General features: G+C 46.3%; 4 protein-coding genes and 1 long non-coding RNA gene across 8 annotated transcripts; 2 read left to right on the forward strand and 3 right to left on the reverse strand.

The window, feature by feature from the left end:
• Nucleotides 1-30,067: 30,067 nt before the first annotated feature.
• CASZ1 (castor zinc finger 1) lies at nt 30,068-83,789 on the forward strand. The gene is made up of 12 exons (XM_077837441.1): nt 30,068-30,587; nt 39,496-40,339; nt 47,351-47,419; nt 56,091-56,181; nt 61,795-61,959; nt 64,622-64,794; nt 65,630-66,498; nt 69,573-69,714; nt 71,084-71,147; nt 73,943-74,103; nt 81,660-81,782; nt 83,450-83,789. The coding sequence occupies exons 1-12, from the start codon at nt 30,083-30,085 to the stop codon at nt 83,787-83,789; spliced, it is 3,546 nt and encodes a 1,181-aa protein (XP_077693567.1). The 5' UTR covers nt 30,068-30,082.
• On the reverse strand, nt 68,677-113,894 carry LOC144276971 (uncharacterized). The gene is made up of 5 exons (XR_013348371.1): nt 112,597-113,894; nt 112,266-112,483; nt 104,140-104,304; nt 72,105-72,222; nt 68,677-69,694 (listed from the first exon to the last, which is right to left on the reverse strand). It is a non-coding gene; the product is annotated as an uncharacterized LOC144276971 (long non-coding RNA).
• Nucleotides 113,895-117,036: 3,142 nt separating this feature from the next.
• Nucleotides 117,037-221,778, reverse strand: PEX14 (peroxisomal biogenesis factor 14). The gene is made up of 9 exons (XM_077837423.1): nt 221,725-221,778; nt 205,599-205,646; nt 168,346-168,430; nt 141,270-141,392; nt 133,838-133,923; nt 128,270-128,372; nt 126,935-127,032; nt 121,258-121,349; nt 117,037-118,911 (listed from the first exon to the last, which is right to left on the reverse strand). Exons 1-9 carry the CDS (start codon nt 221,758-221,760, stop codon nt 118,449-118,451), a joined length of 1,134 nt encoding a protein of 377 aa, XP_077693549.1. The 5' UTR covers nt 221,761-221,778; the 3' UTR covers nt 117,037-118,448.
• A 1,820-nt stretch (nt 221,779-223,598) lies between these two features.
• DFFA (DNA fragmentation factor subunit alpha) lies at nt 223,599-236,588 on the forward strand. 4 transcript variants are annotated; one of them, XM_077837052.1, is made up of 7 exons: nt 223,599-223,774; nt 225,770-225,931; nt 226,690-226,829; nt 227,831-228,020; nt 228,229-228,383; nt 229,378-229,577; nt 236,275-236,588. In XM_077837052.1, exons 1-7 carry the CDS (start codon nt 223,648-223,650, stop codon nt 236,477-236,479), a joined length of 1,179 nt encoding a protein of 392 aa, XP_077693178.1. In that variant the 5' UTR covers nt 223,599-223,647; the 3' UTR covers nt 236,480-236,588. The 4 variants fall into 4 exon arrangements, with proteins under 4 accessions (XP_077693178.1, XP_077693180.1, XP_077693182.1 ...); XM_077837054.1 differs by having other exon boundaries at nt 236,278-236,588; XM_077837056.1 differs by having other exon boundaries at nt 229,378-229,455.
• Nucleotides 236,589-241,103: 4,515 nt separating this feature from the next.
• Nucleotides 241,104-250,858, reverse strand: CENPS (centromere protein S). The gene is made up of 5 exons (XM_077837057.1): nt 250,765-250,858; nt 248,802-248,925; nt 247,348-247,381; nt 243,198-243,264; nt 241,104-241,930 (listed from the first exon to the last, which is right to left on the reverse strand). The coding sequence occupies exons 1-5, from the start codon at nt 250,810-250,812 to the stop codon at nt 241,772-241,774; spliced, it is 432 nt and encodes a 143-aa protein (XP_077693183.1). The 5' UTR covers nt 250,813-250,858; the 3' UTR covers nt 241,104-241,771.
• Nucleotides 250,859-255,307: the final 4,449 nt, after the last annotated feature.

Below are 255,307 nucleotides of genomic sequence, written 5' to 3' on the forward strand. Positions count from 1 at the left end.
CCTGGTCTCTAATAGTTAGAAATTGACTTAAGCCAGTGGTTTTCACCACTGTGTCTGTGTCTGCCGACCCCTGGAGGTCTGCAGACTATGTCTACGAATTCGAAAGGGGTCTGCACCTCCATTTGAAATTTTTCAGGGGTCTGCCAATGAAAAGAGGTTGAAAACCACTGGCTTAAGCCAGCTGCATCTCAGAGCTTGAGTGTAATGAGTTTGGTGGGTCTCAGTCCATTTCCTATCAGAGAGGTGTCCATATCACAGAATCCATCCCCTCCATTGGCCCTTTGTTTGCAATCACAGTGGAGAGGCCAGTAGGGACTGAGTGAGCCCTGGGGACTCAGTGCCCCTTTGGAGCTCCAGAGAGGGTCCTTCCATATCAGGGTTGCACGGGCAGGGCTGTGGGGGGAAGTCAGCCCTGCTTGGCCACACTGTTCCCTTTCTGTGGATAGACAGAGGTTTCCAGTCTCCAGGGCTGTCAAGGCAACACCTTATAAAAAGAGGGGAGGGGACCCCCTCCCCCCTTTGCCTTTGAAAGGCAGTGTAGTTGAGGACAGACAGAGGGACAGGTGTCTGTCCGACAGCAAAGGAGGGAACCCTGTTGGCTTTGTCGAGGGAGCCTCTTTCTATATGGAAATGAAGAATTTAGGCTAATGGAGCTCAACCATCTCTAATTTTGCGATGGCAGGAGGATTTTGATTGAAAGTAATTAAGCAAGCTAGCTGTAAAATTAATTAAAGCAAAAGGGGGGGATTTTTTATTGGATTGGAGAGCGATATAGCGGCTGTCAAATGGGGGACGGATGGGGGTGACCTGAATTCTCTGCCCTCCCTCCTCCCACTCGGGACGTTTATGTCACTTTAATCTCCTTACAGCGGCTGGTGTGCATTTGTTTGAAATAATCAAGGAAATATGGTCAGAAATTGTCAGCTTTCAGATCTAATTTACCTGACAGCCCTGCGCGGACCAGCAAGCCTGTGTGTGTGTGTGTGCACACGCACAATTGTGTGGTCGTGTGGTCATGGAGGACACCTCTCCTCCTCTCTCTCTCCCCCTCGCTCCTCTTGGTTTCCTGCAAATTAACATCCAGGACCACCCTGCGCCTTCCTGGGAAATAATGAAAGTTTGACCATTTCTGACGGTCCCTTCACTCCCCCCTTCCCCGTTACTGCCTCCCCCAACCTGCTGCCTCATCCCTGCACTATAACCAGCTTTAAGGGTTTAGGGACTATAGGATTAGGGGAGGTGGCTGTAATTCTTTATTCCAGATGGCTGACAACCGCTAAACCCACTGTCACAACTACCACAGTTTTAAAAATACTTTAAATTAGTCCCTTTGTTTCGGCCCGAGTCCCCGCTGAGCGGCACTCATGATGTTATGCCAAGAGCTCTGCCTGCCTCGCAGTCATGGGGGTGCTGAGCCAAGGGGGACAGAGAGGATGGCAGGTGTGGGGAGATGCCAATCTGTGCCCACACCTGTCTGTAGTCCCTCGCTCGCCTTCATCTCTAGAATCAACATTTAAGGCCCAATCCTGCAAAGTGTGTCACTTCTGGAGTTTCAGAATTGAACCCAACTCCCATTTTGGAGTCTTCTAGCTGCATTTGTGGTATTCCTATAGCAGCATCGCTCCTTGTGGTGCTGAGGCAGTGCTTTCCAGGGGGTAGGACATCAGGGAAGGGGTCAGGAAACCTGTTTTGTTCCTGGTGCTGCTGCTAAATTGGCCAAGCCCCTTTACGACTCCGTGCCTGTTTTCTCACCTGTAAAATGGGGATAATGAGATTTGTCCTCCCTTGCAAAGTGCTTTGAGATCTCTGGATGAAAAGGACTAGGTTATAAAGTCATCATAGAGCGAGGAGGAAATCCAGCCCCTCTGGAGTCCCTGAATGTTTCCTCTCCGAGCAGACCCTAATAGCTGTCAAGTCTCATATCTTTTTGCTGGGCCAGCTGTTAGAGATAGTGTTTATTATTTGTGAAGTGCTGACAATGTTGGGGCTCTTGTTTGTTTTATTTGGGACTCCATTTGCAAACCTTCACTGAAGCGATCTTCTGTGCCAAGACTTAGGAGCTTTTACACTAATAGCCAGGGATCCTGTTGTATAGTTTATGTAATACCTTTCAATCCCAAGGGTTCTGGAGTGTTTCAGAGACCAGGGCACCCAGTGAGATGCATTGCACTGGGGAGAAAAGAAGGGAAAGTATTGGCCAAAGGAGCCAGGGCAGGGGATCTTTAATAGCCACACACAACAGTCAGGAGTTTAAGGTCTTAACTCCAAAAACCTACACACCATAAACAGCAGAGAGATCAATTAATCTACCTTGCGAGGAGGAAGACATGAGTCAACTCAGGTGGGATCTGAACATGTGGTTCCAGGGCATCTCGGTGTCTCATACCTGAGTGTCTCATACCATTGTGTCTCTGTCCATCTGCCTCAAAGACAAACAGTGTGGAGTTCTTGTGCTACTGAGTGTCCTTTGGAACACTGGGGTCGTGGCCATGGTCACTGATTTTCAAAGTTAAATCGCTTGGCTCCTGTATTTAAAAAAAGCAAAAGTTGTTTTAAAAATAAAATTAGTAATGAGATGGCAGCTGGCAACAGGGACCAAGTGCTGCCAGCCCCAGCTTTGGAGAGGAACATATTATCTTTCTGAATAGGTTTGTAAAGGTGCTTTGAAGACATCATCATAAGCAGCCAGAGGGTGAGTAGAACAAATGGGCTGGTCTGTAGCCAACTGAAGAAGGTTGTGTGGGGAGCTTGGCACCACGACTCCTGGGTTCAGTGCCCAGCTCTGCCATTGATTCATATTACAACTGGGCAGGTTGCTTCATTTCTCTGTGCCTACATTTCCCCATCAGTAAAATGGGTATATTAATGCTTCCTCAGTTGAACAGAGCTCCTGAGCCTTAATTAGCATTAGCTAAATGCTTTGGTGAAAGGGTGTATAAGGCCTCTCCCCCAGTGAAAGGTTGCAAAGTGATATTTTAGCCACATGAAAATTAAAATGGCTGATTTATAAATCTCTGAAGCACGCCTTCCCTGAGGGTCAGGTCTGTTGTTAAACGGTGGCTTCCCCTGCGCTCCTCCCATTGACTTCAACCAGAGTGGAGTTAGGCTAGGACTAAGCACTGTTGAAAATGGAAGGCTGTTGAGACTGCAGCAAGTGGAAGTTCTGATCTTAAGTGTTCCCTGCAGGTGCAATGGAATTTAGTATTTAGAATCTTATAAGCAGGTTCATGGCCCTTTAAATTGAGAGTGAGTTTGTTCTGGGATGCAGACCAGGCCACCCCAGTAGTGGTCTCCTAAGTCAGTGGTCCATAACTGGTGGTGAGTGAAGAGCTGGTTGGTCACATGGTGCCAGCTCCTCCTCCTCATTTCTCTTCTCTAAATGGCATGGTGTGAGAGGTAATGGGACATTCACTACTTCTCTGTTCTAACATTTCCACGGCAATTGCTAGAGTTGCCACAGGGGTGTCACCAGTGGTGGTGGTTGGGATGTGTGTGCATGAGGCAATCTCTCTGTCGAGTGGTGCTGCATTCTGTGAAAAAGTTTAAGGCCTGCTGTACTTAACAGTTTTCTGTTCTGACTTGTCTCCTGGGATGCTCAGACATGACAGATGGATAACACTTATTAGTGGGGTCCTAAGTTTTAAGGGGCAAACGCCGATATTCTGCACCTCTCTGCATCTGCCTCTGCTTGTTCGGAGTATGAAGCAAAGCTGTTTGGGTCTCTTCCTTCCAGTCAGTGCCGCTTGTTTGCAAATGTGTTTCCATCACAACCAAGAGCCGAAGGATGTTCTGTATTTGGACGAATGGCAATAAAAACCTCTGAACTGGGTTGGGGTTTTCTCTTTCTCAGTTTGGGTGTGGGGGCAGAGAAGCAGTGGGACTGATTCTCCTCGCATGCATGCTGGTGTAAATCAGGAGTAACTTCACTGAGTTCAGTGTAAAACCAGTATGATTGAGAAGAGTCAGACCCCATGCGTTCGGGATCTGAGTCAGGCACTCGCCTTGGAGTGGCCAGGACATTTGGGACAGATGGGAGGTGTACATTGGTTTTGATTCTCTGTCTGTTTAGGACAAGAGATGAGCCTGAATCATACACCCCTGGACTGTGGGGAAATTTTGATCCAGTTGCAACTCTTGCAGTACCTCAGGCCCAGGGAAGTCTCTGACGGTGCAGGCTGCTGAGGACTTGCTGGGGAGATGAGGATCTTGAGAGCATGCAAAAAGAAAAGGCTTTGGGGTTAGAGACAGCACAGGCACTGGTATTTGCCATTCCCAGAGAGCCAGTGCAGGTTGTGAAGCACCTAGCCTTTGACTACTACACAGCATCTTCAGTGTTTGCTGCCATCCTTGTTCAAATCCCCCAACCTCTGCCCTGCAGAGCAGCCCTGGCTGGGTTAGGGAGAGGAGGGAAAGAGACGACTGCCAAAGGCCCAGCTGAGCAGGGTGTTCCCAGCAGAAATCGCCTTGCCTGCCTTCCTGGCGATTCCGGGGCTTGCTATAGAAATAGCCTCCCGGGGCAGGTCTGAACAAGCCAGCAATTCTCTTAATTTCACACTGAGACAGAAAAGCCACCAGGAAAATATGAAATCTAGAGATAAAGGGCTGCCCGGGGGAGGTGGAGAATGGCTCTGCCGGCCAAGCAGAGTGCTTCAGTGATGTGTCTGAATGATAGCCCGCCCCTTGGCCATTATGGGGATGGAGGGAGTTAGCTCTCTTGCTCCCCATACATTGGACACTCCCACATGCTTCCCCTTTAGTCTGGTCTGATTTGGCAGCAGAGTTTGAGTGAGGTCTAGGAATAGCCCAATGGGCTATAAACAAATCCTAGGGTACCGACCCCAAGCACCGCAGTCCCTCCGGCACAGGCTGTGGTACTGTGGTGCTCTGGGGTGTTACTGCAGCATACTGGAGGACAGGCCACATTTGTGTGCGGCACCCACTGGGGCCCCTTAGTTTCTATGGTGTTTGGGGTGGGAGGGGGGAAGGAGTGTTAGTGATCTCCATTTCCATTCACATTGTGGTCCTGTATTGGTGGAGAGGTGCAGCTGGTGCTTTGTGACTTGGTCTGAGGTAGGTGACTTTCCCATGGGGCTGCGTTACCCACTGCAGGAGCAGAAGTTATGCTTGGGGTGGGGATCTATGTCTCTGCGAGTGGTAGGAGACTGGACAGGGCTGTGGCTAATAGTATCAGACCCAGCGCCCTCCCTAGCCAGGGCTACTCCCGTACGTTTCCCTGCAGTTATGGCCCCCTGAGCAGCAACCCAGCTGGAGTGGCTGTTTAACAGGAGTCTGTAGCACAACAGTTACTGGCCTTTCTTTTTGCCTCTTGGGCTTTTCCCCCCTTAGTACCTAGATGCCTTGGCTCCAGTGGAGGGGAAAACACTGTAGTAGAGAGGTGGCCCTTGGGGATACACAGAAAACATCCTAGAAACAAACGAGGCCACAAACTTCAGTGTTCCACCACCACCACCCCAGAGCTGTGGGGAGCAGCCTCCTGCTCTGGCACTTTGGGGCTCTCCTAATGTAGCAGTGTTTTGTGGCTGTGGGGATAAATAGGAAGGATGTTGGATTTCCCCACTACCCCCACAATTGGACACAGACTCCCAGAGCATGGTGACCTCTGCCCTGCAGAGCAGAGAACCCTGGGAAGGGGGAGCATGGCCTTTGGGGGCTGACAGTCTGGGAATGTAGCACAGACTCCCTCGCACTGGTCTTTGAGCAAGACGGGGAGTGCCCGGTGCTACACTCACAGCTCATCCCCTAGGAGTCACTTTGTTAATACACCCCTGGGGGAAAGGGAAAGGGGCAGCACTAGCCCCACCCCCCGTTCACCATATCCTCATCCCCCCTGCCCCAGCTCTGATATAAGTTTAACAACCTACATGGAAATGCAATAAAGTCATCGGGGGTTGCCGAGGTCTCGGTTTCATTAATTCCGAGCCCCCTGCAATGCCAGCCCCCCACTCTGGCGCTCGTTTCCAGGGCTGTCGCTGCTAGTGCGGGCTCGCCTTGCAGCTTATTAAACCAGCACCTTTGAAACCTAGGCTGAATTCAGATTCATAACGTCTGATTCCCCCACATCTCTCGCTCTCCCGGTGTCGGGAAAACAGCTTATTAAAAGTCTCATTGGTAAAGGCTGGGAATTCACGTTTTTAATGCTTTCCTCTGGGTTTCTTAAAGCTGGGCTGTTCCCTTCTCTGGCTGCGTTCAGCTGGGCACTTGGACCCAGCGAAGGGCCATTATCACTCCTCTACCTGGGCTCTTGGGAATGTTCCCCAGAGGCCCCTTGCCCACGACCACCTCGGCACGAATCCTGCTCCCATTGAAGTCACTGAATTCGATTGTTTTGGCCTGAAATGAACGAACCTTTCCCCAGGGAGTGACTTCAAGCCCCTTGCTCGAGAGGTCCTGGAAGAAGCCAGGCAGTGCAGTGGCTGAATGGGAGCCTCTGCCCATCACCGCTCAGGGTCTGCATCAACCACAAAGCCCTTTGCCTCTCAGTCCCCACAGAGGGGCTTGGAAGGGGGAGGGAAGAGCAATTTATTATTATTTATTATTTGTACTATTTTAGCACATAGGAGGCCCAGTCAGGGACAGGATCCCATGGTGCTAGGTGCTGTACAAACGCAGAACAAAAGACAGGCCCTGCCCTGAAGAGCGTGTTTCCCCAGTTGCAGACGGTAGGATTAGAGGCAACCAGCTTTTCCCTGTTGGGAGCTGAGACTTTGGCCTATTTTCCCTATTTCCAAAATGGTGGCAAAACAACAGGAAAATCCCTGCCTTGCTGCAATAGATCCTTCTCTAAGGCCTTTGGGGCGAGCAGGTTGAGAGAGGGAAAACCAACAAGTGGGTGACTCAGCAAACTGCCTTGCCTCAGCCTCGGGTCTCCACCAGAAGTTTCAGAATTGTGTGTCTGAGTCTGGGACATTCTGGCTTTGGAAAAAATATCTTGGACCACAGGACCAATACAGGATCTTTCCTAACGTGCATTTGAAGGCAGGGCAACTGACTAATTTGGACTAGTTAAGCTACTTGGTTAATGTCAATTGGTTAATTACTGTTGTTATATAGTTGTGGCTAAGCGACTTTGTAAAGGTGGCACCTTCTTATTCACTGGATCTGCTGCCTGTGGTATTCAGAATTGGATTTGCTGATTTTGCTGGCAAGAATGAGATCCTTCCTGCTTTTTGCTCCTGTTAGCCCTGCAGAGCGAACACAGCAATGGGAGGGCGAGCTGGCTTCTACTCTGGCTCATTTGTCATTTGCAGAATAGATTGCAGAATCCTCATCACTTGAGATGAGAAGTGAAGCAGAAAAAACCCAGCTTGACACTCAGATTCCAAGCCAAGTCTGTGGTGATGGCACATGGGATATGTCTTCACTGCAGAGATAATTCAGGTGATCAGCACCCGGGTTAGCCGAGCCTAGGTCTGAGCAGCGGCACTGCAAAGACCTACCCAACTTATTGGATCCTCACTGGCGTTGCACTTCGTCATGGGTGTCTCTAGGACTTTTGGGGGTACATCCCATGGTTCTTAGTGCGGCAGTGAGCTGAACTGCTTGCTCTGTGATTCTTTCCCAGTGAATGGTGAGAGAACTTGCCTGTCCTTCTGTACACACAGGGGGATTGTGGGGAAGTGTTGGAGGACTGTCAGCACACTGGGTTAGCTTGTGTCCACACTGCAAAGTAGGCGTGTTACTAGTCCGAGTGAAAGCCTCACTTGGGTTTAGCCTATAGCCCCCATCAAGCCAGCTAGCCTGGGTTGAAAGCACCAAACTCAGGTGAACCGGGGTGTGCGTGTGTGTATGTGGATGGGAGGGGGGCTAGGGCAATAACCGGGTAAAAGACCAGGCTAACTGCAGAGCAGACATCCTTAGAGAAGCAGTCTTTATTTGCAAATTGAACACATTTGTGCTGGAATCTAGGAGTAACTGGAAACTGAGGGACCATGTGATGCCATGTGCATGGAGTGTCATGTCAGGGTTAGAGCAAGCTGCACTCTGAGCCTGGTAAAACACCACTGAGGCAAACGTTTGAGCACAGTTACAAGAGACACCAAAAAGAACCCCAAATGAGGTCTTTCTTCAGTGCTGAACATGGGCAGGGAGGCCTGACAACCTACTCCTGAAGCCCACCTGCTCACCCACACTCTCTGGGAGCTCACCCTGCCGAGGGCCGGGCATTGGGTGTCAGGTGTGTATAGATTTTTAATATAATTCTAGGAAATATGATTTGGCTCCTATAAATGGAGCCCAGAGGACTGTTACCAGTTGTTGTTTGTGTCCACTGGCGGTGGGACAAGAAGTAATGGGCTTAATCTGCAGCCAGGGAGACTTAGGTTCGCTAGTAGGAAAAACTTTCTAACTCTAAGGATAGTTAAGCTCTGGAATAGGCTTCCATGGGAGGCTGTGAAATCCTCATCATTGGAGGTTTATAAGAACAGGTTGGGCAAACACTTGTCGGGGATGGTCTAGGTTTACTGAGTCCTGCCTCAGCCTCTCAAGGTCCCTTGCAGCCCTGCATTTCTAGGATTCTGTGATTTGTCTATAGCACCTAGGCTAAAAAACTTTGGATGCAGGGGAGGAGGCAAGGATTCAGCCCATCCATGTCAGATTAGGCTGTAGGATGTGATCCCGTGGTAATGGCTCTGATTGGATTACAATAGAGAACGATCCTAAAATTATTATTATACTGTTAGATCATCTGCTCAGCCCTCGCTCGCCATCCCCAGGCCAGGGCAGGATTGTTCCCTGCAGGATGTTGTGACCTGTCTAGCTGTAAAGCATCCAAGCAATGGGGCCTCTCTTAGAAGACTCCTCTGCAGTGTCATAGATCTCACTGTTGGATCGTTTTTGCTGAGATGTGCTACGGGGCAAGTATCTCTTGCCTTCTTAAAGCCCCGGGGATGATGGAGACAGATGGAGCCTCACAGTTGAGATCCAGTTCCAGAGTGCACAGACCCAAAGCACAGATTCAGGGGGTTGGTTTGGGCCCATCTCTATTTCCTTGGTGGGAAAAAGGGCTGTGGAGATGCTTCATCCTGCCACCATGTCGGCTTCCCACAGGCAGGAGAGCCTTGGGATCGGCAGGGCAGGGAGGGCGCAGGGCACTGTAATCATTAACCCTCTGTAGCAGCCAGCCACTTATTTTAAAGACCTTTCCCGGAGAGGTTCAAACTGGATAACAGGGGAACCTGGAAGCTGCTGGTGCAGGCCAGGTACAGAACAGTTTAGAGCGCTGGCTGCAGGAGGCACCAAGTCAGACTCTACATCTGTTAACTGATCACCCATCTCCCTTCCTCCCAGCACCCATGTGTGTCCTCCCTTCATCCATCTCCCCAGGACCCATCTCTCTGGGACCCATCTCTCCTCCTACCTGCACCCATCTCTCTGGGACCCATCTTTCTCATCCTTGCAGCCCTTCTCCTCCGTGTCTTATTCTCCTATGCGGCGGCTGTAAGGATGACACTGAACTCGGCCTTGTCTTGGCTTCCACCCTAGCTCCAGTCACACGGTCTGTCCCACTGGTTTTGCAGCCGTTTTTTGCTGCCAGCGCAGGGCACTGAAAAATGCTGGCACTGCCAAAAACCCTGTGCGCACTATGGCTCCCCAAACATCCCTTTATTTTTATTGTTCTGTTAATTACTGTTTAAACTTTAATAAGTCACTTCGTCAGGAGGGGGGACCTGCAGCGCAGTTTCTGTGCAAACACTGGGCCCGGCAGTGACTCTAGTGTAACATAACCCTTTATACAATGTGGGAATGTTTAGACTGTAACAGAAACTTGTTATTTTAATGACAGTTAAAGCAAAAAAAAAAAAAAAAAAAAGAGCGAGTGAAAGAGGAAAGCGAATTTGATGGGTTGATGGCTCATCTAAATCTCCCTGACTGGCCTCTGCTTTCCTGGCTATAACAGCAGCTGGGGAGGGTGCTTCTTGGCCCCTCCTGGGGCAGTACAGGTCTCTGTGCTGGACAGAACATGGTGTTCTTCATCGCTCTGGGCATGGGGCTAGCGGCGAAAGGATGCTGGAGAAAGCAGCATGGATGGTCATAAGGATGTAGGGCCAAATTCGGCTTGACCCTGTAGCCCTGACCCAGGCAGGATCCCCCCCACCCCTGTTGGTATTGGCTGGAGTTTTCACCACTGCTTCAGTGCTTAAGTTGCTTCTGAGAAACGTGAGCTGGCACAAAGCAGATACGTGGAGCATGGCCTGTGAGAAGATGGCTCTCCCAAAGCCAAGGGAAGCTTCCTACTCTGCCTGGTAACATGTGGCTTCCTCTCGCCACCCCATTCTCCAGTTCCATAGGCCTTGCTATGCACATGTCATCCTTCCGTATTTCTAGACTGTCTATAAACTCTCCCCTGCTCACCCTCCAGCAGGAGATGCCTCAGTAATGGGCACCGTAGAAATGCCAAGAGAAAGTTACCTCTGTTATATGTCCCTAGATGCAGGGAGGGTGGAGGGCTAGGAGCCACCGTATGTAGTGTATTGTTGTTGATGTCCACAGCCCTTTGGAGCAGTGGAAGGTACCCATGAAGTGGCTGGTGTCCCTGCACCGCAGAGCTGAAGTCACCTCCACGTTTGGCTTGGCTATTTTTAGCGCTCGCTATAGATAGACAGTATGGAGAGTGATATATACAATCTGAAGAGCCTTCAACTCCTGCTGACCTCTCTGCTGCTAAAGCAAATTTGCCCAAAACCGAGCAACCTCAAAGGGGGTGACGTGAGACCAGGAGAGGGGAGAGCTCCCGTCTCCTACCACCCACCTGCCACCCTGTAACTTAGTCAGGGCAGTCTGGGTCCCAGTGCTGGATAGCTGGCAGTGTGGCCTCAGAGGCAGCCTGCTCCCGCTCTGTGTGGGGAGCCGATGCTAGGGCCAACGGTGACTGAAATCTCAAAGAGGACCATGGGATCAGAGGTGGGAAGGGAGGAGGTGGGCGTGAGGGGGAGAACCAGGGGCTGTGAGGGAGAAGGGGCGTGAGGGTGAGAACTGGGGGCCGTGAGGGGGAAGGGGCATGAGGATGAGAGCTGGGCGCTGTGAGGGGGAAGTGGCATGAGGGTGAGAACTGGGGGCTATGAGGGGGAAGGGGCATGAGGGTGAGAACTGGGGTCTGTAAGGGGTGAGAGGTGGGGGCATGAAAGGGAAGGGGCGTGAGGGTGAGACCCAGGGGCTGTGATGGGTCAGCAAGGGGGAGTGCAAGGGAGGAGCTGTGGTGACGTGCAGGGCCCTCACATGCCAGGAATCCCTCTCTCTGGAGAGCCTTGTTTCCTTCTGGTCTGTTTCTGGGACAGGCAGGAGCCTGGACAAGTGGTACACTGTGAGGGGAGGGTTTGAGGGATGGGATGTGGGAGATGAAATCTCGGTCTGTGTTGGGCTAGCAGGGTTGCTGTGTGTCCCCCAAGTGAGGGAGTGTGCAGCAAGCCATCCAGAACAGCTCACACTTTCCTTGCCTGCTGCTTGGGTTGGGACTGGTATTGATTGGTTTTGCTGTTCTCTGCACATTGTGCTTTTCCAGCTGAGCACTGGCTAGACGTTTTTTTCATTTATTTTTGCACCTCTGTTTTAGTGCAAGTGAATGAGCGTGTGCGTGAGTGGGGGTGTGAACCAGTGTTTGCACAAGCAAATGTGTGAAGTTTATTCACAGGCAGGTGTGTGCGTAAACTAGTGCAGGTGTGGCATGCACACGTGTTTGTGTATTTGCATTTTGCAGGGTGTCTGTGTGCATGGAAAACACATTTGTCCATTGGCAGGGTGCATGGGACAGAAGTGATGCCGATCCTGGCCTAAATCTCAGCAGGGAAATCAAATAGGTTTGGGTTGGTTTCCCCCAAATTCCTTCAATGAGATTGTTGTGGCTCAAGAGATAAGCTTGGTCATTGCACACTAGCTACTGATTCTAGTAACTGAGTAGCTCAGGTAAATGTTCCCCGCATTTACAATGTACAGACATGGAGTTCAGATCAAACACAGCTACCTCCCCGTTTCCCTCCTCCTGAAAACCCTTATTAAAATTAATTTATTTGGTATACATGGAGGGGACTGGGAAAGGGATGGTACAATCCTCTTGTTAAAACATTGACCATTTGGGAAGACAGAGCAGGCAAAGGGACCTGTATAAAGATCCTGCCTGTGCTACTGGGAGCTCTCTGGCTATGATATACCATGCAGGGCTGAGTATTGGAGGGGGCACTCCAGCTAGCTCTAGAACCCCGGGGCTTTCTGTTGTGGGCTCCCTCCACCATGTGCTTCTGGTTCAAAATGCAAAAAGTTTCATCCCAAGGGTGAAGGGACCAGAAGACCAGTAGCTGGGTGGTGGGTGTGTTTCATGTCTAACCCCATGGTCATGACCGTGGGGCAACCTTTGGTCCCAGGATACCCCAGGGCACCACACTGCTCCGTGGCTCTTGGCCATCATGTTACCCCAAAACCCCAAGGACATAGCAGTTCATTGATCATCTCTACTCTGCACCTGCACAGGGACCTGTGTCCCCCTAAAGTCATCCAGCAGCTAAATACTATTTTCCCACACATGAAAGCTATAAATAGGAACCTTTGGGGAGGAAGAACAGGCTTCACTAAAATCCACCGGACAGACTGAATTTTACAGTGGGCAAAATAATAGGTGCTTCTGGGCTAGGGATACTTAAGACCAGCGAACTCCCAATAAAAAACACTATTAATGGGGCTCTCTGGATCAACCCTTGGGTGTGAGGGTTGCGAGATGGGCAGAGATGAGCATCTCAGCTTAGGACTGCCAGGCGTCTGTGTCTGTGAGAGCAGCCACAGCTTCTTCCCCCCCGTCATTCCCTTCTCCCCCATGGCCAGTAGGGTCACTTTGGTTGGAGAGCAAGCTGAACTCAAGGGTAGAGCCCCTTGGACAGAGCCAAGGAGCCGCTGTATAAAAAAACGCTGAGGTTTCCTTTTTCTGTACAGCGCGTTTCCCTAAATTGCCTTTGACTGTGTGCATCGCTAATGAAAGTTTATGCCCTTGTTAGAAGGACAGACAGGTCCGTTCCAGTTAGGGCTGGGTCTGTCCTTCTGCCAGCTGCCCTCCCCACACACACGCACACGCACACACATACTCTCCCCCACCCCACCCCCCAGTGAATAAGTGGAGGCTGTTATAAAAAAAAGGGTAGGGGGAGGAGGGGGAAAATTTCCATATTTGTGTAAGTTGCTTTAAAAGCATTTTATCATGTCATAAAAAAAAAGGAAAGTACTTTCAGAAATTGATCCTGCACACGAGCCATTGGACAGAAGGACGGCGGGATGTTAATGGCTATTTTGCTCCAGGGTGGCTTATTAAAAAATTTATACATAAATGCTTAAAATTGCATAAATTATTTAAAAAAACCCAACAAAGTAAGCAATTTGCAATCCCGATTCCCTTTTTCTTTTTTCTCCCTATCATCCTTTTCTGCCCTTCTTCCTTTTATTTTCTTTTATAAAAATTTTCTCCTTCCTTTTCTCTCCTTCACATCCCTTTCCTGTCTGAAAATTTGATGCGACCAAAATACTAAACAATAATTATAATGATTTTAAATGCCCCGCCGCCGAGCTGGGGATGGAGGGATTGAGGGGAAAAAAAGAAAAGAAAGAAAGAAGTTTGGATGTGATGAGTGTTTCTCGCAGGCGTGGAATGTCACCCACATATCCTGGAGATTGTACTGGGGAGGTTTATGATGGTTTCCCATTGATTTGTTTCCCCGACGCAGTTGCCGACCTCTATTGAGGGACAAACATAATCAGCACTGACGCAAATTAGATGGTTATTCGTTTTGAAAATTGACAGAAAAACAATAAAAAAGATGAAATGCTCCCAAATCAATAGATATAATGAAATTCAAATAATCCGAGAGATGAGGTCTCCATGGCAACTGATAATGTGGAAAAGAAAACAATTTAATAAAGGACAGACACACTTTGAAAACAGATTGGGCAAAGGGAAGGCGGGGGGGGCGAAGGAGGGAGGGGGGTTGTGGGTTGGTTGATGGGGGGGGCAGTGGGGAGGAGGTGGTGGTGGTGGTGGGGAGTGGGGGGAGCCTGCTGGTTCTCCGGTTGGTTAGTGGTGCTGTAGTGAAGGATCACTGTCCATCCCAAGGACGCTTGCCATAATTAAGAGAGGCTTTCGGTCCAGAAAGTGCAGATTCAGGTTTTAATACACAAAATTATTTCAGGAGCACTGAATCGGAAAGTCGTTTGTTATGACCTTCCTGAGAGGCCTGGAGCAGGGCATGCTGGAGGCGCGGCGGCTGAGCCAGCTGAGTTATGGCATATTTGTGTTTTTATAGTGCGGAGGGGAGGGGGGAAGGGGGGGAGAAGGTTAAACAGTATTTACAGCTCAGTTGTTTTCAGAAAGGAAAGAGAAATAGAGTTCATGAAAAGATGCGAGTGGAAGAGAGAGAGAGAGAGAGAGAGATTCCCCTGCCCGGTGTATACACTCTGCTGGGACGCTAACTCCAAAGAGACACTCTCCGATGTTCTCTTTGCCTTAAGGTGTGAGGTGCAGAGGGATTGGGGGAAAGAGGGGCTCTTTGGTGGGATGGGAACGTGTCTGTCCCTGCGGCTAAGTCTGTCTGCAGGGTCTGTATGGGATCCCGCTAGAATCTCACTCTGAGCTGCATAATAAATTGCTCTCTGCATGTGAGCTTGTGCTGAAAGTCTGTGTGTGTCTGTTCACAAGTGTGCTTCTGCATGTGTGTGTGTGAATACATAATAAATTGCGTGTGTATGAACAAATGCGTATATGCATGGTTACGTGTGTGAGTGAATGAATGCTGCTGTGTGTGTAGGCACAAGTGTGCTTTTGCCTGTGTGTGTATGAACGCATGGTGCTGGGTGTGTATGCACAAGTGTGTATGTGCATAGTTATGTGTGCCTCTGCACATGTGTGTGAATGCATGATGTGTCTGTATGCACAAGTGTGTGTATGCATGGCTACTTATGTGTATGTATGTGTGAGTACACCTCTGTGGGGGGAGTGTATGAATGCACAGCTTTATGCCTATGTACCATATATGTGTGTACGTGTATCTCTGAGCATGTTTTGGTGTGTATATAGGTACGTGTGCACATTTGCGTGCCTCTGCTTGTGTTTGTGCATGTTCACCTTCACGGCCTTTTGTGCCTGTGTTTGTGTGTGCTTGCATGTGTCAGTGTGCATGTCCATGTGTGCCTCTGCATGTGTTTGGGCACCTGCATGACCATGTGTGTACACGTGTGCGCCAGCGCTGACGTGTTTGCAATTAAAGTGAGCGGCTGTTGCACATAGATCTGCTCAGGGGGCAGGGTAGATAAGAAGATGAGCCCTAATGACCAGAAGAAACATCAGCAAAAGGCGCGACAGAGAATTAGGCTGGGTCTGAGCCCAAGGGGTGCTGGTGTAAGCCCTCTTTCCCCCCCCCCCCCCCCCAGCCCTGCTCACTGAGGCTTTCGCATTCACTGCTGACTTTGACAGTACTGCTGAGTTGGACAGTCCCATGGATGACCCATTTAGTTTACACCAACGGGCACTTTCCTCTTGCAAAGCTATTAACCTTTTCCACACAGGACAGACAAACATACTCATAACTCTGCTGCACTGAAGTTATGGGCACCAGAGCTGCCATACAATTCAGAGACCCCAGAGCTCCCAGTGCTGCCATGTGATTACAGGCCTTGAGGACTCCTGGGACCTCCAGGCGGTGGCAGGCCCCAAGGCTGCTACACCACAACCCCACGCTTCTCTCCCAAGGATCATGCACTGTGAGTTCAGCACCCTTGCTCCATCCCACCACTGATCTTAGCCGCCACTTGAATGTCCATGGACCAGATGCCCACGTGCCCAGGTCCCACACATGACACGCTGCAGCCTGGGATTTTGAGGAAGGATGTAAGCACAGGCTGAGCTGCAATGAATGATCTAATTTTCCCTCCATCATGCAGCTCCTATTGAGCCCCTTCTCTGGCTGTGTAGGGATAACACCCTGATTTAGGACCTCTCCCCCAGAGCCCTGAAGAGAAGACACAAGAACAAGCAATTTCTGATCCTGTGCCCAGAGATCTCTTAGTGACTTTAGTACTGGGCAAAGGGGTTGGCTTGACAGCCCAGGAACAAACTTTCCGCACGTTACCCTGCCAACTTGCTTCAAACTTGAGCTGAGGGGACCCCCTTTTAGGAGTGAGGGGAGTGTCCATTCCCATGGCCCACTCGACCCATGGCCTCTCTATTGAAAATGCCCACCCAGAGTCCAGTTAGTGCCACAGAGTGTAGAGGCTTTGGACCTGATCCAAAGCTAATTGAAGTCAGTGGGCAGCTTTCCACTGACTTTGGTGGTGGCTGGATCAGGCCTTGCGTGTGAGATAACTCATTTCACCTAGGCTGCTGACAATGGCCAGTAACAGCATGGAGCGATTCTCCACAGAGCTGAGTTCCAGAACACATTGCCAGTCCCCTGAGCCAGCTAGTCCCTGTCACAACACCTGCAGTCACACACACGCTTGCCCTGTGCCTCCCTTGCCAACGGCAGGCTGCCACACAGCTCTGTTTTATTGAAGTTCCCCTCTGCCGGAGCCCCCTCACTGCAGTCTCTGGCAGTCCTGGGGTGCAGCTTTTCACACAAAGAAGGCCCTGTAGGAATTGGGCTGGACTGGGTGTCTCCATTGGGGTTCCATGAGATGGAGGCCTGACGTGCTCCCTGGGCTTGCTCCAAAGATCTTGTGTCCTATGATGCTGGAAGTTCACATTCTCTCTACTATTTCCATGGCCCTTCTTGTTCCAAGGCAATTCCCAGTAGCTTGGCCAAGCCACCTCTGTTACAGGCCTTCCTCCTGTAGGTGTTTCCTGCCTGGGTGGATGCAGCCTGTTAGCCCTCCAGAGCCAGGAAGAGCTGCTGTGCTTTCCTGTGCCTGGGGAGCTGGCCACAGGGGAGGGAGAGCAGGGGAAGGAAATCCTCAGAGTTGAAATAGGAAAGGGAGAGGAAACCTGTCCTGAGTTTAATAGATCGAGGCGCTGTCTGCCAGAGCTCTTATCTCAGGGTCTCTGCACGTCCTTATTGCCTGGGATCCCCCACCATGGCTCCCTACTACAGCCTTTGTGTCACTTCCCCATAGTTTTTTCTGGGGGTATCCTGATCTCTTGCTATCTCTTGTGGACCGCACACCAACCCATCAGTCTTTCTCTATGTCCTCCATGCCAGATCCCTCAGTTTGTGTTAGGGTGTCCTGTCTCAGCCCTTTCTGGGCTTGTTGGGGTCCACCTGCACCGGTCCCTCAGCATTTCTCAGGCTCCCGTCCAACATCAATCCTCATCATTATCAGGGACTGTCTCCCATACTGGCCTCTTGCACCCACACTGATCCCTTGATCATACTTTGAGTCCTTTACTAGCCCCCAATCCCCTGATCTTTTGGTATCTTCCCTTCGGTGTCTTCTGGGGTTACAGATCTGCCCCAGCCCCTCCTTGTCTTTGCCAGGAAGCACTTCCTCCTCTGGTCCACACCTCAGCCCTGTTCTTGCTCTATCTCTTAGACGCAGCATCCTGAGGAGCTCCATCTCTGTGTGTGTGGAAAGGTGAAGTTAGATACTGTGTTTGCATTTAGTTACCCTGACAACATGCCTGCTTCCTAGAGAGCTTTCCAAGGGCCACAGCCAGGGCTCTCAGACCTGACTGTTCCTCCTTTGCTCTGCCTTCCTCTCTCTCTCTCTCTGTCTTTCCCCTTGTTTTCCTCAGGACCTGTGGGGAGACTGATGGCTGGATTGTGATGTAGATGTTAACAGTACTGCCTGATTTATAGAGTTACTTAGCCTAAGTGAGGCCACTTAGACTCATCTGGATAGCAAACCTTTTAACTGGACTAAAATAATAATAATAATTAATAATAAATAATAATAAAAAATAAGGGAAGGATGGGAACCCAGATCAGAAAAGGAGATCCTCCCAGCTTTCTGTTATTTTTTAAAAAGAAAGAAAAACTCCATAAGGCAGAAGGTGCCTCGGGACCAGCCTCTCTGCAGCCCTGGCTCAGGCAGCAGCGAAAACCTTGCTGACTGCTCACAACCAGCCCTTGCACTGGGGATTGGGTTTCCTCAAACATGTTCCATAAAAGCCCCTGCACTGAAGGGTTAGCTGGAAAGTGGCTACAGGACAGAAAGGGCTCTCAAGCCATTTCTAAAACTGGTCTGACTTTCCCTCCTCGTATCGTTATTTGTATTCCAGTAGCACCTAGAGGCCTCGGCGATAGTGCTAGGTGCTGTCTGTACACATAGTGAAGGACAGTCTCTGCCCCAAATAGCTCACAGTCTAAATAGACCCACTAGACTGACAGTGGGAGGAGAAACAGAGGCACAGCGTGGGGAAGTGGCTCCCCTCACCCAGTGTCCCACCGCAGGCAGGCGGCAGAACAAGGGATAGAACTTCCATTGCTACTTTCCCCTCTCTTCTTTCTCTCTCTGCTCCTTTTCTTCTCTCAGTGAGTACCACAGGTTAACTGCATGTTGTGAAAGGGTCCCTCTCGTGCCCTGGAAACCCACAGCTTGTGCAGTATATGCCAGCGTAATGTGTGGGACAGAGGGGGAGAGATGGGCAGAACCGTGTGGCAAACCAGTATTCGGAGGTGAGCAGGAGAATAGTAACTGCTAACACAATGCCATGAAGCAAGACACAAATACTTCAGCACCGGGTGTAGACAGGACCAAACCACATGCAGGATTGGGCCAGTAACCTGCTCAGAGCAAGGTTTGGGCACGTTTTATTTTCAGTTGGCACTGAACGTTGTAATTAAACCACTTTCATTACCCTTTGAGCCAGTTGTTTGGGGAAAGGCTTGTGAAGAGCTAATGCAACAGAGATGGACTTATGCAATGCAAGGTGAAGGGGTCGGTGCAGTGTGAGCGAGAAGCTCAGTGCTGTGTAAGGAGGCCAAGGCAGGGTGAGGACGTAGTGCAATGATGACTGTTAACAGGTGGGTCTGCTCTGCTGCACGTCAGCCAGGTCTCTGTTCTCCGAAGGACTTTGTGTTGCAGCTCTTTGCACCATTGCAGCAAGAGTGTCTGAGTCTGGGCTGTTTTGGGGCCAGCTCCCAGTGTGAGGTCTGTGTTGCCTCTCTCTCCCTGGCCAGTGATATATGGCATAAATTAGGCCTCTGAAGGGGGATACTGCATCCTTAAGAAGAAATATGTCCTCATTTTTCTTAAACACCGTTTGCACTGAGTGAAATGTTTAGAAGGGACGCTGAGGGATAACTTTATTTCTTACCAGGGAGTTCAGAGCCGTTCAGTTAAACCCATAAAACACTGGGAGTAGGGAAGCTGACAGCCTACCCGTGCATTAGAAAAGCCATTACTCATCCAGGGGAAATTCACCCCACACTGGGGCCTCACATTTACCAATGGAGTGGTTTGGGGGCAGATGCAGGGCCCTTTCTCTTGGCTGCCCTGGGGTTCTCCAGGCTGATCAGGTGAGGGTAGGAAATAACTCCATTTCACAACAGCAATCCTGCGCTTTGAACATGCTGCCCATCTGAGGCTCTCACAACACTGCAGCTGATTAGATAGAGCCACGTGGGTAATTATCATCATCCTCATCCTATAAGTGAGGAAACGGAGTCACAGAGGGCTGAAGTGACCTGCCCAAGGTCACACAGTGAGTGAGAGCCCAAGAGTCCTGACTCCCAGTCCCCTGCTCAAATTACTAGGCCACAGTCCTTTCCAAAGCAAGGAACAGGACTCAGGAGTCCTGGCTCCAAATTCCCTGTGTGAATCTCTAGGCCATGTTCCCTTCCAGACCCAGAGGTGGAACCTAGTATGCCTGGCTTTGAGTCCTCTGCTCTAATCACTAGATCTTTCTTCCTTAAGAAGATTCATACTCCACTGAACAATGAAGTACAGGGTCTTGAAAGTGGGGCAGAGGGTTGGGGGACCCCTGACTAGGTAGGTGTGTACAGTAGCAAGACCTGTTACAGGTGTGGGGAGGGATTGGTCCTGTCTGGGATTCTTTCTCCAGTAGCTGGTGAACAGGACACCAGGCACCCAGGTAATGCAAGATGACATGCCATCCCTGGGGCCTGCAAGTCCAAGGGCACAGGGCCACAGGTGCATGGCTGGGAGGCGCACGAGGCATCAGCGAGGGAGAGGGCGGCATTTTTATTTTATTTTTTTTTATTTTGAAGGCCTGATGCCAAAAGATTTAATATTTGTTTGAAATGAGAAACGGTTCTCAAATGAATTTGGAGAGCCTGGGAATTAATGTCACCCCCCCCACACACGCCCCTACTCACCAGCCTTCCCCCCCCATTTCAATTTCTGAAGCCTGCTGATTTGAATATTTATAAATATCAGTAAATTATTTATTGTAGCAATCTGCTGTGCCATTTCACCAATCGCCGTTAACACTTTAGGGCTCGCTCTTCAGGAGAGCACGGCTGGAGAGAATGGGTACCTGGGTGCCAGGGCAGGGAGGTGCATGCCTATAGCCAGAAGAGGAGGGCTTCTTCACTGTGTGTAGCCAGAGGGCTGCGTGGGGTGGCTTGCTAGCGGGGTTTGCCTCTGTGTGTCACATCGGGCAGGGGAAGGTTGGAGGTGTTTACAGAAGGGGATAGGAACCCTTCTGTGTGTTGCCAGGAAAGATGGAGAGGACGTTGCTGGGAGCATGGGGTTGGAGAAGGTGTGTTGCCTAGGGAGAATCAGAGAGGGTGTGTTGGTGGGAGGGGAGGGCTGGAGTGGGTGTGTTGGCAGGGAGGGCAGAAGGGAAGGTTGCCTGGCTGTGTATTTCCTGAAGCAGTCCTGAGAGCTGTGCCCTGTGGTGGGGTGGGCACCTTCACTGGCAGCTCAGAGCCCAGCACTAACCCTACCTGTTTTTAATTTCCACTATCTGTGGGGAGAGGGAGGGAATTTGTCTAAGACCCCCAGTAATTAAGTTTCTCTAGTGAAAATATGCCCAATTCATATCTGATGTGGCTGCTTTGGTGGGGACAAGAAGGTTTGGGGCGTTGATCTGTTTATGAGTTGTATTGGCAGAAGGTCCTTGGCAGAAGTCAGGAGGATCAGAGTGGTCAGAGCCACTGGGGTGGTACAAGAGTGCGAACCCCCAAAATGGCTTGCACAGAAAGCTCTCGCATGTTAGAGGGGACCCCACTCTGTCTCCCCTCGTCCCTGGGCAAGGAGGGAAACTCCTCTCTCTGGGCCGGATTCTCTGTCACTCCTTCCTCTGTTTTCTGTGCCCATGGATGCCGGCTTCTGTAGAAGAGTGCCCAGGGAGTGCCACCTGCACATTGCCCCATCACTGCCACCAGCACACACCAGGTTAACTTGGCAGTGCTGAAAGGTCTGTGGCTAAGCCAGGGGAGCAGTTTGTGTACCCAGCCCTCTAGACTGTGCCCACGACCTTTCTCCCAGCCCTCTGCAGCTGGGTTGAGTCAGGCTCGCAGCGGGGAGTGGGAGAAAGGGTCACCGCTGCAGGCTCTAGCGCAGGGCTGAGCAGTCAGTGCCTGGCAGTGGAAGACAAGCAGCACAGGGCTGAGCCGGGCTGGGTGCAGGGAGGTGCCTAAGGCAGAGCCTGGTGGCAGAGAGCTCCTCTGTCCTTAGCTCTTTTGGGGCTTTTTCCAGTTCATGTGGGGGAGCACCGAGGTTGGGGGGAAGCAGGGAGTGCAGCTGGCCATGCTGTGGGGAAGGCTTTCCATTCTCTCTCTCTCTCTCTCCCTCTCTGCCCTGTACAGGGCAGACCTGGAGCCCTTTCGGTCTGATTTCCGTACTGTGGGCTTTCCCCAGCCTCTCATACACTCATGCAGGCGGAATCCATGTTAGTAGGGCAGAGGAGACTGTTAAAAAGCCATTGTGAACTCCCCAAGGTCAGGCACAAGAGACAGCATCCACTAATCCAAGGTCATTTCCTGGGCTAAAAGCAATAAAATGTTTTATTGATAAACTGAAGAGGGGAAAATATACACACTAAATCCGCTCTCACACATCCTGGGCCATGCATGGGCCGCAGCTGCCTCCATCGTAGCCCTGCCCAGGATAATGCAGGAATTGTTGCCCTAATTGTCTGGCTGGCATTAGCAGGGCACTCCTGTGGGGGAAGCACACCATGCTGGCACTGACAGGGCACTGCGTGAGGAAGCTCACCACTCTGGAGACGCAGTTGGCACTGGCAGGGCACTGTTGTGGGGGAAGCTCGCCACACTGGAAACTCAGTTGGCACTGGCAGGGCACTGCTGTGGGGGAAGCATGCCGTGCTGGGGACCCAGCAGGAAATGGCTGTGAAGGTTTGGCTCTGTCTGAGGCATCCCTGCAGATCGCAAGTGTGAAAGGCCCCAGCGTGTAGCATCCTCGGCTCGCGCTTGGCTCGCCGCCCTCCCTGCTTAGGGCTCCTTGGTGGTGTGGATTATCTCCATTCACGCTCATGCCACAGCCGTGAAAAAAGAAAGGGACTGTGCAGTGTTCCCCCATCCCAAATAGCACCATTAATAATTGATCGAATGAGAGCTCGCAGCTCCTGGAAAGCTGGCACCGGGGCCTCCCTCCTGAACGGAGCTGCTCAGCTGGGCTCAAAACTCTTCAATAAGAATATGAAAGCTCCATCTGTTCAACGTACATGGCCCTCGGAAGTGACAATCCTCACAGTCCCTTCCCACTGCCAGACCCCAGTTCCAAAGCCAGAGCCCCCTTTCTGTCCCCTTCCCCCCAACCAGAACCCCCTCCCCACAGCCAGGAACCTCTCCTCATCCCCTCCCCAGAGCCAGAACCCTTCCCCACAGTCAGAACCCCCTCCTTCTCCCCTTCCCCCAGCCAGAACCCCCTCCCCACAGCCAGGAACCTCTCCTCATCCCTTCCCCAGAGCCAGAACCCTTCCACACAGTCAGAACCCCCTCCTTCTCCCCTTCCCCCAGCCAGAACCCCCTCCCCACAGCCAGGAACCTTCCTCATCCCCTTCCCCACAGTCAGGACCCCCTCCTCATCCTCTCCCCACAGCCAGAACCCCCTCCTCACCCCCTTCTCACAGCCAGGAATCGCTCCAAACCCCCTCCCCACAGTCAGGACCCACTCCTTCTCCCGTTCCCACAGCCAGAACCCCCTTCCCCACAGCCAGGAGTCGTTCCTCATCCTCTCTTCACAGACAACCCCCTCCCCACAGCCAGGAACCTCTCCTCATCCCCTCCCCAGAGCCAGAACGCCTTCCCCCAGCCAGAAACTCCTCCATCTCCCCTTCCCCCAGCCAGAACCCCCTCCCCACAGCCAGGAACCTTTCCTCATCCCCTTCCCCACAGTCAGGACCCCCTCCTCATTCTCTCCCCACAGCCAGAATCCCCTCCTCATCCCCTCCTCACAGCCAGGAATCGCTCTGAACCCCCTCCCCACAGTCAGGACCCACTCCTTCTCCCGTTCTCACAGCCAGAACCCCCTTCCCCACAGCCAGGAGTCGCTCCTCATCCTCTCCTCACAGACAACTCCCTCCCCACAGCCAGGACCCCCTCGTCATCCCCTCCCCAAAGCCAGAACCCTTTCCCCCCAGTCAGAACCCCCTCCTTCTCCCCTTCCCACAGACAGAACCCCCTCCCCACAGCCAGGAACCTCTCCTCATCCCCTCCCCACAGACAGAACCCTTTCCTCATCCCCTTCCCAAAATCAGGACCCTCTCCTCATCCTCTCCCCACAGCCAGAATCCCCTCTTCATCCCCTCCTCACAGCCAGGAATCGCTCTGAACCCCCTCCCCACAGTCGGGACCCACTCCTTCTCCCGTTCCCCCAGCCAGAACCCCCTTCCCCACAGCCAGGAGTCACTCCTCATCCTCTCCTCACAGACAACCCCCTCCTCACAGCCAGGAAACCTATAATCCCCTCCCCACAGCCAGGAACCCCTCCCCACAGTCAGGACCCCCTCCTCTTCCTCTCCCCACAGCCAGAACCCCCTTCCCACAGCCAAGAACCCTGTCATACCCTCCCCACAGCCAGGACATCCTCCTCATTCTCTCCCCCTAGCCAAAATCTCCTCCTCACACCTAGGATGCCCTTCTCTTCCTGTCCCCACAGCCAGGACCTCCTCCCTGCCCCCTGCCCCCTCCCCAACCACAACCTACTTACCCCACAGCCAGAACTGACCCCCTCCTCTTGATTCCCTTCCTCCTCAACCAGAGACTTTTCCCACACCAGTCCCTGCCCACAGAGCTGGAATTTCTCTCCCCAGCCCAATCCTTCCCTCTCAGTGGGGATCCCCCATTTCCCAACTCATTCCCGCACCAGACTCACCTTATTCCTTTTATGCATCCACACTCCCGCTCCCCATACAGACAGAGTGCCTCCTATCTACCCCAGTCCTTCTTTATAACACCTAGGCTCCCCTTTTTCCCTACCCCCCAGACCAGGATCATAAGGGCTGGATTCTCCTCTCACTGATGTGGGAGTAACTCCATGGCACACAATGGGTTCAAAGCAGGGTGAGAGGGGGCCCAGGAGTTCTACTCTGAAGGAAGGCAGGAGGCATGTAGAGAGAGGCATGAGTGTGTGTAGTTACAGCTGTACTGGGGCAGGTGGGAGGGAGGTAGAGACTCCATTGCAGCTCCTGTGGTAGAGGATGCTTTCCCTCGGAGCTCCCTTGCTGTCCCCTTGTTTTTGCTCCCTTAGAACTCCCTATACTGTTGTCCTTTCAGCCTGACATTGTCCATTCTTGGTGGATTATTTAGAACCCCTGCTGTCCTTTCGGAGTATGGGGTGAGGGAAGTGGTTTTCCCTTCCCTCCCCAGTCTTGCTCTGTATTCGTCTAGCTCCAGGAACTCCAGCTGGCTGTCATTCAAAGCTGGAACTCAGCAGGGACCTGATGCTCAGCCTGGTGGAGGGCATGGTTGGATGTGATCTGAAAGAGTGTGGGTTTTGGTTAATAAAGGGTCCAGTCTTGAGAGACAGGGTGGCCTTGGATGGGGACTTAGAAGATCTGGGTTCTGTTTGTGGCTGTGCTACAAGCCTCCTGTGTGATTTTAGGCCAGTCACTTAATCTCTCTGTGCCTCAGTTCCCATCCATAGAACTTTGATGCATCTGTTTCAATTGTAAGCTCCTCTGAGCAGGGATTGCATCTTGCTTCATTTGTACAGCACCTAGTGCAGTGGGGCCCTGATCTCACTTGGGGCCTATAGGTGCTTCCAGAATACAAACAATAGTAGTACATCCTGGAGCCCAGACTCCACTGGGAACAGGACTGAGCCAGCTTGGCAGGGCGAGGACCATTCAGGGACCCTGTGCTGGACTCACTTGCTACGTGATGTTCACCTCAGAGACGGCAGGTTTCCAGCAGGGCCACTGGACAGGCAAGTGCCATTCTGCAAAGGCAGCTTTTGTCACCGTGAGGTTATTCTTGGGGCTTCTTCCCTTTAGTCTTTCCTCCCTCCTCTCCCTCTTTGCTTTCCCTCTCTTGGCCCTCCCCTTCCTTCAAGTGAGGTGCGGCCTTCCATGCTCTCAGACAGCAGCTCACATCTTCTATCGGGGCACCCCTTTCTCCCTCCCCCCATGAGTGTGGGGCCCTCGCTGGCTAAGAGGGAACAGCTAGGCTGTTGGGTGCAATGGCAGCAGGCTGGGGATAATGGAGGGTCCTGTTAGGGTTCTGGGGGTCAGTGAACTTGAGAGGGAGGTTCCACCCGCCCTCCCGGGGTCCTATGCTCCATTTGCACCCCTTGTTCTTCAGACCGGCCCCCCTTTGTGCTGTAGGCAGTCTCAAGGCAGAGCAGGGGGTGGCTGCATCTCCTCCACCCCGGGGCTGCGCTATACACTCTCTGCGGTATTGTTTTCAGAGGAAGTGCTCAGTGTAAATAGAGCATGTGGGAGAGTTTGTCCTGGGCAGAGATGAAAAGTCCCTGTGACAGGTTCGGGTTATAAATGGCTTCCTCAGATTGATGTGAAATCAAAACATTTCTGTTTGGGAGAAGAAAATAAAGGGGGATGTTTACTTAGCCAGGAATCTTTAAACAGTGCAATGGAGACGCAGGGTGATGTGGGGTGTGGGGGCACAGTTTGGAGGGGAGGGGAGACTCTGCTTAGCTCCCAGAATCTACCCACCCCTTGTGCAGAGGAGACGGGTGAGGATCCCTTGCTCAGCAGCTCAGTTCCGCCCCCTCTGCTTGCATGAAGGAAGCACAGAGAGTCCGGCATCAGTGGGTTGAAGGTTACCTAAGGCGTCCGTCCCTTTTAGAAGCCAGTGACCCCTAGGGAGCGCGCTCTCCTCCTGAACCCTTGGCCCAGCCTGGGCAGAGGGGGAATCAGTTGTGCTTATACAGGGCCCTTCCTCTAAGGCTGTTGAGCAGCAATTGAAGCCCACCACGTTACAGATAGGGAAACAGAGGCACAAAGAGGCGAAGTAACTTGCATGGGCTCACACAGTGAGTCAGCTACAGAGCTGGGAATAGAACCCAGGAGTCCTGATTCCCAGCCTCCTGTGCTGACCATTAGACCACATATCCCACCCCATCCCGTCCGGCTGACAATGGAGCGCAGAAGTTCTGACTCCCAGTCCTTTGCTCTGACCACTGCCGCATGGAATGACACCATATGTGAGCATGGCATTTGAAAGAGTGCCCCTTCCTGGCCCCTGACAGCACATTTGAGCTCAAGGGTCTCTGACAGAACAGCTGGGGAGGGTTTTGTGGAGGTGCTGGGGGCAGTTACAGAGGTTCAGACGTGCCCCAGTGCTGGGCCATGAGATCCAGGACACAAACCCCACCTTCAGAATAACAGGGTTCCTGGAAACTGGGGGAAGGAGAAAAGCCTGGCAGAAAGTGTGAGTGGAGCAGGGCAAAATAGTTGGTGGAGCAGATGTGAGGGCAACATGATGGGGATTAAGGGGAGATATGATCTGCGAGAGGACCCCACAGATACAGGTGGAGAAGAGAGAGAGAGCCGTTGGATGGTGCAGAGCCACAGGGGATGATGAGGTGGGGCAGAGGCCGGCAGGGCAGAGGCACAAGGGGTGAGATGGAGAGAGGCACAGCCAGGAAGGGAAGACGAGTTGCAGGCTCCCTCGAGCTGTGACATATGCAGCAAGTGCAGCCTCGCGAACGTCTGTTCTCCTCTTCCTTTGAATAAATATTTATAGATTCATTTGTCATCTGATGCGCGCATTTGGTTGCTCACCTCCAGGCCAGAATAATGGGACCTGCCCTGACTGTAGGAATGAAGGGGAGCAGCAGAGTAGGGAGAATCTCCTTCACCCTAAACTCTGGAGTTAGGGGCTGCTGATATTCTGCTGTCCCGTTACCTCCAGCTGTGAACTTGTCTGGTCTCACTATCCGAGCGGGGTTGGGCCTCGTGAGAACTAAGGTGGGGGACTGCCAAGCATGGCTAGAGAGAGTGGTGCTGGTGAGTCATAGATGACCGAGTGCCCTGACCCGTGCCAGGGCACCGCATGCTGCTGGAGATGCTGTCCTAACCACCTGCAGTCAATGAAGCTCCCCTGGCCCTTTTCCTGAGCACACGGGCGTAACCTCGGTTTCCTGGCCTGATTCCAGTTGGAGTGATTAGCAGTTCCGGCTGCCTCCTTAGATTCTCTCTGCAGTTTCAGTAGTACACAGGATCCTTCTTCACTTCCTGTCCTAAACGGATGGTGGACACATGGGTGGCTGGGTAGAAGTGCACAGGTGTATGTGGTTTTGCATCCTGTCAGTTTTGGCCTATGTTCATTTGGGGATGACCCATGTTTGTGTGCGGAGAGTGAGAGTGTAAGGAGTAAGTGTGAGCAGGGTGTGCACGTGTAAGTTTATGGGTCCGGGGGGATGTATATGCCTCTCTATGTGTGTATGCATATGTGCATGTGTGTGCGTGAGAGATGAATGCATGTGTCTGCATTGGGGGATGATACGCATTTTGCTTGGGTGCGTGGCTGGGCTGGGTGCAGAAGGGGATGCACTGTTATAAGGGCACAGTGTGCATTTGTGCCTCCCTGTGTGTGTGAGGGTGGGGGAGGCTGACACATGTTTGTCACGGGGTGGGGGTGTATTTTTCTTACACTCCTTGACAGGAGAGTGTGTCTGAAGCTGTCAGGAGTTTACGCTAAGCAGCCGCTCTCTGGCTCTCGGACAGAGTCTAAAGTTTCAGTCTATTTGTATTGGGCTGTCATGTTATGGGATTAGGGGCTGTCACAATGGCTTCTGGGTGCATCGTAGGGGGTCTGATTAAGCGCTTCTGTGCAGCAGGACCTTCAGGGCTGGCCATCAGAGTTATTGGGGGAGCCTCAGCAAAAGGCACTTTTGCATGGAAAGCACCAGTCCTCTGAGATGCGGAGGAGATGGTTCTCCTCTGCCCTGCCCCTCTGATGGACATGAAGTCAAAGGGCATGTTTTCCAGGGAGGGCCTGGAAATACACCCACACCTGCATGAAACCCCACGCTTATGTGGGCACCTAGCCATTTTGCGGGTGCCTTTCCCAGAGTCCCACTTAGGAGAGAAGTGTGAGTTCAAGTGAGAGTGTTGCCTGTGCGTTCTGGCCTCAGGAGACCAAGGGAGAAGTCAGGTGAGTCTTTGTGTGACCCAAGGACAAGGGGCAAGGATGGAGAGTTTTTGCAGGGCTGGTTGTTACCAGAGAAGGGGGAGGAGCAGAGAGAATAAGCAGGATGAGAGAGTGAGTGTGGCTAGAGGGACAATAGGGGAAGATACAGGCCCACAGTAAAGAGGGCTCAGAGCGAGAGTGAGAATAGGGTATACAGAGAATAGGCACACGTAGAGAACAAGGGAGTGGCAAGAGCATCAGAGCACAATGAGGGTGAAGAGGGATCAAGGGGATGGCAAGAGCACCGCATGCGTGCAGAGTGGCCACGACAGATGTGGCAAGATAGCAGCTGGGGTGCAGAAAGTGAGGGCATGCGTGAGACTGGCAGAGTGAAGGCTGTACGCTCTTTTCCTGCCTTTGGACCTTTAACCCTTTCTTAGCCTGGACACTCTTAAAGGCCATCTGAAAAACAACAACTGTGTAGCCCTAATGTTCTCTTTGTGCAGTTTGCAGCTTTTAATTGGATTAAATCTTGTTAATAGTTAATAATTATACAAGTGACTTTGTGGTAGGGGCTGATCAGTTCAAGACATATTCCCTCACCTTGAAGTTAAGGTCCTTCCTTCCTTCCTTCCTGTCTCTCCGTTTCCATCCCTCCTTGACTAGTTGTCACATATGAATAAACTACGTTAAAATGACAAACCCCAACCAAGATTGTGCAAAGACGCATAAGGGTGGAATTTCCTATGTGTGTGTGTGAGGTGGAGAAGGGGTGTTACTGACTGATACTAAACCCCAGTACTGTTCCCTCCTTTTCCCTCCCATCTGATTCTCAGGATACAAGTAAATTGCACTGAGGCCAATGGAGGAGTTGCTTAAATTCCCTGGGGCTAGAATTTGGAGCCCTATCTTTCCTACAGACACCTCTGATGTAACTCCATTGGCAATTGTGACAGCTGCCATCTTGGCCAATGCACCGGGCATTGAACTGGGGACCTCCAGAGCTAAAAGTCTGAATAACTACAGCTTAAGAGAAAGAATTCAGGCTCCCTAGGCAGGGCTGCACCCAACTTGTATCCTCTGTGGCTCAGGCACACAGGGGGATCTGTTCCACTGAATGCATCCGATGAAGTGAGCTGTAGCTCACGAAAGCTTATGCTCAAATAAATTTGTTAGTCTCTTAGGTGCCACAAGTACTGAAACCTACAATTATACGAGAGGTGAATTTTGCCTGGGACATTCAGGGATCCATTCCGCCAGATTCAGTCCTGGTGTAAGTGGCTGCACACTGAAGTCAGTGGCATTACACTCACTTACATCAGGGCTGAATGCAGCCTGATGTGTTTTAAAGGAGGCCTCTCTCTGTGGTGTTGCTGAAAGACTGTGGGTGAACTCCACATTACACTCCCTGAGACACAGGTCCTCCACAAGGCATCAGGAGTTCATTGCAGTTCCTTCTTTCAGAGGGTAACACTGGCTGGCAGTGTTTTAAGGCAGCTGGGTGGGGTCAGATGTTTGTAAATGGGGTTTGAATTTCTGAATGGCAGAGCTTTCCTTTTAATGCTGTTTATTTCTCCCTCTGTCTCTTTCCAGCTGAAAGAAGTATATGCACTGACGCAACCTCAGGAAAATCCAAGATGGCTGCCAAGCGCAAAGGCGGCCTGAAGCTAAATGCGATCTGTGCCAAGCTCAGCCGCCAGGTGGTCTTTGATCATGGGGGATCGGAACAGGTGCGGTTGGACAAGGGTCCCCAGAGGGAAAGCGGCAATAAGGAACCGCCCCAGCCTGAGACCAAGGAGCTGGGGGCCAAATTTTCTGATGGACTTAACCGTGTTCAGAAGATAGAGGAGGACAAGCGGAGGGAGGTGATTGAGAAGTGGGTGAACGGGGAGTACAATGACGAGACCCTGCTGGGCCGAGCAGAGGGCAAGGAATGTAAGGCCGCCGAGAGCGTGGAGGTGCCCCCCGAAGGGGTTTACATGATACAGCCCAAGGGCTGCAGCGATGAAGAAGATAATGGGGACGAGGCAGATGGCAGCTTCCCGGACGACAGGGATTCGGATGGGCCTGCCTCCAAGGATGAAAGTTACCGACCCTCCAGCGGCCAGACGGGCTCCAAGCTGGCTGGAGGAGCTGCCTCAGGTAAGTCATTGCCCCATCTACCACCCTGCACAATGGAGTCCTGAGACCAACATTTTAGGCAGGGCAGTGTGAGTCACCTCAGTTGCCCTACATCCATTGGGTAAACTTGACTACCAGAGCAGAGGAGTGAGCGACACTTTCAGAGCCCCTAAGTTCTCCACTGCAGTGGGCGGGCTGCTCTGTGATTTACAGCTGGGAGCTGCCCTTGAAGTCCCACTGCCCTGGAACCCCTTCTGGGGATTCCTTCATCTGGGTAGATCCCAAATCCCACCCCCAGATTCCTTCAACGAGTGGATTACATATCCCACCCCCAGATTTCTTTATCTGGGTGGCTCCCACCCCACAGACCCCTTTATCTGGTTGGATCCATCTCCCGCTCCACAGATCCCTATATATAATTTAGATGAAGATAAAGGCATTTGTCACTATGTTTCATGTTCAGGTTTCCCGGTGGAGGGCAAGGCCCAAGCTGCTCTCCTAGCCGAACCTCCAGTATACTCTCAGTGTATTTATATACACACTTGCCTGCGCGCTCCCCAGGATATGGCAGGCAGGTTTGTGTAAGCACACAAGTGCTCGCACGCACCCACATGCTGCATCTTCCACAATGGTAATTAATTCTAAGAACAGAGTCTAATTGCGGGAGACAAGGGCTGAGAAGAAGCTGGTATTTCTTGGAACGATATATTGCCCATCCTACCCCAGCTGGGTACAGACTCAGAGCTTCCCTGGAACACACCTCGCAGGCGCTCTCTCGTGTACCAGGCAGTGAAACTGAAGGGATGCTGTGTGTCAAGGGATGAGAGCTCATTGTGGAAAGGTGCTGCCAGTGCTAAAAGCTGTCCACCAGTCCCCCTGAAATAGACACGGAGGCCACATGTGGCACTGTGTCCTTGTTGGTGAGGCAGCAAGAGGAGAGCACAGGCCTGGGCCAGAGAGGGGAAGGGCTTGCTTTGCCTCCTTGGTTGGATTTGGTGCCTAGCTAGCTGAGCCTAAGGAAGTGGGATGAGTGCACAGGGATGTCCAGGAAACTGGAGGTGAGGTTGTTGTAGGGTGAGACAGGAAGCAGAAGAGGAGCCTACAGTGAGGGAAAGTGAGTGAAACAGGAGGAGGAAGAGGGTGTGCAATGAGGAAGACTCAGCTGTGAGGAAGGCAATTTGCTGACTAAAGGATGAGCAGGAAAGAAGAACAGGACAGGAATATGGATGGTTAGACCATAGGCTTGGATGAACAGAAGGGCTGCTGTGTTTGTGTGTGTGTGTCTAGTTATGTGACTGCTGCCTTCACAATAATTGTGTCTGTTGCACATAAGTTTGTGTGCACGTACATGTTTGTTGCATGTGTTCACATTTATGTATATATGGTGTGTCTGTGTTTGTGTGTGAATGCTGCACATGTTTTTGTGTGTGTGCATATAGGTTGCATGTGTCCATGCAAGTGCTTGGCTGCTGTGCCTGTTTGTTTATGCCTGTGTGTGCAGATTGAAGGCAGCAACTCTGGGTGTAAGAGTCCAGGTGAATGAAGGAATGGTGTGGGCAGATTAGCTGGGCGATTAGAACCGAGTGTAAGGCTGTGTCTACACTGCCACTTTCAGCACTAAAACTTTAGTCGTTCAGGGGTGTGAAAAAACACACCCACGAGCCTCAAAAGTTTTAGCGCTGAAAAGCGCCAGTATAGACAGTGCTTTGTCACCAGGAGTGGGATAAAGCTATCACCACTCGTTTGGGGTGGGTTTGTTTTTTTTATCGCCGGGAGAGCTCTCAGAGAGGACTCCCTGCCCTCTCTTCCAGTGGAACAGCACTGCCGCTGGCCCAGTGACAAACAACCCTTCCGACTGGGACACCACAATCCTCCACAGCTTTGTTTAGTTCTGTAAAGAAACCAGATTTCTCCTAATTTCTTTCTTTCTTTCTTTCTTTCTTTCTTTCTTTCTTTCTGTGATTGACTAATTTATTACTGTCAACATCCCCTCTATTGATATTAAATCCAGCCATATAACAGACACACTGCACATCCAGGTTCTTTCCTCGCTTCCAAGGTTATCCTAGCCAGACAGGCTGAGGGGAGTCCGGGGTTTACCCCCGGAGTGGTGATGCCATCTTACTCCAGTCCTTTGTAAGGTGCTTTGTGAAGAGCTCTGTCCTGCTCTTTATACCCTGTTAGGGTGACCAGATGTGAAAAATTGGGACAGGGGGTGGGGAGTAATAGGCGCCTGTATAAGACAAAGCCTTGAATATCGGGACTGTCCCTATAAAATCAGGACATCTGGTCACCCTGTACTCTGTGGTAACACTCGCTGCAATCAGGGAACCATACTCATGACTCAGAGAATCGATGAATTCCCAAGCCCTCAGGCTCTCCTGTCTGCCCCTAACTCCCAAGCACACTAGTGCCTGAATTCTGATTGGTGTATTACCCCTTCCAGGGGTGTTTCCCCCCCATGGTTACATGCAGTTTTAGAATTTTAGTTTACTCCTGACACAGAGAAATTCAGGGTCAGATTTGGCTCAGGTTGAATTTATCAAGAGGCACTGGTGGCCTGTATGTGTGTGCTGGGGGGAAGCCCAAGATGAATTACTTCATTACTGGGGAGGCCAGTGTCTCCAGATCAACATTCAGGGCCATTTAAGTGCAAGTGTGGATGGAAGCTCAGGGCTGATTGAATTCCCCAGTGTAGAGTGGGCCCCTCCTGCTGAGATCTAGATCTGTCACCCACTTGGGTTGAATCTCTTGATAGAAAGATCACACCTCCCCCTTCTGAGCACTTTGCAAATCCATCAAACTTTCCTTCTTTTGTGTGTGCCGTGTGTTTTCCTCCTCCTGCTAATAATGCAGCCCAAGCTCATCTCCGTCTGTCCATTCCCCTTCTGGAGAGGCACATTCTCTAGTCTTTGCGAGTTCAGTGGCAGCGCACATAATTATGCATATAAGATATAAACAGAGCTGTTTAATTATCCTTCGCCACATCAGTGACAGAGTAATTAACAAACATTGCAAGATCAATGAGGAAAAGTGTGACCTTCAGTTTCCTTTGATAGGAAAGCCCTTGTCGTTCCCAGACACAAGGTGATTGCGCCTGGACTCGGTTCGTAGTTTGGTTTAATTCCCCTTCTTTGCCCCTCCCCCTCACCGTTTGCAGCTCGGATTTGCAAAAAAGCCAAATGGGGTAGGGGAAAGGGAGAAAATAGAAGTATGTGGCCAACCTTTGGGAACTAAAAAGAAGCCAGTGGTAAGAAGAGAGAGGGTTGCCGGCCATGTGCCTTTTTAGGTCCAGAGCATCAAAGGATCACACTCAAATGCATGCAGTTATTGTGAGCAAGCAGGCCACGAGTTTGCAAGCTAACAGCACATACAGTGCCCGAAGGGCAGGAGCAGCCATAGGCGTTGGACACACAAACAGAGGCACATGCAGGTTTCATGCACATGTTTTGAGAGTCCTGTTGGAAATGTGCCCCTGACATCTCCCTGTAAACCACTGGGTGAGGATTTCTTTCTTTGGGAAGGACTGAGTTCTCCTCGTTTTCTCTCTTCATTTAAGCCAATCCACTTGTAAATTCTGGGCTTGTCCACACTGGTATTCAGACCTGGTGTAACAGGGTGCAACTCCCATTGACTTAGATGGGGCTGCAGTTGCTGACACCAGGGAAGAATTTGGCCCTGTGGCTTGAAAAAGCAGCTGTGTGGCCTATGAGCAGGGGAATGGGAGGCAGGATTGTAGCTCCAGGGTTGTGGCTTGTCAGGGCATTCACCTAGTTTATATGGCCTCCAGATAACTACCTAGAGACCTTTCAGCAGAGCTCCTTCCTCCCTCCCTCATTCACATCTTCCACTAAACTCTCCTAGGATCTGATCCTGCAGTCTCTGCCAATTTGCACCTTGACACCTTCTCCAGGGGATTTCTTTCTGCTGCCCAGAATCAAAAACCTTATCAGAATGGATTGAGTGGAGTATGCAGAGAGCTTGCTGAGGACTGGCCTGAGCGTCAGCATTCAGGGCCAGCTTTTCAAGCCCCCAGACTCAGAAGTAAGATGGGACTCAGCCCAGGAGACACAAAGAAAGGTGGAATCCCCTGTGGAGGAACAGTCTTGTTCTCTGCCTGGTTCCCTCCTCAGACACAGGAGATTGACAAGAGCTGGTCTGAATGCGAGTCAACTTCCAGCCTCACCTTGTGTGTCTTCCCATCTCTCACAGACAGGGAGCATGTACCAAATCTGAAAAGCGGGTGTTTGTCCGGAGACGGGTGACAGAAACTGTCACCAACACACAAACATGCTCACTCCTTCGTTCTCACACATCCACAATCCTTACACCCGGACTGATGCATGCTTCCCTACACATACTTTTATACACACTCACTCAGATCTCCTACACGGTCGTACACACACCGGTCTTACAATCTGCCCCACAGTAGGACAGTAGGGATAGTCACCCAGAGCCTTTTCCTCACTGAGCTTTCAAAGTTTCTTTCATTTATCTATTTATTTGTTTGTTTGCTTTATTTATTAAGCCTGCTCCATCCATCAGAAGGTGAACGTCTCCTCTTCTTCCCCCATTCCCTCCCATAAAGAGGTTTCCTCCCCACTTATAATTTCCTGGAGAACCTCCCGCACTAAGAAGCATTTCAGGGACCTGCACCAGTGCCCAGTTTCTCGCTTCTTTACCCTGTATCCCCCAAATTGGCGTGATTTCCCCTCCTGGCCAGGACAATGGATGAAGCCCCATCTGGGACGCCCCATCCCCCGGTGTCCAGACCTTGCGCTCCATTTGGGCTGTTTTGCTTTTCCTTCCATATATAGTGTGCTGCTGCGGGCTATTTTTAGCCCCCCCCCCCTTTTTTTTTTTTGCTTGCTCCGGATCCTTCGTGATACAATAGCTGCTCCGAGACACACAGATCTCTGCTCTTTGGCAATGCCCACAAATGGAGAGCAGCGGCAGTGGGAGAGGCAGACCCAGGGACCGTGCTGCCAGGGGCACAGGGGGTTCAGCAACTATCAGGGAGGAGCACAGCCTCAGTGCAATATCCTCTCTGCAAGGGTTCATTCCCACCAGCTGCACCCGCCCCACTGTCAGGAATGGGGGACCAGGTGGCTCAGTGAATTGGAATCAGGATAATGCATCTGTTGGCCTCTAGGTCTGTAGTTCAACAAAATAGTTCCCAGCTCGTGGCTCTTTGGTGGTTTGTGTGAAATAAAGTGGGTGGGTCTCCCAGCAGGCCAGGTGTCCATGCTGCAGCCGCCACAGCGGGCTCTCACATACCTCCATCTCAGTAACCACAGCACAGAAGCCAGGGGCTTGCTGGGCTTTGGGGACTGTCTCTCGTGGGTGCACCTGCAGGTCTGGGTCAAGGCACGCCGGCTGGGCAGAGTGCAGAAGAAACCTGCCCTGCTTTGCCTGAGATCTGCCTTGTCGGGGATAAAGAGAGGCCACTAGGATGGTTGGTCTCCCAGAACCTTTAATGTGATCATCCAGTACTGATTTGATCAAAGGAGAAGCAAAGTGGAGGCCGTGGCTTGTTGGACTGGGGGTGAACAGCCAGTTCAGGTCAAATGAGACGGGGCTGCTGTAATCCTCCCTGGGACCTGAGCTCCGCCCCAGACTCTGTCAGGTTTGGAAAAGCCCTGAGAGCCCCCCTCCCAGTCATTTTGTATTTTGGGTGTTAATCTGTGCAGGGTCTGAGCCAGCCTGGGAGCTGCAAAGTTGACGTAGAATGTGGAATCCAAAAGTTGGGTCTCCCAGCTGCTGCTTGCTTTGCTCTGCTTGTGCTTCAGGCTGGGAATTGGGCAGCCCAGGGCAAGGAGGTGCAGCTGGGGCGGAAGGAAGGGGGGCTGTTTCTCACCTCTTTGATCTCTCTATCAGTTCTGCCCTGAGATGGGGCAAAGGTTTTGTGGATTTTACCTAAACCACAACTTAGTCTCCCACCTGTGGTGGCTTCTGTAGGATTTTTCTGTGTATGCATGTACGCATGCACACGCGGGTGATGGGCACAGCAAGGTTCTGATGAATGCAGGTCATCCCGACTCTTCAAGAGCAGGGGTAGGGACCACCTGGCCCTGCCTTCCAGGGCAGCCATTAAAGCCAGCAATCACTTGCGGGTTTAATTTCCTTTCAGATCCCTTCCATGCTGCCCTTTCCCCCTTGCAGTTAGACTTGGGGTGGATGGGGTTTCTCCAGGCCTGGGAGTCTGGGGGATCATGAGGGAGACCAGGGATCACTTTACAGGTCCAAAGAGAGATGAAAAGCAGAAGAGGGGAGACAGATTTAGCAGGAACAGGAAAACCTTAGACCCAGGGGGGATTTTATGGGATTAATCACTTCCATTGGGGCTATAGGGTTACACTGGGGCGGGGGTGGAGAAGAGGGAAAGGCAGCAAAAGGGTGAAAAGCGTTAAAGCAGCAGGAAATGCTTTAATGCCTCGTCATGTGTAAGTGAAAGGTGATGCCCTTGGGATCCCAGAGTGGTGAGGGGCCAAGGGAGGGTGGGAAAGGGGGAAGTTAAAAGACCCCACCCCTGAGAAAGGAGCCCTAGTTTCCTGAGGGTTTTTGTCCCTTTCTTCCCTTGTGATGTATCATTTTCTGAGCATAGGTATCAAACACGGGTGCCTAAGTAAGGGGGCCCGGTTCTGCATTCAGGCACTTGCCTAGACTGACACTGGGAAATTCACATGGCTATTTGAGGGCTGGCATGCCACTTAGGGACAGCACATAGAGGCCTGACCATCCTGCTGGAGGGAAATTGCACTCCTGGTGTGTGACTGTTTGGTCATCTGCTCTTATTCCTGGTGTCTGGGTATAGTACAGGTAGGAGCACGTGGTCTTTGGATCCAAGACACTGGTGCTTAGCCGTGGAAAGGAGCAGTGTGCACGACCAACTCTGAGTGCTACTGTCCTGAATTCTATATCCTAGCTTAGCAGGCACCTCCTCAGACCTTTGCTGCAAGCATTAGCCTCATGCCCTGTGTCAGTGGGACTTCGGCAATTCCATGGCCATGTGCCGGGTACACAGGCCAGCACTGCAGCAGGGTTTATGCCCCATGTGCCTGGCTGCATTGGGCATCACTGATGTTGGCCCTGCAGAAGTTTTAAGTGCCCATTGCAGGGTCCTGTCTTCTCCGGGTGTCTCTTCCCCTGCACACCCTTGCTGAAGCAAACAGCTGGGGAGTCAAGACTGGACCTAGGAGTCTGCTTGTTGGTCAGGACAGTGTGTTCAGGAGCATTTGTGCATGTGTGTGTGGCACAGCTGTCTGTCAGATCCTTGGATCCCAGGGATCCATTTTAACCCCTGGGATCTGTCGAGCTCTCGCTCTTCCTCTCCTTCCTCTCTCAGATCTCTTCCTTTCCGGACGTCTTACAAGGCAGCACTAATTCTCTCTGCGCATCAAAACCATTGTGGCTTCTCCGTGTCAGGAACCCCCTTCCTGCTACTGCTGTACCTGCCCTCGCTGGCCCTCCCCCTCCCTATGAAAGATGGTGCTCGCCCACAAGAGTTAGAGTGAGTGATTGGGAAAGATGACGAGGGAGGTTTGAAGGACTCCTGCACACAGTAAATCTTCACTCTGCAGGAGAAAGCGAGAGGGAGAGGAGAAGGAGGAGGAACGCTGTGTCAGACTGAAGCCTAAATGAGTCCGAGCTGGCACGTCAGAGCAATCTTTATTTCCTCCTTTACACTGATATTGGGTGACCTCCAGATCCGTGTTCTTCCCCTCCTGGTGACCAGCAAAACTGCCTGAGGGAGTGAGTGCGGGAGGAAGGGAGCTCCAGGGAGAACAGCCCTCCCCACTCTCCTTAGCACACCCCCAGGGAGAACAGCCCTCACCTCCAGCCCCCACCCAGGCAGAACAGCCCTCCCCACCGCAGTCAGCCCACATCCCAGGGAGAAACAACCCTCCTCCACCCAGTTTGCGTATCCTTGGGACAGCACAGCCTGCTTCCCTAGGGCAGTGTGGGGGTTATGGGTGCTCATAGCAGGGATACAGCTCTCTTTCCTGAACTTTAATGCCTTTGGGGGTCAGTAGGGGCTCCCCTCCTGCCCATCAGGCCTCAGAGGGAAATGCATAAGAGGAGCTTCACTGAAAAGAGACTTTAGAAAAACAATGGCAGGGTTGGAATGGCCATGGATCAGTGGTTCACAACCTGCGGCCCAATCAGCACACAGCTGCAGCCCACGTGACATCCTCAAGGCCATATGGGTAGTATATATAATGTGTGGCTGTCACCCACATAACACATAGAGAGCTGCATATGTGGCCCACAATGGTAAATAGATAGAGAATCGCTGCCATGGAGATTCACCCCCCCTCCCCACAGCCTGCTCCTCTCTCTCTTCCTTCCCAACCTTCCCTTACCCTTCTTGTCTTACCTTCACTCCCCCCCGCCCCTCTTCATTTTCTCTCTCACCCCCTCATCTCCACACCTCTGCCACTCTCTGCTCATGCCTCCTACCCCCTCCTTTTCCCCACTCCACCTTGCCCCAAACACACGCTGCCTTCCCCCCTCCCCTTACCCCCCTCCAAACATATGCTGCCCCCCCACCCACTGGGACGGAGTTGCACAACCCTGGCATATTGGCACTGGCCTCACTTTCAGTAAAATTACTTTTTCTTCATATTAGGCCAAGGCAAGAGTGCAGAGACATTTATGAAACTTTGTTTAATGTACTGAAAAGCCATCGGCTAGAACATTTAGGAAATTGATTTTCCTGGCATTGATGAACTCTTTTTATTTTACCCCAGTATTAATTACTTTTTTTTTAAAAAACAAATTAATTTAAGAGTCGTAAAACCTAACAAGTGAGCCAAACGTCAGTAGATCATATTCCCCTCTTCCCCCCCCTTCCCACTGCCGACACTGATACGGGAAAAGAGGAGAATCCACCCCTTGCGTGACTCTTTGTCCCTCCGTCTCTCTGTAGGGGAAGCTTCGTCCCTGCGCGATTACGCTGCCACCACCATGAATGAATTCCTGGGCATGTTTGGCTACAACGACCAGAACATGCGGGATGAGCTGACCCGCAAGATCAGCTTCGACAAGCTGAATGCTGCTACCTCAGAGGCCTCCTCTGCCACTGCCTCCCTCCCTGGCGAGGACGCCATGAGCAAGCGAGCCCGCTTCTCCAAGTACGAGGAGTATATCCGCAAGCTCAAGGCCGGCGAGCAGCTCTCTTGGCCCATCCACCCAGCCAAGTCGGAGGAGCTGAGCTCCAAGCTGGGCAAGGAGCCTTCATCAGTGCTGACACAACCCATCCGAGCACTGCCGGGGCCAGATGCCACCCTGCTAACAGAGACCAAAGCCACCATACTGCCCTTGCCCTCTCCGAGCAGCTCCCAGATGCAGGGCCTGATGTCACGGGCCTCCAAGTACGACTTCTTCATCCAGAAGCTGAAGACGGGTGAGAGCATCAGGCCCCAGAACGGCAACACCTACAAGAAGGCCTCCAAGTATGACCTGGAGAACGTCAAGTACTTGCATCTCTTTAAGCCCGGCGAGGGCAGCCCAGACATGGGTGGGGCCATTGCCTTCAAGACAGGCAAGGTGGGCCGGCCTTCCAAGTACGATGTGAGGAACATCCAGAAGCTCACTCCAGTCAAGGCTCCAACACCCAGCCTGGCACCCAACCCTCTCGCCAGTACCCCCAGCAGCGCTCCAGTGGCTGGGCCTGAGCAGCCTGTCTCCTTGCCGTTCAACACCCCTGAGTACCTGAAGTCGACCTTCTCCAAGACAGACTCCATCACGACTGGGACGGTCTCTACAGTCAAGTAAGTCTCCTCCTATTTTTCTCTTCTTTGCACTTGTCAGGGAAACAAACTCGATTGCAGGGGGCAGTTTAAAAGGAGGTTTGCTCTCCTGTGACACTGTCCTCCCCTTGATTTCTTCAGTAGGAGCTTTTTGATTCAAATTCTGGCTAATGGCTGAAGCCGGGCATGAGCACCTTCTTGGTTCTCACAGTCCCATTCCCATCCTGAGCCTAAGCTATTGGGCCTGCATTGGACCTGGGAATACAGTAGAGAAAAGTGCTGGGGTGATCAGTTCACCAGTTCCCATAGAGCAGTGGTTTTCAGACTGGGGTATGTGAGCTCTCGTCAGGGGGTATGCAAGAAAAATCCTGTAATGGCGGATAATATCCCTTATAGACCTTTTCTTTCTGTTTTCATCAGTATATTATGACCTGATCTCAGATGGGGGTGTGCAGTAGACTACACTATTCAGAAAGGGCTATGCAACCTAAAAGTTTGAAAACCACTGCCATTGGGCAAAGCCGGCATCAGCAGCTGAAGCCAGGAGCTGAGTTCTGGAGCCCAGGACCTTAAAGCAAAGATGTAGGAAGCCATGAAAGCTTAGCAGAGCATGTTAGTGAGAGTTACTAGGCTGTGGAACAGTCTCCCAAGGGAAATGGTGGAAATCCTGTTGTTCAGGACTTTTAAATCTAGGAACTCAGCCTGCAATGTCTGGGATATGGATTAGTTGTCTGATTGGCCCTCCTCATTGTTAACACCTCTGATTCTAAGCAAGGAAAAGTTCAATTATGGGGGTGTGAGGAACAATCCCCAGCATTGATGGGGTTCTAGCCTTCCTGAGCCCATCAGCTCTGATAGCCATGCACAGATCCCACCGTCCCCTCAGGACATGTCTGTGGAAACAAGATGCAGAGAGAAGAGCTGCTGTCAATACGCACAGGTCAGAATCCTGGCTGCTTTCTTTCTCTCTGTCTTCCAAATCTCCTAAACAACCAGCCCTGCCTGGATTAGGGCCCAATTCTTTTCCCATTGAAGTCAGCGATTTGATGATTAGATTAGATGTTCCTGTGCTGTATGACACATGAGGCAACCCAGTGTTTCCACCTCCATCTGTCTAATGCCACGTTTCTTGCTCTGTTGTAATCTGTTTCCAAGATAGCAACATATTTCTCAATGGTTTTATTATAGGTCATCTCTTCTCCTCTTCTCCATCTTCCACCAAGTGGTATCCTGTCAAAGGCTTGTCTAGGAACACCGTTTTTTGACACGTTTACATGTCCAAACCACTTCAGCCTTCTTTCTTGAATCATTGTTTGCTGGTCAGTCCTTTATAACACATCAGCACTGGTTACTTTATCCCACCAGCAAACCCCAAGTATTCTCTGCAAGCATCTCTGATGGGATGTGTTAAGATTCTTGTTTTGGGCTTCTAGCATTTGCCAAGTTTTGGAAGCATATAACAATATGGATATTACAGTGACATTGTATAACCTTATCTTGGTCCTTGTGTAAATCTCTCTATTTTTCCAAACATTTGCCATTCTCAGAAAAGCTCCACTTTCCTTCCCAGTTCTTGCTTTCACCTACTTATGGGGTTGGCCATCAGCAGTCATTGTGCTTCTGAGATATACGAACTCGTTAACCATGTTGTCTTCTTCACCGTCAATCACATATACACCAGTACTGCTGGCTCTTTCAACCATCTTCCAGCGATCTTGAGGTCAGTTGCGTAACTCCCATTGACTTCACTTACATGTATCTTTTCAATCTGACCCATTTCTTACATAGATGGACATGGTTCAGTAAAACTTCTTCTCAGCTTTGGCAGGGAGATTCACGTGCCATGTCTGACAAACCCACTGCCCCAGTTGGCACCAGTAGCCACCCCCTGCCTTGTTGGCACTCTGCACAGGGGCCAGGAATTGAATGAGCTATGAAGAAATCCAAAGGCTTTGTCTGTACTAGGATTGTTTTTACTTTTGCTACCACTGGTGCAGCTCCACAGGCGGTAGCACTGGGGAAGACACCAGTGTAGACAAGGTGCCCAAGCACCTTAAAAACCATGTTGTGTAGACCTGCTCTGAGTAGGGTTAGGTGCCATAGCACTTAAAACACCAGAGGCTGCTTGGAGGCTTGTCTGTGCTAGGTTCCAGGCGGTGCCACTGGAATGATAGAAACAACGGTGGGGAATCCTGGTATAGACACAGCCCGAGAGGTGACCCCTCGAGGTAAGGGCTGAAGTACATTGGCTGGGCATTGAGGGCGAAACTAGTACAGCTCCCACTAATCTTCTGTGCATAAACAAGCCTTGGGCTCTCCCATCAATCTGGCAATTTTCCCCAGCATTCAGTCAATGAAAAATGGCTCAACATCCACATTTGCTCCTCCTTCTCCAAGACCTCACATATAAGAACATAAGAATGGTCATACTGGGTCAGAACAAAGGTTCACTTAGTCCAGTAACCTGTCTTTCAACAATGGCCAGTGCCAGATGCTTCAGAGGGAATGAACAGAACAGGACAATTCACAAGTGATCCATCCCCTGTCATCTAGTCCAAGCTCCTGGCAGTCTGAAGTTTAGGGACTCCCAGAGCATGGGGGTGCATCCCTGATCATCTTGGCTAATAGCTATTCATGGACCCTATCCTCCATGAAATTCTCTAATTCTTTTTTGAACCCAGTTATACTTTTGGCTTTCACAATATCCCCTGGCAAGGAGTTCCACAGGTAGACTGAGCATTGTGTGAAGTACTTTCTTATGTTTGTTTTAAACCTGTTTCCTATTAATTTCATTGGGTGACGCCTAGTTCTTGTGTTAGGTGAAGGGGGAAATAACATTTCCTTTTTCACTTTCTCCACACCATTCATGATTGTATAAACCTTTATCATATCCCCCCTTAGTCTCTTTTCTAAGATGAACAGTCCCAGTCTTTTTACTCTCTCCTCATATGGACGCTGCTCTATGCCCCTCCTCATTTTTATTGCCCTTTTCTGTACTTTTTCCGATTCTTTTTTTTTTTTTGAGGTAGGCCAACAGTATTCAAGCTGTGGGCATACCATAGATTTATATCATGGTATTATAATATTTTTTCTCTTAATATCTATCCTTTTCCTAATGGTTCCTAACATTGTTAGCTTTTTTGTCTGCCGCTGCACATTGAGTGGATGTTTTCAGAGAACTGTCTACGATGAGGCCACAATCTCTTTCTTGAGTGGTAACAGCTAATTTAGACCCCATCATTTTGTATGTAGAGTTGGGGTTATGTTTTCCAATGTATATTACACAACACTGAATTTCATCTGCCATTTTGTTGCCCAGTCACCCGATTTTGTGAGATCCCTTTGTAATGCTTCACAGTCAGCTTTGGACCTAGCTATCTTGAGTAATTTTGTATCATCTGCAAACTTTGCCACTGCACTGTTCACCCCTTTTTCCAGATCATTTATGAGTATGTTGAACAGCACTGGTTCCATGTGCAGATCCTTGGGGGACCCCATTATTTACCTCTCTCCACTATGAAAATTAACCATTTATTCCTACTCTTTGTTTGTTATCTTTTGACCAATTACTGATCCATGAAAGGACCTTCCCTCTTATCCCATGACTGCTTACTTTGCTTAAGAGCCTTTGGTGTGGGACATTGTCAAAAGCTCTCTGAAAGTCCAAGTGCATTATATCCACCGGACCACCACCCTTGTCTAATAGATTGGTGAGACATGATTCCCCTTTACAAAAGCCATGTTGACTCTTCCCCAAAATATAGTGTTCATCTACGTGTCTGATAATCCTGTTCTTTACCACACACCAAGATCATGTGGAGAAGAGGAGCACATGATTGTGGCCACGTGTAGAGTTTAGACAGGCTGTTTCTGCAATGGAAACTCTACCGCCCTGGTACATGGGGTCAGACTAGATGATCTAATGGTCCCTTCTGACCTTGAATCTCAAAATCTCTGGGTGCAAATAAGGAGGAAGGGGCGTTGTTTGCTCCATTTCCTTGTTCCTTGGTCTGGATTCTCTTGCCTCTCACTTGGCGCCTTGTTGAGGCCTGAAATATTTTTTGCGTGAGATAGCTATTGTCACCCTTTATCACGGTTGCCTGGTTTTGCTCACACATATTCACCACAGAGACCTCTGTGGCAGCTGAGGGGAGAGGCCCCTGCTTTCTGGCCCTCCTGCCTTTCCACTGGTTTAAGCACCAATAGCTTTGGGTTGTGGAACTCAGTTGGGACTTTTCTGATTGACTTCCTGATGTCAGCTCCTGTGTCTGTACAGCCTGTTCAGTGCATCGGTCTGTTTTTTGTCAGCCAGGAGTCCCCTTGGGTCATTGGTAGCAGGGCCAGCACCTACGTGCCACGTGTTGTGGGATGATAGATCCTATTGAGTCCACCCAGCTGCCTCATCCCTGTAGAGAGGAAGGCTGATCTTGTGGTCAGTGTATAGGCCTGGAGCCAGGAGACTTGAGTTGTTTCCCTGAGTATGACAAAGTTGCGCTATGCAATCTCAAGCAAGTCACCCTCCCCTATGCCTCAGTTTCCCTGTGTGTAAGGCAGGGGTAATGATATCTATCTCCTGTGTGGCACAGATTAATACATTACTGTCTGCAAACAGCTTTCGGTTCCTATGGTTTAAGTGTATGGAAAAGGGCAAAGGTTTGTTATCAGTTGCAGCTAAATTCACCCGGCCCCCAATCTGGGGAGCCCTTTAACCACCCCAAAATGCCCTGTCTGTTTTGTGGCACATTGTTTCATTAGATGATAGCATTATCCACTCTGCTGGCTGTGCTGTGGAGCCCACGCCTGCCCCCGTGGTGCAAGTCTCCCAGCTGTGCCAAGAGCCTGTTGTAAATGCCTCGTTACTGAGCTCTCACTCGCTCTCTCTCTCTCCTGGGTTCATTGGTGTCTCTTGCTCCAGACGGCAGGTAGGGGTGGCTGTTGTTATGAACACTGGATTATAAATATGTATATATGCACAGCACCTTATCATGATCAATCCCCAGGTCTGCGGCTCCTTGACAGAGGAAGCCAATCAAGAGTCTCAAGGACACCCGGACACCCCTTTGATATCTCTGCTCCCACACCCATGTGTGTTGGGCATTCTGGAGCTGCACCCAGGGGCTGCTCACCAACCCTGCTTTGCTTTTGCTTCTCCTTAGGATCCCGGTTTTATTTCCTTTCTCTCACCCTCTCACTCTTTCATTTCTGCGGCGGATGGGGTTCACAATGGCTCAATGATCCTTTCTCTAACCACAGGACTTCCTGGGGCTGGGGGAGGTGGGAAATGCTGACAGGGGTGCAGCTGGCAGTGGGGTTTGCACTGAGGCTTCTTCCCAGCTGCTCTCTCTCACACACACACGTGCCTGCATTTAATCCTTTGTAGCTTGGGGTGGTGTTTCCATGGGGTTGTGATTCCTCCTCCTTCAGGGCTCTAATTGGTGCCCACTAGGTACGTTCCCTGGGGAACCCACTTCCACCAGAGTAGAGGTAGTTCTCTGTCCTCTGGTCTCGACACATATGGCAGCTGAAATGGACACTCACCAGTAGTAATATCAGGCTTCTCCCTCACCCATCAGCTGACCACACCTGTGGGTAACCGAGGCTTGGTGGGTGCCAGCATTCTGCCTTTCCCTGAGGCAGCCCTGCCACGTAGATGGGATGTTGACACACTCCAAATTTTGGCATGCTCTGGCTCAGTGTCCCTCGGATGCTAATACAGCCTCTATCCCCCACAACCGCAGCAGGGGACTGAGCTGCACTTCCCAGCTTGGGGACTCCCCCAAACTGTGCTGTCCCTGTGTTGGTTTGAAGGATGGCTGTGAAGCATCCAGAGCAGTCTCCCAAGGAGCTGAGAGGGGTGCAGGAGACAGAATATTAACTGAGCTAGTGAGGATGGTGCTAATTACGTGACCTGGGACCTGGGCTTCCATTCAGAATCCCCTCCAGGACCAAACGCCCTCGTGGGAATCACCCCCTCGCTGTCACACATACACACACAAGCCAAGGGGGTGAACTCTATAACCCCTAATGCTGTTAACATGGGCGAAACTCATGTACTGACTTCAAATGACCGCGGTGCAAGTTATAGGTGTCCTGGTTTAACCAAGATGCAGAGCTGCCATGCATCCATCAGGGGCCCAAGGAGGCAGGAGGAAGTCCAATTGCAGTCCACTCTCTCATCAGCCAGTTCTCTAAGACCAGCCGTCATGTTTTTAGCAGGCTGGGGCCCAGGCCTGTGGGTCTGTTCTGTGACTTTTTCTCTCTGTTGCTGGAGAACATCCACCAAGACGTACTTTCTGGCCACGTTTTAAGGAAGATGCCTGTTGGAGCGAATGTGATGCCTGGGTGCAGTTTGGGTTTGATTTTTAATTACAAAGCTACATCTGCGGCGCAACTGGTGTGATTGAGTTTGGGTGCCCCATGACAAAGAGGGCTGTCAGGGCTACTGGCAGGATGTGTGGAGAATGCAGTGAAAGCCAATGTGTGGAGTCCAGGTTATAAATGCACCCTCTCAAATGGTCACAGCATGGATCCGTTCTGTAGTGCAGACCGGTGCTCGCGGTGCCCTGATCAGTGCTAGAATCACGTGCTCTCCAGCGGTTCCGCAGTTGGAGTACGTCTTTGAGGTCTCCCTGCTTTACAAACTGGAGCCTTGTTGTAACAGAGCTGGGGCGGTCCGTGTTTTGACTCAGCCACTGGTTTTGTGTAGACAGAGCCAGTGGTGCCTATGTGATGTTTATAAGAGCATAATTTAAGGGTAGGTCTTCTTAGCCCCTTCAGGAAATGAAATCGAGCCCTGGGGAGAGGAGACCTGCAGGAAGGGAGGTAGGTGGATTACATTAGCAGGAGTCCAGTGCCCCAAGAAAGAGAGGGCACACGGGCATGGGGGGAGGTTACACAGGCATATATCTCTGCTGCTTACTGTTCCCAGAGCCCTCTTCCCTGGCACACTCAGTGCTGCCTGAGAGACAAGGAGCTTGGACTGTGCCCTGACACTGCCTGCTAACCAGCTCTGCCCTGTGTGTTTCTCATTAGGAACGGATTACCCACTGACAAACCAGCTGTCACCGAAGATGTAAATATTTACCAGAAATATATTGCCAGGTAGGCAAATCCCTTGGCTTTCTTGGGGAGGAGGCTGGGTGGGAGGGGGCATGGGATGGAGGGGGTGGGGTCTCGTCTGTCTGTCCGGGTGAAATGTATAAACCAGTCATGGACACTGAGTCTTCCATTTCCCTCCGACATCCACACTGACTCTGTTCCCCCCTCTGGACAGTAGTAGCTGGGGGAGGCATGCAGGGAGCTGAGAACAAACCAAGGCTCCACCCCATGAGAGCTCTCTTCTCCCCACACTCCTTAGCTAACCCCATAGAGAGTGGAGAAGTGTTTCGGGGCAGAGGTTGGGCCTTAACCCAGTGCCTTGTGTGGCAGCTTCTTCACAAGAGAAACCCAGCACTGGATGAGGGTGCAGGATGGAGCAGTGTGCCAGAGCTGTGCACAGGCTCTGGTCTGGAACAGGAAGGGGGGCTTCAGGACAGGAGTGAGGGGCATTGGCAGAGCTTTGCAGGGAAACCCAGGGCTGGAATAGCAGAGGGAGCTGGTGCAGATCAGAAGTGAATGACATTGGCAGAGCTGGAGGGAATGTTTGCACAGCACCTGCCTATGCTATCCTTGGCCCTAAACAGTGCCATCAGCCCCTGACCCAAGCCTGATGACTCCTCCCCCTCTGCTGCCAGGGAGCTAGATCTGAAAGCAGAGGGCCTTGAGTGGCATAAGAATTGACATCCTTCAGGGAAAGCAGGCAAACCAACCTCACCTCAAGAAATTAAAGCAAAAAGTTTGCTCCTGTCAGTGCCAGGGTATCGAGCCTGCAGGGAGGCTCCCTGGGGTGAGCCATGGGTGTGGTTAAGCAGGAATGGGGAGCTCTCCCTTCAGCTGAGGAAGAGGGAGAGCTGTGGGGGAGGACTGCTCCCCCAGCCCTGGGAGAAGAAGGTGAGGTGTGCTCCCCCGATCTCCATTACCTTAACCCCTGGTGTAGGAGGTGAGAGGGGCAGTAGGGAAGGCGAGAAGGAAGACAGAAAAAGACAAGTCCATTACCAAGTCACAGTCCCCCAGCAGCAATGCCTCTGGCTGCTCACTTGCTCTAGGGAGAACTGGGTACCTGGTCAGAGTTTTAGGCCCAGGTTTGCCTAGATAGAGGCAGAGGGGGGCTGATGAGAGCTGAAATTGGCTCCTTCCCTGGGTACCAAACCTCCATCCTCTGTCGCTGCCAGCAGCTGTGGAGCATTGAGGGGACAGTAAGAAGCTGGAGACAGAGCTCCTCTTGGCTACGCTCCGTGGAGAACAGTGTGGTTGCACTGGTTTAGCAGAGAGAATTCATCCCTTTATCCCCGGCTTCTCTCACAAGCAAAGGACCCCTTTAAACACCTCCCCTCCTCATCCCCTTTTTCCCCAGGCTCAGACAGTTCACCAGGGAGGCCTAGAAGACAGCTTTGGGACACCACTTCCTGCACAAAAAGCTTCGCAAGCTGCCCGTTGGCAGCCCGGCCACTTCCCTTTAATTTACACGTGGTTTTAAAAACTGTTTAAAACTTTAAAATAAGTGAGGGGGGAGGACAGTGTGTCTTTGCTGCACAATTAGCTTAATGAGTTTGCCAAAGCCATTGCCAAAAGCTGCCCAGGGATAATCCATTGTCTCACACAACAAAAGAAAACCACATACTTACCTAGTTTGGGCTGGGTTGGTCTTTTTCCTATCGTATATTTATAATTTTTTTTCTGTGGTCTTTTCTTTCCTTTTTCTTTTCTTTTCTTTTATTTATTAGTGCCTGAGCAGATGGTACTTCTGGCAGCTCTTACTTAAATATTTATTTCTGTGGGTATCCCCCTGCCTTTTAATTGAGGTGGGGTTTTTTCCTCCTCCTGTCACATCATCGTTACAGGGTAATGAGTCTGTAAACACTCACTAAGCACACTGATGACTTTATTTATTATTTTTATTATTATTTATTTATCTTGGTGTTTCTTGCTAGCTCCTGCCAGATCTGGGACTGGCTCCCGCTGAACAAGGGAGTGAAACAAAAAGGGGGGGGGAAGAACATGTGTGTGCATATGTATCTGTGTGCGCAAAGTGCATCTGTTTGCAGATAGGTGTGCGTGGAATTGTGACTGTGAGTGCATACCTGTGCATATGTGTGTTTGCACGTCAGTGTGCATGGAATTGTATGCGTGTGCATGTGGATATGAGTGTGTTTTAAATGTATGTGTGCTCTTGTAAATTAGCAGGGGTTGAGTGCGTATCACTTAGCAAGTGTGTACGTGTGTGTGTGTGCATGAGTGTGCGTGTAAGTTAGTGTGTGGTGTGTAAGCTTTCCTGTTTTGAAAAACTAAACAGATGCTGTGCGTTAAAAATTAATTGCTTTGAACTGTTGCAAGTGTCAGAAAAAGCAGAGGATGAATATAACCCTTTAGGAGCCTAACCTTTTAATATTGAAACATAGCGACAGTTCTGCCTGTCTGTCCACTTAGCCCTCATTCCACAAAACAGAGACCCCAAAACACACTGTACCTCAGAGTGCCATGCCTCGACCTTCCCAAAAAGAGCCCAGTTATTCAATGAGTTTCCCACCCCACACTCTCCACGTCCCTTCCCCCTATTTCAGACACCTCCATACACACACAAACACACTTCTGTAGCGTAATTAACTCCAGGGTGGAAGGAGGCCTGGAGTCTGAAGTGCCATCCCCAGTATTACTACAGCACTTGTCTGGCTCCTTCTCGTAAAGCTGAGCCCAAGAGTTCCTCCTGTCGCTGCCTCTAGTTACTCGTGCCAGATGTGGGATTCCTTTAGGGCCTTGCCCTTTCCTTAGCCTTACTCAGCATCCCTGGTTGTTGTTCAAATAACCTCGTGGGCAGCTCTGTTCACTTGTGAAGTGCGTGAATCTCAGTGAGGTCCCGTCTTCATCTCCTCTCTGCCCCACAGTGCAGATTGGCTTCTCCCGGCCTGCATCTCGCTCATTATCCTTTGGTCTCCCTTTCCCATCTCACCAACAGGGCTGGGAGGAAATCTTCCCCGTGAGCAGGGTATCCTATAACTGTGGTGTTTCCTACACCTTCCTCTGAAGCTACTGGCGCTAGCCACTGTCAGAGACAGGACTCTGGACTGGATGGACCTATGGGCCTGATCTGTTGCAGCAGTTCATGTGTAATGACAAGGTGGACAGGTCTGCAGTCACCTTTCCAGTCCTAGTCTGGCAAGTCCCATTTAGATAGGGTTGGCCTCATTTCTTCTCCTTCCTGTTCCATGCCTTTGTTTATGCAGCCCAGCATCATTGTTTGCCTTTTGGTTTGTTTCTCCACTGCTGCTAAGGTTTGTTCCAATTTCTCAATCACCTGTTCTGGCGTGATCCTGATTTTCTGCAGTATTTCTTCTCCATCCCCTGGGAAAGGCATGTCTGTTTCTGGCATCTGTCCCCATCTCCCTTTGTGAATGCTGAGGCAAGGAAGTCATTTAATTTTTTAGCAGTGTCTATCTCCTCTGTCAATTAAGTCCCCTTTCCATCTCCTGAAGGCCCTGCTGTCTCCACAATTGACCTCCTCTTCCTTATGGTACTTCAGAAATGCCTTATTTATTACTGCTCTTTGCCCCGGCTCCCTTTCATCCTCCAACTCAGCTTTGCTGCATGGTCTGGCAATCTGAAACTTTTGGTTCTTTTATCCCTCCTCCTATCCTGTCCCCTTATCATTCCCTCCTGCACCCCCTCCTCCATCCTACCTATCCCTTTGTTTTATCCTTCATTCCTATCTGCCCTTTCTTGCTTCTCTCTCATGCCTTTTCTCATGTGCAGTCCTAGTCTTTTTAGTGCTGGGTGACATGTGGAACCCTTGAGCAGATGGTAATTTATCTTTGAATGTTTCCTTTCTGAGTCCCCTTCCCTCTGCTGCTTTATCCATTTCAAGCTCTCCAGCTCTTCCAAGTTCCTCCACAATATGCTCAGTAAAATTCATTGTCTTGATTATCCCTTTTCCAGCTCTTCCCTTATTGCCGATTGCAGATCTTTCTTTCTTTCTTTCTTATGTGCTCAATTGTAGTCTGTGGAGCAGCTGCTGGTGGTCTGCAGAGAGCTGGCTGTGTCACTTGGTGCTGGCTGTTCCTACTTATTTCCCACTACTAACTTGCACTAAAAGACAGCCCAAAATACATGTGTACCCTCCTAATGCTACTTTTCTGTGGAAGCAATTGCTGTAGCTGCCACAGGGATGCTATGCGATTGCTAATGATAGGTAGTGATCCGTTCTGTTGTGACTGAGAGGAGACATGTCCACAGGACAGTCTTTCAGCTGTCTGTGTAATTTACCTGTAGAATTACAAGTATCTTCTGTACAGGTTTGTCTACAAGTATCTTATCTGATTTATCTCAGGTATTTTTTTCTACCTGTCTACCTGTTGTATCTATATCTACCCATCAGTCTGTCCAGCTGTCTAAGGTATAGAATCATAGAATATCAGGGTTGGAAGGGACCTCAGGAGGTCATCTAGTCCAACTCCCTCCTGCTCAAAGCAGGACCAATCTCCAATTTTTGCCCCAGATCCCAAAAGGACCCCTCGAGGATTGAACTCACAACCCTGGGTTTAGCAGGCCAGTGCTCAAACCACTGAGCTATCCCTCCCCCCATCTATGGTAGACATTCTCTGTACTGGTATCTATCTAATCCACTGACTCTTAACTTTTTCCATCATGTGACACTCCTCCTCCCCGTTCAATCTAGCCATACATAAAGAGAGGGTGCTTGTGACCCCCTGGATCTGATTGAGACCCACTACGGGGGTCCTGACCTCCAGATTGAGAGCCTGTGATTGATCAATATATCTATCTATCCATCAATCATATGACATTTCTTAAGCTCTCATCACTGTAATATCTAGGTTCCAGACACATAATTAGGAATATTAGGAATCATATTAATTTTTCCTCAAAGAAATGTGTTCTCTTACCCTACCTAGATGCAGGCATTTTATTTAATGGGACATCCATGTTTTAGTCTCTCTCCTCCTTTCTTGTTTCCCTTCTCTGTCCATGATGGCCAGCTGTTCTTCAGCCATCATTATTGAGAGAGGCTTACTCAAAACTAGCCTTCATGGCATAACTACCCTCCATCTTATCACTTCATCACCACACGCTGAGACACTCCTGGCTTCCACACCAGCCCCAAGCAAAGGGTAATCTCCTACTTGCTAGTCATTCACAGTCTGATTTTGGGCTGTTGCCTCATCCCGTTGCCCAGCCACATCCAACGCTTCATAGTTCATTTGTGGGAACAACTGGAGCCAGAACAAATGTCGCCCACCTGGAGTCCATTCAGCATTTCTGGTCTCACTCTCCCTGACACCTCCCTTTTCCCTCCTCTAAAAACCCTTGGATTTACCCCCCAATTGATTTTCTGTCTCTGCCATGTCTCAGCTAAGCCCTGGTGCCAGAGACTCCCAGGAGAGGAGAGCACTCCCTGTCCTTTGCTTACTTCCCAGTCTTGTTGCACTTGCAGCCTGGGGCATCTTAGCAATGTTCCCCATCCTGAGCGACTGTATTGCCCTGTGAAGTGAGGTGGGGAGAAGAAACCTCCCTAGAGGTTTCCTCCTCTCTCTTCTCTTTCCTTTAGACTTCTGCATTCCTTGTTTCATTCTGTAGATTACCTCCTCCCTGCTGACCTTGCCACATACTCAGGCTGCATCTTCCTTCTATTATTCTGGCTTCTGGAGGGGCTTCTTTCCCTCCTCAGACACCTGCCCCTTTCCTTCTGCAAGCTAGCTTTACCCACTGACAGCTCTGGCATGTGTACCCAATCCTCTGTGTCTCAAAGCCACAGCCGCCTGTGCTGTGCAGCAACCCTGGTGCCCCTGGGATTCCAACAGGACACCAGTTTAAAGTGGCAGCACAGCAGTTGTGAGAGCAGAGAGGTCCACAACTCTATGCATCCCTCAGCCATTTACTCCCTTCCCTTTTGGTGTAGCCAATCCATCCTACAGCAAGTGCCCGCTGGACCCAGTACCCCGTTAATACTCTGACTCGTCATCTGTTGTGACACCCAAACGGCATCTTAAGCTCATGACTATGCACCCAATTTTTTTCATATCGAGTCACTGCACCCATACCAGCAGCTCTCCCCGTCTCCATTTTCTTCTTCCCTCCCCATGGGTGGGTTTTTCACCCTTGCTTTCCCCAGGCTCTTTGAGAGTTCCCATCTTTACCATCCCCCATGTACAAGCTCATCCTCAGCTTTTCCCTCTGACAGTGTCACTATGCAGTTCTCTCTCCCCTCCTGGGAGCCAGCTGATGCACTTGCCACCCAAAATGGACTCTGGCATCAGACTTCTCTTCCCTCACATATCACATCATGTGGCAAGTTTCGCGCCTGGGGCCATTGCCCAGGGCACCCTGGGAGAGTCCACTGAACTGCAATAAAGATAAGTGCAAAGTGTCCTGTGCTTAGGAAGGAAAAATCAAATGCACATCTACAGAATGGGGAATGACTGGCGAGGTGGTAGTACTGCTGGAAAAGATCTGGGGGTTCTAGTAGATCACAAATTGATGAGTCAACAGTGTGATGCAGTTGCGAAAAAGGCTAATATTCTGAGGTGCCTTAACAGGAGTATCGTGTGTAAGACACGGGAGGTAATTGTTCCACTGTACTTGGCATCGCTGAGTCCAGTTCTGGGTGCCACACTTTGGGAAAGATGTGGATAAATTGGAGAGAGTCTGGGAGAGAGCCACAAAAATGATAAAAGGATTAGAAAACCTGACGTATGCAGAAAGGTTAAAGAAAACAAGGCATATCTAGTCTTGAGAAAAGAAGGCTGAGGGGGACCTGATAATAATCTTCAATAGGGCTGTTATAAAGAGGTGATCAATTGTTCTCTGTGTCCAGTGAAGAGTAGGACAAGAAGTAATGGGGTTAATCTGCAGCCAGGGAGATTTAGGTTAGATGTTAGGAAAAACTTTCTAACTCTAAGGGTAGGTAAGCTCTGGAATAGGCTTCCAAGGGAGGTTCCAAGGAATCCCCATCACTGGAGGTTTTTAAGAACAGGTTGGACAAACACCTGTCAGGGATGGTCTAGATTTGCTTGTCTCAGTGCAGGCGGCTGGACTCGATGACTTCTCAAGGTGCCTTCCAGTCCGACATTTCTAGGATTCTATGACTTCAGTAGGCCAGACTGGGATTGTGCCTTTAAAGCTTTGGCTAGGACCATCTCTCCTCTCATGCCCAAACAGAAACTCCAGAGTGACCAATTACCAAGGAGAGGAACAGCCTTGTTTGAGTCACAGAAGGTGGGAATGGAGGGTGTGTGGCTCAGGGCTGGTAGTCAGCTGAGCAGCCTCTCTCTGCAAAGTCACAGGTTCAAATCCTGCCCAGGTATTGACTGGGAGCTGTTGCTCTGTGACGACTGTTCTGTGACTCCTGTGATAGGAATTGGTGGGCCTTATTCCATGGCAAGTGTCACAAAACCTACACCTACCATCCCCCGCTTTGTGTTGGCAGTCTCAGCAGAGGCCAAGGACTGACTGGGCCATGGATACTTCTATCTTACCCCTGGGGAGGGCCTCCTCCAGGACAACAGACTGGAGCACAGTGCTTGGGGGAAGCTTGCAGTGCTGCTGCCCTGTTCTGTAGAGAGAGGACTTCAGTCCCCCAGACAGTGGGGCAGGGTCATTAAACACACTCAGAGCACCGGTTTCGTTTCTCCTTGGGCTCTCTGTGGGCACAGAGGAGGCAGGATTTGCCCCCTAGAGATGAGCCTGCAGAAGGAAAATCGCGTGTTTCTCTCTTCCCCCTTCCAAAAGTGTAAGTAACCCCCATTTATTATCTTGTTTTGTGCCGCCGTGAGACACTCTAATTTCAAGTATGCCGCTCTTCAACTCTCAGTGAGGCAGAAGAAAAAATCACCTTTTTTTTATGGTGTAGCGGAAAAGCAGCTGCTGGCACCCTGCTTAATTGAAATGCAAATATGGCACATTACAGCTTATTCCCCATCTCTCTCCTGCTGCAACAAGTGGCCTTTGCAATCCTTTAGTCTTTCTGCTCCAAAGGAGCCGAGAACCGCACACCCATCTGCAACCTTTCTGCAGCCCTCAGGCCTTCTCCTCTGTTTTCTTTTGCACCTTATTCTGGTGTGCTGGCTTTTGCCTGAGAATACTGTGGTAGTGCTTTCTTCATGGCTCCAACTGCGGCTCCCTCGATCTGATGTCCTAGATTCTGGTCCTCGACTCAGGAATGGGACAGTGGGGGAAGGATGTTTAGCTACGGGTGGAGGGGAAATATTGATCAGGTTCCAATGGACTTTGTGTCTGAGATCTTCTGTGATTTCTTGGAAAATGATGTGTCAAGACTTTGCATCCCTGCATTTTGGGAGTAGCAGCAAGACGCTCACCACACTCAGGAATGATCCAATCGGGCGGGATGAGAATAAGGTCAATTTCAAAGAGCTGAGCAATCATATTGGCTTGGGATGTAATGATATAAAACCTCGTTAGAAATGGGGCTTCTGACTGGAAGGGGACCCTCTTTCCTTCAGCTCAGTAGCACTGAAGAATTGCATTTCCCCTGGGGGCCGAAAGAATAGGAATCTTTGTCTCCTCGGTACACTCTGGTGATGGATAAGTGTAGACCGCGCTGCAGGAGGACAGGGGGAAGGCCATACTTGTTTCACTTGCACCTTGATTTGCAGTTACCATCCTCAAAGAGCATCAGTTTCATTCTTTTTCTTGCCTGTGTTGCCAGGTTCTCTGGGAGTCAGCACTGCGGACACATACACTGTGCATACCAGTACCGGGAACATTACCACTGCCTCGATCCGGAGTGCAACTATCAGGTAAACGGGGTGAACATGAACTGCCAGATCCCATTGCCTGTCCTTACTGTCAAGGGATACAGCCTACAGAACTCCATCATGAAACAGATCATCTGCTTTCTCCATGTCCTGGGAAGAGGGGGAGATACAATTTGGAACTATTGGAGTCAAATTCTGTTCCCAGTTACAATAGCCTAACCCTGCTGAACTCAGTGGTGTTATTCCAGGTACGCACCACTATAACTGAGAGCAGAATCTAGCTTAATTTAAATCAGTGGGTTTACTCCAGATTTACACCAGTGTAACCAAGAGCAGGATCTGGCTCAGCTAAAGTCAGAGGAGTTCAGATTTACACCAGCGTTGCCAAGAAGATAAATTTAGCTATGTTATAAATTTTGCCTGAAAATAGGGAATGCTGTCTGTCAGTCTGTCTCTGTCTCTGAGGTTGTCCATGCAACATGAGATCAGTAGCAGCAACAAAACACCCAATAAGACCAGCAGCAGCCTTGGATCTATGGTTGGGGAGCGGGTGGGGGAAGGGGCATGTGCAGTAATTGCTGGGAGAATTGCCAGGATAGCAACATCAAGCCAGCTTTGAGTCACGTGCTGTGTTTGTTTACCCTCTTTCCAGGTCTGTGAGCATGGCTCTGCCCTCTCTGTGGTCAGACTGTGTGTAGGGATGGGGGGAAATCCCAGAGTTTGCCTCTACTCTGCATCCAGCATGACTCCTGCCCCAGCCCAAGGAGGCACTTTGGTCTTGGGGGAATGAGTCTGACCACAGCAAGGGAAACCAGTTTGACTCCACTCTGTTCGACTTCAGGTTTCAGTTGATCAGACTGGGGTTTTTCCTTGGGTTGTTGCTAGTGACCCAGAGAGGGACGATCAAATGGATGCATCCGATGAAGTGAGCTGTAGCTCACAAAAGCTTATGCTCAAATAAATTCATTAGTCTCTAAGGTGCCACAAGTCCTCCTTTTCTTTTTGCGAATACAGACTAACACGGCTGCTACTCTGAAACCAATCAGATGGAGAGCTCTCAATCACAGCACAGAGGTCTCTGTGCACAGAGAGCAGGGGGGACACAAAGGATGGAAAGACAGAAAAACCTATTATTATGATTGGCCTCATGATTATTTCCCAAGGAGTCCAGGAGCTGCTTGCAAAGGAGCTTGGCTGGTCTCACGGAGGAATAAGGATTTAGGCTGCTTTTTAAAATGCAAATTATTTTATGGCTGAGATATAGTTTATAATAAGTAATGCTCTGTAATAAATGGGCACAAATGAACGGTGATTGGCAATGGGAATCCTGTACGTACACCATGGGAAATAGTACTTCTAGCCTCTGCAGGCTTCCTACTGAAATCCATATCCATATATCCCCTTGCCAATACCAATGGAATGATCAGGATTGATATTATAGGAGTACAGAGTGGAAGCAATAATCATTTGTCTCTTGTAAAGGGAGGCTGGAAAAGTTGCTAAATATTAGAATACTAGGTTTTTCAATCACTCCTCACAATAAATGGCTATTGATTTTTTTTAAAACAGATTTCCTTTCACACCTTCACCGTTGAATATCAATATATGTGGGAAATAAAAATGAAAAGCTTCATTTTAAAGGCACTTTGTTTGCACTGATAATGGGGCACCAGTTCCTTAGTTTAAGCAGGCAGAGGATGAAGGGGATGGTCTGGTGGTTCTGGCATGGAACACGGAGAGTTAGGGTCAATTCTCAGCTCTGCCACTGACTTTCTGTGTGATCATGGGCAAGTCACTTCTCTCTGTATCTCCAGTTTCCCCATAAAGCTGTTTTTTCTAACAAAGCCAGCCTGTGTCCCGGGGGGTTGTGAAGCTAAAATTCAGTGATGTTTGTAGAGCACTTGGAGAGCTCTAGATGGAAAAGGCACTGTAGGCGAACAAAGTACCTTTTCCCCTCTTCCTTTTGACATGGATTTAGTAGCCAATGTCTTGCAAACCCCTAACACGAATGATTTGAAAGCTGGGATTAGTCATTTATAGCAGGTATAGTTCACTGGTTTCCTTTCTAGCTGTAGCAGCTCTTCAGAGAGCAGCAGCTAAAATCATATCAGAAGAATCATGTCCAAGGCTTCACAAAGCACATCTTGGACACAGAATCATAGAATATCAGGGTTGGAAGGGACCTCAGGAGGTCATCTAGTCCAACCCCCTGCTCAAAGCAGGACCAATCCCAAACTAAATCATCCCAGCCAGGGCTTTGTCAAGCTTGACCTTAAAAATATCTAAGGAAGGAGATTCCACCACCTTCCTAGGTAACGCATTCCAGTGTTTCACCACCCTCCTAGTGAAAAAGGTTTTCCTAATATCCAACCTAAACCTCCCCCACTGCTGACCATTACGCCTCGTTCTGTCATCAGCTACCACTGAGAACAGTCTAGATCCATCCTCTTTGGAACCCCCTTTCAGGTAGTTGAAAGCAGCTATCAAATCCCCCCTCATTCTTCTCTTCCGCAGACTAAACAATCCCAGTTCCCTCAGCCTCTCCTCATAAGTCATGTGTTCCAGTCCCCTAATCATTTTTGTTGCCCTCCGCTGGACGTTTTCCAATTTTTCTACATCCTTCTTGTAGTGTGGGGGCCAAAAGTGGACACAGTATCCAGATGAGGCCTCACCAATGTCAAATAGAGGGGAACGATCACGTCGCTCGATCCGCTGGCAATGCCCCTACGTATACATCCCAAAATGCCATTGGCCTTCTTGGCAACAAGGGCACACTGTTGACTCATATCCAGCTTCTTGTCCACTGTAACCCCTAGGTCCTTTTCTGCAGAACTGCTGCCGAGCCATTCGGTCCCTAGTCTGTAGCGGTGCATGGGGTTCTTCCGTCCTAAGTGCAGGACTCTGCACTTGTCCTTGTTGAACCTCATCAGATTTCTTTTGGCCCAATCCTCTAATTTGTCTAGGGCCCTCTGTATCCTATCCCTCCCCTCCAGCGTATCTACCACTCCTCCCAGTTTAGTGTCATCTGCAAACTTGCTGAGGGTGCAAGCCACACCATCCTCCAGATCATTAATGAAGATATTGAACAAAACCGGTCCGAGGACCGACCCTTGGGGCACTCCACTTGATACCGGCTGCCAACTAGACATGGAGCCATTGATCACTACCCGTTGAGCCCGACAATCTAGCCAACTTTCTATCCACCTTATAGTCCATTCATCCAGCCCATACTTCTTTAACTTGCTGGCAAGAATACTGTGGGAGACCGTGTCAAAAGCTTTGCTAAAATCAAGAAACAACACGTCCACCGCTTTCCCCTCATCCACAGAGCCAGTTATCTCGTCATAGAAGGCAATTAGATTAGTCAGGCATGACTTGCCCTTGGTGAATCCATGCTGACTGTTCCTGATCACTTTCCTCTCCTCTAAGTGCTTCAGAATTGATTCCTTGAGGACCTGCTCCATGATTTTTCCAGGGACTGAGGTGAGGCTGACTGGCCTGTAGTTCCCAGGATCCTCCTCCTTCTCTTTTTTAAAGATGGGCACTACATTAGTCTTTTTCCAGTCATCTGGGACTTCCCCGGATCGCCATGAGTTTTCAAAGATAATGGCCAATGGCTCTGCAATCCATTAGCACTCTCGGATGCAGCGTATCCGGCCCCATGGACTTGTGCTCGTCCAGCTTTTCTAAATAGTCCCAAACCACTTCTTTCTCCATAGAGGGCTGGTCACCTCCTCCCCATGCTGTGCTGCCCAGTGCAGTAGTCTGGGAGCTGACCTTGTTCGTGAAGACAGAGGCAAAAAAAGCATTGAGTACGTTGGCTTTTTCCACATCCTCTGTCACTAGGTTGCCTCCATCATTCAGAAAGGGGCCCACACTTTCCTTGACTTTCTTCTTGTTGCTAACATACCTGAAGAAACCCTTCTTGTTACTCTTAACATCTCTTGCTAGCTACAATTTCAGGTGTGATTTGGCCTTCCTGATTTCACTCCTGCATCCCCGAGCAATATTTTTATACTTTTCCCTGGTCATTTGTCCAATCTTCCACTTCTTGTAAGCTTCTTTTTTGTGTTCAAGATCAGCAAAGATTTCACTGTTAAGCCCAAGCTGGTCGCCTGCCATATTTACTATTCTTTCTACACATCAGGATGGTTTGTCCCTGTAACCTCAATAAGGATTCTTTAAAATACAGCCAGCTCTCCTGGACTCCTTTCCCCCTCATGTTATTCTCCCAAGGGATCCTGCCCATCAGTTCCCTGAGGGAGTCAAAGTCTGCTTTTCTGAAATCCAGGGTCCGTATTCTGCTGCTCTCCTTTCTTCCCTGTGTCAGGATCCTGAACTCAACCATCTCATGGTCACTGCCTCCCAGGTTCCTATGCACTTTAACTTCCCCTACTAATTCTTCCCGGTTGAGCAGCAGGTCAAGAAGAGCTCTGCCCCTAGTTGGTTCCTCCAGCACTTGCACCAGGAAATTGTCCCCTACCCTTTCCAAAAACTTCTTGGATTGTCTGTGCACCGCTGTATTGCTCTCCCAGCAGATATCAGGGTGATTGAAGTCTCCCATGAGAATCAGGGCCTTCCATCTAGTAACTTCCGTGAGTTGCTGGAAGAAAGCTTCAGCCGCTTCATCCCCTGGTCCGGTGGTCTATAGCAGATTCCCACCACGACATCACTCTTGTTCTCACACTTCTAAACTTAATCCAGAGACACTCAGGTTTTTCTGCAGTTTCATACTTGAGCTCTGAGCAGTCATACTGCTCCCTTACATACAGTGCAACTCCCCCATCTTTTCTGCCCTGCCTGTCCTTCCTGAACAGTTTATATCCATCCATAACAGTACTCCAGTCATGTGAGTTATCCCACCAAGTCTCTGTTATTCCAATCACATCATAATTCCTTGACTGTGCCAGGACTTCCAGTTCTCCCTGCTTGTTCCCCAGGCTTCTTGCATTTGTGTATAGGCACTTGAGATAACTCGCTGATCGTCCCTCTTTCTCAGTATGAGGCAGGAGCCCTGCCCTCTTGCGCGCTCCTGCTTCCTCCCAGTATCCCACTTACCTGAGGGCTTTGGTCTCCTTCCCCCGGTGAACCTAGTTTAAAGCCCTCCTCACTAGGTTAGCAAGCCTGCTTGTGAAGATGCTCTTCCCTCTCTTCATTAGGTGGAGTCTGTCTCTGCCTAGCACTCCTCCTTCTTGGAACACCATCCCATGGTTAAAGAATCCAAAGCCTCCTCTCCGACACCACCTGCGTAGCCATTCGTTGACTTCCACGATTTGACGGTCTCTACCCAGGCCTTTTCCTTCCACGGGGAGGATGGACAAGAAGACCACTTGCGCCTCAAACTCCTTTATCCTTCTTCCCAGAGCCACCGTAGTCTGCAGTGATCCGCTCAAGGTCGTTCTTGGCATTATCATTGGTGCCCACATGGAGACTATTGCATCTTTCACTCCTGGCTTATAGTTACTGAAACAGTTTGTGTTTGCATATATTGTCCCTTTAACAAAAAACAGACTTCTCATTTAATCTAACCTGACCCTCATGTATGGCTGAACTGTAAATCTGCAGTGTACGGGGTTTATAAAGGAAGTTACCCAGGAATACTCACTTCAGCCACCCCTTTCATGTGTGTGTCTCACTTTCTCTCTGTCTCCCCAGAGATTCACTAGTAAACAGGATGTGATTCGGCATTACAACATGCACAAGAAACGTGATAACTCCCTCCAGCACGGCTTCATGCGCTTCAGCCCCTTGGATGACTGCAGTGTGTACTACCATGGCTGTCACCTGAATGGGAAAAGCACACACTACCATTGCATGCAGGTAACACAGCTGGACTGGGGAGAAGGCAGCAACGTGGCTGGGGAAAAGATGACAGGGCTGTAGGGAGAATGAAGAATCCAGAGCCATTCCCTTTCTGTTGCAAACCTAAAGGATCCTGACGTTCTGGTAGCCCAACACTTTCCTTTTTGGGGGGACAGGAGCCTCTCCTACAGCAAACTGTTTTATGGGAGAACTTCTAAATAGCTTAAATATAGCCTCTCTTGGTCCTTTCTGGTTCAATCACCTTTATGAAGAATCTATATCCCGTTTGCATGGACTTTCTCCTGCCAAGCACAATCCTGATCTGTAAGAAGGGCAACGCTCTAGTTTTGTGGCGGGGTTCAGGATTTCTCCTCTGTTCTGTACCTGACTTATCCACACAGATGATCCCTTTCTGTGGGACTGGTAGTGGGACAAGCGGTGAAGTCTCTCTAGAGTGCCTGTGCCCAAACAGACCATCTGACCAGCCACAGCTTCCCTTGATACAAGGCCTCTCTCGGCACAGCATCTGTCCTTTAGCACTGGATTTAGTTCCTTTGTAGCCAGCTGCTAGGACAATCAAATATTAATGGTACTCACTTTGAAGCAAACCTCAGCTCTGCCTTCCTCACCAGCATTGCTAGAGGAGAAGTTCTGAGAGATATTGGGCATTACGTTGGGAATGTGGTTACATTTCAAGAGCAAATGGTGTTTTGACCATGGTGTAACAGGAATTGGAATTACCACATAGACAAAACTTTCAGCTCTTTATCCCTTTCTAGCCCAGAGGCAGTTAGAACCCTGTTTACTTTATCCATCTCTTAGAGTGGGATCAGCTCTGAAGCAGGGTAGGAATGGGGATACACTGAATCAGCACCTAAAACATTGCTACACCAATGTGCAATGGAATTTTTAATCACACAGAAAATAATCAAACACCCTCACAAGTTTTTACTACTCTAAAATCTCATGTCCCACTTCCTGGATTATTTTACAATCATAAGACTCCAATTCAGCAAAGCAGTTAAGCATGTGCTTAAGGCCCAGTAAAGCCAGAGAGTCTTCAATGCATGCCCAAATGCTTTATTGAATAGGGATGGACATATTTAAGTCAAGTCAGCTTTTGAAGTCAATGGGACTTAAGCACAAGCTTAATGTTAGGCAGGCACTTAAGTGCTGTCCTGAATAGGGTAGGACTTAAGCATGTGCTTAGTGTTTTGCTGAAATTGGGGTTCCATTTGGGTCTCTGCTGTGGGCATTTTAATGCTATTTCTCCTGTATTTTCCTTGCTCAGTTTCCTGCTGAATTGACTAAGATGGAAATTATTTAATTTTTAAAGGGCAATCAAGATTTCTCAGTCTGCAGCCACTCCGAGGTTCAATAAAGACCCCTATCTAGGCCTCTATATAAGGGTAATTTAGCCCTGTGACCACTCCCTTCCAGAAAGTCAATGACCATGTAAGCAGTGTCTTACAGGAAAGGTGTCAGAACATAAACTTGCAATTAAAATGAATATTGTTTAAATGGCAGGATTTGTGCCATCCGCCTCATGGGTTTTTTTTCTTTATGTCCATAATTGGTGTGGATAAAATTCAGTTAGTTGTTTATATAAACTGACATTTTTTAGGCTTTAACACCAAGAGCCGCATTGCAAATTATTCCTAAGGAGGTTTTTGTTTAATTCTTTTTTTTAATGCTGCACAGGGTCTGTTTTTTTTCAAGGTGTCAGCGTGGAGAGAGAGAGGCTCTTTTATATTGGAAATAGCTGGAGATCCTTTTTTTTTTCCCCCCTGGGTATTTGTTATTGCCTGTTTGAATCAACCTGGGCTGAACCGAGAGGTGGTGTTTTCGTTCTCTTCACTTCTGAGATGGTGCAGGCGTTGGCACACACTGTGCAAAAGAAGAAAGGGAAAAAATAAAACCCGCTGTCAGCAGCTCAGCAGGGGTGATGGCGTTTTCAGATTCCACTGGTTTTTTACTCAATATGGCAAAGTTGCCCGCTTTGCCTGGGGGCAGGCAGGTTTTCAGCATTCCGTTCTCATCACACCATTCCCACTCGCTGCACAAAGTTAAAATCATTGAGCAAACGATGTTGGGGGGTGATGGGGAAAAGCCACCGGTTCCTGGTGACCAGCTGACTCAGATTTCCACTCTGGTCTGTGACTAGCTAGAGTAGAACAGGCCCTAGAGTTGTGTTCAGCTTGCTCTACACCACCCCATCTCCTGGAGAGAGAAAATGAACAGATGAGTAACCACCAGTCTCTCCAGTGCTCCACTAGTAGGTGAAGGGCTAGAGTAGAAGCCCTAAGTCTCTCCAAATCTTCCCAAGATGACAAAGGGTCATGACAGTATTTGTCAGTCTGTCCAGCGCTTTTGAGGAACAGGACCCTCCCTGCTCTGTCCCTGAGCAGTAGCCTTAATCTCTCCACATCTCCCCCAATTCTCTGCCTCCTTCTCCTGTTCTAATTGTTTCATCCCCATAGACTCGGGCTTTTCTTAGACTCTTTGCAGCATCAGTCCTTAGGTTGGCAACCAAAGCGATGACTCAATACTGAGGGGAAATGCACAAATACAATTAAAATGTCTCTGTGTTGCTTGTGTGTTTATTACTGCTGGTATTAATAATAAATCAGTAAGCTGCTGCTGGGATGGTCTGATGTCTCTTTCCCTTGGTCCTGGGCAGGTGGGCTGTAACAAGGTCTATACCAGCACCTCTGATGTGATGACCCACGAAAACTTCCACAAGAAGAACACACAGCTGATCAACGATGGGTTTCAGCGGTTCCGAGCCACAGAAGACTGTGGCACCGTGGACTGCCAGTTCTATGGGCAGAAAACCACTCACTTCCACTGCAGGTGAGATGGTGGGGGGGAGGGCAAAAATCCTACGTTATTGATGCACATCTGCTGGCCTCTTTCTGAAAAGTCATAAAGCTCAGGATTATACACAGTGGGGCAACCTACCAGGAAGGCCTTTCTGGATATGAACCTCCCAGGCATCTTCCTGAAAGGACATAAACTCCAGAGTGGGTATAATCTGGAGAGAGCTCTCGTGGTAGGAGACACCCTGATCTCTCCCTGATGAATCAAGGCAAGTATGCCCATTGGGAAATCTATGATAGAAATCTCTCAAGAAAGAGACTACACTAGCTTTGCTTGAAAGGTCATCATTGAGGGGTACTGTTATAGTATTAATGGCACTTGCACTTCAGAGTTCTCTCTAGAGACCAGCCATCCAGCTCTCCTAGCTTAAGGTCAAACTCTGCTTTCAGTTACGTGAGTGCCCTTCCAATGACTCCATTGGACACTCAAATCATTTGGGAGAAAATCAAGGCACAGCTAGGGCCTATGTTTCTGTCTAAGAATGACCCTCAGTCTGCCTTGGGCTCGTGTTCTGTTTGGGATGGCTGGTGGGTGAGGCTGGATCCCTGCCTCTGTTTTGTTGGCTAGTCTTCAGAGTGGGGGCATTATCCCAGCTCTCGTACTTGGTTGCAGCGTTGCTTCCCTTGGCTGGAAAGACCCTTCTTGGCATCCCAAGCCAAGTCTAAGAGGGGCCAAGAGGCCTCTTGCTACCAGGGCTCAGTACTTTATACTGATTCCAAACCTCATCCCAGCGAGGAAGCAAGTGATGTGGCAGCCCCTTGGTGCTCCCAACTCATACAGCCTTCCACCCTCTTCTGTGCCCTTGTAGGCGACCCGGGTGTACGTTCACTTTCAAGAACAAGTGCGACATCGAGAAGCACAAGAGCTACCACATCAAGGACGACGCCTATGCCAAGGATGGCTTCAAGAAGTTCTACAAGTATGAGGAGTGCAAGTACGAGGGCTGCGTCTACAGCAAGGCCACTAACCACTTCCACTGTATTCGGGCGGGCTGTGGCTTCACCTTTACCTCTACCAGCCAGATGACCTCCCACAAGCGCAAGCATGAGCGCCGGCACATCCGCAGCTCGGGGGTGTTGGGCCTCCCCACCTCTCTCCTGGGAGCCAAGGATAATGAGCAGGAGGAGTCCAGCAACGATGACCTCATTGACTTCTCCGCCATGAGCTCTAAGAACTCCAGCCTGAGTGCCTCCCCTACCAGTCAGCAGTCTTCCGTCTCCCTGATCATCCCGGCTGCGCCTTCTTCCGCTGCTGAGCTCGCCTCCTCTCAGGCCTGTAAGCCCACCAACAACATGCCACCGGCCACCAAGATCTCCGGCCTGCTCTCCCAGGCCCTCCCCAGCAATATACCTTTGGCCCTGGCGCTCGCCAACTCAGCACTTCCTGGAACGGCCAGCTCCTACTTCCCCATCATCCCCAGCCGGGTCTCCACACCACATCCCGCCAGCTCAGCCAATCTAATGACTGCTGGTTCCTCCAGCACAAATCCAGCATCCTCTACTGCTGCCAATTCCCCCTCACAAGCTGTCTCAGGGTCCAGTGAGCGAACAGCCACCTCTTCTCCAGGTCCAGCAGCATCCATTATGGAGAGGATCTCTGCCAGCAAAGGATTGATCTCACCTATGATGGCCAGGCTGGCAGCGGCAGCCCTCAAGCCATCCATGGCACTCGAAGCAGGTGAGTCCCCCAGCCTCCCTCCATTACACTGGAGCTAGGTAAAAGGTAGGAGAGTTGGAGATATCTGATTTGGAGATACTAGGTCTATTCAATGGGCCACCCGCTGGCAATAGGCAGGCTGAACAGGAGCATTGCTGGGAGAAGCAATTCACCATGTCCAGTTAAAGCATTGGTGCCAATGCACAGTGTTGGCTTGGGGGGTTTCTGTGGAACCTGGATGTCTTCACGTAGCTGAGAGAGCGGAAACTGCTGCCCACACAGAGCCCTGGAGGAGGAGTGTTCTCCTGTGTGGTGCCTCCCTCCCCATCTAACTGTAGGCTGGAAAGTAAGGGGCATTTTATTCAAAATGGAAATGGATAGAGAAATCACCAGAGTCCCAGGGTTACAGAGCATCCCCGGGTCATGCTTCCCATGGTCCATCTTGAGAAGCCAAGCATTGGGTCCTGACAGCAGCCTTGTCCTCCCCTCCTTCCCACAGGAGAGCGGGGTGAGTCAGACCCAGCCGATTCTCACAGCCCAACATGGAGCTCCCTCCCTACCCCCCCTTTGTTTCTTGTACATTGGGTGGACTCATCGGTGCAGTTTCTACTGCTTATTGCCCTCTTGCCCCTCAGACTCACTCCCCTCTCTTCCCCTGCCCCCAGCTGCTGGTGCTGGATCTCTGAGGTGGGTGGACATCGAGCCCTGTCTCTGCCATTTGATTGGTGTCCCGAGTACCAGCCATGTCCCCAGAGACCTTGCTGACATGCACCCGATCAGAATCTTTTTCAGTTAATCAGGAGCATCTGGTGAGGTTGAACTTCTGCTACTCAGGAAAACAGGGCAGGGATGAGGAGTATTAGGAGAGAAACTGGACCTGGCCTGGGGAAAAGGACAGCAGCAAGGACCTTTCATTGCTTCTTCTGTTGCTGTAGCAGGAGTAGTCAGTTATTTTTTGGCAAGGTCCAAATTTCTTGGTCAAGGTACAGTCAAGGTCCAAACGCCAGAGACAATAATAAAAAATAATGATAGTAAGTACATAACAAGATTTTGGGGTCCATTCAAAAGTGCCTGGAGGTCCAGATTTGGCCCGTGGTCTGGCTATTGACTACCCCTGCTGTACATGATTCATTAAGCATCAAGGGGGCTGTGACTGGGGGCGTTCTGCATAAGAAAGAAGGCTGCATTCCAGGGAAGGCAGGGATGGCCTGGAAAGGGGGGAAGGACTGTGAAGCCAGTGAAAGGCAGAGGGGAAATGGAGTCAGAGAGGGTTCTGTATCTTGCAGCTTTTCAGGCAAGCGTGAGAGCTGCAGGTTTTCACTGATAAGCTGAGCTGCACCGAATGACTCTCTCCCCCTCACCTTGCACCTCTACCGCAGTAATTACAGGACAAACAACAGTGATAGCACTGGATCTGTGCCAGGAGGTGTGCTCCGATGAGCTGTCCAGCCCACCCAGTGCTCTCTTCTCACTGTGGCTCGTTCTAACTCCCTCATCTCCCTTTTTCTTTTTCTCTCCTTGGCTTGGGGGAGGGGATGAGCTTCTCCCATTGAAGCATCTGGTTGATCCTCTTAGGAACCACTGTGTTGGTTCTCAGATGCGACATTTTACCTTACTGGGTCTGACAGGCAGGTTGCTTTCCTTCCCTCCCATCCTACCCACACATAGCCCCTTGACAGTCTGCAAGGAGCAGCCTGAATCCACGGCAGAATGGATCACCCCACTGGGACTAATGAAACCTTTCTTTGCTGCCCTCTAGAACCTAAGTAGACAGTTAATTTGTAGCCATCCCTTTCAGCCAGAATATCTCAGGCCCCTTCCGATGAACAGGGCCGGACTGCTCTTGGTGACACCGCTGTAAATCCAGAGTAACCCAACTGAAAACAATCAAGTGCCTTTGGATTTACACTGATGTGATCAAGAGTAGGAGCTGGCCTGCAGGCCCCAGCGACATCAGACTCTGCCCCCACAATTCCTCTCTCCCCGCAGGGCATTGAAAACCTTTCCATTGTCTGGTGCCTGAGGCAAGCTGGTTGGGTCTGGGTGTGTCACCTCTGCCTCCTCCCCCCCTTCTCAAACAAGAGTCCTCTCTGAATGAAGAAGAGATGAGAGTGACATGATCTGGTTAAAAGGAGGGAAAAACTTTGAAATATTTTTCCCCTTATTATTAAAATAATTCTTTCCTAAAACACAGAAAGGTCATTGAGAGAACTATTTTCCTTTATTTTTTAATAAAATGCCACTTGCTGTCTGTGAAACAGCTCACCGTCAGCTGTAGTGCCTGAGGGTAAATTAATATTTTAGTCACTTGGGGATTGTGGAAAAAAGCTCAGCGGCCATGTTCCTGTCAGCAACTTTTCCCCCCGTTTCTTTAGCCTCCTCTTCATTTTTTTCTTTCTTACTTCTTTCCCACCATTTTTTTCTTTTTTCCATCCTCCTTTTTTTTCATTCCCTTCATCTAAAAATTATATATTTCGTATTTTTCTCATTTAAAATATATATATATTTCCCCTTCTCGTCTGGACAACTTGATGGGAGAGAGGTCACGCAGTTTGAACCAATCTGATTGGCTGTCAGCTTCAATAGACCTGACACAGCAGATGTTCCTTCTGGGCATGCTCAGTGGAGGGCCGGAGCGGTCGCTAAGGCAACGGCGAGATTGGGGAATGGAAAGGGGGCTTGACTAGCAGTCGAAAGCTGCCACATTGCCTCAGCATTAACAGAGTCTTTAATAAACGCTTAAGAGGCAGCCCCGCAAATTAGTTATGACAGTTTGTGCAGAGAATCAGGTCTCCCCCACGCTCCTTCCACTCTTCTCCTTTAAAGGGCCCGTAGCCTGGACAACTTTGACATAATTTTGCAATAATTATCACTTGAAGAATTTCCATGCTGGGGTGGACGTCAGAACCCATCAAGTCAGCCCAGCGATAAACGCTGACCAGCAACCCGCGTGCTTCCCTTCCCCCCACTTGGTTTTTTTCTTCTCTCCCATTATTTGGTGGTGGTGGTTTAATTCATTTATTTGCCTCCATCGCCTCTTTCTGACACTAATTTGTGTATTTTTCATGTTTCTCTTTGGTCTCTGTCTCCTATAGGGAACGGGCAACTAATGACTCCCGGCCGGTTCAATCCAGTTCCAGTGAAGCAGGAGCCCGTGGAGAGTGTGGTGTCCTCATCCCCGGCGACCCAGGATTCCTTGCAGGAGCACAGCCTGGACCTGAGCGTGAAAGATCATGGGTGAGAAGGAGAGGCTGGGAGACTTGGCTCCATCCATTGAGGCACTCAAAGGCTATTCTCACATCCAGTAACACAAGGGAGAACGGTTTGATTTAACTTGTTTTACCTATGGCTGCTAACTTGTGCTGAGTAAGAAAAATCTGTAAATTGCAAAGTGAAGAGCTTTAGTGTGCCCTAGATGGCTCGTTCAGCCTCCCATGGCATTATAAGGTGTCTGTTCTCGAAGGCATTTTTTGCTCTCATAAACTCCCATTGACTTCACTGGGTCCTGTTTATGGATTGAGAGCCCCTATAACTTGGAACACACTCTCCTCTAAGTTAGAACACCAACAGGCCTCTGGCCAACCTTCTTCCCCCAGCAACCACCATTAACACCATATATTTGATTGAAGACTAATGATGGGTCTCCATTAAGGGCCTGATCCAATGCCAGCTGACACCCATGAGAGTATTTCAATTGACTTCAGTGGGCATTGGATCATGGCCGAAGCAAGGAAACTGTTGGAGAAATGTCAGCTGCATGAAACAGCTGCTTGTCTTGCTCATCCTTGCAGATGTTTAGCACATCCGTACAGCCCTGCAGTTTTTGATAGCCATGTTGGTGCATTCTGGGACTCAAGAAGCACCTATCCAACAGTGCCTAGTACTGTTGCTGAGAGCAAGAGCTTTTGGATCATTTTCCAAGAAGGACTGCATTGTCGAATGAATGATCTTTGGGGGACTGGCTGAACCAGGGCAGCCTGACACACCTGTGGTTTCCTCTCCATACTGAGGTTCATCCAGGCCTGAGCTAAAGACTTTGTCCCAGTTGTTGTAATCAGCAAAGTCCTGCTAATGCTTGTAAAATACCTGGGTTGCCCTTGTGTGTCGGTCTCAGACATTGCACCCTAGTATCCTACTTTTTTTGCAATGCCTCTTCATCTACTATAGAGAGGGCCTTTCTCAATTCATAACTGTCACCCTGTGGTTTTGTTATAGGAGCCCTGAGTGTTCTATGGCATGTGTGTTTTAACAGTCCTGCCTGGCCTGGGGCAGGACAAAGAGTAAAGCAGGGTGAGTGAGAAATGAGCTAGGTGGCAGGTGATGAGGAGGCAACTGGGCTGGACACTTGAGGTGTGAACTGGAATACTGAATGGCCAAGAGATCCATCTTAGCTCTGGAAGCTTGAGACCTTCTTCCCCTGTATCCTAGCTACCACATAGAGCTTGACCTGCCCGAGGGAGAATGGGCATCATCTCTTCCTCCAGATGCAGCAGGTGGGAAGTAGGGGAGGAGGGGGGGAAGAGGACACAATTTGAAGGGAATTAATCTCAGGGCTCACGGTCCCTGTGCACGTCTTAACTAAACCCTATTGGTTTGTGTGTTCCAGTAATGAATCAAATGGCCACACAGTCTCAGCAAATTCATCTCTTTTATCCTCGCTTATGAATAAGGTAAGAGCCATCCATCAAACGCCTTTCATTCCCCCCACCAAGAGAAATTAAAGCCGTGATGGCGGGGGGGGGGGGGGGGGGAGATGCGTTTGTTTTTTAATGTTTTGCCTCTAATAAGATGAGTTTGTACCATTTAAATTTTGAGACCATTTGTCATTGGGTGTAATTTCAGAGCCCCTGCTTATGAATTAATTTAATGAACTGGCTGAAGAAATATATCGCAGCCCTGACACCCTTTTTTTTTTTTATCCCTTCTAGACAGAGGAGGGCTCGAAAGAATTTTTTAAAAATTTGATTTCCAGAACCTGGCAACTTCTCTCTCTCTCTCTCTTTTTACAGTTATCTATTTTATTTACTGTAAAACATTTGTTTCATGGTCGGCGAGTTTGTTTTTGTAAAAGAGAGCAGAAGAAAAAGACGAAATTACAAGTTTTGAGTAAAAATCATCCATTTCCGCCTTTCTGGCATGAGTAATAGTGTCCAACTGAGCCCGTTCTACCACACTCTGGAATATTTACTTTAAATAATGCACAATTTCTTTTTCTTTCTTCCTTAAATTATACATCATCTCAAATATATTTTTCCCTTCCACATGATAAATTTTACTATAGCGAGATTAATTTTGCTTCTGTATACAACTGCGTTAGTGATCAGGGCAGCCTCTGAGCCACACTTTAATATCCAACTGTGTGATAGGCTTTAGAGGCATAACTACTGCCATCCCCTTGGCTCTGGGCATTATATCCAGCAAGGCTATATAACCCTCAAGAAAGGGCAAAGTGACTTTGTCTAGTGCTCTCCCTCCTCCTCCCTCTTTTCTTCCATTGGCCTTTTACTCTCCATTTTTTCGTTTTCACTGTATGTTGCTTTTCTCGTCCATTTGGTTTTCAGTGGTTCCTTTGTCACTTAGTTACACATGCACGCACACACACATGCACTCTCTCTCTCTCTTTATACCTTCCTCCCCATAGTCTGTGGTCCTGGATCTGCAGCTCTTACTTCTGAGAGTAGTCCCATTGCCTGGCATCTTGAGTCATCCTTAAGGCCCCAGCTGAGGAAAGCTTAACTTTAAGTCCTATGGAAGACAATGGGATTTAAGCACATGTTTAAAGTTAAGCACTTGCTTACATGCTTCCCCAAATCAGGCATCTTACTCCTGTGCAAAATAAGTGCAGCGTGGGCGTAAAACACTAGTGAATCAGATAGGTATCATTTAACGTATACACAGGGTTAAATGGGGTCATAAAGTTCAAGGCAAAGGAGAATCTGACCTATTGACTTCAGTGGGACTACTCACAAGAGTAAGGGTTACAGCACTGTGTCTGTCTCTCTCTCCCCCTCTTTGTCTGCTCTATAATGTCTCTCTCCTTATTGAGGAATTCTTTCTTTCTTTGTGTGAATTTCTCTTTTTAAAATGCCCTTCCAGGAAATTGAACTGAGAGCTCCAAAGTTTCCAAAGAAATAAGACAAACTGAATTTCCGACTCCCAGCCTCTAAGGATATGTCTACACTGCAACCGGGAGCGAGACTCATGCTAGTGGGGCTTGAGCTAGTGTGCTAAAAATAGCAGTGTGGCCCGTTGTGGCTCCAGTGCAGAGTCAGGCTGGCCACCTGGGCTCAGACCCAGTTGCAGCTTGAAATCCTGAGCCACTGCCAAAGCTGCCACATCCACAGTCGTGCAAGTCTGTCTACCTAGGTTGGGATGCTCACTCTCAGCAGCAGTGTAGACATAGGGTGAGAGTTGTAGTCTCCAATTAAGAGATGTATTGTAGCAGCAGTAGCTTCAGAATAGCCAGGGGTCCCATAATGTATGGCAGTTGTTATACAGTTTATTCAGGGTGGCTGTCAGGGTGGCTGTTAGTTAATTAATGTTTATAAAGGGTTTTGAGATCTGCAGATGGGGGAAGTGATTTCTAAATGCAAAGCTTGGGCCTGATACTGCACTTTATTTGTGCCTGGAGTTCCACTGACTTTACTGGAGCTATTCATATGAGTAGGTGAGCAGGACTGAATTGTGGTATTATATTATACATTATTAGGAGATAAAGTTTGTTGGCTAAGCATTATTAAGTAACTTCATTTTTTCAGCTTATATGTCTTTTATTGTACAGTCTATGCCTAATCCCACCAGCACTCTGTATCAGTGAATCAGTGAGAGTCTCTCTCGCTCTCAATACACACTCACACATCCCTGTCTGTACATAAAACACAGAGGCTGAAATCATGACTCCACTGAGGTAATTAGGAATTTTCCCCTAGATTTCAATGGAACTGGGATTTTATATATCCTTTAAATAAATATATCTTACAATCATTTTATAGGACAGAGTGCCGTCCTGTGGTTAGAGCAGGATGGTTGGGAACCAGAATTTGTGTTTCTGTTACTGACTCTGCCACTATGGGAATCAAGTCACTGAGGCTCCAATCCTGTACTGGAAACATGGAGTCAAGAGTTTTCCTTTAGGTGCAGGGGTCCATCCACCTGGTTTTCAGTGTAGGGCCCATTTCTGCCTCTATTTTCCCATCTGTAAAATGGGGATAACGCTTCCACACCTGATGTAGGGGCTGAGAGGATTTGATTAATGGTATGTACTTTGAGAGCCTCAAACAGAGGGTGCTGGAGAAGGGCGATGATGAGTTATTGATTTATCCTGGAGCAATGTGCAGCCTGTGCAAACCTCTTCCCTGATCTTTCCTTCTAATCCTGAAAATGTGGCTTTTCATGGTGTGCTTTTGAGCGGAGCCAGATTGGCCAGTGACCCGTGTCTGATGCTGTGTCTGTGTTCTTGCCACAGATGAACCAGTCCAATGCCAGCCTTGGCAGCCTGCCAAGCTTGAAGACAGAAGGAGATGGCAACCAGGCAGGGGCTGGTGAGCCAATGAAATACCTGGGCAAAGCAGTGAAGGCGCTTGTTCAGGAGAAAATCTCTGAGCCCTGGAAGATGTACTTGCGCAGGTAAGGGAAACATGGAACTGTGCAGAGGGGAGAGGGAAATTATTTCCTGCTCAAAGAGGCCAACTCCTATAGCAAGTTTTAAGACCACTTACAGTCCCACCTGGACTCAATGCAGTTAATGATATTTGAATTTGAGGTCCTGATCCAAGGAGATGCTGAGTACCCCCTGCAATGCACTGAGCCCTCTCAATTCCCTTTGACTGCAGTGGGGAGAATTAGGTACTTACTATCTTGCAGGAGGTGCTCAGCACCTTGTAGGATTGGGCCACAAGTGGCCCTTGGGTGGTATCTAACAGCACAGGCTCTCATGTGGCTTGAATGCTATGGCATGCACATTCATTCTGAAACCCTCCTCCATATACTAGGCAGTAAATCCGAAGGATATCCTGTAGCTGTGCGCTTCAGCAGTGAACCAGTGTTAGACCATGCACAGTTAATACATGAAGATCACAGTAGCCTTGAGAGTTCTTGCTGTGGAATTAGCGCCTCTTGTCTGATTCTGTGAGTGGACTAGTGATACAAAGCAGGGAGTCCAGGGGGCACTGTGCAGACAATTGGTTCTTGCTCTGAGGGACTGTTTTTCTTGTAGACGAGGAGGCTTTCAGGGAAAATGGAACAGGCATAGAACTCATCCACACAGACACACATGCACATATGTACCCAGAATGACACATGATTTGAGCACACATGAATATGCCCAAACAGACATGTATGGGTTTGTGCTCTGATAAAAACACACTTGACTACAAGTGCCTGTGAACATATTATAAAATTGCAAACACTGAAGATGGGAAAGATCTCTGAAGTCCAGCTGCTTCTACCAGTGCAAGATCAATCCCTGCAGTCTGTTTGCTAGTGTTTTATCCTGTCTAGTTTTAACTATGCCAAGCAATGTAGTTGCCTCCACGCCTCTTAGAGGATTATTTTACTACCTAATACATTTCACTTGCAGGATATATTTTTCTCTTGATATGCTGCCTGAATTTTTCCTTTCTTTATTTTGTTGCAGTTCTCCTAATTATACCCCTTGAACCACAATAGTTAATTCCTCTTCTTGCCTGGAATTTACCCCCTTCAAATATTCACAGACTAGTCACATATCATCATTTATCCAAGCTATAGTGATTTAGTTATTTGAATCTCACTTTGTAAATCAGTCCCTCCAGGCCCCTGCTCATTTCTTTGGTTTGGTGCGGTTTGGTGGGAGGTTTTTTCCTTCTCGCTGAACTCTCAGTTGTCCAGAAATGGATCCCCTACTCCAGTGCCATGACACCACAGTGACTGTATGCAGCCTAAAACTGCACTGCCTTTTTTGTATGTCACATTACACACTTGTATCTCATTTACTGTGTCCACTGTTTCTCTGGGTCTCTTATTGCAACATTGCCTTCCAGGTTCCTCTCCTATTGAATATCCCCCCACCATATGTATTAGCTACATTTTTCCAAATATGAATCTCAATTTGTGATATTTTCCCCCTAGTCTCTATAGGCCCCTTTGTATTATTTCTCTTCCCTTGCACTGGTGCTTCCAGCTCCTCCATTTAGTATCATCTGTGAATTTGTTAATGTACTGTTTACTCCTTCTCCTAGATTACTAATGAAGATGTTAAATAAAATCAGACCTAACTCGACTCATAACCTTGCAGCATTCATGAGATACCTCCTCCCAGCTCAATACATTGCCGTTTGTCATTACCCTTTGTTTATGGTCCTTCAGCCAGTTTTCAGTCCATGTGGCAGTATTCACATCCAAGCCAATTTGAATTAATTTTAAGCATATGTGAGACTTTGTATCAAAATGCTTTACTAAAGTCCAAATATATTGCAGCCCTTCATCCACTAATTGTATAATTCTATCAAAAAAAGCAATTAAATTTGTTTGGCAAGATTTATTCTTTGTAATCCCCATGCTGTTTATTGCTCATGGTTCCTTTATCCTCTAGATGTTTAATGATTTTCTTCCCTCTCTTAATATTTGTTTCATGACTTTACTGGGAAGAGACATTAAGACCAGAGGTACGATAATTGCCAGGATCACTCTTGTTTTTTCCTTAAAGAATATGTACCATATTTATTTTTGCTAGTCTTCTGGCACCTCCCCAGTTCTCTATGACTTAAAAATCAGTAGTCCAGTAAGTTTGAAAGTTAATTCCCAGCATGCTCTCAGATGAGAATCATCCAGACTGGCTGATTTGTGCATATTTACATTTTCTAAGCATTCCCGTATCTGCTTTTCTGTAAGATCTTCATTTCATCCTGTCTGCTTTGTCTTTATTTTTCATGTTAGAGGAAGATTTTAAAAGGCGGTTGAGTAGCTCATCCATTTTTGAGACATTACCCACCATCCTCATTTTTTAATGGCCTTATTTTCTCCCTAAGTATGGTACCTCTTCTCCCTGATAAAATAACCCCTTTAGTTTACATTAACTTGTGCTGTTATTGCTCCTCTTATCAGGGCCTCTCTCTCTCTTATCTTCTCCCTGCAAGCTTTAAGTGACCCCATGTATTCTGGATTGCCTGCCACTTTCCTTTCCCAGTACAAGCTTTCTTTTGTTTCTTTTAACCTCAGATATTTAAGGTCCCACCTGGGACCACACAGGCTGCTGCTTGTTTTGCATTCCTGCTCTTCAGAAGAACTGTAGTCTGTCACACCTTAATTATGCAGATTCCCCAGTCCTTCCACACCCAGGGAGGTTTAAATACTTCCTGCTGTTGCACCTTACTCACTAGGTTTTTTACGTCCCTGGAATTTTGGAATTTGCTTTCTTGAAATCTCATAACCTTATGCTGCCATTCGTCACTATGGTGAATCCAAGCAGCTCATAGTCACTGGTACTGGGCTGCCCTATTGTTCTTGCCTTCTTGATTAGTTCCACACTGGTGGCAAGAGGCAGTTCCTGCATGGCTTCTCTTCTGGTTGGAGCCTCCCACTTTCTGCATCAGAAAGTTGTTTCTTCCTCGAGTGATTGCTCATGTCCGTTCAACTTAGGTGTGTGCTCGCCACATGCACCGGTGCCGGAAGTTTTTCCTTCAGCAGTATCCATAGGGGACTGACTCTGGTGCCCCCTGAAGTGGCACGCGTATGCCACAGCATATAGGGAACCACTGGCCCCTTCAACCCTCAGTTCCTTCTTGCCGCCAGTGATGCTGCATGGGACTGGTGCTGCTTCAGCTAGAGCTGTTGCTTTTCGTTCGTTCGAACTCATTTGCCTTGCAAATATTACTGTATGTAGTTTCCCGCTAGTTTACTTCAACCTATTTGTTAAGTTAGAGACTTAGTTGGTCCCTAAAGGGACTTCGCCTCGGGATGGGGTATGCCTCAGTCCCTGCGATTGCTGTAAAAGGCCCATGCCCATTAGCGAGCCACATAATAGTTGTTTACAGTGCTTGGGCGAAAGTCACATTAGTGATATGTGCAAAATCTGCAAGTCCTTCAAGCACAGGACGAAGAAAGATTGTGACATTCATTTGAAGGCGCTCCTGATGGAGTCTGCGCACCAAGGTCACGGTGCTCTGGCATCGAGGTAAGGGCAGTGCCCCGCTGGTACAGTATTTGAGCCGGCACCAGTCCCCTTCTGTGGCTTCAGCCAAGAAGCCCAGGAAGATGGGACGAGGAAGGTCTCCAGCTTCCCGCAAGGGAAAGGACAAGTCTGGGGTGGACCAAGGCCCTGTCTCGGGCGCCTCCTCACCCCCTTCAGGATCACAGAATCATAGAATATCAGGGTTGGAAGGGACCTCGGGAGGTCATCTAGTCTAACCCCCTGCTCAAAGGTCGAGCGGTGTAGCCTAGCCGACTCCCTGCCAGCTACCCCGGATAGCAGCGGAGGTCTTCATCAGCTCCGGGTGCCGTCCATACCAGAGGCCCTCCAAGCGGCGCAAGGCATTATGTTCCTTCCAGTGCCACCCACTCTGGCCCCTGCAGGGTCCCAGTCCCAGGGTAAACCCACGTTGGGACTACCACAGTCTCCACCTTTCCGGCAGCGCTCCCCGTCACGGGGCATGTCCCGCCAACAGTCACCCTCTCACAGCCGACATGGTTCTGACTGCGATAGGCAGAAGCTTCATAGCCCTATCCGGTCTCCGGACCTAGGACAAGGGCAGAGAGGCTTAAGGCACAGCTTGCCAATGACCAGGTGCAGATCTCTAGAGGCATGCGCCCCCCAGCAGGAGTTTCGGAGCCGGTGCCCAGAATCTCCATGGCACCAGTAGTGCTCCAGGGACAGGTTGAGGGACCGACGGTACTGTTCTCTGGACCATCACCAATCCTCCAGGGTGGCATCACTGCATGATGCCAAGCCTGCTCTAGTTCCCGATCCCACTCGTTAAGCGTGAATCATAGATCGCCAGCCTGGGGCCATCACGGATCTGCTGACCGCCACTGGTCGCTGAGGCCCCAATCCAGATGCTCCTCGAGGTCAGCCAGATCCAACTCCAGGAGGGGCGACCAGTACCAATCAGCCCTGTCTTGATCACAAGGGAGTGACCACTCAGGCTCTAGCTCAGGTTCCCTAGCGGCGGGACAGGCTCCAGGACCTACAGTGCAGACTACATCGGCAGCACCGCAGCTGGGCCCATGGCCTCAGACTCGTCCAGGGACCACCTGGAGAAGGTCGTCACCATCCCTGCAATGGAACTTACATCGCTGAAATGGTGGACTAACCCCGGGAAAGTCCTGGAAGGAGTTCCCTTCATGGGCACTCCTTATTTAGTCAAGTTGGTTTTGGATGCCTCAAAACTTGGCTAGGGGCGCACCTCGGCATCCTCCAGACCCAAGGTATGTGGTCCCAGGGGAGTCGACGCTGCACATAAAAGTCAGAGAGCTCATGGGGGTGCACAGAGCATGCGTGGTGTTCCTACCTCACCTGCTGGGCAGACTGGTCAGAGTCCTCATAGACAACACAGCCTCAATGTTCTACATTAACAGGCAAGGTGGAGCGCGATCCTCGGCCCTTTGCCAAGAGGCACTACGTCTCTGGGACTTCTGCATTGACCACGGAATCCATCTAGAAATGAGTCACCTTCTGGGTGCCAGGAACACTCTAGCAGATCACCTAAGCAGGGACTTCTCCTCTCCCCACAAGTAGGTGCTTCACCCAGAGGTAGCCGGCATGATCTTCCAGAGGTGGGGAAGTCCCCAAGTGGATTTGTTCTCCACCAGGCAGAACAGGATGTGCCACAGGTTTTGCTCCAGACAGGGTCTGGGCAAGGGCTCCCTCTCTGACGCTTCCTCCTGCCATGGGCAGGAAGCCTGATGTACTAGTTCCCTCCAATTCCGCTCATCAGGAAGGTCCTAGCGAAAATCAAGAGGGACAAGGCGCAGGTTATCATGATCACCCCGGCGTAGCCTCGCCAGCACTGGTTTGGGACGCTATCAAGCTTGTCAATGATCCCTCCCTGACCCCTGCTGAAGCGACCAGACCTGCTGTCACAGGATCACAGCTGACTCTTGCACCCCAACCTCGCATCCCTCCACTTCACGGCGTGGATGTTGCATGGCTGAACCCGGATGAATGGGCCTGTTTGGACGGGGTCCAGAAGGTCCTCCTTGAGAGTAGAAAGCCCATGACATGATGGTAATGTTCCTTCGAGGCCTCAAGAGGCTTTTCCCTCAAGTCCGGTCCCCGGTCCCTCAGTGAGATCTCAGCTTGGTTCTGTCCAGGCTTATGGGTCCGCCCTTTGAGCCTCTGGCCTCGTGCTCTCTATCTCACCTATCATGGAAGGTAGCTTTCCTCATGGCAGTGATGTCAGTGAGGTGAGTCTCCAAGCTGCGAGCCCTGACCTCAGAACCACCATACACGATCTTCAGTAAGGACAAGGTCCAGCTCCGGCCCCACCTGGCCTTTCTTCCCAAGGTGGTGTCCACTTTTCACATGAGCCAGGACATCTTTCTTCCGATCTTCTGCCCTAAGCCCCATGAGACCAGTGAAGAGAGTCACCTTCACACTTTGGACATAAGAAGGGCTCTGGCTTTCTACCTAGATAGGACAAAACCCTTCCGTAAGTCGACTCAGTTTTTCGTCTCTACAGCTGAAAGGATGAAGGGCCTCCCAGTGTCCATGCAAAGGATTTCTAACTGGATCACCTCTTGCATTAGGACCTGCTACAAGTTAGCGGGAGTCCCTCCACCGCCAATCATCAGAGCCCACTCGACTCAGCGGCCTTCCTGGCACATGTTCCGATCCAGGACATCTGTAAAGCTGCAATGTGGTCCTCGGTGCACATGTTCATGGCCCACTATGCTATCACACAACAGGCCAAGGACGATGCTGGGTTCAGCTGAGCTGTGTTGCAATCTACATGTTTGTGAATTCCTTACCTGCCTCCAGGGGTACTGCTGGGAGTCACCTAAGTTGAACGGACATGAGCAATCACTCAAAGAAGAAAAAAGAGTTACCTTTTCCATAACTGGTGTTCTTCAAGATGTGTTGCTCATGTCCGTTCAACGAACCACCCTCCTTCCCCACTGTTGGAGTTTCCGGCAAGAAGGAACTGAGGGTGGAGGGGGCTGGTGGCATCCTATATGCTGCGGCATATGTGTGCCACTCCAGGGGGCACCAGAGCCGGTCCCCTACGGATACTGCTGAGGGAAAAACTTCCGGCACCTGTGCATGTGGCAAGCGCACACACGTAAGATGAATGGACATGAGCAACACATCTCGAAGAACATCAGCTGTGGAAAAGGATAACTGTCTTTTCCTGTATAATTTAGGGACTTTCTGATGATGCCTGTTGGGCTGTATGTGTTACACAGTGGACACCTGAGAAGTTACAATCCCCCTCGAAGGTGCTACGCTGTGGTTTCAGTAGAGATATGGAAAAGCCAGGACATTTGGCTCTAGATTCAACTCCTTTCCATGCCCTTCAATGCCTTCTGAGTCAGAGGGTGTGGCTTTGGACCCACCTCAAGTTTCAAGTCCCACTGGAGTTGGCCAAGGAGTTACTCATTCTCTCTGTCCTCCTGTCTTGTTAGTCTTTGGTTTGTACTCCTTGTGTTCTCAAGCCCTGATCTCTGGCTCCACCCCCACATTTCTTCCTTTTTTGGCACTCCCAGTGCCATTCTAGCTGTGAGAATCATCCCATTCGGTTTGAGTGGTGCTCCCTAGGGGAGAATCCCCTTCCATCTGCATCTTCTTTCTTGCTCCCCAGGCCCACTGCTTTTGTGCACAGATGCTTTAGAATGTTACTGCTTTTCATCTTTTGTTTCAGAAAAACTCCACAGCCTGCTCCTATTGAAGTGAATGCTAGTTTTGCCATTGACTTCAACATGAGAGAGTTAAGGCTCCCAATTTGTATGTTGAGGTACATGCCAAGTTCTTGTAATTGAGCAATAGTGCCAGAGATATGCATGTGTGCACACACACACAGAGTGACATCAGAGCTGTGGCCTGTCCAGCTCCTCGGATCCAGGAAGTTAAAAACAAAAGTTTAGATGCTATGATAATACAAATAATAGATAACACTAATGTGCCATTGTTTGTTTCCCCACAACTCCCTTCAAATGATACTGCCACCATGGGGCTCTTTGTAAGCCATATGCTTGTCTCTTTTGGCCAGGTTTGGTACGAAGGATTTCTGTGATGCCCACTGCGACTTCCTCCATAAAGTGCATTTCCACTGCGTGGTGGAGGAATGTGGTGCCCTCTTCAGCACCTTGGATGGGGCCATCAAACATGCCAAGTAAGTGGAGGATCAAGAATTCAGAGACACACTCCAGGGAAACCCAAAGGTCACACAGTGTAGGCAGGCTGGGTCGGGACTGCAATGGGGGTTCATTCTGTAACTGCCTTTATGAGTGGGAATGTGGGTTTGCATGGTGGCTGAGAGGGCAGCTGTTGGAGCATCCACAGTCCTGTTTTAAACATATCCGGCTGAATTGCCTGCAGAATAGCTGGGCGTACTCTTTAATTTTCAGTGACTCACAATAAGTGTGCACCGGCATTGTGCTCAGCCTTTGGCAAATGTGTCTCTCATCTGGTTTGCAGTGTCAGCAGGGCTGAGAACTGGCCAGTCCTGTTTTCCCCTAAGCTGCCCAGGAGACTGTGCACCAGGAACACAGCTTCCCAGCATCGTAGAAATGTGCAATAAGAATTACCAACATAGGAAAGACAGATGGGAGCACCCTTTAAAAACCCACCATTCACTGCCCCTGGCACCCTTCTTGGAATGGTGTTGGCAGTGCTGCAGTCACTGCAGAGTGGCAAACGTTGCATTTTTAATGGTGCCCACTGTATTTGTCTCGCCCTTGTGTCTGCAAATCCTGTTTAACAAGCACCTTCCCTGATTACCCAACATAGGAGAGAAGCTGCTTTCTAGGTCCCTATTTCCATGGCTCTGTTTGCTTTAAAGATCTTCGCTGCTTGTAGGCAGGAGGCTTGGAGCTGAGGATTCAGCCAGCTCAGCCCTAACATCCCTCTCAGCATGGGCAATATAGCCCAATATAGGCCCTTCTTGTCGCCCTCAGAGTACTTTGGAGAGCAGTGGATGGCCAAGACTGAAGCAGCCAAAAAGTACTTGCATGTGGGCCAGATCCTGAAGTCTATACCGCACCCAGAACTCCAACTGACTCCAGTCTGTGTCTTGCATAAAGAAGAACTTTGGGATTTGGCCCCATTGTTGCTACAAGGAGAGCAGCGAAGGAAGGATTCCATCTGCACTATCTGGAGGCAGAGAGATTAGAAAGTCTAATAGATATTTTCTACCCCAGTTTCCAAGGGCCACCTCCAGCAGTCCCTGCTCAAGCACAGTTCTTACTGAAGTCAATGGGAGATTTTCCCAAGTAAGGACTGAGCCAGGACTTCAGGGTGTGACCATATGACTGTGGAAGTCTGGATAGTTTTAAATGGAAGGAAACTCAGAGCAAACAGAGCTGGACTCTAGGCCATCAACTCTATCCAGAGCAGGATTGTTTCCTGTTGCATTTTCCACTGCTTTCTTCAGCCTATATACCAATGTCCCAAACAGTGGGGTTCCTATGCCTTCACAGACTGGTGGCTCTCACTGGCAGGAAGATTTTAGACCTCCATAGCTCACCTCAATTTTAGTCCATTGCTCCTAGCTACACCCCCATGTGCCTCCTTAAATAATTCCTCTCCCTGTCTGCGACCAGATCTTGGGGGGGGAACCTAAAGTCCGTGGGAGCTGGGGCTGCTCGGCAGCTGTCCTGCACTTCTCAAAATTTGGGTCATGGTTTACACCTGTCATGTACTCTGAGCTTGTTGTCATGTTCCCCTGACCCTTGGTCACCACTTAGCCAGCCTCTCCATAATCTGCCCTTTTTTTAGTCACGGAGTCGGCAGCGTGTGCTTGCTCTCTCTAATTAGAACGGTTGTCTCTTCTCATTGCAGTTTTCACTTCCGAACAGAGGGTGGAGCTGTGAAGGGAAACTCTGAGTCTCCTTTCCCAAGTGCTGCAGAGACCAAGACTTCCTTGGCCCCCTCGTCGCCATCCACTACTTCCGTCACTATGGCAAGCGCTCCCACCCTGGATGTGCCCACTCCGAGCCCAGCGACTGTGCCCTCTGCCCCCACATTGCTAGCTTGGAAGCAGCTGGCTTCCACCATACCCCAGATGCCTCAGATCCCAGCATTGGTGCCTAACCTGGCAACTTCACCCTTGGCAACGACTTCCCTAGAGAACGCCAAGCCTCAGGTCAAACCTGGATTCCTCCAGTTCCAGGAGAAGTGAGTTCCTTGGGCAACAAGGGGATGATTGTCTTGCCTGCCCCAAGAGCCTCCATGTGCCCTCTTCAGCCCCAAGAGAGTAGACAGAGGCTTCTCCCTCCCCACTTCACCTCTGTTCAATGCTTGATCAGCCACTCTGTGTCCACCTGAGGCTTTCTCTTTGCAGCTGGGTGAGAGACAGATCCAATGAGAGGCTATTTATTCCACGCCCCAGGGTGCTCTCAGCACTTCTGCCCTCCCCCAATCTTGCAGGAAAGCAGCTATCCCAAAGTCTAACAAATGACTTCTTGAGCATTTAGAAAACCAACCGGATGTTTGAACACATCTGGGAATCCTTTTAGATAAAGTCAGGGGCGGAGGGTAAACCTGCTGACATGTTGTCTCAATTTTGCTGTACCTCTGGGGTGTGAAAGCAAAGGTATTGGGCTTTGCATTGTCATTGGTATGGGCCAGAGACTGCAAATCCTTCAGAAAGAAATCATGGTTGCCTGGTTTGTTGCAAAACTAGACTTAGGCGATGTTTGCAAAATGTTTGGTGAAACTGGTCTGGGTTTGAGGCCAAGTTGGACCAGGTTTGGGATGAGTCTGGGCAAAATTAGGCCAATATGTGATGAAAACCAGGAGAAATTTAGTGAGTGATTTTTGACCTGAAACAAGGTGAAACTTGCCTTTTCCAGCTATGTTTCTCTTAAAGCAAGGACTGTCATCTGCAAAGCTAACGAGAAATGGGTTTGTACAGATGCCTGGGAAGGAAATTCTTCTCGGCTCTGCCCACAGTAACACCTGCTGCCTCTTCGTTAGAACGTCAAATCTGTATCTTGGACTATGCAGCGCATCTTCCTTTTCTCACTAAAAATGATAAACTGGAAAAAAAGAAAGTGCTCAGATGCTCTGATCAAACCAGGAATGGCGGAGAAGGGGAGCAGATGCATCACTTCCTGCCTTGGAAGAGCTTTGGCATCCCAGCTGGGCTGCTGTGCAAGGGTAGCAGGTCTCCTGAAGTGCTTTGCTCCCATTTGCAATGTTATTTGCTATTATTTACAAGGTAATTCAAGGGCTAAGCATTTGCCTAAGTGCAGCTGTAAAATAACACCACCACTTAGCACCTTGTTAGAGTTTTCTGCTTCAAAGCCTTTTGCAAACATTCATGAAGCTTCATAACACTCCTGGGACGCAGGAAAGTGTTATCTCCATTTTACAGATCGGGAAAAAGAGGCAGAGAGGTTAAGTGACTTGCCCAGGGCCAATGAAAGAGTATGGGTCACATCTGGGATTAGAACTCTGCAGCTCCTAGCTCTCCATCATGTGCTTAGGCTGTTAGGCCATGTCTCTCTGGGCCAGAAATTGACCCACTTATGTCTTCTTTCAAGCAAGCTTACTACAGGAAGCTCCTGGAACAGGGAAGGTAGCACTGGGGACTGTGACTTGAATGCACAAGATGAGTTTTTGGCCATCTTATATACTAAGCCCTAGAAATTCCCCATAGTCTATATTTACATGGCCTCACAGTTTGAACTATGGGGGTATGAATTGCTTCACAAACACACATGCTGCGTTGCAACTCCCCTGTGTGGACACTGCAGGTGCAACCTAAAAGGAACCTAGTTCGCAGTGACGTAGTCCTCTTTAAACAAGTGCCTTTTCGTTTGCGCCTGCAGCATTCACCTGGGGGAGTAACAACGCAGCTAGTGTGCACTGCAATTCACATCCCACAGTCCGAACCGTGACTTAGACAAGTCCTTAGAGTTCACAAACTGTAGCCGAAAAACAATGGAACGTGACTGCCCTGGGAGAGGCACCAAGGCAATTTAGGTCATCAAATAAATCACGATTGCACAAATTTTGCTTAGCCAAGGGCTCCACTGGCAATTTGCAATGTGCAGCCCGAGTGTTTCACCTAATCTGTGCAAAAAATGGAGCCAATGACAGCTCTCTTCATCCATTAACAGGAAGGTGCAGAATGTGGGGTCAACAGGTCCCATCATGATCTGAAGGGAACCACAGAGGCTCCAGGTCCCAGCATGCAGTGCTCCATCTTCACATACTCCTGTCAAGAGCGTGCACTGCCTGCTGGGGCTGATAGTGTCTGCAGGCTGCAGCTCCATGTTAACGAGGCTGGCCATGGGAGCTCTGTGGGCCGCATGTGGCCCATAGGCTGCACTTGGGCTACCCCTCAATTAAATGAGTGAATGTTGGGAAAGAAGCCAAGGTGTGAGGGAAGAAATGAGGATGATGTCTGGATTTTGGCTGTGTTCCAGTGACCCCTGTCTGGCGACAGACTGCAAGTATGCCAACAAGTTCCACTTCCATTGTCTCTTCGGGAACTGCAAGTACGTGTGCAAAACCTCTGGCAAAGCAGAGTCCCACTGCCTGGACCACATCAACCCCAACAACAACCTGGTGAATGTGCGAGACCAGTTTGCTTACTACTCCCTCCAGTGTCTCTGTCCAAACCAGGTAAGAGTAATCCAAGAAGAGTGCCCCTAGAGGTGGGCCAGGCAGGGGCTGTGGAGGAGAGGGAAAGGATGCAGGAGAAAAGGAAAAGGTAAAAGCCTGGCAAAGACAGGAAGACAACCTGGGGCCAATTCATCCCTAATGTTGTTCTACTGAACCACTGAATGAATCTGGCCTCTGATGCACAGAGCTATTTGAAGGGTATAAATTAGAGAGAGCAAGACTTGGGAAATCAGCTCCAGACCAAAATATAGGCAGTTTGTATTTGTTCAGAGCGGGGGTGTGGGAAAGTGTTGATTTTGGGCCTATTTCTAGTGTAAACGCTAAGTAAGGCTATGAGATAAAATGAAACAGGCAAATGGAGGTTGAATATCGGCAAAGGCTGCCTGTTAGATAGTGGAATAGTTTCCCAAGGGAAATGGTGGAAGTCCTATGATTTGAAAATAGATGGCCCGCTGAAGAGCAAATGCACTGTGCCCCTTGAAGAATGGACAGTGCGTGACATGGAACTGGAGGCCTTGCCCACCTGTGACATTAATGGCTCTGTGACCTTCAGAGAGAAAGCAAGTTGCAGCAGGCAACTGAGAGCACGGTTGCTAGATAAATCTAAAACAACCTGTCTCATTGGTTCCTTACAGCACTGTGAGTTCAGGATGCGAGGACATTACCACTGTCTTCGGCCTGGCTGCTACTTTGTGACCAACATCACCACCAAACTTCCCTGGCATGTGAAGAAACATGAGAAGGCAGAGCGAAGAGCAGCCAATGGTTTCAAGTACTTCACCAAACGGGAAGAGTGTGGCAGGCTAGGTAAACCCACCTTGTTCATCCAAATCATGGGATATACTGCCTGACAGCTCCGGCTGATAGCATACTCACTCTCTGGGTCACTTTCTCAATCTAAGGGTGTAGCCATTCTCCTGATACACTAGAGACTTCAGTCATTATAAACCTTCCTTTGACAATATTTTTCATATTCTCTCTGGGCAGAGGCACCTGTAGTTTAGCTTACGGGACCATTTGACCCTATCTTATCTTGAAAGAATGTAAGTGAAATTTTCCCTCAATGTTTATAGTTGTAGTACTTCTACATCCACTATCAAGGATGTATTTAGATCACGTTACCCTGTCTTGGCCAACTTGGGGTGGGGGAGCCCAAATAGGTATAAAAATGACCCACTTGGGCTTTGTAACTGTTCATTTATATAATCCAGAACATGAGTGAGCCTCAACGCACTTGACACAAAGATGGATTAAATAAGACACAGAATTATCATCCCCATTTTACAGGTGCACAGAGGTTGATTTCGCTACAATCATTTTGTAGGTTTTAATAGCAAAATCAGGAACAGAACCCAGTGATCTTGTTTCCCAGGCCCCTGCTCTAACCATTACAGAACACTGCCTTCTGGAGCCAGGAACAGAAGCCAGGCATTATGGCACCATCTAAATTGTAGACCGCACTGCTTCACTACAGCTGACACACAAACTGACAGAAGTCAAAGATACAAAGAGTTAAAAGGAGAAACATCAGCCCCACACATAGAGGAAAAGTTAGGGTTGTGCCCCACCGAGGTTCTCTTCGGTGCCTAAATATTGGAGTATATGAGTATATATCCATTTCTGCCCTGGCTGAACAGGCTCCAGCTTGTATCCCCAGTGTTCTGATCAGGGGCCAGGGTCCTGTGAGCTTAGCTGCTATGGCCATCTCCACACTGGCAGGAGAGGGCTGGAAGGCCTCTTCATTTCTGCTCAAAGAAGCCAGCCTGTAGGCCTTGCCCCTTTCTTCCAGATGGAATGACCAGGCTCTGGAGGAGCAGCTTCCCCCTTTGATGGTTCGAGGTCTTTTCTTGCACCATGTGCTCTGCTGAACTTGTTGCCTGTTTTGGGCTAGAGTAGGCTGGGGGGAAAATGTTTTCAGTCTGGAAGCAAACAGAGAATGGTGGAAAATGTTTCTGTTTTGATGACTGCTACTCCCTTGTGTGAGAAGGAATTTTCACACCTCCCAATTTTGCCTGATTCCAGGCAGTTTAAGATGAAACTCTTTGATGTGCATTGCCAGGGCTGCATATCAAAAGGATAAATATTCCACCCCCCTGGCCTCTGCAGTAGCTTCTTTCAGTGTGAGCCTTTCACTAGAGTGTCAGCTCATCCAAATATCTGATACAAGGCGCTGTGCTGGGCTCCTAGGTTTGCCCGCTAGTTAGATTAATCAGGTAGCACCAAAGCAGTTATGAAATGTCAGCGCCTAAAAGCATCCAGCAAAAAGCAGGGAAAACAATTAGAGTCCCCACAGACAGCACTCCAGAGCCTCCATCCCACTGCATGGGACTCACATGGCCATTGTTCATTTTTGGCTTAAGTAAACCAATCAGCCCTGGTCAGAGGTTTGGCCTCAGCAGCCCCAGCAGGATAGCTCAACCTCTTTGTCATTTCCTACAGTTCCCTGGACACAGCTTACTCTAGAAGCAGTCAATTATTTTATGTCAAGGTCCAGATTCAAGAAAAAATAATAATAAAAGAATAACAATAATGATAATAAATAAAAAGATTCTGGGATCCATTCAAAAGCATCTGGCGGTCCAGATTTGGCCCACGGTCCGCCTGTTGACTACCCCCAGTACGCTGTTGAGAAGCAGGAGAGGGGGAGTCAATGGCCAAAAAATACAAACCCATGACAACCAGAACAAAAATGCTCCCCTTCAGCTTTTAATTCATGAAAAATGTATGCTTGAGCGATACGTCGTCCATGGTAATCAAGACAATAAGTGTCAACACACCGAGGCCGGTCCTTACCTGGGGTCTCGGTTTACAAATGTCAGGAGATTGAGCAGTTGCTGTTATTTACTCAACTTTTGGTATTTCAGGTGATAGCCTGGGCTAGACAAAGCGGGGCGATGATATATGATACTCAGCCCGCCCCGCTGCCCTAGCAACGGGCAAGTCTTCACCTGCCCTTTGCTGATACTGTTTCAGTCCCGCCAGCACTGTTTGTTCTTCATCCCAAAGAACAGCACAAAAATGATGGGGAGGGCAGATGAGGTAGGCGTGTGGGGGAGGAGGGCCGGAATATCTAAACAAACACAAACTTGGCTTACACATAAAGCACCATCTCCGCCTTAAAGACAGGGCGAATGATTCAGGAGCTGTTTGGCAATGCCATGCCTACTACGTATGTGGGCACGTACATGTAGGTATGTCTTTCCACGTGACTATAAATGAGTGTCTGTGTATGTTTCCATATAGGCATGTCTGTCGATGTGGGCAGTTAGATGTGTTCCTGCATCTGTATGCAAGTGTGTCTTTTGTTCTGTAGGTCTGTGTTGTGTGTACAGCAAGTGCCTCTGTATGCCTGTGTTGAGGTTTGTGAGTGTGTTTACATCAGGTGCGCAGCTGTAGGTCTCTGTCAGTGTGTAGACATGCCTATGGTTTTACTGCAGCAAGCTATACTTCAGCTACAGGATGTGGTCTGGGGATTGTCTGGTAATCAGCCACACAGATTCGTAGTGATTTGCATGAGGCAGAATCCAGCATTTTCCCATAAAAAAAAACAATAATGGGGCTGTTTAACTGAGTCTCCTTGTCTGTCTAGAGGCAGGTCCAGCATGCCAGAATCCGTGTAAGCCGTTTCCATTACCCTCGGCCTGGTACCAGCCCCTACGTCACCAAACCAGGAGTAGCAACAAACACTTCCTGGCTTCTCCACATTTGGCCTGGGACCATGCACTGGTCAGAGCTGGAAGGTTGGGGATGGGACGGAGGAGCCTCCCAGCCCAGGGTGTTAAAGGGATTATCATTCTGCTTCCAGAGCACACAGATCAAAAGGAGCTGGCTGTTTCCAACATGGAACAATCCCTGATATTATTCTTACCTTCTACTTCAATTGTAAGCTCCTTGGGGCAGGGCCTGTCTTTTTGTTCTGTGTTTGTACACCACCTAGCACAATGGGGTCCCGGTCTAGGATTGGGATCTCTAGGTGCTGGCAAAATGCAAATAATCAACATTAATCATACGTTTCCCCCTTGTTCCCTCTGTCACAAGAGGGATGGGGGTGGTACTCTGTGGCTCAGGGCCACTTCCTGTGTCTAAATCAACCACATCCTTTCTCCCCATTACTCAGCTTGGGAAGGATTTCATTTTGGGTCTGGGGCTGTCATTGAAGAATCCACAGAGCACTCCAGACAATCAGGATTCAGTATGGCAGCAGTCTGGCGCTACCTCCAGTGTGTGCTGATACAACCCTTTCTCTTGCTATTTTAATGTACCAGATTTGTATCGGTTTTGTGTCTGCAGGTTGCAAGTATAACCAGGTGAACAGCCATTTCCACTGCATTCGAGAGGGCTGCCAGTTTTCCTTCCTACTCAAGCACCAAATGACGTCCCACGCCAGGAAGCACATGAGGAGGATGCTGGGGAAAAACTTTGACCGAGTTCCCACACAGGTGAATCCACTGGTTATTTAAGCAGCAGATACGTATGTAGTGATGCACCTTCGATTGCTCACTGCAGAGAGGCCCTGGGCTGAGCGCTGCTAGGTCCCCTCCCTGCAGCACTACAGCCAAGACTCACGCGCCTAATCTCTGAATGCCCCACACTCCACCTAGAGTGCAAAACGTCACACCCCCAACCTCTTAAGTGTAGTAGGATACACACCTCAGGGCACCGGTGCCAATGTACACACTCCCATCTCAATGCATAAGAATCCACACACCAGGATCCTGGTGCCAAGATTACCACTCCCAGCCTCAGTGCCGTAGGATCCACTTGCCAACATGTTCCAACTATCCCTGAAGAACAATGTCAGAGAAAACTGAACGTGTAAACAGATGGCTTTGGTCTTGACATCTTGCTTTTGGTGTGAAAAGTCCGTCTTAATTTCTTGCTGCAGGTTATTGGCCACACTTCAAGAAATGAAAATCTCCCCCATGTTGGCAGCATGGCACCCAGCCCAGCTTCATCAGGAACCCCAGCTTCCTTTCAGGGACCCCAAAGCATGATGGACATTGAAACAGATGAGTACATGGATTACACTGGCTGTAGCCCCGGGGGCATCTCCTCTGAATCCTCCAATATGGACCGCAGCTGCTCCAGCACTCCAGTGGGCAACGAAAGCACATCAGCAGGTAAGGGGCAGCAGGGGAAAAATAGATTTGCAGGTCTCTGCTGCCAAGAGCCCTAAACTCACAACCAGAGGCCAAGGAGAAACTGTGCCTTCTGACACATTGTGTCAGCCCCTGGCTCAACAGAGTATTGCCTTACGCTAGCCTAGCTCCCCTCCATCATTCACAGAGAGGGATCCATTTCCACATAGTTCTGGGCTGTCCCTTAACTCCTGACATTCCCTTCTTTTTCTGCCTCTGAAGAGGTTTTTGTCCTATCTTTCGGAGCTGGACCGGTTTGAATAATTGAATTGCTCAATATCTGTACCAGAGCCGTCGAGTCATTAGGACTGTAAAGTTAATTTCCCTTGCTGTTCTGCTTCCTGCCTTCCCCCAGTATCTTTTGTGTTACACTGTGCCACATCTAGAAGTCAGAGGTTTCCCTGCACTCCTGATGCTCAATAAACTGGACAACAGAGACCTCCTGGCTTCACTCTTTCAGGAAGTGATGTGTAAGTAAATGAGAACCTCTGCCATCACTTTCTCAGGAAGTGACCTATAAAAGCAGCTCCTCTCCCCTTACAAGTTGTGATGCAGAAAAGAAAACCTCTAACATCACTACCTCCTTATCAGAGCGATGCACAGAGGAGATCCCCTGGTGTCATGTCTGCTTTATGCATCCCTTCCTAAAAGAGAACTCTAACATCCCTTCCTGTTTTGAGGATTGAGATTTGACCCTGCCTAACCTCTGTAAATTATGGGATTCTCTCTTCAGCAGGCAGATACAGAACTCATCTCTAATACCCTGTAGCAGTAAGTAAGGCTCCCTTAATTGTCCTTACCTCTGGCTGCCTGTTAGTATTCCAGGAAAGCTTTCTGTGAACTCTCCCCAGGGCTGCTTGTCTCTGAGTCTCTTTATAACATTTATTGTCTTTTGGGACCTTAGTTTCAGACCTATTTTTTTTCTACCTTGCCTTCCAACACTGATTAAATGAAAAATCAGGTGACAACCTGAGCCCAGCATTTCCCTGCCCAGGGGGTTCAGCTCAGACCTCAGGGCTGTGGGGTGGATGTTCATCTCCATTACTTTTAAACAGCAGTAGGAAATAAGAGTAATGAATGATGCCCACTGACACTGGGTGGAGGCAAGACTAAGGAAGATGTCCTGACCTCTCACGTCACAGGGGCACTAACACAACCTCTGCACGCTACCCTGACATAAACATTCCACGAGAATGACAGCTGCACGTAGTGCTAAAGCTCCTCCAGAGGGTTTGGAGGGGCAGCAGCTCCCAGGATTCTCTATTAACTAACTGCACCATCAGAGCCATCAGTCACACCTCCCGGAAAACAACCCACTGACTAATAACCATGTTATGAGTGAATCCGAAAGCCTCTGGGATAACACCCTGCAACAGAGTCCTCTCAGCAGCAGGCCAGTGCACGCTGGCGCCACGTGGATGAACAGACAGACTAAGAAAGGAGGAATTTCTTTTTGGAAGCCAGGTGGCTCCACCCCCTGCAATTAAGGCCACTCCTTGTTTTCTGTGGTGACAACCATTCCCCCTGCTGCTGCTGCTGTCAGTCACGCATCTTCCATCTCCTCTCTGTTACAGTTCTGTTTTGTACGTGTGTGAATGTATTTTCCATTTTCATCATATTGCTTCCACTCTTGGGTTCTCATTTCGGTTCTTTTGTTTTTCCTTTTTGTTTTGTTTTTTCTGCTATTTTTTTCTCTCCACATTCTCCAGGCTGCCTGGTTCCTCCTCCTCCTCCTCCTGCTGCCGCTGCCGATGATGCTATCCACAGTGCACCACAACCTCCACCGCCACCTCTGCCTCCATCTTTCTCACAAGCCTTGCTCAGGTCTCCCCTTCCTTCCCTCCCCTACCTCTTCTCTCCATCTTGTCTCTCATACTCTCTGCTCAGTGCCACTCTTGGATCCAGCAGGGGCATTGTCATGCCTGCCACCAGCACACCTGGTTTCTCGCCCATCATTGCCACTCCAACTCCAGTAAAAAGTGACGTTCCCCTAGTTCAGGATGCAGCAGGTAATTCTTATATGCTTTATCTCTCAGTGACAGCTCCCCCTGCCCATAGTCTCTTCCCACCCCTGAGCTCTGTTAAGTCATAAATGGAAAAGACATCACTATCTCTCTCTCTGTCTTGTTTAACTCTGTCCAAGGGCTCCCTACTACACACACATCCCCTCCCTTCCACTGATGGGATAATAATGTCATGCTGTAAAGATGCCCAAGGAAGGTATCTGAAAGCACAGTAAATCACTGTGAAAAATTCACATGACCAGAAGCAATTCCTCATCAATCCCAACCCAAATCCAACAGCAACATTTGTAAATAAACCTGCCGTTTTTGAGCCTCCTCCTCCTGTTAGGTGGCCAAAATGCAACGTGTTGACCACATCGCATAACAGGGCTTGGAGACTGGTTTAGAGCTCTTTGGCCATCCAGTCTAGTAGCTCCCAACCCTTGCTGCACATCAGTACAGGTCATTCCAATGTGCACCATAGAACTTGGGACTGGCTTTCTCTATCGCATGTTTTGGGGTCTCATGGGCACAGGTGATGCCACTAACATGATGCATCTCAGTGATCTCTGTTGCACCCACAGTTATTTACATCCACCAATTACAGCTGCAGAAAGTAAGGCTGGTTTTCAAACACCTCAGGCCCTCAGTGTTTCCTACATGACAGAGCTCAGGGACATCACAGACAGGGGCGTTTTATACCAGTTGAGAATGGCTTTTCAGGGCGTGCTCAGTTTTGCCCTCTTTTCCCAGCCTGGCTCCTTCTCGGTTACTTGGAAACATATTTATGCTGGCAAAGTTATGTTTTTAAAAAGACCCACAGCTCAGAAACCTGAGCTATCCTCTCCCTCTGCTAGCTAGGCACAGTGTAAGCATGCAGAGGTGTGAAACTCCCCAACAGTGGTCATTGCCCTGCCCAGAGCTTCATGGGGATTTTGACTGCTTAAGTGGGATTTAAATTATGCCTTCACTTGTGGTGGCCCTCTGTAGAGGGAGTGTGGTCCAACAGACAGACAGTCAGTCACAAAACTGAACTCTTCTGACAGGCAAATCAGCTCACCTCATTCTGTCTCAGTTTCCTCATCTGTAAAATGAGGATAATAATACTTTTTAAAGTATTCTGATGCCGATAGGTGAAAAGTACTGTATAAAATCATCTTCTGCTGACAGCATAGGCTGACTATAAACTACTTACAGTTGAGACCTGCTTCGGCCTAAATTTGTTGAGGCATGTTTGTCTCTAATTAGTTATTAGGGAATGAGCACTGTCTAGTGGTTAGAGCAGGAGACATAGAATCACGACTGCTGGGTGGTTTTCCATCTTCACCCACCCTACGCAAGGAAGTTGAACTAGGTTAATTAAATATGTGATTTTAAACAGCTTTAGTTAAACTGATACAAAAGGTAAACACTTAGTTTAAGATGAGCTGAAATAAACCTGGCTTAACCAAACTGATTCAAAATTGTCATAAGCTAAACCAAAACAGGCCACTCTCACATCAAAGTATGTGTCCATACTGGAGGGGGGCATGGGGATCTTGCACTGGTTTAACTAAACATGCATTTCAGTGAGGACAAGGCATCAGTGTCCTTGGGCAAGTAATTTAACCTCTCTGTGCCTCACCTAGCTCATCAGTATTATGGGAATAATGATACTTACCTACCTCTTAAAGACAGTGGGAGACTCAATTAGTTACTATGTATACAGTGCTAGGGATTATTCAGTAATGTACACACCTCTTTAAAACCATTAGTGGTTTAATACTTCTTTGTAATATAGATACATGGGGCCGCATTATCTGCTGACTTACACTGGCTTTACCCCAATGCAATTCCATGACTTCTATGTTGCTGTTATTAGTTATCGTTTGTTTTACAGCGGCAGCTAGAGACCTCAAAGGAGATCAAGGTCCCATTATGCTAGGTGCTGTATACACCCAGCAAGAAACGGTCCCTGCCCAAAGAGTTTGCACTCGAAATAGAGAAAGAGGGTGAGAGAAAGGAAAACTAGCAGAAGATTTGGGAACTGAGGCAGAGAGATTACATGGTTTGCCCACGGTCACACAGTGAATCTGACAGCACCAGGAATTGAACCCAGGTCTCCCAAATTGCCATCCAGTGCCTTAACCCCAAACTACGGAATTACTCCTGGTTAATCACAATGTAAATAAGATCTAGAATCAGGCCCAGTAACTAGACTCTTGCAATCTTTTTCTTCCTCTCCAAAATAGGAGTGTAGCAAGGAACTGGCCTGGAGATCAGTGTCCTGTACCAGGACATGAGTGCAGCCTGCAGAGCACCCCTGCACCTTGCCACCTATAAGCGCAGATTTGTGTCTGAAAATAAAGTGTGATTTGGGGGACCTGGACCATAATGGGATAGGGATTCTGTAACCTTGAATTCACTGGTTTGAATCTGGTTGAGCTTAATAGTGATGAAGAGTTATTATCTCTCTGGCGGCTGTTTAGAGGTGCAGATTAAATCAGTGTAAGGGGGCTTAGCCCAGTTCCTAGTGAACATCACGAAGACAGCCTTCACTGTGAATTGCCTCCTTTGTTGCCAGTGTCACCAGAGACACCATGCATACTGAATGGGCAAGTGAGACTTCTGTCCTCTGCCTCTCTCTCCTAGGCATGGGCTCACTCTAGAGGGATGTTGGCATTGTACTCTGGGGGGAGTTTGGCCTACTGCCATCCATGCCGTCCCTGCTTGGTGGAGAGTTTGAACTCTTCTATCTCCAAGGTTTTCAGTCTGGTGCTGTTCCTCAGTATTCAGTGTTTCTCACCATTTTGGAGACTCCATTTGATAAGCACCATCCTAGCTTCAAGGGGCATCATCTAAGGCCCTCCCATGGCTGACATGGGAAAACCAACATCTACCACCTTGAGTACATGCTTACAGTCAGCAGAAGAACTTAAAAGCATTCAAACAAATGGTCGAGTGTGTCTTCAGACTCCTAGAGCAGGATGCAAACTGCTTTGGTGCTGGGACCCAGACACTCATGACACAGACCATGCCTCTTTTCAACAGGATGGCAGCCCCAGCATGCAGCTAAGGAAGGCCCGTTTTAATGGGAAACTGTAATTTCCAGTGAAATTCACCATTTTGCACCTGGTGAGAGAGTCTTCTTGCCTCCCCGAGTCCTGCTCTGAGCACACTGGATCTGGAGCTAGGGGTTTTTCGTCTTCCTCTGCAGCTTGGGGTACCGGTCACTGCCAGGTGCAAATGGTGGATTCTCTGTAACTTTAAGTCTTTAAACCATGATTTGAGGATGTCAGTAACTCAGTCAAAGGCTAGGGGTCTATTACAGAAGTGGGTGGGTGAAGTTCTGTGGCCTGCGATGTGCAGGAGGTCAGATTAGATGATCATGACTGTAAAGTCTCTGAGTCTATGATTTGACCTGAGTAATAACCAGTGGGCAGAAGAGGAAGGAAATGTGGATGTAAGGTGGTCAAATTCTTGGTATCAGGTTCAGTCCTCTGGGACTCCGGCACCTATCTCCAAGGATGGGAAACTGATATTGGTCCCTTCGTGGCAAGCGGGTTGATTGTTGAGGCTCAAGAAAAGGCTTTAAAAGTGGGATTTTTCTCTTGGAGCCCAATGGATAGTCATTTGAGAATTACCCCTACTGAACATCTGTCTGTGTGTGCTCATCAGTGTAATATTTAGGCTGATTCTGGCCAAAGTGCATCCTGCTTCTAAAAATCCCCCCTTGCAGTTTTAATTAGATGCGGTGAGTCTTCTCCACTTCCTGTCCTAAATAGCTGTGCCCGATTAAACAGCAGTGAGGGAAAAGGATGCTGTGTATAGTTTATAAAGCACTTGGGGATTGTTTGGGGTGAAAGGAGCAATCAAAGATCAATGAAAGTGCCACATTCCGTGGACTGGGATGAGCTTACTCCTGGGGAAGGAGGACTAGAAATAAAGTGACAGGAGAGGCTGGGAGATTTTTGACCCTGACAAGAAGCAACAGCTGATGCTTGGACATTATCACGACTACAAGAGTGGCAACTATAAGGATTTCCTGGTGCCAAGCAACACAAATAGCATGGGGGTAGAGTGTGTCAGGAAATCAGGTTGACTACTGCCACAGTATTGAATGAGCACTAATCGGCACACCTTCCTCAGCCCCTGTCCAGGATACAAGGCTGGTCAGGTGACTTACTGGGCTGGGGGCTGCTTCCCCTGCAGCATCGTGCATTGTCCACGGGTCGTAGGTAGAATACGGGGTATGATCCAACCTGGCAATTACCATGTTGGTTACAGGAGGTGATAGGAGTTCCTGCTGCCCCTCTATGAGTAACACCACTTTCCTCTTCCTATTCCCAGGGAACACCATCACCATGCCAACTGCCTCGGGGGCCAAAAAGCGCTTCTGGATCATTGAGGATATGTCTCCATTTGGCAAGCGCCGCAAGACAGCCTCCTCGCGCAAGATGCTGGATGAGGGGATGATGCTGGAGGGTTTCCGGCGCTACGATCTCTACGAGGACTGCAAGGACACCAACTGCCAGTTCTCTCTCAAGGTCACCCACTACCACTGCACCCGGGAGAACTGCGGCTACAAGTTCTGCGGCCGAACCCACATGTACAAGCACGCCCAGCATCACGACCGCGTCGACAACCTGGTGCTGGACGACTTCAAGCGCTTCAAGTCCTCGCTGAGCTGCAACTTCCCCGACTGCCAGTTCTCCGGCAACAGCACGCACTTCCACTGCCTGCGCTGTGGCTTTCGCTGCACCGACAGCACCAAGGTGACCGCCCACCGCAAGCACCACGGCAAGCAGGACGTCATCAGTGCTGCCGGCTTCTGCCAGTTCAGCTCCAGTGTGGACTGCGAGGTGCCGGACTGCAAGTACAAGCTCAAGTGCTCCCACTTCCACTGCACCTACCCCGGCTGCAAACATACTGTGGTGGGCATGTCACAGATGGACTCACACAAGCGCAAGCATGAGAAACAGGAGCGGGGGGAGCTGCCAGCCATCTCTCCCGGCCCTGAGGGCCTCCATCACTCCACCCTGGAGTATGACATCCAGAACTCTTCCGTAAACCTGGACAGCTCCCTCAACCTCAGCACTGATGCCAACAGCTCCCTCTTCTTCCTGCAGAATGCAGCTGGCGTGGGCCTCAGTGACTCCTTGGACCTCAGCAAGAAGCTACCGGAGGCTGCTGCTGGCCCATCACCCAGCAGAGCAGGGACAAGCCCTCACGAGAGCAGGGTGATGGTATCCAACTCCGGCGATGTGGAGGATGAAGACGACTCATCCCAAGATGAGGACGAGGAGGAGGAGGAGGAGATAAATGAGGAAGAGGATGATGATGAAGAGGATGACGATGATGATGACGACGAGGAGGAGGAGGAGGAGGAGGAGGAAGACCTGAACACAGACTCTGAAGAGTCACTCCCCGACCCTGAGGGCCTGGCCACTAAAGAGGATGGGGAAACAGGGGAGGCCTCTACTTCCATAGACCATGGCGATGCTTCCAGGCCTCTGGGTGAGCCAAACCCAGACCTCACATCAGCCCCCACCCCTGCCCTGACCCCAGCCCACACCCTTGCACCGTCAGCTTCTCCTTAACCTTAGAGACAGCAGCAGGTTTGGTTTTGCTCTTAAATGAAATTATTAAGAGGACCCCTTGTGAGGCGAGAACAAAGCACCGGGACGGAAAGCGACAAAACGAACTCCACACCGCACGCATGAGGCCCCACGGGACCGACAGGACAGACATGGTCGCATGGGGCCAGCGCACCATCACTTCATTCTGCGGATGACAGAAGACAGGGCAGGACGCAGAGACACGAAACCCTTCTAGATGGACACTAGCTCTGAGGGTGACATCTGCTCTCCTTTCCTCCCCCCACTGTGGGGCGTGTGCCCAGTCTCGGGACCCCTTCTTTTGGGGTGGGCTTTTCCCCCCTCTTTTATTTCTGGATTTTATTTTTCCATGGTTTTAGTTGTATGATACTAATAATAATCTCCACTCCTCGGAAGGGGGGTGTGGGGATGGCAGGTGATGAATTTTAGAATTATATGGGTTTTTTTAAGTGCGTGTAAGGAACTGGTGGCACAAAGGCAACTAGCTAAGCCTTTACCAGTGGGGGCGGGGAGGTCTTTTTCTTTTTTCCAGCATTAAATAAATGGGAGAGACTGATGCACCAGACAGCAAGGGTGGGAGGGGGTATTTATTGTCTTACAAACGAGGAAGCATTAATGAATCAGTGGGGCTGGGAATGGAACACTTCTCTGTTCTTCCAGATCCTCTTTATTATTATTAATAATAATAATTTTTAAATGCTATTTATATTGTTAAGCTTCCCTTTGTCTAGAACTGTCGGAACAGCTGTAGGTCACCTCCCCCAGCTCCTGCTGATCTCCTGGTAGTGATCTAGCTGCAGCCATGGTAGGGAAGGTCACCATATGGCGGTTAAAGGGTCTGTCACTCACACTGGAGGACTGGGGTTTAACCCCCACTCCCATCCCCAGGTGCTACCCTTTTTTCTCCAGATTTATGCTCTTTCTTTTTGGTGCTTCAGAGACAGCACCCCTGTCTCAGGCAGGCTGTGAATGGAGGCAAGAGTAGAAGGTGAGATTAGCATCCTTTGCCTTGGTGCAGCTGGAGGGGAAGCACTCCTGCTGCTGGAAGAGCAATGCCTTGCTAAATGCTACTTGCCCTCTGACGCAGGGCAACTGAATTTTTTAAATGATGAGCAAGCAGAGTATCCTCAGTGTTTTCCTCCTCAAGGTGAGGGTGGGCAAGTAGATTCTGTGCAAAGGCTAATGAATTTCCCGAAGGGGAGAGAGAGCATAGCCACCACCCACACAGAAAGGGTGGGGAGGATTAATGCAGACACTGGGCCAACTTGGCTCTCTCCTCAGATGCTGGATAGAGAGCTATTGCTTGCTCAGTCCTGTACCCAAATACCCTTGTCTGCTGTCAGCCACTCCTGTGGCACGGCGAGCAGTGGAACCTGAGGGCACAGCTACCTGCACTGCAGCAGGGTGTCAAGCCTACTCCACATGGGCGAATGGCACCAAGGCCTGCAGCACAGTTTATGCAGTGCCTGCAGGCAGCACCATGGTAGTTGGACAGACCTACAGCACTCAAATGGTTACAAGCTCTCCCGCTGTTCTCTTCCCCCACCCTGCCAGTAAAGAGTTTACACACACACACTACAGGAGACTATCCAGCATTCTCACAGATGACAGTTGCTGTTTGACCCCCAAGTCCTGAGACAGAGAGCTTGTCTACACATGTGCACTGGCCCCAGAAGGACTAAAGGTGTGAATGAAGCTTGATGTAGTGATTTCGGTGCCAGTGTGTAGACCAACTGGGCATTTTGCTCCCTTGTGTCTAATACTTTGCCCTTGTTTATTTTGTTCTGTTTTAATTATTTTTTCTAATAACAAACCCCCTAAGCCCAAGGAATCCCTGTCATTCATTTCTACCCTACACAGAAAGAGGCCTCAAGCAGTTTGGGTTGTTTTCTTATTATTTTCCTAAGGAGCCAGCGCGGATCTGGGTCTGAATGATAGACAAGCTCCTCAGCTGTTTAAATGCAGGGAGATGTTTGGATAATGCTTAAAAAGGAAAGGGGGGGGGAGAGAAAAAGGAAAAAAATAACAAAAAAAGGATTGTACAGTATTTTTCCTTTAAAGGTTATTATATATAGAACAAAGAGAAACAATGCCTGCCAGAGGGAGACGGGCCTGCCTTCTGGATAGCCCCTTAGAGCCTAGATTTGGTTACTTGTGTGCAATTTTTTTTTCTCTTTCAGGGTTTGGGTTTTTTTGTTTGTTTGTTTGTTTTTAGCATTTATTGGTAGGGGGCAGCAAAGGGGGGAGGGGCCTTAACCTCATGGTTTGAGGCTGTCTTCATACTCCTAGCACTGACTGGAGCTGCACGATTCCGAATTTTAACTTGAATTTTGTAGACAAACAAATGGCTGTTGTGAAAAGAAGTTTGTAGTTTAATTTAATATGGTGGGGGCGGCGGTTTGCTAGCGGTTATTTGTGTGGCTTTTATTTTTCATATGGTTTTATTTTTGTTTGTTACTCTTCCCCGCCCCCCACCCCGCTTCTTGTTTTCTAGTACAGTCCTCCCCTATTATTCCCCACACACACCAATATAAGGAAGCTAGCTTCCTCAGTGAGTACAGAGAGGGACGTGGGGCATGTTGTCCCAGAGGCAGGATGGGTTAGATTGGCTGTACTTAGAGCATTTAGCCGCAGGTTTTATACTGTGTTGCCCTTGTCCAAGCACTTACCTACTAGCGTGATGGGTGCTATAGAAAACCCTCTAGTCCTAACATGGCTCCAAATCTGCAAATACACACAGCAGTGCTTAATTTGCACCATTGACGTCAATGGTGTTTTGCCATTTACTTCAACGGGACTGCAAGCTTAGAACTCCATACAGTCATAAGGGTGTTCAGGATTGGGGGGGCCCTGGAAGGGGTAAGATAATGGAGATGGATAGCTCCCTGCAGCTAGTGGTTGCTATGCAGGACAGCTAGGAGCCTGCATCTTCAGTTTTGCCTCCCCGTGTTCAGATCTCACCAGCCTCCACTGACTGAATCCTATAAGGTGGCAGCTGAAAGCAGCTGTGTAGGGCAGAGGTCTGAGAAGAGAACCACCACTCCCTCCCCCACTCTCAACCCCACAGTGCCTCAAGCAGGAGCTGCGTTTATGACTCATCCCTGCCCCCCCCCCCCCATCCATCTCTGACCCATACATCAAACCCTCTTCCGACCTTAGACAGTTCTTATTTTCAGGAGCTGGCACTGGGAAAGGACAGGCTGGTACCAGACTCAGCCCGCCCAACAAGGGCCTGATCTGGCAACACGCTGAACTCCCCCCATAGCACTCACTGAGAGTGCCCACCACCTCAAGATGGGGCCTCAGGTTGACCCGCACTGCTCAATCTGCCTATCCCTGATTGCAGTTCCTTTATTTTCTTTCTTTCCAACTGAAAACTCAAGATGGGTTAAAACCAACAAGTCTTTTTTGCCACATAAAGACCCTGATTCAGGAAAGCCTTTAAGCATAGCAAATAAATTGCGTGGTTATTTTAATGAGACATAAACATGGGCTTCTAGTTAAGCATTTCCTTAAGGGAGTTGCTGAACAGGGATGGATTTAAGTGCGTTCCTGAACTGAGGTCATGTACAGTACACAGGACTCCAGTTCAGCAAGTGGTGTATGACTTTAAGCACTGGAGTCAGTGGGGCTGCTCACATGATGAAATTTAGGCATGTGTTTAAAATAGCTTGCTGACCTGAGGACCAGGGAGTTCAACTGACTGACTTAGGAGCGGGAGAGACAAGACCGAATTAGTCTGTTCAAAACTAAATAAAAACAAACACACAAACAAAGCCCTTGAGACAAACCCTCCCAATTCTGCCACCATTCGCTGCTGAAGAGAGAAAAACAAGCAACTAGGCCATTCTAGACACACACTCAACTGGATTAATGTCTGTGTAGAAGAAATTTTATTAAAAAACAAAAACAAAAAAAAGTTTAAAAAAACTTTTTTTCAATGTAGCAAAAAAAACAAAAAAAAATCCCCAAGATTTAAAAAAAAAAAAAGGGAGGGAGAATTTTAGCCTTTTGTAATATCCATATTGCACACTAGGACTATAAGCCATTGCTAGCTCATTTTGAATTTTAAATGTGTAATTTTGTTTTGTTTTGTTGTTGTTTTATTTTTATTTCTGGGAGGGGGGGAGGGGAATTAATGCTTGAACCACCAATGCTCTTTTTAATGTTTTATAAATATGTATGTGTATATATATAAATATAAAAACAATATGTATGCACATATATATGTGTGTGTGTATATATCTATATGTATATACATATATATAGATATATAGATAGATATATATAGGTTTTGAGACAAAAAAAAATGCAGAAAGTGAAAAGAAAATAAACCACCCTAAACAGGACGGTGTGCTCTGATTTACTTGAATCTGGTCTCTTCGGCACCTGCATTATTAAGAACTGAATATTTTTCCACTTGAATTTAGTGCTATTAGAAATTTAATATATGTGTTTTATTTATTTGATTTTTTTTTTTTTTTTTTTTGCATGACTGATGCAAGGTTTGACATTTTCACTCAATAAAAACTGGAAAAAAAACCAACCAAACAAACAAATGACGAAGTTGCCTTATTCATTGGGTTTATTGGTCTCTGGCTTGTTTATTTTTAAGGATCTCAAAGGTTTCTGACTGGTTGTGGTTTCTTAAGGCCCCCATCCCAGGGCTGCCACCAGTGCCAGGGCAAAGCCTCTCTATTAACCAGCCACGATTATATGATTGGCACCTGAGTGATGTTTTCATCTGGACTCAAAAGAGTTGAGGGGATGAGCCCTACTGACGATGCCCCCCAGCTCCTGCAAACATTTAAGCACATGAGTAATTTTACTCAGAGTATTCACTGGGGCTACTCACATGTGTAAAGTATCCATGTGTGTTCAGTGTTGTTTGCAGGATTGAGGTATGTCTACGCACCATAAACTGTGTACAGACTAGCCTACCCAAGCGAGAACAGGGACCTCCTGGAGTCATGAGATTGAGATGGTGTTGGGGAAAGGCAAGCGCCTTTGCTGGAAGGCTACACAAGCTAGCTTCTATAAACTGCAGTGTTAAAGCCCTGTGCCATGGTCGGGCTAGTAAAGAACCCCGTTCCAGGCAGGGCGACCAACAAACAGGCAGAAGAGAGCCCAAGTCCATTCTGGCATAAATTGCTATTTACCTGGTTTTTAGCAGGGATCTGCCCACATCATGCTGCATATCTGTAGGCTGGCGTGACTGCCACCTGCGATTAGATGCACAGGCTGTTGGCTTTGGGCAGCGCTGGAATGCCCTGCCCAAGTGTGACGCGGCACCGAGCAGCAGATCCTGCAGTGCTGAGTGCTGGCTGGAGAAACAGATACTAGATTAGCTAGAGCCCCAGTGGGTGTGCAATACAGCTTGCTCATGTGCCACTGCTGGTCCCCAAACAAGAATTATTCCAGGCCTGCCCACTTGGAGAGAGGGATGTGCCATCCTTTCACCTCAGCTCACATCCACACTGTCTAATAAAGCTGTCCCCTGTTCAGCCTGTGTCTATAGATCCGCTGTACCTAGGCAAAGGAGCTTCCGCTGAATTGACATGCTGTCTACATGTCTCAACCATGCACAGTGAAACCTGCCTTAAATGGCCACCCTCAGGCCCAACACAAATCCACCTGCCTGTCAAGCAGGGCTGGGACTGATTGTCCTCAAAGCACAGACGGCCCCCAGACACTGAAGGCAGGCGCTTGACTCTCACAGCATTCATCACCTTGCAGCCTTGTTCCTCAGCCCTGGCAGCGCCAGGTGAGATGCTCCCACAGACAGGCCTGGCCCAGAACCTTGCGGCTGGGCTAACCATTTCCGAGTCCCTCCCACCACGGTCCGAGCAGCTCATGTCACTCAAAGAAAGCCGCCCCGCTCCCCTGCCTTGCCCCTCCCCTCAGCTGCCCCTGGCAAGGTGTCTATTTGTGCCATGTTACCCTCTCTGCCACCCATCAACGGGAGCCCAGAAGCAGCAGCGCAGAGCCTGCCAAACGTTGCTGCCTTGGCAGCTGTCGCCTCCTTGTTAGCAGAGGGGATTAAGACTCCTCTCTCTTTCAAAGCCCCCTGGTTGCTCCGCTTCTGCTCCCAGCCATCCTGTTTTCAGATGTCATTATCCGAACACGCTCCTAAGCCGCCCTCGGAGCGCAGAGGTTTGTTCATGCTGGAGCTCTGCCCGCAGCACGTGGGACGTTGCCAACAGGCAGGCAGGCGCGCACACACACACGCAGCTGGGAGGCTCGCGTTGGGACTTGCCTGCTCTTTGTGGGGCTCTCATTGCACTTAAATAAAAGAGCGAGTAATTTATGGGAGACAAAGCAAGTTCAACAAATGAAAGCCATTGCGGCCACACTCCCTTCAGGCCCTCCCCACTAGAGATAGGGCCTGCCAGGCTCTGGGGCCTGACACCTACAGCCTTCGGTGCATTTCAGCACGCACATGCACTGAACTGTGCGCATACACACAGAGGCCCAAATGCACAACACAAACTTAGGGATGCACTGCCTTTCCCTTTCCAAACAAGTTCACTGCCCTTCACCTGCTGGAGGTGGCTACGGTACAAGCCTGCCTGAAAGTAAATAAAGAGCATGCAGAGTAACTGAGGACACACTAATGGGGACAAGTGGGGGCCCCTTCACCATGAGGGCCAGCAAGAGAGAAATCAAGAGGTCAGGTATCAGTGTTAGCTTGAAACAGGGGGTACTGGACAGTGTGGCGGTACAAGGCGCCGACATTTCCTTTAGCTACAGGCCAACCCCAGCCTCTGTCTCAACAGGGGAAGTAAAAAGTGTATTAGGAAAATGGTGCTTTTAGTTGTGCCTCTCCTGATGCCCCAGAATTACTAAGTCTGAGCTACAAGAATCTCTGATTTTTCTCATCAGGTACCTCTCCAGCTCAATCACCAAAAGCCAGAACCAACACTCGACCCAGCAAGGGCCACAGAGAGCCAGAAACCCAGGGAGTGAGCCAGGCAAGCAGTCACTGCTGCAGCTGGCAGAGAGCGATTAGCCACACCCTAAGGTGTGCAGAGCCATGGCTAGTGCCCGGAGAGATGATCCTCACAGCTTGATCACCTGAGTAGAAAATGCAGTAAAACATGTTTTATTCTGGGAGGTAATTAGCTCTGGCGGCACAATGCCTCCTACACCCAAATGGAGGCAAATTCAAGACTTTTGTAACTTCTTGGGAAAAGGGAGAAGCAGCCATCTGGGCTTCAAACAGAGCACAGTCTGCCCCAGCCTTGGACAATCACGCAGAAGCACCATGGGAGTTCCAAGGCGCAGTGCACTTAAGGGAGGCCCAGTGACTTGCTGTAGACGAATCATCTTCAATTCCATAAGCCAGGCCATCAACCGTCTTGAGAACCAAATCTGAATTGGTCCAGTCACAGCTGTGCAGGGCCCAGGCCTGGAACAGCGGGGTAGGGTCTCTAGTCAGAAATGTGGGGCATCAGTAAAGCTGGGTGGGGAGCCCAGAAGTGGAATAGCTGGGGGAGCAGTAGGTGAGGCGTGAAGCACTGAGCAAGCTTCCGCCACAAACCTCCAGGCTCCTACTATTCAGGACAAAGAACAGAGTATCTCCCACAGGAGGGCAGGGATGGGGCCTGCTTGCCTCCTTGAAGGACAATGAAGAGTGACTCTAGGATGGCCTCCTGCTTGCACCATGGCCAGGGCAAGAGCTGCTCTTTCCCTCGGCAAGCTGGACACCAGAGATGGGGCAGACATAAGAGAGAAATGAATGGAGCCAGTTCCCTCCATGCTCTGGCACTGCCCTTCCCACTCAGCCTCGGGCTGGAGGCCAGCTGCTGCCACCTGACCCCTCCCCTCCCAACCATGCTACACCATGGGATTTATCTCCAAAGCTCTAGAAAAGAAGATTTTCATAGGGCACAATTATTGGGGGACCTCAGGGAGGATGAGAGTGGGGAGTCTGGGGTAATAATGCAAAATATCCCAGAGAGAGAGAGATTTGTGAGTGTCAGGTAAGAGAAAGAAAGGGGGGTTAAGATCAAACAGAAACAATAAGCTCAGAGTTTCACAATCAGGCTCTCAAATCCCCTGCACATTTTTGCAAAAGCATTTCCCAGAGGTAAGATTTTACACGTGACACAAAGTGCACCAGTTGCTTGCTCTGCACTTTCCATCTATGCCCCTGATTTACACTCCCAAACCCAATGCTCTCACACACAAAAGCTCACGTCAACCACCTGCAGGCGCCATTTTGAAAGCTCAGGGGAGGCCCCTTTGAAAAGGAAGCTCTTGGGGTAGCAAACGAGTGCTTGCCTCACCATGGAGCGGAGGGAACTTGAGGCAGGAGCTTTACAAAATGACGGTAAAATCTCATTTCTTCTCCTATGAGAACATAAACTTTAAAGCTGTAGCTGGAAGTCCCTGAGGAGCTTGTACCACTCCAAATGACAGGCATCCAGACTGCAGGGATGTTATGAGAGTTTCATATCAGAAAAACTCTTTTTTTGTACAGATAAGGGTGAAACTTGCGGGCTAAGCCTAGAAAGAGTGAGAGTGTGCACATGTGTGTGTACACTACTGAATGTGTATATAAGTCTGGGCATTTGTGTATACATATAGTATGGAAGGGGGTCTCTGTGTGTATGCAAGTCTGCGTCTAAGTTTGTATGCATGTGAAACCATGTGCACACATATGTACATGCAGTACACAGGGCTTGTTGTGCCAACTTCAGAAATGGCCTGTGAGGGTGCCTGCAGTGCGTATGGGCAAGCAAGTGTGAGTGTGACACAGACCAGGCTTGTGTAAGGAAGGGTGCGTGTGAGAGAGAGGAGGTCTGGGTGTGCATGTGCACACAACAGAAAGGTGAGTGAGGGTGATTTTGAGTCTGTGTATTGTGGACACAAGTGTGTCAAAACACAACAGTCTGGCAGGAAACCCTAGCTTTCCCTCTCCGTCTCCTGACCTGACCTAGCTGTGCTGGAGCCCGGAAGCTGACAATAACTAACTCTGTAGGGGGGAGAATCCCTGGGGGGTGGGGGGGAAGGCAGGGGTTGTCTGAAAAACACTTGTTGGGGTGGTGGCTAGGATGGGGGGTCAGGCCCCTCCACACAGGCTCTGGGGCAAGAATGGGGCTGAGATACAGTCTCTTTTCCTTTAGGGCTCCCAACTCTGCAGTCCATTTGCTGTGAAGAGCTTTGTTCTCTCCTGGGGCTGTTTTTTCACCTTACCCTGGTGGTGACTGGGTGATCTCTATCCCTGGGCTCTGCCCTGGCTCATGGAGCATCTCCGTGGCAGAGGTAGCTTAGCTTGGCCAATGGGGTGGCTTCCCTCCTTCCTTTTGCTCTTTTTTGGCAGGGAAAATTTTAAACAAACAAATGAAGAAACACTGAAGATTTAAGTAAACAGCCAAAGATTTATCCGACAGGCCAGCTAAGCAGCCTTTCCCTGGCCTAGACCCTCCCCTTCCCACTAGCCACTACTTACTGGGGCAGTCTGGGGAGATGCTTTTCACTCTGTCTGGGAAACCAGGCCCCAACAGCATTTACTCTCAGCCCCAGCTGCCACAGGCAGGGACCCACCACCCAGGAGCTCACACCAGCACCACCCTGGGCAGGGCCCCCAGCAAGGGGCTCATTACCATCATTACCATGACCTGGGGGCTTTGAGTGGCCTCACACCCACTTTGTAATGACCTTAAACAATCACATGTGGGGGGCACTAAAGGTAAAAGAAGGACTCTAAATAATCCAGAAAGCCTCGCAAAGCAGGACACCAGCTCCACTTGCGCCACTGGAGAGAGACAGACGTAGGGGACAGTAGGAATGAAAGGAACTGCTATTAGACTGACTAAATCCTGGTATGGAGCAAGAGAGTGGGAGTAACCTTCCTCCATATAGCTCCGCTCGAGTACCTCACCCACATCCACCCCTGCTCTCCCGGAGCCAGGCCCCTAACTCAGCGCCGCTCGAGTACCTCACCCACACCCACCCCTGCTCTCCCGGAGCCAGGCCCCTAACTCAGCGCCACTCGAGTACCTCACCCACATCCACCCCTGCTCTCCCGGTGCCAGGCCCCTAACTCAGCGCCTCTCGAGTACCTCACCCACACCCACCCCTGCTCTCCCGGAGCCAGGCCCCTAACTCAGCGCCGCTCGAGTACCTCACCCACACCCACCCCTGCTCTCCCGGAGCCAGGCCCCTAACTCAGCGCCGCTCGAGTACCTCACCCACACCCACCCCTGCTCTCCCGGAGCCAGGCCCCTAACTCAGCGCCGCTCGAGTACCTCACCCACATCCACCCCTGCTCTCCCGGTGCCAGGCCCCTAACTCCACTCTACACAAGTACCTCACCCACATCCACCTGTATTCGCCCAGTGACAGGCCCCAACTCAGCTCCACACAAGTACCTCACCCATATCCACCCCTGCTCTCCCGCTGCCAGGCCCCCAACTCAGCTCCACACAAGTACCTCACCCACATCCACCCGTATTCTCTCAGTGACAGCCCCCAACTCAGCTCCACACAAGTACCTCACCCATATCCACCCCTGCTCTCCCGGAGCCAGGCCCCTAACTCAGCGCCGCTCGAGTACCTCACCCACATCCACCCCTGCTCTCCCGGTGCCAGGCCCCTAACTCCACTCTACACAAGTACCTCACCCACATCCACCTGTATTCGCCCAGTGACAGCCCCCAACTCAGCTCCACACAAGTACCTCACCCATATCCACCCCTGCTCTCCCGCTGCCAGGCCCCCAACTCAGCTCCACACAAGTACCTCACCCACATCCACCCGTATTCTCTCAGTGACAGCCCCCAACTCAGCTCCACACAAGTACCTCACCCATATCCACCCCTGCTCTCCCGCTGCCAGGCCCCCAACTCAGCTCCACACAAGTACCTCACCCACATCCACCCGTATTCTCTCAGTGACAGCCCCCAACTCAGCTCCACACAAGTACCTCACTAACATCCGGTGCGAGGCCCCTAGCACAGGTCTGCCAGGCACTTCACTTGTAGCACCCACTCCCACTGTGAGCAGGTTATAGTCAAAACCCCCATAGGCCACACTGACCAGGCTGAGTGCTCAACTCAGACCTGGGGCATTGGCGGAAGCAGAATTTTTGGCTGGCCCACATGCAGCACCTGGGCTTGTGAGGTTTCCTAAGGATTGTCTCGCCGTGGGGCAGCGCAGTGGTACGGCTGGGATTGGGGAGGGAAGTGAACCCACTGCCCCAAGAGGAAGGTACCTGAGCTGCATCCCTGACAATGCAAGACTACTGCCACTTCCTGGAGTCCCCCAGGCTGCAGATTTGCTGTGAGGGCACCAAAGGAGAGGACAGTCTATGCCATTAATCCATGTGTTTTACACACGCGATTGAACTCAGCCTATCTACCCGCACAAAGCAGGCAGCTTTACCCCAAACTGGTCTGGTTTATAGCTGAAGAAACTGAGGCAAAAGGGGTTGTTTACACAACTTGAGGCCCACACACTCCTAATCTAACCACTAGACTGTACTCTCCCCCACCCTCCCAAGAAACAGAAGGGGATAAAAGTTGTTAGGGAACCACAAGCTCCTCTCGTTACCAGAGCTCACTGTTCACTCCTAGGATGAATGCGGGAGCGAGGGCAGAAAGAGCCCATGTACCACGTACACTGCTGGGCTGGGGAAGGGAAAGGAGAACATAGGAGCAAGCTGGTGAACAGGCAGTGGGGGCAGGGGACACCTGTTGGTGATGGTGTAACGGGGGCAGGAGGGCAGAGCTGACAGCAGGCCCTAAACCAGGGCTTGTCTATAGGTGAAAGTTGCACCAGGTTACCTCACCTTATTCTCTGTGTGGTCAAACATACCTCAGCTTAAACCACTTTAAGCAGAACCGAAATAAACCTGGTTTAAACTGAAGTGAGAGTGTCCACACAGGGATTTGCAACAATTTAAATAAATCGGTTTAAAAAACCATTAAAGTTAAATTAGTGCTATTTTCTCTTGTAGACAAGGCCTTGGATACTAGCTTACAGCACCACGGGATAAAGCGTTACATTTCTGAATGTTGGACGAAGAGAAAGAGACAAACAGAGCAGAGAAAGAGACAGATGGACTGACTGACCAACAGAGAGATGCTGTACAAGACAGGCACAGTGACAAGAGACAGAGAGGCTTGCAAAGTCACAGATAGACAGACAAGTATACACAAAGAGAAACGTGCAGCAAGCATGCCAGTTGTACTTCTAGAGGCACCCAGTGAGCCAATCACCTGGCCTGTCAATCACAATCCTACTGAAAAGTAGGGGCTTTCTCTAAACCAGTTAAGAAAATATAAATCCCATCTCTTCTTTCTCTCTAATCCCCCCAGACGCATTCACGCCACACCCGTGTCACACCAGATCCCCCATTCTCTGGAATCCAGGGGGATGAAAGACCACTAAGGGTTAAACCCTAAAGCAGACACAGAAAAGAGAGGGTGAGGGCCCTGGGGGAGATTTCTAGTCTGAAAGACACTCTACAAAAATAAATTGTAATTGAGTTTAATAATCTTCCCCTTTCCAGAAAGGGTCTGACAGATGTTGCCTGGTGCTCACTTCTGCCCCATTTCAAATATTTTTACCTTATTTGGATGAAATATATTATTTTTCTAATTAAAGGAATTTTTTTTTCCTCCAAAGGGCTGGTTTTCTCCTCCGTCCAGCTGGTGCCTTTATTAGGTTAGTACTCGCTCCCTTTTGGGGATGGGATTGTTTTTTTCCCTGAGCCAAGAGAGACCATGCCAGCCCCTCAATCCACAAACGCACAAGCTCAGCACTCCTGCTGCACAGGGAATCGGACTGGCTTTCCTGTGCCCTGCTCTCTCTTCCCCCGATGCACCTCAGCTGTGTTTACTGTCTTATAGCAGCACAGGTAACCACCAGGGCTGGGTCTCCCTGGCGGAGCAGGTGGAGGAGGCCTTAGATGCACGTGCAAAGGTATACACCGGATGGACTCCTTGGGAAGCTGCAGTGTGGTCCAGTGGACAGGGTACCACACAGAGTCAGGAGACCCAGGATCTACTCCGAGCTGTGCTGTGCGATCTGGGGCAAGTCACTTCCCCTCTCTGTGCTTCTGTCCCCCGCCCCGCTTGCTCTGGCTGATCTATTTAGATTGTCAGCTCTATGAGGTAAGGTCTGTCCCTCGCCAGGTGTTTGCACAGCGCCCAGCACCATCTCGGCTGGCGGCTCTAGGCACTACGCTGATACCAATACGAAGCACGGGAGAGCATGCGGGTCAGGACCAGCTCCAGGCTTTGTAGGAGCAAGGGAGAGTAACACAGTGGGGACCTACCTCCTCTCGCTGCTTTCAAGATCTGTGTCGGGAAATAGAGCTGAAACACGGCTTAGCCAATGGGGTGCGCATCAAAGGATCCCGTGGGCTGCCAGCAGTAGGGGAAGCTGGGTTCAGAGCTCTATTCAGCCATATAGGCCCAAAGCGTACAGCAGGGTCACAGCAAGAGGCATAAGGCTGCTATGGTGCCTTTGTTCCCAAGAACCCACAGCCCTTTACTGATGTCACAAAGGAAAAATGAATAGTCAGATTTCTGACTGGACCCTGGCATCCCCTCTCACCCCCAGTCCTCCCAAACCAGACTACACAGGACAGACAAGGGGCTACTCACCTTCCAGGCCTCAGGAAGCCCTCGTGGTGCTGACGTCAGCATTCCAGCAATCCACTGCTTCTCTCGGCCATCACACACCGCGGCTCGTGACCTCCTTGGGTCACAGCAGATCTCCAGGCAGGGCTGAGAGGGCCCCCGGGAGAAGGTGCCATCACCCAGCAATAAGGGAAGGAAAACACAGCTGGAGTTAAGGGAAACCTCATAGCTGGGAGAGGGCAAGAAGCAGCCAGGTCCAACATGGCCGCCTCAGGGCTACAGCTGCCTGGCTCAGCCACATGTAAAGGGCCAGTTCCAGAAAGGCATGCTGGGGGAAAAGTTCCTGAGACACTCCACATTTGGGAGGAGCCAGGGCCTTCTGCATGTGGCATATCACCACTTTCTCAGTCTCACTCAGGAAAGAGCCTGGGGAGGAGGTAATGCTTCTTTGTGAGCTACGTGACCTGGGGTAGAGATCTGGGCCCAACTCAAGGACAGGAAGGATGGTGCAGTGGTTAGGGTGTTAGCCTGGGACTTAGGAGACCGAGGTTCAAGCTACTCTGCCACAGAATTCCTGTGTGCCCTTAGGCAAGTCACTTAGCCTCTCTGTGCCTCAGTTCCCATCGGTACAAGGTGGATAATAGCATTGTTCTCCCTCACAGGGGTGTGGTGAGGATAATTACAGACTATGTTCAAATACTGCAGTGATGATGGGGGGGTCATCTAAGTAGCATCAATAGTTTTGCTTTGCAGTTCTCCTTTAAGATGGGGAAACTGAGGCACATAGAAGTAAAGTGATTCAGCCAAGGCCACACAGTAAGTCAAGACTAGAACCTAGCACACTTTCCCTTATGCCTGGAACAGCCTCCAAATCTCTTTTGCAAAGTTCTCTCCCCAAAACACCATGGAACCTGCCTCTTCTAGGATGCTTCCATCTACCATCCCCTCTCAGCACTAAACTAGCTCAACTCCCAGTCTCCTTACTCCCTATCCCAAACCGCCTGGCTTACTCTGTGAGCACGCAGAGCAAAGTGCTGACAGTTCCCCACATTATCTCAAGAACTTGCCTGTCTCCAGCAGCCCATGTGGGTGGCGGGGTAGCACTCACATTGCAGTGTACACAGCAGGACTTCAACTCTGGAGTGAGACCTCCCCATGCCCGACAAAGCTGCCTGCACTTCGTGTTAGGCCAGGGGAGAGAATAGGCATTGGTTTGAACTGAGCAAGGAACACCCAACAACAGGGGATAGCCTGCTCCATGTGGAGACAGGACAAGTGAGGAAAGGGAGATGCTTACAAGTGGTGGTGGTGGGGAAGGCAGGGGAAGGCGATGCGCTTTTGAGCAGATAGAAGCACGTGGGGGGGAAGGGGGGGAATATAAGGAAAATCTAGAGCAGGGGTGGCCAAACTGTGACTTGTGAGACACATTTGGCTCTTTTAGTTAAAGTGCAGCTCTTGGAGCCCCCACACCTCCCCCCCACCCCATTCTCCACCTACCAGACTGGGGGGGCGGAGGGGGGAGCTCGGGACTTCTGCCTTGCAGCAGGGTGGTGAGGTAGGGGATTCTGCCCAGAGGGGAGGGGAGTCTTGGGACTTCAGCCCCACAGGGTGCGTCTGCTGGAGCTCGGGACTTCAGCAGGAGCAAGTCTGAAACTCGAGCCCTGGCAGGGGCCTCCCGAGGTCCTAAAGCCTGACTCCCAGCAGGGGTGCCCCGGCTCTTGAACTTCTGAAGATTATTGTATGCAGCTTGGCGGGTCAGTAAGTTTGGCCACCCCTGATCTAGAGCTACAATCACTCTCTCTCATACTCTCATACAAGTGGGGGCTGCAGGACCGAACTGAAGTGTACCAGCAGGCAGCATTTGGGAAACCCAGGATTAAGGTGCCTGGCCAGCATTGTGCACTGGGGGAATTCGCACAATGCCTGGCTCCAGCCAGCCTCTCACTTTCCTGAACTCTAAACTCACCTGGACAATCTTGACTTTATGTTGTCTTGAGAACAGATCCTGGCTCGCTTGTCATCTGAGGTGGAGTCAGACAAAGACGATTTGGGGACATCCCTCTCCTAATCACTTCCCACTCTGGCATGCTTCCAGAGATATCCTGGCATCTGTACTGCTGCTGCTGGACACTGGAGCATGTGTTCTTTTGCCCCCATATTGTCTGACACAGCATAGGCTGCCTGCATCCACTCGGGGAGGTGGGTTGGTGGAAGTATGGTGTCTCACTGAAGTGCTTCTCAGCTGTTCATGGAGGGGGGGAAGGCCTGGATCAATGATCCTTCTTCTCTGCCAGCCTCATCTCCTTCTACCTGCTCCTCTCTCTTCATTCTGCACCAGCCTCCCTCCTTTGTGTCATTTGCCCACTCCTGACTTCATTCCTTCTTCCACTTTGTCCTTTATGCCTGGAACAGCCTCCAGATGCACTTATGCAAACCCCCCTCCTACCGACACCATGGAACCTGCCTCTTCCATGAAACATTCCAGTTACTCCCACCCACCACTCCACTCCACTCCTCCATCACGCTGCTCCAAGGTGTGTCCCCCTTGGTGCAAGGGACTTGTCAATCATTTGGCACAGTTCTCCTCTTTCTGTACAGTGGCAAGAACCCCTGTAAACACATGTAGAAAGCTATTGGTGGGGTATCTTCACCTGACAAAGGCTGCTGTCATCTCTCTTGTCCTGCAGAGAAAGGGGTCCCTTCTCAGGGATCTGTCAGCTAATGTTAAGGTGTTCCCAATGCATACTGGCCACTGTATGACTAATCAGTTCCCAGAGCAACTGATTTATGAAGCCAGGTCCCAGTAGGGGTCTGGGGTAGAAAGGAGGAGGCATTATGAACTGCAGGTCAAGCTCCACTGTTTGTCAGGACTAAAATACTGGCCCAAGCATCCCAGCATCAAGCCAAGGCAATCAAGAAAGGCCCCTGACAAGAGCAGTTCCATCACCCTTGGTTAGCTTGTCAGTACTTTCATTACATGGATAGCTGGAAAGCAAAGACAAGATGTGATTGACATAGGAACTAATAGCACCCAGCACTCCTGGGAATACCTGTTGGTAAGTAGGCCTAGCTCTCCAAGAATCTCCTGTGGATGTGCTAGGTCTCCTTAGGCAACACTTGTGAGCAAATAAACACAGTATCAGCAGCAAGATGCCCAGGGTTAAGTTTTGTGACCAACAGGAGCTCTGATCCCGCTGGCAGGGGACGTACATTGGGTAGAGAACAGGCAGGCTGTGACTTAGCAAGAGAGCAAGGTTTTCAGGGCCTGGAAAATTTGGGAGGGGGAGCAGAATCACTTTGTGCCGCTGCACCACAAAACAAAGCAAGGTTTGAAAAACCTGTAGCAAACATATCTTGTTAATGAACGGAGCATGGAGGGAAGGGAAAAAAAGCTTCGGGCTGCCTGTGCTGTAAACCTCGTAAGTCACTCCGCAAGGCGCATACCTCAGCAACATATTTTCCACATTTCACTGACTGCTCTTGTCCAGGCACTTTCTATTTTCAAACCCTTCTATGTATATAAAATGTACACGGGCAGGGCAATACTTTTTCATTACATCCCCACGTTCGCCCTGTGTTTCCATTTCACAAAGATTCTTGGCTTGGGGAAAAAGAGAGTGCCATCGCCCAAAGAAAGCCTCTGCTTTTAAACACTCTCTAATTTGCCCTGTTTTAGCTAAATGCAACGTTCTTTGTGAACGTTAAAGGAGGGGGGGGGGGCGGAGAGAGAAAGAGACTCCTGAGGGAAGATACTCGTCCATTTAAGGAATGAGAAATCATCACATTCAACAGCAGGTCTAAATACAGTAATCTGAAGGTCCCTTTCTCTCCCCCTGAGCAGGAAAATGTCACCATGTACCAGACACACAAACACTCAGGAATCAAGTAAATCCCTCATTTTTAAGAAGGAAGCCAAATACTTCAGTTGAATGAAGATGGTATGATAGCAGCTATGAGTTGCTATACGCCATGCCTTGCAGCGCCTCCTGTTGGGAGAAGGTGGGGTTAGATAGCCAAGGGATGCAACACATCACTCCCTGCAGCACCTCCTACTGGATGACAGGGGGACTGGAGTAGCTATGTGTTACCTCAGAGGTGATGCACTTACACCATCTCCTGCAGCGCCTCCTGCTAAGAAGTTTAGACGAGGGCAGTTTCAAGTTATGGCACAGCCAGACCTACTTATACTGTTCCCTGCAGTGGTTCCTGCTGGGAGAGAAGGGCCCTGGAGTAGCTGTCAGTAGCCCCAATCACAGAGCATCTCCGTCATACCTTGTGCTACCCCTTGCTGGGGGAGCCGTGTACTGCAGCAGCTGAACACAAAACCAACCTTAAACGTTTTTTCCAATTATCTTTCAAAAATGTTTTTATAGGGGCTCCATTTCTGGAGCCTGCCCTCCCTCTCTCCCTTTCATTTCCCTCCCCACTCCTCAGAAAACAAGAGCAGCAGCAATCCTGGCAGCCTGGCGTTAAATAGTGGTAACCTATATTTATTACAATTATATACAATCGTATTTTATATTTGAAATCTATACATGATCACACGGACGAGCACGTTTGCTTGGTGAGGACGACAGTGAGACTCAGATGTTACAGGAATTGCTCTGCTAAGAGGCTCTTATGCAGTGAATAAGAATCAGACAGCACCATTTTACCAGTTGAGAACACAATGCTGCAAACAAGAGGTTTCAAAAGTTCTTGGTTTGTTTTTGTTTTTAGCCTGTGTAGGGCAAAGAGGGCTGAGGTGGGGTAGGTGGGGAGGGGAAGGGGTGCATCTCTGCTCTGGAAGTGCTCTCCACACTGTGAACAGCACTTTGCTGAGGTGGGTGTGTATACTTTGCTCCAACACAAGTCTCGACTAACTGTTTCTGGTGGGCTCTCTCCTTATTTAGGGAGGAAGATGGGCTAAGAATTATTGCCGAGATTCAGAACTAATCAACTATGCCAGGGGCCAAGACACCTGATCCATTCAGGTAGGGCTATCAATAGAATGGAAGATGCCAGACACGGACATGAGCTCCCCTTCTCTGCATGGGAGAGCAGCGACGAATTGAAGTGGGCAATCCAGGTGAGAATCATACTAACAGGAGAAGGCCTTTCACCTGAGAGTAATTAGTAATGAGGCTTCCTACTCTCATGATCACGAGCCATGGGTCTGGCCTCTAGCAAAAGGCTGCAGGAATGTGGAGGGGAGAGCAGGGGGCAGGAGTACTGTTCTTTGGACCCAACAAGAACTTCTCAAAGGCTGGATGGTTTCAGGAACTGGGCCTGGCCCGAGGTTTGGGGAGGGGGATGGCTGGACTGGGAAGCAGATCTGACAGGGATCTCAGAAACAGAAACAGCCTGGGGGTGGCCAGTTTGGGGATGGCACACCATCTGATTTCAGGACTAAAACCTGATGGGAAATTTCAAGGGTTGGGCAGAAGTGGTTTCAGACTGAGATACAGTTAAAGGATTGGGGATGAGAAGGGGCTGGGGCAGGCCTGTTTCTAAGATCAGATGGAATATCTCTAGGAAGCAGCGAGGAGCTGGCTGGTTCAGGAAGGACGCTGGATACAAGGGAACTTGTTTCTCTAGCTGTGGTGCATGGTCAGGTGAGTACTCTTCTAGCCTAGGCAGCGACCCCCAGCTCAGATTCCTGCGGTGGTGCTGGGGCAGAGAGGGAAAAGAAGCCACTGCAAAGCTGCATGGCCCTGGGGTGACACAGGACCCGCCTTGCTCACTGGAGGATCAGGACGCTACTCGAGGTGAATCATGGGCGAATCACTGGGGGGTGGGGGGTGAGGGGAGAGTTCTCTCCACCGAGTGAGAGAGGCACCAGGGGCTGGGGGAAGGCTGGACAGATGCAGGGTGGCATGGGAAGAAGCCCATTCACCCTAGTCGATCTCATTCTCATTGCTGGCCCCTTCAGGTCTCCGTAGCTTCTCCACCTGCTCGTTAATCTGCCCATCCCCTCCTCGTCGGTCCTCGGTCTGGACATCCAGGCACTCCTCTTCATCCACATGGCTGACATCATCATCCTCATCGTCCTCTTCCTCCTCATTCCCTTTGTCCTCCCTCTTCTCCTCCTCGCCCTGAACTTCCATTCGCACTTGGCCCTTGACGTCCATCACCACCTCGCCCTCCTCCTCCGTACCTAGCAGGTGGCAGCTGACTGTTGCCCCTTCTGGGCTGTGGTTCTCCTTCACGGGTGACGAGGAGGTGGACTCGTTGCTGACGGGCGAGATGTCACTGCTGCTGTTGTGGTTGGTAGCAACAGGGTTGGAGGGCGAGGAAGGCTTCACCGGGATTTGCCATGATGGAATCTTGGGAGCTGAAGGGGAGGGAGGGAACTGCCTCCTTGGGGGGAGGGAAAGGAGAAAAAGGAGCTTTTATTACAAGCACTGCAGGGGGGAATCATCAGAGAAGGGATCAGCCTCCCGGACGCACGACATGCTCAGGGAGTCACAGAAGGTGGGACCGGGATCTCAAGTCTCCTCTGTAATAAATGAATAGTAACGAGGCTCCTTCCCCTCTCGTGCCAGGATGTCAAAGCACTTTACAAGCATCCAGGAATTGAGCTCGTGCATGAGAAGAAAATACCATCCCTGTTCAGAGCTGGGCAAACTGAAGCAGTGAGAGATTGAGAGCTGGCCAACTTCATATAGGGAGCTGGGACTAGAGCTTAGGGGTCCTGACTCCAAGTCCCCCCACCAAGCTGTAGCGATTAGAGAGTGCTGCCTCTGGACAGACAGGGAGGTTTCATTGTCCCTCCACAACCATTGCAGCTTGGGGAAGATCATTCCCATCTGTGTGAGGAGTCAGGAGCTTCAACCCCAACCCGTGTCTGAGCCACGGTGAAATGGCACCCTGGTTCCCCACCATCTCCCCCATGCACGTGTGTGCTCACACACGCACTAGCTCACTGAAGTCCAAGTCCAGTGTGCACTGTACCCATCTGGACTAAAGCCTCAGCAATTGTAAAGCAGTTTAGCGCCACTGACTTCCATGGAGTTATACCAATTGACACCAGCTGAGGAGCTGACTCATCTGTCCCTAGTGGTAGCCCAAGTAACCACATGGGGGAAGAGGGAAGAAGGCCTTGTGGTGGGGGGCATGCTCCATCAGGTGCCTTTGGAAACACATCTGTCACCCAGAAAGGGACTCACCAGGACCCGATCCTGTATTCCTCATGCAGCCCCAGCTCCCACTGATGAGAGTGGGAATTCAGCATGCATAGAGGTATGGGATCAGGCCCTTAAAAAGGAAGTGAGTGTGGGAAAGGGTTCACACGCTCTGCGTGTTGAGCTGGCTTGTGCCAAGGATTGCTCCAGAAGAGACCCAGGGAGGCCAGCTGCCTTTCTGCAGGGAGCATTCAAATGAGGCCAATGCAACAGATTTAATTTTCTTCGGCAGACCTAAAAACAACTGCACTCACCTCCCTCCCTCTGCCAGTGGCCTTGGAGGAGCTCTGCCGTTCTAGCCTCCATCTCGTCCGAGTGCAAACAAGCTAATGCCTGCATTATTCACCAGGATCATAAATGCTATCAAGAAATTCAATTTGGAGACTTTCTTGGCTCCAGTGTTGCCGCCGCCTGCTCACTGCAGGGAGATATGCCTTTTTTTTTAATTTCATTTTTTTTTTTTTCCCCAAAAGCACTTAACCCCCGGCTGCATAAAAACAATGAATTTCCCTTAATGACAGCTGTCCCCTCGCCCACCCCAGGGAGCACTATCCCACTGCTGCCCATCAACATCAGGGAGCAGGGGCCATCCAGGCCAAATACATGAACCCGGGCAGAACCCTCCTCACTGGAAAGGTGAAGGGATAAGCAGCTGTGTGAGTTGTGCTGTTCATCTGGCCTGAGACAGAAAGCCATGCCAAAGGGTGGCCAGGCTTGTGAGCTCTGTCCAAACATCTCTGAGTGACGGCACTTCTCCCCCAACCCCCGCCCTCATGGAGGGGCTTCAATAGCCAATGTCCTTGCTCCTAAAATGAGGCTAGCGTGACCCAAATGGATGGAGACAGGACCTGTGACTTCTGCCAGAGAGTGACATGACATGACCCCAGTTCCCCAAAGCTTTCTACTGTGATTCCCACTGGAGTGGGGCAAAGTCCCTCAGGTGCAGCTTAAAAGAAAATCGAGCCCAATCCAATTTCTAGGCCTCTGCACCCATTTAGTGCACCTGCTTACATCCAGCAGCTGCTTGGTCTCATCTTAAATGGTCTCATCTTAAACAAAGTCTGCCCATCATCACTACTTATGTCATAGAGCAGTGATGATGGGCAGACTTTGTTACATTTGGGCAAATAGACAAGGCAGGGTGGGAAGAACTAAGAGCCAATGACTATAAGAGATGCTTTAGGGGAAGAGGGTAATCTTGTGGTTAATTCAGAGATGTGAGCCCCATTCCTGTCTCTGCCACTCACCCGCTATGTGTCAGTCAATCTCTATCCCAAATGGAAACAATAGAAGTTACCTATCTCCCAGGGGCACCGTGAGGTTTAATGCATGTTTGTAAAGTGCTCTGAGACCCTTGGATAGAAGGCAACACTGAAGTGCAAAGTAATATTATTAAAGAGCATTGACAGAGGGGCAGGGTTAGTTCTAGTTCCTCCCGGTAATGCCCTCCTCCCTCCTGAGGGAATCCCAAGGAGTGTCGCCCCTCCTCACATTGCTATCCCGCTGACACACCCCTCCATACCGGTTTAGAAGGAGCCCCTTTAACGAGTAGATCTCAGATTTCAATTCATTGATATTCTGTGACTCCAGGATCCAGTTGGTGGAAGTGGTGGCCTAGGACACAAATGGAAGAGGCAATGGTGAGAGAGTGGACTGGGAGATAACTCAGAGCTGTTCTCCGTCCTACCCTCCCTCTCCACCCCCAGAGTCTTCAGCAATGGGTCACTGTGCCTGGGATCTGGCATTTAAAACCTCTTGATGCTGGGAAGAGGGATTTCCACAATGTGAGCTATGTACCTGAGTGTTTCCCAAAACAGGCCAACTGTTCTATTGGCAGCCTCCTAGGAAAACTTCTTAGCTCTGATTCTAGGAGGAGTCAAAGATTTCTCTTTCATTCTTGAGAAGGGTTAACCACTTCCAACACACTGTGCACAGACTAGGATCAATGCACCAAGCCTGGCCTTTGCTAAAGCACCCCAAAGGGAGTTTTCTTCTTCTTTTTTTTTTTTTAAAAAGGGGAAGCTAATATTTCCTGGGGTGCTGAACAGAGATCCCTACAGCAAGGCGTCTGTAAGAAAACCAAGGGCAACCAGGCACAGAAGCAATGCAAGCTTCCTCACATGGCCCTGCCAACATGCTCAGCCCTGACCTGGACAGACCACTTCTAGGGAAAAGGGCATGGGATTTTGAGTAAAAATTTCAAAAGCACATGAGTGATTTAGGGTCCCACTGAAAGTTGGTGGGATTTAGGGGATTTGAAATTGTTACCTCATGTCTATAATGTAGAGTCAGTTCCTTCTCTTTTTCCTGACATTGCCCTCAGTCAAGGGAGCAGATTATAATCTGAGTATCTGCAGGCTAGACACTGGACTGAGAGCACTAACTCAATCTCTCCTAGATCACCAAAAAAAAAAAAAACTGCCACCAGACTGTACTCCATGGAGTTTCTAGGGGGACTGTGCAATAGGTGTTTAAAAGCCCAAAGGACTCTCCCCTAGATCAGAACAGTTAGAGCTGTGCCTGAGCTACCAGACGCTCTCTCTAGGAAGCAGCTGCACAAGACACTCTCCTCTGGACATTTCAAGGCAAAGAGCCCAGTTCGGTGGGGGAAGATGATGAGCAACTCACGGAACTCTGGTACAGCTGCTAGTGGTACCACATCAATACTGCACAGTGATGTCCGTCAGAGAGTGGATAGAAACTGGGGCAAGGCCCTGCTTTGGGAAGATTTGCTGCAAATAATAACTCGGCTGTTTTTGTTTTATACATTCATGGGACTAGACGCAATATCACTGCTTCCCACGACCAGACTGATTTTGCTTTCCCGTGTAAACAAGGCTAAGGGAAGAGTGCTCAGAAAAAGAAATAATCTCCTGCATTGACAGTGCCCCTCATCTAATCCCCACAGTGAATACAAGAATGGCCATACTGAGTCAGACCAATGGTCCATCTAGCTCAGTAGTCTGTTTTTCAACGGGGGCCAGTGCCAGATGCTTCTGAGGCAATAAATAGAATGGGGCAATTATCAAGCGATCCATCCCCTGTTGTCTAGTCCCATTTTGTGGCAGTCAGGGACCTGCAGAGTATGTGATTGTGTCCCTGACCATCTTACCTAACAGCTATGAACTTATATCCTCCCAATTTATACTTTTGGCCTTCACAACGTCCTCCGGCAATGAGTTCCACAGGTTGACTGTGCGATGTGAAGAAGTGCTTCCTTACATTTGTTTTAAACCTGCTGCCTATTAATTTCATTAGATGAACCCTGACTCTTGTATTATGTGAAGAGGTAAACAACACTTCCTTATTCACTTTCTCCACACCATTCAAGATTTTATAGACCTCTGTAATACCCCCCACTAAGTCATTTCTTTTCTATGCTGATCAGTGCCAGTCTTTTTAATCTCTCCTCATATAGAAGCTCTTCCATACCCCTAATCATTTGTGTTGCACATTTTCCTGTTCTAATATATCTTTTTTGAGACGGGGTGACCACAACTGCATGCAGCATTCAAGGTCTGAGCATATCATGGATTTATTTAGTGGCATTATGATATTTTGTCTTATTAGCTATCTGTTTCCTAATGGTTCCTAACATTCTGTTAGCTTTATTGACTGATTCGGCACACTGAGCAGATGTTACCAGAGAACTATCCACAATGACTCCAAGATCTCTTTCTTGAGTGGTAACAGCTAATTTAGACCCCATCATTTTGTATGTATAGTTGGGATTATGTTTTCCAATGTGCATTACACAAAATTGAATTTCATCTGCCATTTTGTTGCCCAGTCACCCAGTTTTTTGAGATCCCTTTGTAACTTTTTGCAATCAGCTTTGGACTTAACTGTCTTGAGTAACTTAGTATCTTCTGCAAACTTTTCCACCCCGCTGTTTACTGCTTTTCCCCCAATCATTTATGAATATTTTGAATAGCACTTGTCCCAGTTCAGATCCTTGGGGGACCTGGCTATTATCTCTCTCCATTGTGAAAACTATTTATTCCTACTCTTTGTTTCCTAACTTTTAACCAGTTACTGATCCATGAGAGGACATTCCCTCTTATCCAATGACTGCTTAAGAGCCTTTGGTGAGAGACCTTGTCAAAGGCTTCATGAAAGTCCAAGTACACTAGGTCAACTGGATCACCTTGTCCGTATGTTTGTTGGCACCCTCAAAGAATTTTAATAGATTGGTGAGGCATGATTTCCCTTTACAAATGCCATGTTCACTCTTCCCCAATATACTGTGTTCATTTGTGTGTCTGATAATTCTGTTCTTTACTATAGTTTCAACCAGTTTGCCTGGTACTGAAGTTAGGCTTACTGGCCTGTAATTCCCAGGATTGCCTCTGGAGCATTTTTAAAAAAATCGGTGTTATATTAGCTATTTGCCAGTCATCCGGTACAGTGGCTGATTTAAGTGATGGGTTACATACCACAACTAGTAGTTCTGCAATTTCATACTTGAGCTCCTTCAGAACTTGTAGGTGAATACCATTTGGTCATGGAGACTTATTACTGTTCAATTTATCAAATTGTTCCAAAACGTTTTCTATTGACACCTCAATCTGGGACAGTTTCTCAGATCTGTCACCTAAAAAGAATGGCTCAGGTGTGGGAACCTCCCTCACATCCTCGGCAGTGAAGACCAATGCAAAGAATTCATTTAGCTTCTCCACAATGGCCTTGACTTTCTTGAGTGCTCCTTTAGCACCTCAATCGTCCAGTGGCCCCACTAATTTTTTGGCAGACTTCCTGCTTCTGAAGTACTTAAAAAAATTCTTTTTTGTATCTTTTTGCTCTTCAAATTCTTTTTTTGGCCTAACTATACTTTTGCACTTGACTTGTCAGAGTTTAGTTCATATGGAGTAACTGTGAATTCCCCCACAGCCAGCACAGTCTACAATGATTTCTGCTGGCAGGGATTGGGAATGGAGTGATTGTGAGCACCCCCACAGCCAGTGTTCCAATCCATTTCCCCCCTGGGAGAAGCCAGGACTGGAGTAGCTGCAAACTCCCCCATGCTAATTCCTACTGGGAGAAGTTGGGACTGTAACTCCCCCACAGCCAATGCGCCTACTCATTCCTTACATAGACTTCAGCTGGGGCTGGACAGACATGAGCACCTTCACAGCCAACATTCCCTACAACGATTCCAGCTGAGAGAGACTCAGTCTGTAGTAGCTGTGATATACACAGATGCGTTCCCTTGGGATTCACACTCCCAGCCCTCCGACAGCGAGAATCCAGGAGCCACTGTTCTGGCTCTCCAAGACTTTGAAAGCTACATCAGCACATTAACAAGGGAGTGATTTCCACTCACCGGCCTGCACAGGACTCAAATTTCCAAAACACATATGGTGCCAGATGCCTAGGATTTAGAAATAAAATCTGACATCTGGGGCTTTTTAGCTAGTCTCTTTAAAAAACAGTTGTAGAAAATTCAAGACTTGAGTTTTTATGTAGGTTTTTTAATTACTTTTAAAACCTCTCTTTTTAATTTTTTACAGCATGCCAGTAGGAGTTTGAAAAGCAGATATAAAAACTTACATTACAGCTGAGAAAACACAGCTTTTACTCTTTGGTTTGTGGTGTTGCCCAAGTCTTTCTTTGTACATATGAAGCTGAAATATCATAACAGCGTGTGCTACCATTTCAGCGCAGAAGAGGAGGGAAGGGAGGGAGAACTTTTTAAAGACTCTCTAAACCAGCAACACTTCTATGCCCTTTTCCCTTCTGAGAGCTCAACATGTGGTCTTAATCTTAACGCTTACAACCTGAAAACAGTTTTCCAATTTCCGGACTGGCTCCAGGCCATTGATGGGCCACAGTTCCCAAGGAAAACTGGAGTGGATAGATGTGACCATAAATTGACTTTCATGGCTGGGTTTACAGTTGATTCCTACTGTAAGGTATATTCACTGCACAGCCAGAGGTGGCCCACCGGCTACACACTATCAAAGGGTTTACGAGAGACTGGAGCCTGGGAAAGAAGGACTGTTACTGCTGTAGATGGAGGACTGCTCTACAAACACCTAACTGTTTCAGGGATCTTGCTATATAGAGGGCTAAAGCTCCCATTCTGCAGAGGTTGTTGACAGTCAAAGGAGGGACTGACTGATCCCAGGCTTTGATAGCAAGAGGAAGGCTTTCACCTCTAGGTCACCAGTTCAAATCCAGCCCAATTCAGGAATGACTGACATCTGGTGGCTGCTGGGAGGCCAAGGACAATGAAAAGCACTGTTGCTGCCACAATGCGAACTGATTTGGGTGGGTCTCAGCTCAATTCCCAAACTCACAAGTATCCACATGGCAAAACCGCCAGCCATTATTGGCAGTAACTGGTGTCCTTGTTGGCAGTCTCAGCACAGGCACCACGGACTGCATGGGCCGTGGAGACTGCACTCCATTCTCAGCCTGAGAGATGGTCCCTCTTGTTCGGAGCTCGCACTGCTCCTGTGCTTTGGTTGTTCTGTGGAGGGTCCTTGCCCTCCTCGCTGAGAGTGCCAAAGAGGCTGCCAGTTAGTGCCAAATATGGTAGTGGCACCACCTGTTGTACTAAGACCACCAAAATCATTCACGCAGGCCACCAACCAGCTATCGGATGGTGGTAACCTTCAGTCATTACCTGGCCTGGAGTGCAACCGGCGACTTAAATGCAAAAGAGTCCACAGCCCATTCCCATTCCCCTGAGTCATATAATCCAACCGATCTGTGTTTGACTACTTTGCACTGATTTGCACTGAGATACCACGGTGATGGGCATAGAACACATACATTGGTTAACAGACACGTAGACAGACAAGATGAAAATACACACAAAACATCTACCTCTACCCTTTTCCTCCTTCAGTCCATGGGGTAGCAGGAGGGCCAGTCCCGCTCCCTATTGCTCCAACTGGATATACAATGAGCTCTCCTACAAGGGACACTAGTTGCACAGCTGAGAGCAATTAAGGAGATTGTGGACATGAAAGATGCAAAGAACATCATGGAACAAAGCCCTCTCAGTAGCCATATATGTTTAGCCTGAAGCACCCAGTCAGCATGCATTGCTCTATACAAACACCCTTGAGAGACAAGGCTGCATACAGAAACTGGACAGATAGGATAAAGTTATGGGTTAGGGAAGCCATGTACACTAAAAAGGGCAAGAGAATTTCTGAAGGGTGGCCTAGCGAAGAGATGGAGGTGAGTACCTTGGCGGCAGCCAGCTCTTGGGTGAGCTCGTGGATTTTCTGCTGTTGCTGCATCAGCAGTTCCTGGACGGAGGCTAAAGTTGTCTGCAACTGAGTTACTGTGGGATGAAAAGGCAGGAGAGTTTCTGTTAAACTGAGAAATACACATACACATGTGCCCTTCCTGCTGTCTAGCTACAAGATGCCTCTATTCCTGCTATATCTAATTTATCTACAGACACCCGCTCGCTCTAGTCCATATAAATTATCTGCACTATGGGTAATCTACCTGCACTGCATCTAACCTCCAGTATTTCTAGTTTATCTTTCCATTGTATAGATGTCTATAGCCCACAGTATATCCGTCCAAAACCTCTCCCTTCTAATTATCTCAGTTTATGATTTGTACATCTCTCTGAACTTATACAATGTCTGTATCATTTATCTACCTTGGGCCTCAGACAGGCACATGATACTTGGGGTTTATCTCTAGTCTGGAAACAGACAGGTGCCTGGATCAATCCCAGGATGTAGTGAGAAAAGAAGGCAAGCCTCTTTTATCCACTTCCTTCACCAGCAGGTCCAGTTAGCACCCTCCCACCATCAGACCACCTGCCCTTTCACCCCATGATGGCAGAAACAAACTTGCCACGCTCTCTCCTCTGCCAACAGCTGGACACACATTTAGCACCCTCTCCTGGATTTCAAGAGAAATCTTCCCAGTGGAAAACTTCTCCTGGAACAGGAACTTGTGTCTGGATGGAGGGGGAACTGCCTACAGCTTTGGTGGTTTTATCTGGAGTCTCCATCCAGTAAACAAGTTGATAAAAAAAAAAAAACTTTATTGGCATGACAGGTAACAGCTAATCTGGGCCGTCATTAGGGCACTGGGTAATGAACAGGTGCCCTATGGAGTCAATAACAGAGAAGGTGGCTGGGGTCAGTGGAGGCACAGTAATTACAGACTCTCTTGACCTTGCTTTGGATTCTTGGAGGCAACGGGGGGGAGAAACCACCAAAAAAAAAGCCCCTGAAAACCTCAGAGAAGCAGAAATTAAAAATGAACTTTACAGCCCTCCGAAAGGCTGTCATTTTATTCCCCTTATTAATATTCTGAGGTTGGGAGCCTTTCCGTAAAAACATAATTAATTGAGGCCGCGCCGACAGTAAACAAGCAATTTCAAATTAAACCGAAATGACGGCAGCTTCATTTGCAAATGTGAACAGATTCTCAGAGCAGATAAATGAAGTCACCACATAAAGTGGAGATGGAGGCGGGGGGGGGGGTCGAGGTAGGATGGAGGATGCAGGGAGAAGGGCTTTGAGGGGCAAATTGATGGAGTCATTAATCTTTACCTGTCTGTGTCACGCTGCCACTCATCTCAGAAATGTTCGCCTCAATCCTCTGAAGTTGTTTTCTGTCTTCTTTGCCTCCCATGATGAGAGGGAGTAGGTATTTCTGCACAGAGCATGGAGATGTTGTTAAGAGATGAGGATATGCAAGGGGTTCCTTCTAACCCGCCCCAAGTACCTCAGAGCCGGCCAGACATCTCTACCCCCATCCCAGAAACTACCATGATCACAGATGGTGAGGAGAGGGGTCCCCTGGAAGAAGGCATTCACATAAATCACAAAACAGGATGGCAGGACTTTTGTGCTCTTTTTTCCTGAGGTGCTGAGGGAGGGTCCTTGGATGTATTTAGGAAAATTCTCAGCCTACCGCCCCTTCCCTATCCCCATCCAGAAGGATTTCAATCTCACTGCACTCACTCACCTCTCATGTGACTCTAAATGTACCCACAAGGCAGGAGATGCAGAGCAGGGAGAAGAGGGGAGCACAGATATGGAGGGGCTGGGGGGCATAAGAGTAGAGGGAAGGGGAAATGACAGAGAGTATAGAGACTGGGAGGCAGGATAGTGGCGGTAAAGAGCAGAGATCTGGGGAAATGGGAATGAGAGAGCAGAGGAGATGGAGCAAAGGTAGAGGGGATCTGAGGTAACAAGAATGGAGGCAGAAAGCCATGAAGGCAGGGGCAAGGGAGGTGCTGATACAGAGGTGTCAGGACACTAGAGGAGTGGTGGCAGCTCACTGACAGCATACCCAGTAGCGACTAAATCAAACTCAGCCTCCCCTGGTAGGAGATGGACTTGATCTAACACGTTGTAGCCATCCCTAATTACTGTGACCCCTTCTGGGGCATAGCACACTTGAACTGAGTGTGGAGCGTAACAAGAGCACATTCAGACATAGCATGATTGGGGCAAGAGGGATAAAGGAGAGAGGGGGTTAGCCAGGACACAGCAACAGCCTCAATTACAAAGGAACAGCCTGCCTAAGAGCTCCCTTGTATCCTGGCTTTTGATGTACATGCTTCCAGAGAGACATATTCAAAGATACGGTTCTGAGACAGGCCTGAGGGGTGTGGGACAGCATCCTCCTCCTCTTGAACTAAGTGCTGTTGGTTATATAGAGATCTAGCTGTCTCTGCAGATAGCTATCATATGCATACACAGTCACTCTACTTTCTTCCATCCACCATTCTGAGAAGCAAGCTGCTTCTGATGACTCCCATAGAAAACAAAGTGCAATGAACAGACGCTTCTGTTCTGAACCTCCTGGAACACTCATACCAATGGCTTGGCAAGGAGTCTTTATTTTTGAGATAAGGACCACTAGCACAAGCACAAAAATCACATCGTCTGCCAAAGGAATTTATGCACCAGTTGCACTTGGGGAGCTGACCCAAGGCATCTTCAGCTCCCATAAGGGAACAGGGGCCTCTGCTCGATAACCAAGGTGTATTGTATGGTCTGGATTAGGGGTTGGCAAACTTCGGCCCACAGCCCACCAGCGGATTACCCTGATGGGCCGCATGCCAAAGGTTGCTGACCCCTGGTCTGGATGGAGAGGTGAAGAGGGGATCTGTACACAAAGAGAATGACAGTGGGATGCAGTCTATTGTCACCATCACTGAGACTGTGTAAGAAATTTTAAATAAAAAAATTGATATTTTTGTGGTAGTTGTCATTTTACAATAGCAATAAGGCCCTCCAGGCCAGCCTGTTATGAATCATAGAATCATAGAATATCAGGGTTGGAACGGACCCCAGAAGGTCATCTAGTCCAATCCCCTGCTCGAAGCAGGACCAATTCCCAGTTAAATCATCCCAGCCAGGGTTTTGTCAAGCCTGACCTTAAAAACCTCTAAGGAAGGAGATTCTACCACCTCCCTAGGTAATGCATTCCAGTGTTTCACCACCCTCATAGTGAAAAAGTTTTTCCTAATATCCAACCTAAACCTCCCCCACTGCAACTTGAGACCATTACTCCTCGTTCTGTCATCTGCTACCATTGAGAACAGTCTAGAGCCATCCTCTTTGGAACCCCCTTTCAGGTAGTTGAAAGCAGCTATCAAATCCCCCCTCATTCTTCTCTTCTGCAGGCTAAACAATCCCAGCTCCCTCAGCCTCTCCTCATAAGTCATGTGTTCTAGACCCCTAATCATTTTTGTTGCCCTTCGCTGGACTCTCTCCAATTTATCCACATCCTTCTTGTAGTGTGGGGCCCAAAACTGGACACAGTACTCCAGATGAGGCCTCACCAATGTCGAATAGAGGGGAACGATCACGTCCCTCGATCTGCTCGCTATGCCCCTACTTATACATCCCAAAATGCCATTGGCCTTCTTGGCAACAAGGGCACACTGCTGACTCATATCCAGCTTCTCGTCCACTGTCACCCCTAGGTCCTTTTCCGCAGAACTGCTGCCTGGCCATTCGGCCCCTAGTCTGTAGCGGTGCATTGGATTCTTCTGTCCTAAGTGCAGGACCCTGCACTTATCCTTATTGAACCTCATCAGATTTCTTTTGGCCCAATCCTCCAATTTGTCTAGGTCCTTCTGTATCCTATCCCTCCCCTCCAGCGTATCTACCACTCCTCCCAGTTTAGTATCATCCGCAAATTTGCTGAGAGTGCAATCTACACCATCCTCCAGATCATTTATGAAGATATTGAACAAAACCGGCCCCAGGACCGACCCCTGGGGCACTCCACTTGATACCGGCTGCCAACTAGACATGGAGCCATTGATCACTACCCGTTGAGCCCGACAATCTAGCCAGCTTTCTACCCACCTTATAGTGCATTCATCCAGCCCATACTTCCTTAACTTGCTGACAAGAATACTGTGGGAGACCGTGTCAAAAGCTTTGCTAAAGTCAAGAAACAATACATCCACTGCTTTCCCTTCATCCACAGAACCAGTAATCTCATCATAAAAGGCAATTAGATTAGTCAGGCATGACCTTCCCTTGGTGAATCCATGCTGGCTGTTCCTGATCACTTTCCTCTCATGCAAGTGCTTCAGGATTGATTCTTTGAGGACCTGCTCCATGATTTTTCCAGGGACTGAGGTGAGGCTGACTGGCCTGTAGTTCCCAGGATCCTCCTTCTTCCCTTTTTTAAAGATTGGCACTACATTAGCCTTTTTCCAGTCATCCGGGACTTCCCCCGTTCGCCACGAGTTTTCAAAGATAATGGCCAATGGCTCTGCAATCACAGGTGCCAATTCCTTCAGCACTCTCGGATGCAACTCGTCTGGCCCCATGGACTTGTGCACGTCCAGCTTTTCTAAATAGTCCCTAACCACCTCTATCTCCACAGAGGGCTGGCCATCTCTTCCCCATTTTGTGATGCCCAGCGCAGCAGTCTGGGAGCTGACCTTGTTAGTGAAGACAGAGGCAAAAAAAAGCATTGAGTACATTAGCTTTTTCCACATCCTCTGTCACTAGGTTGCCTCCCTCATTCAGTAAGGGGCCCACACTTTCCTTGGCTTTCTTCTTGTTGCCAACATACCTGAAGAAACCCTTCTTGTTACTCTTGACATCTCTTGCTAGCTGCAGCTCCAGGTGCGATTTGGCCCTCCTGATATCATTCCTACATGCCCGAGCAATATTTTTATACTCTTCCCTGGTCATATGTCCAACCTTCCACTTCTTGTAAGCTTCTTTTTTATGTTTAAGATCCGCTAGGATTTCACCATTAAGCCAAGCTGGTCGCCTGCCATATTTACTATTCTTTCGACTCATCGGGATGGTTTGTCCCTGTAACCTCAACAGGGATTCCTTGAAATACAGCCAGCTCTCCTGGACTCCTTTCCCCTTCATGTTAGTCCCCCAGGGGATCCTGGCCATCCGTTCCCTGAGGGAGTCAAAGTCTGCTTTCCTGAAGTCCAGGGTCCGTATCCTGCTGCTTACCTTTCTTCCCTGCGTCAGGATCCTGAACTCAACCAACTCATGGTCACTGCCTCCCAGATTCCCATCCACTTTTGCTTCCCCCACTAATTCTACCCGGTTTGTGAGCAGCAGGTCAAGAAAAGCGCCCCCCCTAGTTGGCTCCTCTAGCACTTGCGCCAGGAAATTGTCCCCTACGCTTTCCAAAAACTTCCTGGATTGTCTGTGCACCGCTGTATTGCTCTCCCAGCAGATGTCAGGAAAATTAAAGTCACCCATGAGAATCAGGGCATACGATGAATCCAGTAAAGACCAGTAGCTCCTTCCTCAGCATCACTCTGGGCATTTATCAACCCCCCACACCAGCCTTTACAGTACTGAATGGACCAAGAAGGTCAGCATCATTGCTCAACATAGAGAGTCAGGAGCAAGGGGACAATCTGAACAGCTATCTAAGGAGCTACCTTGTGCAATCCTGGGACATACTTCCCATACTGACCCTCCCCAGGCCAAGGTAATTAATAAAAGGGAAAAATAAAAAGGATCAAGGGTGTTTAAAAGAACATTTAGCTTTAAAGATGGGCTTTGCCAAGCACATCAATTTGCCCAATTTAAAAAAACAACAACTCTTTAATAAACCAATTGTTACTTTCCATCTCATTCCAACCTCCCAAACACACACACTTGCAAGTGAAACATAATGTACCAGAGTGAGTGGCTGCTGCACTCCACTGGGGCTGGAGTCACTTGGCCTTTGCCCCATGCCTTGCTATACAACCAATGCTTTGGGTTCTCTCCCAACAGCCTCTATCATGTTACTCCATACAGAACTGGGGAACAGGTCTTTCGTGACAGAGAGTGAGAATATGTCCAGCCAGAAAAATGCAGGGTGGGTGTGTATGTCTACACACTTGCTGTACACATCCACTGGGAAGCTGATAGAGCTGGAGTTAAAAACCTTCCCTTCAACCTCCTGACCAGCCAAAAGCGATGTGTCTCTAGTTCATAGAGTCAACGTGATCTAGTGGTTAAAGCAATGGACTGGACTCGGGACACCTGGGTTCTATTCCTTGTTCCGCCCCTGGCCTGCTGGGTGACCTTGGGCAAGTCACCTCATCTCTCTATGCCAGTTTCCCCATTTGAAAAAAATGGGGATAATGATACTGACCTCATTTATAAAGCACTTTGAGATCTGCTGATGCAAAGCAGTAGATAAGCGCTAGGTATGATTATTATTAGTGTAAGGGTATGTCTTCACTACCTGCCGGATCAGCAGGCTGCGATCAATCCCCAAGCACTCTCCCGTCGACTCCTGTACTCCAGCGCCGCGAGAGGCGCAGGAGGAGTCGACGGGGGAGCGGCAGCAGTCAACTCACCACAGTGAAGACACCGCGGTAAATTGATCTAAGTACGTCAACTTCAGCCACATTATTTACATAGCTGAAGTTGTGTAACTTAGATCGATCCCGCACCCTAGTGTAGACCAGGGCTAAGAGACCTGCTCACCACTTACTGCATTTCCACGTCAGACTATCCATACAGCTCCACACATACACCCAAAGGAGAACTGGTAAGAGCAGCAGCTCCAAGGATTTCATCGCAACCAAGAGCCAGCATGGAACATGGGCAGCATTACCATGGTTGTTCCGGAGCACCAAGGCACCTTAGGGGAGTAGGGAGAACATCGCTTACCTTGTAGAGCTGGTGGAAGCCAAAGGCAATCCCTGCCATAATGATCGCCAAAGCACCATAGTCTCGCCATCTGGAGCCTGGAGGACCTAATGGCCAAAAGCAAGAGAGAAGCATGGTCAGAACTTGCACACAGCAAGGCCTTCAGGGATTTGCATGCATCTCACCCAAACACTTAATTCAGGCAAAGGTGGGCAGGGTGGTGTCAACTCGTTTCCTAAAGCTTAAAAAGAACTTCAGGGTAACTCCAGAGAGAGTGAGGAAGGGATCAAAATCACGCCGGCAATTAAGAGTCACATCAGCGATCTGCTCTTTTCTTGGAGAGGACCCTCAAATCTCTGCTGCATTGACCCTGGAAAGTGTTTGCGCTTGGTCTAGCCCACAAGAGCAAGTTCTGACTGCTTTCATAGATCACTGTTTCTGAAACTGGGGAAGGAGAAGAAATCTCAGGAAGTGGAGGTGGGATAGAGAAAGGAGCAATGTTCTCTGGAAGTGGAGGGAAACTCCTGGATTGGGGAAGGACGACTAAGTGGGTTTACAGGAAGAAGGAATACCTAAAAGTGTTCTGTGTCAGTCTTTGTGGATGGCTTCCTGAGAATACAGGCATGAACGGGGATTCCATGGCTTTCTTGGCTGAATTAAGTCCAGGGGCCAAGGCATGCCAGCGGTAGCAGAGCCGGAATATGCACTAAGACAACTAGAGAAGGTGGGAAGAGGAGCGTGGGATACTTAACACACAGTTTTGCACAGAAGCATAAAGATTCAACAAAGCAAAGCAAAGATTCAGTCCGCTCCTCCCCTGCAAGCAGAATCAGAAGACACCTGTAGTTTTCCACCAGCTTCACCCTTTCACCTCCCCTTGCAGCTCCCATAACACTCTTGCTAAGAATCTTGTACTGCCCCTGGTTTTCATCAATAATAAAGAGGATGTAGAGTGATCTTTCCTAAAGTTTGGTCGCAGGATGTGGGCAGATACCAAAGAGGTGAAGATTGGCAGGCAGCCTCTAACCAGACAGATCCAAATTTGCACGTAACCTACTAGCGTTTAGGAAACGTAGTCTCCCCTCCAAACTGTCAACTGGACTTCCAGAAGAGAGAGAGGCTTAATGGGTGGAGATAACTGGAAACCTGCCTCTCTTCTACCTTGCTTGCTCAGTGCTAGGGCCCTACCAAACTCATGGTCCATTTTGGTCAATTTCACGGCCATAGGATTTTAAAAATCACAAATTTCATGGATTTCAGCTATTTATATCTGAAATGTCATGGTGTTGTAATTGTAGGGGTCCTGACCCAAAAAGGAGTTGGGGGGGGTCACAAGGTTATTATAGGGGGGTTGCCGCACGGCTACCCTTATTGCTGCACTGCTGCTGACGGGGCGCTGCCTTCAGGGCTGGGCGCCGGCCAACAGGCTCCACTCTCCAGCCGCCCAGCTCTGAAGGCAGTACAGAAGGAAGGGTGGCAATACTGCAACACCCCTAAAATAACCTTGTGACCCCCCTGCAACTCCCTTTTGGGTCAGGACCCCCAATTTGAGGGTCTCCCCCGTGAAATATGTATTGTATAGGGTAAAAGCACACAAAGGACCAAATTTCACAGGGGGGGACCAGATTGCACAGTCTGTGATGCATTTTTCATGGTCGTGAATTTGGTACGGCCCTACTCACTGCCCATGGAGATTTCCTGCTGCCTACCCCTTCTTGTAGGTGTCTCATTGCAGGAATTCTTCCGAAACCCCAGCCCCCCAGGCACTATAGATAGAAAATGTACCCATTAAGGAGGCATAATGGGAACCTGCTACCTTTGAGGACATGGTTCCCAGCATACCCACCAAGTGGAAATCTGAGTGAATCAGAAGAAAGCCTGTGCCACTTGAACTGGTAGAATGGATGAACAACAGTAGTCTGGAGAACTAAATGAGTGGGGAACTCTAGAACTCTGCTCAAGATGCAACACCCAGTTCCTAATAACACAATTTTTCTAATCTCATTTCTCAGACCAAATCTCATCTCATCTCATCTCATCACAGCTAAGGCTGGAGTCAAACAAAAGGAAATCTAGTGTCACGCTTGGGGGTCAGTGGCTCAGTTGGGATTAGAACCCTGGATCTGCTTGGATTTCCAGTTCTCTGTGCTGAACCCCAAACTAAAAACATCATTCCATGACAAAATAACTCAATCGATGGTGAACTCCCAACCATAAAGGATTAATTAATCCCAGAGGTGCTATGGGTCCCAAATGTGCCATGTGCATGGACTCCCCTAGTTGTCCCCACCTACCCCCACAGCTGCTCTGACCTCCGGTGAAATTAAGAGACACCTGTAAGTCCCTGTCAGCTTTGCCCTTTCACCTCTCTCATCTCTCCCTCTGTTCCTATAATGCTCGTGCTAAGAACATTTTATTGCCCCCTGGTTTTCATTATTAATGAAAAGGGACCAGAATGATCTTTCCTAAAGTTCAGAGAGTCTATAAAGACAAGAAGCTGAAATGCCATTTTACTCGTTTTAGAGATGTGTGAAACAATTCTGTCTTGTGGCAAAAAAAAAAAGAGAGAGACAGAGAGAGAGAAAGAAAGAAACTAAACTGGAAAGGGACACAGGCAGGATCTGCATCAACCATGTGATATTACAAAGAGGGGAAGGCCACACGGAATCAGAATTGTGCTTAAGATCCCCTCTCAGGCTCTCTCTCTACCAGTTGTTATCTAAGCCCAGGATTGAGACTTGGAACTCCTGAGCTCTCCTACACTGACTTCCTTCTATGTTCTTGGGCACTTGCCAACTGCCTTGACTTAACCTCTGTGCCTCAGTTTCCCCATCTGTAAAATGGGAATAGCAAGACTTATGCTGTGAGGGTCAATGAGTTAATGTGAAGGAGGTGAAAAGAACTAAGTACTTCAAACCCTACTACTCAGTCAGAAAATGAGCAGTGCTTCCCTCGTTCGTCACTGGAGATACTAGACTTCCATCTGTCCCTCACCACTCAAGGTTCCCATATGCCCATATTGCACTATACCGAGACACACAGTTGTGCTGCTCTAGCTTCTATTCCGAACTAATCATGGGGAAGGAAGAAAAATAACACTTGCCACTTCCATTAAGTGTTCTATCAGAAGGTCTCAGTCCTTCACCAATGTTAAGGAATCTTCACAAGCCCCTGTGAGGCATGGAAAGGATATTGCACCCTTTTACAGATGGGGAAACTGAGGCTCGGAAAGTTTAAGTGAACTTTTATGGTAGCTCATTTGCTACAGGCAGCTTCATCTATTGGACGGTGATAGCTTGATAAATATTTGCCCAAGGTCACACAGGAACTGTGTATAAAATCTGCATGAATGGAGTCATGGAGAGGGACGCAGACAATGCCTGGGTGATAAGCAAACAGCTTTGCACACCTATTTCAGAAACTCCCCCGAGTTTGCTTGTAATTAAGGGGACTAGAAAGGTAAAAAATATCTAAACCCAATTAATCATTTAAATATTTAAAGTCAGATTTTTGTCCTCACTCCCGGATTAGTGTATTTCATAACACCAGGAGCAGACAGCCTTTTTTTTTTTTTTTTTAACTGGGGGTTCATTTCAGAGCATGTTTAAACTAGTCAGATTGAGTGATGCTTCCAGCAACTAATCGCATGTCAAATAAAAGATATTTTATGTAATAAATTACCGCTACAAGTAATTCAAATGTCATTTATCAGTTTTATTATCAGTCAGGCAAAGTCTTGTTTCTCTATATTAATCAAAATCAAGCTTTTTTTTTTTTAAGCAGTTTTGACACCTCTTGGCAAAAATACAGGAAAGGAGAGATGGAATTACCCCCATGGAGAAGGGGTGAAATGGTATAGGAGGCACCAAGCTCAAAGACAATGACTGGAAACTTGAGGAATTTAATTCCCTCTGCCCCCAAAAGTTACTGTTGCTGCTCTAAAGCCAAACCAGGGATAGCTTCTACCTCTGGCAAAATCTATGCTATTTTTAAAAACTTACAAGGCTTTTTTTTTTTTTTTAAAGTACTTATATGGCTAATAGCTATTGCCAATGAAAGATCAGAATTTACTCTACTGCCTCCACTCCCAGCACAATCTGTGCAGCAGGAGGTATTTAAATCATATAATTTGTTTCCTGCATCATCTCCTTCAGAACAGACGGCATTACCAAGAGCACAGGAGCCCAAGTACAATGGAATCTGGTGAGGCTCACAGGATTTAAGTTCAGCTCTCTGACTGGCCTTTGTCTCTTGAGTACTTTTGAGCACTACCTACAGAGGCGCCCAGATACTATGGTGGTGAGGGTCATACAAGGACACAGAGTAGATAGAGAATAGAAATGGGTTATTTCCTATACAGTGCAGCACCTGATGAATCTACCAAAGATTAAGCGGCTTGGTAAACTATCATGGAAACAACTGACCTGGGACAGATTTGGGCCTTTGAAGAAATATCCATCAAGCTATCACTGTCCAACAGATAAAGCTGCCTGTAGCAAATGAGCTACCTCAAAAGATCATCGGGCCAAGTCTGCAGGGACACTCTGTCCTGCAGCAGAGCGTAACCCGCCAGCCATAAGGCGATTCATAGGTTATTACTTGTGCATTTCCAACAGTGTGAAAAGCGCTGTATAGGCAGATATGGAGAAAGGCCTATATCTAACTAGACAACATCCAGCAAGGGAGGGGCAAGAGGAATGGCAAAAGCAATGCAACCAAAGGGTGAGGTTAGGCATGCATCTTTTTAATTTCACTATTATTCTTTTTATAACCATACTTTGAGGCTCAGTGCAAATACAAGGGTCTTCAAAGAAGCAATGGGGGGGAAGGACAGAGGGGTAGGACACTGCCTAAGATGGCCCCATTTGTGCTATTCCGTGTGCTTTAGGATTGCTAGAGAACGTAGTGTTTGGTTCACATGTAGAAGACCCCGCACAGTTGCCAACCCCACGCAATCAAAAAGCAAAAGTCGGGTCATAAAAAAAAAAAAAAAATCACAAGACTGGCTTAAAACTATGAGATTTAAAAAAAAAACAAAAAAAACACCCAACTTTTGAGTTCTTCTCATTTGCCTTCTAATTTTTGAGCCTTTAGGGGCCATGTTTTCAAGCTTGTCTCTGCAATCAGGAAAACTACAAACATACATTTTTTTAAAAAGCAGAGATTCTCACCTATTCGTAGAACTCCAAGAGCCAGGGCTCTAGAGGAATACCATATCGTTCAAAGCTTGTGATAAAGTTGTGAGGGCTGGCAACACTGGCATTGTTTTCCAGTTTACCCTATGTGCCTCCTCACTGCTTTGGTAATTTTAATGGGAATCTATGACATAAACAGAGCACAGACCCTGCCTGTACTGGATCCTGAAATGAGCTAGTTAAAACTGCACTTGGACACAGCTGTCACTAATATGGGGCTAAGTACAGTTTCCCTGACCAAGATAGAGAAGGTCTGATTTGGGGGTTATTTTCTGTGACCATGATAGCTAGAGATTAGATCGAGACACAAAATTCATATTTCAATCCCCCTTCCCAAACGTCTGGAGGCACTGAAATTTGGATTCTTGTGCAGCCCATTACAGACAGCAAAGCTCTCATTCCAAACCTTCCTCTCGCCACACAAAAGTTCAAGATATGTCAGAATGAGGGAGGTCATTTTGGACCATCTCTAGTGATAGCCACATTGTGCCATAAACTAACCACTCCCGCCCAGTGCAAGTCAGCACATGGGTTGTGGAACCATGCTCGAATTCCGCCACTGTGTTTAAACAATGTTGTACCTAGCATGAGGCCTAAATAAAGAGCCAAGTTCCGTGCAAACAATAGAAATACTTTATGCCTCCTTCGGCAATAACACGACCACTTAGCACTTACATGGCGCATTTCATCCTAAGATCTGAAACCACTTTACAAAGGAGGGTAAGTAACATTAACCCCGTTTCACAGAAAGGGTTCCTGAAGCACAGAGGTTAAGTGACTTGCCCAAGGTTACACACCTAAACCAGTGACAGAGCTAGGCATAGCAGACAAGTCACCTGACTCCCAGTTATGGGCCCTATCTGCTGGACCACAGAAAGGACATGGGTAGATGGGTGCATTACCTGCAACACCAGAGAGCATCAACATCATCGCAATAACACTGTTTTAGGAGCTACTGACTGGTAGGAACAATAACAAGCTCAGTCCTTGGTACTTGGCAGGTAAGTGAAGGAAGAAATGCTTTTCAAACTGCCAGCCACAAATATGAGCTGAATAGTTCCTCTTGATGGATTTTTAATGGTGTGCACATTTTGGTTTTTATTGTATGGAGCTTAGGTACATTTGCATTTTAAAACAAACCTAGCAAAAAGTATACGTAAATCTTAAGTCTACACAGATTCCACTGGGACTTTTAAAACGGGGTGTGTGTGTGTGTGTGTATTTTAATATAACAGCCATATATACATATATATACACAGTACACCCAAAAATTTTGCAGTCCTTCTTTAAGAATGGGGGTGTGATTGGATAACACTAGGTGTTTTTGAAGATAAATAAGCACCATTATTATTTATAATTATTTGTAATGCCATAGCACCCAGAGCCCCAATCACAGGTGGGGACCTGTTTTAGATTTTGCATACACACTAGGAAGACATAGTCCATGCCCTGAAGAACTTACATTCTAGTTTGCTGAAATTCTTTATTCACCTGTCTTAAGCAACTACTCAAGGGATCAATTATAAAAATCAGTCATTTATGGGAGGTAAGTCTTCCAATTAATATGGAGCAGAATTATACTCAGTACCTTTGTGGATAGTTTGTGATGGATTCCTAAAAGCAGGAGTTTGCCTAGTAAAGGTGAACTCTTGTACAGGTTCCATTGTAAAATAAATAACTTTTGACTTTTATAGCACCTTCTATCCAAGGACCTCATTCTACTATTCAAATATTAAATAATTAAATCTCATAAATCTCCTATGAGGTAGGGAAGTACTAGCCCCCAATTTTTTTTTGGGGGGGTGGTGGGGGGGAATGAGGCCTACAAAGGTTAAGGGATTTGTCCAGATCTATACAGTGAGTCAGTGGCAGAGTTGGAAACAGAAACCAGATCTCTCTACACCATGATACCTAAGCATAAGCGACAACAGACTATCATTTACCACATTAGTCTGTGGACTAGTATAGCTTGTACCTCAGCTGCCTTGTGTGACACCTTGTGATTGTGTCTGCTGTGTATTTATGTCACTTGCATCAACAATTAAAAAGTGTATTTAAAGTAAGATCAGGGGTCTGATTCTGACAACAAGTGGGCTATTTGCTAGAAACAACCACCGCAGATTCCACTGTTTCCTGGGATTCAGCATTGCAAGCTAGTATCGTTAAAGGAGCACAGAGGTAAGGAAGCAGATAGGGAATAGGATAGCAAAATCATTGCATAAAATGATAGGACCAGGTGCTTTCAAGAGGCTACTTACTGTACGGCAAGAGGTGAAGGGGCTGCGTTGGCACCAGCTGTGTGGAAGGACCCAGAGACTGTGGCTCATCTGTGGTAGTGCCCGACTGCTGGAAAGCCAGGTCAATTTCTTCATCCGTCAGTCCTGGGGGAGAAGAGGAAACGAGATCAGTTTAGCATCTTTACTCACTTGATGCGCCTGTAATTAAATCTGCAAGCCTGGCAGAACCCTTTCAAGCTGCAGAAGGATTCTGGTAGTGATTCGAGCAGCATCGCCTCCCCGATTTTGGATTCACTAAAATCACTCCCTCTCTTCTCTCAGTTGCAATTTAACCTCAAGCGACAGAATATTAGCCTCAACGCTGCTTCCAAATGTGGCTCATTCAATTTCCTTAATTTATCCTTGAGTTTATTGCTGCTTTGGAAGTAGTTTTCTATTGCAATTCTCCATTCTTCCCCCGAAAAAAGATACCATCAACTGCAAATGTGGCTCATTTTAATCTGTAATGGTGTAAAAAAAAAAAAAAAGAGGGGAAAAAACCAACAATAATGCATGAAAACAGACAGGGAAACAAAAAACTAATTATTGGGTTAGACGACTAATTAGTCTAGATCGTTTCCAAAGACGGGAATAATTTGCTTTATTTTATGACAAATGTAGAAATAAAAAGAAAAAATCAGGACTGACTGTGATTAGTATGAATGGGACACAGAATGAAAGGAGGAAATAAAACTAACAAAACAGATCAAAACAAGGCCAAGCTCAAACTTTCAGACTAGCACTGTCCCAGCCTACTACTGCCTGATTATATTGCCCGAGGCCAGCCTGGTTTTTATTTCGCACATCGCTGTAGCCAAGCTGCACACATGGTACATTGTGGTGCAGTCTTTCCTGTCACTGGAAAATGTGAAGGTGCCCATCTGTAAGTGGCCACAACATATGGAGAGAATTTGCCCTACGAGGGGAAAGAGAACAGCAGCTGAAAGATTCATGATGACCAGCATCTGTGAAGGAAGCAAGCACAGCTGGATGGCTTTTTCAACAGGAGAAAATGTGCTCTAGCAAAAGAATGTGGTGCTAGGGTGGAGACTGTGATGTGGGGCCTGGGAGAGTGTGTACTGTCTGTGGAATGCCATACACTGCACACAGAATCAGGAAAAAGGCCAGGTTCCTGCCCTGAGGAGCTTACAATCTAGCTCAGGCACCCCCACCACCACATGGGATAGCAGTGCTTATGCAACAAAGTGTTGAAATACTGGGAGTGAGATGATCAGAGTAGCCGGGCTTGCAAAAGAAACAAATTTCAAGGGGGCTGGGATCTGGAGGAGAAGAGAGGGGCAACTTGGCTCTCAGAAAGCAGTTCCAAGCAGACAGGACGGCAAGGAAGATGGCATGAAGCTGAGAGTGGGGGGAGAAATCAGAGGGAGCACTTTCTCTCAAGCATGAGATTAGCAGAGTACTGCCACGTGGTTATTCTTGGTACTATTGGCAGATAGAATGCTTGGAACTTTCCCCCTAGAGCACTTAACATCATGGTGAGGAGTAATATAGGACACATCCAGGATTCTGAGAACATTACTCCTGCTTGGAGAAGTTAACCTAGGATCTGAAATCTGACCGCATGTTCTGTATCCACACAGAAAAGACTAATCCATAACACAAACAACACTGCAAGAAGTAGGTGTTTGAGGCGATCTCTGGACAGCTACTTATTAATGCATAGCACTGACAACGCTTCTGATCTTCAGAGGGTTTTATATTTATTAGCTGATCTTCATAACACTCCTATGAGTTACGTTACTTATTATCATCCCAATTTTACAATGGGAAAACCGATGCACAGAAAGGTTACGTGACTTGTCCAAGGTCACAGAGAGTTGTCAGTGTCAGAAACAGGATTATAAATCTGAAGTTCCTGGCTCCCAGTCTTGTGCTTAGGCAACACACACACTCTCTCTCTCTCTCTCTATCTGTGTTGGATGCATGCCTCATCAGGGCAGAGACTCAGAAAGAGACACATGAAAAACAAAGAGAGATTGTCTACATCAACTCAGGCTTCTATTTTAAAGTCCCAGTAGCAATATTTATGGTATCTAAACCATGTTAGAAAGCAAAGTCCTAATAAGAAAGGAACTGCTTTAACCAGTTCATAATTATCCAATAGAAGAGAGAGCATAAGCAGATGCCAGCATTGTAGATCACCAGCAACTGTGGAATTTTATAAAGCTGGAGCCAGACACACAAGCCAATATTAGCTGCTGGCTGCAAATGTGGCTCTCTCTAAAAAGGGGCATTTTGTTCTATTTCCATGCAAAGGTAGCAGATGTGATAACATTTAACATTGAAGAACATACAATTAGTTATGGAGGATACTTTGTCCTTGAGATCTTTGAGCTATGAAAAGAACAGGAAATAATGCTCATTGTTTCCCGCCCCCTCAATTCTCAGCCTGTTTGGGAAAAAAAAAAGTTTTACAGATAAAATTTCTTGCATTATTCTGGTCATGCCCACTAATGACACGATAGTGTCACTATTTCCATTACAAAATCCTGTTTTAACAGGGAAGGAAAAACTCATGTGAATGGTAATGAGATATGGAGCCTTTCATATCTAGGTTGCTGGTTTGAATCCAGCACAAGTTAGGAGTGAGTGAAAGTTGCTACCATCCAATGGCTATTCTGTGGCCTCCATGAAGTAGCCTCATTCACATTACTAGTCGACAACAAATCTCTGCATCTCAGAAAACACTACCAAATTGGTCCCCCTGTTAATAAGCAGAGGACAAGATTATAACAAGCAGAGACTGAACACTGTCAATCTGGCACTTTTCACAAACTCTAACAAAAATGTACAATATATTTGAAAAAGTCTTTTCTCAGGAGTATATAATTTAGCCATCAAAGTTCACTTTGGACTGAAATTTGCCTCACATACCCCAGTAGCAATTTTTCCAAACTCAGGTATGTCTAACTTTGTTTTCCAGGCTCGGGAATGCAAAAAATTATATCATTAATATAAGGACATGGGAATTTCTGTACCAGATCAGACCACTGGACCATCTAGCCCCCGTGTCCTGTCTTGACTTACCATGATGGCTGGTCTGCTCTTTATTAAACAAATTCAAGTAACTTGACCTCACTCCACCTATGTCTCTTCTGGCTTGCCTAAGCCAAAATGAAGCCAAGGGTCTTGGTACTACCCAGAGACAATACTTCAATAGAGCCTATCAGCTACTTAGAGAAGAGAAAGTGCTGGTGTAAGTGACACCAGCTCACTATATTCACCATGTATCATGGCAGAAGAATATTTCCACTACTTGGCTGCTCTTGGGTTGGTGCTGGTTCATGGACAACAAACCTCATCAGCTTCCACCATTCGCCTCCCACCACAACTTCCACTAAGAATTTATAGTCCTTCATCACAGCAGCATCTAAAAAGCATTCACAGTCTTGTTCATTTCTCTTACCTAGTATGAATTTAGCAACCCAAATATAACACAGTCTCTCTTGGGCACACAACAGTGCCACAAAATCTAAAGCCTTGTGCTTAATAAGATTGTCTTTGGGGACAACTGTGTCAATAGAATCATATCAGTATAATAGAAGATTCCCCCCTCCCAACCCTCGCCTCCCCCCAGTTTGAAAGGCAAACATTTTAGATCTTCTGGAGTTGCAGCAAGATCAAGACCATGCAGAATCCAAAAGGTTAAAAGGAACAATAAAGGAAACTGCCAATTGTAAGTGAATTATATTTGGCTTTGAAAGCTGAGCCACGGCTATATTATAAAAGGCATCTCTTTGCGTTGTTTACCATCACCCTGACTAATGCAGGCCTTTTTTTTTTGTTTTAAATAATCTCATGCAAATTAGACACACACTTCCTTCCAGTTGATTGCTATCTGCAAGGAATAATCTAACCACAGAGGGTACTGAGAAAGGACTGAACTGAGAAGGATGTAAGGAAACTGTCTTCACAGCCCTACAGAATGCAAACCTCCCCCACCTCCCATCTCTGGTCCATCTATCTCATACCTCCTTAGAGCCACAGCTTTTGTAAGAATTAGTCATAATTTTCATAAAGTCATAAAATTTTCTTTTTAGGTCTGAGGGTGTTGATTTGCATTATCTGACACTCAACAGTGTTTTGCATTCAGATGTTCTTGTTGCCTTTCTCTCAGGAACTTCACTATTGTTGCCATTTCCGATTTTCAGGAAAACCACCCAGCCTCTGTAAATTGTAGCTAAACACAGAATCAAAACAAATTAGAGAATGAAGCAGGGAGGTAAAAGTCCCCTTTGCGCCTGGGATATCGTGTTGGAAGCTCCATTGCTTGGGACTTTTAAAATTATACTATCTATCTACAAAAAGAAAAGAAGGACTTGTGGCACCTTAGAGACTAACAAATTTATTTGAGCATAAGCTTTTGTGAGCTACAGCTCACTTCAGCTGTAGCTCACGAAAGCTTATGCTCAAATAAATTTGTTAGTCTCTAAGGTGCCACAAGTCCTTCTTTTCTTTTTGCGGATACAGACTAACACGGCTGCTACTCTGAAAACTCTCTACCTAGACTCTTTTATAAAATCCATTATTGTAGTACCTGAGGACTTCACACAAAATAAAACTTTTACTCTTGCAACACCTCTGTGAGGGAGGGAAGTATTGCTGTCCCCCCATTTTACAGTTGGGAAAGTGATGCACAGAGAGATTAAAGTGACTTATCCAAGATCACACAAGCTAGGTCTATTCTACAGACCTATATCGGTATAACTATGTCACACTGGGGTGTGAAAAATCCATACCCCTGAACAAAGCAGTTATAGCAACCTAATCCACCCCCCTCCCCGTAGCGTAGTCAGTGCTATGTCGACCAGAAAACTTCTCCCACCAACAGAGCTACTGCCTCTCGGGGAGGTGGATTAACTACGCTGACGGGAAAAGCTCTCCCATCAGCACAGTAGCGTCTTCACTAAAGCACTACAGCAGTTGTGCCGCTGTAGCCCTGTACATGAAGACAAGCCCGCAGTTAGTCTGTGGGAGAGCTGGGAACTGCCCCCAATCTGCTATGTCCCAGCCCCGTGCCTTAACTACAAGGCCAGCACTTCCTGGATAAAACACGAGGATAACATAGGGTAGGGAAAAACCCTGCATTAGCGGGGAGATGGACAAAATGAGCTATTAAAACCCTTTTATCTCCAACATACGCTCCTGTTAGGGCACTTTGTTCATTCCCCATCCTGTGTGGGTATTGTTCCCTACAATAATACTCGCCAGAGCTTCACCCAGTTCAGTGACTCAAGCAACAGGATTTTCACTAGTTCTCTGAAGGTAGAATTGGTTTTGAGGAGAAAACGTCACGCTAGGAAAGGATAAGAAACTTTATCCCTGCCCCAGCAGAAAAAAATGTTGAGTAAAATTCTTTTGTCGGTTTCAAAAGCTGACTTTACTATCACTTTGTCTGATAGACTGGCCCCAGGGGCTGTCGCCACACCTACACTTCTACAGAGACAAACAAGCAGGTTTTTTCCCCTCCCCTCCCTGTTTCTGTTGAAAAGCAAACAAAATAAAACTGGCTGACTTTGTTTAATTGCCATGAATCACCTGCCTGCATGATGCCTATATCAAATCACATAACTGAAAGGAAGACCTATCAGCAGGTATCCTGAAATGACATTACAGTCCTGTTCCTGAAAGCCACTGAGTCACCTGTTCTCATAAGAACATGGTCACAGTTTAAAAGAATCACCATAGAAGCATCCTGGAATCTGATCCACATTAATGATTCTACCTGTTTAGAGTCAGTTCCACGCACTGCTACCTGGGTCCTTTTAATCCAGATGCCAGTACTGTTTTTCCTCCAACACCCAGTCCTTTGAAAAAGTTCATAGAGTTTCATACATATCACTGGTTTCAGAGAAACAGCCGTGTTAGTCTGTATTCGCAAAAAGTAAAGGAGTACTTGTGGCACCTTAGAGACTAACCAATTTATTTGAGCATGAGCTTTCGTGAGCCACAGCTCACTTCATCAGATGCATCTGATGAAGTGAGCTGTGGCTCACGAAAGCTCATGCTCAAATAAATTGGTTAGTCTCTAAGGTGCCACAAGTACTCCTTTACTTTATACATATCACTGGGGTCAAAGGTACAATCCCTTGATCCTTCTCCTTCCATATGTCCTTGATAAAGGGCCAACATCAGGTCAATTTCAGCTTAAGGTTTTACCAAAACTCAAAGTCAATAGAAACATCTCTGTGATTTTTTTTCTTCATTTAAATGAAGTCATTTATTTGGATCTGAACACTTTCCAGATGCACTTGTAACTCCAATATTGTACAAGCACATGTGAACCTGAATGTCAACATGAAAATGACCAGTCTAGTTTAACTGTCAAACAGAGAAAGGAAAAAAGTAAAGCAATTTTCAAACTAATTTAGAGTGCTTTGAATTATTTCCCACTGTAATAATCTACGGCACTGTTAATTACACAACTGAGAACTATTTATTTATTTATTTCTGTACAACTGTTTAATGTGCCAGAGGTCCCTCTAAGCAGCATTCGGACTTGACAACAGTGCCTTCCCCTCAGTTATCTTGCCCTAACTTAAGAGAAACCCTGATTGACAGCACAAGGCTAAATATTCAGCTAAGCACCCAGGAAGGAAAGGGTTAAAAATGGCATACTATTTTCCCTGGACATTAAAAAAACCCCTGGCAGCAGTTTCTCTTCCTGGGCTTTTGGAGTCTATAATAAAATAAAGTGTAATGGAGGAGAGGAGGGCAATGTCAGAGGGTGAGGGTTTGGGAGAGAGGTTGTTAAGTATCTCCCTCTCCTCAGCCATGTTTACTCCATTTACAGGACCCTGAGTGACTGATATATGGACAGAGGGAGAATGAGCAGGCAGTTGCTGCCTCCCCAAATATCAGAGTGGTGGGGGAGACACCCTCAAACGCCTAAAACCCTCAAACTCTCTGTAAAGTGCTCAAAATTAAAAAGGCAGACGGAGAGACTCAGCCAGGGAAAGAAGAAAAAGTAAAACAGGAGGAAAATTTTTATTTATTATTAACATTTTGTTGGAACAGTGGAGTGCAATAAGGACTCTCAGAGCCGTTAAAAGTCGCTGGGTGACCTGTAGACCCCTATTTCCCAGAGCCTTGTATAAAATTGAATTTTTTAAACATAAATTACACGTAATGACGACACTGTAAAAACTAACAGTAATGGAAAGCTGTGCTGTATTTCATTAGCCTGTATTATTCCATGCCACCTGATCCAGCCGGGCCTTGTTTATGAGTTAGTGTGTTAGCAGATGCCGATGGAAGCATTTGCTTCGACCTTGCTCTTCTCATTGGGGCATGAAATTACGACGGCAGCACCTTGATATTACAGCCATAAATACAGTAAACTGCAAATTTAAGCCAACGGCTCCTATTGTCTCCGAACATAAAGCTGATCGGTATTTATTTAAAAGGAGAACGAAAAAAAATATTATATATCACCTTGTTTATGGGTCTGATCCCCTCCCCCCCTTAATCTGCCTTATTCACTTGGTTAAATACTAAACAAACAAACTAAATCCTCCCTATTTTCTACTGATTATATATTCTCATGAAATGAGTATTGTTTTCATAAAACTGGATCAAAGTATCTTCACCCTGAACAAGAAGGGTCTGGCTACTGGTTTAGTGCATCTTTAAATGAAAAACCAGGAACACATGCTGCAACTTTTCCTCTTTGTTTCTAAATGTGAGAAGTTCAAAATATACTATGAAAAAGTTGCTACTGGTCACTCAGTGGGGCGGGGGGGTGTTTGTGTGTGTGAGAGAGAGAGAGACACACACACACACATATATTGTGTATGTTTTCCTCCAGTTATCTTCTGTTTTAAAATATGGTCCTTGTTAATGCTATTTCAAAAGGTGGCAGCAAAAGAACAAACACAGAAAAATAAATTTACAAAATAAAAAATAGGCACACACAAGAAAATGGTAGATCTCTCCCCTTAAGAAACAGGAAAAGCTTGGAGCATCATCTCCCGTGGGCATTTTGGGTAAATACCCATGCACTAAGATGCCCACACAATATATTAAATATAGGAGAGAAAAAAATCAACACAAAGGCAAAAGGACACTGGGTTATTGCAAAGCATATCACAGCATAAATCACAGCATTATAAGCTAGTGCAAAATGTATTTCACTGGTGGTTTAAAGGAGAGTAGACACAGTTTTGCCTGTCATAAGAGAGGTCAGGTCTTCCTCTTCTAATGCAAAGAGAGCTCTCCATTTGTATGAAGTATGTTATCTCTGTCCCACCCAGGAAAAAAGGGAGGGATAGCCAAAGCAAAGGCTTCCAGTACTAAATTATACATTTCAGGGACCCAAATTAGATTAGATAAATCACTAGAAATAGAGTATAGGGAACAATCATGGAAGAGGAGGAGGAAGTGGTTTGATTATGTGATGTAATATAGGAGGTCTTATCTATTTCAAAATTCTGTGAGGCTGCCAGATGAAGTATCACGGCCTCAATAGGATTTGAACTCATCACCTTTGAATCAACAGACTGCTTGCTCAGTTTGATTGTCACAGATTTTGCACAAGATCAGACAGGATCAGAAGTGCTCATGGTCTTAGTTACAGAGCACTCAAAGTTTTGTCCCTGAATATGGTCAAATTCCTATGTCACTACTATATGCAAAACCAGATAGGGACCTGTCTCTTTCTTAGCTCCTTACAAGGAGGCACTAGTCTATTAGACGTACCAAGTCTTTCTAGGTAGTGGTAAAACCAGCAAACAAGACAGAAGTGAGCTACCCCTCTATGTAACCTATACAGAGAGGTTTCAGAGTAACAGCCGTGTTAGTCTGTATTCACAAAAAGAAAAGGAGTACTTGTGCCACCTTAGAGACTAACCAATTTATTTGAGCGTAAGCTTTCGTGAGCTACAGCTTAAGTTTATGCTCAAATAAATTGGTTAGTCTCTAAGGTGCCACAAGTACTCCTTTTCTTTTTACCAAGAATGGAAGATGATCGAGACTAAATCTTCTCAGGAACATTTGCTTGAGGGCCAGCATGTACATCCACCCCCTAAAAATCCCAGATAATAGAGGAGGTTAGATGCTAATCTAATAAGCCTAATGTTCTCATAATATAAACACTTACTACCACGACAACTAGGCCTCCTTGGAAATGGGGCTCTGTATTCAGAGAAATGGACTCCTGATGCACCTAGCAGCTAATTCCTGTTCAAAAACATCAGATCGCATACTGTGGTCAGAGTCCTTGCACATGGACAGCTAGCAGGTCACATGGTGCTGGCTCCCCTCCTCATTACTTTATTTGTATTACAGTAGTGCCTAGAGCCCCCAACAGAGATCAGGGCCCTGTTGTGCTAGGTGTTGTCCATACACATAGTGGGGGGAACTCTCTGCCTAAGAGCTCACAGTCTAAATAGACAAGATAGAGCAAGGGTGAGGGAAGAAAGACAGGGGAGGTGACTTGGCCAAGGTCACAAAGCAGGTCAATGGCAGAGCTGGGCATAGAACCCTCTTCCCATGAGTCCTAGTCTAGTGCCCTGTCCACTGAACCATGGTGCTCCTTTTTTCTAAGCTGATACTACAGGCATCAAAAGGATCTAGGTACCTGTAAAAGATGCTAGAACAAGGAGCGGAGGCCAACCTAGCTGCCTCCATTACGGCCCATGACTAAAATAATAGGAAGAGGAAAAGAGGAGGAAGTAACAGGAGGTGCCACTGGGGATCTTAGACAACAGTAGGACTACTAAGGCCACCACCAGGAGACGCTGGCGGGAGAAGAGCAGGGAAGCAGGAAGCATGTGAAGGGGACTCAGTGGACAGATTATCAAGGGGAGTAGGTATCTGGGCAGCACACAAAGGGAGCTGGAACAAGAGGGAAGGGTACCTAGAGACTGGGTAGCATGTTCAGGGAGTCGGAAGCCAAGAGCTATAGCACACAGGCAGGGGAGAAGGGAACCAGACAGCAAAGAGGCGTGTGCGTGGAGAGAGAGGACTCAGTCGATTTGTTGTATCCACCTGCTTTTTCTGGTCTTTTACTTAAGATTGTAAATTATTTGGTGCAGGGACTCTTGTTCTGTGTCTGGACAGCACTGGGCACAATAGGGCCTCGATCCATCAATGGAGCTCCTTGGTGCTATCACAATACAAAGAATATATAACAACAATGCATGGAAGGGGAAGATGACATTAAGAACAGATAAAGACACAGTGTGATCAGTTGTTTGGCTGGGTTTTTTTAAGGACAAAAAGGTAATTGCATTAAACACAATTAAATTACAACAATATTTTCCTAATCCTAATTTTTCTGGTAAGCAATTGCTATAATTGTCACAGGGATGCTGTGTGACTGGAAATGAAATTGGAAAGTAGTCCATGAAACCTATTCTTTGCTAAAGTGGGGACCATGCTAACAACTCATATTCCGAAGGATCCAGGAGGAAAAGGCTATGGGCTCGCTTCTCTGATACGTGAATAGTTTTTGGTCTACACAGCACACAAATTAGCCAGCTATTGGGGGTGGAGAGGCGGGGAAGAAAATCCTCACCAAATCTTAGTTTAAAAAAGTTAGCTATAGAAAGTAGCATGGCTGCCAATCTTAACAAGAAACAGAAAGGTTGAAAAACTTTCATACAGTTCCTAAGTGTGAAACAAATGTCCATCCTTAACTCCTTAAAAGTTATTTAGTAGCAGAGAATGATGAGAATAATACTGACGTTTGGCTGATGTACAGTCAGAGAGAACTTTTTTTCTGGGTGGGAGAGGAGAAAATGTCAGTATTTTGGGGGTACGGACGGAAAAGTTTGAGGTTCTCTTTCAAAATCAGGTGACACCAAAAAAAAAAAAAAAAAACAATTTCAGAAGGATTTTTTTTAAGTCTTATCTTTAGAATTAAAATATTAAACTATATTTTCAGCTCATATGACCTGACCCACATCAAACAGTTGCATCTTCAAGGCACAACCTGCCATGCTGATCCCTTCAGGACCTAGGCTGACTGATATGGTGGGAGGGATAGCTCAGTAGTTTGAGCATTGGCCTGCTAAACCCAGGGTTGTGAGTTCAATCCTTGAGGGAGCCATTTAGGGATCTGGGGCAAAAATTGGGGATTGGCCCTGCTTTGAGCAGGGGGTTGGACTAGATGACTTTCTGAGGTCCCTTCCAACCCTGATATTCTATGATGAACATCACTACAGAATTCTAGCACAGAAGATGAGGGAGGAAGCGGGAACTCAAACAGTAACTTTGTTATTGCAGGGGAGCTGTAGCAAAAAAGCTTAAGTGGCTCCTTTGTTGAGGTGCTCAATGGTAACCTCTGAAGACTCTGTCTTTACAAGGTGACTTGCTCCCAGAACTGAAAACTGAAAGCACAGGCCTCCAATAGTCCAAGGTATGAGAATCGTTGGCCACATATGGATCTTTCTTCAAAGTTCCCATGTAAGATCAAATTAACTTGAAGAGGAAACATTTTGAATGGTAGAGAGGAGAGGCATCATTTTATAGACTGACAGGTTTGGTTAACTCTTTTGGTCAGGATTCCCTTGCTGGAAAGTGGTTCTGGAGTTCGCCCTCACTTTCCAATCGTCCCCAAATTTTCATAAATAAACTTTTATAAAAATTCCAGTTTCTTCTATAGGTTTATCCACTTATGCCACATGGCTCTGCATCTCTTGAAAGACTTGGAATGAATTTGGATCAGAAAATTCACATCGACCTGCAGGACTGGAAGACTAGTATGAAACTTCAGACCCAGAGTTTTTGAAGTCTGAGGTTTCGGAGTAACAAATCTTACAGAAGTACTGGTGATGCCTTGCTGGCATACTCAGGGCATATTAAAGAATCATTTAACAGGATTTGTTAGGAAGTCTGGGGTATAGCAGAATTTCTATATGAAAGAATGAGAAATATTTTCTTCAGTTGCTATTCCTGGTTCTTTATTTTACTCTAGAATTTCTGATGGCTCCACTAGCAAGGGAATCTGGCATATTTTACATTAAACAATGGCTATCAGGGAGTACTCTCTACAGCCTAAGGTTGATTGGAATGTATTTGCCTTGATGTTTCTTGCTGCCTCTGTTACTATCAACATTTTAAACTTCACAAATGAACCAACTAAACAAATCAGCCTAGGCTAATGCCAAGAAAAAACGTCTAAAATGTGTAGCTGTTGACCCTTTTAAGTGTGCGATAGGCAGAGACGTACCAAAGGCACATTAAGTCACATACAATTATTGCCATGTATATTATGCCTTCCTTACACAACAGGAAGTGTTGCTATAGTGGGGTGAGCACAATTACCTACTACTGCCCATTCCCAAAGCCACGGGAGAATGCTCTAATTAAATGTACACAGGATGGAAGCCAGAAACTAGAGAGTTTTAGATCCTTCTCTGTCACAGATTCCCTCTTTGCATCATGCAAGTCACCTCACCTTTCTGCCTCAATTTGCCCATCTGTAATATGGGGATAATGTTGCACACCTATATACTTCATCAGGGTATTGAGGGGATTAACTTGATAAGGAAAAATCCATCTAAGTGGTAGGTATTATATGGCACCTCTGATTTGCATCTCCCTGAAAGTGAGAGACATGCCAATATATTCATATGAGGAAGCATGGTAGCTAGTATTCATTATAAATCATGCCTGGTTTCTTTATTCTTTTTTGTTTTAGATACATCTTTTAAATGCCATTAAAACAATGTTTGTTGAATGCTAGTACAAAGCTAGCCACCTGTAAAATTAAAGGCTGATGGTGCCAATAAAAGGGTTGAAATACATTCTATTTAAGAGGTTCCTGCATTGTAATTTTAAAATATATTTTTAAATTATATCTACCTGCCCTTCACAATTCTGTTGGTTATCTCATATGCATTTAGAAAACAACTATCTATGTCATCACACAGGACACTGATCTCAGGTGGGGGGTAAGACACAGCAGCAGATGAACTTTTAAGAAACAAAAATTTTGTATTTGGGTTATGTGTACTTAGTAACAAAGGAGAAAGGAAGAAAGACAGAAAATACAGGGGACATGCAAATCTAATGGAAAATGTTCCATTTAGACAAAAGAGCGTTTTTTTCCATGAGTCTTCAGCAGCTCTTCAGAGTTCTGAATAAAACTAAAGAAGTCTGGATAAATTGCCCAAAAGACGACTCATGCTAACAACAGTAAAAATAACGAAGCAGTGGAAAATATTATGGTGACTACACAAACGCACACAGCGTACTCAACTGGTAAGGTATAAAAGGAGTTTCATCATTGCTCTCTCTGGGCATACACAAAACATGGTTCTCTAGGGTTACGATTACCATGCCAAATATACCTCCGGAGTTTTCTTTCTTGTATAATAAAAAGCCTTTGGGTTCTATTAAAATCAGGTTTCTGGGGTGAACACTCAGTTGTGATTTCAAGATTTGCTTTCAATGAGCAGTGGTTGTTTTCTGCCAGCGAACTCATTGGCTGGAATCTTCACAGAATGCAAACCAAAAGAGAGGCAACAACATGGTGGAAGTATATTCATTTAATAACTGGCGTGAATATTCAGAAACATTTGTGTGTATGTTAGTGAGCATCCGTTAGACTAGATGGTGGGGCAGCTGGAGGGTCTGGAGATTTTCCAGTATCCTTTCACATTGTACCAGGACACGTCTTGAAGTTCTGGTGTCTGGAAATACTCTCCAGACAAATGAAACAAATATAGTAGGGGGATGAGAAGAGGCAGACAGACCCTAGATGGCACTAAACAGGAAAGCAACAGGGGGTAGCCCTGTTAGTCTGTACCCACAAAAACAACAAGGAGTCTGTGGCACCTTAAAGACTAACAGATTTATTTGAGCATCAACTTTCGTGGGTAAAAACCCCACTTCTTCAGATGCGGCCGTGCCTGTGGATGGTCAACCTAAACAAACTGTCTCGCAGCGCACCAGTGGATTACCCTGACGGGGCATGCATAGCCCGCGGGCTGCAGGTTGCCCACCTCTGCTTTACAGTCACTGCAGTGTTTGAAGTTCATCAGAATGACTCCATTCACTTCTTACCCCATTTTCTCCCTGGTTTTCTTTAATTGTTCCTCTTGCCTGTCCCAGGCGGCCTGGCATGAAGCAAGTTCTGCCTTTATGATGCAATACCTGGAACTAGGTGAGGCCCCAACTCCTCTGATAACTTAACCAACAGGCAACAGCAGCTTGCGTTCTTATTGACAGCACACAGGTGCTAGTAAATACCAACCCCCAGGGTATTCTCTGTAAACACATAGCCGCCGCCGCCCCCTTCTCCCCGCAGCTCCTAACACACACATGCTCGCTTTACCGACACTGAACTCACACCTCACAAACAAATTATTTAACTACTCTGTTCCCCAAGGGATACAGTGATCATTTCAAATGCAGCTCCCTGCTCGCCTCTCACATACACGCAACAGCCTGATAGGTTAAATGCTGCCATTTAATTACCGTAATGGAAGCTGCTATTTTTTGGTTCCCCTGAACTCCTCTTCTCTCTCGCTCTTTTTAAACACACTCAGAGTCATCTTTTAAACATGTATTTTATATTTCTGGGTTTAACAGCTGCATGCTCCTGGTTACTCTAGGAGCGGGAGCAGGGATATTCTTCACTTAAGATATGAGAAACTGGTCTTTTAAATGCCCAAAGAGAGGGACTGGGGGAAATGTAGCAGAAAGGGGCATATGCCAAGCATTATAGAGACAGCCTGCCCTTTCATCTACTTACATGATTCTGTTTGGACTGTGGGGAATACAACTAGTTACAAACAAAGCTGGGGCCTGTAGAAGGAAATACATAAAAATAGTCTGAGAAATGATGCTGTCTCAATAACAACACATTGATTTATATTGGCACCTTAGCACAATATGGTGGTTTAAGCTCAGGACTGGGAGCAAGGAACTCCTCTATTCTAATTCCAGATCTGGTACACTTACTCCTTAACCTCTGTACCTCAGTTTCTTCATCTGTAAAATTGGGATAATAATACTTTCCGCCTACCTCCCAGCAGCTTCCTGAGGATTAACATTTGTAAAATGCTTTTAAAATGAAAAGGGCTAATCAGATGAGGAAGTACAATCAGAACGGAGTGTAGAAAAGGAGATAATAATGCTTCGCTTCCACACAGTGTGTTTTGAGGATTAGCTAATGTTTGTACAGTGCTTTCAACATGTAAATCGCTCTAGAAGTGCAGGATATAAATTTGTTAACTTCCTGGCCATACTGCAAAGTATCTCTTCTTGCAGGAATTTAGGGAGGGGGCTGAGGGATTATTATAGTTTATTACTGGGGAGGAGTATAATAGTGATATTATGAGACTACATCAATAATGATTTATTCTTTGTAGTGTACGGTAATTAGAAAGCACCTAAGAGCAAAATATAGGCATTTATAGTCAAAATTAATGTTTTACATGTTCTCATGCCTCAGCATTCCTAGAAAATACCAGAGCTATATATCCGCCCCCTAAATGGGAAATGCTTCCATGGCAGTACAGAATTCTGCCAACAGGCAAGATTTAGATATGCGATTTGTTCAGTGGCCTCCGGCCACAGTCCAATGTCCTATCTCTTTGTGCAAAGACACAACCCAGCCTCCCTCTGGAGTAAGGCCACCTACTGGCACCCCTACCCACCCCCCAATGGAATCTTAAAGGTGAGGCAGGGCAGCAGAGGCACAGACAAATTTAATTTTGTTTATCACCATAAAAAGGGACATTTCCACATGGACAGCAAGGACATGAATATCGTGTGTATGCAGGGGCAGGGGGGAATTATAAACGCATTTTTGGCGAAATTCAATAAAGCTGATTCCACTGCATAAGGTCAGCAATTTACTTTAAAAAATGATATGATTGCAACTTTTAATATAACCCATGTATTTGCTGCAAGATGTTCTAGAAGATTGTGTAATGTAACCATCCGACCGCTCCACAGGAGCAGAGATCACCCCATTTACCCTTTATTGTCTTGATAAAAGCAATGCACATTTGCACAATATGACAAAGTCAACAGTTTTTACTTAAGAGAGCCTCAGATTTAATAGAGAACGAATTCTCCTCTCATATCCTAGGGCTGGGGGTCTGTTCTGAGCTAGGATCCATCAGAAAGAACAAACGCAAGACTTAACTCTCCTCCTATCCAAGGAGGGTCCTCGCCAGGTTAAAATTAGTGAGGGAGTGGTGGGAAGCAGAAAAGAATAATGTGATTATAGCAACATGAGCACTCAGTCCCCTTGTCGCTACAAAAGATGTGGTCTATTACACAACAAAACTGTGGTCCAGGAGAGCCCACAGATTAAATTAACATGGAGACAATTCATCTCCCGCATCCCACCCCGGGCAGGGCAGCACCAACATGAGTGGGATAGGTTTCATTGGAAGAGTAACATGGCATGTCCTAGATTACATTCCCCACTCCACCCCAGGGGAGAGGGCTGTCCCTCCAGAACTGGAAGAGAAAGTTCATTCATGAATGGGTTACAGACTGAATTTCCCTGGGCTGGATGGCCATGGAGACTGAACTTCTCCTTCAATCCAAAAACATATTTTTATACAAGCGTACATAGATCTCTTTGGCTGTCTGAAGGTGAAGCTTGCTTCAAAGGTCAGAGCTCCAGGGCTAGATTAGGATTGCAATCTGCTTGAGCCTTGGCATTCTGACAAACTTCCCCTGCCTTATACGTCCGATTGAGGTAAATTCTCTCTCTGAAAGTGCGGTTCAAAAATCACACATTGCAGGATACACACTTGTTTAGCAACTTTGCTATGAGGATCCCAAATTCCTTTACAAATGTGAATTGATTAAAGCTCAGCATGCCTGTGAGGTGGAAGTAATCATCATTATCCCCATTTTATAGATGAGGATGCTGAGGCCCAGAGAGATTATGTTACTTGCCTCAGATCATGCAAGAATTTCATGGCAGAGACAGGAACAGAACCTAGATCTTCTGACACCTGGTCCTGAGATTTAACCATCACACCAGCCTACCTCTAGCTGCCCTATATTTATTGTCTCACTCAAGGATATCCAGTTAAATTTGCTAAATACATACAACAAAAGATGACTTTCCTGTCACTGATGCAATCTCAACCTAGGGTCTGAAGATCTAGCTTTGTTCTCCTTGCCCAGCATCATCAATACTAAAGACTCAAAACTCAGAATTTAGCTGACAATTTGATCCAGAATGGAATCCAGCTCATGCTGCCATCGTGGTATTAGCTCTGCAGTGCTAACAGGAATGGAAACAAGGCTTTGACAGTAAACAAGGCCAGTATGACTCAAAACACACACAGGAAGCAAAAGGAGCTAATTTTGCAGAGTCACTTTTAACCACTTCTACATTACATAGTTATTGTCAGAGAGCCAAAATAAAAGTCACTATTAAAACAGTAACATTCCATTTATTTGTTAAAATAAAGGCTACATCTGGAGCAAACACAACTTTCTAGGCACTGTCTGAGTGCATTCTGGGCACTGTATAAATGTATTCCAATTTACCAATACTTTGCAAACTATGAAGACACAACACAGGTGCTGATGGACCCTGCTCCACTGAAATACTGCTGAATTTCCTGAACAACAAGTGAACTGGGAGAAATGGAAATTTTGCCTGATTCTTCACTCACTGTACTGTAAATGAAATCAGCTCTCTTTTTCTGTGGAATGCACATCTAAATGGCTCAAGTGTGTCACAGGGTGAGCCTGAAGTAAGAGAGAGGCTATTACCACTAATGTGACTTGTACCCTCTGTTATGGAACAAATAAACGAGCATTTTAAGGATGTCAAATCTGTGAGTCTCTCTTCCTCAATGGATTCTTCTGCAACATCATTAAAACATCAAACGGGTGCTTCATGCAATGCACTTTCCAGAGCCTTGCACAGAAACCAGATGAAAAAGTCACAGTAATTTTCATTTTTTCGACATGAAACTGCAAAGCACTTATCAAACCCCACTGGAAATGTTACTTAAAGGGTCATACTGTCAAGGTTCGTTGGCCCTAAGTTTGCCCTTCCTTTTTTCTTCTTCTGTCTTTTTGCAGGTCCAAGTGGGGGTTCCCCCATCAGCAAATGCTGCAGTTCAAAGCCAGCAGCCTAGCACATCATGAGCAACCCTGCAAGCATGACACAGGGTGTGCTGCTCTGCTTCTGGGAGCAAGCCTCCAAAAATAAACAATTAGATACTTATTTGGTTGCAGGAAGAACTTCCGTAAAGAAGCATTTCAGTTCCAAGTAGAGCTGGTCAAAAATTTTCCAAAAAACATTTTTCCATTAGAAAATGCTGATTCAACTAAACAGAAACATTTCACAGGAAGACCCTCAATTTCATTGACGGTTTCAATGAGAAGTTATCCAAACATTCTGTTTCGATAACATCAAAATATTCTGTTTCAATTTCATCATTTTGACTTTTATATTATGTTTTATTACATCCGTCCCTTATATTATACATTATAATAGCAAGAAAATATTTTGGAATACTTCATTTTGCAAAAAATTCTGAATTTTCAATTTTTCATTCCAATTCAATACCTCAGAATTTCCAATAGGACAGAAATTTCATTTTTCAACCAGCTCTAATTTCAACCTTTTACAGTGTTATACAAAGCAACTTTTAAAAAAATTATTATGCGTCCCTTGACCACAGTGGGGTTTCAAACACAAAGAGATCATTTCTAAAGTCTCCTGACCTGCACTAAATGTTTAGAGGCATTCACTATGCTTCCCAGTCCCATTCTTGATTCCATCCCTGATATTTCCCATCAAAAATAAAGGCTGGGTGATTTTTCAACAATTGATAACATTTCTGCTAAGCAAAGCCCATGCGTCAGAACATAAGATGATCTCTTGCAGTGATCGGGAAGGATCTCCCCTTCTTTTGTCTCCAGCATCAACAAGCAGCTATCCTAGAAGTTGCATGTTTTTTGTCATTTCTTGAATCCCAGGCACTGGCCATAATCAGAGGCAGGATGTGAATCATTCTCCCCATTAGTATGGGGGTCCAGTGGCTTGCCCCCTATCTTTCTTCCAAATCTTCCAAATATCCCTCATCCTAAAAGCTCCACCTTTTTCCAAAAGCTCAGCAGCCCCAAGGAATAGCCCTATCTAATCGACTCCCCGGGATATCCTAACAGTTGATCGGTTGGTGAAGCTTTGCTGGCATTGCTGTTGCACATTTCCTCTTGGCACAAAGCTGAGAAAATCTGTAGAGTTCATGACAAGTTCAGATAACACAAGCAGTGGGAAAACTGATGGGGGAAGAGTCAGCATGATGAATAGGCTGGCACAGAACACCAGATGATGAATATGCTCATGCGAGACTGGCAGGATAGGGAGACATCTCTTCTTAGCAGATGGATGGAGATTCTCAATCATTTTCAGGAAAAAAAATTAAACTAACAACATAGAGCTGTGGTCCTAATCTCCAACTCATGAATGCATTTGTACTATTGGGTCATGAGCAACCTGCAGCAGGAATCTTCTGTGTATATGCTGAACATTATCAGCATTGGGCAAACATTAGCAGAGTGCCAAGAGCAGATGTGACTGCAGATAACTTGGATTCAAATGGAAACTGTTGCAAGTTTGCTAGTGCTGAAAAACACGTTCAGTCTCTCACTCTTCATTCTATGGCTCTGGATTGAGTCCCAGGGAGCCCATCAGATCTTGAAAGATAAACAGGGTCATGTTGGCTCAATACATGGTAGCGAGGACATCAAAGACCACTGTGATAAATGAAGGGGGAGGGGGGAGAGCTCCCTTTTATGGACACTCAGCCAGCCAGTAGCTCTAAAATCCCTCTTAGTAGCTGTTCTCTAATTGTTCTACCTGAAAAGGGTTAAAAAGTTTCACTGCTATGCACATGTAAAAGGAAGTGAGTGGACACCTGGCCAGAAGACCCAATGGAAAGGCTAGAACTTTTTAAAATTGAAAAATGACTCCCCTTTTGTCTGTCTGGGTTGTTCTCCGGGGAGAGGCGGACAGGACAGAGCTCTGCTGTAAGGGCTTGGGCCAGGAATGAAAACCCATCAGTATCATACCTAGAAACTACTCATTTGAAAACCCCAGATATGTAAGTAGATCAGGAAATGTCTAAGATGACGCAATTAGGTTTATCTCTTTTATTCCTTTATGTCTTGCGGATTCCTCTGTGCTAACCCCAGGTGCTTTTTGTTTTGCTCGTAACCTTTAAGCTGGACCTCAAGAAAGCTATTCTTGATGCTTCATCCTTGTAGTTTTTTTTTTTTTAATCTAGCAAATGCCTAAGTTCCAAGATGTATTTTCTTTCTTTTTTTTAATTAATAAAATTTACCTTTTTTAAGAAGAGAATTGGATTTTTGTGTCTTAAGAGATTTGTGCACAGGTTGTTTAATTAGCTGGTGGTCTTTTTTCTCTTTCTCAGCTCTTCCCCAGAGGGCAGGTGAAAGGGCTTGATGGTACCCCACAGGAAGGAATTCCCAAGTGTGCCTTCCTGGGTTCTCAAAGGGGTTCTGCACTTGGGTGGTGGCAGCATCTACCCATCCAAGGTCAGAGAGAAGCTGTAATTTTGGGAGTTTAATACAAGCCTGGAGTGGCCAGTATTAATTTTTAGAATCCTTGCGGGCCCCCATCTTCTGCACTCGAAGTGCCACAGTGGAGAATTAGCCTTGACAACCACAACAATATTGCAGGAAGGGGTGTTGGGTATTCTTTCCTCAAACTTAATAAGGAGCCAGTGTCCCAGAATAATGTAAAAGGATACTGGGATGTGCCTTTCATATGAGACATAAAAACATAGAACCCGACTCTTTGTGGTTACTGAAGATGCCATAGTGCCTTTCAAGTATCTTAGCAAATTTTTAACTCAGGTAATTACATTCTCCATCCCTACAAGTCTCCACCTGCAAGATCACTTGGATACAGTATTCTTCATTTCCTGTCCTAAAACTCTTGCAATAGCATTAAACAGCTGCTGCATTCTACCTTCAAGGTGGCTCCATTTCAATGGTAGGTGAAGTGATCTCTCATCATAACCCTTTTATACCTCTCAAGAGGGTGTTGAGTGTCTAAATCAGCTGATGGGTGTAATGTGCTCCAAGAGCCTCGGATGAAATGCACTACAGAAATGTAGACAGTTATTTACTTTGCAAATACTCCGTTTCCAGGGGAAAGTGCCATCCAACCTCTCTTCAGCACTCTTGTTTTATCTGTCTACAAAGGTTTTTATCATATCTGAGCAGCTGTTCTAAACTTCTGAATCACTGTTTGGAGTAAGCATCCTCCCTGGTTTCGGCTATTCCATTCAGCTCTTTTCTCTTACTCTGGTCTGAGGTTGTTGGCTCCAGTTGTATTGCATGCATAATATACTGAGAATTCTCATGTAATTGCAAAGCAAACTAAAGTTACTAACAGCCACATTTTCAGCTCTGGCCTCTAGCTTTCCATCCCTTTTTTGTTGTCCATGCTAGTCATGGGGTCTGCACAGTCATTTGCACACACCACTTAGACAGCTGGACAGCCAGTTATCCAATCTGCATGTGCCATAAGTGATAAGCAACCACTAGCACAATCAGTTGCATGCACAGAAGTGGACACACAAAAAAGAAAGGCTTGCTGAAAATCTGCCTCTTAATGCCTTCGCTCCATTTCTTGCCCCTCTCTTCCTAAATCCATATCCTGCTAAGTCAAGAGAGAATGACTAAACTAGTCTGGATATGAGACCCCTCTCTACACATCCCTGAGTCAACTAAGTGTGTCTTCAAAAGCTGGAGGAGAGGACCTCCACAATCCTCCTGGGATGTGTGGGTCTTGGCAGCACGTTACTAACTGGATCTTTTTGCATAAGCTGTCACTGGACTCCGTTGACTTGCAGTGCGTTTTGTGCTCAAGGAAAAGCTTGGTAAAAATTGTTCAAGCTTCACTGAGACATGTTAAAGAATTAATTACAAAGTAAAGCTGAAGGAGAAAATTAATTTTAGAAACACAAGAGGTTACTTTTCTTTTCCTCCCTTTTCTGGAGGTGGGGGAGGAAAGGCCGTTATTTTCACTGGCATCCTGAGGGCAGAAGCTGGGAGCTGTCCAGTCGATAACCTGGCCATCAGAACAAGGTTTGTAATTAAAAGGTCAGTGACCTGGAAAGCTAGGGCCTCACTCTCAGGGCTTCTCAGTAATGATGGAGCTATTAAATTAAGACGTATGAAATCAATGCTAAAAGAGCTTTCATGGTAACAAGATTCCATTCAAGGACATGCAAACTGCCTCATGAAATGGACTTAAATTATAAAAAAGGAAAGTAATAAAAGAGAGTTAAACTGAAATCTGCAGAAGAATTTACTCCCCTTAAAACTCGCCAACTACAGGCTGTGGCCCCTCCTCTCCCATCCTCAACGTGATCCACCACGGGTTTTCTGCAGCGGTTTGTCTTCAGCAAAGAGGCTGTTTAGTTACTGGTGGGGGTTCAACTTCCAGGAATGCAGTTGATTAAAAGGAGGAAGAGAAGGGAGCTGATTTTCTACAGCAGACTCCTGGATTGAGTACTTTTGTTTCCTAAGGAGTAAATACCTTTGGTCCTTTGTGGAGTGGGGCACGTAAAACTCCATAATTTATGTAATGCCTTTTTACCAGCATCTTAGGAGCCCTCACCTCCAGCTGCCTTCTATCCTCCAGTCTGACAACCACCTCCCACTTCTATCATCTTCTTTACTTGAACTGCACTGAAAAAGCTGTGTGGAACCCACAGGCCACAGAGCCATGGAAAAACTTCTGTATTTACTTGCTTCCTACAAGCCGAGGTAATGAAACAGATAAATAGACCCAACATGTTAAGGGCAAAGCTTCCCACCGACCTCCTGCTCATCTCATCAAACAGAAGTTTGACTCGGTTGGGAAGCAGGCGTATATGAACATACAAAGCACCAATCAAGGTAATAAGTGTTCTAAAGAGAGTTTCTGACCCCACACATTTCTGGATTTACTCTTCCCCAATGTAATTCAACAGCGACCGTAGTCTATCTAAGGTACTTATAAGGCCCACATCACTGTAGTACCTGAGCACCTCACAATCTTGAATGAATTTATTCTCCTTACTCCCGTGTGATCGGGCAGTGCTATGATCTCCATTTTACAAATGGGGAACAGAGGCTAAGTATCTTGCCCAAGATCACACAGGAAGTCTATGACTGAGCAGAGATTTAGACAGAGGCTCCCAAGCCAAAGGCTAGCACCCTAACCACTGGATCATCCTCCCTTTGCAGTCACATGTTACAGATTCAGAACACAATTTTAACTCGCATGAGCTACTAGATGGGTAGTTGAGCATTACAGGACATCTGAGCCGCAACAGCTCAACAACAGACATATATCCACCAGGGTTTAAACCCCACATACTGTCTAATTACTCCCCAGGCACCGATTCTCCGTGGCGTATCATCAGCAGGATCAGCTACTTGGACAAAAAACAAACAGCATCTTTTTTTCCCTTTCAGATACTCTGAAGGAAAACAGCTGCTTTTCCCCTTCATCTGAAGAAGTTCACAATAAAAAGGAGGAAATGTCATAAATTACACAAAATGCCAGTGTAAGCTTCAAAGAAAATGACAAATGATTCTAATAACTTCATGTTTCTCATTAATGTCTCTGAATTTAGAAAGTTTTAAAGTGTTCAAGACAATGCAGAAATCTCATTGAACTTTTGAAGGACCTTAAATTCAGGACACTTTCCTCACGCTCTCCATCTTCATCAGGCTTATTACCCCAGGCCTGTAATATACAACCCCCAACCTCTTAACTTCACAGAAATAGGGGCAGCCTCCCTCCACTACCACCCAGCTGCTGTTTCACAAGAAAACAAACCCAACCCAGCTGATAATTCTAAAGTAACCTTCATTTCAGACTGAACTGACATGCACCCCTGGGACCACAATTTCTATATTAAATATTAAATAATGTTTAAAAAAAACAAAATTGGATTTGCCTTTTCAAGTCAAGATTATAATTCAAGGCAGTGTTTCACTGCAAGTTCCAGATGTGAAACTTCCTAAGCAAAGCTGAGACTGCAGTACCTGGGAGTACCCCTGCTGCCAGTGCTCTGACCCCTACATTCCCTACATCCACTCCTACTGGAACAGATTGCAACTAGGGTAGCTGAGAGCTCCCCGACAGCCAGGGTATCAGTCTCTTTCCTTACAGCTCTCAGAAAGCCAGTGGTCCTGCCCCATTCTCTGCAGCAAAATCTGCTGGAAGAAACTACAACCAGAACAACTGCAAAATCCTCCCAGGAGATGATGCCTCTGTATTATTCCCTACAGAGATATGTACAAAGTTATTTTTAACATAGGGGTTCATAGAAATGTTTATATGATATGACATGATAGATATGCTCTGATACATGATACAATATATGATATAAGGAAGGAGTGTTGTCTAGGGGTTTGAACAGGGGACTGCTAGTCAGGACTCCTGGGTACTCTTCTTAACTCTGTCACTGCCTTGCTGTGTGCCCTTGGGTCAGGCAGCTTAACCCTCTCAGGGTATGTATACACTGCAATAAACCACCCATGGCTGGCTCGTGTCAGCTGACTAGGGCTCACAGGGCTCAGGTTGCAGGGCTATAAAATTGTACTGTAGATGTTTGGTTGTGGGCTGAAGCCTAGGCTCTGGGACAGGTCGGCTGAGTGGTGTCGGTGGCCTGTGATATACAGGAAGTCCAACAAGATGATCTGGTGGTTCTTCCTGGCCTTAATCTCTATGATTCTCGAAGTCACGAGATCCTCGATGAAACATGCTGCAGACTTGCACAGTAATTACTAATGAATACATGGACAGGATTTTTTCTCTGAGGATAAGTCTTGAAATTTCCACTTCAGGAAGTCCTGGTAGAATACTCTTTACTAGAATTCAGGAAAAACACTGGACAATTACTTAGAATGCCAATGGGTAGGTCTCAGGGTGTAAATGGAACTGAATACTCAACCATGTTAATTCTCCTACATATGCCCAGGGTTGAACTAGTCACATCTAGGGTTAGGAAAGAATTTTTCCTGCCCCTTAGGGCACAACTGGCATGATGCACATGTGCATCTCTTTGCTCTGGAGCACTGAGCAAAGGTAACATTATATGATCAAGTGGGCAGATCCCATATGATCAAGTTCCCAATGACTCCTGGGTGCAGGCATTGCTGGACTCTGTTCCTTCCTTTCTCCTACTGTTAAATTTCCATATGAGCAATTAGCGCAAAGGGGAGGGAGGGAATTAACAAACAGGAACAAACAGTTCTACCAAACAGTTTCTCCTCTTTGGTAATTATTAGCCAAGTAATTCACAAGAAGTATTAGTCGGGCCATAGTGTCTCTCTGCCTCCTTCTCCCCACCCCTCCTCTTCTCCCAGTCAGGGATTTATTAAAATTAAACAGATTAGATGGAGCTCCTGATACTAAAAACTGCTCAGCGAAGCCTGCGGTGGGGAAGTGCAGAGCAAACACCAGAGACATTTGTCTCTAAATTGCTCTAAATACCTTCTGCAAATGAAATTCTAACCCAGCTACGTTTAGAGAGAGAAAATGAGGAATAACTGGTCATTGTCAGCAGAGGAGAAGATCAGGCGGTTATAATATTGCACGATATACTGGGGGCTAAGAATCTCTCGGCAACAATAGATTTTGTATCAGGTTACCCCGGGTAATCAGCACAGCTTTTAGGCTCAGCTTTCCCCTGCTTCATTGCTTCGATGATAGAGTTGAAATCCCCAAGCTTTTATGATAAATTACTCCCCGTAGGTCCACATATTTCAAGGAAAAACTCACAGAGCAGAGTGGCCAACAAGCTCCAAATTTTGCCATACTGGCAAATCCAATGCCATCCTGATGGCAGAGAAGGACAAACAACGCACCTAGCAGAGTTGCATCCCCTTCCTGGGCTGCTTTGTAACTGACACTAGGGCCAGCGGGGAAAGGACCCTATTCCAAATGATGTACCTGCAGAGTACTGTTTATGGCAAAGCTGTTAGAACCCAACTCCTACCATTGTGCTTTGTGCTTTCTGCCCCAAGATGAGCAGGGGTGCCTGTAAGTAGATTATCTCATGCCATCGAGTATCATGGATTTCACTAACAATTCATATCTCCAGCCTGGATAATATATTCCTGGGCTTTCTTACTTTCCATAGCTCAAGGTCTTTGGCTGAAGAATTCAAATTACACTGTAATATTCACAACGCTAATGTAAAAATGGGTCCCCATTCCCCATAATTTTGGAGTTTGCACTTACACCGCCCCCACTAGCACTTAAACTACCCTTTCTAACTCTGTAAAGCATGAAATTCACTCAGGGCATGAGCCTCTTTATTACGTAAGTCCCACACTGAGGACTTAAGGATGTGGAGGGTTCTTGGCTGGGCAATCTGCACTGGAATAAACTTCACCTGAAATGTACTGGTAAATTCCTAAATTGTTGTCTTAAAACTTCAGAACATCAAAAGAAAAAACATAGTTAGTTCCTTTATAAACAGAAGGGAAAACTATTATCAGGCTGTGGCCAAAGCAGGTTCCATTGGCTTGAGACAATATCGGATTTGTCAGGATCTGTCCTGCTCCTGCTATAGAAAGAGTCATACATGGTCAGTAATTTGCCATTTCAGGCTGAAAGTCGGGCTGACCCCAAACTTGACCTTAACCTGACCTTGTTTACTCTTACCATGTCTCTCTTCCTTCATTCTTCTCTCCGGCTCTCTTCTAAAGCAGTTGACCTTTTAACTACAGCTGGTCATTTTAAAGCCAATGTCATTAAGGAGTTAGAATTGACCATCTAGCCTGTAACTCTAAACTGCCTCGCTTCTGAAGACCTCTACTGGTAGTTAACCCCAAAATTCCCATAACTCATTCTACAATGCTGTGTCTGGTGCCAATATTATCTCTGACTTGCCGGGAGGAAAATGAAGCTGCCTTGACTCCACACTAAAAATTTCCTGGGACAAGAGAGCTTTTTCCCCTCAATACCTAATTTTCCACAGCAATAACTCCTGGCCTACATCACACCCCTAAACCCCCTCATTAATACTAAGAAAAGAGAATGAGACTGATGAATCTGTACCTTTTTTCTTGAGAAATGCTCTTCTGGTTGCGAGCGGACTTTGGCGGACCCGGGAGTTCTGTAGAAACTTCACTGCTGTTGCAATCTGATTAGGGTGAGAAGATTGGAGAAACAGAAGAGTGAAAAGCTCTGAGTTAAGAACATTCAAAATTCTGATTCTAAATAAATTCTGAACTACAACACCAGGCATCAAATCCAGCATCAGATGTTGATGGGCTGGACCAGACCCTGGATCTGACTTTGGGGAATCTTTGGATCCAGATCAGAATTTGTGGCTCAGGCTCATCTCTAATCAGATAGTACAGTATTAATATTTTGACTTAGGGTTAGAAGTTAGAAGTTTCTCCTTGAACATCTTTTACCAAGCTGAAACACTGCTTAGTGTGAAACAAACGCCATTAGGATACCTGAGCCTGTTATTAGCAGGTGAGAGGTTATTTTCCTTGTTCTGGATCACACTAACCTACCAAAGACATAAAGATTAAGTTTTATTTTCTGAGTGACCCAACTGGGCAGGCAGATAAGTGGTTATATTTATGCTCTGCTGTGGTAGAAGCTATATACAGCTTTGGTCTAAGAACTTTGACTTCATTATGCTCTAGAAGATGAACCTTTAAGTGACTTAGGACTTAAAGGCCCATATTTCCACAGAGTGTAAGGACTGGGATGACATTTTTTGCACACACACAATGATTGCAGTCCCTTAAAGTGCCAGTGAAAGGTGCTGGATTCCTCTCTATGTACATTGTGTATATAACAGGGAAAGTCTCCACACACCCCTGCCCTCAGGCCTGTTCTGGAGGAATCACCATTAAGGATATGAGGGGAGTTGACTCACCATAGCCCATTCAATCCTTTGTCTCTGCTGATATTATCTACAAGGAGGCCAATTTTGCACGAGTTGTGATAGTGCTTTTGATGCAGTGCGCAGAGTTGAGACCCACCAACTCATTTCACAGAGTCTGCTGAGCAGCCACCACATTGTGACTACTATGGGTTATACCACACAGCACTAAGGGAAAAGCTCCATATTCCAATATTAATCCGCTCAGCCATCCAGTCCTGTACATGGTACACCCTGCTGCACTGTGGAAAACCATCTGATCTGCCGCTATAAAAGTCTTCTGCTTTGGATGTGGCACAGAAGGGGATAACCTGCTTGAAATTGACTTAGAAGACAGACACATCCATATTGAGGTGAGAGATTGCTCCCTCCCTGCACTTTGATGAAGCTGATCTTCCATGTACAAGGAAGAAGAGTGTGGTTTTCACCCCAAATGGTGGCATCTGCATTCCCTATAAGCTGTACTGAGTACAAGAGGAGGAGAAAGAGGATTTGCAGGTCTCAAGAAGTGCAAGCTACAATGCAGCTTCTAGAGTTAAGATTTAAAGTTGTTTTAAAAAAATTTCATGACTGAAAAAAAAAAACCCAGCATCACTATTGAAATGAACAAGTTTCACCTTGGTTTTGAATCCAGCCCTTGGAATATGCATTTCTGGTCAGAGAGCAAAGTTCTGATGGGTTTAATGGCACTTTCAATGTACTCCTCAGTGCATTCCATCAATGTGTTTTTTTTTTTAAATTGCATCTCTTATTTCTTTAAATACATTAATCAGGCTAGTGTAGGCAAAACGGATCCATTGGACAATGCAATAAACATGAATTATCATCTATCCAACATGCATAATGGCTTAAAAATACATAATAGCAGGTGTAGTTTAAATGATTAGTTATTACACCTGTGGTGGGTCTGATTCAATTGGGGAAAATCATCTTTAATAGGTTAAAAGGTTTAGATCACTAGGCTTCCCTTAAAGTGGCTGTAGAGAGGGTATGATGGAATACGCTGTCATTACTAATTCATTTAAGAAAAACGTGGGGGATACAGCAAAGAACAGCATAAACGAGCGAATCCAATTTAAACATCAGGTAAAGCAGAAAACACCTTTTAAAAAAGCATGATAAATGAATTTGGAAGGGAGATGAAATTGACATCTTTATTTTAACGGGAATTTGACAAAGTCCCGGCACACTTCAAAGTTAGGGGGGAGGGGAACTGTTGGATTTTTTAGTTTACATTCAATAATTTCAAGTCATAAAATAATACAGCAGAACACCCCACATAAAGTACATTTTGGTCTCGTTTATGTGCCGCTTGATCTGTCCCTTGGAAATGCTGGCGACAGGCAAATCACGCATTTAAATGGCTCTGATATCACTACGCCCAATGCAGAAATATAAAGCACCCAAACTAATAACTTTAGGATAATGTGCTGAATAAGAAAGATGCCCAAATAAGCAGACACATAGATGTGCGAACATATCAAAACCACTTTCCTTCTTATGTTAATTACTTGTTTCTTTGGGAACTCTTCCACATTCCCCTCCTGCTTCTAGTGAGCTAGTAAATCAGAAACAAAGGACTTGTCGGAACCAGAATGTGGAAAGCTTTTGGACTCATACATTAATATTAATCAGTTTATATAAAAAAAATTAATCTAAAACAAAACATTTTCCCTTCTGTTATTTTCTTAAGTATATCCATTTTTAATGTTCTATTGATTGCAGCCATTTATTGGGAGATATTTTTGTTTTGCAAAATGTAAACATTTCAACAAAAACATTAAAAATAATAAACCTCCACATTAAAGAACTAAATTATTCAAACTACCTCCTGTATCATTTTCCTCTGACGTCTTTTTACAAAGGTCTTGATTTTAAAACAATGAGACAAAAATAACACCTAAAAATAAAACAAGCAACAACAAACTTTACAAAAACAAAGTCCTTAACTATTACATCCCATCTCCAAAATGTCTCCTGAGCCTATGTTTCTCTAGTTTAGAAGTTTGTGCTTGCCTTTAGAGAAGAGATATATTTTTCTCTTATCCTCAACTGAATCTCCTTCATTTTCCTCATTTATCTTGTGTATAAAATGTTCATATGAAACAAATCTGGCCATGATAACATGCCCATTTTTTACAAGACGGGACAAGAGTGGTTTCCTACTTTCTAAGGATCATTCTGTTTGAACGAACAAGAACAACTGCAGTCCGTTAAAAAAAAAAAAAGACTTTTCAGTCCCATGCATAGGTGAAAAACTATACAGCAAATAGAATTCTGACTCAGCTGGAAACATATTGTTCCATACTATTTCTGTAACATTTGTAACACTTGACCAAAATTTTCTAATATTAGGACATTGCCAAATAGTGTGCATAATCATATTACCAACTCCGATTCTCAGATTGCCAGCACACAGTGGCCAGCAGACCACATTTAACCGGCAGATCTCTGTCCTTTATTTTTCTTAACGAAAAATAGTGTATTCAGTTGTTAAAAGTGAATTAACATCATAAACCTGCTATCCCACCAGCCTTTTTTCTGCAATGGAATCATACGCAGACATACTTTTGATCAGAAATAGTGTGGGGGAACACTGCAGCAGATATTGGGCTATCGTTTGATTTTCTAATTAGAAGATGAATGTGACGATTCATGGGATATATTTGTGCCCAGCCAAATTACATAAAATCAGGCAAATATTCCACCTCAATGTCATAGATGAAACATGGAGACAGGAACTTTACTGCAGATGTTGCGGGAGTGCAGCAAGCTTGAGAAATTCCGGGCTAAGGCACTGCACTTTGACATTGGTCCAAAGTCCCGCACCCACACCCCCAATCTCCCTCTCCTCTGGTGTTGGAGAGGAAGATGAAGTCAGCCCTCTTTACTATTATGCTCACAGCAACAGGGTTTTTACATAAGGAACCCAAGCTGCTTTATCAGCTGCTGGCATGTGAAAAATAAAACACATGGTTCAGAAGATGATTCAGGGGCAAGCAACCTCTTCCCCACCCCCTTCCAAAAAATCATCCCACACACTCACAGCTATGCAGGACTTGAAAACAGAGATGAAGATGGAAAACAAAATAAAGTGCCACTGGGGGAGCAATGAGTGAGACATTTATTAGATCCCCTCATATTGGGAATCCTCTGTAGGTTATTACTGAATCGTATTTGTTCACAGAGCAAGACTTCAGGATGACTTGGGAACTAAAGGTTGGGTCTGAGATTATACATCGTGAGGGGAGGTCTGTCTCTGAACAGCTTTGTGTCTGTTTAAATGCAACCTGCCTTTTCATTGAGCAACGGAGGCACAGGCCATGAACTATGCCCAGATAGTTTACATTACATGTGCGGAAGGCAATCAACACTGGCAATATATATGACGTATGTAAAAGTATTGGGAGTTATTTTTTAAAGTGTATTAAAAATAATATGGCAGTATTAACAAAAGCTAACCTTATTTTAGCCAGAGCAGAAGGCCACGGCTGCAGGGCAAATGGAACTGATCAATACACAGCCTACTGCAATACCCCCTCTCCCCCTCTCCCCCCAGTGAGAGGCTGCAGGTTTGCAAGGCTCAGAAGATTAAATTGTCTGTGAAAGGTTTCTGTACTCCTACTCCAAAGGAGACACCCAGAATCCTGTTAACAAGCATCAGGCTAAAGCCAGCTCACATTGTAACAAGGGCTGACTTAAAAGCCTGGCACCGTGAGCAACAAGAAAACCCCTTCAAACAGAAATGCTGCATTTTAGTAAGAAATCAGTGCTCTGTCAGGACTAACTTGACAAATATGGTCATCGGTGACACAAGGAAATAGTTGCAAAGCAGCTGTTAATCAGCGAAACACATTGTAGAACGCTGATGCTAGCACTCATGAAAAAATGCAAGGGGCTAATTACGAAGCCATATATCTCACTAAAGAGGCAATGTTCCTTGAGATTCCAGGCAGAGCTCTCTAGAGTCAGGGTCCTGGGACACCACACACAGAGCTCTCTCTAATCCAAGCTTCCAGTTCCCAAGTCAAACCCCACCTTTTCTTAACGCAGGGTTCAGGGTCCCAGGACCCCCAATTTCACAAAAAGTACTTGTTCTTTCTAAGCAGAATATCTGGAGGTCACTAATGAGAGAGACATGGCTCTAAGGCTCCGAATGTACATTTCCCTGGTACACAGAGCTTTCTTTCTGGCCCCCAACCAGGACGGGACCCCCACTGCATGCTGCACAAACACGTATTAAAAGACAGCTCCCAAAAGTTAACAGGCAAGAAAAACCTACATGAACTTTATTTTACAGTCCTAGGAAGTCAAATTTAATAGCTCTCACTCAAAATATATAGAGAGAAATGTATGAAATAGAAAGCAAGAGTCCCAGGATCCAGAACCCGAAGGAATGAAGGTAGAAAAAAAACAAGCTCAGAATGAGATTTAAATCAGGGATCCTGAACTGAGAGAGCAAAACAGTAATGACGGAGGAAGAAGGTTCAATAAAAATCTAAAATCAGAAGTCTCAGGGATCCAGAAACTCAGTCTAGAAAGAGTTCTATGAATTAAATCTAACTCAAGAATGACAAGATGACAACACCCAGGAGAAAAGTAAAAAATATTATATGCCACAGACTGCCTAGCATTCAGTAATACTGGAAAGAGCAAGGCACTCAGAAATCAGATTCAAGGTTGGGCATGGAAAGATGGGGATGGGTTTCCATTCAACACTCAGAGTAAAACCACCAGGATGGCAGCAGAGGCATAACCTTGGGACAGACAGAGTTGCAAGAGCTGTGTAAGCACAGAGCCAGTACTCCCCCTAGCTGAGACCTGGGGGAGGCGCAGGATCTGAGCGGCTGGGTTCACCAACGAACGCAGCCCAAATTAAGTGTTTTCACTCAGTGGAAATGAAATGTTTTGCAAGATGAAACAGAAAGAAAATTGAGGTTTTAGGTAATTACTAGTTGGCATTTACATATCACAGGCTGGTTCAACACCTATTCATTTTCCCCTTTTATTTTCAATTTTTTAAAATTGCTAATTAAAATGAACATATGACAGGGATGGGGGGAAAAAATTACTCTTCCTCCTTTTCTCCGGGACGACAAAATCCAGATCTACTTTAAATACATTTATCTATAATTATCACACACAAAAAAGCCCTGCTTAATTTACATTAAGATGGTGACAGAAAAAAAATCAATAAAAGCCAGAAAAAACCAAGCTAAGGCGCCTTCATCTCACCTTGCTGTGCCTAGTTAATACCAAAGGCAGGAGACTTCCTCCACTGAGCTGAGACTCCTGGCACTCCCTTAGCACAATGGAATGAGTTAAAAGGAAGAAGTTGCAAAATCCCAAGCGTTTGTTCGCTGCTATCCTATTCGCACTGATTTGAATCAAAATCTTGTAGTTATCTACCCATGTTTTGTGGGACACCTTCTCCCTTCACTTACTTTTCTTCCTCTTATTTTTTCAGTATTCTCATATCCACAGAAATAAGACCACACAAACACCCCCATTCTTAGCTCCTTCGTTTCAGGAGCCATTTCACATTTCCTCCAGCTGATTATAGGGGCCTGATCTTTCCACCCCCTCTGCTAAGGTATAACCAGCCTTCGCAAAACCTCACCATTGTCTAAGAGCCTTCTCCTCTGCAACCTTCCTCTCTCTCTCTGCGCTGTGGACTCTCCATCTAGTTTTGAATCTCATCTCAAAATACCTTCTCCCTCACATATACCTCTTAATTTTTCTCCCCTTCAGCTTTTTAAATGTTAACCTTGTAACTTTTTTATTTAACTCCACAAAGCATTCCAGGATACAGTTTGTATGAAAAATGCAATAAAAAATAAAGTTTTATTGTATCATACATTAAGGACATAAAACATCCCTGATAGCAGCCTACAGGAGCTGACATGATAGACTAATATATTTTAAGGTCTATTGTGTAAATATGTATTTAGGGAATTCTAAAGCATGGTATTATTGACCCAAGTCTCTCTTAAAACACATTGATATATGAAGTAAAAGCCCTTATGAAAAGTAGCGACTTCGTCTGTGCAGTAGCCACCTTTCAAAATGAAATATGTCTGTCATCTTAAATTTTTTTGGCTCTGGTTAAAACATGATGGACAGCTTGCCAAAATTTCACTCTTAAAAGAACAAAGCTGATATTAAGTATTATACATTTGCAATAAATAAACACCAGAAAACTACACATACTTTAAAAGAAACACAAGCCTTAAAACAGCCAGACTCTACAGAGATACATACATATAAGTACACATGTACACTCGCACACATCACACACACAAGGAAGAATGTGTATTTTTTTATCTCAGAAAGGAGGATGAGACATTGCAGTCCCCAGTTCAACTCAAAATAAATTGTTACCCTCAAGTAATAAATGCCTGAAAAAACAATTTATAAAGAAATCTCTAATAAAACCTGTAATTATAGCTGTATTAACAAATGCTTCTATAAAATTCAAGCCAATAAGCTGCATACACCTTTATTCCTGGAGTGCACTGTCAGAGGGTTTTTTGGAGGGGACAGTAAAGAATTGTATTTCCTCCCATTCCCAGAAGAAAAATACGCATACTAAATAAATAAGCTTCTAAAAGCCTCTTTTTTTCTCATTTGTTTGCCTTTGGAAACCTTCCTACAATTGTTGATGCTACCACCAAAGGAGATTTTAGAATGGGGGGTGGGGGGCGGAGGAGAAGAGATGACATTTGCCATTTGCTTGGCTTTGAAACCAACTGTCAGGAAATTATTTGAAGTCCTGTTTACAGAAATAACTGCAGTAACCTCAGTGCTGAAAGTGCTGGATCATTATGGATATACATGGATCAGCAGGTCAGTGCCCCAGGGAAGTGGGTGAAGGGTCTGGCCTCAAAATATAGATGATGCCAGCACGCCAAGGGCAAGTAAGGGAACTGATCCAATGGGATAGGTGCTAGATGATGAGGCAAGGTGAGGAATTTGATTTCTTGACTTCCATAGGCTCCCATTTTATAACTCTTCAGGGTAGCATCCCAGTTATGTATTAGCTCCCTTTAAATCTATCCTTTGTAAAGGAAGCTTAGAGAGCACTGAAGTTCTGTGCTGTAAAATTAATGAAGGTGTCAAGCTGTTGCACTGAATCACTCCAAAGGAATGTAATGACTCAGTGTCCAAGATGCTCACTACAGGAGAACCGTGAGCTCACCCTGTTGTCTCCAAGACTAAAAATATGCAGAATATAATAATCAGAGTTAGCTGATGGCAACACCCCCAGCCCCCTCACCCCACCCCACTGACATTCTGAAAAATCTCAGTCCTGACAGCTTTTGAAGGATTGTTCCTTTTACCCTAACTACAGTATCTTCAAATCTGCTAGGATAAAATAATAAGTAACTGTCTCATCCTTTTAAGCACAGGACAAACAGGAATTGGTAGATCTCCATTCACATGCAATTACACTGTAGGATGACTGAGGAGGGGGAGATGGGAGGCTTGTTTCCTGGCTAATGACAATATCCAAGCATTAAAATTTTAATTGAATGTTAGACTCTGGAAGGCTCATCACCCAAGAGAGATGCACCAGAACAGGGTCATTGTTCAGACCAACTTGGCTTCCTGTGATTCCACAGGCAAGAGGCTGGCTAACCAAAGTGCATAAATGATTCAGACTCCCTTGCAGAAGGCCCAATGTTTTGTCCCATTTGTGGAGGTTGCTACCAAAGATGTAAGCAAGGGAAATGAATCTTGTGCACTGGAGAATCAGCACGCCACAGTTTCTTGAACTTACTGTATAGAGAACTGCTTGATGGACCTTCCACTACTTGGGCAATGCATGGTGAAAACTGGAAACTGTGTTTTCCTTGTCATGACAGGAACCATGTGACTGGGGCTGAAATAGGGGTTTGTGGTTGGGATTCTTACACCTGATGGTTAATTTAGTCCTCACACACTTGTACCTTGGCCTGTACCTCAAAAACTTCAAACATGAGTGCATAGGAGCACAGTTGGTTGCGGAGGGAGAAGGGAGCCAGGCCTGCTAGAAGAAACTGGCAAACAAAAGGTCTGATATTGGAAATGGTTGAGAAGCTGGAAATACAGACAAGTACACAATAAATCATGCAAGCCACAGCAACTGGGAAGTGGCAGAGAGAGAGGAAGGATATAGAACATTTAAGCAAATGATAATTTTACATAAACATCTTTAAATTGTCAGCTCTTTGGGACAAGGACTGTCTTTTTGTTCTTTGTTTGTACAGTGCCCAATGGGGTCCTGGTCTAGGACTGAGGCTCACAGTTGCTACTGCACTACAAAATAACATGATGAAGCAGCCTATGCAGTTTGTAACTGTTGTTAATTGCTGCTTTAGGATAGCAACTTAGTATGGGTCAGAAAAAACTGACTGGCAAGGGTTGGATGGTCCTGGGCAGGGGGTGGGGGAGGTGTTAGAGGCATACAGTTTTATTAGTTCAAATTCAGCTACGTCACTCGTCTTTGTCCAGTTTCCAACAGAGAAGACGCCCACATCACAAAAATTCTCCTTCAAAAGAGGAAACCTATGTGAGCAGTTTCAGAAGAGAGTGAATGGATATGGAGACTGAACTTCATTTTCAACTCCTAGGATGCTCACAATGCAAGGGCAAGTGTGGGCAAAGCTTACACAGCTGCTGTCCATGTTATAAATATTCCAGGAACAAAGAGAAGTTTTCATTTTCCGATGGGGTCATTTTGGCAACTTTCAGAGATCTCATATTTACTATTTAAAGAAACAAAGCAGATAGGTGCAATGATATATTCAAGATAAGGCTCAACCAATACAGCAGCATATATGCACAAGGAATTCACACACCTTGTCTCCTGCCTTCTCCACCTAAAACCTCTCAGCAAATTCCTACAGTCCAAGATCAAGTTCAAATGTCCAAAAGGATTAATACCACAGAAAACTATCCTGAAGAAATCCTGCCCCTGCACAGTTTCAATGCAGAAATCTTCATCTAAACCAGGAGACACTGTGAGTGAGGCACGGAAGCTACAAAACAACATTGCTTATTCCTTAAACCTTGGAGCAGTCAGCATATGTCAAGGATTATTACAATTAAACTTTTTACCTACTAAAAAATTAATAAACAATTACCCGCCTCAGGAAAAAAAAACCACCAGCCTTTACCTACAAAATGCTGCAGAGAGCATTAGCACCCACCCTGAATGTTCAGTCCATACTACTGCAAAGCATTAGCACCAACTCAATGATTGGTCCATGCCGCAGCAGAGCACTGGCACAATACTGAATGCCTGGGTCCACGCCAGTGCAAAAGCATCAGCCCAATATTCAGTGCCTGGTCCAGAACAGCAATCTAACTTTTTCCCATCTTTAGAACAAAAGGAAGATGGTTTGATCTTTTCTACTTCCCTGGCCTTAGTACATTAATAGGTTCCTTACAGACTTTCCTGATTATCTAGGGGTACCAAGGTGTGTATGTACAAAAAGGCTTCCAATTTTCCTTTAAAAAACAAAACAAAACAAAAAAACTCCATATATTTCTTCTTAAACAGACCAGTGCTACTTAGTGTCCTCCCCAGCCCAAATCAATGGTAACCCAATTGGAATGCCTTCAAGCTCTGTCTGAGAACTAGTGGAGAGATCAACGCTTTTTATCTAAAGGATTATGGATTGCTAGTTGACCACATAACACACCCAACTGGCCATTTTAAAATACCGCAAAGGGCACGATGCCTCACTCAATTTTGAGAAAGCACTGCAAAGATTTCCCCCTTTCATGCAGTGGTCCTTTGCCTGCCTGCCTGCCATTTTCCATGCTTTAAACATACAAAGATTTATTAACCTTTACAGTAAAAACAAATAAAATAATGATGAAGCAAGAACGCAGTGAGGTAAGGGCTACAGCTAGCACCATTTATCTGCGGAAATCCAATTAGCGCTCAAGTGGCAGAGATACCTGGAAAAGTGCTCGCAATCGAATCAAAAAATGATACAAAAACATTAACCTGATGGCTAAAAACTCCACATTTAAGCAACTAAAGTAATAAAGGCGCTTTTATAGAGTATTTTCTATATTTCATTAGGTCCCAAATGGACGAGGAGCCCTAGAGATGCATTTCCTGGGCTTTGGGAACCTCAAACTAAATAACCCACTTTTTTGTTTTAAAACAAAAAAGGGAACAACATTTCTTTGTAAGAATGACAGGATTAAAGCTGCTTCTCTGCAATAGCAACATGAGCAATGAATGCAAACTCAGGAAGCCCTGGGGCATACACAAGCCCTTTTTGGTCCATATGCATATTCATTCGGTACCCACTCCAGGTTAGCACAGAACAAGGTTGGGGTGACTCTGCCATCCAAGAGTGTCTGGATTTACTCACACTCTTCTCCACTGTAGTGTTCTGGCAGAGCACAGAATGCAGGTCCCTAACATCATCCCATGAACATTACAAGCTACAAGCTGGGCAAACTGGCCCAGGTGATATGAGTTGCTAGGCACAGCATAGTTCTTAGCAGGACAGGTGTCCATAGCAAAACCGATCCTTTTGTTGGTAGTCTCAGGAGACAGAGTGAGGACTGAATAAACTCAGACAGAACAGACCCCAAGAGATGGTGCCCTCCAGATTAGTCAAGTCTTGTTAGCAGGAGTGTGAGCAGGGAAGCCTGCAATGCAACAGTCCATGCTGCACTTGATCTGAGGTACTTCAATTACTTATGCTATCACTGCCTCTTTCTACCAGCATTAAGAGAGGTCAGAGAAGTGTTAAATGCCCCCATCATCAAGGGACCACTAAACCTCTATGGGAACAACCTGCACCGTCTTTAAAAACACGTCAGATGAGATAGCACTTCAAAAGTTTGATGTCCCCACATTTGGCAGAGTCTTCCCTGAAATTTGCTAGTATTAAATGTTATGGTTGTTTCCAGTATCAATTCATGAATCCTGTCCTTGAGCTTTACACTGACTATACACCTGGGGCACATTGCATTAAATGCAAAATACAATGCTCTGAAATGTAAGTGATGATCATCCATGGAAGTCATTCCAGGATGGATAAGTTCTCTCAAACGCAACAGCCTTTCCTGAAGTGCATCCATCAACAGAACCCCACAAAATCACAGAAACTAGAGAAGGAAAAGACCTAACAGGCCATCCACTCCACCCCCTGATAGTGGGGGATTGCTCCCTACAGTTTATTTTTAATGCTTTGTCTAGTCTACTTTTAACAACATCACGCCTCCACCATCCTCCTAAGGAGACTATGTCATAGACTAATACAGGGGTTCTCAAACTGGAGATCGGGACCCCTCAGGGGGTCATGAGGTTATTACATGGGGGGTCACGAGCTGTCACCCTCCACCCCACACCCCGCTTTGCCTGCAGCATTTATAATGGTGTTAAATATATTAAAAAGTGTTTTTAATGTATAAGGGGGGTTGCACTCAGAGGCTGGCTGTGTGAAATGGGTCACCAGTACAGAAGTCTGAGAACCCCTGACCTAATACATTACACTAGTGGTGGGCAACCTGCAGGCCACACACCGCCTGTCAGGGTAATCCGCTGGCAGGCCGTGAGACAGTTTGTTTGCATTTGCACGGCCGCCCGCAGCTCCCAGTGGCTGCAGTTCGTCGTTCCCAGCCAATGGGAGCTGTGGGAAGCAGCACAGGCAGCAGGGACGTGCTGGCCGCCGCTTCCTCCAGCTCCCATTGGCCGGGAACGGCAAACAGCGGCCAACGGGAGCTGTGGGCGGCTGTGCAAATGTAAACAAACTATCTCACGGCCCGCCAGCAGATTACCCTGACGGGCCGCAGGTTGCCCACCACTGCATTACACAGTCAGGAAGTTTTCTTGACACTAACCCTAAATTTCCATTTCTTAATTTCACCACAGTACTCTGAGACTTCAGAATGTGATATGAACACATTTAGTTGTAAATATCTGGAAACAGTTATTTCCTCCTCTTACTGTTCTACTCAGCAGTTACACAGACTGATATATACTGGACTGAACATCCCTATGTGTGGTATTCTCTTTCTGCAGAGTATTAATTAATTAGCTTTTGGATGTCTAGAAGCAGAGCCAGCCTTCAGAGAGCACATTCTTGTGTATTTTTATCCCTTGTGTATCAGTTTATGAGGCGGAATATGATACTGGTTTGTACTCTGAAAATCTAAAAAGTTTAAATTAAAAAAAAACCACCCCACCACCATTCCAAACAGATTGAACACAGCAACATTAAGACTTTCTCTTGTACCATCAGATGGGCACTGTGTAAGAACCTCAGTAGATACAGAGACCTTCTATACCAGTTTGGAGTATAAAGTTAACTTTTATTATTCTATGTTTGCATATTGCCACAAATGTGTAAATGTTTTAATAAATATTATTATTATTATTATTAACAACAACCACCACCACCACCCACTAGCCTGGAGGGGGTGTGGAAGAGAGAAATATAAGTGGGAGAAAGAGGATGACGGGGGAGAGAAGAAAACAAGCTTTCTGGAACATGTCTGGAAACCAGAAAGCTGAAAGAGAAATCATTAGCAACTCCATAGTGCATTTACAGTGATACAGTGCGGATCAATTCATTTAACGCTGCCCTGTACATTTACAGAAAAGTACCTTTGATATAATAAAGGCTCATAAACACGCAGAAATTGGGTTAGACCTGTTTCAAATTCCTGCCAAACAATGGTTCAGAAAAATGAAGCTCTATTTTAATTAGCTGGACTCACGAGTGATTTGATAACAGCAGATGCTGTCTGGATGCTTTCAGCTTGATGGGCTCCACATACATGAACTTAAGAGTAGGTTTGATGCAATTAGGTCTTTCTCACTGCTCCAACATGTGTCAGGCTCAGGAATCACTGGCTGTGTGTACCTACATCTTGGTATATTTGGAGAGTTAAACTTATCTGGAGGAGAATGAGAAGAGTGACCATTCTAGGTTATACAGAGAGATAAAGGTTTTTTGCGAGACCCACTTCCATAGGCTATGTCTACACCTGAAGCTGGGGTGTGATGCTTAGTTCAAGTAGACATACTCCTGCCAGCTTTCATTCAACTAGTGCACTAAAAACAGTAGTATACCCATGGAAGCATGGGCTAGCCACCCTGTGTAAAAACCTGCCTACTCAAGCTGGGCATCACAACCCCAGCTTCAAGGGTAGACCTAGCCTATGTTTCAGCAGTTCTAAGGCAAAGGAAGGGGAAAGGCCACACAGCAAATTGCGAACAGTGTCTGAACACAGCCAGACGTGATTCTGGATCTAATGAATAAGGATCTACTGATCCAAGCTGGTTCTTGGCATGTAGACTTTATAACCATACCCAATCCCAGACCAACAAAACTCTGCCCTCTTAACTGTGGTTTCAACTCACGCCATCCTCTGTGAAAGCAAGAGATACTCCTTAACAACACCTTGCATTACTGGAGGGGTTTCTAATGTCTACTCTAGTCAGTAAGGCAACAACTTCTTCCCAGCATTGTTCCTTGTACCTTCTTCTTGACAGTTAACATTGACTGTGCTCAGAAGCATTCAGACATTTTGATATCTTGGTAAGCCCCAGCCCCTGTAAGCTGATCTAAATGTCTCACTCAATAGCCATAATGTGCAGGCTTCTGCCAAAGGACATGTGCAATGAAGGAGCCATTTCAAAGCATCAGGGATAACACTAATAGGAAGCCTTGATTTGTTAATTATCTGTCAGTTTGTCACAACTGGGCTGTAAGGAGTGGGATAACTTTCTGCACAGCTCTATCCTTCCCTAAATGCTGAATTGGGCTGTCAAAACCTTCATCCCATTGCAAGAGGCTGAGAGGAAGGAATGCTGAGCTATCCTCTCCTCCTGTTCCTCCCACTCCCAGCAGGAGACGCTGCTCTAGACATCCACCCTCCCACCACTTCTCCCGAAGCAGACAAGCCATACACAGAACGACCTCCACACCATCACCACTGCGCCCAGCTCAGGCAAGGGACATTGATAAGCCTGAGCACTGTAAATCAGGGATGAAATTCCAGTGTCAAGAGAGCAAGCAAGAGCCATTTATTCTGCCAAGAGCCCGAAAGATGCTGCCTGCTTCTGAATCAGCATTTCAGGGCAAGGTTTCGGAAGGCAGGAAGCTTGGCTCCCAGGAAAGTAGACAGACAGAGATACACAGATAGATACATAGCCAGATAGATAGATAAAGGGGTGGGGTAGTGGCGGGATTCCCTCCCTTCTTACATCTCTGCCCCATGTAATCCCCTAAGCAGGGGACAAAGGGTCCAGGCTGTGAAATGGGATAAAGCATGCGATACCCCCATGGAGACAAAGCCAGCAAAGCGGAAAGCAGGCTTTGACACAGCATTAGGATTTGCTATAAATGCTTCTGCCTTTTAAATCCAGCCAAACGTGACCAGTAAACCGTGCAAGCCTTGGGAGATCCCCAATCCCTCCTCCTCCCTGAAGACTACATCCAGCGTAGCTCCCCACCCAGTCTTTCCTCAGTAGTCCCGACAGTACTTAACATCTACTGTAATTTGAAGCACGCTTTGATTGAGCATCTTCCGCCAAGGAGTCCCTTTAACATAAAAGCACTATTGTCTCCCTTTTTCAGAGAGGGAAACACAAGCACAGACAGTGACTCATCCAAGCAAGTCAGGGACATAGCTGGAATTAGAACTCAGGCCTCCTGAATCCCAGTCTCCCACTCTCACCACTAGACCAAGGGTGGGCAAACTTTTTGGCCCGAGGGCCACATCTGGGTATGGAACTTGTATGGCGGGCCATTAATGCTCACAAAATTGGGGGTTGGAGGGCAGGAGGGCTCCAGCTGGGGGTGCAGGTTATGGAGTGGGGCTGGGGATGAGGGGTTGGGGGTGCAGGAGGGTGCTCCAGGCTGGGACTGAGGGGTTCAAAGGGTGGGAGGGGGATCAGGGCTGGGGCAGGGGGTTGGGGCATGGGAGGGGTTCGGGGGGGGCAGGCTCCAGGTGGCGCTTACCTCAAGCAGCTCCCAGAAAGAGCGGCATGTCCCAGCTCCAGCTCCTACGTGGAGATGCGGCCAGGCAGCTTTGCGTGCTGCACTGTGCACAGCCACCGCCCCTGCAGCTTCTATTGGCTGCAGTTCCTGGCCAATAGGAGCTGCGGGGGCAATGCATGGAGCCCTCTGGCTGCCCCTACAGGTAGGAGACGGAGAGGGGACATACCCCTGCTTCCGGGAGCTGTGTGGAGTGGGGCAAGACCCCGACCCTGCTCCCTGGCTGGAGTGCCAGAGCAGGGCAAGCACCAGACCCCGCTTCCTGGCAGGAGCTCGAGGGCCAGATTAAAATGTCTGGAGGGCCGGTTATGGCCCGGGCCATAGTTTGCATACCACTGCACTAGACCAATGCTGACTTCCTGCACAGACAGCCCCTCTAGTCCCCAGTGTGGGACCCACCTAGAAATCTGTCTGGAGTGAAGCAACTGGATGAGCAGATCCACCTCAGGAGAGGGCTGCAGAGCTGGTCCCTGGAGGGGAAAATGCTCTATGTACACTGGAGTTTTCAACAAGAGGAGAAAAGGCATAATACACAGAGCATCTGTTTGGATCTTCCACACCCAGACCTACACAAGAGTTTAGGAGCCACCTCCCAGCTGGTTCTGGGGGCCTCAGGGCGTCCCACAAAGATCCTTCCGTGCAGTGACGTAGATATAAGGGTGCAGAGATGATAAATAGGACAAACACCCAGAGGAATCACCAACAGTACAACCAGAGGAGTAATGGGGGATCGTTAGCTCCCAACTCTTTTTCTGGGCAGGGTCTGTCTCTCCAACAGGATTTGCCTCCCAATCTCCTTGGCCTTAATAATATCACCCTTCCAGTCACAGGGTGCGACCTGCATTGTACGCAAGCGCACACGCGTGCACATACACACACATACAGGTTCAGCTCTCTGTTAAAAGAAATGAATAAAGAGGAATTCAGTAAGAAATTCTGCCAAAGCGTGAGTTCCAGAATCTGGTTTTGCAGCATTCTTGCCCACAGCCCGCAGTTCTGGGTGCCTCCTTACACTTCCCCATCTGCACAGCCTATTTCAGATTCAGATTTCTCACACCTATAATTACAGCTGCCCTGTGCCAGGCTCCTTTAATTAACGAACATCTTGTCTCCCTTTAGAATCAGACTAAGCAATTTTTTTTTATTAGCACCCATCACCTTGGTATCTAAGCTAAGGGGGATATCTCATACCACTCTGTGAGGAGTACCGCAGGGTGCAAATGGCCTCCAAAGCAACCGCTTGCATGCTCCCCTGTAGAGAAGGCAAGGAGAACTAGGATCTGAACCCAGGGGAGTTGCAGTGAGGGGCTGATGCAACACCTTTCAAACTTAATTACACCCAGAGAAATGACACAACTTAGTCCTGAGGAAAATGCCTGGCATGAGAACCTTGGTGTGCTAGTCAGATGCTGCTACAGTGATGAGGATGCTTCAGTCCAAACGGGAGGGCAAAAGCAAGAACAAAGAGAAGCATAAACACAGCCAGTATGCTGGAGACGGGGCAGCCTTATGACCTGCAGGAGGGCATGACTGGGCAGAGTGGTCTTCCCTGGTACATCTGCCAAAGAATGGAAGTTGGGCTGGCCAGTGAATTATGGGTCCATGCGGAGCCCCAGAAGAGCAGGATCCCCATTTCATTACTTGTACTTAAGGCTGGCTCTCAACTTGGGCCTATCTCCCAGGAGAACAGGAGATCGGATTCCAGATGTCCTCCACCCAGCTCTTCTCCCCACCATCGCAAACATAGGCCCTGTCTCCTGTCCCGCACAATGCCATTGTAATGGAGAGCCCTGAAACTTCCTCTCAACTCCCTGGCTGCAGCAGCTTCTTTAACCGTTGTTGGTGTTTTGTTTTTAGACACAACTCTCTCTTTTCTTCAAAGTTGTTGCACCTGATTTTCAGACAAATTGCAAATTAGTTGCCATGGAGAGAGAGCAGAATTCAGGATACAGGTTGGATTTTTCAAGTCAGTGGGATTTGAGTAGGGGAGAGGAAGGAGCAGATGAGATGGCGAACATCCTGGGATTTCTCAGGACAGGCGGTCATCTAGCTGCACAGCGCGACTTCCCCAGAGAGTTTTCTCAAGGGGAAACCAGCCATCGATCTTGGGACACACAACTTCCAGGACCGTTCCTTATCTCAGAACAGCCTCTGCTGCGAATTCCTGCATGCGCTTTAATGTTTAAATTATTAAATGCATTAATGTATTTACATTATTCAAGTCTTATGTGCATTTTTCTAAGATAATTTATGTATAAGAGTTTGAATGTCCATGACTGTTAATGTCTACAACCCTTCCTGTTCATTATTGATTCTGGAAGGGAAAAAAAAGTCAGTGTTTTAATGCCTTATTTTTAATGTATTAAGAGTCTGAATAAGTGCATTCTCTTTTTTCTTTTGTAATTTCATAATTTAAGTAGTGCATTTATTAAACTGACACAGTATGAATTGTGGTGAAGTCTGGCACAGGTCCATGCTGCCAACGCAGTTCGACCGACCATCACGCTACTCTGCAAATCAAGTACAAGTTCGGCTCCTCTTGTGGCAGCTTTTACTCTCTACCTGAAATCAGAGGAGGAAGGGAGGGAATGAAGGAATCTTTTTAAAATGAATTTTCTTTGCTTTTGATAGGGTTTCCTCTAATTCCTACACAGATCTTTTTATTTTATTTTTTTTAAGTAGATGAAAGCTTCCTTATCCAGTTTAGATATGTCTCTATTGTAATACAGACCTGATTTTCGCTAGATATAAGTAACACATGTGGATGTGCCCTGTGCATGGATAGAAGAGCTACTTACATTTCTATAGCGCCTTCCAACCCAAGCAGGGCCAAAGCTTTTCACACATATAAACTGAATGTTACTGTTTGTTGTTTCCACGGGTAATTCTGCACATCATAAAAAGTTTTATTTCTAAAAACCTCAAGTTTTAAACGGATATAAAAATTATACACAGGGGTCACGTTATCCACTGCTGAAGTGCAGCTACTTCTGGAGCAGAACGCAGCATCTGTTTAACAGCGCATGGCCATAACACACGAGAGTTAGGGCAAGCAGGCTACAATATCCAAACGAAAAGGAAGGAATTCAGATCAGCAGAATATAATGGTTCTGCTAGATATATCCACCTGCCTCTACATACAAATGAAATCGGTATAGATATGAATATATAAATTGTACCTTAGTTGTTTACAGACAAAACTGCTGCTTTGAAAGTCCAGTTTTTATTGCCCCACAAACTCTCTGCCAGCTGCATTTAAATGGAACAATACTGACACCCAATGGTTTGTTAGCTTAACCTCTGGACACACATTCCCTGTGGATAGCCGCAGGGATGAATCCAGGGGGCACCATTTCCTATACCAATATGGTAGCCTCAACTCAAATCACCTATCAAACTGCTAATCAAGACGCTGAACTGCTGAGAGCGCGACTGACTGTACTTTGGCACCATATGTAATTATGCATGTGTGACTAAGCTACCCAGTATATTCTGCATAATTACAGCTTGCCTGGCACAGTTGCCAGCACAAGCATGAACACACACGCACACATAATGTATGCACAATATTGTACCTATGGACTTGGGAAAAGAGAGAGAGAAAGTTGCTGGCTGCTGTTTTAAGAGCTGACTCTGCCATTTCTAAGGTTAAGTTTGTGGGGTTTTTTTGCTACTCATTACCATTCTTTAACTGTTACAATTTATATCAGCATATAATGTTAAATAATTACAGGGAGCGGAGCTCACTCTAGTGAGGATATAAACGCGCTGTGGGATTCTACAGATTTAAACAAATAACACTCACAGCAGGGGGTGAGCAGATGAATTAGCATTAATATCCTGCCTGGGAGATCCCAGTGCAGTGCTACTGCTTAAATACAGATCTCTTCCGTAACAGGCAACATGACAGCTACTAGCAATACAGTCCATTGCATTTACCAGTCAATATAACAACGGCAGCTAAAAGAATGCCCTTGTAACAATCCATACCAAAGCCAGCTAAAATAAATAACTTCCCTTTAACAGTCTATATAGCAGCCAACTACATTAAAACCTTCCCTTTTAAAGTATATACAATAGTCAGCTAAATGGAAGAATTGGCATGCTTCTTTGCAGCCTCAGAAGAGAAGCCGAGCATCGAATGGGCTATGGAGACTGAACTCCCCTGTCATCCCTATAGGGGTCCCTTCCATACCAAAGTGGGGGGAAGCTTGCAATGCCACTCTCATGCAGCATCTGTCGTACAAGCAGAAGGTTTCGGTTTCTGGAGCTATCAATTTGTTAAATTTCAGAAGGATTAAGTTCCCTTTTCTCAAAAATAAAACAAAACAAAACAAAACAAGCAAGAGAAATTCTTCTTCTGATCAGAACAATCAGATGAGCACAACTTTCCCTCTGATAGGGGTCTATGCATCCAAACTTCCTGATATTAGCAGCAGCCCCTTTTTTCGGTTTCTAATGGCTGTTTTGCCATTAAACCCAGAGATGCTCCATCTCAATCTAAAAGGAGACACCAACCACAAACTATTTCTTTAAAGTTAGCCACTAATTTGTCACTTTCTAATACACTGTGACAGGCTGGTAAGTGCCCCTAGGGCTACGTCACAGTTCTTTGTGTTGTGACAGGAGCTGCAACAGATCACAACATGAGCAGTGCACACAGTGGTTGTAAAGGGTGGGGGCCTGAAAACTATGGGGAAATCCATAACCACAAGTGGATTACATCAGAAATGTGCCATTTTCACACAAAGGGCCCAATTCTGAGCTCACAAACCTGAGCCCACTGATTTGATAGAGTGGCTCTAGATTTACACTGAGTTAAAGTTCAGAATCATGCATGCAGAATTTAACAAATAAAAATGCATTTCTATTGTTTACAATTAGAAAGTACTGCAGATAAAAACAACAACAATTCATATTGAATTTACAATATATGAGCTGCTGTACAAATAGTAATGAATCACTAGAAAATAAGAGATTTCTAGATATCTTTTCTGGTTTTCCATATTGCTATGGAATTCTGCCATGGACCTACCCTCAAGTTTGCTGGCTTCCTAGAAAGGAAATACTAGAATTTTGTTAGAAATAAGAAAGAAAAGCAGGAATGGCATGTATTCCTTAAAATTCTACAAATGAAAAACATCTGTCTGCTTTCCTTTTCAGAAACCTGTTCCTTTGGGCATATATTAAAAAACACAAAACAGGGGCCCTACAACCCCCACCAGATGTTTAGCACCTGGGGGCTTTTCAAGTAATTGATCCAGACAATATTTTTCAGGTAGCAGAACAAAATGGATCCCTACATATTTTTATATTGCCAATACATGCAATTTTCAGCTCTTTAGAGAAAGCTCAGTTACAATCACTTTTAAAATCTTCCAAAAGAACCATGAACACACACACCACCTCAAACTCCAGTAATAGTGGTTTGAAGCTTTAACAGTATTTTGCAAAATGACAGTTAGTAAAACAACAAACATGCATAACAGTGAGTCATCTGGTTTCTAACTTCTGAGTCAAAGGGGGCCGATTCCACACAAACCGAAACCTGGCTCTCTGACTGCTTGCATGTTTAATGATTTGTATCTCTGCACCACAGATTCAGAACAGGATGTGGAAGAAAAGAATGAAAAGAGGATGGGGAAAGAGAGATTGGGGGTTGGGTGGGGGGAGAAATGCACTTCTTTACTGTCCCAGTATCATTGCAAATAAAGGCCACGTCAAGATTTAAACCATAATAATGGAAGGGCTGTAAAGGTGCCTGTTATAATGTTTCCTCTGATATTCCCTTTCATAAAATGCTCTCCTTATGTTGCATGCTTTGCAATAATACATGTAATGTTTGTGAACTAGCCCCAGTGGAGACTCTGCATTGTATGAAGCTTTACAGAACACAGTATTAAAAACCAGACCGTCCACTTCCCAGCTCCCCAACACTAGTGCCTGCTACACCCATCTCCTCGCAGAAAGTACAGCAAATATGAGAAGACAAGTCACCTAAGGCAACCTACAACAAAATCTGCTCAGCTGAAAACAGAGCTGTGCGTACCTACACAGTAGTGCGCAGCACAGGGTTACCCCTTTATCCATTCCAACACCTCACAGGTTATGGATAACAGCCCTTCCCCTAGCTCCCGCTTGTATCAGCAGGACCCTTACACCTCTTCACTGCAGTGGCAGCCAGGAATGCTGCATTGTGCGCTTTCTCTTGGCCATGCCAGGTGCGTTTGTCAATTCTGTAAGCCTCAGCATGGCAGTGCCCTGCCAGTGCTGAGAGCTTCTGCACAGCAACGTACTCGCCAGGGCTTTGGAGTGGAGCCTGCTGAGCAGCTCTGGAGCAGTGGAGCTGCAGGTTTTTGCCCGGAGCTGGAGCGGAGCCGGAGCACAGCTCCAAAGCCCTGGTACTCGCAGTAGACAAACATACCAGCTGAACATTGGACACACAAGGTTCAAATGCTGGAATCTCTGTCTTTGTGTCTGTATGGCAATCCCTGCTCCTGCTCCTGGCTGGGGCAATACTTTCATGAAAATTCAGGCTTGATTTGGACCCCCAGATGGTTTAAACCTTCGATGTCACAACTGACCAGCGATGGAGATGGACCTAGTGCTTGGTGACCCTTACCAGCAACGTGAGAGACTCAGCCATTGTTGTATGGGGTCAAGGCAACCTGGTGTTGAGAAAGGCATTACCAAAAATAGGGCCCAGGGAGGGCTCATCACAATCTTGACTATAATTCTCAGTCATTGCATAGAAAGTATTTATATCCTGTTGGCAATGTGTGTAACCAATGCGGCTCTCCCTGTCAGGGCTGTCAATTACAGCCTTGACTTATGAGGAAAGATTAAATGAGCTAAATATGTAGAACTTGGCTAAGAGACCAGGATGGGGGGAAGGGGGAAAGAGGCAGAAACAACATGATAACCGTCTGCAAACATCTGAAGGGTACAGATGCTAAAGAAGGAAAGGACTCATTTATGGTGGCATGGGGGAATAAACAGGAGTGACGGAATGGAACTAAGAAAATTTAGGCTGAAAAAAAGGAAAACTTCCTGACAGCAAGATGTACTAGGCTGTGAAATTATTATTACTGTGGCATTTAAGTGGGAGCCACTTAAAACAAGACTCTACAAAGCACTAGTAAATGCACTGGCCAAGGAGAGATAGAACAGCTAATTGAATACAGTGCCTCTCACTGTGGCCTAGTGATGGTCCCAGCAGATCATACAATGATGCTTCTTTTCCTTGTTCCCATTTTGTAATAATTTTTAATAAAAGCTAAATATATATCAGTATCTCCTACCATTCATTACTTTTTCATGTGAGCAACTGCCATAGGGATTGTCAGGGATGGTCTAGGCAATGCTTAGTCCTGCCTTTAGTGCAAGGGACTGGACTAGAAGACCTCTCAAGGTCCCTTCCAGTCCTATGATTCTATAGCTGCCACTGCTGTGCATGTTATAGAATTGTGAATCGGAGGGAGATGGTCTATGCAGTTGTGAATGGGAGGAGAGAAGCATCCATCCATGAAGATGTTTGAGGATTCCCAAGGTAAGCAATCGCTGCAGCTGTCACAGAAATGTTCTGAGAATGGGAGAGGGCCCACGCTATGAACCATTAAGGAACCCCTGATCTCAGGTTTTTCCCAACTCTAACCTTTTAAATTCTATTAACTTGGCTGCTGTCCTCCATCTCAGAGAACAGAAGAACATAAGAATGGCCATACTGAGTCAGACCAAAGGTCCATCCAGCCCAGTATCCTGTCTACTGACCGTGGCCAATGCCAGGTGCCCCAGAGGGAGTGAACCTAACAGGTAATGATCAAGTGATCTCTCTCCTGCCATCCATCTCCACCCTCTGACAAACAGAGGCTAGGGACACCATTCCTTACCCATCCTGGCTAATAGCCATTAATGGACTTAACCTCCATGAATTTATCCTGTTCTCTTTTAAACCCTGTTATAGTCCTAGCCTTCACAACCTCCTCAGGCAAGGAGTTCCACAGATTGACTGTGCACTGAGTGAAGAAGAACTTCCTTTTATTTGTTTTAAACCTACTACCCATTAATTTCATTTGGTGGCCCCTAGTTCTTATATTATGGGAACAAGTAAATAACTTTTCCTTATTCACTTTCTCCACACCACTCATGATTTTATATACCTCTATCATATCCCCCCTTAGTCTCCTCTTTTCCAAGCTGAAAAGTCCTAGCCTCTTTAACCTCTCCTCATATGGGACCCGTTCCAAACCCCTAATCATTTTAGTTGCCCTTTTCTGAACCTTTTCTAATGCTAGTATATCTTTTTTGAGATGAGGGGACCACATCTGTACACAGTATTCAAGATGTGGGCATATCATGGATTTATATAAGGCAATAAGATATTCTCCGCCTTATTCTCTATCCCTTTTTTAATGATTCCCAACATCCCATTTGCTTTTTTGACTGCTGCTGCACACTGCGTGGACACCTTCAGAGAACTATCCACGATGACTCCAAGATCTTTCTCCTGATTAGTTGTAGCTAAATTAGCCCCCATCATATTGTATGTATAGTTGGGGTTATTTTTTCCAATGTGCATTATTTTACATTTATCCACATTACATTTCATTTGTCATTTTGTTGCCCAATCACTTAGTTTTGTGAGATTTTTTTGAAGTTCTTCACAGTCTGCTTTGGTCTTAACTATCTTGAGCAGTTTAGTATCATCTGCAAACTCTGCCACCTCATTGTTTATCCCTTTCTCCAGCTCATTTATGAATAAGTTGAATAAGATTGGTCCTAGGACTGACCCTTGGGGAACATCACTAGTTACCCCTCTCCATTCTGAAAATTTACCATTTATTCCTACCTTTTGTTCCTTGTCTTTTAACCAGTTCTCAATCCATGAAAGGATCTTCCCTCTTATGCCATGACAACTTAATTTATGTAAGATATGGCTGCATTACATTGGTGGCATGATTCCTGTATATTTATCTTGTAAAGTGCTTGGTGATCCTTGGACAAGTCATTCCATCTCTCTGTGCCTCAGTGACCCCACCTTCAACAGAGGGATAGCACTACTAACCCACCTGCCAGGGGACCTGTTGTGAGTTTCAATGGCTTTGTAAGGTTTCAGAGTAACAGCCGTGTTAGTCTGTATTCGCAAAAAGAAAAGGAGTACTTGTGGCACCTTAGAGACTAACCAATTTATTTGAGCATAAGCCACGAAAGCTTATGCTCAAATAAACTGGTTAGTCTCTAAGGTGCCACAAGTACTCCTTTTCTAATGGCTTTGTAAAGCACTTTGAAATCTTCAGGTGGAAATTGCCATTTGTTATTACTGGACGAGAGCTCATGTCTCTGCAACTCATTCAATCCTTGATGGTCAACAAGGGAGTCAACCATGATAATAGTTATGGCGAGGTGGACACTTGTCCATTAGGCACTGAACTAAGCCCTTTCAGGGACATGGAAGGATTCATGTTCCCCTGAGTAAAAGCGAGAGGGGAGACAAAATCAAGGAAAGTGTGAAATATTTGCAGGTAGGTGTAGTTTGGGAGTTGAATTTTTCTCATAGTTTCTTGTCTTATTTTACTCACCAGTCATCATATTAGCCCTCTCTGATTAAGTTAAAAATTGATAAAGGCAACATGTGTCTGAGCACAGCAGCAGAGTCCAACTGCCCAGGAGCACTAGAGACAGGGGGAGAGTTAAGATTCTCAAGGGAAAGGTTTCAGGGTGGGAATTAAATAATCTGGAAGCAAATGACTCCCTGAAGAGCAAGACTCCTGCATAGAGTTCTTTCAAGAGGCTGGAAAAGCAGCAGATGCGGTGAAGTTTTGAGGCTGGTGTCTCTTCCTCTATGCAAGAGGAATCATGAGTGGATGCTGCCCTCTATAAGCCATGCTGCACACAGCACATTCTCCACTCACGTTTGGAAAGATACCATTATCTCACCTTGATCCCACAACACGTCATTACCCAAGTGTATGCAGTGCAGGCACCACATTGCCGCGCGCCATCACCTGTGCAGAATTAATAGATGCCCTTTTCAACAGACAGGATGCATGTTACAAAAGGCTCCCACTCTTGCTGGGCAGGCAGGGAGTGGGGCTGCCAAGCAACACAGACTCACCAGCTGGCAGCTCAACACTCCAACGGTAAGAATGCTTAGCAGGTATAGAGAACTTTACACCTCAAAAGCATCGTACAAGCATAGTGAAATTCATCATGATTAAAGGAACACTGTCAGATTGAAAATGATTGCCAAAAACTTTGAATTTGGGTGCCTAGCACGCACTCAAAAAGTGGGCTGATTATCAGAGCAGCTGAGCAACCGGAGCACCCACTGCCGTTAGTAGGAGCTATGGGGGCTCACCACCGCTGAAGGTCAAACCACGTATTTAGATGCCTTACATTCAACACCTTCGTTTTGACATTTCCGGCCTGACAATTTAAAAATTAATTTCCTCACCTGTGTTTGAACACCTTTGAGTATAAAAATTATTTTAAAATAATTTTAAAAGTCTAATCAACTTTTGACCATTAATGCTGTTTGCCTGAAGAAGAAAAAGCTTAGTCAATTTCCCTCCTCAAAATTCAACTCTGCCAAAACGCATATAGAAAAGTGCAAGCTGATGACAACTAGGCAGGTGATGATTTATGACCACTGCTACTGAATGACTAAGCATTTTGCACATCCTATAATTTGTTACTGTCTCCCCCACCCTCACCCCTCAGCCTGCTTGTTTGTCTTATCCCCCTGTTTTGAATGGTCTTTTGGATTGTAAACTCTCTGGGGCAGGGACTGTCATTGTTATATGTCTGGTTTCAGAGTAGCAGTCGTGTTAGTCTGTATCCACAAAAAGAAAAGGAGGACTTGTGGCACCTTAGAGACTAACAAATTTATCTGAGCGTAAGCTTTCGTGAGCTGCAGTGAAGTGAGCTGTAGCTCACGAAAGCTTATGCTCAAATAAATTTGTTAGTCTCTAAGGTGCCATAAGTCCTCCTCTTCTTTTTGTTATATGTCTGTACAGCACCTATCATGATGGGACCCCAACCTGTGTAGGCCCTTCAATACTACTACAAATGTTAAAATGGCAGCAGATTTCCATGTCTGATGCACTAGCACAATGCTGCAATGTTTGGGTTATAAACACAGCAAGAGGAGGAAGATGAGTGACATTCACACAAAAATACTTACAGTAGAAACTGAGTTATGAATACCTTGGGAATAGAGGTTGTTCGTAACTCAAATGTTCGTAACTCTGAATGAAACATTAAGGTTGTTCTTTCAAAAGTTTACCACTGAACATTGACTTAATACAGCTTTGAAACGTTACTATGCAGAAGAAAAATGCTGCTTTTAACCATCTTAATTTAAATGGACAAGAACAGAAAGTTTCCTTGTCGAATCTTTTTTTTTAATTTTCTCTTTATGGATTTTTTTTAGCAGTTTACACTTAACACAGTGCTGTACTGTATTTGCCTTTTTTTTTTTTTTTTGGTCTCTGATGCCTGATTGTGTACTTCCAGTTCCAAATGAGGTGTGTGGTTGACCAGTCAGTTCGTAACTCTGGTGTTCGTAACTCTGAGATTCTACTGTAATTGAGTTTTAAAATAATTTCAAGAAAACCTTCCTATTGATTGCAGATCTGGGGCCTAAAGTGACCTGACAGAGTTCTTTAACTATGCTCTGTAAGTACATTTGTGCCTGCATGTTGCATATGTATATTTGTCTAAAAACACAGTAAAAGGAATCGACAAATTAAGAGAGTACATTTTGCATGAACCACAAAAAAAAAAAAGTAAATGAACACTCAGCAATAAGAGACAAAACCAGGCCAAATAAAAAAAAAAACCCTCATCCAAAGGTCAAACACAACAGAAAATTGATTGATAAATTAAAGCATTCTCTCTGCAGCAAACCAAAGGATATTGCATAATGTAGCAACACACGTCGAACTCCCCCTTCCTGGCCTGAAACCTGCACTGCTATTGCCCTCTAAGACCTGATGGAATCATCCTCCAGCATTGGAAATCCACAGCAATATACCCAGGAACTCCCCAAACAAACTGAAGCATTATCGCACCATTAGGGTTACTGCCTGTACATGAGGTCACGAAGCTGATAGTGTCTTTCTCTGGCTGACAGTGGTAAATTATCTTGACTAATGTTTCGCTGGGGGCTATAAGTTAGTTGCCTGCTGACTCTGGCTGTCTGGGAATCCCCTCTGGATAGATTTACTTGTAGAGAATCACTCAATGCAGGCTGCCACTCTGGACTGTTCAAACAAACACGTTGTGGCAGAAAGAAAATTTGTGTAGCAAATAAGCATAAATCTTGTTTTTAATTGTAAACTATAAAAGGTGTGAGGGGGAGAGAATGAGGGCACAAGGTCCTCTCCAGAATACTTCGTCTCCTAGCAGCTTTCAAAAGCTGAGAATTCCTTCCAAGAAGGCTGCACACTATTGCTAATCCCGAAACACAGACTACGATTCTGAAACTTGAAAAAGTCTGAAGACCCTAACTGTGCATGTGTCCTGAGTGAGATTGAGTTTTAGTTAGTCAAAGCAAGAAGCTTTCCAATGGAAATCCTTTCCTTGCATTCACTCTGAAGGCCAGTTTCAGGCAGAGGAGAGACTTTCAAAAGCTCCTATCAGGGGTTCTTAATAGGACTGTCAAGCGATTAAAAAAATTAATCACAATTAATTGCACTGTTAAACAATACCATTTATCTCTTTACAAATGCAGAATTATGTACAAAAAATAACTGCATTCAAAAATAGAAAAATGTAAATCTTTAGCCCTACAAGTCCACTCAGTCCTATTTCTTGTTCAGCCAATCGCTCAGACAAACAAGTTTGTTTACACTTGCAGGAGATAATGCAGCCTGCTTCTTGTTCACAATGTCACCTGAAAGTGAGAACAGGCGTTCGCATGGCACTGTTGTAGCTGATGTCGCAAGATATTTACGTGCCAGATGCACTAAAGATTCATATGTCCCTTCATGCTTCATCCACCATTCCAGAGGACATGCGTCCATGCTGATGACGGATTCTGCTCGATAACAATCCAAAGCAGTGCAGACTGACATGTTCATTTTCATAATCTGAGTCAGAGGCGACCACCAGAAGGTTGATTTTCTTTTTTGGTGGTTCGGGTTCTGTAGTTTCTGCATTGGAATATTGCTCTTTTAACACTTTTGAAAGCATGCTCCACACCTCGTCCCTCTCAGATTTTGGAAGGCATTTCAGATTCTTAAATCTTGGGTCAAGTGCTGTAGCTATCTTTAGAAATCTCACATTGGTACCTTCTTTGTGTTTTGTCAAATCTGCAGCGAAAGTGTTCTTAAAATGAACATATGCTGAGTCATCATCCAAGACTACTATAACATGAAATATATGGCAGAATATGGGTAAAACAGAGCAGGGGGACATACAATTCTCCCCCAAGAAGTTCAGTCACAAATTTAATTAACGCATTATTTTTTTAACGCCCATCATCAGATAGAAGCATGTCCTCTGGAATGGTGGCCGAAGTATGAAGGGGCATACTAACGGTTAGCATATCTGGCACATAAATACCTTGTAATACCTGCTACAAAAGTCCCATGAGAACACCTGTTCTCATTTTCTGGTGACATTGTAAACAAGAAGTGGGCAGCATTATCTCCCATAAATGTAAACAAACTTGTTTGTCTTACTGATTGACTGAAAAAGAAGTAGGACTGAGTGGACTTGTAGGGTCTAAAGTTTTGCATTGTTTTATTTTTGAGTGCAGTTATGTAACAAAAAAAATTATCTACATTTGTAAGTTGCACTTTCAGATAAAGAGACTGCACTACAGTACTTGTATGAGGGAAATTGAAAAATCATATTTCTTTTATCATTTTTACAGGGCAAACATTTGTAATAAAAAATAATAATATAAAGTGAGCACTGTACACTTTGTATTCTGTGTTGTAATTGAAATCAATATATTTGAAAATGTAAAAAAAAATCCAAAAATATTTAACACATTTCAATTGGTAGTCTATTGTTTAACAGTGCGATTAATCGCAATTAATTTTTCTGAGTTAATTGCATGAGTTAACTGCGATTAATCGACAACCCTAGTTCTTAGGGCCATTTTTTTGGTGGCCTCAGCGTGTGGCCACTAACCCCTGCTGGTGGCCATTCTGACAATTTTTCCAACCCCAAGCCACGCTGACCTGGGCTGAAGCCCAGAACCAGAGCCCAAGGGCTGAAGCCCGCTCAACACACACACTGGCCCCACATGTCTGCAAAGGCACTGCCCGGGAGCCCCCAGGAGGCTGTGTGGTGGAGGGCACTGATCCCTTGCTGGCGGTGCCAGCAAACACCAGAGCAGCCAGGAGCAACAGCTGGGCGCTGCTTGTTCCTCCCACCCCACATGTCAACCCAGGAGGCTTTCAGGGCTGCAGAAAAATCCCCTGGTGGTTGCATGCGGCCACAATGACCACATTTGAAAAACACTGTAGAAGGCCCTTTATTCTGTATCACCTTTTAATTTTCACTTCTTGGATTTTGTATGCACTTAATGATTCATTCAGAAAAACAGCAACAAGCTTGGGCCCTGATCCTGAGAGATGCTGAATGCTCTGAACTATAATTGGCTTCACTGAAGACAGTCAAGACCTTGCAGCATCAGGGCTTTAAGCCCAATTCTGCAGCTCTTACCCATTCAATTCAATGGGCTTGTTCATGTAATTAAGGGCCCAGGACTGAATAGCCTGATCCTGTTTGGTCCCAAGTACCCACAACTTCCACTGACTTCAGTTTGAGCTTCAGTTTGAAGGTGCTCAGACTTTGGGTTCAAGCCCTTAGCTTCTCCCGCACAACTCTAATTGAAACTCTCCCTCAGCCTCATCCATAAAGGAAGGAGCTACAGGTAATGAGCAAAGCTGGGAATGGGGAGATGAAACAGGAAGGGCCTAAACACACTGTTTTGTCTGCCACTGAATGCTAGACGCTCAAATCCAGCCAACTGAGAGAGGATATAAATCATGGGGCAAGTCCAGCATCCTAGCTCCAGTTTCTGTTCCCAGAGGGTTTACCCAGCATAAATATTTACTATGCTTTTTACTGGTTTTGTTGCTCATTCACATGGCTCTGACAAAACCTTTGGCACTGGGAGCACCCAGGAATCTAACTGTCCTTCCCAGATACTCTGTGCTCACACAAAATGACCGAGATCCATCTGCACCCCAAGATGCTTTTAGAAAGAATATTTAAGGCTCATGGAAAGGCGCCAGACAGCCCAGGAGACTGAAGTCCTGTTTGCCCACAAAGCATTTACAGAATGGGTAGCGGCAGGGCAAGCTTCCTCATACACACCTCATCCATGTCCTTGAGAGCCCCTTCTCAGGGCGAGAGGTCAAGTCAGTCTCCATGACCCCTTCAGCCTTTGGCACCTCTGCTCAGACTTCCAACAAGGTGACAGACAGCATAATCGCCCAGCAAACCTAAACATTTACTATAATAGAGGGAGACTGCAGGGATGAAATATGACCATGATACAGGCATCTCTCCCCTAGGAACTGGACTGAGACCACGGACTCGTTCCACACAGGACACCAGGGTAGCTCTCAAATAACTTCTGATCACCACAAAGGTGGTCCAGATTAAACCAACAACCCACTAGGAAAAGGATTCATATCCCATTCTCCAATTCCTGCATTGCAAGCATCATCACATGTGCAGACCACCCTTTATGGTAACCACAGTACATCCTGGATCATCCAATACACTCCTGCCACATGGGCATCTCTGTTAACATACGGTGCCAGCACTGGTCTCTGATCTGAAAGCACAACCAGGCCTTGGCTCACACAAGTTCCTTTAAACATCCTTCCTCAAGTCAACTGTAGTGTCAGGATCCCAATATAAACATTACCGCTGTGAACTGAACCGAACCTCACTAATGGTCCAGGAAATCAAACCCAGATACAAACACCAAACTTGTTGACTGTAGCTGTGAGATCAACTTGTAGGATTAAGAGCCTGGAAAATATTGTGGATAGAACTGTTTAATTCTCTTTCCCCCCTCTCAAATTTATTTTAATTCACATGAAAACGGTGAAAAAAAGAAAAAGGAAAAATTAAAGCGGCAACCCTATAAAAACAATGAAGCCAAACTGTCCCCATGTTCTAACAGGCAGCAAAATGTATTTCCCCCAGGAAATTCAGATGGTTCCAGAGTAGACTGTTTTGCAGCCTACACTCAGAAAGGCTTGGAGTACAGCAATGAATATCACTTTAAAGCACTCCCTTCCCATGTTAACTCAAAAATAGCACTGCAGATAAAGCAGCCAGAAGCTTTCCTGAACACATAGGTAAGTGCACAGTGAAGCACCTAGATGAGGATGTGGTCTAGTTATTGGAGCAGGGGACTGGGATTCTGGATTCTATTCCTAACTCTGCCACCATCTTGCTGCATGAACTTGGACAAGGCATTTAATCTGTGTCTCAGTTTGCTCTTTTGTAAAATGGAGATACCACTTATACACCTCACAGGAATGTTATGAGAATTAACAAACTAAGGTCTATGAAGTGCTTGGAGATCCTTAGATGGAAGGGGCTGTATAAGTATCATGGCAACTACTAAAGGGGAAGGAGAAGATGAAAGGATGATGAGCCAGAAGGGGTGCATGAAAGGCTTAGGACTTCAACGGGTATCAGCTAATTCTACACTCTACATTCTACAGCAATAATAACCCTCTTTACAATATACTCTGCCTGGGCCCATTAAGCAATGCCCATGCTCCAATGCCTAAGCCCATCACCTGCTACATGAAACAAAAGGGGAAACACCACAGTGACAAGAAAAAGAGAAAAGCTAAGTGATTCTGCAAACACAAGAAAAGGTGGAACTGCTAAGGGACGGGAGGAAAAATATCCTGTTCTCCATGCCAAGAGTCCTCACTAGAAACCGGTTCAGTGATTTACATTTACAAACAGTGCTTCTTCCAGACACAAAACAGCAGGTGGGGAGCAAGTATTCAAGCAACTTGTGGAAGAACCTCACTTAAGTGCTTTTAAAGACAGCAAAAAAATAATGGCTCTGGTTTTTCAGGTTCTCTCCCAACCTAGGTTCAGGTCAGGAGACTGGATATCTGTGTGCGTGTGTGAACTTTACAATCCCTACTTATGCTGCTGCTGTAGGTTTGGCAGAAACCAGATCCTGACATCAAACACACTGGAGAGCTATTGAGAAACACTTCTGGGATGGCAAGTTAGATTTAAAAGGCTACACAATGTGACTGCCGGGAGACCAAGAAAAGAAGATAGATTAAAAGAGAAAGAGGAGAAAGGAGAATGAAAAAAGGAATGAGAGAGAGAAGACTAAAGAAAAAGGAGAAGGATAGAAAAGGAACAAAAAAGAGGAAAGGAAAGTTCTGATATTTTAACCCAGAGCGGGGTTTTGTTCTCTGTAATTAGGTCTTTTACACATCCCAGGACTTCGCTTTCAGTGGCTACAAAAAGACAAACCTATTCAAATTCCACATGTACTCAGAGCATTATGGGAGATGGCTGCACAAACAAAAGCCGGGGGCAGCAAAAAGGGACCCAGCAGTGACAGTGATCAGCCGGACTCAAGGAGAGGTTGATCCCACACCAGTGATGACAAATGCAGCTGTAAACAGCAGCGGAGCGAGATGCTGACACTCTGTAACACAAGGTTACGTTTCCCACCACAGAGCTACAAGGCAAATTTTAATGGGCCAAGACGGACAGCAGGGAAATGAGTGTCCGCTCGTCGCTGCAAAAATTACAGCTTCGCCCGCCCCCTGTCCATTCCCCACTATCAATGCTCTACCACAACGACCTCTCATTAGAGAGGATTTTTTAAACGTGGACAGTTTATCATAAGAGGACTGGACAGCTCAAGGGATTAATAATGGGACAAGGAGCCCCCGGCCTCCAGTTTGGTTGTTCCAGTCGCACTCAGGTCACAAGTGGCTGAAATTGGAAGTATGCAATGGCTGAAGGAGATCAGTATGAAATCATTTGGTATGGTTCCACCTTGCAAACCCCCAATAACCCTGACAAGCTGTGTTGTAAAAGCCCATAATGCAACAGAGAGCATGCATATCCTGTTTGCCTGATCCTGCAGAATAAGGAATGCCTCCTGCAAGATACTGAGCACCAGCGGCTCCCACTGAAATCAACAAGCCTGAGCCTGCTCTCTTGCTGAAACTAGTGGGGTGAAGGGTGCTCAGCAGGTAGCATGCACCATTTAGCACCATGCAGGGTTGGGTGCTTGGCTAGCCCCATTCAAGTCACATGCAAAATGCAAGCAGGATTAGACCCTAACATGGCATTCGCTGCCTTGGCATAAGATGCCTGCCTTCTACCTTCTTACCCCACAGCTATCCATGAAAGCACTCTCCTCCCTCCATTTCAGCGAGAACCCATCCTGTGACCTGCTGAGCAGTCCCCAATGAAGTCAAAGGGATTTGGAGGTACTCAGCAGATTTTGGTGACAATTCTTTTCTCTTCTACGAGTCTATGAAAACAGGCCTCCCTCTTCTGTTGCTTTATACCAACCCTGAAGTGAGTGGGGCTAAGCCCGGATGCAGAGCTCCCTGCCCAACATACAGCCCACTTGTGGATTAGAGCCAAATTTTGTTCTGCTGTTTATGTGAACATTTTACAGTCTTGTGCTGTCACAGGATGACTGGCCTGTAAGGGTGAGCTAGGACTAGTGCGCCTGTGCCTTATCAGCACACCCCCAGTGTGGGACAATTAATTCAGTTTAAAAAAAGTTTCAAAAAGAGTTTGAGGGCCTTCTGGAAAGGAGTTTAATTGTAGTAATTAATTGTGTGGAGCAAAACAAATAAAGCTGGGAGCTCAGCAGTAAGGTGGGATGGCCTAGGGGTCAGCAGTGGCTGGAAAGACCCACCCAGGATCAGTGAAGGGCTGGTAGAGCAGAAGCTGAGCTCCGGAAAAGGGACTCTGAAAAGCAGTCTGGAATTGAGTGAGACTGTGACCCAGAAAGGGGTTGTGGGAATCCCCTACCCCTCTAGTGGGAAGAGGACTGGGACACAGCTGAGGAGGCTGGAGTTTATGTTTAGTGTTGAACAACCTAAGGAGATATCAGGGGAGAAGAACTGTGTTTGCCCAGATGGCGAGGCTGGGAGAGACTGAATATGTCCTGCTGAGAGGTGGGGAAAAGAGACTGTTGCTTTCTCATTAAACCAAGCCCCAAGAAGGGGGTTTTGTTGCATGATCCCAGACTCACTTTTTTGTTGAAGTGTCCCTGGGAGAAGGGAACTATAGGATGGACCCTGTGTAGCCACTGAGGTAGTGCAGAGCACGTCCAAGCCTGTGACAGGTGCCATCTGCCTACAAGGCTGTTGCTGGGCCCAAGCCCCACCGTATACATGGGGGGAGTGGGCATTTTCATGGGGGTGCAGGAGCTGCAGAAGAGAGTGTGGGGTATGTAATCTGGCTCACAGAACTGAACTGTTCATTTAATAAGACTTCTACAGATACTCAGCTAAGCAATAATGACTCCTAAGCAGATGTGACAGAGGCTCAGAGAGTTTAATATACAAAATTAATTAAAAAATAAGGAGAAAGGCTCCACCTTTCAACAGGGCTCTGATTACCCCAAATGCAGGATTCACCATTATGTGATCAGAGTTAATTTTGGGGTTCTTTGTTATTTATATTTTATATCTATATACACACCCACACATATATAGCTTAGAGACTAACCAATTTATTTGAGCATAAGCTTTCGTGAGCTACAGCTCACTTCATCGGATGCATATTGTGGAAAGTGTAGAAGATCTTTTTATACACATAAAGCATGAAAAAATACCTCCCCCCACCCCACTCTCCTGTTGGTAACAGTTATTACCAGCAGGAGAGTGGGGTGGGGGGAGGTATTTTTTCATGCTTTGTGTGTATAAAAAGATCTTCTACACTTTCCACAGTATGCATCCGATGAAGTGAGCTTTAGCTCACGAAAGCTTATGCTCAAATAAATTGGTTAGTCTCTAAGGTACCACAAGTCCTCCTTTTCTTTTTGCGAATACAGACTAACATGGCTGTTACTCTGAAACATATATAGCTGTTTTCTTTCCTCTGAACACTTATATAGCTCTGTATAAAGAGGAGAAAATATATTAATTAAATAGAAGATAATGTTAGAGTTGGCCTGGAGAGAGAGCGACTTCTAGACCAGTGCCAGCTGTGAGGATTTGCAGCCTGCTCTGGGCTTCCTGGAAAAATACACTCTCAAAGAACAGGACATCAGCAAGAAACAACAGAGAGGGCAAATCTTGGCACAGGGAACTTCAACCAATTAGGACATGCTCACAGTGGTATGAGGCAAGAGGAATGTTCATTACAAGGCTTGTGTGCTCAGATTTCCAAATTTACCAGTCCATGAGCAGCAACCCTTCCATAAGATGTGTCTTTACCCCCACTTTCTAACTCACCGTCTCTAAAGAAATGCTTCCTTCCTTTAAAAAACAGCTCCTGAATGCTCCAGCCAAAGAATCCAAGACACAAGAGGTTTTAATGTTACCAATGCAGGGCCCTTACAGAAAGCAGTTGGGGCTTACCGTTACAGAGAGCCTGGTCCCACATTCCTCATGCACCCCGAACTCCCACTGAAAACAGCACCGGGGGTAAGCTACTGAAGAGACTTAAAGAGAGGAGTGATGTGTTGTTTAGAGCAGCAGAGGGGACAATTATTTTAGCAGTGTTTTGATTGGGCTAGAGGGCCAAGGCGAGAAACCAGGAGATGGTAATATGAAGTTATTGCAGCCCAGGAGAGAAAAATGGTGGCTCAATTCCCAACCCACCGCACTGTAAGAAGATGAAGTTTCTCATGGTTATCATCACACACACAAATCCCAGAGCTCTTTCCAAAACAGTACAAGTCAAAACATTGGCTCACATGCAATACCTTCTGCCAGCAACTTCTGAGTTCACTCCTGGCTTATTTGAGCATACAGTCAACTTGGGATGAGGTTTCTGAACAGGGAGGTTAGTTTTATTGGACAGTAACCTTCAGGACCCAAGCTCAAATCATGTCTCAGAGGTTTTTCTTCAATGGGTTCAGACTCCTCACTAATACACACTGATCAACAGCACACACTACGCACATTTAAGACAGCCCAGGGCTCAGATAAGCAAGGAGGACTGACTGACCCACAACTAACCCCTGAAAAAGCAGGAGGTGATGGGCAAAGGTCATAATTCAGAGGTCACCAGCAGGGCAGCATGGGATGGTTTAGACTTTTTCTCTCAGCACAACATGTGCGCCCAAGAAGAGAGAAAGTACTCATGCAAAATGGTTCAACTAAGGGAATAATTTGTAAAACTCAGTTTAATAGTTTGAAAGGAAATTATATTCTGCATCTCGATGAACTCACCAGTGGCTCCCGAGACACGACATTCTCAGTTCCAGGAGAAGAGCCAGTCTGCAAAGAAGAGGGAAAAGAAGAGTGATGTTACAGTGCCACCTAATGGACACATCTAAAAATGCTTGTATGTTAAGGCCCCACAGCACCCGACCAGGATCAGGCACTCACAGCCATTGACATGAATGGCAGCTCTGTCATGAACCAAAGATCACATGTGACCCAAAAGGCCTGGACATCAGAGATGCTAAGCTCCTGCAACTTCCATTTAATCCAATGGAAGCTGCAAGCGCTCAGCACCTCTGAGGAGTCATTAGTTATCATGAGTCAAAGAAATCACTGACAGACAGATCAGTCATGCCATTTTGAAAGAAACATACCTGATAATTACACTTCAGAATTCAATAGCAAGGTGACCTAGTGGACAGAACTTGAGACTGGAAATCAGTATGCCTAAATTCCTAGCTGCACCACTGGACTCACTGTGTGATCCTGGGCAGGCCATTTCCCCTTTCTGTGTGTGCCTCAGTTTTTCCACGTGTAAACTGAAGATAACATTTCACCCACCTCCCAGGGCTTAATGTTTGCAAAATGCTTTGCGTTCCACGGGGTGGGGGGGGGGGGGATGGTTGCTATAGAAGTCCAAAGTATTGTTATTAAATTGAGTTCAAAGGTACATCTCTCTGGTCCAGTGTTTTATTATCCTGTGTAGAAAGACTGAATTTAGTCTAAAGTTTGGCATATCCCATCTCTGGAATAGAACAATGTTTTGCATTTCTTTAGCATCATTCATCCAAGGATTTCAAACCAAATTCATGTTAATTAATTAGACCTCACAGCAACTTTGTGACTTCGACTAGCCACATAAGAAAAGGGAGATGGATTTTTTTTTAAACAGTGAAAAAATATTAGGAAATTTAATCATTAAGTTCCAAAAACCAAACACTATCTATTCCACATTCCATTTATCAATATGGGGCTGAATTTATGAATGATATTTAACACTTGCATGGGAGTTTCTATTTCCAAAGAGCTTTACACTTAACCAGGATACCAAGGTAACAGGCACCTTAGAAATATAGTCAAGTTCATGACTCCCCAGTGAGCTTAGAATTGTCACTCTTGTGTTACAGATGTGGAAACAGAAACACAGAGAGGTGAAGAGTGTTGACAGCTATGTGACCTGAAGCAATGGTCAAGCTGAACTTAGAACTCAGGAGATTCTAGCTTTCAGGCTCAGATCATACTTTAACCTTGTTGACTGCCTCCACAGTCCAAAAGCAGAAATAACTTTATCAAAGACCCATGTTTCACCAGCACAAAACACAGAGGCAAGTTTAGAGCACAGAGGCCCCTTTCCCTAGCACAAGCTGGAGTTTTGTGTGCATGCAAGACCCTCAGCTTAAACCATCAAGTAACACCACAGTCTCATCCCATATCTACACTATAAAATTATGTCGACCTAACTTACGTTGGCATGCAGCCACCACACCGCTTGTGTGTGCACACTTGACTCCTTGCGTCAGCGGTGTGCGCCCTCATCAGGCGCGCTTGTATAGATTGAATTGTCAGGGTGGGGCATTGTGGGATGGCTCCTGAAAGCCAGGAACAGTTGTGCACACTGATACTGCGTTGACCCAATTACGTCACCAGTGACTCTATGCTGCTCCGGGAGGTGGTGTTACTAAATCGGCGCAGAGAGACACTTACGTCGGTGAGAGCGTAATTTAACTGAATACACTTCCAAAGCTAGATCGACACAAGGCAGCTTATGTCAACCTAACCGTGTAGTGTAGACCAGGCCTCAGAGACCTTCTCCCCCATTCTGTCTGATTCACTCTTATACAACATATCACACCTACTAAGCATCTCAGGTGTTTCCCATGCTAAAAAATAAGGCACTGCCTGTTAGGAACAAGCATTTACCACAAGAGGGTGCCAATAATTCACTTCACTGCAACCTCATTGTTCTTGGTCGTACTTGCAGCAATACCAGGACTCAGATATATCCTCTAGGTCCCCATATTGCAGGCCCCATTACCCTTCTATTTCAGTGCAGGAGACAGTATTACATGGCACCAAGACAAGGGTGTCCAAGTGCTAAAGTGCATGACCCCATCTCCAAGCTACTAAGAGGGACACTATCTCCCCAGCTACAAGCTCTTCCACTGGCCTCACATTCACTCTCTCTTGTATATGCACCCCTGCTTTTGAGATTTTATAGCAGGGTCAGGGCAAGCCACCAAGTGAGCTTAAAGTCTCGCCTACAAAAAAGTGGGGAAAATCTAGAGATTAAAACAAAAATACACTTGGTGTGGTTTATTTAGAGATCAGGGCTAAGTTAACCCCTTGGAGACTGCGGACAGCTGCATACCTCATAGTAAATACTCCGTAGTCTGGCTGGTTTTCTGGAAAATGCTGGTGTCCAAAGGGTTAAGATCAGGAGGAGGCTTTCAGGAAAGGGAACCCACAGAGTAGAATATCAAAGTGTGGTGGGGCCACCTTTCTTCAGGACATGTGGGAATTTGGTCGAGTGTTTAAGATGGGAGCTCAGGTGTAAGGATCCTGAGTCCTCCCTGCTCATTTTTGTCACTCTAGGAGCCTTGGGAGTGGCCTTGTGGTTATCTGGTCTGGGGAGCTAAGCAGAGTTCAGTTAACAGCAGTTATGAACAATCTGCAGAGAACGATGCTGGAAAAAAACCGGGTTCACCCTCTGTCAGCATCATCCCTTCTGAGAGATGAAACTGATAACCCTGCAGTCTCCCCCACCTTTAGCAGGTGGCAAATTAGAATTTCCGCGTTGTTAAGCACACAACACCAAATCCAACCTCTAACGCAATTCCCAACAGTTTGGACAGCTAAGATTTCACTCTTCCAAATCTAGAAACAATGTTGCAAGCTCCCACTGTGCATCATCTGGAGGATGGACATTGAAACATCCATTTACCTATTTACTACCAGTGAGTGTGAAGTTCTCTCTAGTGAGTTTGAGGATATAAGCAGCCAATTTCTGCAGATTTTAAGCTTTTGGTTTTTTTAAAAATTAAGTTTATGGCCCTTATGATTGCAGAGAAAACCTACCAAACATGAAGTGTAACTTACGTAATCGTGACTGCTCAAGTCTGCAGTAAGTCAGCTCCAGTGCCTCTGCAGCTGCTCATTTCTGATGCTTGGGAAAGCTGAGTGAACTGACACAACATTAGTCTGTTTTTCTGCTGTTCTTTGGAACCCAAGGGTTAAGTGTGAAACTTACAAGAATCAGGTCAGGTTTACCATGTTGATGCTTGGGAAAGCACCAGAAAAAAATAATGGAGGTGTTACCTCCAGATGTAGCTTGTGGCCCTCCCCAAAATCTTTCCTTTTGTCCTCTGGCTAACAGGTATCTGGTGCGCCTTTCAAATCCTGGTGAAGAACAGTAGGAGTCTGTGTGTGATATAGGTCTCCCTTCTACAATCCTGAGGGACTATACATTAACAAAAGCCTATATTAGAGCAGACAGATCCTATGACAGTGGAACACAGCCTTGCACAGCTGGTGAGCTACTTAGTCAAAGGGAGTCTATAAACTACAAAATAACTAGGGCATAGAGTCCTGAGGCCATCTCACCACATATTGACACAATGCCACAGCACCAAGGCCACAAGATCCTCCAGGACTTACTTTGACACACTGGTACCTCTTCTCCCCATGCTCTCACCCCAATACTTAATGTCCTTAGGCACCATTTTGGGAGCCCTCTTGCGGTTAACACTTGTGCTGTCTCTGGTGCTGACTGAAAGCCCACTGAAGTCAATGGAAAGACTCCCATTGACTTCAATGGGGTTTGGATCAGAATTTCTGAGAACAGGCAGAGCAAAAGGCACACTGAAAAACCCTTGATGAAGCCCTAAAAGCTACATGTGGCTATGGAGCCATTTGTGGAGCATTACTCCTCTATGCCACTATTCCACAGATATTCTGCTTACAAAAACTGGTTATTCAGAATAAGTATGTCTGGCCCTTCTGTAGCTCTTTCCAAGGAATTCAAAGCAATTTTGCGAGTACTAATTAAGTCTCACACATCTAATGTGAGGTTTAGTTATTCCTATTTTGCAGATATGGAAACTGAGGCAACAAGAGGCTAAGTGATTTGCCTAAGATCACAGAGCAAGTCAGTAGCAAAACATAGAAAAGAACCTATTTCCCTGACTTAACTACTGCAGATTGTACAACTGTAGGACATTCCACTAGTGCCCTGAATATGCCCATATGCACTTTCTTCTGGAGTCTAACCAATATTTGCTGTAAACTCACTCAGCACATGTGGAACATTTGGTTATTCCTGGACTTTGTCTGATGCTGGATGATTAACTCCTCCACAGAAAGCGCAGGTTACTATGGGAAACCATACATTACACTTATCAATAGGAATTTGAATTCTGAATACTCATAGGACAAATACTGAAGCACTCTGAGAGCTGCCTTTAAACAGACTGACCATATGCATCTGACTTACAAGTTATTTATGGTATTTCGATTGTATCAGCCATGTTTACTATTGTTTTTAATGGAGATGGAGATGGTGATGGTGCATTTCCCTTGCAGCAAAGCTTTCAAACACAAGAAACTCAAGGGACAATTCAAAGTTTAAGGAGCTAGTCTCATATGACATGGAGCATTTCTCCTCCAGTTCACTGGCTGAGACAATATATTACTGACATGTGATGTGGCTGGATGTAGAGCTCAGGTGTCTACATTACAGAACACCCCGTCCCTTGTTGCAGCCTCAGCAGAAAGGCCAGAAGATAAACAGGCAAGAGACATTGGCAGATTTGGGGTAAGCTTGCCTTGATATTGCCTCTGAAACAATTAGAGGAATTAAGACTCTGCAGCCGTAAAAGCACTACATTTGCTTTGATCACCTCCTCCCCCAAAACAAAACAAAAAACAGCTGGGCACTGGGACCACCCCAGGCCAGATTAATATGGCTTTAAAAGTGTTTTTAGCCACACATGTAACATTTTAAACTTTAGGTCCTGGTAGTCTCCTTTATCTCCAAGCTTAATCATAGGTATTGCATTGGTAAGTATGAAAGGTGTAGACCACCAGTGCCTTCCATCTACATCACCATCTCTCCTGTTTCTGTCTCTGACATTAAAATTAGATTCCGCCTGTCTTTAGCCCACTCTGCTCTGTGGCATTATACTGCAGAAAAGAAAAACCTTGTACACTGCAAGCATTGTGCTTATGGGTTATCCTACCCTAGTGGATGCAGCAACCATATTAGTACCAAGTCCCATGTGATGGTCTATACTATTATGGTCACCACTTTTATTAGACTATGATAAATTTTGTATAAAGTGTGCCTTGGGAGATATTAATTGAAGACTCATAATCTGCTGAATATTATTGTCTTGGTAAAATGTGTGTATCAACATTGTATGAGAACATATTAGATTCTACTAAGTATCTTTGTTATAACATGCTCCAAGGTTAAGACAAGCAGGCACAAACCAGATTTTCCAGAGACAAAGACACACTGGCACCCCCAGACAGTTATCAACGAAGTCAAGAGGGTTATCGCTTACTTAAGCGGCTATTCTCCACCAATGGGAAGGTGTAAATAAGAAATTTACACTGCATCACAGGAACGTTTCAAACATCACATCCACAACAGACTACACGTCACCGTGACTCAGCAAGGATGTTTCTAGCACAAGAAATTGAGTTATAAAGCGGGGCGGGGAGAGAACGACTTGATTTTACCTCTCCTCCTCCTCCCACCTCTATGCACATTACATCAATGACTCTCAAAGAACTAAACTAAGTGGGGAGTGGTCCCAGGCTGGAAGGAGACCCAGCCTGTGAAATGTACAACAGTGTATGCTGAGGCAAAACCTTTGCTTCTACGTTCACTTAGCTTGTTAAGTCATGTATTAGCTTGCCTATTACTCTTTTATTTCTTTTGTAAACAATCTTGACTTTTATGCATTATCACTTGTAATCACTTAAAATATTTCTATAGTTAATAAACTTATCTAATTGTTTTATCTTAACCGGCGCATTTGGATTAAAGTGTGTGGGAAGCTCCATTTGAGATAACCAAGACTGGTGCATATATCATTTTCCTTTGATGAAATGATAGACATTCTATGAGCTTGCATTGTTCAGTAGTGTGCTGCACAGTACAAGACACACATTTTGGTGGGTGTGGGGGGGAGACAAGGCTGGGACTAAGAATTTGCCCCTGTATGTAATTCATGAGTGACTGGTCATAATGCTCATGTACAGTAACTCCTCACTTAACGTTGCAGTTATGTTCCTGAAAAATGTGACTTTAAGTGATACAATGTTAAGCGAATCCAATTTCCCCATAAGAATGAATGTAAATGGGGGGGTTAGGTTCCAGGAAAATTTTTTTGGGCCAGACAAAAAGACTCGGCGCCCCCCCCCCCCGCCTCCTGCCCGTGGCAATCAGCTGGCTTGTGGCGTTTTGGAGGCAGGAGGGAGGAGCAAGGACTTGGCGCGCAGACTCCCCCTCCCTCCCCTCCCTTCTAAACACCACAAGCCAGCTGATTGCCGCGGGCACGAGGCAGGGGACGGAGGGGGGAGGCGCGCCGAGTCCTTGCTCCTCCCCCCTCCCTCAGCAATCAGCTGGCTTGCAGCGTTCAGGAGGCAGGGGAGGGAGGCGGAGCCTGCACACCAAGTCCTTGCTCCTCCACCCTCCCCCCCGGCCTCCTGCCCATGGCAATCAGATGGCTTGCGGCGTTTTGGAGGCAGGAGGGAGGGGGGAGGAGCGAGGACTTGGCATGCAGGCTCCCCCTCCCTCCCCTCCCTTCTAAACGCCGCAAGCCAGCTGATTGCCAAGGGCAGGAGGCGGGGGGGAGGAGGGGGAAGGCACTGATCCACAGGGTCTGCTGGCAGGCGGGAGGCACTGGAGTGGGGGCAGCATAGGGAGGCTGCCAGCTGTGGAGAAAGCAGGCAGCCAAACAATGTAAGAGTGGAGCATTGCACAACTTTAAACGAGCATGTTCCCTAATTGATCAGCAACGTAACAACGAAACAACATTAACCGGGATGACTTTAAGTGAGGAGTTACTGTATTTAATTGGGAGTGAATTTGCATGCTGAAGGCTGTCTGAGCAGGCCAGGTGAAGAAGTTCTGACAGCATAGCAGTGTAAAAGGCACCCCATGCTAGAGAATTAAGGAGACACAGCTGTTCAGTGGTCCAGATTGTACCCTGGGGGAATGCCACACCCACTCAGGCAGCAGCTCCATATTTTTAATCCTTTTCTCACTCACACAGACATACTACATGCTAACTTCTGGGTGACAAGAGTCTCAGCTTGTGTGTGTGATTATACAGCCAATTAGGTGTCATTTGTATCCCAAACCAAGTGGCTTGGAAATTTAGAACATTGTTATCTAAGCAACAGCATCACTGCCAAATGTTTTAAAAGAAATTTTAGGTTTTCCAGTGGTATAGGGATTCAGTGTTTGTTAGAAAAATCAGAGGCCAGGGCTGGTGGCTTGCTGAGTTTGAGTCATCAAGTCTATTGCCATACAGTTTAGAGTTAACAGAAAAGCTGATGCCCGAAGGAAAATTGGAAAACTGATTTTTAAAAACAGTCCTGCTCATCTCTTTGCACTGTCTCTCTACTCTTCCCCTGATTTTATTATTAGGGACATTCACAGAAAAGAAGGATCTTTGTTGTTATTTGATTTATTAAAGGAGGCACTGTCACCGTCCATGAGTCTAAGAGGGCACCAAAAGTATATTTAGTAAACAAAAAATAAATCTTTTACAAACCCCAATAGAAACATTTATGGCCTTTTTAGAATTTTAACAGGAATCATGCTGAGTACTAAGGGCTTGTCTACACGTACATTTTATAGCGCTCTAACTTGCTGGCTCAGAGGTGTGAAAAATCACCCCCCCCCCGAGCGCAGCAAGTCTGAGCGCTTTAAAGCGCTAGTGTAGACAGGCTCCCAGCACTCGGAGCTAATCCCCTCGTGGAGGCGGATTACCAGGAGCACTCGGAGAGCTCTCTCCCAGCGCTCACGTGTGACCGCACTCCCGCGACAGCGCTTTGAAGTTTCCAGTGTAGCCATGTCCTCAGTATTAACAGACCACACAGGGTGGTGATAATACTCAACACCCTCATGCTGAACTATGTGCAAACAAACAAACAGCATCAATGGGGAAAAAGTCAATTCATTTTTTAGTTCTTTCAGCTTCAATTTAAAATTCCCACTGACTTCAATGAAAGTTGGATTGGACTCTGCATTAGTCATATTGGTAAAGACATCTGTTACGACTTTTTTTAGCTCAACAATGTCTCCCTTAAGAGTCCAGCCACCCCTGCTGTCTATTGCTCTCTTGGAGGCTTCATTCTGTGTTTCTTCCACCCAATACTACAAGTCGCTGGGTGCTTTCAAATCCCACTGAGATCAATGGAAGGGGAGGGCACTTGGCATCTCACAGGATCAAGCCTTGCCTGAGGACTCAACTCACTGCAGTGGAAATGTTAACAATGTCACAGACAGAGGGTGAGGACTGCAGGTGGGGAAGACAGCAGCCAAAGCTGATGGATGTGGAGAACAACAATGATCCTAATTAATTTCCACTCGGGTACACAGAGTAGTGAGCAGGGAAGGGGAGAAAATGTCACAAACAAGCAGGATTATTCCAAAGTAGAATATCCTTTTAAAACTACCACAGAACAGCAGCTGCTCTTTAACCACACATTGAGTGCTGCCTCACACACCTGGGGTAACACACACCTCCAGAGCTGCCCTATGTATCAGCTGGATCACTCCTGGAGTGATAACATCCCTAGGGAGTGCGACTGCCTGGAAACGAGGACTTCCACACAGGCTGCAGTTGAGTCCAGCAAGAAAGGGGTTAGCCAGCCCCTTCCACCCCCACAGACTTCAGGCAGCAAAACATTGTTATTCCAGCCCATCCAGAGAAGCAATTTCCCTCCTCCCCAATGCAATTAAACAGACAATAATTTCCCTAATGTGGAACAATTACTCTTCAGCAGCATGTGCCAGCAAAAGGAATATTCTGTCCTATCTCAAACACTTCTTGGCAGAGAGAAAGCGGACAGAGTAATAACACCATTTAGCTCTTTACAAACGCTGACACCCTATGAACTTGTTAACTATTACCATCTCCATTTTTCACATTGGGAAACCAAGACAGGGAGAGGTGACATGTCTTGCCCAAGGTCACAGAGAAGTCAGTGTCAGAGCTGGGATTAAAACCCAGGAGGTTCTTATGAGCCAAACACTAGGTCACATTTACTAGACATACAAGAAAGAGAGGAGTTTCCATTTTCAAATATTAAACCTCCTTTTGGGGCACTACAGCTCTGGGTAACTGTAATAAAAGGTCTCAACAGGGGGATGGGTGAAGATGACAGTGTACATAACTTCCTTGTCCCTCCAGGCAATTCACGAGAACCCTGACTACTTCTCAGGCAACCAGACTTTCCAGGTGGCACTACAGTTTATCAGACTCTTTCTAGAATGCTTAAAGCTAATAGCCCGGGAAGATTTCCCAGACGACCCACACGTCAGTTCCAATCTTTCCCAAATTTTCATCCTGCTGAGATGTTCACCCAGGTGAGTGAGAATGGCACATAATGCCTGTGCCAAAAAGTACCATCAAGGACGGTTGGCCAGTGAAAAGCCGGAAGTCCAGCAAACCTGACCCTAAACCGCTAGCAAAAACAATGAGGAGTCCTTGTGGTACCTTAGAGACTAACAAATTTATTTGGGCATAAGCTTTCATGGGCTAGAACCCACTTCATCAGATGCTAGCATCACCTTACGGCTGGGTCCACGGGGAGATCTGCACTGGTTCAAGCAAAGATTTGAGTTTAAAATAATGTATCTAAACCAGTGCAAACCTCTGCATGAACAGCCTTACTTGAATTTTTATGGATTCGTAGATTGTAAGGCCAGGCGAGACCATTGCAATCATCTACTCTGACCTCCTATAGAGCACAGACCAGAGAATTTCCTCAAAATAATCCCTAGAACAGATCTTTTAGAAAAGCATCTCATCTTGGTTTAAAAATTATCAGTGATGGAAAATCCACCACAAGCCTTGGTAAGCTGTTCCAATGGTTAATTACCCTCACTTGTAAAAATTTGCACCTTATTTTCAGTCTGAATTTGTCTAGCTTCAACTTCCACCCATTGGATCATGTTATACCTTTCTCTGCTAGATTGAAAAGCCAGTCATTAAATATTTGTTCCCCACGTAGATATAGGCTGTAATCAAGTCACTCCTTAATATTCTCTCTGTTAAAATAAACAGATTGAGTGGGGTGGGGGGAGAGAAAACCTTTTGTAGTGGTAAACACCCATTTTTTCATGCTTTGTGTGTATAAAAAGATCTTCTATACTTTCCACAGAATGCATCCGATGAAGTGAGCTGTAGCTCACGAAAGCTTATGCTCAAATAAATTGGTTAGTCTCTAAGGTGCCACAAGTCCTCCTTTTCTTTTTGAGTTTCTTGAGTCTATCATTATAAGCATGTTTTCTAATCCTTTCATCATTCTCATGGCTCTTCTCCGAACTCTACAATTTATCAACATCCTTCCTGCATTAGGGACACCAGAACTGGACGCGGTATTCCGGTAGCAATTGCACCAGTGCAAATACAGAAGTAAAATCGCCTCTCTACTTCTACTTGAGATTCCCCTGTTTATTCATCCAAGGACTGCATTAGCCCTTTAGACCACAGTGTTGCCCTCGGAGCCCATGTTCAGCTGATTATTCGCCATGACCCCCAAATCTTTTTCAGAGTCACTACCTCCCAAGATAGAGTACCCCATCATGTAAGTAATGCCCCACATTCTTTGTTCCTACATTTAGCCATATAAAAAGGCATATTGTTTGCTTGAGTCTAGCTTATCAGTTGATCCACATTGCTCTTAATCATTGACCAGTCTTCATTACTTACCACACCCCCAGTTTTTGTCCCATCTGCAAACTTTATCAGTGATGATTTAATGTTTTCTTTGAGGTCATTATTAAAAACAGTGTAGGGCCAAGAACCAAGCCCTGCAGGACCCCACTAGAAACACCTGTTTGACGATTCCCCATTTGCAATTACATGTTGACACCTATCAGTTAGCCATCTTTTAATCCACGTAAAGTGTGCCATGTTAATTTTGTAACATTCTCATTTTTTTAATCAAAATGTCATGCGGTACCAAGTCGACTGCCTTACAGAAGTCTAAGTATATTACATCAATACTATTATCTTTATCAACAAACTGGTAATCTCATCCAGAAACATATTAAGTTAGCTTGATAGGATCCACTTTCCATGAACTCATGTTGATTGGCATTAATTATGTTACACTCCTTTAATTCTTTATTAATCTAATCCTATATCAGCTGCTCCATTATCTTGCCTGGAATCAATGTCAGACTGACAGATCTATAATTACCCAGGTCATTCTGTTTACCCCTTTTACATACGGGCACAACACTTGCTTTCTTCCAGTCTCCTGGAACTTTCCTCATGTTCCAAGAAAATCAACATTAACAGTCCAGTGAGCTCCTCAGATAGCCTTTTAAAACTCTTACATGCAAGTTATCCGGACCTGCTGGTTTAAGAATGTATAACTTTAGTAGCTGCTGTTTAACATCCTCCTAAGAGACCAGTGGAACGGAAAAAGTGTTATCATATGATATGACTTCATCGTCTGTTTCTTTCCCAAATGTGGAACAGAAATATTTATTGAACTTTTCTGCATTTTCTTCGTTATTATTGATCATTCTAGTATTTCCATTCAGTAATGGACCAGTACTATTGTTAGGATTCTTTTTTGTTCCCAATACTTAAAAATGCCTTCTTATTGTCCTTAACTCTGCTGGCCAAAGATTTATCCTTGTGTCCCTTTGTTTCCCGTATCAATTTTCTACAATTCCTCGCTTTTGATTTATTCATTACTATCAACTTAAAAGTTTAGTTTAAACCTGTTTCCAACCAATTTAAACTAATCCAAAATAGCCACTCTCAAACCAAAATAAGAGTGTTCATCCAGGGGTTTGCATTGATTTAGTTAAACAAGTCCAAGTTCGTATGTGGACAAGGCCTAGGAGACCATGAACTCTCCTGGAGGCAGATATTAACTTCATCACATCCTCCCTGCTGCTGAAACCTCACCAGGCCTTCATACCTCCCTTCCCCTCTTCATTATACTTCAGCTCTCTCCTCTATCGCCTTCCCAAGTACCACCATGTGCAGAACTGCACACATACAGAGCAGCTACATCCTCCATCTCCTCTCAGGCTTCCCACATTCGCTCCAGGATCCAGTTTAAAATTGTCCTCGTAGCCTTTAATACCCTCCTAAAGCTTGCTCCAGCCAACCTCACTGGCCTTGTGTGCCCCTACCTCCCTCCCCACTCAGGGCATGTCGGTGCTACAGTGGCACAGGCGCAGTACTGCAACTATGCCACAGTACTGCCATAGTGTAGACGCTTCCTACATCAGCTGAAGAGGTTTTTCCACATCCTTCATGCTATTGTAAAAATCTTTGTACAAAATATGCCTTGTGAGATATCATTTGAAAACTGATAACGCACTGATCAATAATATCACAATGAAAGTATGTAGCAACATTATATGTAAAGTTATGAACATAAACTGAAATCATGACTGAAGTGTGTTTACCAGACAAGTCTGGGGAGTGGGAAAACCTGTTTCTCAAAGACAAAGGACAAGCTAATGCCCCTAGCCAGGTGTCATCAAATCTCATGGGCAATCACCTATCAAGTGGCCATTCTTTGGCAAGCAATGGGGGCTAGAAAAAACAGATTTGCATCTTAGCAAACAACAGCATGGAATCTTTTTCACCACCAGACTCCTTGACTCCACCCGCACAGAGGGAATGAACTTTATCTAGAGGTAACCCTCAGGAAAATGACAGGTTTCAGAGTAGCAGCCGTGTTAGTCTGTATTCGCAAAAAGGAGTACTTGTGGCACCTTAGAGACTAATGAAGTGAGCTGTAGCTCACAAAAGCTTATGCTCAAATAGATTTGTTAGTCTCTGAGGTGCCACAAGCACTCCTTTCCTCATAAAAAAGCTTTTCAAAGGGTGACTGAACTATAAAAGTGAGGGCCATAAACACCCATATTCTCTCTCCCTATCCTTCTCTCTCTTTTTCACCTAAGAACACAACAGAAACAGCCATTAGACTTTGGGAGAGATCCTGGCCTGAAAGCTGGTCAGCCCTGTTGCTGGGAGCACATGGTAAGAATTTTATCTGGACCCAAGTCTAGTGTGTTAAGTTTAGTAATGGGAAGCATTTTATCTTTATTTCTTTCATAACCATTTCTGACTCTAATGCTTTATACTTGTACTAACTTAAAATCTAACTCCTTGTAAACTTGTTTTATTCTTTAATCAAAACTAATCCAGCACTGTGAACTGTGTGGGTAACTCCATTTATGGTAGCAAACTGTTGTATATTGATCCCCGTAGAGGGGCAACGGACCTAATATATCTGGATTGTCAAGGAGAGGGCTGGACAGTGCAGTACTCATGGGAAAGCAGGGACTGGGAGTGTATTGGAGTCATCATGCAAGTGGAAAGGAGTACTTGTGGCACCTTAGAGACTAACCAATTTATTTGAGCATGAGCTTTCATGAGCTACAGCTCACTTCATCGGTGCCACAAGTACTCCTTTTCTTTTTGCGAATACAGACTAACACGGCTGTTACTCTGAAACCTGTCATCATGCAAGTGGTAACCAAGGCTGGTAGAAGCCAGAGTGTGACTGACTGGCAGGCTGCTGATATACACAGACATCCAGGGTTTTATCTGCTTGCTGGAAGGCTGTTAGTGCGTGGCCCAGGTGGGAGCTACAGTAGCACAGCATTGCAAGGCACCCAAGTTTGCAAGGCAGGGGTGACACAGTCCCTCACTGATCTGGATTGCACCCCAGAATGTCATACAGGTAATCCACCTCCCCAAGTGGCAGTAGCTAGGTCGATCGTTCTGTCGACCTAGCCACATCTCCATCAAGGGTCAGGTCGGCTTAACTACAGCACTCAGGGATGTAGCTATGTCGATCTAAACTTGACGTGTAGACCAGGGCTCAGTCATCAAGGCATTTATGTTGTACTCATTTTAGCGATATCCTTAACATAGCTGGCGCACGAGCCTTCCTCTCTGTCACACCTGCCAACTAAAACAATAATTATCACACACTACCTCACTGACTAACTCATTCCAAATCCCAGCTGAAATGAATCATATCTCTCTTCTCTCTCTAACTGTATTTTTTCTATTTCAAAAGCTTTATCAAATTTTACCTAAAGATCCAGAAATAAAAACACTGTCTAGGGGCCTGGCCTGAATGTCTCTCCCATTCAGAACTGCATTTTGTTATTATAGCGTATTGAGCCTCATAAATCAGTTCCTGCTAAAGCACAGACTAGAGAGTGGGACGAAGAGGCCCGATTCTGGAAAGTCTATGGTTAGTAGTAACGGCATCATGTATGCCCCCTGCCTATCAGACCAGATAAACAATCTGGGGAAAAAACACACTGCAGCCAAATAAGGCAACTCCCTCTCTAGTCACAACCAAGGTAGACCAAGGTTTCATATGATGGGAATGGAGTCATTTACAGAGCTTCAGCATTCCCAGTTGGAAAGAGCAACAATGCACTTTTCTAACACATGGCTGCCACAAGTACTCCTTTTCTTTTTGCACATGGCTCACAGACTCCCTTCCCTGGAGAGCAAAAGGGCACAAGTTGGGGAAGGAAGAGGGGGACTTTGATGCATACACATACACGCAAACTCCCATGGGGTGGAGGAGTATAGGCGAGGGGAATCCATGGCACACACCCCCTCTCCCTGGGGGGGTGTTACACAGGGGGCAGGGCGCACACCCCCATCCCCAGAGGAGGTTACATGGGGGGGTTTACACAAGGGGCAGGGCGCACACTCCATCCCCAGAGAAAGGTTACATGGGGAGGGTTTACACAGGAGGCAGGGCGCACACCCCCATCCCCTGAGGAGGTGACATGGGGGGAGTTACACAGGGGACAGGGAGCACACCACCATCCCCAGAGGAGGTGACATGGGGGGAGTTACACAGGGGGAAGGGGCACCCCCCATCCCCAGAGGAGGTGACATGGGAGGGGGTTACACAGGGGGAAGGGGCACCCCCCCATCCCCAGAGGAGGTGACATGGGGGGGGTTACACAGGGGACAGGGCGCACACCCCCATCCCCAGAGGAGGTGACATGGGGGGGTTACACAGGGGGAAGGGGACACCCCCCCATCCCCAGAGGAGGTGACATGGGGGGAGTTACACAGGGGGAAGGGGGCACCCCCCATCCCCAGAGAAGGTGACATGGGGGGGTTACACAGGGGGAAGGGGGCACCCCCCCAATCCCAGAGGAGGTGACATCGGGGGGTTACACAGGGGGCAGGGGGCACCCCCCCATCCCCAGAGGAGGTGACATGGGGGGGTTACACAGGGGGCAGGGCGCACACCCCCATCCCCAGAGGAGGTGACATGGGGGGGTTACACAGGGGGAAGGGGACACCCCCCCATCCCCAGAGGAGGTGACATGGGGGGAGTTACACAGGGGGAAGGGGGCACCCCCCATCCCCAGAGAAGGTGACATGGGGGGGTTACACAGGGGTAAGGGGGCACCCCCCCAATCCCAGAGGAGGTGACATCGGGGGGTTACACAGGGGGCAGGGGGCACCCCCCCATCCCCAGAGGAGGTGACATGGGGGGGTTACACAGGGGGCAGGGGAACCCCCCCATCCCCAGAGGAGGTGACATGGGGGAGTTACACAGGGGGCAAGGGGCACCCCCCCATCCCCAGAGGAGGTGACATGGGGGGGTTACACAGGGGGCAGGGGGCACACCCCCATCCCCAGAGGAGGTCACGGGGGGGGGGGCTGAAGCATACTCCTCTCCCCATTTGGGGGGGTCAGACAGTGGTGCAGGGCGCTCCGCCCCTCCCCAGGGGGGTGCAGGGGGCATACACCTCCCCTCCCGGGGAGTTATGTGGGGGAGCAGGGGGCGCACACCTCCCCCCGGGTGGGGCACAAAGCCCGGCCCCGCTCCCAGCGCGCGCGGAGAAGGCTCCGGCCCCGTTTACCTGGCTGGGCTGCTCCGCCTGCTCTGAGGAGGCCATATTTCCAGACCCAGCTAATCCATCCCCTTCCCTATGGATGGAACTACCTCAACCCCGAGCTCAGGCAGAAGCAGTCACTTTCCGATAAACTGATAGGCCTCAGCCCTGGGGACTGCCTTGACCCCTACCTGCAATGAGTCTGTCCTGTCTCTGAGCTCCATCGCAGGGCACAGCTTGTGGGGCGGTGGTGAGCAGTTTCAGCTCTGACGTTATTTTTCATGTATTTGCTTATTAGCCCTGAGGTTATTTTTTTGGTCATAGCATAATTAAAAGCCACTGATTTATCCACTATTGCTTCCATATTATTTATTTATAGTTCATGGCCATATATACAGTGTGTTCCATGTTTAGTATATTATGTTATAATCGCAATGTATTTAAGATAACTTATAAAATGACTGAGGCCCCATCTGCATGGATTAGCATGCAGGATTTAAAGTCCATTTACTGTCATAGCTATCAATATTAATAATAATAAGTGGAAATTGTACAGCAACAAATGCTCCTTAGTCTAGTTAGTTGACTTCAATGGGACTGTTTTAATGAGTAAAAACAATAAGCTTGACAATGTGAGTGATCTTACATGATCACACCTTAAATTAGACTTGATAAAAGGGATTTAAAAGTCAACTTCTGCTTAAGTCAATGACAAAACTCTTATTGATTTCAGTGGTGTTGTATTGCCTATTATTTCACTGTTTTGGTTTACACACACAATTGTTTTTCATTATTATGTTATTTTGATAGCTCCCAAAAGTGTGATAGGTACTAAACAAGACAAATAATGGGTCAGATCCTACAAACATTTCTGTGAGTAACTATATTCTTGACTTCAATGGGACTACTCACATGAGGAAAGTTAGGACCTGGTCCTATGTGCATGGAGCTCCTTCACTGGATTGGGGCTATACTGATGCACTCATATGTTCACAGAAGCATACTCCGAGCTGTACATATATTTTATTTTTATATATATTATATTTCACAGTTGGTAAACATGTTTATAGCTGTGTTTATTAAATGCATATGAATATGTATATGCATTTAACTATGTAGTAATTTAATACTCTTTTTAATGGTACCACACTATTTTGTATATATTTACACTGTTTCCAGTTCTCACAATTTTTTTGTGAATCTCTTGCTAGTTGGGATTTTTCTTAAAGCCTGAGCTCCTGGAGTAAAGTGATTACAGAATATCAGCTTTGGTTTAAAAAAGCTTTTATGGTTGTGGAGAAAAGCTTGAAAATGTGACTGAGCATACCCTATAGGTTCAGAAACCAGAAAGCAAAAAATAAAAATCCCAAATTTAATCTCTACATTTTAAAGTCAATCACATGATTTTTAAGGGATGACTCGTGATTTTGAACTATTGTGTGTTGGCAATACTGCATTTATATATTATATTGTGTTGTGTGTTTGTATATGTTTTATTGGCAACATCCTATGCTGCACACGTTCCCCTCTGTAGTTCAGTTTTATGCCCTCTATTCTTTAACCTTTAAAACTGAAAATTACCCTGGAACTATTGACAGCACGCCACACATACACACACACAGAAAAAAAAGACTAAAATGCGCTCCTGCCTTTTTTACGCGGCCTGATGGGAGTTAGAGGCTGGTCTGGCGGGAAAGGACTACATCTCCCAGCATGCAGGGGGAGGGGGAGGGGGAGAGGGAGGCAGCGCTAGGCAGGGGGAGAGGCCGCGAGGCTGATATGTAGAACGAACTACGTGGCCCGGCGTGCACCGGGGTTGGGTCTGTGGAAGAGCCACGCTCTGAGAGCAGGACTACAAGGTCCGGCATGCAGCGGGCTGGGGCTTGTCTTTGGGCCGAGGGGAGCGGCTTAGCTGCCGTTGCTCCTCAGCCCCAGGGCTAGGAGTAGGAGATGGCGGGAGAGGCTCCCGGAAGCGGGGAGGGGGTCTCTCCGCGGAGGCAGTGCCTGATCCGGCGGAAGAGCCAGCGGGAGCACTACGGGGTGGCGGCCTCCTGCCTGCGGGAGCTGCGGAGCAAGGGTGAGGGGGAGTGGGGCAGGGATCCAGGCGATGGGGGAGGGATCCTGTAGGTGGGGGGAGGGGCAGCCTGGGAGAGAGGGAGCTGGGGGGGGGGCAGGGAAACAGTAAATGGGGGGGAATCGGGGAAGAAGGATGGGGGCGGGGAGGTTTGTTGCAGTCCCCCTCCCCTATCATACTGTGCCGTCTGCATTACTCCAGCGAGCCTTTCCTGTTGTGGTGGCCCCTCTCTTTTCACAGCTGGGCAACCCCACATTGGCGTTGTGGGGAGGAATCGGGCATAGGAAACAGGGTGTGAGAGAGGTGCCGTGTGACTGGGAGGGTGCTGGGGTTAGATAGAGCAGTGGCTCTCAAACCTTTCCAGATTACTGTACCCCTTTCGGGAGTCTGGTTTGTCTCACGTACCCTCAAGTTTCCTCTCACGTAAAAACTACTTGCTTACAAAATCAGACGTAAAAATGCAAAAGTGTCACAAAACATTACTGAAAAATTGCTCACGTTCTCATTTTTTTACCATATAATTATAAATCAATTGGAATATAAATATTGTATTTTACATTTCCTTGTATATTATATAGACCAGTAAAAACAAGTCATTGTCTATGTGAAATTTTAGTTTGTACTGACTTCGCTCGTACTTTTTATGCAGCCTTTTGTAAAACAAAACAAATATCTAGATGAGTTGATGTACCATTGAGGCAGAGATTCCCTTTGTGGACTGCGGGTAGGCTGCTGGGAAACTTTAGTTTTATTTCAGTACTGAAATTGGCACTGTGCCACGCTGGCCCATTCTGCTTCCTGCTGGGGGTCTCTCCACAAGTGGTGCTGGGCATCAGCACCTTGGCATCATGTACTACATGAGTGAAGGGCTGCACTTGGGAACTTTCCTTGGCCAGCTATCCATTCAACGCATGGCTTTAAGATTATGAATTTTAAATACTGTTGAATCCAGACTTTGCCCATGAAATGTGATCCTTGGCATTAATAGCCCCCTGGCTTATGAGTGATGTGTGTGTAGAGCCCCACTGTTGGTTTCTTTAGGTTCTAGGAGGCTGGCAGAGTTAAATCTCCCACATGCCCAGAGGCACTGAGCTATCAAGTCCCACATACATCACTGTAGATGCTTCTCAGGTACAGCTCATGTCATGTTAAAGGTTAAGCCTTGTAATTGCATTAAAGATTTTTAAGCTCCATTAGAGACGAAAATTGTTTTGGCTAAATCTATACTATTCCCTTCAGAGAATACAGGCTGTGTGTACTTGTCTTGTGCTCTTCTTTAAAATGACTATGTAGGTTTGTCTTGCATATGCAAGTATAAATGGCTAAGAGAGTCTTCTGATCTCTTAAGTCTCCTTGCCTCTGTGGGTTCCCCTCAACTGCCAAGGTGCTGATAGGCACTACAATCACTTAAAACTGTTGACAAACAATGGATGTGTGTTGCTGGACAAGCCTTGATGCCTAGTGCAGCTGGAAAGGCATTCTTATTTATTTGTGTTATCTGGTCTGGCTGGGGGAGCTCCCAGCCCAACCTCTCGACACCCACCTGTTTCTCCTGGATCTATCCAGCAACATTTCATGAGTCTGTCTGTCTGACCTTTCCACCTTTTATGTCGTAGACCAGCAGGATAGAGGATTAAAATTGAGGACCTCTCCTGGTGTCAAGATAGGGAGATTTGGAAAATGTGCACGTGAAAATGTAGTTTCTAGGCTGCTCAGCCACATTTAGCCTTGTAAAGGAGGATGAACTCCCAGGAAAGGAGCATTTTTTGAGCTTGTATCAGGAACAGCATTAAAAATGTGGATTGATGGAGACAAATTAGTAAACATAAACCAGAGAAGAGTTGATGTACAGAATCTGCATGTCGACAGGGGCCATTCACTTACCTATCCTAGCGGTAGCCCCAAGGGAAATTTGTGTCTGTCATATGTGCATAAAGGACAGTGTTTTTGCCTTGCCAAACTTCCTTCTGCCTCATGAAAACACTTTATCTTCTGTAGCCTGTGACATTCTGGCCATTGACAAGGCCTGGGAGCCCATCACCTTAGTTCTGGCAGAGGATGGCACCATTGTGGATGATGAAGATTACTTCCTGTGTTTACCGCCCAACACCAAGTTTGTGGCACTGGCCAGGAATGAAAAGTGGACCAGCAGCTCCACAGGTACAAGGCTGGAGGGGAACGTATTGTGATGGAGTTTCCCCGCTTCAGGGTGCCACCTGGGACTGGGGTCCCACTGAGCTTGCCACACTTATGTCTTAACTTTCCAGACACCAAGACCTCCACTGAAGATGGACTGATGACTCTGCTGGGGGCCTAGTTTAAGTTACCACCTCTGCACTCCCTCGCCTTGGGCTTGAGCGGAGCAAGTGTTACAGACATGGTGATATTGGTCCTTTGCCCTCCTATTCACTTACAGAAACTCGCTTGTGCTGAAAACTGAGGAAAGGACAGATGATGATGATGATTATGGTGATGATAATTAAGGGGTGGGAAGAATAGCAGCCAAGATTGAGAAGAGGTGTGAGGGACAATTCTTTCTTCACAGGAAGTCTTGACATAGACACCATGAAAAGAGACTTTTTAAAAAATGCTTTAAATGTTAAACACCCCATTCTCCCTCTAATCTCACATAGACAGATCAGTGCAAGAGGCTGAGTCCAAAAGGCTAATGATTATTTCCTGGAAGCAACATTTTGAACACTCTCTAATTCTAGTGTAGATTTCATAGCTGTGATTCCAACTCTGAGGTAAGAAAACCCCTCTAGCTCAAAGCTTAGAAGCTGTTTAATTTACCACATCTATCTCCTGTTCAGCGGCTTTGTTCATACACCCCCTCAGTAAGGGCTTTTTGGATTTTGTTGTTGTGATCTTTGCAACCATGAGTTTTTCCACTCTTATGACTGTGGTCATTTCTCAAGTGTCAGATGGGGGCACAGCCTGGCTCTCAAGGGAGTCCATAGATGAAGTGGATAGCGGTGAATCGAAGTGGAAGCATCTGGCAAGACAGTTGAAGGATGACCTGTCCAGCATCATTTTGATGTCTGAGGAAGACCTCCAGGTATAGTGAGAACCCATATGTCACACTTCTCTCCTTCCTTTAGTTTCCTCATTAGAGGGGAGATGGTGAAATCTTAGGAAAGGAAAATGCATACTGTTGACTTGGCTCTGGTGCAGGAGTGAAGTTCTGCTCTTGGGGAAATGTTCTCCCAATGGAATGAATAGGCTTTTGAAAATGACACTGTGTAAATCATTCTTTTACACACACAATACACCATCTGTTCTCCATTACCTCGCTCACTTGATCCAGCATCCCTCCTCTCCATGCTGACTCTCATCTTTTCTACCTTCTCTCCCATACTGATGCTATATCCCTACAGTTTTTTGGTTCTCAGACATAGACTGATTCATCTCTCATCCCATGTGTTTTTTCATTCCTCACGAAGCTCTTAGTTCCTTCCTATAGGGTTTGTATCCTGGCCTCCAACCACACCTGTCCTTTTTGTTTGTCTTGCACTTTGGTCTATGGAGGGGTTTAGAAGACTTGATTATTGGTTCCAAGTAAATGATCAGCTGCATGCCAGAACACTTCCCGCCCCTTAACATCTGTGCATAACAGGATTTAGTCTTAATGATTGCTGCTTGTAGTACTCATTCAGCAGTCTGGATCAAAAGTTACTTTCCAAAAGCCAGTCCCTGTTGGTGTTGGCATGTCTCACTCAAACTGATCAGTGGGGCTTTCGCTGTAAAATTGTTAGAATTTCTCTGTGTTGTTTCAAAAGTAGGCAATAATTTCACACCTTTCTGAGGGACATTTGACTGTAGGTAAAGAACTTTGGCTTGTGGGAGTGCCAGTTAGAATGACTTATAACCTGGCTGACTTGACTTGGAAATGCCTAATAAACTTGCTGTATCCTTGCAAGGTTTTGAGACTTTTTCTCCGTACGTGTGACTTGGGAGGTATGCCATCTTTATAGCTCTGTTGTAGTCAGTCCGATAGAACAATTAAAATGAGGCTTACCTAAATCGTTCCATGTAGCAGGACTCCACTGTTTCGTTTAGGTTCTCATTGATGTACCATGTTCAGACTTGGCCCAGGAGCTTTCCCAGAATCAACCAAAAACCCAGATGTTACAGGACACCCTGCAGCAGGCGCTGGACAGACGAGAAGAAGAACGCCAATCCAGACAGCTTCTGGAACTCTACATGAAGGCCTTAAAGAATGAAGGCAGCATCTTAACCAAGGCATCAGGTAAGGAGCATGAGCAACTTTCCAGAGACATCTGAAAGGGATTAAAGGGGAGGGGAAATGAGAAAGCTGCATGAGCCATTGCTGCTGTGAAGGAGCTTGTGATGACGCTGCTGTAGTTGGTGCAAACTGATCAAACTGCATTCCCAGCCCTCCACTTGTGTTCATGCTGCTGGCTACTGTTAAACACTGTCTCCCTGCTACTTTTCAGAACCTGACGCTGCACCCAGGGAGGAGATGAATGTAGTTAACACTGATAGCAGCAGTGCAGGTGCCTCCACCAAAAGATCACTCAGTAGCGGGATCCTTGCTGCACTGAAAGAGAAACCTGCCCCAGAACTCAGCTTAGACAGTCAGGATCTAGAGGTTGGTAACTTTTGGTCTTCACCTTGTTGTAGGCAGGCTGACTGGCATCTCCCTGTGCAGAGAAGGGATGTAGGAAAAACTGTCCTTTCACCTCTGGAGACCCAAGTGTTAACTCTAGTTTAAGGCACAAAGGTAATGAGATTTGGTCTTCTCTCTCCACTTTATTAAACCCTGGTACAATATAGTGATCTTTTGTTCAAAATCCCAGCACTGTGGAACCTTGCCACAGCATATACTTCCTCCATGCGTGGAGCTCCTCTGTGGTATCCTGTCTTTTTCCCAAGCAGTACAATTACTCAAATTCCCTTCTCCCCAAAAGGAACCCATCATGGGAACTTCTTGTGAGCTTTGTCAACTGGTCATAGGAAATGGTCACCCAGAATTCAAACTAGGAATATTTTACAAGCTAGCTCTTTGAATGCAAATCTGCATTTAGCAGTATTTTTTTTCTTTTCATATTACCAGGCCAGCTAAAGGTCCCAGTAAAACAGAAAAACAACGTAAATAAACCCTTATCTTGGAAAGGTGAAGGTTTCTAGAATTGCCTCTCATCCTGAAGAGTTTTCATCTTGGTTGCAAGGACCTGTGACTTCCTTGTTTGTTTCTTTCTACTGTTGACAAAAGGGAGTGTAAATGTATTGATTTTGTTTGGCTGGAGTTAAGTCATTCAGGCACCTACTGGACCTTTCTAGCTCCTAACTTCCAGATGCCAAGTAGAATTAAAAACAAATTAGGCTTGAAAGGTAGAAACTTTAAGTCAGGGAATTGTGAAGCTCAAGGATAAATGTGTTAGACCCCAGTGAATTTTTGGTCTTAATTAAATATACCAAATCATTGCTTGTGTTTCAGCAGTTCTCTCATGGATCCACCTATTTTTACTTTGGGGGGAAGGGTTCAGTTCAGGAGGAGTGTACCACTAGAAGAAATTCTGGCTGTTGTAAAAGACAAGGTGTGGGGCACTGAGGATCAGTGTGTCCAACTTTTTATTTCACAGCTGGTTTTCAAGGAAGACACAGAAGTCTTGGCTCTGGCACTGTGCTGGGATAAGCAGAAGACTGAAGCTCTCCAACAGGCCTGTGATCAGGAGCTCTCCAGGCGCTTACAGCAAGTGCAGGCTCTACGCTCCCTGAGGAGTATATCAAAGGGCAAGAAAAAGCTGCCCTGGGGAGACTGGTTGAGTTCAAAACGCAAGAAGTAAGAGACTTCGCAGCACTGCTGCTGACGGTGCTTTAAATGTCAAAGAAACATAAGTCTCTTGTGTATTAGAGCCAACACAAGCAAATGGTGTGTTAAATTCCCCAAGTACCATAGTTTTCTGGTCATACTATGCCCTGCCTCTAGAGAACTAAAAACTGGGCTTGTCTCTCCCTCTGTGTTGTTAACAGACAGGTTTAATCCCTCTAGTGAGAGTCTAGGATCTCACGTAACCAAAGGCTTTATTTTTTTCAGAGTAGTGGTACTTGTCAAATTTTCTGTAGTCCAGAAACCAGTGTCCTGCTAAATGCTGCATTAGAGAGGTATTTTTGAATGAAGAACTGGGAGCCAGGTGCTCTTGAGTTCTAATCATTATCTCTTCCCTCCCGTCTTTCAGATGCGGGGAGTTACTTACTCAGAGGGGTACTGTGAGGCTAAGCCTTGGTGTACTCTTCTAGTTTTACTGGCATACCTATGTCAGGTAGGAGGGGGGAAATCACACCCCTAACAAACATAGTTGTGCAATCAAAGGGCCTAGTGTAGGTGTATTTCTACTAGCAAAAGAATTATTTTACAGGTATAGCTTACTCCATTCAGGGAACTGGTTTAAGCAAGAGAACTTTTGCTAGCATAAGCTGTGTCTCCACTTGGGGTATCTGTGGGTTTCCTCTACCCATATACTGGTAACTCCTTTCAAGTATAGACAATGCCCAAGTTAGAGGGCACTTTAAACGCTGTGTGAGCATGAGGGTTTTCATACCAAATTCTGAGGCTGCACAGGAGAGTGCAGACCAAGCACATTCTCTTCAGATTATTTTCTAAACAGAGTGCAATAGTGAGAGATGCAGTGTTCTCAGTGCCTGTTCCTGGTGAGGTTTATTACAATTTGTTGTAGTCAGACTGCCAGTGTGCAGACTTTTTCCAGCTACCACTTTATGTGGTATTGACTGAGAACGAGTCTGGGATCCAGGGACTTGAGGTTCAAATCCTGGTTCTGATAATCTCTTGCTGTGTAACTGATCAAATCATATTTTAACTTTTGTGCCATTATTTCCACATGCTACTACCTCCCCCTGCGGGAGAAGAGTGAGAACTGATGTTTGTCAAGCATGCCGAAAATTAAAATGCTTGGTTTTTAAAGGGCTTCAGGGAGAAAACTTCATTTTTGGGCCTGTCTATATTCCTATATTTTTATACAACATAATGACACTGTTCTTATTGACTGGCCCTTTTTTTTTAAAATAATTTGGAACACTTTTAATGGAGAATTTTAATATTAAAAGCTTATTATACTATTAAGCTGTTTTATTGTGATGCTCTCACATACTGCCTGGCTTGCTATATATCTCCAAGAACATGACTGTCTAATTATTGGAAACACCCTGATATCACCCAAGCACCAAGGGGGCTTGTCGTCTCAGACTTTTTTTTTTAATTGTAGAGTTTGTGGCAGTTAGCCTTCCCAAAGGTGCCATTTGGCCTTGACCCACATTAATGTTGGTAACAGTGCATTAGCACATACATTCTCTATTGATAGTTCTGTCCTAGGAGAGCAAAAGATAAAAATGCTGAAGCATTTAAAAGGGGCGGTGAATATTTAATATACACAATTATACAATATTTCCAACATTGCAAAACCCATTAATCTAACATTAGGTTAAGCATTGGAGTAGATAAGTCACTTAATGTATAGCAAAGCTGAACATTCAGAAATGCCCCTTGTGTACAGATGTTGCAATCTAGCTTTTAATGAATGAGCCATAACTACAATGCTTACTGTAGTTATAATGAACATAACCCTGAACCAGTTCTAGTGTCTCTGATGTAACTTAAGCAAAAATCTGCTGTCTTATAGGAAAACTAAGTTTAACTTTTATTTCCTATAAAACCATGCTGAATCTTAATTAGGAGTAGGTGTGAGTTAAGGATGTCATTTACTTCTTTCTAATTGAAAGGTATTACCTAGACTTAAACATGGGATCCTGATTGCCAAGAACCTACTGAAGTGCTGTCTTGTCTCTATGAAATAAAAGCTCACTCTTGGCCTGAACTACGCCTTTCTTTTACAATGGAACAATATGTGTCCGTGAGTTGGACAGGGAAAACAATAGTTTCACACTACTTATTTACCTTCTCACATTGTAAGCAATTTTCCTGCCACAGGGGATGGCTTTTCTCCTGTTGTATGCTGCCATAGTAGCTGTATAGAATGTTTGTTCATGCTACTCAGGCAAAAAACCATACCTTATTCAACTGTGTAAAGATAATTACTCGAGTACAAATTCAGCAATGAACTAGACCAGCCAGCACCATGCTTTTCAGTTTACTGATTTTCCTACTGGGCAAAGAACAGTTGAAGGCTTGCCAGCTTTTTCATTATAAAGCCTTATATTCTGAGGGGTACATTTCATGCAAAGCTGAAACTTAGTAAGCAAAAGTTCAACCCAGTGTTGAAGATCCTGTTGGGCCCCCATTTATGTAAGAGAAACAGAAGTTGCATGATGTGGGACTCTATCCTGGGAAGCAGTGACAGAAAAAGATTTGGGGATTGTGGTGGATAATCAGATGAATATGAGCTCCCAATGTGATGTTGTGGCCACAAGAGCTAATGTGATAACTGGGATGCATAAACAAGGAAATCTCAGGTAAGAGTAGAGGTTATTTCACTACTGTACTTGGCACTGATGTGACTGGAATACTGTCTCAGTTCTGGTGCCCATAATTCAAGAAAGATGTTAATAAATTGGAGAGGATTCAGAGACGAGCCATGAGAATGATGAAAGGATTAGAAAACATGCCTTAAAGTGATAGACTCAAGGAGCTCAAAAAGAAAAGGAGTACTTGTGGCACCTTAGAGACTAACCAATTTATTTGAGCATGAGCTTTCGTGAGCTACAGCTCACTTCATCGGAGCTCAATTATTTAGCTTAACAAAGAAGGTTAAGGGGTGATTTAATTACAGTCTATAAGTATCTACATGGGGAACAAATATTAGCTCTGCAATCTAGCAGAGAAATGTATAAAATGACCCAATGGGTAGAAGTGAAGCTAGACAAATTCAGACTAGAAATAAGGTGTAAATTTTAAAAATTGAATACTTGATCATTGAAACAATTTACCAAGTGGTGGATTCTCCATCACTGACAATTTTTAGATCAAGATTGGATGTTTTTTTTTCTAAAAGATACGCTCTAGGAATTATTTGGGAAAATTCTATGCCCTGGGTTATAGAGGAGGTCAAACTAGGTGATCACAACACTCCCTTCTTGCCTTGGAATCTATGAAGCTTACTCTTAATTTATACTAAACAGTAATGAAAGATGTGTCTCATGTATAGGTTAATGTTGACACAAAAAGCAAACTACTGGTAGTTGTAACAACATTAAAGATAAGGGTGCAGATATTAGAAAAAACAACACAAACTAGGTCTTCCAAAAAAATTTAAACTAAGAGAAGTGAAGTCTTTCCCAGAGCAAGCTTTACAGTGATGTAGTATAAAGTAGGAGGTTGTACCAGCTAAAGGTATGAAAAACCTAAGGAGCAAGAATAAAAAATAGCATGATCCTTGCAGCTCCACTATAGATAATGCCAATGTAACTATTTATTAAACCTGCTCCTGCAGTCCCTCCTCCCCTTAGAGAATTTTGGGGAAATGAGAACTGCAGGATCAGACCACGAGTTGTTGGGCAGTTGACATTTCAGCCTTTTATCTGAACTGTAGCCCAAATAGTAACAACTTGGTACTTTTCAAGATGCTCAGTCTCTATATTTGCACTCCATTTCAATCATAAAATTATTTCTGTCTATACATTTCTATTCAGTTTTTATTAGAGAATGAGGATGGGGAGAGAGAGTCTAATCACACTTATTACAAAGGGATAGTATTTGTTCACAGAGAAGCAGTCACTGATAATATTCATCCTGATGAAGGCAGCTGTTGCTAAAGCCACTCTAAAATAGAGCTTCAGGAAGCTATTTTGTTAGCAGGAGGAGAAAGTCTTCCGGAATAAGTTCCTGCAGGGGGACTTTTCCCATGCTCGAGGTTGTTGAATGGCAGACCTCTCTTGCCGGTTGGCCAGCTCTACCTCCTCCTCCGTCAGGGATGTGTCCTCCATCTGGGATATCCAGTCAACCAGTGCAGAGAGGAAAGTGGGCAAGGTGCTTCTCTTTACCTCTGTCCGTTCCTGCAAGTACTTGTAAAAAAAGAAAGAATTATTAATCTTAGGGGGAGAAACCCTTCCTCCAAGTGAGAAAGGGAAGCCTAAAGTGTGGCTGAAAGGCACATCCTGGCACAGAGAAGAAGGTCACCTAACATCTACGTCTGTACTTCCAGCAACAGTTGCCAACTATTTCTATCAATGTATTTCAGCAACACTGGGGCAAGCTAGCAGTGTGCAAAATCATGGTTTCCCAATTACTTTTTTTGCATGCTCTGAGTCCAGCAGTAAGACATTAGGGGGATACTTAATGTTCATAAAACATTGAATTCCTCATTTGAAAAGAGCTGTTGCTGATCACAATATTATCTTTAAGTCAACACAATCATTCCATTCTCATATGGAAAGGTAGAGCTGTTCCCAGGGCCATATAATGATAGCTTAGGCATCTTAAAGGAACACCAACTGGAAATCTAGTCAGTTATTAAGAAGAACTAAAAGATATTGCACCTGCCAATTTCTTTGGTCATACAATCATCTTCCTTTTTGTTTTAAAATTATTTTATTTTCCCTATTGCTCAAGACCCAGGCAAACAAGCTGCTTATATAAAAGAAATGGAAACTGCGTACACAGTAAACTGACTTTTTCCCCCTCTAAGATTTCAATTAATAGTAGTCATAATGTTACTTGCCATAGCAGGTATAAAAGACAGAAGCATTATTTTTAATGTGTCCTTTTAAAAATTCTGTTACTGTCTTCAACATCCTTTAAAAGTCTCACCAAAAAAAATGTCAAGAGCTTTCAGCTAATAAAGTACAATGCTGTAGCTCATTCTATAATTTCAGTGAAAAATCCTTTTTTAATGGTCAAGTTTATGTACTGGTTCTTGGATCTTTTTCAAAAGAGTACAGTAAATCAAACACTTAAAGCTGAAAACTCTTTAAATGGCTAACTTAATGACATTTTTTTAGAAACTAGTAAAAGCATTCAATTATCTTTATAAATTAAGGTACTTTTTTAGTGTAGACACATATAGGCAGCTAAGTGACTAGGCCATTATGTTATTGGAGTATTCAGTTCAGAGCCAGAGTTCCCTGTCTGGGGCTGACAAATCTTTTACGGCAAGATAGGATCATTTATAATGAAAAGTGCTAACGCACTTCAACAAACTGCAGCTCCATTGAGTTGCGACCATTTCTGGGGTGGAGGAAACAGCAGCTAACTGACACAATGATTGTATGTGTATGTTGCGGGGAGGGAAAGATTTTTGGTAAGGGACAACGGGTCAAGCCATTATGCTTATTAAATTTCCCTAGGACTTTAATGTCAGGGGAGCACAGACAGGACCCCAATGTTGAAAGTCTCATCTAAATGATGTACAAACAACATAGTACAAACAAAAAGAAAAGGAGTACTTGTGGCACCTTAGAGACTAACCAATTTATTTGAGCATGAGCTTTCGTGAGCTACAGCTCACTTCATCAGATGCATACCGTGGAAACTGCAGCAGACTTTATATATACACAGAGAATATGAAACAATACCTCCTCCCACCCCACTGTCCTGCTGGTAATAGCTTATCTAAAGTAATCTTCAGGTTAGGCCATTTCCAGCACAAATCCAGGTTTTCTCACCCTCCACCCCCCCACACAAATTCACTCTCCTGCTGGTGATAGCCCATCCAAAGTGACAACTCTTTACACAATGTGCATGATAATGAAGTTAGGCCATTTCCTGCACAAATCCAGGTTCTCTCACTCCCTCACCCCCCTCCAAAAACCCACCCCCATACACACACAAACTCACTCTCCTGCTGGTAATAGCTCGTCCAAACTGACCACTCTCCAAGTTTAAATCCAAGTTAAACCAGAACATCGGGGGGGGGGGGGGGTAGGAAAAAACAAGAGGAAATAGGCTACCTTGCATAATGACTTAGCCACTCCCAGTCTCTATTTAAGCCTAAATTAATAGTATCCAATTTGGATTTGTGCTGGAAATGGCCTAACCTGAAGATTACTTTAGATAAGCTATTACCAGCAGGACAGTGGGGTGGGAGGAGGTATTGTTTCATATTCTCTGTGTATATATAAAGTCTGCTGCAGTTTCCACGGTATGCATCTGATGAAGTGAGCTGTAGCTCACGAAAGCTCATGCTCAAATAAATTGGTTAGTCTCTAAGGTGCCACAAGTACTCCTTTTCATAGTACAAACAAGGCAGTTGTTGAGGCAGGTCAGCCTTTTGGTACTCTGAGGAAGTACCAAATCCCCACTAAAGAAAGGACTGGGATAAACAAGAGGAAATAGAGGGCACAGAGCAGAAAAAGGGGGAACTGAAACAAACCAATACCTCAGATTCTCCTGTTATTAGATCCTGGCAATCTGAGTACCCTGTGGCCCCAGATGAGAAACTCTTGTTCACCTGGGTACAGTGCAAAGAAGAAGAGTGAATAACAAGCATTATAGATATAATGGGTTTTTATCCATTCTCCGCTTACCTTGCTGTCTTTCAATATGTGTCTTTCCTGTATTGGACATGCAGCAGCCCCCATCATCCAGGAGACAGAAGTCAGCAGAAGAAACAGGCAGAGTGGTGGATGTATGTGGAACACTGCCTGATAGAGCTCTGCAACAAGCTACTTCCCTGCCTCGCAAGTTTGTTTTTTTTTTCTCTGGGCTGGAGCAAAACGTCCAGCTCAATTATTTTTATATTACAGCAGCCCCCCTTTTCTCAGCTTATGCAGTGACGTAAAAAAACCAAAGAGCAATTAACTTCCCAACAATACACTGTTTGGATTTAACCCTTAATTAGCGCTTCTGGATTGTGCTGCTATTAAAGTGTGTATTTGCTGTTAATTTAAGCTGCATACGCATTCTGTTTGCTAAAAAAACTGCATCATTTCCTCACCATTATTCCTATATTCCAGGCAGTCTTGAGTACAAAATAGGGTGATTTAGCTGCAAATGATTCATGAGGGTGGATTTTGTGCATGGGTTTGGAGATGGGAGGAGAGGCTGCAGAGTCAATTTAAAGGCAGAAGCATTGCACCTTACACTATCCTGAATGATCAAAGTTTTAACCTCTAACATGGCAAGAATCCTCCACTGCAGCAACCCACTGAAGTCATGGGTTTCAAAAATGTAATGATTAATACATCTGAGCAAACTACATCCTGGAAGGTTTCAGAGTAACAGCCGTGTTAGTCTGTATTCGCAAAAAGAAAAGGAGTACTTGTGGCACCTTAGAGGCTAACCAATTTATTTGAGCATAAGCTTTTGTGAGCTACAGCCCATACAGCTAAAGCTTATGCTCAAATAAATTGGTTCGCCTCTAAGGTGCCACAAGTACTCCTTTTCTTTTTACATCCTGGAAGTTGTTTCTTCCTTGTGGTCGCCTAGTCAGAAAGAAGCTGCCCTGGCTGAATATCCTCATGGAGTGACATGTCCTGAGTTGACCACCTAGCCTCAATGGTGGTTTGTCTTCTAGGACCATGGCTGCAGACTCAACTGTTAGGATATAGATATTTAGGCCTGTCTGTAAAGGCCTGTACTCTAAGAATTTAGATGTATTCTTATCACTTGGCTAGTTATAGAGATATAAAAGAATCAAAATCACTGCCTGCCGGTGTAAGGGCCTTCTCTTACTGTGACAGTCGGAGCCCTGTTCTTAGGCTAAGACCTTTGGCTAAGCAACAGAGGCAGCCATAAACTGGGAAGCGACCTGTCACATCCTCACATTCCAAACTAGTCACATTGAAAGAAGGTGCTATTGGGCTGTTAGGCATTATCAGGACAGGATTGTATTCCTATCACCTCCAGAGAAAGGGAAGTGCCTAGAAAATGTAAAAGGAAACTTAGTTTGATAGCATCCTGTCTGGCAAGAACTCACTTATCAATAGCTGGGATGTGAAATCCTCACTTCTGTATTGTTTTGTCATTATAGTGCCCACTCTGCTATTGTTTGTCCGTATAATCTCTGTCTGGTTCTGTGATTGTTTCTGTCTGCTGTGTAATTAATTTTGCTGGGTGTAAACTAATTAAGGTGGTGGGATATAATTGGTTACATAATCATGTTACAGTATGTTAGGATTGGTTAGTTAAATTTCAGGAAAATGATTGGTTAAGGTATAGCTAAGCCGAACTCAAGTTTTAATATATAGTCTGCAGTCAATCAGGAAGCGTGGGGCGGGGGGGGGAGAGGGGACAAATGGGAACAGGGAATGGGGGTGGGGAAATTGGAATCATGTTTTGCTAAGGGGGTAAATGGGAACAGGGAATGGGGGTGGGGAAATTGGAATCATGTTTTGCTAAGGGCAGGAATGGGAACAGGGACACAGGTGTAAGGCTCTGTGGTGTCAGAACTGGGAAGGAGGATACTAAGGAAGGAAACTGGAATCATGCTTGCTGGAAGTTCACCCCAATAAACATCGAATTGTTTGCACCTTTGGACTTCGGGTATTGTTGCTCTCTGTTCATGCGAGAAGGACCAGGGAAGTAAGTGGGTGAAGGAATAAGCCCCCTAACATCAACCCTCTTCAAAGGGAGCAGAAACCTTGGGAATGGCTACAGCTCTGCTGGAGGGTCTGTCAGAGAAGCCTTGCTTTGTTTAAAACAAGTTTGAGATCACTTACAATTAAACAACTGAGGTGTTTTTTCTCTTAGTGCTGTGAAGTGTAGTTATATCACTTTCAAAGGCTTCCATTCCCTTCACAGAAGTGAGCAGTAGCATCACAACAGTTCTTTGAAGAAGATGTTAACAGGCAGCTGGAATGAAATCTTGAAATGCTAGGGATCCACTGAGAGCATCTAAAGGGGGAAGGATGCAGTTTGGATCTGCCTGAAGTTCTTTGGGGGAGCATATGAGGCTCACTCAATTTCTTTCTACACCCCAACACAGCAATAGTTGGAACCTTTGACAGACTGAGTATAATTTGGATTAAGGAGTCCTAGCAATAATTTGGAGCTAGAAGCAGAACTGAAGGCATACAGGTCTTTTGGTTTGTGAGTGTATCCAACATATTTAAATCGTATACTTTGCATTTGAAAGAGATTTACCAATATTAACTAAATAGCTGCCACCAGTCATGAGGTGTATAGGCTCTGTCCAGCAGTTGGCAAGGAAAGGGTTAAACTTCTGCCTCAGTCGGCCCAGAGTGCAGGAGTTTGCAGGGAGGGCAGCTGTGTAGAATGAATTATTTCTCCCTCCCAGGTCATTATAAGAGGGGTTATACTCTGGGGACCCAGGGCCTCTAGGGCTTTATCTACAGTAGAGAAAATGTCTGTGCTATGACTGGACCCCCAACATGTTTAATGTCATACACTAGTCCTCCAAATGGTTTACATGCCTATTAAATATAGCTGTTTTGATTAGGCTTGCCTTCAGCAGAACTAAACACCAGTTTAATCTGCACAATGTAAGTGCTAGCGTGGATGGCACTAAAATAGTACCCATAGTCTTCTACCTACTGTCACAGAGGGCACTACAGCTTTTTCAGAATCTGTTTCTTCTGTGGGCCTTGCCAGGAACTGTGGGAGATGTACCCAGAGAACACTGCCACTGAAACTGTTTAGAAGAGTGCTAGTGTGGAATAGTTCAGAACACTAATCAGCATGGGTCTATTCTCCTCCCTCCACCTTCCCCCAAGTTAATTCTTTAATGTAGACAGGGGAGAGTAATATTAGGGAAGGAAATAATACTCAGTCATTCCTGGCTCTTAAATTCTGTGCTCATTCCTATAATGACAGATGATCATCCCCTTTCTAGATATGGTAAAACTAAAGCTGAAAAAAGTTGCACAGAATCACATGGCAAGACAATATCAGAACTGGGAATGGATTTTAGAAATCCTGAATCTGATGCCCCTCTCTAATCAATAGTCTTTGCTATGCTACTTTTAGATCCTAATTCTAAAAATATTATCCTGTCTCTGCAGTCTTGCCAACCCTGAACCTTCAAAAATCATGAGTCATGTTTATTTTTTAAAAACAGATTTGGGGTTCTTTATATTTGCCTTCTAGTTTCTGAGCCTTTAGGGTAAACAGTCATATTTTCAAGCTTTTTTCCAAAACTATGAGAGCTAGAAACTTTTTTTTAAATGAAAGCAGAGATTCTTATGAAATCACTTCACTCCAGGAGCTCAGGTTTTATGAAAAACACCAAATATCACAGGTGTTGGCAACACTGTCTCAGTTGCTATAATGCTAAGAAGCAGTTAAAGACAACTCCATGCTGAGTGCAGTCTGAAATAGTAGTTTAAAGAGACTCACTCCTCATGGAGTCAATTCCACCCAAAAATTCAACAGCTGAAGCCTTCCACAGCTCATATAGGATCAAATTCACACAGCACCAGAAATTCTGTGGAGCAGACAGTATCAAAAGGCAGATCAACCTCAACATTAGATACTTCTCTGGACTTTATTTTATAGCCTCTTCCCCAGAATGGCTAAATAAGTAATCTGATTAAAAAAGTGAATAAATTAAATATCACATGGAGTAGCATGAGGGCCCAAATGACGAAAAGACTGAACAACGTCAATGGCACAAATGTTCTTAAGGATATAACACCAGGGTTTTGGGGTCATAATCAGCCCAGTCAGCCACATGTTTCAGAATTCCAAATATTTCTGATCTGGTTGGCTGGTGTAGTGGGTAGTGCTCTGCACCATCATGACTCCAGAGACTCCAGTTTAATTTTCAGACATAACCCCCATTTCCCAGCCCCTCTGAAGGTGACAATGCTATGGAGGTGTCACACTCAGCTAGATAACGATCCCCTGCTGGTTGCTTTGGAAGCAGCACTGAAGCTCAGAAGAGCTGCTATTTCAAAGCTGCTATTTCAAAGTTCACTGGGGACTGTAGGGACCTTTGAGGAACAAAACTTGTATGGAAGCTCCACACTCAGTCTTAGCTAGAGCAGAGGGGCACAGAGTGTGGCACGCAGAATTAGACAAGTTATCCAGCTGAGGCCTCACCAGGGGTAAGCAGAATGGGACAATTACCTCCCAGGTCTTACATATGACATTCATCTTAATATGCCCCAGAATGATATTAATCTTTTTTGCAACTGCATCACATGTTCAAATAGACACAGGTTCATTGAGCTGAGAAAGTCCATAAGGCAGAGTGCTAACTGGGACAGCTCAGGATGAGTGAGCAGCACAAGATAAGTCTAAGTTCAGGAAAGGGCAAAAAAGAAGCTACTAAAGAGGCCAGTCTCATCCCCCTATATATTAGAATCAGAATAATTATTTAGAAATGACCCTGAATCATAGGTCCACCAGTAAAGAAGGTTGAGGACACATCCAATAGTAATCCAATGCTACATTTGACTTTAGCCAGAAGGTCTGGCAGCAGCAGAGGAGATGAACTAATCTTAGGATATGTTGTCAGTATCTTCTGTTTCATCTAAACACAAGGGCTTGAAGTACAGCTTGTTCATTCTAATTAAAATAAGAGTGTTGCACACAAGTAATTTCACTTGGGAAAATGATGCAGGAAAATCTACTTTAATAGCCAAAAAGAATGACAAGCATGAGTTATGGCTGAAAAATGTTTATACACTTCAACAAAGTAGCAACCAACAAGTGTGGAGTATCACAATTCAGACTAGCAATTTGAAGAAGCCAACCACAAATGACATGGAGGATTGCCAGAAAGCGTCCTTCACACTCTAGATTCTTTTATGTAGCTAGGCAAAGGATACCTTGCTTTAGAGTTTCAAGCACTCAATAATAAATTCTCTTTTGGGAAATATAAATAGAAAAACATGAAAATATGGCAATACTTGTCTTTGTAAGCCTTCCTTTGATGACCTCTAAAAAGCTTTTGGTGTTGATGCCTGTTTTTGCAGATGGAACTAAAACATTAATCATGTTCACCTAAAACCTAAGGACTCAATGCTGTAGCTACCCCACAAAGGCAACTCCCAATGGAGTTCCCATACAAATAGGCTGCAGTTGTTTCCCTAGGATAGTATTGGATCCTTACTGCTCCATGTTTCAAAGCAGATTGCAAGCAAAGAAGTGGTTTGAGAGGAAGATCATCCCATGTTGGAATCCTCACTCTCAGCCATAGCAGCCTCCACCTGCTCATCAGAGGTTCGTCTTCCTTTTGCTGCGCTGGACTTCTTTTTCTTCCTCTCCTTTTGTTCCAGATTATTCAATGCAAGCTCTTCACTCTTCTGGGTGATATACCTTAGCTAACAACAGAGAATTATTAATCAGTCATCTGCTGGGGATTAGCTAACAACAGAGAATTAATCAGTGATCTGCCTGTTCACGCACCCTAAGAAAAAAAAGCTGGCCAACTTCCTGTCTACAGACAGAAACATTCCACTCACCAGTAGGGCCAGGCACCAGCTGTCCTATTTTTTGACTAAAACCTTCATTTTTATTTGGATTTTCTGTAGAAACATCCTAGAGAACTGAGATCCCAGTGCTGGATCAGTGCCTTGGCTTCGATGCTGTACCCTGTTCCCCTACTAGCTCACAGTTAGTAACAGCTATGTTTACACAGATTTGTAGCTAGCACAGTTGTGGTTCCAGTATGGAGACAGCACAATAATCTTGTTTCTCCTCACAGACACTCCACATCCAATTAAGTTATACTGCATCTGGTAGTTAGGATATAAAATAAAGCTCCAGTCCTCACCAATTCTTCTGAGATGGGCTTGTGTCACATGTCCCACATGGAAAGAAAAAATTACCCAGATAAGGCTAAAATTAGCAGCTGAGGCACGTTTGCAGAGAAGTGTACAAGGTTGCACAGAAGTATCTGTTTAGATAGTAAACTCCTCAGAACAAGGTCTCTGGTTTCTGTGCAGTGCCAAACACAATGTTGGTGCTTAACAAATACTTGTTCCAATGTGCAGGATTTATGTTCTCTTCCTGATGATGTTTAGATGCTTACCAGGATAGCTGTTACATGTAACAGCTAAATTATGCGGAATGCACATCGGATCTCATATAGGCCATCATATGACAGAATATTTACAGAAATCTGGGAAGAATAATCTCCACTTTACTAATGTGTTAGGTCATTTAGCAGCTTTGATGAGATTTCCCTGACCCGAAACTCAAAAACATGACAGGAAAAACAAAAGAATCTCTTTCCAAGTCTGAAGATATTGTAACATGTTCATTGGAGCTTATGTTCTGCACCAGGAGCCTCAGCAGCTTTGCTGTATCTAGAACACGGCTGCTGCTCCAGCTGTAATCAGATCTGTGCTACTATACTGAGGAAAAAATGTCAAACACTAGAGCAGGATACAAAAACAATCAAACTGATCACCAAGGATGCTGGTTCGGAGATTGGTCTTGCCACCCCACTATCCATATCTTTTTCTGGGTTATAATTTAAAAGCAGGTGTTAATAATTTCACCACCTGTTTTTATGCAGATGCTCTTGGGAATACTCGTGTAATTTATTAGGAATAAAATGGAGGGAGGGAAATGTGTTAATCTCACCAAAGAGTTGCTCCTCCTGGCCAAAAGCTTCACATCTTCTGAATTGATTACAGTTCGTTTTCCATGCCTGCATGAAATTAAAAAAACAACCAGTTTGCAGTATGTTTGCTGAGATCTGTAGCAAAGGGGTGTTAAAAAACACTAAGTAAAAAAGTCTGTACACCTAACCATGAGCTCTCTCACCTGTATCTGACCATCTTAGAATGAGATGGATCAGCAAGAGTCCCCAGCCACTCTTATTTATGATAATAAGTGATAATTTAGACAGCACCTTTCTTTTTATCCAAGGGTCTCAATGCTCTTTACAAATATGGATATTATCCCAATTTTGCAACACCCCTTAGGGTGCTAAGCATTTCACAGAAGACTTAAAAAGAAACAGTCCCTGCCACACAAGATCTTACAAGTTAAATTGACGAGGAAAACAGGCATCAAGCGTTCCAGCCACTTGTCTAAAACTCACATAGTGAATCAATTTCAGAATTGGGAACAAACGCAAGTGGTCCGGACTCACAGATCCTGCTCTAAGCCACAGTTGTTTGAATCCAAGCAGTCTCCTAAAGCTCTGCTATTCTTGAGATAAACTCCCATGTCCCCACCTGAAAAAGGTGGCAGTGTCCATGGAACATGTTAAAATGGTTTTAAAGTCCTTCCTTGAGGAACATATCCAAAAAACAGTGATGGAAAACTGTACCTCTGAACCAGATCCCTCATGTGCAGAATTCCACAAGGATCAATTATGTTGCCAGTCCTATTCACCTTTTAGCCATAATGAGAACTGGTAAGATGACAGACTCCTGCGCCAGCAATACGCAGATGACACATGGCTCTACTTCTCCTTCACCACATGTGACTGTACCACCACTGCTAAGATGGCCCAGGGCTTTGATTAAATCAGCTCATGGACAAACAGAAGCTGGTTCAAGCTGAACCCAAGCAAGACTAAGCTGATGCTGGTGGGAAGAGGAAAACACTTTGAGGAATTTGCAGTTATGGTGCAGTCTCCTTTGGTTGAAGGTACACAACCCATAACTGGACAATTCAGTCCATTGTTTAGGACGGCTCTTGAGTCCTCGCTGATGCTAAGCTCTCACAAAACAGCATCTATGAGAAACATTTTCTACCATTTCCAGTTGCCTATGTCTGGGTCCTAGCTAGTCACTATTTCTAACTCTGGGTCTATAGGTCTGAGTTTAGGGGTGTGACCTGCTGACATCCTTCCTTGGGATGTGGGATGCTATAATACAGCTGCCTAGACCCTGAAACCAGTGGCTTAGATTTCCTAAGCCTCCCAGTCACTCACACATGCACCCTGAGAGTTCCTGTGGGAATTCTGGCTTTCAGTTTACCCCCTTTGGAGACAACATAATAGGAAAGCAAGGAACACAGATTCAGAAAGGAAGTTCTTAGCCACAGAAATTTTTCTCTTAAGGCACTCGAGAGTCCCAGATCCTGGAAAACAACAAAAGTGCTGAGACACACCCTCCCATGCTCTGATCTCACTCTTCCTGCAAGCCTTTGTTACACACTGTGACAGTCGGCCCCCCTGCACAGAGAAGGACCTTGCTCTTAAATAGCACCTCCATCTCTCTGCCACATACTCGCACTGAGAAGCTCCAGATCTGGGAGTCAACTTTGCCCCTTTCTTGTGGGCCCCTATGTAGAGAGGCCACTGTTCCATGGGGGTATGCCAGTAGTTGAGACAATGAAAATCGGCAGCCTTAGATCGCAGTCTTGATGGCTTTTCAGTCCTTCAATGAGATATTAAACACCTTTCCCAGGCAGTGAGCATTTCCAGGATTGTGCAGTCACAGTGCCCAATATTTCCACACATAATGTGAAATAAGTTCATAATCTGACATAGACATCCCATCCTGTCACACTCACCACCATCCACTTCAAGAGCAAGGCACATTTCTTCAGCTAGCCTTCTCTAGCACAAACAGAGTAGCAAAAAAAAAAAAAAAAAAATCTACCCGAACATTACACATAATTTCCTCTCTAGGAAGAGAATTAGAGAGAAAATGAACCACACATGACAGATGTTAGTCACACATCTTAATGATTTAATGGAAGGTGCTCAGATTCTATGGTGATGACGGCCATAGAAGTACCTATATAGAACATGATTTTGGCAATTAATTGATCTTTAAATGGTAAATAGGCCCGATGGGATGTTAGATAGGGTGGGATCTGAGTTACCACAGAAAATTCTTTCCTGGGTATCTGGCTGGTGAACCTTGCCCATATGCTCAGGGTGGGGCACGGGTCACTTGCTGGAGGATTCTTCGTTCCTTGAAGTCTTTAAATCATGATTTGAGGACTTCAGTAGCTCAGACATAGGTGAGAGGTTTTTCATAGGAGTGGGTGGGTGAGATTCTATGGCCTGCGTCGTGCAGGAGGTCAGACTAGATGATCATAATGGTCCTTTCTGACCTTAATATCTATGAATAACTGAAAACTGGCACCTCAAACAACGCAGCTCCCTCTGACACCATCTTAGGTTACTGGGTTAGTTTTGACTCAGAGTGCCACCTATTGAATCCCCAGCACTACTTTAAGCTCTCTAGTTCAGCCGGATAAGACACCCCCATACTGCTAAGCGTTCAGAGCTTGTGAGTCATCTAGTCCCACTCATTTAGATGATAATGCATTTCCCTGTCATCTAAAGACACTGATTTAAAGCTATCACTTGAAAAAAAATAAACCCTTCCAGTGACCCAGAGGAAGAAATGTGCTGGCAGGCAGCCACACAAGCAGATGATGTAACACTGGGAGGGGAAGGCCTCTTGAGAGGAAAGAGAGGCCAGGAGAAAGCAATTCTGAAAGAGATGTCCCAAGTAGCACAGAACAAGGTGTAAGACAAGAGTGAGGAGGCTGCAGGGGGTGTTTAGGAAAGAAGCCTTGGAAGAGCAATGAGAGTAAAGATGTAGATGGGGTGAAGTTGTGCAAGGTCTTGATGCAGGGGACAACAAGCTTGAACTTGATTTCAAAGATGTGGGATTCAAAGAGGGGAATGACACAGTACCAAGAACTGGGAAAGGAAGGCAATTTTAGCAGTAGGGCTTTGTACAAGCGGACGAGTGGCAATAAATGAAGGGATGTTGAGAGAGCAGAGATACAAGGATGCTTGGGCACTTCACGTTATAAGAGTAGAGTTAGATACCCATCCATTTAAAGCAAATACACAGATGACCCAAAACAGAGATTTTAAATCCACAGGGGTTTTGCATACAGAAATAATACAATGGGGAGGAAGGACTGTTGGCATCAAACCTGACTTGTTGGTACACTGAAAAGCTTCAGCCTCTACAGTCCTCAGTCATTCAAGTGGTTTCATAAAAACTTTCAATAACAATAATTTTCTGTTACCCACAGTTCTAATTGAACAGATGAGTACAAATCACAGGCACATCACACAACAGAAGTTTTACAAGTGTAAAACCAACTACTATTAATCCGTTCTTCGAGAAGCACGACTAACGCTAACAAGCACAGCAAAATGATAACCTCTGACTGTGGTTACAGTGCTGTATTTATCCAGACATCTGCATGCAATTACATTAGAGAGAACACAATTCACACACAAGACTACACTCAGGAAGCAAGTTTCAATACAAGGGCTTTATAATTCTCTAGGTAATTTATTTATTTTGTATTGTGTATGTTTTTTTCCTTCCTTGGTACAAACTGACAAGGCAATTCTGAGACAAACGGATAGGAGGGGGAAACAAGCCACAGTACTATCCAGAGTCCTTAAGACACGACTCACATCCATTAAACAGTTTCTGAGTCAAGCACTCAGCAAACTTTGGAAAATGCCCTGACAGTTTTGAATCAACATTACCAATACAGACAGTCCACTCAGATGAAAAAAATATGACACTCTTGACCCCAACCAAACAATGAGCACTGAATAAAAGCTACATTCTAATTCAGAATGGCTTCAGTATCTGTTACCTAACCTCACAATCACCGACCAAATGAAAAGCAGGCTGGGCCCCTTGAAAAATGCAGAAAGTACAGGCGCTCTCAAATACAATGGAATAGGGGGAAAAGGAAAGAGATGTCATTCTGTATCCAAATATATCACCGAGTGAGAGCAAAAAACCAAGACTTTGTAAGGATTAAGTGTTCTTGCTGTACCTACCTTGCGAACATTTCAAGGTCTTTTGCAAAATTTTCTGAAAGACAAATTTTAAAAATACATTTCATACAGTTAAAACACTTCCTAAAGTCAACAAGATTAAATCTATTTCATTTCTATAGCAATTATTGTGGCCAATAATGTCTCATGTACAAAACACCATTTGACTCAAAGCATTTCAGAAAATACATTTAGCATTGTTGCTTGTAAGGTCACCATCCTTAGGTATAAAGGGCAGCACCCATGCAAACAGCAGTGTAAAATATGATGCACAATGGTGCGGGGAGGTGATGGATATTTTTGGATAGGGACACCAGGGCAAGTTTCTGTGTATGATTATATAATAACAATAAACTTCTGCTCTTACAGACATTGCGCTGGGACCTTTTACATCCATGCAGAGCAAAAAGGACCTCACATTTTTAAGGCCTCAGTCTGAAAGACACAAACAGCATTATACTCAACTTATCTACCTTGGAAGTATGATGGGTTGCGTTGTTCTGCTAGAATTTGAAACTGTGGTCCCATGAGTTCACGGATTACATACTTGAATATTAGACCCGTAAGCCATCTACATTGGCCAAACACCTCTGGCTAATCTCAAGTGATTAATGTTTATAAACCTCTATCAGTGCTAAACATTATTATGATTTCATGTGACACGGCTGGAGAGGCCCAGTCCACATTGTGGCTCTATGGCAGAAGTTGTACCTAGGGAGAAAATGACACCTTTTGGGGCTAATACCTAACTGTTACAAGAAGTACCGTGCATACAAAGTAGCCGTGGCCTTGTTTTAAAAAAACAAACAAACAAAAACAACACATTCCATTAATTGCATTTATTTATTTCAAAGACTAGATATAAAATAGCAGTGAAGGCTTCTGGACCATTATACATGATAATTTCTAGTTAAGGGGAGATTATGAACAATAAGCTGACTTGGTAAGTAAACCCAGGTCAGAGAAATGCTAAGCAAGCATAAGCTCCTCAGATGGCCCAAGAGTTTATATAGCAGTTATCATGCAGAACCACCTGAAGCATTTTCAATTTACAAAAAAAAAAAAAAAATGAAGTGCAGAAAACACTATTTCAAGAGATTGAATAGCTGCACATACAATAAGAAAGGCAAGCCTCAACCCTGCAGTCCGAAAAGGCTCTCTCTGCTTTGCACTATCAGGCATCAGCCAAAACAACCATGTCATCTGGAACCATTATCAATACACATTCTTGAGACCAGTTTCTTAATGTGGGCCAATTTCTTGCATAGATGAGACCATATCTGAGGTTTCATAAACCTTGTGTTAAGTACCCCTTCATGCTAGGAAAATAAAGTTAATATTTCTTGTACTCTTTAAAAGTGACCCAAGACACAGTCTAATTCCAGTTCTATTTTTTAAAAAGCACTTCATCTCCACTGATTGTTCCTGTGTACAAATATAGATATGTATGGACATACCACATTGCCTGAAGGTGATCTCTGAAATAGCTGCAATGGTTTGTTTGCTGAACTGAATGCCTTTGTCTTCTGCAACTTCTTGGCACAGACAACCAACAGTGTAGTGAACTGCAGCCTTTAGCCTCTGAAACAATCCAAAACAATTACACAGTTGACTTTACATACCAATACACCACCTCTCAAGTAAATTATAAAGAAACATTCACTGACTGAAAAGATAAAACATACATCACTGTTTAACAATACAGAACAAAATTATTGCGACAGCACATTTATGAAGCGTGTAGTCCCATAAGTGGATATGATGCTTTAAAATACAGACAAAAATGGATTCCCTTACCCTTAAGGGTTACAGTCTAAATTAAATTGGAAAAAAACAAGATGGGAAAGGACAACAGAGTCAATATAAAATATATTGGGAAAGGTCTATGTCCCTTAAGGATATCAAAGACTTTAAAACAAATTATTAATATTTATTATTAAAATATTCAAGTAATGAATGTTTGATCAAATCACAGCATCAATGATACCTTGCCCTTTGCTTTTCCATTACAAATTACCTACAATGGTTTCTGTTTATTTAGGTTTGAAACCAACACTTTTTTTTTTTTTAGTTTACAATGAGCTCAGACCACCTTTGTACAATTGATCTCATTTGTACTGTGTGTGTGTATACAAAAGTAAATCCTATTTATGGGCCTGATCCAGGGAGATGCTTAGCATCTTTATCTCCCATTAACTTCAGAAGGACGTCCTTAAAGCCTGATCCATCTGACAAATACTTAGGCCTAGATCCTCAAAGGTATTTAGGCTCCTAACTTTCAGTTACTTCAATTGATGTTAGGAGCCTAAATACCTCTGAGGATCTGGGCCTTATATGCTTATGTAGAGCTTGCTACTCTGAAGAATCTATGAGATTACCCTCAGTACTAAGCACAGCAGCAGGTGGCAAGTGGCTGAAGAATCAAGATTTGAGTGGAGATGTATACTCTGTCCAATATCCACAACTTAATTTTGTGGGAGAGAGCCAGAAAAAGCAAAATAAAAATATTAAAAACATAAATTAAAGGACAGCATCTTTGGTGCTCTGAGGCCTTCTCATATTGTTGAGATGTACTTATATTTAAATGCTGGACTTTTTGTTTCCTCTGGACAATTTGACTCTAATTTGATTCTTCCATTACGAAACTGACAATTTAGCGACTTGATTTACGTTTAGGGTCTTCCAGAAATATACTGTGAATTATATAACATAGAACCATTTACTGCATTATAGCACAAAAGAGGTTAGTCATGTATCAGTTCAGATACTGGCATAACATTATTGGACATACCCAGTCCAGCATAGAAACACATGGGAAGACAATAAAAAAGCAATATCCCACACTGGAAGTGGGTGGGAAAGAACTGGAGGGGACACCATAGCTCTAGAAGGGGATTAATGACACTTCATAGGGCACAGAGATTTTCAAAGGCACAAATGGGAATCCTCCGCCCATATAAAATACCCTCCGCCAGGGGATCTCCATTCTCTAAACAGGGGTGGGAATAGCATCCATGGGGATGGATGGGGAGGGGAAAAACAGACAGAGCTATTCCTAAAAGCAGGTTGTGGGGCAGGGGAGGGGGGGAGAAATAGTTAGGGAGAGGGAGCAGAGTTAGGGCATTGGGTGTGGAGGAACATGACCCAAGGAATGAGCTGGGAGAGGCCACCCCGAAGTGATAGGAAATGGGGGCGGGGGGCTCCTATCCCAAGGGGTTTGGGCGAGGAAGGGAGGCAGGAGCGCCCCAGGGTGACTGGAGGAAGGGACAGCACCCTCAGGGGCTGTGTATATACGGGGCTGGGGGTTGGGGGGGAAGACACGGGATAAAAGAGAGGGGCGCGGCCATTCCCCTCCGCTCCTGACAGCGAGAGGCGGCCTGGCGCCCCCAGGACGGGGCCGGGCGTCACCTCACCCCGTACCTGGGTGTGTAAGAGGCGCTCGCGCTCCCGCTCTCCCTCCGGCTCCATGGCGCGCCCGGCCTGCTCTCGCGCGAGCGCCACCGGCGGAGCCCAAATCTCCCGCCCAGCGCCCACGGGGGGCGGGGCCGCCCGTGGGCGGGATACGGCGCTGACCCGGCGTGGAGGAGAAAGGTGGGAGGGGAGCTGAGGGATGGGGTGTGGGGAGCAGAGGGGGAGCCGGGCCATGGAGCTGTGGGGGCGGATGGGAAGGGGAAGAGAAGGGAGCATAGGAAGCATTTTTGTAAAAGTCCTCGAGGCCTCTCTCTGGCTGTCTAAGCCTTTAAAATATCTACAGGGCGCTTGGCCTCAATAATAGCCAATGGCGGTCGATCCCTCAGGTTCATTCAGCTGCATCAAAATAATTCAGTTTTATAGTGGTTGCTTGTAACCGTTTCATTGAATGTCACCTCGTTCTTATATTGACAGAGGAAAAAGGAGCACTCAATTTACCTTCTCTGCCCCATTTATTATGCTGCATATTTCTGTTCTGTCCCCCCCTTTTCATCGAATCCCTTCAACCTTTAGCCATTTCCATTGCCAGGGTCTTTCCATGTTTGTCTCCCCATCTTTTTCCACTGTAAAACTGTCTTGATTCAGATACACCTTAACTAGCCACTAGATGTCGTCATTTTCCTATACAATAAATTTTGATAAAATGAATATTAAGGAGTAAGAGGAGAATAATTCATGGTGTGAAATTAAGAAAGCATAAAGGGTATAATGCTGTAGCACCAGGAAGAGCCATGCCTTAATCTTGTCCTGAGATGCATAGAACTTCTAGCAATAATGTTCAACATACGTAAAATCAGAAATTACAACTCTTCAGGATTGTCCTGGAGTCTCCAGGAATTAAAGATTAATCTTTAATTAAAGATTGTCATGTGATGAAAGCTCCAGGAATACAAAATTGACAACCCTAAATTACAACCCCAAAAACAAGCCAAAAGCAGCAGTTTTCAACTGTAAACCCTTTGCGTTTTCTGGTGTTCATCAGATTGAAAAGTTTGACAGCAACGTTGCCATGCTTAGCTAGGTTGTGAGACATGGCTCTATCTGTCACATCACATTGGCTGTCTGCGAGCTGAGGACATTTATTTGTGATGGCAGTTATCTGAGATACTTATGTAAACACCATGTGCTCAGGTAAAAATGCAAGTAATTGTACTAACTATGGAAGTTTATAAATATTTTTTAAAATTGTTGGTGCTGAAATAATGTATCTAATTTCTAAACTAGAAATATACAGCTCTGTCAAATACTAGAGTCTGATTGGATTAGGAATGGGATATATCGGGGTGGGCAAACCTTTTGGCCTGAGGGTCACATTTGGGTATGGAAATTGTATAGTGGGCCTTGAATGCTCATGAAATTGGGGGTTGGGGTGCGGTGAGGGCTCTGGATGGGGGTAGCTCTGGGATGGCGCTGGGCATGAGGGGTAGGGGGTGCAGGAGGGTGCTCTGGGCTGGGACCAAGGGGTTCGGAGGGCAGGAGGGGGATCAGGGCTTGGGCAGGGGGTTGGGCCACGGGAGGGAGTCAGGGGTGCAGGCTCTCGGGGGCGCTTACCTGAAGCAGCTCCCAAAAGCAGCGACACGTCCCCTCTCCGGCTCCTACACAGCGGCGTGGCCAGGCAGCTCTGTGTGCTGCCCCATCCACAGGCACCACCCCTTCAGCTCCCATTGAGTGTGATTCCCAGCCAATGGGAGCTGCAGGGGCAGCGGAGGGCAGTGTGCGGAGCCCCCTGGCTGCCCCTATGCATAGGAGCCGGAATGGGACATGCTTCTGCTTCCAGGAGCCATGTGGAGCGGCGCAACCCCCCAACCCCGCTCCCTGGCGGGAGCTTGAGAACCAGAATAAAACATCCGGAGGGCCGGATGTGGCTCCCGGGCTATAGTTTGCCCACCCCTGAGATATATTGTTGTATCTCAATCTAACAGTGGTTATGAAATGATAGACACAACAAATCCTATATACAGTATCTTGGCAGGTGGTGAGATGAGATGACGCTTGCGGTCTCCTCTAACCCTATGAGTCTATGAATCCCTTTGCCTCTAGGTCACAGTATTATTATTTGTGGCACCTTAGAGACTAACCAATTTATTTGAGCATAAGCTTTCGTGAGCTACAGCTCACTTCATCAGATGCATACTGTGGAAAGTGTAGAAGATCTTTTTATATACACACAAAGCATGAAAAAATACCTCCTCCCACCCCACTCTCCTGCTGGTAATAGCTTATCTAAAGTGATCACTCTCCTGTGATGGTGGGTATTGTAGTTGTATGTCCTGCGGAAGTGAAGAAACAGATTGATAGAGCCAGAAGAGTTCCCAGAAGTCACCTACTACAGGACAGGCCTAACAAAGAAAATAACAGAACGCCACTAGCCATCACCTTCAGCCCCCAACTAAAACCCCTCCAACACATTATTAAGGATATACAACCTATCCTGAAGGATGAACCAACACTCTCACAAATCTTGGGAGACAGGCCAGTCTTTGCCTACAGACAGCCCCCCAACCTGAAGCAAATACTCACCAGCAACCACATACCACACAACAGAACCACTAACCCAGGAACCTATCCTTGCAACAAAACCCGTTGCCAACTGTGCCCACATATCTATTCAGGGACACCATCACAGGGCCTAATAACATCAGCCACACTATCAGAGGCTCGTTCACCTGCACATCCACCAATGTGATATATGCCATCATGTGCCAGCAATGCCCCTCTGCCATGTACATTGGTCAAACTGGACAGTCTCTACGTAAAAGAATAAATGGACACAAATCAGATGTCAAGAATTATAACATTCATAAACCAGTCGGAGAACACTTCAGTCTCTCTGGTCACGCGATTACAGACATGAAAGTTGCTATATTACAACAAAAAAACTTCAAATCCAGACTCCAGCGAGAAACTGTTGAATTGGAATTCATTTGCAAATTGGATACAATTAACTTAGGCTTGAATAGAGACTGGGAGTGGCTAAGTCATTATGCAAGGTAACCTATTTCCCCTTGTTTTTTCCTACGCCCCGCCCCCCCCCCCCCCAGACGTTCTTGTTAAACCCTGGATTTGTGCTGGAAATGGCCCACCTTGATTATCATACACATTGTAAGGAGAGTGGTCACTTTAGATAAGCTATTACCAGCAGGAGAGTGGGGTGGGAGGAGGTATTTTTTCATGCTTTGTGTGTATATAAAAAGATCTTCTACACTTTCCACAGTATGCATCCGATGAAGAGAGCTGTAGCTCACGAAAGCTTATGCTCAAATAAATTGGTTAGTCTCTAAGGTGCCACAAGTACTCCTTTTCTTTTTGCAAATACAGACTAACACGGCTGTTACTCTGAAACCTAGTATTATTATTTAACATGTTTATTATGATAGTGCTTAACAGCCAACCAAGAGTGGTGCCCTATTGTGTCCCAAAGAGTCTAAATAGACAAGACATACATAGTATGGGAAGAGGTATAACACAAGTAGAGCGAACAATAGGATGGCTGCAAACATCATAGTAGTTCCATGTTTGTGTGTTTGTTTATTTGGTGGGGAGGTTGGGTTTAGTTAGGAGGGGAAGTGAGGGACAGAGAGCTAGGAATGGACACTTGCTACACCCTCTGATCTGGTGTCTCTTGTAAATTTGATCCTGATTGGATTTACACCTAAGAAACACAAGGCAAAGAAAGACATGAAGTAGCCACAGCCATGCAGGTTGCAGAGAAATATGTAGTTGGTCAAGGAAGCCTCTGCAAAAATCTACAGCAAGTCCTGGCTACACACTAGCAGGAAGTATCACCGCCTGAAGATGTTTCATCACTGTGACAGAAGCAACAGCAGATGAGTCATCAAACTATAGTGATGGGTGCCATAAAAGAACCTAGATAAATAGCTGGAGCACAAGGAAGAGATCCGCAGAGCAATTTAAGAACCACTTAGGTATGTGTCTCCAATCATTCACCAGTCTAGTTTCTAACAATGATTACACTGGGTGTTACGTACCCCAAATACGACGTATAACCTGGGTACAGACACAAGTGGTCAACAACAGATGATCAAATAGGAAGATAGAGGAGCACTTCCCCCCATCCCCCAAAGATTGTTATGGCTCAACAGAGCTATAATGAGATTACAAACGAGCCAAATCCTGCTCACCCTGTTGGTGTTATAAACATACAACTGGAGCAGAGATTGTTTCTCACTGTGTTCATACAGTGCCCAGCACAATGGGACTCCAAATCTTGAATAAAGCATCTAGGTGCTACTAAGTACTAAAAATAGATGGGTAAGATTAAGGGAATTTCAGATAAAAATTGAAAAAGCCCTGTCCACGCAGAAAATATTCTAGTGTTGGAAAACGGTTCCCTGGCAGAACTATGCTTGACAACCATTTTCCAAGATGGTTGTGGCTAGCACAGTTCAAGCTGCAGGGCATAGTGGTGGGGCTAATAAGTCACCTGCAGGTGAGTGCAACAGATGGGATTTTCTCATGCCAGCTCAGTTAA

Source organism: Eretmochelys imbricata, chromosome 18 (assembly GCF_965152235.1).
Source record: "Eretmochelys imbricata isolate rEreImb1 chromosome 18, rEreImb1.hap1, whole genome shotgun sequence".
Classification (NCBI taxonomy): Eukaryota; Metazoa; Chordata; order Testudines; family Cheloniidae; genus Eretmochelys; species Eretmochelys imbricata.

Coding starts and splice junctions, on each gene's coding strand:
- CASZ1 (XM_077837441.1), top strand. CDS start 30,083: ATGGCTGCCAAGCGCAAAGGCGGCCTGAAGCTAAATGCGATCTGTGCC. Junction 47,420..56,090: donor TACCAGAAATATATTGCCAG/GTAGGCAAATCC, acceptor CTGTGTTGCCAG/GTTCTCTGGGAGTCAGCACT. Junction 81,783..83,449: donor GGGGCCATCAAACATGCCAA/GTAAGTGGAGGA, acceptor TTCTCATTGCAG/TTTTCACTTCCGAACAGAGG.
- PEX14 (XM_077837423.1), bottom strand. CDS start 221,760: ATGGCCTCCTCAGAGCAGGCGGAGCAGCCCAGCCAG. Junction 205,647..221,724: donor AGGCGGAGCAGCCCAGCCAG/GTAAACGGGGCC, acceptor TCTTCTTTGCAG/ACTGGCTCTTCTCCTGGAAC. Junction 118,912..121,257: donor AAGGGGCTCCTTCTAAACCG/GTATGGAGGGGT, acceptor CCTCCCCCCAAG/GAGGCAGTTCCCTCCCTCCC.
- DFFA (XM_077837052.1), top strand. CDS start 223,648: ATGGCGGGAGAGGCTCCCGGAAGCGGGGAGGGGGTCTCTCCGCGGAGG. Junction 225,932..226,689: donor GTGGACCAGCAGCTCCACAG/GTACAAGGCTGG, acceptor TCATTTCTCAAG/TGTCAGATGGGGGCACAGCC. Junction 229,578..236,274: donor TTGAGTTCAAAACGCAAGAA/GTAAGAGACTTC, acceptor TTGGACATGCAG/CAGCCCCCATCATCCAGGAG.
- CENPS (XM_077837057.1), bottom strand. CDS start 250,812: ATGGAGCCGGAGGGAGAGCGGGAGCGCGAGCGCCTCTTACACACCCAG. Junction 247,382..248,801: donor GATCACCTTCAGGCAATGTG/GTATGTCCATAC, acceptor TTTGTCTTTCAG/AAAATTTTGCAAAAGACCTT. Junction 241,931..243,197: donor CCAGGAGGAGCAACTCTTTG/GTGAGATTAACA, acceptor CTCTGTTGTTAG/CTAAGGTATATCACCCAGAA.